Source organism: Desmodus rotundus, chromosome 3 (assembly GCF_022682495.2).
Source record: "Desmodus rotundus isolate HL8 chromosome 3, HLdesRot8A.1, whole genome shotgun sequence".
Lineage (NCBI taxonomy): Eukaryota > Metazoa > Chordata > Mammalia > Chiroptera > Phyllostomidae > Desmodus > Desmodus rotundus.
In genome coordinates this window covers 20,205,948-20,473,942 of record NC_071389.1, presented here as the reverse complement: position 1 = coordinate 20,473,942, position 267,995 = coordinate 20,205,948, and the positions used below count along the sequence as shown (strand labels likewise).

At 47.0% G+C, this 267,995-nt stretch overlaps 10 protein-coding genes, 1 long non-coding RNA gene and 1 pseudogene across 31 annotated transcripts; 6 read left to right on the top strand and 6 right to left on the bottom strand.

Moving 5' to 3' along the window:
- The first annotated feature begins 11,356 nt into the window (after positions 1 to 11,356).
- Positions 11,357 to 18,702, top strand: TMEM54 (transmembrane protein 54). Of its 5 annotated transcripts, none has more exons than XM_045190951.3 (6): positions 11,357 to 11,582; positions 14,680 to 14,873; positions 16,963 to 17,022; positions 17,263 to 17,352; positions 17,483 to 17,617; positions 17,980 to 18,702. In XM_045190951.3, exons 1-6 carry the CDS (start codon positions 11,567 to 11,569, stop codon positions 18,103 to 18,105), a joined length of 621 nt encoding a protein of 206 aa, XP_045046886.1. In that variant the 5' UTR covers positions 11,357 to 11,566; the 3' UTR covers positions 18,106 to 18,702. The 5 variants fall into 5 exon arrangements, with proteins under 5 accessions (XP_045046886.1, XP_045046885.1, XP_045046883.1 ...); XM_045190950.2 differs by having other exon boundaries at positions 11,359 to 11,582; positions 18,015 to 18,702; XM_045190948.2 differs by having other exon boundaries at positions 11,362 to 11,582; positions 17,164 to 17,352; positions 18,015 to 18,702.
- Positions 18,703 to 18,787: 85 nt separating this feature from the next.
- HPCA (hippocalcin) lies at positions 18,788 to 26,139 on the bottom strand. Its single transcript, XM_053921207.1, has 4 exons — positions 26,077 to 26,139; positions 23,574 to 23,971; positions 19,340 to 19,445; positions 18,788 to 19,222 (listed from the first exon to the last, which is right to left on the bottom strand). The coding sequence occupies exons 2-4, from the start codon at positions 23,949 to 23,951 to the stop codon at positions 19,125 to 19,127; spliced, it is 582 nt and encodes a 193-aa protein (XP_053777182.1). The 5' UTR covers positions 23,952 to 23,971; positions 26,077 to 26,139; the 3' UTR covers positions 18,788 to 19,124.
- Positions 26,140 to 36,883: 10,744 nt separating this feature from the next.
- FNDC5 (fibronectin type III domain containing 5) lies at positions 36,884 to 46,548 on the top strand. Of its 2 annotated transcripts, none has more exons than XM_053921705.2 (7): positions 36,884 to 37,020; positions 38,785 to 39,066; positions 40,679 to 40,794; positions 41,270 to 41,468; positions 41,952 to 42,041; positions 43,999 to 44,132; positions 45,152 to 46,548. In XM_053921705.2, the coding sequence occupies exons 2-7, from the start codon at positions 38,868 to 38,870 to the stop codon at positions 45,200 to 45,202; spliced, it is 789 nt and encodes a 262-aa protein (XP_053777680.1). In that variant the 5' UTR covers positions 36,884 to 37,020; positions 38,785 to 38,867; the 3' UTR covers positions 45,203 to 46,548. The 2 variants fall into 2 exon arrangements, with proteins under 2 accessions (XP_053777680.1, XP_053777681.1); XM_053921706.2 differs by having other exon boundaries at positions 44,498 to 46,548.
- A 3,046-nt stretch (positions 46,549 to 49,594) lies between these two features.
- S100PBP (S100P binding protein) lies at positions 49,595 to 76,185 on the bottom strand. 6 transcript variants are annotated; one of them, XM_053920821.2, is made up of 8 exons: positions 76,043 to 76,167; positions 70,603 to 70,689; positions 69,904 to 69,948; positions 68,637 to 69,364; positions 67,927 to 68,009; positions 66,373 to 66,476; positions 54,423 to 54,504; positions 49,595 to 52,343 (listed from the first exon to the last, which is right to left on the bottom strand). In XM_053920821.2, exons 4-8 carry the CDS (start codon positions 69,360 to 69,362, stop codon positions 52,244 to 52,246), a joined length of 1,095 nt encoding a protein of 364 aa, XP_053776796.1. In that variant the 5' UTR covers positions 69,363 to 69,364; positions 69,904 to 69,948; positions 70,603 to 70,689; positions 76,043 to 76,167; the 3' UTR covers positions 49,595 to 52,243. The 6 variants fall into 6 exon arrangements, with proteins under 6 accessions (XP_053776796.1, XP_053776795.1, XP_053776794.1 ...); XM_053920820.2 differs by lacking the exon at positions 76,043 to 76,167 and adding an exon at positions 75,886 to 76,034; XM_053920819.2 differs by lacking the exon at positions 70,603 to 70,689 and having other exon boundaries at positions 76,043 to 76,185.
- Positions 63,654 to 63,769, top strand: LOC112299669 (small nucleolar RNA SNORA48; annotated as a pseudogene).
- A 144-nt stretch (positions 76,186 to 76,329) lies between the features above and the next one.
- Positions 76,330 to 102,989, top strand: YARS1 (tyrosyl-tRNA synthetase 1). Its single transcript, XM_024554530.4, has 13 exons — positions 76,330 to 76,541; positions 81,639 to 81,785; positions 81,927 to 82,102; positions 84,657 to 84,786; positions 88,119 to 88,199; positions 91,667 to 91,759; positions 93,864 to 93,999; positions 94,498 to 94,583; positions 97,279 to 97,414; positions 98,439 to 98,536; positions 99,706 to 99,899; positions 100,422 to 100,563; positions 102,109 to 102,989. The coding sequence occupies exons 1-13, from the start codon at positions 76,485 to 76,487 to the stop codon at positions 102,217 to 102,219; spliced, it is 1,587 nt and encodes a 528-aa protein (XP_024410298.1). The 5' UTR covers positions 76,330 to 76,484; the 3' UTR covers positions 102,220 to 102,989.
- Positions 102,990 to 103,271: 282 nt separating this feature from the next.
- On the bottom strand, positions 103,272 to 130,675 carry NHSL3 (NHS like 3). Of its 3 annotated transcripts, none has more exons than XM_053919967.1 (7): positions 130,121 to 130,675; positions 109,769 to 109,939; positions 109,630 to 109,685; positions 109,235 to 109,358; positions 108,544 to 108,660; positions 105,900 to 108,452; positions 103,272 to 105,297 (listed from the first exon to the last, which is right to left on the bottom strand). In XM_053919967.1, the coding sequence occupies exons 1-7, from the start codon at positions 130,353 to 130,355 to the stop codon at positions 105,275 to 105,277; spliced, it is 3,279 nt and encodes a 1,092-aa protein (XP_053775942.1). In that variant the 5' UTR covers positions 130,356 to 130,675; the 3' UTR covers positions 103,272 to 105,274. The 3 variants fall into 3 exon arrangements, with proteins under 3 accessions (XP_053775942.1, XP_053775943.1, XP_045046732.2); XM_053919968.1 differs by lacking the exon at positions 130,121 to 130,675 and adding an exon at positions 120,917 to 121,122; XM_045190797.3 differs by lacking the exon at positions 130,121 to 130,675 and adding an exon at positions 111,816 to 112,021.
- A 3,816-nt stretch (positions 130,676 to 134,491) lies between these two features.
- On the bottom strand, positions 134,492 to 139,540 carry LOC123479150 (uncharacterized). The gene is made up of 3 exons (XR_006654686.2): positions 139,440 to 139,540; positions 134,782 to 134,904; positions 134,492 to 134,613 (listed from the first exon to the last, which is right to left on the bottom strand). It is a non-coding gene; the product is annotated as an uncharacterized lncRNA (long non-coding RNA).
- A 16,021-nt stretch (positions 139,541 to 155,561) lies between these two features.
- SYNC (syncoilin, intermediate filament protein) lies at positions 155,562 to 170,365 on the top strand. Of its 2 annotated transcripts, XM_053920563.1 has the most exons (5): positions 155,562 to 155,691; positions 160,677 to 161,907; positions 167,669 to 167,793; positions 167,956 to 168,011; positions 169,069 to 170,365. In XM_053920563.1, exons 1-5 carry the CDS (start codon positions 155,639 to 155,641, stop codon positions 169,077 to 169,079), a joined length of 1,476 nt encoding a protein of 491 aa, XP_053776538.1. In that variant the 5' UTR covers positions 155,562 to 155,638; the 3' UTR covers positions 169,080 to 170,365. The 2 variants fall into 2 exon arrangements, with proteins under 2 accessions (XP_053776538.1, XP_053776539.1); XM_053920564.1 differs by lacking the exon at positions 167,956 to 168,011.
- RBBP4 (RB binding protein 4, chromatin remodeling factor) lies at positions 170,215 to 191,970 on the bottom strand. The gene is made up of 12 exons (XM_053920566.1): positions 191,812 to 191,970; positions 191,079 to 191,226; positions 186,311 to 186,456; positions 178,988 to 179,161; positions 178,535 to 178,650; positions 178,255 to 178,415; positions 178,025 to 178,151; positions 177,578 to 177,655; positions 175,701 to 175,777; positions 175,552 to 175,609; positions 175,353 to 175,463; positions 170,215 to 171,208 (listed from the first exon to the last, which is right to left on the bottom strand). The coding sequence occupies exons 1-12, from the start codon at positions 191,825 to 191,827 to the stop codon at positions 171,143 to 171,145; spliced, it is 1,278 nt and encodes a 425-aa protein (XP_053776541.1). The 5' UTR covers positions 191,828 to 191,970; the 3' UTR covers positions 170,215 to 171,142.
- Positions 191,971 to 192,204: 234 nt separating this feature from the next.
- On the top strand, positions 192,205 to 207,963 carry ZBTB8OS (zinc finger and BTB domain containing 8 opposite strand). 7 transcript variants are annotated; one of them, XM_024554528.4, is made up of 8 exons: positions 192,205 to 192,345; positions 192,561 to 192,709; positions 197,216 to 197,240; positions 197,514 to 197,635; positions 197,808 to 197,890; positions 198,839 to 198,891; positions 200,330 to 200,366; positions 202,971 to 207,963. In XM_024554528.4, exons 2-8 carry the CDS (start codon positions 192,577 to 192,579, stop codon positions 203,055 to 203,057), a joined length of 540 nt encoding a protein of 179 aa, XP_024410296.1. In that variant the 5' UTR covers positions 192,205 to 192,345; positions 192,561 to 192,576; the 3' UTR covers positions 203,058 to 207,963. The 7 variants fall into 7 exon arrangements, with proteins under 7 accessions (XP_024410296.1, XP_045046730.1, XP_045046731.1 ...); XM_045190795.3 differs by lacking the exon at positions 192,561 to 192,709 and having other exon boundaries at positions 192,206 to 192,345; XM_045190794.3 differs by lacking the exon at positions 192,205 to 192,345 and having other exon boundaries at positions 192,356 to 192,713.
- A 6,001-nt stretch (positions 207,964 to 213,964) lies between these two features.
- Positions 213,965 to 249,245, bottom strand: ZBTB8A (zinc finger and BTB domain containing 8A). Of its 2 annotated transcripts, XM_045190791.3 has the most exons (6): positions 248,911 to 249,245; positions 237,900 to 238,026; positions 237,270 to 237,373; positions 222,826 to 223,646; positions 219,274 to 219,443; positions 213,965 to 214,651 (listed from the first exon to the last, which is right to left on the bottom strand). In XM_045190791.3, the coding sequence occupies exons 4-6, from the start codon at positions 223,643 to 223,645 to the stop codon at positions 214,319 to 214,321; spliced, it is 1,323 nt and encodes a 440-aa protein (XP_045046726.2). In that variant the 5' UTR covers position 223,646; positions 237,270 to 237,373; positions 237,900 to 238,026; positions 248,911 to 249,245; the 3' UTR covers positions 213,965 to 214,318. The 2 variants fall into 2 exon arrangements, with proteins under 2 accessions (XP_045046726.2, XP_045046725.2); XM_045190790.3 differs by lacking the exon at positions 237,900 to 238,026.
- Between the last annotated feature and the right edge of the window lie 18,750 nt (positions 249,246 to 267,995).

Below are 267,995 nucleotides of genomic sequence, written 5' to 3'. Positions count from 1 at the left end.
TAGCCATCCTAGTGGGCATGACATGGTATTTCATTGTGGTTTCAATTTGCATTCCCCTAATGACTAATGATGGTGAGCATCTTTTCATGTATTCCTTGGCTATTTGTATGGCTTCTTTGAAGAAATATCTATTCAAGTGCTTTGCTCATTTTTAAATTAGTCTATTTGTCATTTTTATGGCTGAGCTATAAGACTTCTTTATATATTCTGGTTACAAGTTGCTTAACAGATACGTGATTTGCAACTACTTTCTCCCATTCTGTGGGCCATCTCTTCACTTGTGTTCTTCAGTGCCAGAATTCTAGTGGCGGCCTCCTGACTCCTGATGGCATCAGGGTTAGCGGCTATTCTGTGGTCTTGTTCTGAGAGTCTTTCTTGGAGGTTTATCCTAGAGCCCACTCCTCTAGCCCTTCCCACTATCTTTTTAAACACCCAATTCCTTGTATTAAATCCTTTTCTGCTTAAAAATAGAGTGCTTTCTCTTCCCTGCGACTGACCTCTGACTCAGAAATAGCTGAACTTGAAACCTTCAAGCCGGGATATGACATGTCATTTTGCTAGAGCTGACGTGCAGCCAAACAATAATAACAATAAATCCCTGGAGAGTCAGATTTGGAAGCACCTTTGAAGACCAACTGGTCCAACTCCTTCATTTGTGAAATGAGGGAAGGAAATTGAGATACAGCTAGGAAGACAAAAAAAAAAAATCATGAAGCCGAGTGCATGCAACTCCCTGAGCCTCCTCCCAAGGCCAGCGGACATGAACTGATGTTCAGGAAATCACTGTAATCTAGAGCATGTAAATCCAAGGAGGCCACCTGCCAACCTTACTGCAGCTGATTGGACGCAGAGTTTGGGCCCAAGCCAAAGGCTGCTGTGAACAACCTGGATGTGATGGAGGCCAACTGCCAGTGTGAGACCGTCTGGTATGGGAGACAAGTGCTAGGAGCACACCCAGAGCATGTCAACAGAATGTCACCAGATCACTGTTCCTGTTCTCCAGGGACCTGCTTGGGCAGCTGACATGGCTTCCCCTGATAATCTCACTTCCTCTGTGTCCCAATTGTAGCCCCCGTTACCAAAAGTCATCTGAACATAGCTGCATTGGAGATGCTGCTTAACTTGACCTCTGTGGTCTGCCTCTGTGAGTAGTTTGGGATGTAGTTCCACGTCTGGAGACCGCTTTGCCATTCCTTAGGCACCTGCCTTGGAAGAAATGCATCCATTGCTCACTGTATATAGACAGCTGCTCTCTTCAGGCTCTGTGCAGGGGCACAGAAACTGACGCCCAGAGACGGGCCACCAATGGAAAATTGGCACTTGAAACCACAGATGTGAATGAAAGGAGAAATGGCTTTCTCTTCTCATAAACCTTTAGCCAAAGAGTGCCAGGAAAGGAGCAACCAGAAAAGGGAGCAAGGGAACCAGGAATAAACAAAAAACTGGAAGCCAAGTGAGGTGAGAATTCAGGAAGGAAAGCATGATTGTGGTACCAGAATGGGGACAGGGCCCAGAGCTGGCCTGCCTGAGGCCAGCCAGTAGCACATGAGTTCTTGACTTTGCTTAGGGAAGATTTCACAATGGGTCCAGGTGACTTTGAGAGTATGTTTATTAAAGCTGGGGGTGGTGAAACAAGGAAGGGCTTAGGACATAAGAAGCAACAGGAGAGAGCCTAGGTGGGGCTGCTGTGGCTCTCTAGAAAGGTTATGGGGAAGAAGTGAACCAAGGTGGGGCTGCTGTCAGCTCACTGGAGAGTCAGAGAAAATGTTAACCTGGAACATGCTGCCGCTGCCCATTGCTCCCCTGGTTGCAGGTCTCATAGGGGCCCCTCAGAGTTTAGAAGATGCACACCCGTTGGGGAAGAAGAGCGGGAAGGGAAAGGCATGGGCCTCCTCCCCGGAGGGACAGCTGCCTTGAGTCCTTCATCTTGAGGGTTTTAAAGGCTGGGGGCTTAGGAGACGTCTTAGGGGGATCTCAATAGAATAGTCGTCAGCTTTTCCAGGTGTGCCCTTTCAGGGTTGTGGTCTCCACTGATTGGTCAGTGCCAGGGCAGGGGGTCTAAACCACAAGACCAGCAAAATGCCAGGGGAGGAAAGGCCACGCCAGTTTGCCTGTTGCTAGGCACCTGGTACTTTCCACCCAGGTGACTTTCTGTATCTGGCTATAAATTGCTCTGCCGGTTTGTTCAGCTGTCTCAGTTTCCCCATTCCACTTGTGTATGAATTTTCCTAGCTTCTTACTCACCTGCCTCAGTTAGCTGGCACATGAGATGGGTCAAAGCGGTGGGGGACTGGATTTGCCACGTGGGAAATAATTGGAGAGCGCGACCTCAGCAACAGAAAGCAGATGGCGGCAATAGAAAACGGATTCCATTTAGCTGAGATGTGAGTGAAAGGTGTGGAGGTAGAGATGGTAGTCAACTCTCTTCTAAGAAGGGGAAGAGATTTGTTTTTTGGGTTTTTTTTAGCAGAAAAGACTTATGCCTGTTTGGAAGCTCAGGAGAAAATAGAGTAGAGAAGGGGAGAGCGACAATATAAAAGCGAGGAAGGGACTTGGTGGTGCTTTCTCTGAATAAGAAGATAGATGAATGGGATCAAGGGTACAGCAGAGGGGATGGCAGTGGACACAAGAAGGGACCCCTGCCCTCTCAGCTTGAAGGGAGAGGGAGATGGCCATGAGATTTAGTGTCCTTCCCCAAAGGGGGTAATCTTCAACGTGACAAGATGAGAAATGTCTTCTACAAAACAGATGGTTGGTAACTATCAGTCCTGCCCTCTCCTCCCCTCCCCTCCCCAGTGGTGCAGATTCAGTCCTCTGAGGCCACATGCCATGTCACTCTTGGATGTCACAAGGCTAGAGCTAGAGAAATTAGAGACAATCCGAAGCTTTTCTGGAATCCAGGGAGTAGAGGCTGCTTTCTCCTGAGATTCCTAAGCTGAGAAGGTGTAAGCATGGGTCTTCCACTCATGGACAGAGACTGTCTGATATTGACACCAAGAAGGGGGAAGCAGAACTGAGATGTGGAGAGGGGGGCAAGAGACAGAAACACCATCTGTACACACCAGATGACATGCTCTTAGTGCCGAGAGCTAACTGTGCCTGAAAGACTTGAACTTTCCTGTAATCCAACAAATCCCTCCCCCCTACCCAAAGCCCATGTCTGTTAGGATTCTGTCACCTGTAACTGAAGAAGTTATGGCTGATATGGGGTGTTGCTAGTGATGTCTCTAACACATGCAGTTAGCTGAGTTGAAGGGAATACAGAAGGGTGAAAGGTTCCCCATCCAGGCCAGGGGGTCAGCATTCCCCATGATGTGGTTGCATAGCCAGGGTGCCCTGAAGCTCAGACCATGTACCTAACATAGGTGAAAACTTGGGGACTTGGTAGATATATGTCAGGAGGTTGTGTTGGCTATTTTTCCCAAGTCTTCAGAGTCAAAGGGAAAAATTTTGCGAAGAGAATAATGAAAGTAACATTTCTGAGGCACTCGTCATGTGCCCGGTTCTAATTGCTTGACACATATTAATTCATTTACTATTCACAATAACACAAAGAAGTGGATGCTGCTGTTATTCCCGAGTTTACACTTTAGGAACTGAGATGCAGAATAATTTGCCCAAAGTCACAAAGCTAGACGAGGGTAGGACTATGACCCGAATCAGGAAGCCTGGCCGCTACACCTTTGCTAAGAGAGAAACTGCCTGTAGACCGCAATCCAAGCTGATGTGGAGTCTGATGGTCAAGACCGGCATGGCAGCTTCTCTTCCATCAAAGCCAAAGTAAGGGAGGCAGCAAACAGCCCCTCCTAAGCTCTTCCTACGTGTCTGCACTAAGAAAACCGTTACCCTACGTAAAGAGCCTTCTACGGGTGCAGCCTAATGGTCGGAGCGGACAGCTGTGCTTTCCCCACATGCCTGGTGTTCACGGTTGTTCCAAGGCAGAGGTGGAGGTGGAGGCCCTGAGCCAAGGACTGGGATGTCCTGTTGCTGCAAGAGACTCCTTCCCTTTCCCTGGCACACCAGAATCAAGGTCTAGATTCAAGGACCATAACTCACAATTCTTCTGACTTAGTCAATAGCCCATGGTTAATAACGTGTCAACCATGGGCTATTGACTAAGTCAGAAGAATTAACTATTAACTTAGTTAATAGTCCAAATGTGAACCATCTATGAAGGGCATGGTTTTGCCAAAGAAACCCCAACCCTGGTACATGGAACCTGCGATTGATCAACCCCTAAGGCAATGTCTTGGCTTCAAACAATACCAACAGGAAACCCTCAAATTTTTCCTTCTTCTTCCTCTTCTTCTCTCTCCTCCTCCTCCCCCTCCTTCTTCTGAAATTTTATTTATTTACTTTTAGAGAAAGGGGAAGGGAGAGAGAAAGAGAGGGAAACGTCAACAATGCAAGGGAGAAGCGTCGATCTGCTGCCTCTTGCGTGCCCGTTGACTGGGAACCAATCTACAGCTCCGGCATGTGCCAGCCCGGGAATCGAACAGGCCCGATTGTGCCAAGGCAGGGACTTCTTGCTGTTCTTGATCCACAGGATGCAGTCCACACTGTAGACCATGGGGCATCGTTTCAACTCCTCTCCTTTTCCAAATGGGGTTGCTTGTTTATAATTATGTATCTTTCTTTCCCCTTCACCAATGCACCAAAATATTAGGGGCTGATTAACTTTATTATTGATTTATAGCAGTGTCTCCTAACCTTTTGGTTTCAGGACCCCTTTATACTCTGAAAAATTGAAGACTTGAAAGATCTTTTGTTTATGTGGGCTACATTGTCAATACTTATAATATTAGAAGTTAAAATTAAGAATTTTTAAAAAAATTTATTTAAAATTAATCAACCATTAATGTTAACATAAATAACACATTTTTCAATGAAAAATAACTCCATTTTCCAAATCAAAGTAGTAAAAAGAATGATATTGTTTTAAGATTTTTGCAAATCTCTTTAATGTCTAGCTTTATAAAAATCATCTAGGTTCCCATCTGCTTCTTTATTTAATCTGTTGAGATATATTATTTTGATTGATGCATATGAAGAAAATTCAGCCTCACACAAATATGTAATTGGAAAAAAGCATGAGCATTTTAAAACCCTTTGCAGATAATTGTGGGTGTTTCTCCTCAATACTATACCAAAACTTGACAACTGATAGTTTGTAGAATTTAGTTTTAATATGGAACCTGAAACCATATCAATCAACTTTTCATTAAATTAAAATCCACTGGTCTACCTTTCACTTTGAATGCATCGTTATTCATTCATGATTTTGTAACATCATGTATTGGTCACTTGGAAAATGTTAGCTCACCGAGTTGTATAGATCTTCCAAATGTTGAATTTTTCAAAAATCTATTTTCACTCAAAGCTCAAATTTTGTTATTGGCAGCAAATATTTTCTCTTTCAAAGCTTATTGATTCGAGAGAGAGAGAAACATCAATTTGTGGTTGCATTTATTTATGTTCACTGGTGCCTTTCTTCTATGTGCCCTGACTGGGACTGACCCCGTACCACTGTGGTGTGCGGGGACAACGCTCTAAACAACCAGGCTGCCCGGCCAGGGTGGCAGCAAACATTTTCAGTTCTTTCCCTTGAATTGACAGGCTCACTTCCTTCATTTTAGGGAAAATGTCTGCAAAAATCCACATTTGCATAACCCTAGTATGTCTTTCAATCAGTAGAAATGGTGTTCATGAAAAAAAGCAGCTAGTTCAGCTTGCAACTCAAACAATGGCACCGGTGCTTTTCCTGGAGACAACCACGGTACTTACGCATCCAGCAGAATGCTTTTCATTCTGTCAAAATATTTAAAAGAAGTATGCTCAAGGGGAGAGATTTAATAAAGTTAATAATTTTTACTGTTTCATCAAGTCACGCTTAAGTGATTTCTCTGAGCGTGCGCGCGTGGCGGCGGCAAAGCAATGACTGGAAGCATAGCCTGTGCTCGGGGGCCAGCTGTTTTACCCGCTGGTGCCTTTCCTCTACCAAAAAAGCAAAATAACACGTAGCTCTGATTATGGAATAGTTTTGACTGCATAGGCCTTCTGAAAGGGTCTTGAGGAGCCCTCCTGGGTTCCCAGACCATCCTTTGAGAACCGCTGACTTGCTGCTTTAGTCATCAGTCGGCGCCTGCCACGTGACAGCTCTGGGCACGAGTAGTCAGTGGTGAGCTGTATAGAGACACTTAAGGCCTCTGCTGTTAATGCTCTTGTCACGGTATCTGAAGCACAGAAGTTTTTCATTTTGATGAAGTAAAATTTATCCATGGTTGTTTATGTTTTCAGTGTCATACCTAAGAAACCATTGCTTAATCCAAGGTTACAAGGATATACGGTTGTGTTTTCTTCTAAGAGCTTTATGGTTTAGTTCTCACATTTAGGTTTGTGATCCATTTTGAGTTAGTTTTTGTATGTGGTATGAGGGAGGGGTCCATTCTTTTGCATGTGGACACCCAGTTGCCCCAGCAACATTTGTTGAAAGGGCTATTTTTCTCCCTTCAATCATCTTGATAGCCTTGTCAAAAATCAATTGACCACGTGTGTGCTTTTATTTCTGGTTTATTTCTGGGGTCTTTACTTTTGGGCTCATGATCCTGTTCCATCGATCTGTATGTCTGTCCCTACACCCGCACCACATTGTCTTGATTACTGAAGTGTGACTGATTCTTTTTAAGGCTGTTTTGGCTATTCTTTTGAATTTTCATATGAATTTTTGGATCAGCTTGTCAATTTCTGCAAAAAAAAAAAACAACAGACACCTTGGAGTTTGGTAGGGTTTGCATTGTGTTTGTAGATCAGTTTGGGGAGAATTGACATCCTGACAACATTAAGCCTTACGATCCATGAATCCAGGGTATTTTTTCATTTTTCTGTCTTCTTTAATTTATTAATTTGATGTTAAGCTGAAGAGTCATGTGATCTGATTCATACTTTAGGAAGATTACTCAGTGTAGAAAAACGACTGGGGGGATGGCAAGAGATGCTACATGAACAAGGGCAGTAATAGCGGGGACAACAGGGAAGGTACTTGTTATAGAAATATTTGTTATGTAAATCAGCAGGACGTGATCTTTGGCTTTATATAGAAAGACAGGGAAGACTAAAGAATAGGTCCCAGGTTTTGGCTTGAGAACATCATGAAGCCGCCAACTGAGACAGAAAAACATGAGAGGCAGTTTGGGAGAAAAGATGAAGCCATCAATTGGTACATGTTGAGCTTGAGATGACTGTGAGACGCACAGGTGGAGAGATAAGGTGATTGGATATTTGAGTCTGATGCTCAAGGGAGCTATCTACTCTGGGGACAGTGATTGGAGAGGCATCATATAAAAGGGGAACCGTGACAATGCACGAACCAACCAATGGGAACAAGGGAGGAAGCAGATAGGGTGCAAAGGAATACTAATGTTTAAAGGTTTAGCTGATGACAATGGAGACTGAGAAGGAACAACCAGAAGTAGGAGGAAACACCAGGACAGAAGGGTGCAGGCGGAGTGGACCGCAACGCTTCCACGGGATTCATGGGAAGACCCTAGCCAAGGGCTCTTCCATCGGAGGGCTGAGCCACACTGCTGAGGACTGAGGAGGTGGGAGTTGAGAAGACGGAGACAGCAAGTAAAGATTATCCACTCTGGAAGCTTGGAATGGAATGGAAAGGAAGTGAAAAAGGAGTAACTAAAAATGTAAAGGGAGTCAAGAAGAGAGTGTGCTTTTGTAGGATGAAGAGACTTGGACATGTTTATAGGCTGGTGGGAAGGACTTAGCAGAAAGGGAGAGCATGCGGGATGGAGTAGTGTCCGTGTGGGACTGGGGGAGCGACTGGGAGAAGTAAGGAGGTGCGTGGGTTACGAATAGTGTTTTCCGATTTTAATGTGCACTCAAGTCACATATCTCAAATCCCCCTTCTGCTCTCCATCTCCATAGCCACTATCCTGGTCCAAGTCCAAGGCCCCAGACTTCTCATGTCTCCCCTGAACAACTGAACTGGCTCTTAGATGCACAACCTTGTGATACAGGTTTGGTGGTGGAGAGACCAGCAGGCGGCTAACTGAACGACAGAAAGCAGAACGGGGCCAGCGGGCTCCGTGAAGTCAGAGGACGAAGCAGGGGAGTCAGGAGACAGGCTATGGGAGCGGCCTTTAGGGACATTTGGGGTTGGGATATCGGGGTGGGGGGGCATTCAAGATGTGGCCCCAGAGAGGATGGCTGAGGTCATGATGAAGGTCACTGAGGAAGTCAAGAAAGAATATTGGGGGGTCGTTCACATGGATGAGAGGACTGTTGCACAGAGTGCCTGATGGGATTCTGGAAACCCAAGTCTTCGATGGATGGAAGTGGGTGACAGGGAGGGAGACTGATAAGGTGATGAGAAGGGGTGGCAGAGTAGAGCCAGGTGGCAGGAGTCTCAAGAAGAAAAACATGATAGACGCACATAGGAAAAACCTTCCAAATGCGAATGGTGGTTTTCTGTGGGGGCAGAGAGGACTGTGGCAGTTCTGATTTTTTTCTTTATACTTTCCGGTTTGCCCCTTAAGTTTTCTACAATGAGTCTTTTTTAGAAATTTAAAAGATAGAAGAATACAAAGAATAACAAACACCCCCATTCATACCATCTAGAACTTGTCATTGTGAACACACAAAGCCCCCTTAACTGCCTCCTCGTCTCAGGCAAGCACGGTCAGTTGGCTTTAGTTTTGTATACAGGCATACATATACCTACGTGAGAATACACAGGGTCTGTGTGTGATTGTTTTGTTCACCTGGAGGAACTGTTCTTGTAATGTGGGGGGGGGGGGTTGTTAATGTGAGGAGCGGTTGCACCGGGACAGGAGCCCGAACCGCCATCCCCAGCTGAGCAGCCCTGGGAAGACCCGGCGTCCAGTTTAGCGCAATACTTTGTTATTAAATGTATTGCACTAAATACATTTAACAGGAAGAGAGAGAATTACTGCTTGTATTTCTTTGGCTAGGTTTCAACCCACTCTCATCTCCCTCAGGTCGGTTGTGCCTCAGAAATCTGGGAAGCAGGGAAGGCAATCATTATCCTATTTGACAGATGGAGAAACTGAGGCCCAGAGAATGACAGTGAGTTGGTGGAGGACAAGTGACTAAAGCTTTGGCCTGGGGTTCTTCCTGGAACCTAAGGCCAGTGTGCAGAGGGGTGGGGCAGAGGCAAGGGACACTGCGTGGCTCGGACTAATGGACCTTGGCCGATTGGCAATAAGGAAAAGAAAGGGCAATAACTTCAGGTTGCTAAGGCTGCGCCCTGGCCAGGAAACTGTGTCTGGGGAGACACAGGTAAGCAGCTCTCCCTCTTCAGAGGCCCCAGAAAGCAGGCGCACTCCCTGAGGGCTATGGCTCCCCACTGTCCCCAGCCACACTCGGAAGTCAGGGGCAGCCTTCAGATACACGGGCCTGATTCAAGTCTCAGCTCCCCCACTGATAACACGCTGTGTGATCTTTGAGGGGCCCTTTACCTTCTGCCTTGGTTTTCTCATCTGTAAAACGGGGTGATGATCTTTCACTGTCAGTATTGTTCCAAGGATAAAAGGAGAGAACCCTCATCTATGCATCTTAAAGCAGAGATATTTAAAAGGTTTGGTCCTCAACCTGATTCCAGAAGGCCGCGGACAGGCTCAGTGTCAAGGGGACTGCCTGACACTGACTGATGGAGAAGCCACATGCATACACACACACGTGTTCTCCAGGGCAGCCCCTGTGGGTGGCCCTTGTCGTCACAGAGTTGTTGGTGGAGTGGGGGCAGGGCAGCAGTGATGAGGAGGGCTTTTCCCCCTCCTTTCTTATAAAAGCAGGACATGAATAAATGCTCATTGTCAGACTTCGACAGTACAGCCACCTGTGAAACAAAAACCATTCCCCTTGCTTGCCGTCAGCCCACACCCCTCTTCGTTGCCAGTTCGGTGCTACCGCTCGCTGTTAGGAACAGCTGGTCCGTAAACGCCATCAAAGGCACGTACGTGTCTGCACTCCTTGGTGTGCAGGGTGCAGGCCTAGAAATGGAATTGCCGGGTCACAGGAGCCAGTGTTGGACCATTCACAGTATGGATGTGTCCTACCTGGTTGCCCTACGAAAGGCTGCCCACGTGGACATCCACATTCAAATGGCAGCTGATGGCTGAGGAACTGTCCCTACTATGCCTTTTACCTCACGGGTTTTTCTTCCCATCCTGCACCTGTCATGCACTGTCCCCCTTCAGAAAGCATACGACAGGGAAGCGCATCTGCCCGGGACTTACTAGACCCATCTGCCTAACAGTGGTGGCAGAGAGGACTGTGGGTAGTCCCTGTTCCAGATGGCTCCTCTTCCTCCTCTTGTGGTAACGTGCTCCATTAACACTTCAGAGGCCCCGTGTGTGCTGACCCAGGCGTCCGACACACGGTGGGCATGGGTACAGTTGTGCAGAAAGCCACACATTCAGTGGACATCCGTATGGCAGGCTAGACTGGGCACCCAGGGACCATCAACACCAGCCCCTGCCCCCCAGGGCACTGACCAGAGAAGTGAATGGTGCACCCACTGGAAAACATGGGCATGGAGACCTAGGTGGGAATCTCCACCGCTTCTAGCTGGCCACTCTTGGGCAAGTCCACCTCTGGATGCTGAGGATGGAGCAAGGGAGGGCGCTGGTCCCTCCTGGAACACTAAAAGGGCTCAGGAACCAATAGCCAGGATTAGTAAAGCTCCTACCATGTGCTCCTGCCAGGTGTACACTTTGTAAAGATACTCTAGGGAGTTTTCAAAGCATTTTCTTATCTTTTTATCTCACCACGATCTTAGGGGGCAGAAATTATTATCCCTGATTTTCCAATGAGGGAACGGAGACCCTCCCCCCCACCCCAACTCCAAGGCAGAGGTAAATCTCAGGCCAGGAACAGGACAGAAAACAGCTTGCCTGAGGTCGCAGAGCAGGTTAAGGACAGACCCTGGTCTCCAGGCAGTGCTGCTTCACCACCCACTGCTGCATCTCCCCGTCCTCTAGAAAGAAGTGACTTCCCAGCCTTCGCCCTGGAGATTTCCGCCCAGTTGCCCGCCAGGTAACAATAACCATAGCTAATATGCATACAACGTCCCCCCGCCCCCCACCACCACCATTCCGCGCCATACTCCCTAGCCTGGAGGATCGGCTCCTCTGAGCCTCAGTTTCCATTTGTGAAATGGGCATCACTGAAGTGGGGGTGGGCTAGGAGTGTGTGGGCACCGGCCAGGTGCCAGCGGGGATCCATGGAGGGCGTGGGAGGGTGGGGCCAGCTCTGTGACTCAGCGGGTCCGACCAGGAAGGGCTGCCCAGCCGGTCTGACCGGCTCCGGATGCAAGCAAGCCGCCAGGGCCCTCCCGGGGCAGGGCCGCCCGGGGGGTGACGGGAAGGGAGGCCGGCCGGGTGCCCGCGAGTCCGCGCTCCAGGCGGGAAGTGGGCGCGACGCGGCTGCGGGGCGCGCGGCAGCCGCGGACCAGGATGGGAGTGGGTCCGCCAAGCCGCTCTCTGCTTCTGGAGCCCCGCTGAGCTGGCCTCGGAGACCCTGCGCGGAAAACAAGATGTGTCTGCGCCTCGGTGAGCCGTGGGGGTACACCCCGGGAGGCACGAACCCACCCAACTCTGCCGGCAGGGGGCGGAGCGCTGTGCTGGGAGCCCCAAATCCCCGGGTCCGGGCCGCCTTCTCTGCAGGTCACTTTCCGCCCTGGGCCTCAGTTTCCCCAGCAGTGATATGGAGGGAGGAGGGCTGCTGGTATCTTATCCATGCCCATCCCCCGTCTTCTCCACCTTACTTTCTTGCGGAGATGGGACCCCCAGGCCCGGGAAGAAATGCTGGAGAGACCAGCCCCCACGTCACCCAGAAAAAAAAGCAGAGGTGGGGTCCAGGGTCCAGGGAGTTCTGAACCAGAGGCTGCCCACCTTATGCTTCCTCAGCCTTGTAGAGGCTTCCCACTTCCACACCCTCCACTCCCCCGAACAGGCCGGGAGAGAAGGACCATTGGCACACAGGATCCAGATAGAGGAGTGCGCTCGCTCCCTGGGTACAGTGATGCTGCTCTTGGGCGTCACACAGACCTGGGGAGTCACTGCTCTCTAGCTAGGAGACGTTGTGAGCCTCAGTTTTCTCGCCTATAAAACGGGGACGGTAGCCCCACTGCCTTAGGACTACTGTGAGGATGAAGTTAGCTCTAAGAAAAAAGTGCTTACCACAGGACCAAACACACTGCTAAGTGCTCCAAGAATGGTGACTTAGAAACAGAAGTCAGAGACAGCCCTCACTCTGCCCAGTGCTCCAAGCACAGCCCCACGACAGCACAGTGCCTCCAGTTTGGCCACAGTCTTGGGCCTGGGACGCTGCTGCTTTTCATGAGCCCAGTCAACCCTGAGCGGGTGGTGTCTGCATTGCCAGGTGGGTGGGCGGATGGGGTGTGGTGGGTCGGAGGGAGCCCTGGGACCAAGCTGCCGTGCCCCTTCCTGTTGGGCTGGCAGTTTATCTTCACAATGCCAGTCCAGTTCCACATGCCTGTCCAGCCTGGCTTCTGCCCTCTGATTCTCCTACATCTGGTCCAGCTCCAGTTCCAGAGGGTCCTGTAGGGTCTGGGTCCTCGGAAGAGCCAGACCAAACCCTCCCCATTTCCCATCGGAGGACTCTGGGCCTCAGAAAGGAAAGGGGCCGGCACAAGGTCACACAGAGTGTCTCTGACTGGATGGCCCCTTCCCGCCCTGATTCCCGGGAACTGCCTTTTGGCACAAGGTCCTCAAGAACATTTAATCTAGTGATTTCCTTTTTTTTAGCTGCAAAGTTCCCATATATGAAATATAATCTACAGATGGGGAGACTGAGGTCTAGGAAGGGACTCAGGTCCCACCAGGTGCAGCTAAAGGAAAGGGGGGCTGTTTAGTTCTAGAGACCTGGCCTTCCAGCATCACAGAGCTGGCTAGAGTAAGGGGTCCAGCAGGGCCAGGGAACCAGCATGGTGTGTCTGCAAGGGTGGAGCCAGGACCCACAGGGGAAGTCCCAGAGAGCAGATCTGGAACAGCCTGAGCTGCTCAAGCAGGAGGGTGCCCTGCTCCTGGGGGTGTTTAGAGAGGCCACTTGACCACTGGGAATTGGCTTGAGTCCCTGATGTTCTTTTGACCCCAGCCCCCCACCACCACCACCTGCCAGCCCCTGCCCAGTGCCCCTGCACCAAGAGCTTGCTTTTCCCCAGCACCCCAGGGTGTGCCCCCCTTTCCCACCGAAAAACAAGATTTTTTCCTTTCCTCTTTACAGATGGGGAAATGGATACTCAGAGGCTTGAGTTTCCGGCCCTGAATCACCCACCTCTAAGTAGTTCAGTTCAGCAGTTGTAAGCTGAGTACCTACTGTGCGCCAGGCCCTGTCCACCAGACTGAATTCCGAGCAGGACCTGCTCCCTGCCCGATGACCCAGGACAGGGCCTGTCAAGCTCACTGTCCTGCCACATGGCCTGGCACAGAGCAGGAACCCCGTGGGCATTTGTGTGAATTTGTGTAATGAACACAGGAAAAAACAAGTCAGTGAATGGGCACCGAATGGAAGTGTTCCAGAACCAGCCAGTGGGCTTTTATTGCCCGCCACCAAGAAGCATGACTCCCAATGCGAGAGTTTAATGAAAGAGGAAAGGGGTTGTTTATTTAAAGGTTATACAGTTTTAGAATAGTGGCAGATTTCTGCCGTTAAGTCCCACTCCCTTTAAAAACAACCAGAAACACACGTCCCTGCCTCCCTCTGCCAAACTAGGCCAGTTGCAGAGTACGCCACTCAGAGGTTCCACCTTTCAGAACAGCAGAAGTGTGCAGCTCAGCATTCTCAGGCACAGTTCAGCTCCACGTGTGTCTCACGAGTCTGGGTGGCCAGGCAGGTCCCCCGCAGCACCGCCGGCTCTGCCATCATCTTCTCCCGGCAGACTTTCCCTGACCTTGTGTCTCCCACTGACCTTCAGACCTCCCGGCAGGCCGCCCCTTCAGACCTCTCTGGCCTCTGGTTTCTCTCTCTTGGACCTTCAGGCCTCCTGCTCCAATTTTAAATGCTCAGCTCAGAACTTACTGTGTGATCTAATTTCCAGCCCTTCCTGTGGCGCATTAGTGTCCGCCATTTTTGTCAGCTCCCCGGTGACTCTGACCCTCTTCCAGATGCCCTGGGCAGCAGCCCTCTTCCCTTCAGGAAGGCACGGCTATTAATTTGCCCTTTGTTATGCAATGTTATCTTAAAAGCCTTACCATCCGCTCTCCCTGCCTCCAATCCTGCCTCATATCCTGCCTGAATGAAGGCAGGATGGTGAGCATGTCCCTCTGTTATCAGGGGACCCATGCTCTGTACCCCATTACAGAAGGGTCATGGGTCTAGAGCTAGAGAGCTAGGTTCCAGTCCTAGCCCAGCCACTCATGACCTTGAGAACTGACAAGGACTACCATTCTTTATTAAGTACCACCTGGTGCTTTTCCAACCTTAGTTCCAAGGACTCTCACAAAGGCATTGCGAACCCCTTTTCTGGATGAGGAAACTGAGCCTCAGAGAAGACAAGTTAATGGCCCCAAATTCTCCAGAAATGTTTAGAACCCCATGTCCATCACTCCTGCCAGGGCCTTGGTTTTCTCCTCTGCCCAGCAGAGTGAGCCCCACCCATGGCCCTGATGCAGCTGTCCCCCACAGGTGGCCTGAGTGTGGGTGACTTCCGGAAGGTGCTGATGAAGACGGGCCTGGTGCTGGTGGTACTGGGCCACGTGAACTTCATCGCAGCCGCTTTACTCCATGGCACTGTGCTGCGCTATGTGGCTGCCCCCCATGATGCTGTGGCTCTGCAGTACTGCGTGGTCAACATCCTCTCTGTCACTTCTGCCATCGTGGTATGACCAGGCTGGGAAGGGGCCGGAAAGGTCTTTGATGAGTCTCCACCCAGAGCCTGGAATGGGCAAGTAGAGAGCTGGAGCTCTGGCCCCTGCTCCTCACTTACCAGCCACACGAGCCTCTCAACTCTGTCTCAGCTTCCTCATCTATAAAGTGCAGATTCCAACAGTGTCCCCCTCAGAGTGTCCTGATGAGTGCTGGATGAGATCACCCACATAAAGTGCCTGGCACCGTGTGTGGCACATGCTCGGTGCTCACTACTGTGAGCCAGGATTACTATTATAATACGGAAGTAGGCAGGGCTCCATTGGACAGAGGGACGGAGCACCAGTTCTTCCTGAGAGGGCTAGGAGGGCTCCTGGAGGTAGAGGCCCCTGAGCTGGGACTTGACAGATGAGTAGAAATTCAAAGGTTGGCTGCAATTACCATAACCCATGTATGTGTCATGCTGGGACCACAGGTAGTCGAGGAAGCTGGGATAGCATTCCAAGTACAGAGAGTGGTAGGTGCAAAGGTGTGGAGGTGGGAGTGGCTAATGTCTGTTCTGGAGACATTGAAAAAAACAATTTATCAGGAGCTTAGCGTTAGACCTGGTCTACAGTGAGAACTGAATAAATGGTAGCCACGGTTCTGGCTGGATGTCAGTACCCATTTGATATCAGAATACATGAACGAAGGGGCTCGATATTCTCCAGTTCACAGAGTTCTTTCCCACCTGGTAGCAGAGGTGGCCGCAGCCTTGGGGCAACATCTGCATGTCAGTGTCTGAGTTCCTTCCCTGCCACCTCTGGCTGAGGGACTTGTTTCTCTCTCTGAGCCTGTCCCCTGCCCTCATAATGAAGCTCAGCCAGCCTGCTGGGCTCCAAGGCATGGATGAAGAGGGGCACAGGCCTGGCGAGTTCGGGAGCCTCCATCAGTGGGACAGGGCTGGACCTGGCCGTGCTGACATGCGCGGTGTCCCTTGGAGTTACCATTACTGTTGTTTGTTTCTCCCACCAGCCTGGGTAGAAGGCGGGGAAGGCAGTGAGCTCAGGGTTTGGAGGTCCACCAGGGACGGGCTGCAGGCGGGACCACTTCTGCTTTACCCTCATTTCCTCATTTAACTCTCACTGTTCGCAGCAATACGGGGCCATTGTTATCCCTACTTTACAGGGGGAACCGAGAGTAAGGGACTCAGCCGCTTGCAGGTAAAAAGAAGCCAAGCTGGATTTGAAATGATTGTGTCCAACACCAAAGCCAGTGTGTTTTGCATAAACTCATCCTGCAGAGCGGCACTTAGCCCAGAGGGACAGAGGCACCTACCTGTGGCTGCACAGTGAATTAAAGACACCGCAGGCCTCCTGTCGCACCACCTGCCTCCTATGGGTCCAGCCAGTGCCTGGCAGAGTGAGGGAGCTCAGGGAGGAAGCATGGCTGAATGGAGCCCAAAAGATCCAGGGGGCAACTGGTGGGTGAGATGCCCACCTGTTGGGGCTGAGGGTGGTTAGGGGATCCTGCAGGAGGACGAACCCCAGCAGGGGAAGAGGAGCAGGGAGGGTGTTCCTGAGGGCACTACGTGGACAGCTCCGTGAGCAGGCTGTGTGTGGGTGTCCATATCCAGGGCAAAGAGGGAAGGGACTGGCCAGGGTGGGGGTGAGAAGCTGATGTGACTGAGGCCAGGTCACGGAGAGCCTGAGATGATTTACTCCTGAGATTCTGAATTCTACTCCACAAAGGGTCCTGATTTGTTTATTTTGTTTTTAGTTTCTTGCCAGATGAGTTAGTTTCTTCCCAAATCTCTTCCACTCCAGGGAGGCAAGTCATATACATCCTGGTACATGCCCCCCGTGGTCCTGGGATACACAGGTCGTTGTTTGAGACACACAGCTGTAGGCAGTGGGGAGTCATGGCGGGCCGTAGGCAGGAAGTGACTGTTTTAGAAACATCACTTCGGGGCTGGACCAGGAAGAGGCAGCGCCTCCCTGCAGATCAAGGTAATGAGGCCGAGGCTACGCTGGGGAGGAGGAGGTAGGCTGGAGAGCTCCAGCTGGCACTGGTGGAATCCTTATCCCAGAGTGGCCCTCACCCCCTTGCCCACTGTCCCCACAGGTCATCACCTCAGGCATTGCAGCCATCGTGTTGTCACGCTACCTCCCCAGCATCCCCCTGGTATGTGGCACCTCCTGGGATGGGGCTTAGGGGTAGGAAGGGCCTGGCCTGCTTGGAGGGGGTGAGCTGACCCCACGGGGGCCAGAGCTGCCCGTGGGGGTCAAGCCTGACATCCATTGACCAGTGGCCTCTCCTATCCAGCGCTGGGCAGTGTTTAGCTCAAGCGCGGCCTGTGCCCTTCTCTCTCTGACCTGTGCTCTTGGCCTCTTGGCCTCGATCGCCGTGACCTTTGCCACCCAGGGCCAGGCACTGCTGGCTACCTGCACTTTTGAGAGCCCTGAACTGCTGGCGCTGGCGCCCGACTGTCCCTTCGACCCCACACGCATTTATGTGAGTGCTTAGGCCTGGGATGGGGTGGCGGTCATCCAGGTGTTCATCAGGGGTGGGAAGGGTGCCCCGAGTCAGTCCTGCCCTCCACCCCCAATGCCTGCGGCCATCTCTGCCCCCTGTGCCCCTGCAGAGCTCCAGCCTGTGCCTCTGGGGCATCTCACTTCTGTTCTGCGTGGCAGAAAGTGTGTTTGCTGTGCGATGCGCCCAGCTTGCCCGCCAGCTGCTGGAACTGAGGCCCTGGTGGGGGAAAGGCAGCCATCACATGGTAAGACCTGTCACCCCCTCCACAGCCTTGACTCCCCAAATTTCCTGGGAACCCCTGCTAGGCAGCCCCATCCTTCTGTATGGGGCTTCCACTTGAGAACTAGGACAGTAGTTTTCTCCCCAGGACCAACGGGAGAGACTTGGAAGCTCAGAGAGGTCAGATCTCCCAGTTAAGTCACACAGCTGACACCTGGTTCACCCAAGTCCCAGGACTTGAGGGAGGGGGAAGGGTATCTGGGCTCAAATTGAGGGGCACTCCAAGGGTATGGCCTGGCTCTTGCCTGGTGGGAGGATGCAGTGATGACTTTGCCTCAGAGACCCTCCCAGCCGTCCCCTCCTTCCATTTCCCTGGGTGTCCTGGAGGAGGAGACCCAGCCACAGATCCCACAGCCTGGCAGCCTCCTGTCTCCACCGATGCAGGAGATCCTACAGCCCGTGGAGGGCCAGGACCTGCTGAGCTGCTCCAGCTCTGGGCCACTGACTCTCTGACAGCTGATGCCACACCCAAACCCCGTGGCCACTCGGGCCCTGCAACCAAGTCTGCACTGTGACCAGGCCAGGAGTGCTGGAGCCAGCCCAGGAGGACTCAGTGGCCATTCCTGGACCTGGGTGGGGATTTTAAACCCCCTCCCCGGCCACCCAGCCCATGCACTGAAATGAGACTTTATTCTGAAGTTATTAAAAAGAACAGAGATGCTCCACAAGGATGCATGCAGCAGGGGAGGGACTTGGCCAGGGGGCCTGTGCTTCTTTCCCACGCAGGATTCGGGGGGGGGGGGGGGGGCAGGGCTCCAGGGTGTGTCTGCCCATCTAAATGTGGGCCTGTGTATGTGTGTCTGAGGGAGGCAAACTGCACAGAGGGGTCCGTGGGGCTGTGTTCATCCAAATGCTAGAAGGCAGGCCAGGGTCAGGGGACTCACAGCTGGGGCGGGAATTGGGAGGTTTTCCTTTGGCAGCATGACCTCCAGGCCAACAGAAGCTGAGCAGGAAGGGCCAAGCCCCTCCTGCAGGAAAGGATGACTCAAGCTTTTTCCCTTACCCCTCCCCGCCAATCCTCTCCGCTCCAAATAAAAAGACCTGTCCTCACCTGTGCTTCGTTTCTCCCTCTCCACCCAGGCTGAGATGCACAGGTGGGGGGGAGCTTGCCTGGTAGTTGGGGGAGGGAAGTCTGGCCTCATGGCTGTGCGTGTGGTAGGGAGGGAGGCTGGTTGAAGTTCTGATATCTAGGAAGGGGAAGGCTGACTCGGAGGGGTGGACCAAGCCAGAGCCTGTGTGTCTCTCTATCATTGCCGAAGGGAGATACTGCCTTCTTGGATTGGAGGGTACTAACCGCTTGCTTGGGCCTTGGGGGTACCGCAGGGTTCCCTTTTCCATAGGCTCCCCGCAGAGTGCAGACCCTGGGGGGGAGGTCCAGTCTGCCCCTAGCCTGGATGGACACAAGGGAGAGGAAGCTGAGAGCCGGGAGAGGGCCAGTGAAGGCAGGGAAGAGGAGGAACCTGGCACCTCGCTCAGAACTGGGAGGCGCTGCTGGGGTCGCACTGTAGCAGACGCACGATGGACGGGTCGCTTTTGGCTCCGCGGATGAACTCCTCCAGGGACAGCTTGCCTGCAGGGCGAAGGAACAGTGATGGGGAGAAGGCAGCCCCGAAGCAAGGGAAGGCAGAGCCCAGCGGCGGGAGGGTAAGGGATGTGGCGCCCGCCCGCCCCCGCCCCCGCTCCTCACCGTCGTTGTTCGTGTCCATTTGGCGGAAGATTTTCTCAGTCCTCTTTTCCGGGGTCGACTCGTCCTCCGGCATCTTCATCACCGACGAAACCATTTTGTAAATGGCCTGGGGATCGGGAGTGGAAGGCGGGAGTGAGTGGAGACTGCCTGAGCCACCCCCCCAGCCCCCAGTCTTCAAAAACGCCCCCGGGTACACTGATGATTGTCGTTCCCGCCAGGGCGAGGTGGGGAGGGGGCACGGAGGCGTAGGGAACCGGAGGATTCAAGAAAGAGTGTCTGGGAAAGCTTCCCAGAAGAGGAGGGCGCTATTGGAGTGAGCCCTGACCAAGTTCCCTTGGAGCGCTAGGTGGGAAAGAATTGCTGACCGAGGGGCCTGCGTATACAAAGACCCACAGCGGGAAGCTCTGAGCGGGCGCCGAAAATGTGGGGGTGGCTGAGTGCAGGGGATGTGTAGAGATGTTGGAGGACATCGGAGTCGAAGATTCCGAGGTCCGTACGGAGTTAGCACTGCTTCTCAGAAACTCCCGGCCACGGGCGCTTGGTGACCGACAGGAGGCGTTGGGCTGCGGTATCGCTGTGGCCAGCAGGGGGCGTGGGAAGCACCCCGGGCTGGAAGGCCGGAGGCAGCTGGGCCCAGAGGGGCCGGGGAGCATTATGCAAATAAACGCAAATGAGCATCTGCCAGGGGCGGGGACAGCCTGGGCCCTGGGCTGCAGTCGCCTCTTGCTGGAGCTCTGGAGGCGACGCTAAGGGAGGTTTTTGCGCTAAATGTGGACAGAGCACGTAGGGATAGGCTGGGTCCTGGAGCTCAAGGACCGGACCTACCCATCGACCTTCCAGCTTTTTGCTACTGAAACCATCTCCAAGGAGCCTGCCTCTCTTCTCCCATACCAAAATTTACCCTGCCTCAGATCCAGCTTTAGCCTTCACACTGGTCTCTTCCAACCTCATTTCCTTGGTTCTGTCCCCCACTCTACCTCTGAAAGCTCTTTCCAAACACAAATATCTACCACCACGTCCCCCGCCCAGCAGACCGCCCCCTTTTTCCAGTTATACACAGGCCTCCCCCCAGGCCTGCCATGCACTCAGCTCATCCTTCTGGATGCTGCCCCACGCTTCTTCTGCTGCCTCCCACTCCTCCTTGTGGCTCAGCTTACATAGCGCTTTCTTAGGGAGTCCTTCTCTGATCCAAGCTGGGTCAGGGCCCATGTGCTGGCACAGAGCCTCCTGGGCTTTTCCTTTGGAAACCCCTCTCTGGAAATAATTACGCCTTTGTTGGATTGTGCCTAGTCTTCAGCATACAAATAAGGACCGTGGACATCTAGCTAGTGCCCATATCCCCAGAACTGAGCGTAGTGCCAGGCACCTGGCAGGAACGTCCCTTTTGAAAGCAGTTGGCACCTCCCACTGCCCTCTGTACCAAGTCCAAACCATTTGGTCCTTAGCATTCAAAGTACTTCACACTGCGGTCCCTTGACCTCTGTACCATTGGCTCTCTCCTGGTAGATAATTCTGCCACAACCAAAACAACTGCACGTTTCAGATTCCCTGGCATTTACAGCCTCTGCCTGGGACAATATTACCGGCTACCATTTACCAGGCACCTACTATGTGCTGGGTACTTTACATGCATTATTTCTAAACCTCACAACAGCCCTGAAAAGTAGGTGTCATGATCCCCATTTTCCAGATAAGAAATGGAGACTCAGAAAGGGAGCTGATGGCAAAGACAAGATTAGAACCTGCTCCCTCTTAGTTGCTGGATAGATGCTTGTGGGGTGGACCTGGAGTGGCATCCTGGTTCCACCGATCACTTGCTGTGGAGCCTGGGACACGTACCTAACCTCCGTGAACCTGTTTCCTCATCTGCAAAATGGGAGCAGTATCTCCCTCATGAGGATTGTCTAGAGGATTAAATGAGACTCTGTGTGTAGAACAGTGCCTGGCAAAAGTAAGTGGTCAGTAAACAGCAGCTTGTATATAATTATTCATCATCCGCCACATCCTCAATTCTTCCCTGTCACAGTTATACCCCTGTCGTCAAGCTGGTCAGTGTGGCCTGCCCACCAGAGTGGGAGCCCCGAGATGCAATTTCTTCCCTCCTAGTGTACTCACCTCTTGGCCACAGGGCAGGGTCCTGAGAAGGACTGTGCGAGTGACTTAGAGAGTAAATGCTCCGCTTGTGACAACTCTACCCCCAGGCCTCCTAATTAATTGTCTGGAATTGCTGCTCATTCATTGTTTCACCCAAGCCGACTTGTAATTAATCGGCCATGGGGGTTTGCAGAGCTCCGTCTGCACTGGCCAGCTGGGGCTGACTGATGGGCTGTGGTGAGGGAAACCAGGGCCCAGAGAGCAGAGGCCAGCCAGGGAGATCCAAGGATGCCCAAGGAATGGGACCGGCGGGCGCCTCCAGCAGGCTGGAGATTTACCAGTAGATACCAGTGCAACCACACTAAGTGGTAAAACATGAACACCCCATTCACACTGGTTGGTATCCAGCTGCTGCCCAATCCCTGAATAATCCGCCACCACCCTGGCTACCCCAAGCCTTCCACCAGTACCCCCAGAACTCCCCACTGTCCATCAACAGCAGATTTAATGCCTGGCCCACGGGAGTCATTGACAAATGTAAAGTCTTCCCCCTAGTGATAGGCATAGGGAGGGGACCACATCCCAAGGCAGCCCATTCTACTCCAGCCAGAGAGAACAGACAAAGACCCTTAGTGACAGACAAGCCAAGAGTCCAGTAGGGGCTGGATGAGCTGGAAGTGGGGAGCAGTCAGCAGAGCTGAGGGACGAAAAGAAAAAGGACTCAGAGAGGCAGAAGGAGAGGGAGCAAGAGCTTGTGCAAAGCTGTGCAACAGGATTACTCAGGGCACGTTCCAAGTATGTGGAAAAGGCCATTCTGGCTACAGCAGAGAATGCGCAGAGGGGGAAATAAGTTTTACCAAGTGCCCATTGTATACTGGGCCTTCTGCCCAAGTGCCTACCCCACTTTATACCCATAGTAGCCTTGAGGGTTAGTTAACACCCTCACTTTACAGAAGGTCAGGAAGGTAGTGAACAGGAAATTGGATAGGTAAAAATAGAACCACAGCCTTTGTGGTCTTTGATGCTGGACTGAGCGGATGGATGCTTTAGAAGCTTGAGATAAAGCTGATGTGTCACACTTAAATTTGTATTAAAATGGTATTCATTTTAATGTTCAATTTAAATGATGTTCATTTGTATTAAAATGGTGTTCCCAGGCCTTTAAACCTGTGAGATCAGAATCACCATCCCTATTTTTCAGAAGGGCCACCTAAAAGTTGACACAATGTCAGAACTGGAAGCCAGACCTCTTTCAAGAAGCAGCTCTGAGTGGTGGTCAGCTTGAGCCTGACCCCACTTACTTGCTGTGTGACCTTGGACAAGTCACTTCACCTCTCTGAGCTTCACAAGGTTGTTGTAAAGATGCACTGACCTCATGGCTCTAAGCATCTCACTCAGCATGAGGTTGTCAGTGGGCCCTCAATTAGTTGCAATGTGGCTGAGTATCCAGATGGGACGTGGGCCATGGATCCAGGTGGCCCACTCAGAGGCTGTGTGGCCTCAAGCAAATGTCTTTACCTCTCTGAGAATCTGTTTTCTCTTGAGTAAATGAGGAGCGATAAAACACAACTAGCCTGTACTCTGCAGACATGTCAAATCTTGCAAGACAAAGAAAGGCTGAGGAACTGTCACAGACTAAAAGGGACTAATGAGACATGAAAACGAAATGCGGTGCATGACCCTTGATCGGGGCAAAAAAGAACACTACCAAGACAGCTGGCAAAATTAGAATATGGTCTGTAAGTTAGACAATAACATTGTTTCTATGCTAAATGCCCTGACTTTGCCAATCATACTATGGGTTACGTAAGAGAACGCCCCTGTTCTTAGGAAATATACCCTGACAGACTCAGGGGTAAAGCAGCCTGCTCAGAACAACAACAAAACATTACACACACGTACACACACAACGATAGAACAAAAGTGGTCAAATGTTAATTGGAGAATGTGGGTAAAGTGTATATGGGAGTGTTCTCAACTTTTCTTTAGATTAGAAAGTATTTCCCAGTAAAAACTGTTATAAATGGGTTGTGAGAATAGCACCCGCCGCCACCTACCCACAAGGGCTGTCAAGAGGCTAAAAAGAGTAGATACAGCTGCTGGGCCCCGCGCCTGGCATTCCGAGGGGCCCAGGGCCCACCTGCACAATCTCGAGCATCTCCTCGCGGCTGATGTAGCCGTTGCCATCCAGGTCGTACATGCTGAAGGCCCACATGAGCTTCTGCTCCAGGCGGCCACGCGAGGTCACACTCAGCGCGATGATGAACTCCCGGAAGTCAATGGTGCCATCACTGTTGGTGTCGAAGGTGCGGAAGACGTGCTCAGCAAACTTGGAGGCGTCGCCGTAGGGGAAGAAGTTGGCGTAGATCTTCTTGAACTCGTCCACGTTGAGGATGCCTGTGGGGCAGTCCTTGAGAAAGCCCTTGTACCACTCCTGCAGCTCCAGCTCCGAGAACTCCGTGTTCTCCCGCAGGTCCTGCAGCATCTCCGGCCGCAGCTTGCTGTTCTGCTTGCCCATGGCCACTGAGCCGATCCCACCTGGGTCCCCAAGAAAGTCAAGGGATGGAGAGGAGGAGTCAGGCCCTCCTGGTCCCTTGACACCACTCCAGGAGGGCCCCCAGACACCAGCGGCCCCAGCCTCTCTTTGGACCCAGTGAGAGAGAGGAGCTGGCCCAAGGTCACAAGATGAGCAGACAAGATCAAGGAAGTGTGACCTGGGTTCAAGTTCACAGCCATGGAGTGACAGGGCTGACTCCCAGAGCTGTCCAGGGAGGTGCAGAAAGGCTTCTGGTCCTCCTCCCTCCTGTTCACTGCCCCCTCATCCTTTCACGTATGCCTGAGTACCACGAAACACACCTGCAGCCCAGACGCTGGCCTGCTCTCCTCTGCACCTGCACCTGACAACAGGTGATGTAAGGCAGGTGTTAGCCTGGGCCCCAGAACCAGACCTCCGGGGTTAAAATCCCAGGTCTGCATCTTCCCAGCTTCGTGACCTTGGGCAATTTCCTTAAACTCTCTCTGCCTCATCTGTAAAGTGAGGGGCACAGTACCTACCTCATTATAATGGTGGAATTAAGTTAGTTAATACATATAAAGCATTCAGAACGATGTCTGCACATATAAGTGCTGCATAAGTATTAAATAAACAGATGCCACAAGACTCCTGCACGACAATGCACAAGTGAAGACACGCTGCCACACAGGCTACACAGCACCCCACTCCACACACCGGCACCCATGCCACTCACATGCCAGCCCACACCCGCCATGGATCGCCTCACCTCCACACACGACAACATTCCTTCTGCTGTACAACTCACAGGTACAGAAACGGGGCGCCACGCGTGCACGCTCCCATGCCCTGTGCACCAAGACACCAGCCCCCGGCCCCACATGTCCCACAGATGCCATCGCACTCTCATGCCGACGACACCTCTCACACAGCCATCTGCGCGTGGGACCCCCAGGCGCCCTTGACATCCTTCTCTTCCAGAGGGAGCTGCAGCCCTTCTCAGACCCACAAGGGGCCCGTCTTCCATGGAGACCTGTGGCCAGCCAACCCTCCCCCGACACTTACCTTTCCTCCAGTCCACCCAGAAAGGTCCCCTCAGTGCAGGAGCTTAGAGTGCGAAGGGCTAAGGGGACGGCAATGGAGAGGGGACAGCCGGGCGGGTCTGGGCAAGGATGTGGGAGTGTGCACAGGCGAATCTCCCCTCAGCTCGGGTCTCTGAAACTGGGCAAGGGGGTTCCTTGTGTGCATTTGCGGGTGAGTGTGTGCGTGTGCTCACGTATGCATGTGTCTCTGGCTTCTGCATTGCATTTGTCTCCCCGTGTGTTTCAGCACATATCTGTGCATGTGACTAGGTGTCACCCATTACAATGTGAGGGGGATGTGCCTGTGTGGCCATCTGGGGGACCTGTGCATGTCCTCAGTAGTATCTCATATGCATGTTTCTGTAAGTTGGTTGGTCACCCTCCTTTCTAGATCAGCCCCTTCTGCCCCAAGCTGAGGACCCACAGAACAAACGTGTGGGAGGGGGCTGAGGAAATGCATGGGGCTGGGGTGGCAGAGTGTGCCCCTTAGTCCCTTCCTCAAGGTCCAAGGAACTGGGTCATCGGGGAGGGGGCAGAGAGATGCGCTGGGCGGGAGAGATCTTCCAGTGCCCCTTCTTCCCTGCCACCCTCAGAGCTGCCCCTCCCAGTGGAAGACTTGGCAACGAGGGTGGTAGAAAATTCTGTTGTCGCGCAAAACATCCCCCTCCTAATCCCCCAAATGGCAAGGACCCACTGCTCCATCTCAGAAACCTGCCTCGAGGACCTTCCCTGAACCTCTCCCCAGCTCTCGCCCTCAGCTTCTGCCTCAACCCTTTCAGCACTCGAAGAGCGCCGGGCTAGTGGCCCCTCCTGGAGGGGGCGCTCTGAGCGGCCGAAGCAAGACTCTTGCAGGCTGGCCACGCGAAGGTCAGGACCCTGGAGAGCTCCACGCGTTTTCCCTGGAGAGCCCCCACTCCCTGTGCACCCGGAGGGAGGATTCCTGCGAGGCGCGGGAACAGCGGGGCTGGGGAGCCCTGGACGTGGCCCTCTACCTCCGGCATGCCCCCTTCCCGCATCCCCCAGCCCCGGCCAGAGCGGCCCCCACTCACCCAGCAACGCGGAGACACCGACTGCGCAGGGAAGGCGGCGCTGCTGCGGCGCGCGGCGGCAGAGGCGGCCAGAGGGGCGGGCGGGGGGCGGGGGGGAGGGACTGCGAAGGAGACGCCCCGCAGCGTTCACCCCGAGTCCCTCCTCGGGGGGGGCGGGTCCCGCTCCCCCACTTTCCCCTCCAGCTCGAGGGGTGGAGGGAGCAATGACTAGGCTCCGCCCCTGCCCCTGCCCGGGAGAAGGACGGGGATGCCCTCACTTCCCTGCCCCCCTCGCCAGGGAGCACCCGCCGGGGGGAGGAGGGGGAGGACGGCGGTCCCCATGTCTTCAGCATCTCGACTCAGGTGGCCTGAACGGGGCGGCGGGTGGCCAGTGCCCAAACACCTCTTTTCGAAGCGGAGTGAACCAACACCCGGCCGCTTCACCGCCTCCCCCCCCCCCCCGCCCCCACCTGGGCGCTGAGCCGCACGTCGAATCCGGATCCTGGCGGTGCGCTAATTGCCCTCGCTGCCCCCGCGCCTCAACTCCGAAACAGAACCGGGGGCTTTCAGGGAGGAGGCAGCGCCCACTCCTCCATCCTTGAGGTCTTCTGGGACCAGGCACGCCCCCATCTACCTCCGCCTTAGAGAGCAGAGCGCACCCCCATATCCCGACCGCCCTTCAGGATCTCACTCGCGCCACCCCTCTCGGAATGAATCCCACCTCCCAACATTGATCTAAAGTGCTCCTCCCCCACCCCGATCAAGGAACACCGCCCCCCCCCCCCCCCCCCGCCTCCCTCCGCAGTCTCTGCCCGTGTGGGCTGGGGAGCATCTATCTCCAGCCTGGGGGGTTCGGAGGGGCATCGAGGTCCAGCCTCAGCAACAATCCCCTATCCTGAGCTCGAATTTTGTCCTTGCTCCATCTCTTGGAGGTGGTCCTTATTGTCCCCTCTTCACAGATGAGGAACCAGGTTCAGAGGGGTGAAATGGTTTTTCCGGTGTCTGACAGCTAGTGAGCAGGAGGCTTGCACTTTTAAAGTCCACGCGCCCGCAGCCATTCATTGCGTACACGTTCATCAGGCACCACCACCAGTTCGGTGCCCAGCAGGGTTCTCGGCAGCGAGGTTACAGGAGCAGGCAGTAAACCACGGACTCGATATACAAGTCACATCTAGTACAGGGTGTTTGACAAGTGTTTTCGGAAAAGCTGAGGTCTGTTTGCCGAGGCTGGGATGGTGGCAGTGCTCAGGGACATGCCAAGGACTTTGGGTGCCTTCCAGGTGAGACGGGAAGCTCTTGGGGCTTTGAGCAGAGCGAGGGGGTCTGACTTCCAGGTCAAGCTTGCTCAGGCATTCTGTCAAGAACAAACTTTGAGGACTGGGGACCAGGGTGGGACCAGGGGACCAACTAGGAGTGAGACATGACGGAGGTAGCACAAACGGGCCTAGTTTCCGGAGGTCCTTGAAGGTGGGCCGACTCCATTTGTCCTCTGACTGGTTAGCTCCTCCCAATTCTGTGGCAGCAGCTGGGACCCTCCTGGCCCCCGGGGGCTCAAACCAAAGCTCCACCCCCAGGTTCCCTGACCAAGCTGCTCAGAGGCAGAGCCTGAAGCCCCCTCTTGCTTGAGGACAAGCAGAGAGGGGAGGTCTCAGCTGGAGGAGCTGAGGGACCAGGCTGTGGAAGACTGGGAAGGCAGCTGGGCCCTCCAGAACACCAGTTCCGATGTGCGCCTTGGCGCTGGTGTTGGGACCCCCGGTGGAAGCGTGAGAGACGCCAGACATGCGTGGGTGGTTCCCAGCTGCCTCCTGCGCCAGGACCTGGGGGTGGGAAGAGACTTGCTGCTCAGCCTGCACCTCAGGCCCTTTCAGGGACGAGCTCTCTCCCCTCTCACCAGTAAGCCAGGAGGACCTGCTGTGCTTGGGCAGGGAGAGGGGCCTGCCCCACAGTCATGGCTTCAGGCCCTCCTCGCCCTCCTCCCCCTTCCTCTCCCACCCACCTGAAGCCAGAATCCTCCCAGTCTGTTCTAGGTCTTCTCGCCCATCCTGTGGGTCTCAGTTTACCCTCCCACAGGCTGCTCAGCCCCTCCCTCTGCTTCCCCGACTTTGCCACCCCAGCTTCACCTCCTCCAGGCTGACTCCTCAGCTCAGCCTGGCAGGAGGCCACTTCTCCTAGTCCCACAGTTTTTCTTCTCTGTGAGGGGGGCTCTGGTGCCCAGCCCTCAGGACCCCCAGTCTTCATCCTGCCTCTTCTCTCCAGACAGGGGCTTCTGAAGGCAGAACCGTGGCTTCTCCTCAGCCTGGGTACCTCCCTCCGACTCTCCCTGCACCTGAAGTGAGTAGGTGCATCTGGAGGTAGAGTCTGGGCGCCGGTAGGTTCTGCTGGGTGCTTCCCATCAGCCACCTCCCCCATCCCAGGAGCCTAAGAAGCTCTGGGAGACCCCCGTGAGCAAAAGGGGAAGGCTCGGCGTTCTCCACACTGCACATCAAGACATCAAGGTCCTTGGCTCAAGACTTCGTGCCCTGAGATACAGCTCAGAAAGGGGGGCGGACAAGGGGGCAGTTGTCGGGAGGCCTGGTGCCTCACTTCTAGATGATTTGGAGCAAGTGTCTTCCCCTATCTGAGCAGAAGGTTTAGACTGGTGACTTGGGTGCCTTGACATTTTCCAAGATCAGAGCAGGGACGAGACAGACCTCACTCGCTGCCTCAGTGGCCCCCTCGGGCCTGCAATTCTGGACAGGAGCACACGCAGACGAGGCCCTGGGACCCTGCCCATGAGCCTCCCATGAAGGTCTTTTGCAGGGGCGGGGGTGTCGTTGCTGATGATACTCAGCCCCTTCCGCCCCAGACTGCGGCCTCTAGAAGGGAGAAAAGGCCTGTCTTAGGGGAAATGTAGAGGGTGGCTGGGAAAAGAACAGAGCATGGGGCGAGATCGATGGGAGACGGAAGAGAGGGCAAGTCCCAGGGGAGGGGATGTCCCCAGCACCTGACCGAGGGCTGGCTACCCTCCCCTCGCACTAAAAGAGGAACAGACCAGCTCACAGGATGCCAGAGAAAGAAGCCGTGGGGATGAGGGGAGAGGGGACCACATGGCTCCTGAGCACCTACTGGGTGCAGAGTGCTTTGCGTGTGTCACCTCATTTGATCGTCACTAATCCTGAGGAGTCAATACTATTACTGCCATTTGACAGGTGTAGAGACTGAGGCTTCAGAGAAGTGGAGTCACCTGCCTGAAGTAACACAGCAGGAAAGTAACGGTGTCAGCATTTGAACCCAGTTCTGTCTGACTCAGGAGCCCTTGCCCCTGCCTAGAAGCCTCTCATTGAGGTAGGTGGAGGTAGCCCCTCCCCAATCCCTCAGAGGCCCAGCCCCCACCCTCCCCTCTTTGGTCCCAAATGATTTGGAAAATCCTGATGGGAGCAGATGGTGGGGACAGATGGAGGGAAAAGCATCTCGGGGCTGAATTACACAAACAAACATTGATAAAGTGATTAAAACCTCAAGCCACCCTTTTCCAAAGGGCCCTGCCTACCCCAGCCTGGAGCACAGTGGACCCTGAGGCGGAGGCCTGGGTGTCTCGGATGCCCGACACCATAGCCCAAAGGATCCCAGCATCTGCCTGCCCCCCTCACCGCCGGGGACCACCCCCGGACCAGAGCCCAGGGTGGCAGAGCTGCCAGGAGCACAGCCTGGGCCTGGCTGTTCCCGAGGAAGCGGGGCCAGGAGGAACAGAGTGATGCGGCGGCTGAGGGTGTTGGGAAAGTCCTGGGAGCCGGGACTGCAGAACTGTAGTCAGGGGCGAGAGGGGCGTCCTGGTGGAGCCAGAGTCCCTGAGTAAACTTACTTTATAGACGGGGTTCAGAGAGAGGCCATGCCTGCCCAGGTCACACAGCAGCCTTGTAGCTCCCACCGAGCAGGGCAAACCATGACCCACTCCCCACCCCACTGGGGGACAGGGGCAAGGCCCTGGAAGCTTCAGTTGGTTCCTTCATCGGTAAAATGGAGAGGATAATAATATAATAACAGTGCCCCCACTCAAGGGTCATCGTGAGGATCGAGAGAAAACCCGTGAAGTTCAGGCACTGGGCCTGCACAGTCTGCATCCGATAAATGTGGATTCCAAGCAGATAATAGGGAATGCTTGGTGTCAGGGGACTGGGAAGGTGGTAGAAGATGGTCCCTCTACAGAGTAGAAGTTCGAGCTTGAAGTAGAAGCTTGAAGCCCAGAACCTGTGAGAAAGAAAGGGGCTGCATCTTTGCTGGTCCCTCCATATGAGAGCACAGACTTCACAGGACCACGGACCCAGTGAAGATTCCGGGGCTGCCCCTTCCCCGCTTGGCAAACGCTGGCAGAAACACCCCCCTGACCCTTCTCAATAAAACCTGTGTTTCCAGCTGCCTCCTGGACCTGCTCCCAGAAGCTCACAGATACCCTGGACCCAAGCCAGCCAGTATCAAACTCATCACCTTCCACTCCAGCCTGCCCTGTGCCTGTGCCATCCATTAAACAAGCCGGAGGCTCCACCCCATCCAGGACCCCTCACCTCCACACCTGCTTCTTTCCCAAGTCAGCCCTTCTTACTAGGGGACGTCTCTCAGGCCGGCCCTGTCCTTGCCCCAGCACCTCCCCTGCCCCTCTGCCTTCTCAGATGGCCTTGTGTTATCACTCTGGCCCAGGGATCACTCTGGCACTTCTCCCCAAATCAGAAGTGACCCCTTCACAGCTCTTCTGATGGATAAGCATTTGGGGTTTTTTTTTCACATCCCCTGTGCTGGGGAGTGTGCTCCTGCCACCCCCCTTGTCTGTCTCTGACCCTTTGAAAGTTGCTCCCGGGTCCACAGCAGATGGAAGTGGACAAAGGGCAGGAGGCTGCATGTTCACTTGTAACCTCACACACAATTCTGTCTGATGTGTCGCAGCCTGCATACGGGACGGCTGAGACTGGAGTCAAAATCTGGAAGCCTTCTGGCAGCTCGGCTCTGCCCTGGGGGTTTGCCCATGGCCCCAGGGTGACTCTCCTCCCAAACCAGAAAAGTGGTTGGAATCTGCAGGCCCCTCTGTGCACGTGTGGTGCAGGGCTGGGCCGGGGGTGGGGGGGGATAGCAGACCTGACCCCCTGCATGCCATCTATGTCCTCCCGGGGCTTCAGTTCTTCTGTGAGAAGCCACTTCCCAGGACCACTGTGAGGAGCCCTGGAGGACCCCAGGGAGGCCAATGCACACGAAGGAGGCTGCTCTGTGACCCTCTGGGGCTCAGGGGGGCACTCATGCAGCCTTGAGAGCAGGTGCCCCCAGGCAGAGCAAAAGTAACATCCCAGCTCAAGGCTTCTGCTGGCACCTGCTATTATCCCCATTTTACAGAAGGGGAAACTGAGGCAAAGAGAGATCAAGTGCCCTGCCTGAGACTGCATGGGGTTGGAGCCGGATCCAAGATGGGACCCAGCTCTGTTTCTCGAGCTCTTTCCAGGGGGCCAGGTTGCCTTGAAGACGGGAAGGCTTCCCCGAGAATTCAGAGGGACCCAGAGTCCCAGAACCCAACCCCTGGAGGCCGAGGTTGCTATACCCCAGGGGCCTCATGCTCTGGATCTGTCTCCCTTGCCGGGAAGACTGGGTCAATTTCTCATTTCTGGAACCTTAGGTTCTCCCTGAGGCTGGGGATTGCCTCTTTGTTTCCATGGTAACAGTGAACAGAGGGGCCTCCTGAATCAGTGCAGAAATACTGCACAGAGGCCTGCAAGCACACATGTGCCCAGGGAATCCCTGGATGGGCAACCTTGGGTGCGTGCACACGCACACACGAGCACACTTGCACATGTGTGCACACCCACTGCATGTGTGTACCTGTGCCCCTTGTGAGCACATGTGACCAAGCCAAGATTTGAGCCCAGGACTGTTTGGCTCCCCCCCTATCCACCAGATCCTTCAATGCCAGACCCACAGGCGCAGATGGGGAGGCCTGGTGCAGGGGGGCCGGAGCTGAGGCCTCCCCACTGGAATGTGTGGGATCCTGGATGTGTGACGGGGTCCTCAGATTCCCTCTCTGGCCTCCTACCATTCCTGAGACTGAGGACTGCAGGGGCTCCAGCAGGGGGCTTTCCTTCCACTTATTTCTTCCCAGTTAGCAGGAGAGGAACTTTGAATAGCAATAACAAGATCCACTGGGACTTTTCTGCCAGTGAAGTCACCTGGGTTCACTTGTAAACTCCCTGCCCTTCTTGCAAAAGCAGGAACCCAGCTGCCAGGTGCCTGGCTCTCTGACCTCGTGGGCCTCTCAGGCAGACCCTGGGGAAACAAGGGGACTGAAGGCAGAAGCTAGGCCAGGGGTCACCCTGAGCCAGGAGTATGTCTTCCAGGAGGCAGCTTTCAGCAAGAGGACGATCTGACAGTGAAAACATGCTGCTGAGAGGTAGTGAACTTCCTGTCCCTGGAGGCATCCCAGGTGAATAGGCCCTGGATGCTTCCAGGTTAGGAAATCCAAAATAAACCATGACCGAGTCCTGCATCATTATCACTGTCATTGCTGTCGTCATAGCTACCACTGATTGGACACCCTTTGTGTCAGGCACTTTAAGATCTATTACAGCTGCCACCACTGCTATTAAAAATAGCAGCTCCGGCCCTGGCCAGGTGGTTCATTCGGTTGGAGCGTCATCCCTTGCGCCAAACGGTGGAGGTTTTGTCCGTGGTTGGAGCACATACCTAGGTTGTGGGTCCAATCCCCAGCTGAGACACATGCAGGAGGCAGCCGATCAATTTCTCTCTCCCATCGATGTTTCTCTCCCTCCCATCCTCTCTCTCTAAAGCCAATGCACGTATCCTCGGCTGAGGGTTAAAAAACAACAGCAGCTCCCGTGTATTAGGCCCCATAGGTGGTTGATCTTCACTGTCTCCTCGCAGAACTATTGAGCACGAGCCCATTTACAGATGAGGGAACTGCCACTCTGAGAGGTTCAGCGACTTGTGCTCAGTGCAGCAGCAGGAAGATTCAGGCTCTGCCTGACTGCTGAGTCTGTGGTCTGCCCACCTGTGGACCTGCCAAGGGAACAAAGCAGGAGGCTGGGCGACCTCTCCCAGACAGGGGCTCTGTCCCTGGAGCCTTCCCTGTTGTGGGCTACAGTGGCTTCATGAAGACCAAGGTGGGCGCCCCCTGCTGGCCATGTCCTGGCTCTGCAGAGCCCTGTTCCTTCAGAGTAAGGGAGATCCTCCTGTACCTAGGACATGGGAGCCCTGGAGTCCTGGAGCCTTGGACCCTGCCTTCAGATGGTGGTACCTGAGGTCACCCAGCCACTCAGGGGCTGAGCTGAGGCTTGAGCCTAATGGCTGATGGATTCCCAGGTTCTTGGCCTGCCACCCCTCCCTGGTGAGGAAGAGATGTTACTTCAGTTGCCTTCCCTTCTTGCCACATGCCCCTCCACATCTTGGAGACTGTGGTTTGTAGCTGAAAATCTGTCTCCAAAAGCAAAGCTGGGGTCCAGGGCTTGAGGCAATTTGAGACATGGAGCTGCCACTGACAGGCCGAGTGACACTGGGAGAGAGATTCTCGACCTTTCTGAGCGCTGTCAGATGGGAGTCAGTTGCTGAAAGACTCAGGACGTCCCCTTCTCCCAGTCAGAAGGCCCCCTCCTCCCCTTTCTGATTCCTCCCTCCTCCTCTCTCCACTCCCTTTCTTCCTCTCTTCCTCCTCATTTCCAGCCCCCATCACCACTCCCACCCCTCTGTGGTATGGATGTTATTACTATCTTCGTCTTCAACAGGAGGCACCTGAGGCTCAGAGAGGTAGAGTAACTGGCCAGAGACACCCAGCCAGGTGTTTCTGGCTTAGAAGCCAGACTTTGGAGAGCTGACCCTGCCCTGTTCGCTCTCCACCTCCTCTCTCCTCACTCCCCTCGTCTCATCCCTCATCTCCTCCTACAGAAAGTGTCCCAAAGCCTCTATCGACTTCTCTCCTTGTCCTTTGCCACCACCCAGGCCAAAATCCATCATTTCTGGCCAGGCGGCTGTAGCATCCCCCTCACCTCCTCACAGGTCACCTGGCCCAGTTTTCTGCAGTCCCGTCTACACATTGCAGCCGGCACAGTGAACCTTTTATTTCATGTAAATCACATCACAGCAGGTCTGTCTCTAAGGCTCCCCATTGCAAGTGGGATTAACCTAAACGTTTTGGCAACCCTCCCCTGACCCCGGCCCTGTGCCCTTATTTCCTCCTCCTTGCTCACGAAGCCCCAGTCTCACTGGCTTCAAGTTTTCTGAACATACCAAGCTGGACCCTGCCCCAGGGCCTTTGCACTTGTGGTTCCTGTGGCTGGAGCACCTTTCCTGCGATATGTGTTATACCTGCCTCCTTTTCCTTCCTCCAGTCTTAGCTCATTTGTCACCTTCTCAGACCACACTACCTAACAGTACCCCATCCATTCTCTACCACGTTATCCCATTTTTTTTCATAGCCCCTGTGAGTCCCTGAAGATACTGTATTTAGTTAGTAGCTCACTTGTTTATTGCCTGTCTCTCCCACTGGAAATCCACAGGGGTGGGTGGCCTTAGTTCACAGCTGTGGCCCCAGGACCTAGCATAATGCCTGACACTTCATAGGTGCTCCATAAGTATTTGTTAAATGAGAAAAGCCCTCCCTAGCCTTGACTTCTTTTGCAAGCTTGGAACAGTCTTTCAAATCAGTCCTATTTTCCCACTGTCATTGTCACAGCCCAGCACCTGTCACAACCCCTCCCACCCACTCCACCACCCTACTGTTTCCCTTCCACGTAAACACAGCTCTCCCAGGCCTCAGGACCAAATATTCTTTTTCCCCTCTGTCCTTTCCCCCTCATTTGACTAATTCTCACCTGACTGTTAGTAGTAGTTTAGCTCAAGCATCACTGCCTCCCAGCAGCCCTCCATGCTTTTCCTTTCAAGTTAATGCTTACTTCTGGCCCCTGGCCCTTCTGTGCCTCCTGGTCCAGAAGGTCATCTGCTCTCTGTATTTTAAGAATGTGTTTCTCCTTCTTTACTATGAGAGCTCCTCAAGGGCAAGGACCAATCTGGCTTATCACCCATCTGCCTCAGCACTCAGCGCCAGGCTGGCCTGGCACAGGTCCTCAGGAAACACTGAGCTGGACTGGTCTCGTCACTACTGTGATGGGGGTGTTGGGGATTGGACAGGTCAGACAAGTATCTCCCAGACGTGTCACCCCTGCAAGCCACTTCCTCCCTTCGGACCTCATTTTCCTCATTTGTAAAATGGATGTAACAATCCCGACTTCTCGGGGTTGAGAGGATTCAAAAGAAGCTTCTCTTGCGTATGTAATGTGCCGGCACATGGGCGGGGCTGGGGAGTGGTGGGTCCCTTCCCAGGGGTAGTCTGGACCCTAAGCCTAGCAACTGTCTCTTTGAGCCGCAAGCCCCCTCAAACCCTCCAGGGAAGGGGAATGTATGTCTTCTAGTGAGCCCTGACCCGGGGGCTTTGCCTTGAGACACCCTCAGAGGTGAAGGAAGGAGGTAGGCAGACTGGATCAAACCCTGAACTTGGAGCTCCATAACCGAATTTGAGACCCGGCTCTATGATTCACTGGCTGTGTGACTCAGAGCAAGTCCCCACACACCTGTGAGCCTCAGCGGCCTGATCTGGAATGGGAGCCGATAACACATAGCCTAACCCTCAACATTACATGGACAAACAGCCGAGTCGTTAGTGGGTGCCCGATTATTATATCCCCAGAGCAATGTCCTGCCCTTCTCCTGATTCTTCCTATGGTTTTGGGTGTGCGTATCTAAGGGCGCTCTACATAGGGCCATGGCCTTTCTAGGCAGCAAAGAGGAGGCTTCCCATGGTTACCTGGGGTCTGGCTGCCGTACCTGCAGCCTGGATTAGGTGCCGGGACTCTGGGAAGCTCTAGATGCTCAGGTGCATCCAAATGCTCCTGACCTCACCAGGTGCCAATGCGTAAGTGGCCAGCCAGCCCCCCTAGGAGATGTCTGGGGAACCCTCCAAATGGACCCACATCAGTGCAGCTTGGGAGGACAGAGGCCCACCTGCCAACCCCCGCTCATATCCTCATTCACGCACTGATTCGTCCTTCCCCTGCTGTATTTTCAGAATAGGTGTTAACTAAATGTGTGCTGGGAGAACAACATTGTTCCATACATTCAACAAACACTTGTGAGCACCTGCCGCTCTTAGCTCTGTGTTAAGAGATATGCATGAAGTGAATGGCCTTGACGACTCCTTCCCAAGACCAGCAAGGGTGCCTCTAGATCTCCCTAGTTCTTCTCACTCCCAACCCAGCTTCCGGGGGTTGCCACACTCCGAGCGTCTGGACTCTTCCCAGCATCAAGGTCATGCCCAAGCACCCCATGTATCATGAGGTCTGGGAAGGTTGTGCCCGCACAGCCTCCCCATCTTTCCTGTCCCAACTCCAGCACCCCTTCCTCATCCCTCTCAAACTCTCAGACACAGCCATCTCCCCCCTCCCGATGCCCTACATCTACCTGGGGTTTTACCGGGAGTGACCAGCAGGTGGTGCTGAGGCTCCTTTTTCCCCAGCGCTGGACCGGACTCCAGACCACACTAGGACCCTGTCCCTCCCTTCTTTCCTCCCCAGCAGGAACAGGAGTGGGCTCTGTGCCCTGTAGATGACCCCTCTTGCCTGTTGGCTCCTGAGAGGAGACCTAGGGAAACGCCAGTTGCTCCTGCAGGCCCTGAGTAGTCCTATCCTGCCTGGTGGGTGAGGGGGTCCCTAGGGGCCAAGCTGCAGCTGGTGGGGCGGGGCTGGGTAGGGTGGGGCAGAAAGCAGCTGCGGGAGAGAGAAAGAGAAAAGAGAAAGGAGAGAGAGAGAGAAAAGAAAAAGAAAAAGAGGAAGAAGAGATAAAGGACAGAGAGAGGAGCTCTGGTTCCCAGGCTCCTATCCCACATAGGCGGACCAGAGGGACAGCCCTCTGGACCAGGGCCACAGCTGAGACTCACGCCAGGACAAGGTATGTGGCTGAGGAAGCAGATGGGGCTGGGGGAGTGTCAGCCTGCCAAGCAGAGCAGGCCCGGGGGTACTGAGGGGCTGGCCAATGAAATTTCGCTGCTCAGCAAGGCCCCCTGAGCCCCCTCCCTTCCCACCCCTCCCAAGGTGATCAAGTAGAAACTCAGGGTGCAGCACAAGGAGTCCTGGGGGTGGGCACTGTGAGATGAGGGCTCTGTTGTTGCTCTTGACTCATTGTGTGAATTTGCACCAATCTCTTTCCCTCTCTGGACCCCCGTTTCTTAATCTAGAAGGGGGAGTGGGGAGATCTTGAAGATGGCTCTGTGGGGTAACTTTGCAAGGGGTCCCCTCACAAAGGACTAGCCCTCCCAGGGGCCTCTGGAAGACAAGGAGGCCTTTAAGATCCAAAGGAATGCCTTTCTAATGGTGGAATTTCAGACAGTGGGGAAAGGGGCTCATTTGGAGAGATGGGCGGCCCCTCCGTGCTGCAGGCCCTGGGGCCTGGTCTGTGCCTCTCTCCTCAGCCTGTTTCTCAGGGACTTGGGATGGAGAGTGTCATAGAGCGGGGGAAGGGAGTTTCCCTAGCTGTCCAGTGTTCAGAGATCCTCCTCTGGGCGAGGACACGGCGGTTGCGGGGTGAAGACATTTTTCTTGCACTCCAAGATCTGACAAAAAGTAAATTGGGTAGAATGGGGCGTGGGACCGAGGTAGGGACAGTGGTAGGCATATAGATGTCCCAAGGTAATGAGGGAGGGGTCGTCCAAGCCCTTTTACTAATGGCGGCTGCTTGCCCTGGCTCCAAAGTCCCTGCTCTTTAGAGTCATTAGCTCATTCACTGCTCACAGCATTCAGCCCTGCCAGTATGGGAGGGGTGGGGGCACTGGAGCCGCTCCTCCCTCACCCTGCTCTTGGGAAAAGATTGTTCCAGATTACTCTCTGGGTGGGAAGGAGCTGGCACAGTATTCTAGGATCTCAGGGATCCCAGGGTGACCAAGCTCACTTTAGGTGGGTGGCAGTCGTGTGTAGTACAGGTTTGGGAAGCAGATCAGTCTGTGTTCAAATCCTGGCTCTGCAGTGGGTCCTGGGGCAAGTCAAGTAACCTCTGCAAGCTAGTCTCCTCCTGTGCAAAATTCAAACAGCAGAGCAGGGCCTTATAAGTGAGAAGTCAGTGACATAATGCAAGTAGAGCCCTTCACACAGTATCTGCCACCTCGTAGATGCTCGTTGTTACTCTCCTTATGGAGATGGAAAGGGAGGCCCCAAAAGGGGAAGGACTGGCCAGAGGTCACAGAGCCAGAGGTCACAGAGCTAGGTCTTCCAGTGAGTCAGAGCCCCTACTGCATGCACCCAGCACCTACCCTGCACTCCACAGTCACCACCCATCCCTACTGTGATTACTCCCCCAGCTCACTCCTGCCCCAACCTGCAAGGCCTCGGGTCTGGGGTAGAGTGAGGGGTGAGGACCCCCAAAGTCGAAGGATGGAAGAGGCAGAGAGAAGTATCTCCGTAGCACTTGTCCTCCTTCTCCCTTGGGAAAGAGCAGAGATGGGGTCCGCGTCCGGGCTCTGTGCAGGAAGAGGGGCAGCGAGGTTGAGGCTGAGCATGGTGGGGCGCGGAGAACCCCGTTTGCGCTCCTGCACTGGCGAGAGGGTGGGAGCGGCCAGTTATCGAGCCCCGTGGACCCAGCGGCGGGCCAAGTGGGGAGCGGGGTGGATTGGGGGCACCCTCGGCCCTCGGCCCTCACTCCGCCCCGCGCCTCTCCCCGCAGCCGGGGCGCCCCGCCCCCCGGGCGCCCGACGTGGACGCGGCCGCCGCCGCCGCCGCGCGGGAGTCGCTGTCCGCGGAGCCGACATGCAAGCGGCGCGGGGCGGCGCGGGGTGGCCGGGCCGCGGGCCGGAGTGCGAGCGCCAGCGGCCGCCGGGCACGGGAGCCGCGTCCCCCTGCGCCGCCCCGGGCCGGCCAGCCAGAGCCGCCGCCATGCACCCCGCGCCGCCCCGCGCCGCACTTCGCCTGTGGCTGGGCTGCGTCTGCCTCGCGCTCGTGCAGGCGGGTAAGGGGGCCCGGGCGGGGGCTCGGCGGGGGCCTGGCGGCGGGAGCCCTCAGTTCCTTCCCCCGTTCCCTGGGAACCCGTCTCTACCCTCTCACTGCTCCCTAACGCCACCCTCAGCCTCTTCCCTGCCATCTTAACCCCCAGTCCCATCCTCCAGCCCCTCCCCATCCTTTCCAGCCACCCCAGCCCCGGGGTATAGGTCTTGTGATACTCAGTGCCCTCATTCCATTGCCCTGAGCCTAGGCCCTTGCTTCATTTGCCCTGGCTCCGTTCTCTGGCCCCTTTCTCTGGCCCCGGGAGCATCTGAGGACACCAGTCCCCCCACCGTGGGCCTCCCTCCCTGTCCCCAGAGGCTGCAGGCCAACTCTGCAGGTCGGAGAGGGACGGGTTCCCAATGGGGTCCCAGCGTGCATGAGCGTGTGTGAGGACGCGTGTGAGGACTGGCACCTGGTGGGAGAGGGTGGCCCCCTTAGCCTGGTGCTGTCAGTGTCTGGCCTGTCCCATGAGGCCTGGCCTCATCCTCACCCAGCCTTCCCTGAGGCCCTGTCTCTGTCCCTTCTGGCGGCTGTTTCCTGCTTCATGACCCCTCTGTCCATCTCTCCGCAGCCCAGTGCTGTCTCTCACTGCTTCCATCTCTCTGTCTGTCTCTGTCACCCCACTTGACTGTTCTCTGGTCTGTGTATGCCGCCACCTGTCTGTGTCCCTCTGGCTCTGGGTCCCCGTCTGGCTTTGTCTCCTCTTGGATCTCGGGTCCACTCATCTGTGGGGGGAGGGTGCAGCTCAGACCCAGGTCTTCCCCCGTCAGCACCTGTCCCTTGTGAGATACAGAGGCTGTGTGACTCCACTGACCTTCTCCTAGAAGGTCCTTCCTTCCCCGACCCCCACTGCCCCACCACTTCCTCCTGCTCCCTTCTCTGCTGACCCCCTTCCACCCTCTTCCCACGTCCAGAAGGCCCTACCTACTCTGTATTCTTGATTCACGGCTGAGGGGCCCTGCTCTGCGTGACCCGGTCCCCCACCCCCACCCCCTACCTGCCCCTTGGAGCTCACAGAGGCCCTCCGGCTTCACTCTCCCTGGATCACCGCATTCTGGGGAACCCTGGCTTGATCCTCACTGCCACCCAGGGCTCAGCCCAGCCTGCAGCCTCGCGACCCGTGCGTCTTTCCCCTTTCCTCAAGGCCAAGGCCACTCACCTGACAGTGCGGAGCTGTGGAAAGAGCACTGCACTGGATTCCTTTGACTGCTCTCCATCAGACTAGCCTTCAGCTCCTGCAACCCTGGCTACCTATGGCCTCCCCTAGCCAGGCCCCCGACCTCCTAATGCTCCACCATTAGATCTAGCCTTGGCCCAGGCCCCTCAGTTTCAGCATGGACCCCTCGTAGGGCCAGTTGTGGCCATCTGAGGCTCCCACCCTGAACCTGAGGATCCTGGGCCTCTCCGGCCTGGCCCTTCCGCCCAATGAGGGACTGAGGCCCATGTGCCACAGCCATGGAGGCCTTGGTTTCTTCCTCCCCGCACTGCATGGCCTGCCCCAGGTTCCCACTCATGAGGCACAGGGCCTGGGCCTCACATCAGGGGGCGCTCAGGCTCAGGTGCCTTCCCACCCCCAGAGAGCCCCTCTGCCCCAGTGAATGTCACTGTCCGGCACCTCAAGGCCAACTCCGCGGTGGTGAGCTGGGATGTCCTGGAGGATGAAGTTGTCATCGGATTTGCCATCTCTCAGCAGGTAACCCTCTGGGAGGGAAGAACGCATCAAGATAGCAGTCGTTGACGGGGCGGGATAAAGGAAGAGGACTGAGGAGCGAGGCGGACAGGCAGAGAGTCACACATAACTGAGCCCCTCCGGGGCCCCCCTTTCAAGCCCCGGAGGGGCTCAGTCAGTGAGGGAGGGCTCCGGAGCCTTTGTTTGGAGCCTGAGAATTTTGAGTGTGGTTTTGAGCTTAAACAGACCTGAGGTTTGGACCTGGCTCTGGTTCTCATGAGACGGGTGGTTTGGGGCAGCTTCCCTGCCCTCTGACCCGTCTCCTCATGTGTAAAATGGCGATGGCGACATCTGCAGAGATGAGGGAATGCCGAAGTAAGGAAGGGCATGTATGCAAAGGGCGCAGCATGGTAGCCAGGTGAGCCCGTTGTCGCCACTGGAGAGGCGCGGAGTGGGCTGTGACTGGGCACTGAAACGGGGCTGGCTCTCGCCTTGGCAGAAGAAGGACGTGCGGATGCTGCGCTTCATCCAGGAGGTGAACACCACCACCCGCTCGTGCGCCCTCTGGGACCTGGAGGAGGACACGGAGTACATCGTGCACGTGCAAGCCATCTCCATCCAGGGCCAGAGTCCGGCCAGCGAGCCAGTGCTCTTCAAGACCCCGCGCGAGGCAGAGAAGATGACCTCCAAGAACAAAGGCAGGCCCCTTCACTGTTAGGAAGTGGGGCGGGGTGTTGGGGAAGGGCTGGTCAGGGCCACAGCAGTAAGAGGTTGGGTACACAAACACTTAATTCTGGACTGTCGTCTTGCTGCAACCCCAAGTAACCATTAGAACTTTTTTTTTTTTAAGATTTACTTACTTACTTTTAGGGAGGAAGCGGGGAAGAAAGGGAGAGAAACACCAATGTGTGAGGCAAACATCAATTGGTTGCCTCTCGCACACCCCCAGCTGGGGACCTGGACCGCAACCCAGGCATGTGCCCTGACCAGGAATCGAACCAGCGACCTTTTGGTTCACAGGTCGGCGCTCAGTCCACTGAGCTGCACCAGCCAGGGCTACAACTTCTTTTTGATAGATGTGTGGACACCTATAGAAACAAGCACTTAATATCTTGGGCTTGGCCGCAGAGGAATGACTGGCAGAGGAAAGGAGCCCAGACCTGCTGTCTCTCTCCCCACAGATGAGGTGACCATGAAGGAGATGGGGAGGAACCAGCAGCTGCAGACAGGCGAGGTGCTGATCATCGTTGTGGTCCTGTTCATGTGGGCCGGTGAGTCTGGCCTCCGAGCCCGTCTTCACTTAACCTCTGGGCAGGGGAGGACCCTTACCACACCCCTTCTCTCATAAAAACAAAGGGTAAGGGGCTTGGAGAGAGCTAAGAGGTCAGAAGTTTCTAAGTCCTGCCTGGGACAGCTCTGGGGACCAGATCTGAGCCCTTCTCTAGCTCAGCCCTCACCAAAAAAATAGCATACGGAAAACTGCCTTGTGGTGACACATCCACAGGCCCTCGGCCCTCTGCCCTCTGGCCGCGGCACCGTGGGTTCCTGGGCCTCCGGGCGCTGCAGGCTGGCGCAGCTCAGGCTTGGGACACGCTCTTACCTTCTCATCCTTCTGCACTGGCTCGGAAACCGCCTCCATAAAACCTCCCCAGTCCGTGCACCAGAATGTCACTCCTGCCTCAGTGCCTCCACAGCACAGTTTGCCCCTCCTCCCGTTTTTAATCCTCACCCATGGATCTGTTCACTGATTTTAGAGAAAGAGGGAGAGAAACATCGATGTGAGAGAGAAGCATCGATCGGCTGCCTCCTGTATGCACCCCGACCCGGGATCGAACCCACAACCTGTGTATGTGCCCTGACTGGGAATCGAACCCACAGCCTTTTGGTGTATGGGACGATGCTCCAACCAGCTGAGCCACCCAGCCAGGGTTGTTTGCCCCTGTCTTCAGCCCATCTTAGATAAATCAGTTGGGCTTATATCTCTTTCCCCATTTATCTGTGAGCTCCCTGAGGACAAAGATCAAGTTTCATTTTTGTACTCAGCCAGCACTGTCTGAACAGCCACCCCATTCCACGTAGTGCCGCACTCCAGAGAGCGTGCTCCAGGTAGTGCTCCAGCTTGACGGAGAAGACAGAGCCTCGTGTTCCCAAGCAGCTCGGTCTGGGAGCAGCCAGGCCCGCACTTACCTGTAATTCAATGAGATGAGTGCTGAATGGTACCATGGGTGGGAGCAGAGGAGAGGGAATCCAAACAGGAAAGGCACAAAGAGCAGTAACACGGGATTTGAGCACTGCAGGGTGAATAGGAGTTCAGCAGGCGGCCAGAAAGAGGAAGGAAGGGTGTTCTGGGCGCCGTGTGTTCAAGAAACAAATTAAGTTCACTCTGGCTCGGTGCAGCTGGGACCCAAGGAGAAAGGTAGAAAGTGGGGGAGTAAAGGGTGATGAGGCTGTGCGGTGGACTGGAGTCTGTTCTGAGGGACCGGACCACTGTGTGTATAAGCACGGCGGGTGGGAGGGCAGGCTCTCTCAGGGAGAAGAATTTGGAAAACAGTGTTCCACAGGCACACAGAAAACAGGCACTTGGAAAAAACAAAGGTTTATACAGAAGAGGAGGTTTGCTTATGGTGCATTCTTAGACTTGGCACAGATAGCATTACATCATCACAACAATATAAATGTAGTGAATTAACCCAGAATTATCACGTAACTCTGTTAGGATGATGGGGAAGGAAGCAGGGGGAGTTGTGAGGCTTTTTAAACCTTTAGCAGGGTACAGGCGCTGGGGCGCACATCCCAGCTCTGCCCCTGAGGGACCTCGTGTGAGTTGTCGAAGCTCCGCATCAGCATCCTCTCTCCTAATCTGGGCACGGTAACGGACCCTCACTGTGCTGTGAGGAGCGAGTCGGCTAGAATAGGTCAGTGCCCAGCACAGGCTTGGCACGTGTTTCTGTTCTCCCCTAAAAGAAAAGGGGAGGATTCGGAGATTTGAAAGGAGGGAAGGGAGGAGACATGATCACATGCATGTTGTGGAAGGTCAACCCAGCAGCAGTGAAGGGGACGGTTGGCAAGGGCACAGGTTGGATGCAGGAGCCGGAGGCCAGAGGCAGACTGTTGCAGTTGTGCAGGTGAGAGACCATCTGGAGCTCGGCACCTAACAGGAGCTCAGCAAGTGCTCGTGGGAGTGAAGCAGGTGGCGAGGACTCTGACTGCTCTCCCTTGTCCCCCCAGGCGTCATTGTTCTCTTCTGCCGCCAGTATGACATTATCAAGGACAATGAACCCAATAACAACAAGGAGAAAGCCAAGAGTGCGTCAGAAACCAGCACACCTGAGCACCAAGGCGGGGGTCTTCTCCGCAGCAAGGTGAGGGCGGGACTGGGACCGGAGTGGGTGGCCCCAGGGCTCCTGCACTGGGAGTCCCTGGACCACAGAAGGGGTCAGCTCGGGGTCTGGCATGCCTACAGCCGGGCAGAGCCAAGCTTGGCTGCTGCCTGTGTAACCCAGGGGATACTGCAAATTGATTTTGGATCCTATCCTTCTGCAGGGAGCCAGGGGCCAGTCGGGGCTAACAGTGGGTGCGGGGGAAGCGAATGGGGAGGGCAGAACTCTTGATTAGTGTGGGACAAGAAGAGATGGGCTTCTGAGCTCATTTCTGCTCCGGCTGTGCTGTGTGACCTTGGGCAGGTGCTTCATTACTTTGTACCTTCATTTCCTCTTGTGTAAAACAGATATGAAACCTTTCCAGTGCTGGCTCTGAGCAGCGCAGAAGACAGGCAGTAGAGGATGTGAGAGGATCTCATGGTTCTGACGATGATTATCCAACAAACATCTGGCCCTCTCTACATTTCCTCCTCCCTGCATCTCCTTACACCCTCTGCGTTCCATCCTGTCTCTTGGCTTCTCTCTTTCTGGCGCATTTTCCTGAAGCCTCTTATTAACCCCCATCTCCAGAAGCACCTCAACAATGTCTGTGGCTGAGGCTGTACTGAGAGGCAGGTCTGCAGGATGTGAGAGCCAGCCAGCAGGATGGCTCTGCTGGGGGTGGACTGGGTACCAGGGACGGTGGGTCTGGGACCCAGACTTGGCCATTCAGCTGAGTGAGGCCGAAGGCTGGGTTTGGAAAGGCAGAGACGAGACACCCAGGCAGGGCTACTCCCTTCCTTCAGTGCAGGACAAGAGTCTGGTTTTTAGGCTGCAGCCCTGCTGTTCCCTTCCTTCTCGGGCTCTCTGTTTCCAACCTCACAAGAAGTGTTCGATTCGCCCTGGACGCTTCTCTCATTTCCCCTCCCAGTTTCCAAACAAGCTCTCGGTGAATATCATCGAAGCCTGACCCCCTGTCTGCAGGGAGAAGGATTTCATTTTTCTTCTCTACTGGTCCCCAGGTCCACAGGCACAAGGAGAGGGAGGACTGCAGTGGAGGGAGGTGCAGCTAGATGCACCTTTGTCTCTCTCCCCCCATGTCCAAGTTTGGTGAAGGAGGCTGAACTACAAACCCAAATTCTGCAAAAAATAAACAAGCCACACTACTCAAAGGCCTGGCCCCATTCTGCAGAAGGCAAAGCTGCATGAGACATGGCCTTCTTTCTGCCTCCTCTCGTCTCCCGGACTGGATTTCTCCCTGAGAAGATGCACAAAGCTTCTGGGAGATGAGAGGAACCTAGACTGACCGAAGCTGTTGTTCGGACCAAGAACCACCAGGGAAGCCATGGGCTGCCCGCCGGCAGGGTCATGGCTGCCATTAAGCCTTTTCTGGATCCAGCCATTAAGGACTTGTTTGCGGTGTGATGCGCACCTTTGTGAGTGTGTGACATGTTACCTGTTTTGTCTCTTGGAAAACACGATCGAAGGGCTCCACTCCAGAGGGCAGAGGGGCTCCCCGCCCTGGCTGCCTGCATCCTGTCGTCTCTGGCCCTTATTTTGACTGTAAAACTATCAGTCTGGGGTTTTAAGAAGGAAAAGTGGGAAAGACACCTGGAAGGTACGGGCCCCATTTCTCCTTGGGAAAAATCTCTCGGAGTTGTTTCAACACTAGCTTGGACAACTGAAAAGGTACATTCCCACGGGACATCCTGAGGGCTGCTGAATCACTTGTGCTGTAGTGGAAGCTGCTGGAAGGCAGGCCTGGCCTCTGGGGTCTCCATATCTCGCCATCTCATCCAGGGTTCTGTGAAAGCTACCCAGAGTCCTCGTGTCCTTCCCTAGAGCCTGTGTGGTATGAGGTGACAGGTGTCTCTCTCCACTGCCCCTTTCCAGTAAAAAAAAAAAATGGTGCTTGATAAGGGAAGACAGACTCTTCCCAGACAAGTTACGGCTGCTGCATGCCTGCACAGGAAGAGATGGACCTCTGCATCTTCCAGCAGTGGCTACAGACAGGAGTGTAAGAGGACTGTGTCTAGCACAAGCGTGGCACACAGTAGGTGCTCTGTGAATACCTGTTGAACTGAATAAGAGCAATAGCCCCCAAGCCAGAGAGCTGAAAGCCATCACCCAGTGACCACCCCTTCCTTCCGGTCCACAAAAGCTCTCCTGGCCGGGCCAGCCACCAATCTGCTTTGCCCGAGTGTGAAGCATAGGGAGGGAGGAGGGACAGGAAAAAAGGCAGATGTCGGCAATACTAAGGGCTTCCTCATGGGAGGGCATGAGGCTTCACTCATTGTCTTGTGACTTCCATCCCTGCTGAATGGGGCTGCAAGGCCAAGGCTCCTTAGGGGAGAGGTCCTTACCTCTGATCCAGTTAGAGCAATAACCACTTTTTAAATGTAAAATAAAAAGACAAATGAAAAGGCACATCCTTGTCATCTGGTAAATGCCCAAACGTTGCCCTCTTTTTCTGGTGGTTGGCAGCCAGTCAGTTCTCTCTCCATTTTGGCCTGCAGCTTCCTAGGGACATGCCTGCCAGCCAAGCTGGAGTTGGAAGGGAAATCTTGAACAGATGGGGGTGCACGTGTAGGAGGAGAAAATAGCTGCTCCATCCCCACCCCCCAAACTGAGCTTAGGCTGCCTCACCACATAGGTATGCAGGCTGGTGCTCAGTTTTTAAAACAAAGGGTTTTCCCCTCGGTTGGGGCTGGGTGCTTTCCCTGGCCGAAGGAATGCCGTTCTCTTTCTCCCTCCGGTGAGAAGGGAAGTGAAGGGGAACTGCCAAAGCTGCCTGCTGCCTGCGGCTCAGTGTGCGCAGCGTGCTGTTCTGGGCTGTGAAAGGAACATCACTCCGATCCCAACAGCAGGCTGCAAGGTAGAGTGATGGTGCCTTTAGCCAAGGAGCAAACCATGTTGGGGCACCTCGAACATTTTGGTCAAAACCAGCAAGAGCTCAGGCAGAAGATGTCTGAGCTCAGGGAAGGCTGTTCTGAGAGCAGAAGGAAAGCAGGTCTTAGAGGCTGAGTGGGAATCCATTAGCACGCAGAGCTCTAAGCCACGTCTCGGGAGCGCTATTGCCCAGGTCCGCTGTCTGCAGAGCGCCCAATGACGGAGAAGCCCCCAAGTCAGCGTCAGGCAGAGACAGCCGTGGGTGGGATTCAGGAAGCACTGCTCATGGCAGTTTCCTGTCTCCCCCTAATCTGTCTGCAGCACATCAGCGGGGGGGATGAGGGGAGAGGGGCAAACAACACTCCTGGCTCAAACTCCACTGCCTTTTAATTAGCTCCCTACACCCCTGAGTTCTTTTAACAATAGAGATTTTCCTGAACCAACGTAATGGCACAGAACCCGCCAGCTGTGCCTTGGGAAGTGGTCCTTTCTGCACCGCCCACTTAGGTCCAGACTCCTCAGTGTGGGAGGGGCCCAGGCAAATTCTTTTGAGACTGAGACCTGACTTGCAGACCACAGCAGGCCTGTGAGGAGAACGCGGGACAGACAGGCAGTGGGGTGCCTGTAACCCCTCAGGCCAGTTACCCGGGGAGTAGGGTGGGCTCATCTGTCAAAAACAAAGGGGTAAGAACAGAGGACTCCCAGGTGCCACCCACCACCCGGACTGGGGGCTTGGACAGGAACGAGGGAGAGCCCAGGGTTCAGGGAAGGACCGTGGAGTGTTTCTGTGGGGGCAGGAGTCCCTTCCTCCTTAGTGTTGTCCCCTCAAGGACTAGCTTTTCAGGACGGGCGTCCTCTAGAATCCACTCTTAAGGTCTCTAATTCAGCTCTTTACAGAAGTATGTAAATTCAGGCTTCCACTTTACTTCTCACCTCCTTCAAACTTATTTCAGTTTTTGGATTTTGCTTTCAAGAAGTAGCCTCCAAGAACAAATTGTTTATATAAATGGGACACCCCCCCCCACCCCCAGATCCAACCCCACCGAGCTCCAACAGTGTATTCCCAAACCCTCAAATGTTACTTGAAGCTAAATTGAAGATCTTTGCAAACAAATAGTTCCTTCAGGATACATTTCAGGGCTAACACATGGACCATTTTGAAGATTATCCAAATGATTACATTCCACCCCCTTCTTAATGGGTGCTAGGGAAGGTCGGGTTTTCTGTCTATGGCATGTGCCAGTTGTCACAGGGGGAGGACAGGTGGGGAGGACTGACAAGGCAGGGGCTTGTTCATTTGAGGAATTCCACCACTGACCAGCTGACACTTCCTGTGACAAGTGGAAATCCGCCCCCCGCCCCCCACCCCGACAGGTGCTCTGGCACACAAAGCAAGCATGCGTGAGAATCAGCCTAGGAATAACTGTTTTCTCTTAGAAAAGCGGAACACCACTCAGAAGAGCAGGGAACTGTTTCCTACTTTTAGGTGCCTGGGGTTTTTCCTCCCTGTAAAAGCTCAAAACAGGAGAATGCTTTAAAGAATGGTTACAGAATGAGCCCATTCCTTTTAGAGAAGGTCCGTTTCTCCTCCCTTTCCCATAACATGGAACAAACTAAGGGTAAGGGACACACCATTTCGGAGAATCCAGCCTGGTCTCTGAAGCCTACAGTCACACGTTGCCAAAAAGTTAATAAGCAACTACTGGACAAAGGCTCATCTACCTGACTGGAACAAAATAGAGATGTACAGGTCAGACACACCTCAGGTCCAGACAAGAATACCAAATAGTATTTAGCAAATTTAAACTGAACCTTTTGCTTGGACTGCAAAATATATACTAGATCAAATTTATAGAACAGCAGCACAGAAAGCCTGTCCAAACGCGCCGCCACTCATTTTCGCAGCAAGAGCTGAGATTTAAAAAGCATTGGCTGGTATAGGTGTCGAGCTATTACTGCCGTCCCTTTCATCCCTGCCCCTGGGGGGTAAGTCTAAGCAGCTCAGGTTCACAAAAGATCTAAGGAACACCATGCCTCCCACATCTCCCCGTACTTATCCAACCTTCAGCCCAGATTCTAGGAGCAGTCAATTTCTAAAGAACCATCAATTTTGTAGTATCAATTCTGACTTCACAACCCTTTCAAAGGGAGAATGTCCCAGGAGAGTGTCTTCCTTAATCAGGGCTAACTCTGGAGAGCAGACACACAGGGGTCGGCCATGCAAACACGGGAAGAGTGCCAGGCCACACCTGTCTGCCAGGCTGAGCCACCTCTCCCCTCTGCAGGAATGGCGGCGCAGCGGCATTTTGGGCTCTCCCCACGCCGGGCTCCCGACGTGCCCTACATGCAGCTGCAGACCCCAGTCCCATTCAGCATCTGTGCACGGCTGGAACGCCTTCCTCAACACTGTAATTTACCCTCCAGAGAACACGGAGCATGCCCCCCTGCCTCCTCAGCACCACGTTCTACTAATTGCCACCCCCTCCCATATCCCACTAACCTGCCTACGCAAAGGAGGAAGGAACCTTCCTTCAAAGCCTGCAGCAGACGGTCACAGTACATATGCCACTAACGAGAACTTTTATTTCTTTTTAATGACATTAAACACAACTGCTACAAGAGAAAAAACATGATAAAGAGGAGGCACCAAACTTGTTTCATAATGGATGCTGACAACAACTCAAGTAGCGCAGGGCCTGCGTTAGAGGCAAGACTACAGGTAAACCACACAAACAGCACATTTTTACTCCGCTTCATCAATCCCGCTGTGGTGAGAATGTCTTCATGGATGAAGGAAGCTAGTCAGGCAGTTAAATGTACATAACATAAAATACAGCAAGGATTCCACATGAAATACTAGATTTAGAGGCCAACACCAAACATGATACACGCATCTTTAAAAATATGAAAACTCCGGATTTTACCCACTACCACCTTTAAGGCAAGCATGCCTGATAATGAGTTTTCTTTAGCTTTTTCCCTCCTTAAAGAATATCATGTGAACTGCTCGAGAACAATTTCTCCTCCTCCAGTCCAACTGATTTAATTAAGCTGCTAAAGCTTTGGAAAAACAGAATTATGTGAGCAAAGAGGAAATGTGATTGTCACATTTTATAGTTAACCCGTCACTCATTTGACTGGCAAAGGCGATGCTCCCATTACACATTCAGACTTAAACCCTTCTGCACCAAGGAAGCAGAAACGTGAGTCTTAGATTTTTGCCAAAGCAAAGCACTGTCCCTTTCCTCCTTGGTTATCTTCGGGGAACCAGCAAGCTACTCCAGCTGTAACTCTGTAATAACAGAATGTAATACACAATTTTAACAGCCATGCTGTGCTTCCAAAGGTAGACGTGGTCTCACTCTCTCAAGCTAATTTCGGGAAACCTGGAGAAGTGACTCATGACTAAATGACAACTGAAAAAACAGATCTGACCCTTGCCTTTGAACAGAACTTTTTAGTATTTTGGTCTCAGAATTAAACCAAATGTCCAAGGAGTAGAGAATCCTTAACTGGATAAAAACAGTAAATACTTAGGGGCATCCATCTACATTTATTGGTGGCCTGAATGGCCAAGCTTTTCCCAAGTCCATCTCTAAGGCAGGGGGATGTTTCAGATGGGTCACTCACACACAAAGACGGGCTGATGAAACCACCAAACCAGACAGAGGCGGCTCGCCCGGTATCACAGGCTGCACTCGGCAACTATGTATACAACCTGCACAGAAAGAGGACAGCAGCATGAATGCTGGACTGCGAGAGCACCCGCAGGTGTCGAGAGCTGTCTGTAAAGCAATAGCAAACTGCTAACACATGCATTAGAGGGCTGCACAAGGCCTGTCGACTCAGGTTGGAATACCCAAGATCAGGCCGTACTTAAGACCAGGTAACGCCCTGTGCACAGGCTTAATCACAGCCTCATTGAGAGCCATTTCAGCAGTTTGGTGAAACTCGCTGGGAAGGACCGCGGAGTCTTTCTGTGGGGGCCGGAGTCCTTTTCTCCTAATCCTGTCCCCTCAAGCACTAGCTTCTCAGGATGGGCGTCCTCGGGAATCCACTCTTAAGGTCTCCAATTCAACCCTTTACAGGAATATATACCATCTCACCAAACACCGTGGAACGTTTCAGAGGTTTGACCCAATGAGTAGGTAACATCCAGGGTCCAAAGGCACGTTTTGCTGACTAATAATGGAGACAGGAGCACCTCTCCAAAGTCTCTCTTGTAGGAGGGAGGCTCACTAACACGTGACCTTGTACCTCAAGTTAGGGTTCAGCAGATGAAACTGAAGACCAGCTGACATCTCACTTGCACTGGCTTTCAGGCCTGCCCCAAAGTCAAGACCCCAGGTGACCAGCTCTTCAATAAAGAGAGCAGGGACACTCTTCTTAAGAGGCACATCCACACCACAGGAGTGTGCCTGTCGGACCCTAGAGCACAGCGGTCACCGGGGAAAAGGAAAGCCCTTGAAAGGCAGAGGAGAGTCACAAGACCACAAGTCAACACGGGTTAGTCAGCAGGCTTCTGTCAGTGCAGCTGTACAAGACGGGCAAACACTGTTGTGCAAAGTAAATGTGATGAATTAAACAAAAGCTAAAAAATCAAAGCAGATAGCAGGTACAAAAAGGAGAGAAGATGCACTCTTTTAATTTGTCCTTTCAACAGGACTTTTCTCCTGCCCCATCCTGTTTCAGTATCTTGGATTACCAACTTTAACATTTTGACAGGATTTAGAGACTCAAATAAAAAAGTAAGACGGGTTGTTAAAAGTGACTTGTATCCGTTTACATGTCATGAGCAGTAACACCACCACCTTGCAGCCTGACAAAGAATCTCTTCCTCAGAGATGAAAAGATGATTTCTTTTGGGCACCAGTAAACTTTACTTCTGTATGAAGGTGGGGATTTTGCTTAGGCCAAGGGTGTTTTGGCTTAATGTTGGCTTTCAGGAGGCAGTCACCTTCAATTTAAAGAAAAAAAAAAAATTGTATCAACTAAACTCTGCTTACACACACACACACACACACACACACACACTATACAAAACATTCAAGTCAGCAATGGGCATTTCCAAAAGGTGACAAGTTCTTTAAATAAAAATATTGCAAAAAATAAAACTCAAAATCTCCAAAGCACGAAAGCGCAGGAGAGGAGCTGCTGCCCTGGACAGGACCCTGCACGGGGGCTTCCACTGCTGATGGATGAGACGTGCGACCTGGACCGGCGTCTTAGAGACTCTGGAACCGCTGGTGGCTTCGCTTATTCCTGTCAACCCACTCGGTCAGACTGTATCTTTCCAGAGGTTTCTGTCGGAACCGGGCATAGTTTCTATCAGGAGGGAGGGAAAGTAAAAGCAGAAAAGATGAAGGTTTCAGCTGGTATGGCTATTTGTATACAACTATTTTAAGAATATCATTACTTTAAGAAACCAAGTATTAATTTTATATTTCAATTCTCACAACAATTACAGAAATTTTGTATGAAACTTACATTAGAACGGCCATTCCCTTCCAAATTCCAAAGCTACCTAATTCCCAGACAGGTAATATGGTGCTAAGTGCCATATACACAAATGTCCCAAGAAAACCCAATGTACAATGAGTACTAATGATTAAGTGGGGGGGGAAAAATTCCTCCCTCCAGAAACATTTAGAACAGGATCTACATTTCACTGCTTGCACCGGGGCTGTACTTCCAACAGGACCTCACTGTCTGGCACAGCTCAAGGTTGCTCAGGACACAGCGGTTAAAATTAGAATAAAATTCCCAGAGAAGGTAAGTCGTCATGTGAGTATCACACTGCGAGTTTAGAGACCGAACAATTAATGCACAGACTTAAGAGTTTCCTGAGAGCCTCCCTCAGTCATGTGCTGGGCTGCGGTCCTGAACATGACCCACTGAGGTGGTGTGAGCCCAGTCTCCACTCCAGCTCTTCCTAACAACCACCTGGGAACCTTTTTAAAGAAAGGGGCTGTCTCACCACCAGACTTAATGATTTAGAATCCTCGTAGTCAGAGCCTGAACACCTGTATTTTAGACATCCCGAAAGTGATCACAAGAAATAGCCAGGATTGAAAATAATTATAACGGTACTCGACATTTACCTAGCCCTATATGTGAGCACTTGCTGAGTTCTTTAAACACCTCATCTCATTTAATGCTAATAGCAATCCTATAAGAAAAGCACTCTCATTAACAACTTGTACACGTAAGGAAACTGATCCTCAGGTCAAATAACTTGCTCAAGGTCACAGAGGTCATACAGTGAACTAGAAGAGTCAGGATTTGAATTCACACCTGACTCCAGGATTTATCTAATAACCATTACACTACACTGTCTGTCTGCCGACCACAGAGGAAACGATGCGTGTACAGGCTGAAGTAGGAGAGCTCTAAATACTTGGAAAACAGCCAGTTTGTCAGTGTGACCAGGGCAGAGTGAACAAAGCACAAGTAAGAGGAGATGAGGTCGGCAGGCGAGCTACGTCGCCCTTGGCCGGGACCCTTACAGGAGGCGCAGGGTCACGAAGACAGAGAGATGTGAGATGAAAAGCCACTGGAAAATTCTGAGCAAAGAAGAGAATCTGATTTATGACTTATGCTTTGAAGATCTCTCTGACTGCTGAGCTGAGAATAGGAGGCAAGGCAAAATCAGAAGCAGGGAGATCATTTTAGGAGACTTGCAATAATCCAGGGGAAAATGGTGTAAAATGGTCAGGTTTTAGATATATTTTGTATGTAGAGCTTATAGGATTTGCAAATGGACCGAATATAGGGCAAGAAAGAAAGGAGTGAAAGATGACCCTAAGGTTTCTGGGTAACTGGATCAAAGTAACTGAATAAATCTGTAAAATAACACTGCACCAAGGATCCAGAAGATTTCAGAACTAGAAAGGCCCTCCGATATCTATTAGTCCAACATCTTAATTTTACTAATGGAAGGACCAGAGAAGTGAAGAGAATAGATCAAAATCATATAGCTAAGCCCTGGCTGGTATAACTCAGTGGGCTGGGTGTCATCCTGCAAACCGAAAGGTCACTGGTTCAATTCCCAGTCAGGGCACATGCCTGGGTTGCAGGCCAGGTCCCTGCTTGGGGGTGTGCGAGGGGCTACCGATCAATGTTTCTCTCACACATCGATGTTTCTGTACTCCCTCTTCCTCCCTTCTTTCTCCCTCTCTAAAAATAAATTTTAAAAATAATTTTTAAAAAATCATATAGCTAATTAAAAACTGCAAGGCTAGTATTAGAACCAGGTTTCCTGAATTTCAGTCCAGTTCTTATTCCATTATACCGTATTGTTTCTTTTTTCAGCTCTGGAATTAAACACTAATTATAACCCAATCCCCACCACATTCTTCCTAGAGCTAAATTCCACCCTCTCCTCCTTTCTAATCACCCACTCACCGAATGGTGAGGTCCGAAGGATGTGAATGGTTATGCATATGATGAACTTGATCCATCAAAGAACGCAATTCCACCAAGGCACCTGCGATACAAAGAGATCAGCGGTTAGGAAGCCACTCGGTGAACTTCCCCGTCAGCCTAGGTCAAAGCTTTCAGAGAAGGGGAAAACAGGCGCTGGTCCCAATACTATCTATTTACAACTATTATAAGCACTCAGCACAAAAACTACAAACTAGAGAGGAAAGCTTGTTCTTGGATGATGATGATCATCATGAAGAATAACAACAATAATGACAGCCACCATTCATTCATTCATTCAACATTTATTAGCTCCTGCAGTGTGTGAAGAACTTCACTGGCCCCTAGGATATGGTGGTATATAAGACACTACACCTGCCCTCAGGTGATTCCAAAATTTGTGCCATGTGCAATGACAAAAAATAGAGGCTGCAATGTGAGCAGAGACTGGGGGTTGGGGGCTTAGAGAAAGTCCCCTCCAAGGGAAGTAAACTATAAGCAAGGATCTAAAGAATACAAGAAGTTAGTGAGATAAAGAAGGATAGAAGGTGGGAGTGTCCAAGAGAAATTGCTAATACAAAGGCCTAGAGACATGAGACAGCAAAATACATTCAAGAAAGAAACTGAGAAGAGAAGGGGGATGGGGGCTTTTTGCTCAACAAGAAAAATTGTTAGAGGCAATTTCTCAAATACCCAGGAGTCTAGCAAGGTGCTAATATGTACTTTACACATTACCTTAATTCTAAAAAAATACCTTAATATGGAGATAGATGTTATTAATATCATTTTAGGGATGGAAAACTACAGCTCGGGGAGGAAGATTTGCCTTAAGTGCTTATTAAACAGGACTCAAAACCAGCTCCTGTTTGAGTCCAGCTTTGCCACTATTCGATGACACTAATTTTGCACTTATGGGCTGAAATGTAGGCTGAAGCTCACAAGAGCAGAAATTAGAATTAGAATAAAATAATTTCCCTAAACCAGTGGCTCTCAAATCTTAACATGCATCGTAATCAGAAGGAGGTATTATAAAACAGACGGCTGGGCCCAACCCCAGAGCTTCTGATTCTGTAGGTCCAAGTGGGACCTGAGATTTTGCGTTTCTAACAAATGCCCGAGTGATGCTGATGCTGCTGGTCTGGGATTCACACTTTGAAACCCACTGCCCTGGACAGTGGAGATTTTTCTTTCAGCTAGTTTACATATTTCTCATCATCTTATCTACTGTGCTCTCAGGAACCAACAGCACTCTAACCAGGCTACAGACCATCTTTTCAAGTTCTGGTAAAAAATATTTACTTAACTTCTGGGACGAATTTAATTTATTTGAAGCCTCAAGGAGCCAAGCTTTGTACAAAAAGTATATACTTTGGAGTCAGGCAGATGAATTAAAATTCCAATCCAGTCACCAACTAGTTCTTTGACCACGGGCAAATGATTTCATTTCTTCTGGCCCTACTTTATTCACCAAGGAACTGTGGACAATAATATTTAGCTTGAAGCTGAGTATTAAGAGCATAGTACACAAAAGACCTAGCATACTGCCTGGCACACAGCCCGTTGCAGTAAGTAGTAGCTATCATTACAGTGTTATAGCCTCAGCCCTATGTTGGTTTACAATGAATCTTTAAATGCTATGACAATCAATCACCTACTTGTAAGGAAAAATGCTTATTAAATATATCAGTCTATGTACGAACTATGATACTCAGCAGCACTCAGCAAAAATTCTTTCTAACCATAATGAGATAATACTTTTCAGGAAAAATTTATAGATTCATTACATTAAAAGTTTCTGTGCAGTTAAAATAAAAAAGCACAATCAAGGGCAAAAGATGACAGTTGACAAAATGAAAATATATCTGAAACGTATTTGGCAATAATGCCCCTTTTCTAGAAAGATGTCACAAGCACAACGAACATAACACAAACAAAGTAGGTCAAGGACATGAACAGGCAATTCACAAATAACAGAAGTGAACAACAAACATAATGAAAACATGTTCAATATCACTATATGGAAAGAAAACATATTAGTCTCACTTCATAAGTTAATATAAATAGGGAACAAATTCCCCCTTTAATAAGGGAAGTACCTTTTTATTGTTAAAGATTTTATTTATTTATTTTTAGAGAGAAGGGGAGGGAGAGAGGGAGAGAAACATCAATGTGTGGTTGCCTCTCACACCCGCTACTTGGGGCCTGGCCCGCAACCCAGCCATGTGCCCTGACTGGGAATCAAACCTGCGACCCTTTGGTTCACAGGCCAGCACTCAATCCACTGAGCCACACCAGCCAGGGCAGGCAGGAACTTTTAACTAGAAAATCTCTTGCTTGCTACATTTGTTCAGCTAAAATCAAAGGTCTTGATTCAAACTGCCCCTTTTCTATACACCCTACTTTTACATCATTGACCTCCATTCCCTCTTGCCCCCACAAAAGGATGTTGTACTGGGGCAAAAATCAGCTTTGTATCATCAAAGGAGGGCTGACAAGATACGCCCTGGCTGGTGTGGCTCAGTGGACTGAGCGCTGGACTGTGAAGCAAAGGGCCGCTGGTTCAATTCCCAGTCGGGGCATATGCCTGGGTTGCAGGCCAGGGCACCAGTGGAGGACCTCTGAGTGAACCACACATTGATGTTTCTCTCCCTCTCTCCCTCCCTCCCTTCCCCTCTCTCTAAAAATAAGTAAATAAAAATCATTTAAAAGAAATGGAAATTCTGGTGTCTGATCTCAAAATGAAACAAGATTATCTATAGGCCATGTCCTTCAGGTCACTCCTTTCTTACCGCCTAGATTCTATAAAATTGCCCAGAAACTTATACACTTTAAACTAAAAGAAGAAAAAGACTAGTCAGTCAGGCCAAGGAGGCTTCAAATATTCAACTGCTAAGTATCATAACCTAGCAGCAGCAACTTACATATCAGGCACTGTCCTGTATGTTTTATATATGTTGACACATTTATTCCTTATAACAATCATATGTGGTATTTCCCCCATTTTACAGATGAAGAAACTGAGACACAGAGAAGTAATCTGTCCAAAGTTAAACCACTAGAGACACAGTCCGAGTATCGACAATACCATGGTTCGAGTGCCCTTAAAATTTTTTCTGCGACTGCCCTGACCAGTGTGACTCAGTTGGTCATACTGCAAAGCAAAAGGTCACTGGTTTGATTCCCAATCAGTGCACATGCCTGGGTTGTAGATTTGGTCCCTGGTCGGGGTGTGTAAGAGAGGCAACCAATTGATGTCTCTCTCTCATATCGATGTTTTTCTCTCCTACTTTCCCCCTTCTTTCCCCACTCCTTAAAAACAAATAAAATATTTTTTTTTTTTAAATAGGAAGGAAGGAGCACTTGTCTACACAGTGCTGAGCCTTGTTTACCTGGCACAGCACTGTGTAAACAAGGGCTCAGTAATTAGGTCTCAGCTCATGCACAAAAAATGTTTTCATTAGCACTTAGAACTTAATGATGAACTATGGTAACCTTTATTATTAATAAGACTTAATGATCTAGAGATAACGAGAGCTAACAATTATCAGGCATTTATTATGTGCCAGGCACTTTGCTGACTGCTTTGCATGTATGCTATCATTTAATCCTAAAAACCACATGAGGCAAATACCATGATCTCCATTTTATTCCTGAGTAAATGGAAGCTTAGAAAAGATACTCTTCTAGTAAATGGGAAAGCCAGGATTCGAACCCATCTGGAGCTAATAATCCAAAGCCCTTATTTCAGCTTCCTGCTTGAATCTCTTCTTCCTCCAAATTTAGAGATGCTAACAAGAATGGAAACATCATTTTTGTTTTGAATTTTTGCATTTTCTCTTCCCTTCATAGTCTCTAACAGATGGGCTTCCTTGGACCAACAATCAGTACCACGAGTTTATTTTAAGTTGTGGCTAAAAGGTGGTGAAAGCTGTCTTGTTTTGTGGCTAAGAACGAAATTTACCTAAGAATGAAATTAGGAGGAGAAAACCCCTCAACATTCAGAAGTGAGATCAGCAATTCTTCTAAACCTTAGTCTATAAATATGTAGCCGACTAGTCTGGGGGAAAATTCAGTCTAATAACTGTCCTTAATAAGTTAAAAGTGAATCAATTGTTACAAAGGAGGGGCAATGACAATGCTGAGTGCTCGCTAGGCCCTCGGCCCTTGTGACAGGTTTTATTGGCACTGCACTTTGTGCCACATGGCCCAAGAACAGAGAGTCTCTCAGTCTTACCAACTGGCCTGGCACCCACCAGGCATCGAGTGCATCAACCAGATACTCTCCTTCGTAATGTGAATGTGGGCTTTAGTAATGAGAACGGGAGAGAGAGAGGAGCACACAGGCAGGAGGCTAGGAGCAGGCCCCTGAGATAGCTAACAGTGCGCAGAAGCAGCACTCAGTCAGCAGGGAGAACCTGAGCAGGGAACGAGGCACCTGTTTCTAAGGGGCCGGGCTCTATGGCTGATTCTTCTTACTATGAGGTCTGGCTATGTTGTTGAGGATCTAATAATCCTCATTTTTTCCCTGTAAATCCTTACACTTAGTTACTTAAAGGCAATCACAATGTCTCTATGCCACACAACCAAAACAATACCAAGCACAGGGGAGGGGAGGAAAAGGGAAGGAAAGAAAAAACGTGCTACAGCGCCGTAGGCCGTTCCTTTTATGAACAGATTAATAAAAAGGGAATAAAAAGGAAAAAAAGATTAAGTAGAAAGCAAGAATGCAAACATGTGGCCTGTAGGTCAACAAAACTACAATGATCTAGCACAAATCTTGACTGATTTTCCTTGCAGACAAGGCAAAAGCAAAAGAAACAGGAGTTATTATAAAACTCATTTCTGAACTGATATATAAGGGGAATGATTTATGTAAGTTGTCAACAGTAATGGCAAATGCAGAACAAGAATTTACGTAACTATTGTTGATTTTGATCTTCAGTAAAAACCAAGGCAGGGACTTCCACTTCTAGTCACGATGAATGGGCCTACGTCCCACTGTAAGTTACTAGAAAGTGGACAGAATATACGACACTGTTTTCAGACTACTCAGAATTGTGTGATCCCTGAGGGAAGGGAAAAATCGTAGGTGAGCCTTCAAAGTTCTTATGAGCCCGTTGGACTAAACATTTTCAAAATAAAAAGTTCTTTTAAATGATGGAAAAAAACACCCACTTAATAAATAAACAAAAGCAGCCCTGGCTGGTATGCTCAGTGGATTGAGCACCAGCCAGCAAGTTAAAGGTTCTCTGGTTCGATTCCCAGTCAGCACATGCCTGGGTTGCAGGCCAGGTCCCCAGTTGGTGGTGTGCAAAAATTTAGTTTCTCTCCCTCTCTTTCTCCTTCCCTTCACCTTTCTCTAAAGATAAATAAATAAAATCTTTTTTAAAATGTTGATAAACTTTTAGCCAGACTGATTAGAAAAGACAAACTACCAATACCAAGAATGGGAAAGATGACATCACATAGATACTATATAAAAGGCTAATAAGGGAATATTAACTTTATGCCAATGCATTTAACAACCTAGATGAAGTGAACAAATTTTCTGAAAGACTACCAAAGCTCACTCAAGAAAAGATACCAATTCTACTCTTCCAGAGAACTGAAAAGGTAGGGATATTTCTCAATTCATTCTGTGAGGCCAACATTACTCTGCTACTAAGACCAGATGAAGAAATTGTAAATACAGATCAACTTCCCTTATGAAGACAGATGCAAAAATTCTTAACAAAATTTTAGCAAATTAGCCTAATATTTTATTACAGGATAATACTTTTAGTTTAGCACAGAATGCGTAAGACCAGGAATGCAGAATTGGTTGACATTGGAAAATCAAGTAACATACCCTATTCTGCCATGTACAATGTGCAGCCACATTTTTGGCCCAAACTCTTTCAGAGAAAAAATTTTTCATTTTAATTTTTAATTCAATTATGTATTTATTTGTATTTAGATACTTGTTTTTTGTATTATAAAGGAATTTTAGCATTTATTTTTGAACATATTATGATACAAGAAATTTTATGTAATAAATAATTATAAGAACAGATACAAGGTACAAGAAATTCGGTACAACAAACCACTTAATCGCATTCCAGGGTATTATTTTGCATATGGATATCATTACTGCTTTCTAGAGTTACACTTCTAATGCATAAGCATAAATAAAAGAATTAAAAACATTTATATACATACGAAATTAGTATTACCGATGTATTATGCACATCCTTATTTTTCCCTCAAAAATTTGGGCAAAAAAGCACACCTTATACACGGCAAAATAAGTCTAATTAATAGACTTATTTAAAAAAAACTATACGATGATCTCAACAGATGCAGAGAAAGTATTTAACAAAATCCAGAATCGATTTGTAATAAAAACTCTCAACAAACTATAAACAGGAGGGACCATCCTCAAACTGATAAAAGGGTATCCAAAAGAAACCTGTAACATAACAGTTAATGGTGAAAGACTATTGCTTCCTCCTAAGACCAGCAACAAGTCACTCATCATTGCCTGTATTTAACATTGTACTGGATGTTCTAACCGGTACAGTAAGACAATAAAAGCAAATAAAAGACATCCAAATAAGAAAGGAACAAGTAAAAGTGCACCTGTTTACCTTACAAAAAAAAAAAAAAAAAAAAAAAAGACTTCTCCGAGATGTGTGTCACTAAAACAAAAGATCAAGAAAGAGGAAGAAATGGTATCCAGAAAAGAGGGTCCACCCCGGGAGGGCAGCGAAGGTAAATACCAGGAGGTTAGTGCTGCAACAGGCCTAGAGGACAAGCAGTGCAGGCTGGAGCAAAAAGAACAGAAGACTCTAGAAAGAAGGTCCCCAGAAAAAACTAAAGAGGAACTGATTGATTACTGTATATGCTTAAGCATTTAAAGGGTAGAAGAAGGAACAATGAAAGAATATAAGTTGGATTTGTAAAAAATTAAGGATAAATTCATTTGTAGTTTAAAAGAAGTGAGGTAATTAAAAACTTCAGAAAAACAAGTGATTTAAGAAAGAAAACAGAACCACAGTGTACTAGTGACACTGTAGTGAATAGTATTTACTTAGGTGCAATACCAACAGTGAGTATTGATTTAACAATCATTAGTATAACTACCAGAAAACAGAAAATAACAAGTGTTGGCAGGAATGTAGATACTGGAACCTCTGTTCACTGTTTGTGGGGTTGTAGAATAGTGCAACCGATGTTAAACAGCAGGGAGATTCCTCAAAAAATTGAAAATACAGCCTTGGCCAGGTAGCTCAGTAGGTTAGAGCATCATCCCAATATGCCAAGGTTGTGGGTTCAATCCCTGGTCAGGGCACATATAAGAATCAACCAATGAATGCATAAATAAATGGAACAACAAATTGATGTTTCTCCCATTCTCTTCTTCCTCTCTCTCTAAAATCAATTAAGTAAAAATTTAAAAAAATAAGATATTCATATAAAAAAGAATGTATTAGAAATTAAAAAAAAAAAATTAACTCTAGAACTACCATATGATCCAGCAATCGCACTTCTGGTTACACATCCAGAAGAATTAACAGCAGGACCTTTAAGAGGTATCTGCATGCCCACATTCACAGCAGCACTATTCACAACAGCCATGGGGTTAAAGCAACCCAAATGTCCACTGAAGAATGAATGGAAAACAAAATGTAGTAGATATGTACAATGGAGTAGTAGTCTGCCATGGAAAGGAGGGAAATTCTGGCACGTGCTACACAATGGCTGAAACTTGAACGAGAACATTACGCTAAGTGACATAAGTCAGCCACAAAGACACATACTGTGTGGTTCCACTTATAAGAGTTATCTAAAGGGGAAAATTCATAGAAACAAAGTAAAATGGTGGTTACCAGGGCTTCCAGGAGTGGGGAACACTACTGTTTTTTTTAATGGGTAGAGTTTGAGATGTGCACAATAAAGTTTCAGATATCTGTTTCACAATAATGTGAATAAAAATAACACTATTGAACCATATATTTGTAAGTGGTTAACATGGTAAATGTTACTTTCATACCACAATTAAAAACAGGATTAATGGAATTATGCCAGAAGACACAGGGGCTTGTTTGAGGAAGTTGCCATAATCAAATTTGGGACAAATAAAAAGAATAATGATTATAATTGATTATAACACACTGATTTTAAAAACAAATCTATGAGTTCTGCGCAGTGTCCCACTGTAGGCCCTTCAACAGCAATAGCCATTGAAGAGCAGTCTGTGGGCAGGGGCAGGACAATCTGGTAACATGTTTCAACAGTTTTGAAAATGTTTATGCACTTTACCCAGCAATTTCGCTTCTAGGCATTCATCCCGCAGAAATAAAAGTTGTACATAAACATTTATTGACCAGTCTGTTTACTGCAGCCTTACTAATGAAAACGGACACAACCTAATTATCCAAGATATAGTATACTTAGTAATCATTAAAAAATCATAATTTGAGATATTTAACATCAAAAGGTCCTTAAAATCCATTAAGGAAAAGAGCAGATATTTTTTGTGATCTTAGAGGGCAGGACTAGGAACTACCACTGGAAATTATAGGAAAGCAGAGTTTGGCTCAAAGTAAGGAGTAACTTTCTAACAATTAGAATTTTCTAAGCAATGATTGGCCTGCTTCATGAGGTAATGAGTTCTGCATTATTAGAACTCTAAGCAAAAGCTGAATGGTTACTTGGCAAAGATACACAGAACAGAATTATGTGCTTGGAAATTAAAGAGATCTTAGTGGTCCTTTTTACTCGAAACTCATACTTTCATATGAAGTTTTCCATTAGCTGGGATGTCAGAAAGTGGTTGGTATTTCTTTGTAAATGCTACTAAAGAACCAGGTGGCACTAAGCAAAAAGAGATTATACCTACATTAGAATAATGGAGTTGAAGGGGGATTTATATTATTATATTCTGTATCAATAATATACACATTATTGATAAAATGAAATAAGATGATTAACCCAGAAGAAATGAAAACTAGCCCCTGTCCCCCTAACAACATGGTACAGAAAGTCTTTAACTTTTGGATGTATAAATACTGGGCAGTGGGAAGTGACAAAAGAACTTAGTATCACACTGGGCTCCTGGAAGGCAGAAGCAAGTGCTAGAGGCCTGTGAAATTTTAACTGTTAATGTGAAATATTCTTAGATGTCAAAGAGGAATTCCCTAATGGATGCATTTTTTAAAAAAGATTTTATTTATTCATCTGGCTTGGTGGTGCTTGTCTCATATCAGCCAGGGACAAAGTAACTCCTTGTTTATCCCAGGTTGGCTTTTGGTCTGTGCCCATGCCTGGTTCATGCCTTGGACACATAGATTACAAAAAAAAAAAAAAAAAAAAGATTTTATTTATTTATTGTTTTAGAGAGAGGGGAAGGGAGGGAGAAAGAGAGGGGGAGAAACACCAGTGTGAGAAACACTGATCAGCTGCCTCTTGAACACACGCCAATGGGAGACCGACCCTGCAACCTGGGCACACGCCCTGACCAGGAATCTAATCCGAGATCCTTCACTTTGCAGGACAGCGCCCAACCAGCTAAGCCACACTGGTCAGGGCAAAAGATGAACTTTTTAAAAAACAACTTTTTATTATGGAATTTCTCAAATACCTACAAAAGTATAAACAGTATAATGAAACCCCACATACCCATCACTCAGCTAGCTTCATTTATCAACATTTTGTTAAAGCTATTTTCTCATTTTCCATACGGTTTTTTCTTTTTTTGAGATTTAAAAACCAACACCTGAGATCATACTATTTTACCTATAAAAACTTCAGTATGAAAAAATACACTTTCTTGCTAATACCAAGTATTCAATAAATGATGTTAGTTGCCACGGCTAGGTATTGTTCTATGCATTATACTTATACTTACATGTAACATAATTTTTACACAAGCCTGGCCTCATTAGTACCCCCATTTTACAAAGGAGAAAACTGAGGTTTTTTTGTTTCATGGTCACAGGGCCAGTAAGCAATGGTGCTAGGACACGAACCCAGAATTAACTTTAGACGAGACTTTACTCTCCCAGCCGCTAAAGCATGCTGTCTTTCCTCCGTACCAGTTATTCTAGCTGTTTCCTATGGGATACAGATGCTGTGATAAAATAGGAGAGGGATTGCCGAATGAGAGAAGAGACTGGAACGGATGCTACAAAATGAACAGCTGCTCATTGCTTTTCTTGCGAAATTTCTTTTCTAAATGCTGCAACTGAGAAAGGAAAATGTATACCTGAATATATGGGTATCAACTGCCTAGGATATAAAAGAAAAGTCACCTCGCCCTGATCAGCGTGGCTCACTTGGGCGTCATCCTGCAAAGCGGAAGGTTGCCGGTTCAATCCCCAGTCAGGGGACATGCCTGGGTCACAGGTTTGTTCCCCAGTTGGGGCATGTTCAAGAGGCAACCAGTTGGTGTTTCTCTCTCACATCGAAGCTTCTCTCCCTTTCTTTCTCCCTCCCTTTCACTCTCCCTAAAAAACAAATAAATAAAATCTTTAAAAAAATAAAAAAGAAAAGTCACCTCATGGAGGGAAAAGCAACGATCAGGCCTCTTCCAGAGGCTGAATACTGACAAACTTCTTTTAATCTGTGCCTCCAGTGACTTGGGGTGGGGGGGAGAGGTGTGTTCCTAGTCCCACCAGACCTTTAAGATAACCCAAGCAAAGGGATCTCACAACCAGAGGGCTGAGCAATCAGTATTAGTAATATTCGATTATTTAATGAAATCTTTGAGTAAAAAAATAAAAGAACCTGGAATAAAAAATTCGTCTGACTGATATGTCAAGAGTTCTAAACCTTTTCACTCACAGCCTTATAAAACAAAAAAGAAAAAACCCACTAATTAATTCAAGATTTGTCAAAGAAAGGGGAGACTCCTCTGATCTTTGGCCAAAAATCCTTCTAAAACCCTCTCCAGTAATTTTAGAGTAACTGAACTACTTATCTTCTCTGTGGAGCCCACCTAGGGCATCCTCCTTCCGCGTCGTCCACGCTGCCCACACACAAACAGAAGGGCCCTCTCCCTGCTGTGCACGTAGTTCTAGCAGAGCACTGGTCAACAGTGCAGTGTAACTGCCTCTCCTTGCCTGGCTACCCATTCCCAAAGGGCCGAGACTCTATCTCACTGCTCTTTCCGTTTACAATCCCTACCTTCAAACCTAGCACCAGTGAAAGTACTTCAAAAGATTTGCTGGATAAATAAAGACACTGAAGGTGACGGAATATGGAGTTATCTTCATGGAATTCTCTTACCAGTATCTCTCTAACCTCTGCACCTTCAGTACGGCCCACAAGTTTCCTCTGAAAGGTTTTCCCATCAGCCAACAGTTCAGGACAAATGATAACATGAACTATAACAGTCTCATGAGGGCTAGGGAAGGAGTGTAGCAATTTTGGTTTGCAACAGGTTTTAATGAACTAGGAATAATTCAGCTTGAAGGATCTGGAAGGTAGTCAAAGCCTTTCAAGAGCTTTTATACAGATAGCAAGATGCAGGAGGAAATTTGAAATGCTTGCTTTTTTATATTTAAATGCTAAAGGCCATAGAGAAAATAAATAATTCCAAATAGAAACCAGTGATTACTAAACAGTGCCTGGGAATTCACTTCTACCATTTTTCAGAGAAAGAAAATCCCCAGCAAAAAGTACAGGTCTGGTTACAGCCCTCAGCCACGGGGAAGATACCTTCCATGTACTGGTATGAGTCTCTCTGGATCCCCGCTAACGCGGTTAGCCCAGCCACTTTGACAGTTACCCGGTTAGGCAATCCCTTCAAATGAAAATTTGGGGGTAAGGAAGTTATCTTTCTCGCCAATTTAAGAAAATTCAAAACAATCTCCCAATTTAAGCTATATTACCCCGGGAAAAAAGAATTCCCATCACATGGTCACATGCCATTCTTTGGTTACCGTGTTACCTTGGTTCGAGTCCACAGAGTCTTTTATATGAGCAAAGACACTCCTGACATAAGTTTGCTTCTTCCGTTCTAGATCCGATTGTGAAAACGTCAGAACGTTATTCCTGGAACAAAGCAAATCAGGAGAAAAACAGTCCATTAGAATCGTGAGTAAGTTTTATGGACAGAAGTCATATACTGCTAAACAATTAGAACAACTAACTCTCAGAGGCAAAAAACTCTCTAAGATTCGGTGACAGACGATTGTTTTAGTCACAGAGCACGAAGCTGAAATCAAGTACGGAGCTGGGAGTAAAAAGAAGAAATATACACAGCTATTTAGTAACAAGGCATAGGAAAGTGAAGACTACCCAGTTCCTAGAGAAGAATCTGTTCAGTAATTCAAGGTTAGTCAGGACATAGCTAACTTCCTTCACAGAGCCACAGAAAAATTAAATGAGATAAAGACAGAGAACCAGATGGATCTGGCAATCAGAACTCTGGTGACCTTGGCAAGAACAACGCCTGGCCATTGCTCATACTGACTGCACTATACTGAGGAGTCTGCGGGTGATAATACTGAGATAGTCAATTTATTGCTGTTCCAAGTAGCCTGACTTACATTCTCTGGTGTAATTTCCACTGTAAGCAATTCACAAAGTTTCCAAATTACATAAACAAAAGAAAAAAAAACAGATATTTAACCTTATTTGTAATAATTTTATGTTTTCAAAAGCAGAATAAATATCTGTAGTAAAAAAATTGGGGAGAGGGAGTATAAGGGGACTAAATGTAATGGAAAAAATACAACAAACACTAAACAAATAAGTAAATGGAAAGACAAAAAATGTTTAAGTATCACTGTAAAAAAGTCAGTGTGACTCAACCTAAAAAACAGCCTTGCTATGGAAAAGGCACATGTGGAGACACTGCCATCTCCTGGCTACAAGAGCACAGACTGCAAAGGCGACCCAAATCTGCAACCTCTGTAAGAATTTTTCCCCAGAACAGTTGTATGCAAGGTGGGAGAGATGACTAAAGGATTTTCTATGTTGTTACAAAATTATTCTACCCTCCTACTATATCTGTGACCAGGCTTGCCCAAACACAGGAAAAGAAATCTTACATTTATACAGTGCTTTTACTGTCTTTTTTTTTCACTGCTTTTGGAGAGAGGGAGAGAAATTTTGATGTGACAGAGAAGCATCAACTGGCTGCTTCCTATATGTGCCTGGACCCGGGGTCAAACCCGCAACCTAGGAATGTGTCCTGACCAAGAATTGAGATGGCAACCTTTCAGTTATGGGACGACACTCCAACCGAGCCACACCGGCCAGGACACTAATGTGTCTTTTTCACTCTTCAAAAATAACCCTGTGAGGCATCATTAGCCTCATTTTATTGACAAACTGAGGTCAGAGATGATTTGATTTGCCCAGAACTTCAAGTATGCTCACTCCTGGGGCAGGGTTTCCGCTCCCCCCCACCCCCCATCCCCCTCACAGAACAGGGAAACTGAGAAGAGAAACTGAAGAAACCGGAAGAAGAAACCGGAATATTTCATTAGACAGTTACCTTGCTTTGGTTTGCAGAACAGGAATGACTTTGCCTATTCTCTCAGGGACTTTCAGCTTCCCAGAATCCTTGTCAAGAACATCCTTTTTTTCGGAGTGGAGGAAGAAAGGCACAAAGAAAGATGGTTCTTAGTTATAAGAAAATAACTGAACACACTATGGAAATACTCTTGAACTAAAGGCCTCAGAGGCCTCTCCTTGGTCCTCACTGTGTACCAGGCACTATGCTAGTTCTTTAAATGAGCGTGACTATAATCTTAAGGAAAAAAGGAACACTAAGCAGTAGGGATTACTGAATTTATTTGGGAGAAAGGGAACCAGAATTAAAGTGGTTAAGTAAATTGCCCAAGACATTTCAGCTCTTCGGAGGCTGACTCAGAGCTGGTGTTCTATCTAATATGGCAATATGACCAATGACTAAGATTTAGGCTGAGGCGCAAAAGGAGAAATAATAGTAAAATCATCATCAACTCAGTAACTATTCAATAAATGGTAATTTAATATCATGTATGTTTGTGTAAATACACTTTTATTATAAAAATCTTTACTATACCATGAAATACTTACTCCAATTTATAAATAAGAAATGTGAGGAAACAGAGGCTAAATAATCTGTCCAGGGTCACGGTGCCACATATGGTTTAAACTGCTATACAGCTTCTGAATGAGAGTAATTTTACTTTTCTCTTTACCTTGAAAAAACACACTTACTTTGTTTGACGAACTGGAAACCACCGGCAACCGCGTTTCACTACTTGACTTGTGCGATCCGTTTCTCCAGGACGACCCTGTACGAGGGCTCTCTGAATGGTCCGAGGTCTGAGAGCAGACAGGTGTGGGTTTCTTACCATCCGGAGTACTTTTATCAGAGACAGTCTGTTTAAAGTTATTCCTTGAAGGAGAAGGGAGGGGGGGCCCATCCCAGGCAGGGTCGTTGGGAATGATCCCTTCAGAGTAAGTGCAAAGTCTGCTCTTATTTGGGCTCACACCATCTCCTCTCACGTGTTCTCCAAGGGAGGAGGGTTGTTCAACACCTGTGGATGTATCAGTCTTGTCCTTCTCGAGCACGGCATCGCAAACTGTTGGATCAAACGGTGCAACAACTGTTAACTTTACATGGTTCTTTTCTAGTGCAAAGGGTCTGTTCAATGGTTTTGTAAGAGTTGGTTCCTGACCAACTGATGTGTTTAGTTGAGGTAATTTGCAGAGGCCAGGAGGCTCCGCTACTGGTCCACAGCTATCCAATAAATTTTCCTCGTCCTTATCTGGCTGCAATAACTTCTCCTCTTCCTCATCTGACTTCAGCAACTCCTCCTCCTCTTCCTCAGTGACACTGAAAAGGCCATCATCTTCTTCTCCTTCACTTGGGTCCAGCAAGGCGTCATCCAAAGCGTCCTCATCCAAGGAAGCCCGCGAGGGCACTAGTGAGCACATCATATCTGGAGAAATAAGAGGCGGTTTCTCTGGGGAACAGGAACCTTATTCCAACTCCACTCTGCTCTATAGGGGGGTGGTGTCCTAACACTTCAAATTCTTTACACTGTGACTTGTAACATGAAAAACAACTAAGATATTTAAGTTTATCAGAATCATGGAAATACGTATTAGAACAGTAAGATACTTTTTTTTCCCTTATCAAAAAGGTAAACATTAAGATGACACGGTAATCCAGGCTGGTGAGGATGTGAGGAAAAAGTACTCTCACACTCTGTCCGTGAGAGTGTAAGTCTGCACAATGTTTTGTGGGTAATAATTCAGCAATACCATTTGACCCAGATATTTCACTTCTGGGGGTTTATCCTACAGAAATACCAATACAAGTACACATGGATACATTTACAAGGACGTCCAAAGCAGCGTTATCCAAAATAGCCAAATACTGGAGACCACCTAAATGTCCATCACCAGGGTAACAGTTAAGTGAAACCACGGCACACTCATGCTATGGAATAGTTCACAACTACAGGAGCCCCCTTACCTGCAGTCTCACTGTCCAGTTTCAGTCACCTGCAGTTTCAGTTACCTGAGGTCAACCAAGGTTCAAAATTAAAGGGAAAATTCCGGAAACAATTCTTACATTTTAAAACACACACCATTCTGAGTGGTGTGATGAAATCTCATGCCTTCCCACTCCGTCCTGTCCAGGACGTGAAGTACCCCTTTGTCCAGCGTACCCACACCGTACATGCCACCCGTTCATTAGTCACCGAGTAGCCATCTCGCTATTCGGGACAACTGTCATGGTATTGCAGCACTTATGTTTACATGACCCTTATTTTACTTAATAATGGCCCCAAAGTGCAAGAGTAGTGATGCTGGCAATTCGAATATGCCAAAGAGAAGCTATAAATTGCTGCATTAAAAAGTATGTGTATGTAGGAAAAAACACAGTATACACAGGGGTCATTAATATCCACAGTTTCGGCATCCAGTGGGGGTCCAGGAACATCCCCTGCAGACAAGTGGGGACTACGGTATTTACAAAACAATGAGATCTGTACGTACTGTCATGGAATACCACCCACAACAGACAAATGTGTATCATATAAAATGTTTGGATTTTCACAGTTTACACTTTTAAAAAACACAAACATATTACTGTTGAAGTTAAAAACACAATGTTAAGAACGTAAGAAGCATCTTCCACACTGTGAGGAGCTGCTGGTGCGAGCTCTACCTTTGTCATGAGACCGACTGGAAAAGGTGCCGCCCCTGCTGGCTGCTCCTTTCGGGAGACTCGTCAAAATGATGGCCTCCCACCTTCCTGCAGGCACAAAGGGAATTAAATGTCTTCTCATCCTTTCAACTCTGCTAATTACAAAGTCAACTGTATTATGCTTTTAAGGTGCTCCATCTATTAATTTTCATCTTGATTTTTTTTTAAACACCAGAAAGTTGGATTTTGAGTCAAGAACATCAAAGAAAAACCTTTAAAGGAAAAATTATGCAACTAAGAAACTAGTTTTGCCCAACAATTTGTTCCTTCTTAAGGATATCGCTTGTGCTAGTAGGATGAATACTGGCTTAGGGGTCCGAAGACCTGGTTATAGTCTTGGTTCTGTCACTAACCAGCTATGATCATTTGGGCAAGACACTTAACCATTTGGACTTGTTTCCTCATTTAGAAAACGGAGGAGAAGAGATGGGAAGGGGGGGGGGCAGGCAGTGTCTAAGCTAATATTTTACGTATTCCATGTCAACATCTGGGAAGCTATAAAAAATGATTAAACACTGAACTCAATAATTTGGAAAACTCATCATAGCCTTTTAACTGTGAATTCTGCCTACCCCACGTGCCTCCACACGACACCTGGGATCTCAGCTCTGGCCATGCATTCTTACAGAAACCCTTTCCGTGCGCCTGTCATCGCCCAGCACTGAGCCAGACAGTACGTCTCTCTGCGATTTCTACGAAATAGAGATGTGATTTCCACCCTCAAAGAATGTATACTCTTGCCAGGGAGACAAGTTAAAATTATGCACCACTACAAGAAAATATAAAATGGTACATATGGTCAATACAGTGCCATAGAGAGAATGGGAAGGGAAGGGAAGGGAAGGGATGACAGAATTTTAGAATTATGGTAAAAGGGACCTATGTAGTACACAACATGATGATTATAGTCAACAATACTGGATTTTATACTTGAAAGTTGCTAAGAAAATAGATCCTAGAAGTTCTCATCACCAAAAAAAAAAGAAAAAAAAAAATTAACTCCGTGTGGTGACAGTCATATGGCAACATGTACATATATCAGATCACTATGTTGAACACCTCACACTAATACAATGTTATGTGTCAATTATGTCTCAATAAATCCGGGACGGTAATAAATAAAAGAAAGAAGAAAACCAGTTAGACTTACTCATCTTAGGAATGAGGTGGGACAGAAAGGGAAGAAGTATTAACTATTACAAATCAGGCACTGTGAGACACTTTACAACTTTAATTTAACCCTTCAACTTAACTCTGTAACACAGATCTTATCAAAGAAACTAAATTTTCTGTTGTATTTAATCTTACAGCTGCTAAGACTTTTTCTTATTTTGTGAGAGTTCCAGGCACTGAAGCAGATTCCTCTAAGAAGAGAAAAGTAATTTCTCCGCCCAATGACTGAGTTTTTTAGAAGTTATTTCTTTAGGCAGAAGAAAAGTTTACTTCCAGAAATTTCCTTTTCACTTAAAGTTTGGGGCTGTCAATCACAAGTACCGCAGGCACTGAATGGGGTGAAGCAACTCCATTTCTGAGAAGCCCTTTCTGGGCCCCTACCCCTACTTTCACTCCAACTCCTTCCACACGGTCTATTCAAGCACCTGCTTGACCAAAGTAGGATTCAACAGATTTTCACTCTTGGGAAACCAAAGTTCATAGGCATAAAGTAACTTAACCAAATACACAGAAGTAATAATGCTAGAACAAGGATCCAAACTCAGGTCTAATTCCAAAGGCAATGTTTTTTCTTCTTTCACCCTGTGACAGACTCGCCCAGGGTCAGTCAGCAAATGGCAGAGCCTTCTAAATTCACTACACCCTCTAACATACAGAAAGACGGGGACACCAGTGAGGGTTTTGGTGCCTTGGCAAAACTAATTTAAGCCACTTTATTATGCACAGGCTTCCCTTGGCTTCCCAGGTAGAATGGAAGAACATGAGAAATACCCCTGAATGGGGCCAAAACTCACTGGGAGAAAAACATCATTACTTTACTGTGCACACATAGGACCAATATCCTTCACAACCACTGAAAATGTCAATTCCTACGCCATTCAGACATCCAGCGCCCCAGAGCTGGCTCTTCTGGGCTTCTCTCACAGAATGTTCCAAAAGGGCTGGGAGCAAAACCATGCACAAAAATACCACATACATGTAACTTTTAACTTGCACAGATCATCCTCCTAATTTTACTTCCTCATTTAAAAACATACTCATAATTTAAAACATATACAAAAATAACATAATAGCATAATGAACCCCCACATACCCATCACTCAACCCCAACGACTATCATCAACATATTGCTCATCTTACCCCATCTACCTCCCCAACTTGACCAGATCATTTTGAAGCAAATCCCAGGCATCACATCATTTCATCTGTAGATGACAGGAAGTCCTTATCATAAAGTATCTGGTTTAGATTTCTAATTATTCTATAAATGTCACAGATTTTTAGATTCTTAAAAATCAGTATCCAAATAAGGTCCATACAATTGGCTGATGTCTTGTATTTTAATCTATAGATTCCCCATTTTTTTCTTGTAAATTGTTAAAGAAACAACAGCACAAATTGTGTATGCATAGATACATATATATATCATGAAATTCTAAAAACATGCACACAGATAAGAAACACCAGATTCAGGACAGTGGTTCTCTCTCTCTGGTCACGCGGAGGGAAGAGGAATGGCTAGGGGGCGTAAGAGCTTCAGTTCTACCTGTTTTCTTAAACAAAACAAAACCCTAAAACAAATGTGGCGATGGAAGATACAGCTAAATGGTGGGTATCATGGTATTCATAACTGTTGGCATTCATTTCTATAATTTTTATACGCTTTAAATATTTAATAATAAAAACATTTTTAAATGAGAAGTCAGTGGGTTTACAATGATTACATTCTGAAGTTTCAAATGTCCTCCCCGGTAAAATGGGGTCCATTAGGACACCTACCTCTTGGGGCTGTTGGAAGAATTAAATGAGATCGCAAACACAAAGCCCTGAGTGCACCACAGGCACAATGTAAAGGCTGAGTGAGGAGTGGCTATCGATATTACTTCGCCCCACGCCCATCACCTCTCTGGCCCCTTAAGGGTCTTAAGAGAAGCACACCAATGATAGGAAAAAGAAAGTGCTAAACTGGTAAGAACTTCTCCCAGTCCTTGCTCGTTAAGAAATTATCCAGTATGCTCTAGCCGGGTGTCCAACCCACGGCGGCCAGCTGCATGCGGCCCAACACAAAGTCACTAATTTACTTAAAACCTTTTTTTTGCTCATCAGTTTTTGTTGGTGTTTGTGTATTTAATGTGTGGCCCAGTGCTGCCAAAAGGTCAGACACCCCATCTCTTCTAGTTTAACCCAGCATCCAACCATTTTGTCACTAAATTAAAGTCCAGGTTGTACGGACATCTAAACTACCAGGCAGATTCTGCAAACTAACAATGAAGTATCTTATGGAGAGGAGCTAAACTAAAACTCAGAAACTTCAGCAATTCACTTCAAGTCTCTGAACCTTAATACAGATGAGAATACTCATCTGGAAAAATGGGAATTATTCAATGTTAACGTCCAATACAAGTTATCATGAGATTCAAATGAGGGCAAGTTTATGAAAGCAGCCTAACCCTAAATGCCCTATACGAACGGAAGTTGGTATTTAATTAATTTGCAAGGGGAGGGGGGGGAATCTCAGATAAAACCAAAGTTCTGAAGGGAAGTACCACAAGACTTCCTTGGTACTTCTCTGCCCTTCTTGGTACTTACTTTGTAAGCTCTACCAAAAATATGAGGATCTCTTTATTTTTAAGGGAAGAATACTTTCCCCATCTCCCAGCTCTCTCAATTCCTCTGCTCCCCATCCCTTCTGTGACCCTATTCTGTCCTTCCACGTCTCTCACTTGTCCACCCCCTTCTTCACACTTCAGTTTACCACGCCCACGCTGCCTGTTCTCTAACCTCCTGGTTGCAACCTCAGAAACTGGTTCCCTTCCTATTTTTATCATACCTGAGAAACCTATTGTCTTAAAGCACAAAGCTTTATTTTATTCAGGCCACTAAAACTGCAACATCAGACACGACCCCGTATCCCTCTTTCAAGGCTCTAAAACTAAGAGTATTTCCAAGCTCGATCTGACAGATATGAGCAAGGGTTATTTTCAAAGACAGGACTTCCCCACCGGCCTTTCATTCCCAATTTTCCCCATATGCCTTGCACTCCGTAGGTCTTACCACCCTATAAAAGGGACAGATATAAAGTTTAAACAAAATCAAAGCGAGCTGCAATTATCTGTAAGAACTGTGAAACTCCCTTTGAGGTATCTGAAAAAGCTGTAGGACAGAAAAACAACTCAGAGCTGGAAATCTCTGAAGGGCCGCAGGGCACTCCTCCCACACAGACATGGGAGACAAATATCTAAGCTGCAGCAACAGGTCTATTTTTAAGAAGAAAATTTAAAAAATTAATTTAGACAGGCTTGCTAAAGCCTGGAGCCTGTAACACATCCACAAGAAACTGGAAGTCAGGTGGGGGTAGCAGGTGGGCAATTCGATCACTTTCTGGGCCCACCCTGCGTTCCCACTGCCCTCCCTCCGGCCCAGGAAGGAAATGGTGGGCGCCTCCAGTTCTGAGAGCCAGGAGGACGAGTGGCCCAAATCCACCCTTCGGAGGTTGCCGCCTGACCTCCCCCAGCACACCCTTAGAAATGCCACAGCCGCCAGAACAGTATCGCCCCGGGACACGGCCTTCGCACTTCCCTCCTCTCAGCTCCGGAGAAATCAGTAATTCCCGCCTCCCCGCGGAAGGCGGGAGAAGCTCAGGCTTGATCTTCGCCCCTCCCCCAGCAGGGGCAAAACCGGACCGTCGGCAAGCCCGCGCCAGCACCCCTCTTCCTGAGGATGGCTACCCGCATACACACCGCAGCGGGACCAAGGCCCCCGCTCCCCCGAGTGGCAGGTCATCCTCTCTTCCCCCCACCCGGTAGGAGCGGCAGAAAGACCACTATCTCCTGCCCACCTACAACCATCCCCCAGTGGTGCAGGGGGGCAGCGGCACAGCGGCATCACCCACCCACTTACACTTCCATCCCTCCCCATCCCTCCTGGGCTGAGAGAACCGACGTCACTCCCCGCCTCTCAGGCCGCCGAACAACCTCCCTTTTCCTCAGCAGGGTGAGGGGCACCTATAGCCCGCCGACGTGGAGGTGGGGGTAGGGACACTCCCCTCCTCTTCCCTCCCGCCGCCATCACCTCAAGAACGAAAACGAGCCCTTCTCCCAGCAGAGTGAGGGACTCTCAACCCCCTTAACGGGGCGGACGGCGTACGCGGTCCCCAGAAGAAGCAACAGGCGCCCCCATCCTCCTTCCAGCCAGGGAATGCCGACCCCTCGCCCCTCCCACTCTTCACCTCCGGAAGCCGGGCCGAAGCCTGGGTGAAAGACCTCGTCTCACTCCGCCCCCTGCGCCATTTTATCGCCCCTCTCCCCGACCTCCCCCACCCTAAAGCAGCCCCGGCAGCTCCAGGGGGTGGGCAAACAGGCAGTGATTGGCAGGAAGACGCCCCGCCTCCCAGGGGGTGGAGCCCCGCAGGCGCCGTAACCCCGCCCCCGCACCGCCTCCCTCAACTACAAGCTCCACCTCTTCGCCTCTCATCGAATCGCTCGACTTTCTGCTGCTCTTGACTTCGGGCCACTTCCAGGCGAAAGGTCCAAGCCAGCAAGCCGAGCGACGAGCTCAGCTGATGCAACCTTACTAGACCCGCAGTACGTTTCCCGGCACGCGGCGGCTGCAACGACTGAGGAAGGGCGCGGGGTGCCGGACGCAGCACGCGAGACAAGGGTGACAGAGCCATGGGGGATGCTCCGAGCCCAGAAGAGAAGCTGCACCTTATCACAAGGAACCTGCAGGTTGGGCCTTGGCATTGAAAACGCGTTACTGGGGACTGGGAACCTGAGATTTAGAGATCCTGAGCCCCACTACTAACTGTATGGGGCCAGGGCTGCACGCCAAGACAGCTGTGAGACAGCCTGCAGTCCCCACTGTTGGTCGGTTAGTCACTCAATCAGTCCGTTATCCGGGTACCACAAAAATCACACGGGCTTAACTCCCACCCCACCTACTATTATGTGCTAGACGCTGGGGATGGAGATATGTGAAGGCCCTGCCCTCCCAGAGCTTGTGTGTAGGGAATGAGACGTTAAAAAGGACCTGTAATCCATACAATTAATTACAACTAAAGAAAGTACTGGAAGTTACTATACATGGAACTTTGAAAGGAAACTAAAGGGAGGGCTGGTCAGGGAAGGTTGAGGAAGTGTCCTCTAAACTGCACCCAGAAAGCCCTGAAGGATGCTGATCCCTCTTCACTCCGCAAAGTTCCTACTGTTTCCAGGACCAGCAGGAGTGGAAGTTAACCAGTGGAGGAATGGGGTGCGGGGGTACATTTTAGGTAGAAGGAACCCAGATCAAGACTCAGAGGAAGGAAAGAACAGTGATTCAGAGAGCAGGCTAATTGGGCTGGAGTAGAATGAGCAAATAATCAAGCACTTAATAATAAGTATTTCTATGTATTGCTCATACTGCTCATTCCATTGCCTCCTTCAGGCCTCTGACTGTGGTCACCTCTATCTGGAAGGCCTTTCCTGAACCACCTATTTTCCTAACAAATTCCTTGCCGCCAGAACTGTCTCATCCCCTGCTCTGCTTTTTTTGTTGTTGTTTCTTTGTAGAACTGGTCACCATTCCTCGTACTTGTTTAGTTAGGAGAGGCAGCAGGAACCAGGTCATGAGAGCCTTGTAGGCTGTTTAAAATTGGGGTTTTATTCTAAGAATGATGATTAGGACCCAGCGTTTTTCGAGATACAATTAACATACCATAACATTCACCCTTTTAAAGTGTAAAATTCAGTGGGTTTTATTGTAGTTACAAGGTCGTGCAATTATCACCATTAATTCCAGAACATTTTCATCACTCTCAACCTGTACCCCTTAGCAATCACTTTCCATTCCTCCCCTTGCCCCAAACCAGGGAGACACTAGTCTACTTTGTCTCTCTGTGTTGTTTGACTATTCTGGCCATTTTGTACAAATGGAATCATACCAAATGTGGCCTTTGTGTTTGACGTCTTTCATTTAGCAAATTATTTTCAAAGTTTAACCATGTTGTTATACCTATCAGAACCTCATTCCTTTTTAATGGCTGAATAATATTCCATTTTATGGATTAACTGTGTTTTGTTTATCCATTCACCAGTTGATGGACATTTGGGTTATCTCCACTCATAACTTGATCTTAATCAGAGATTCTTACATGCTTCCCCTTAGCCAGTCCCTTTGTTTCCTAGCCTTTCTCTATCAGATAGTGCTGGTTAGGAATAGACCATATACAAAGCTAAGGGCATCGACTCACTGAGATTTTAAAGGGTGAGTGATATGACCTTTCCTTGGGTGGTAAGAACCTCCAAGTGTCCAAATAGGGGCTTGGAGGGTGCAGGACCAACCTCCAACCTGCTTGGAGCACAGAATTTAAACAAGTCCTGCTAATATCCATGGATTTGTTACCATGGGGTCCAACAGCCTCCCCAATCGACCTTGAAAAAACACTAAAGTCTCTTTTTATCTGCAGTATACTGGACTATTAGGATTTTCCCAATATGTCTTAGGGCAAAAGGAAATGATTAATGTATTTAAACAGGTAAATGAGTTCATCAGATTTTGGGTTTTAAAGATCTCTCTGGCTGCCCGTTTGGAGCATGGATTGCAGAGAACAAGAGTAGATGTGGGAGACCTGTAAGGAGGCTGCTACAGTAATCTTGGTGTAACCTGATGCTGCCCTAGACTAGGCTGGTGATATAGAGGAAGAGAAGCAGGAGGGTGTGAGAGCTCTTTCAGAGTAACTTATGCAAGTTAGTAAATGATAGTACCATTTACTGAATCAGGGGTGAAACCGTTAAGTGAAAGGGGTGGTTGGGGAGTAAGGTAGAAAGGTGAGAGCATGAATTTAATTTTGAGCACACTGAGGTTGAATTAACTGGATTACTGACAGGTATGAGGGTAGACCCCCCCCAAAAAATGGAATTTATTTATAAAAAATTGTGTGTGTATTCTTACATGTTTCAACTTCAGTCACCTTCAGAGCGCTCTCCACTTGATGCAGTACACCTATCGAGATGTTTTTTCCACTGCTCAAAACAGATTTTTTTTTAATTATATTTTATTGATTATACTTCTTATTGTTCTTCTTGGTTGATTTTTACTTCCTTATGGTCCAACTCATTGATGTGATTCTCAGCTTCATCCACTCTATTGCTATTCCCCTGTATATTGTTCTTTGTTTCAATTACTGTATCCTTCCCTTCTGACTGGATCTTGTTTATGCTGTTGAGGTTCTTATTAAGTTTCTTGAGCATCCTGATAACCAGTATTTTGAACTCTGCATCTGATAGATTGCTTATCTCTATTTTGTTTAGTTCGTTTTCTGGAGTTTTGACCTGTTATTCATTTGGGCCATGTTCCTTTGTCTCCTCATTTTGGCAGCCTCCCTGTGTTTGTTTCTGTGTATTAGGTAGAGCTGCTTTGACTCCCTATCTTGGTAGAATGGCCTAATGTAGTAGGTGTCCTATAGGGTCCAGTGACATAGCCTCCCCTATAACCCAAGCTGGGTACTTGAGGTGCGCCCTCCGTGTGGGCTGGGTACGCCCTCCTCTTGTAGTTGAGTCTTGAATGCTGTTGGCAGGTCAATGGGAGGGATTTACCCAGGCCCGTCAGCTGCAAGGACTAGCTGTGACCACTGACCACTAACCTCTGCCCTCCGTGGAGGACCAGCTGTGCAGGGGCATGGTGGTGGTACTCCACTGTGGTCTGTAGCTGTCCACTGGGTGCACGGGCTCTGGGGTTTTTCCGGTGGTGCAGGCCAAAGACAGTCCCCACTTATGTTCTGCCCAGGCCCACCCTGCATGAGCTACATAACAGTCTGCAGATGGCTGGTACTTGTGCAGGGCTTGGAGGTTCCCAGGTAAAGCCAAGTTGTGAACCTAGGTGGGCTGCTTCTAGTGCCAGACCTGGGGCCATTTAGCAGGAGGTTCCCGGGCTGGGAGCTCAGCTGAGGCTGGCTGTTGCTTTTTTGAAAGGATTTAGGCAGTTGTGAAACATGAGCCAAGACCAGCCGTTCATATGGAAAAGCAGCTTGGATGGGCCTATAGTTGGGTGGAACAGACTCTGTGAATCTCCAGGGCAGGGCAAACAGTGTTAGCTAGGTTAATGGAGTCTCAGATACGGCACCCACTTGCTGGCCCTGTGTCTTTGTTGGGGCAGCGTTCAGAAAAGAAACAGTGGCTTCTGCCCGCCTTTCTCTCTGGGAGAAACCTGTGCCCCAGCTCTCGTCTTGATGCCAAACACTTCAGTTCCTCCCCATGTGCCACTGGTGTGTTTCCAGCTGCCACCTCAGTGCTGGAGCTCAGGGAGTGAGTATTAGTCTCCATGGGTTCTTTAAGAGGAACTGCTTGGGGCTCCAATAGTTTCTTTCACCAACTCAATCCCTGCTGGTTTTTGCAGCCAGAAGTTATGGGGGCTTTACTTCCTGGCTCTGGAACCTTGGGCTGGGGGGCCTGGTATGGGGCAGGACTCCTCACTTCCAAGGTATCCCTCTTGAATTTTTATCTACCACATGTGGGTATGGGACCAGCCCATTTAGCATCTCTGCGTCTGCCCCCCTCCTACCACTCCGATGGACATGGTCTTTAATTCCCTAGTTGTCAGACTTCCATTCAACTCAATTTCTGATGGTCCTGAGTGTTGGTTAGTCTATAGTTTAGTTTTAATTTTGATGTGATTGTGCAAGGAGGCGAGCCGTGTTTACCTACGCCTCCATCTTGACCGGAACTTCCCCTACTGCTCAAAACAGTTTTTGAACTCTCGAATGTGTTGCCTTTTAGTGCTTCTGCCATTTTTGTTTCACCTCTTCCATATCAGCAAAACATTTCCCTGTGAGGTCTTTTTTCATCCGGGGAAACAACAAAAAAAAAGTTGCTCAGGATGAGATTGAGTGAACAGGTAGGGGGAGCATGGACCGTGTCGTTTTTCGGTCAAAAACTGCTGAACACTCAGCATGGTGTGGGCAGGTGCACTTGCTTGTAAGTCACCCATCATGAAATGGGCAAACGAGTTGAAAGAGTCTTCAAAAAACTTTACTAGAGCTGAATGCAACCTCTCACAACAATGCCAGGTGGTTTCCCAGAACACTCACCTAGGAGGGGAAGCCTGTACTACAAGGGGCCCACCCTCCAAAGATAATTCTGGTTTTTTGGGGGGTGCCCCCTCAGACACAGTTCTACTTATGGGTGTGAGCAGGAGATTTGGGAGCTACTAGCTCTTAAATAGTCATTGAAGCCACTGAAGGGGATCAAGGAGAATGTAGAGTAAGAAGAGGTAGGGCTGCAAGAATTGATGATATTTAATGATTAGGGAGAAGAACAGATGCAAAAAAATCTGAGACCCAGCAGCCAGAGAAGTAGGAGGAAAACTAACACAATGAAATAGAGGAAAAAAGAAGAAAGTGTTTCAGGAAGGGAGTAAAAATTCAGAAGTCTTCGTTAAAATTAGCAACATGGAGACCGTCTGTGACCTTAGCAAGAGCATTTTCAATAGTGTGATGCTGTGTGGAATTCGAACTCAAGTGGAAGATGAGGAATGGAGACCTGAAGGAGAGGTAACTATTTCAAGAAGTTGGCTTTGAAAGGAAGGAGCGTGTGTTAGAGGTAGTTGGTCAGGAAGACGGGATTAGAGAAATACCTTGTTCCCCTAATATCAGTGTGTTTCACTGGAGTGGTTCAAGCAACAACGCCATCTTAAATTGGCTCTCTCTCTGCACTAAGAGCATGGATGTACGCCTTCTGGCTGGGAGCCTGGACCCCCAGGGACACACGCCTTTGTTTTCCTTGTCACAGGGTGATGGATGAGCAAGGTGGGGCACTGGCATTAAACCAGCTCTTCTGCTTCCACAACAGGAGGTTCTGGGGGAAGAGAAGCTGAAGGAGATACTAAAGGAGCGGGAACTTAAAGTTTACTGGGGAACAGCCACCACAGGCAAGCCCCACGTGGCTTACTTCGTGCCTATGTCAAAGATCGCAGACTTCCTGAAAGCAGGATGTGAGGTAAGAAGTAATGTTTTAAACCAAGCAGTTGCCCTCGGGAAATGGCCAAAAGAGAGACTTAATAAGGGTAGGGCAGGGAGGAGGGTTTGGAGGTACTTGGACAAATTCACTTTCGGGTGGTCCCTTATCTCTTATGTCCAGGTAACAATTCTGTTTGCGGACCTTCACGCATACCTGGATAACATGAAAGCCCCTTGGGAACTACTAGAACTCCGAACCAGCTACTATGAGAATGTGATCAAGGCAATGCTGGAGAGCATTGGTGTGCCCTTGGAGAAGCTCAAGTTCATCAAAGGCACTGATTACCAGCTCAGCAAGTAAGTGCTTGATCCTCCACCCTCCTGGAGGCTCTGATGCTCCTAGCTAATTACAGGCCTGTGGAGTCTAGGCACTCTTCAATTTGGATTAGAAGCTGTTTGGCTGTACCTGTTAACCATTTAAAAATGGATACCCTTTGTCCTTCTAATGCATCCATCAAAAACATACTGACTAGTAAATACCTAGGTACTCACTCTCCTATTTGCTGGAGATACAAATGTAACCAAAACAGAGTCCCTGGGCCTTGTAGGGCTCACAGCATATGGGAGAATAGTGATGAGCAATTCAGCCTCCCTTCCTCCTCCCAGCCTCAGCAAATACTGATAAAAGAAATGTGAAAGAAAAATGCTTCACTTGTTTTTCACCTTCTGAGCAACTTTTGTGGCTTCTCATCTTTGTCAGTTTTATTCATGTTTGTAATGTTAGCACACACATAATTTTTGTGTCCTACTTTTTTTTAATTTGACAGTTCTCGAAGTTGCCCCCCCGGCCCCGCTGCCTTATAGCCTCCCCATTTTTTTATTTTAAAAATCTCTCAAATAAGCCATGCATCACTCCACTAGTCACTTTCCCTAAGAACAACTTTTCAAGGTAAACGTTGTTTTACCCTATTTCGCAGATAAGGGGTGAATTGTGACTGAAGTTCACACAGCTAGCGAGTAGAAGAGCCAGGATGTGAACTCCTATCTCTCACTTACAAGTTAATGTCTCCTTTTACTTCATATAACACAGTTTTCTTTACCATTCCCCACTATTGGACACTTAAGAGTGTTAAATAGTTAAATAGAGTGTTAAACATCCTTCTATTAACAAATGTTTGAATCTATAGCCTCGATAGAGAGCCTGAGATTTCACTCATTTTTACTTTTATTCTACAGATATTTAGGGAGCACTCGTATATGGTGACAGGTGCTACAAAGCAGGCAGAGGGGAAGAAAGTTCTCGGGAGGGGGTTCTGTGTAAACGGAGCAGTTAGAGATCGCTACGATGATGCCAGACAGAGCAAGTCGTGCAAACATTTCATCGAGTTCTCAGTGTGTGCCAGGCACTGTTATCTGCAAACTCAGGCAAGGCTTTCACTCTCCTAGAATAAAGGTGGGATACGGAAAACTGGCTTCAAACATGTGGTTTTTTTCCTGTATATAAAAGTGACTTCAAAGGAGAATGGCTTTGTAAGCGCATGCTTTGATGCGCTCCTCTATTCCAAACACAGCAGTGATGGGTAAACATAAACCAGACCTCGTAGCCAGGTTCAACAACAAGCTGGCCATCTCTATGGTAAGAGGAGGGATTGAAATGCACATTGGCGAGTTGGGCAGAAGTTACAGGTCTGCTGGGATCTTCTGGAAGGGGGCAATGGGCACAAACCAGGCTTACTGCTCAAATGCAGAGGATAAAGTAGGGCTTTTCCCCGTTTTCCATTCTCGCTCCCATCCCTCAAAGAAAGTAGAGCTGGTATATGGGGCACTTCTGGCCACCTGCCTGGGTCTTTGGGGATGTTTATCAAGAATTGAACCAGCCCTGACTGGTGTGGCTCAGTGGGTTGGGCGGCGTCCCGCAAACCCAAAGGTCTCAGGCTTGGTTCCAGGTCAGGGCACATACCTGCATGGTGGGCCAGGTTCCCAGTTGGGGGTTCGCAAGAGGCGACCAACTGATGTTTTGTTTCTCTCCTCTTTCTCCCGCCCTTCTCCTCTCTCTAAAAGTAAATAAGTAAAGCCTTTTAAAAATAAAATAAAATGATAATATTAAGTAAAAAAGTTGCTAAAACCCACTTTGGAAAATAATTTGACATTAGCCACTAAGTTCAAGACACGATCCCCCATGATCCAGAAATTCCACTCCTAGGCATGATATCAAGGAACTTGCACATCTACACATACAAGAACTTGCACAGGATACACAAATAAGAATGTTTACAACACGTTGTTTAGCGATGCAAATAGTGTAAAACTGGAAAGGGACAGAAGTTGAGGATAGTGGTTACTGTGGAGGAGGAGAAGGTGGAGTAGGGTTGTGGAGCGGTGCACGGGGCGGGGGGTGGGCAGAAGGGGCCAAGAGCACGTATGAATGACCCGTGGACGTGGACAACGGTGTGGGGATGGACTGTGAGAGCAGGGGGTGGGCTGGGCAGACGAGGGCATAGGGGGGAAAATTGGGACAACTGTGACAGGATAAACAAACAAAAAAAAGAAGTATCTACGTGCTTTTTCCTAAACTAAGTGATGGGTACGCTATCCTTAAGACGTGAAAGGTAGATTGAGAAATTCTGATGTTCATTCAATAGGCATTCCAGAAGAAAATGGAGGGGAATGGCAGAAAAGCAGTTTTTCAAGAGATACGTGAAGAACAGGATTAATTAAAGCCATCTTTAAAAGGGGAAGACATAAGAATGAAATAGTATTTTGAATGAGAGGATGGGTTGCTCGTGTCTCAGAGCTACGAGGCAGTGCTCTCGTGAAGTGTGTGAAGATTGGGGGAGTGCGTGAATGAGCTTTGGGGTAAAACCGAGGCCCGGGCCCATTCTTAGCTGTCCCCTCTTGCTCTCCTCTTCAGAGAATACACACTAGATGTGTACAGACTCTCCTCTGTGGTCACCCAGCACGATGCCAAGAAAGCTGGAGCTGAGGTGGTAAAGCAGGTGGAGCACCCTTTGCTGAGCGGTCTGCTGTACCCCGGACTACAGGTACTTGCAAGGCACGGAGCTGCCCAGTGACCCTTTCTGTTCTGCTTCTAACCACTGGTCAAAGCCTCTCTCTCAGCCCAGTTACACTGGTGCACTTGCTGCTCCTTCACCAAGCTGTAGGCCAGGGGTGTCACACTCATTTTCTCCGGGGACCACATCAGCCTTGCAGTTGCCTTCAAAGGGCCGAATGTAATTTTAGGACTGTATAAATGTAACTACTCCTTAACCGTTAAGCGAGAGCTCGGCTCTGCCACCAAGTAGAAACAAGTTGCCAGGCTGGATTTGACCCGCGGGCCTGTGTTTGCCACTTGTGCTGTGGGTCCTCTTTTCTGTCTCCCTCCTCCCTGTGCCTCCATTTCCTAGAACCCTCTTTGACTTTTTCAACTGTAAGTCTCTCCTACCTGTCTGTCCTTTAAAACACTGCTCATCCTGTGAATCTTCTTTTAAGTTAATCACAGTCTCTTCGTTGGAAATTAATTTCAGCCCTGGCTGGCGTGGCTCAGTGGATTGAGTGCTGGCCTGGGAACCAAAGGGTCACGGGTTTGATTCCGTGTAGGGCACATGCGTGGGTTGTAGGCCAGCTCCCCAGTTGGGGGCACACAAGAGAAACCACACTGATGTTTCTCTCCCTCCCTTCCCCTCTCTAAAAATAAATAAATAAAAATCTTTTTTTTAAAAAAAGAAAATTAATTTCAGAGCAACGTGTGAAAAATAAATTTTAGGCCTGATCCTGTTTCCTGTTAAATAAAACAAGCACATCCTATTTTGAGTGTGTGCAGTGAGTAAGGAGAGAGATGGGAAAATACAAATCAGCTGTTGATACTGGTTACCTTAGGAAGGCAGGATGAAAATGTAGATAGACTCGACTTTTTCTTTGCATATTTCTATAACGTTTGACACAAGGAAATTATTCTTCCCTTGTCACCTCCACGTGATCTTTCCAAAGGTTAAACCAGGAGACATTCTAGATCTACACTGTCCACTGTGGGAGGGAGCCTCTAGTCATAGCCATCCATATGTGGCTGTTAAAAGTTTAAAATTAAAAATGTAGTTCTTCAATCACGTTGGCTATATTTCAGTTGCTCGCGAGTCCCATGCGGCTGGAGGCAACAGTGTTGGGCAGACAGATGTAAAACGTACTCATTATCACGGAAAGATCTATTGGACACTGCTGTTCTAGATTCTTCCTGCCTGCTCATCTTTCTCTAGCTCTCCTTCCTCTTCCCCCCGCATCCAGTCAGACTCTAAATTTTATCAGTTCTACTTCTTTTTTTGAAAAATGTCATTTACTTACTTTTAGAGAGAGGGCAAGGGAGTGAGAAAGAGGGAGAGAAATGTGTGAGAGATACATCAATTGGTTGCTTCCCACACATCCCCAACTGTACAACCCAGGCATGTGCTTTGACTGGGAATCGAACAGCGACCTTTCAATTCACAGGCTGGGGTGATGTGGATTCTGGCCAGCTGCGTCCACGGTGCTGTGGATGCTACGAACAAATGCACAGTGATTGCAGAAGTCCTCTGGAGAAAAGGGACAGCATGGCCACTCTCTGAGTGAGAGAGCACCCCGACCCTTGCCTGGACAGGCTTTTATTGCTTTCTGGGAGCATTACATCAAGGAAGGTCCTCATCAATCATTGTCACGCAGTAATGATCAAACAATAGATAACATTCAAAGAACTATAAGAGCTTATTCTGAGGCAGGGTCAGTTAGCTAAAGGGCTATAAAACTTTGGGAAACAAACTCATTTCATGCTTGGACCCTTATCAGGAAATTGAGGGCATTCTTAGCAAAGCAGGTTTCACAGGATTTTATGCATTCTTTCTTAGGCTGATCGCCCCAGGGAACCACCCGTTCCTGCCCAGGGCTGCACCGCCCTCCAGCATTATTTCAGGCTTAAATCAGGCAGGGAAAGTGAGGCAGCCGAGAGATGAGGGTCCATCACCCTCTTTTGCTATAGCCCCCCTAGTCCTTCCATGAGGGCCCGTTTGCAACCATCCCTGTCCTAGGTGGTCCCTCCCTTGAAGAATCTTACCTGTCATTGCCTAACCAATCATCCGCCCAGGGCCAAGCAGGGTGAAGTAAAGGGGACAGAGGCGGCACCCCTGCCAGGAAGATAAGCTTTGTCTCCTTTGTGGCTTGTGGTCCCAAGGTCTCTCACTCAGCCTCAGCCATGGGGAGTTACAGCTTCTGAAACCAGCCAGGGCGGTCCCCAATGCCAGGGCTCAATCAACTGAGCCATACCAGCCAAGCTATCAATTCTGCTTCTTAAAAACTCTTAAATTCAGCCTTGTTCTATGTCCCCACAGACCTGATTTGTCATTATTTGTCATCTGGACTCTCACAGCAGCTCTCCAGATACTTGCTTTGTCGCCAGGTCACAAGCCCCCGCTCCCAGCTCTGCCCCTACTGGTGTGTGATCTTTCTATAGTGCAGGTCATGTTTCTCCCCACCTTAAGCCCACTCACTGGCTGGCCCCAGGCAAGGCACCCTAGCATGACATTCAGGGTCCTTACCTACTTTTCTAATGTCGTTACCGCTAACCACTTCCCACATCCCTTGGAAGTAGTGCTTTCGCAGACTGAGTCACTCAGTTTCCCTAAACACTTCACACTTCTGTGCCATCTCACATTCTGTTTCCGCTGCGTGGTGAAAACCACCGAGAAGTTTCTCTAAGCCAAGTTCAGTCCACAGTCTGCTTCTAGGAAGCCTTCCCCACCACCTGTCTGACCAGATACAGATAATCATTTCCTTCTTTGTGCTAGCACTGTTCTCGAAGTGAGCATCTAGGTTAGCCCTCACTCAGTACACTGGATTGAAATTACCTGTTTACATGTCTCTCTCCTCCACTGGGTGACTGGCTTCTTGAAGGCAGAGTCTGGGTTTGATTCATCTCTGCATGCACAGGGCTGGCACCAGGCCTGGCACGGAGTAAGTGACAGTGACTCTTTGTTTACAAGTTTAACCTTGCCTTTTTTCCTGAACCCGCTCAGCACCTTTTTCTGCCACTTACTTAACATTTTTCATAGGCTTCCTTATCCAGGGAGTACCTTGACGTGACTGTGGTTTGTGGTCTACTTCTCTCCCCGCTGGACTGTGAGCTTCCTGCGGGCAGAGACTTACCCCAGGGCATCCGCGGGGACTGCTGCTCACGGAAGGCGCTCAGCAAAGGTTTATGCAGCTCTCGAGGCCAACATGGAGCCTGAATGCTGCTTAATTGCTTCCTACCTCTGCCTTCCGAAAAGTGCGGTGATTTCAGAAGTTTGTGATTACTCAGATGCATACAGAAGAAATACAGTAGGAGTTCATGTCCCCGTGTTTCTCTTCACAGGCCTTGGATGAAGAGTATTTGAAAGTAGATGCACAATTTGGAGGCATTGATCAGAGAAAGATTTTCACCTTTGCAGAGAAGGTTAGTATCCTCTTGCCCATCTTTTTTTCTCTTGAGCCTCAGAGCTATGCAGTTAAAAGCTATGGAAAATGCCGGTCCCACCACTCACAATCATATTGTATTGTATAGTAAGTATTATTTTCCTTTGTTTTGCAGGTGAGAAGACTAAGGATAGAAAGTGTAAGAAAGTTGTCCGGTGTAGCAGTTAGTAACCAAGCAGGAATTAGCGCCCAGATCTGTGTGACGCACAAGCGTGTGCTTTCGCTTGTTCCGGCAAGCTGCCCCAGACCTGTTTGACACTCCTCTTTCCTAACAGCTCAGTGTCTGGGGAAGCGCGCTCCTCTTCTCTCCCCCAGCGTTTGGCCTGTTTGCTCTGGCTCTTACGTAAACCAGTCGTTTCTCAGATGAGCTTTAGAAGGGTTTAAAGGAGGAAATTAGCACAAGCCCATAGTATTTTTTTTTTTTTCTGGGAAAGAACTTGAGTTGAAAAGGGCTTTTGAGAAATGGCTGGTATTTTTGAAAATGTCTCAAAACCTCACATTGGCAAGCGTGGAGAGAAAACACTGCTAGCGAAAATTCCTGGAGGGTGTTTTCACAGTGCAGCTTGAATTATGTATAAAAGGATATATCATTATCAATTAAGAGCAAAAATCTGGAAATAAACTTATATCAAATGACAAAGAATTAGTTAAATACATAGGATAAAGCCTCACAATAGAATATTATATAATATTTTTATGTGGTTTTTGGATATATTTAGTGAATGGGGAAATGTTTCCAATGTAACTTTTTTTGATTAATCAAGTATTCTTTGTTCCATTTCATCTCCACTATTAACTTTTTAGTTCAGCCTTCTTTTATTATTCTAGCAGAGATATGGCCCAGGTCTTATTTACATATAATTCAGATGCTCTAAGATTGGTTTTTATATTTTTTTAAGGGGTATAAAAAACAACAGAGTTTGCAAGAGAGACTGTATGTGTGGCCCACAAAGCTTAACATATTTATTATCTTGCCCTTTATTGGAAAGTTCTGCTCCCCCCTGCTCTGGAGGTGGTGACACGCATCTTTGTAGTTGAGCGCAGTGTCGGTTGGTGTTTTCAGCGCTTCCCAACAGTGCGAGGACATGCTGCTTTACTGCGTTTAGTGCCCTTCCTGCCATATTGCTGTCGCATATGTCACTGTCGTGTATAGTTTACATTCCAAAGACTGTTATAATTGTGTTACAATTTTCTTGTGTACTTAGCATTACCTTCCCTCTCTGTTACTCTTGATTTCTTCCTGCAATTCTGTGTTTCCGTGCTTCCATCTGGGATCATTTTCCTTCAGCCTAAAGAGCCTCCCTTAGTATTTTGTGTTTGTAGTGCAGGTCCCTTGGCGAGGAGTGTTTTCCGCTTGCTTTTGTCTGAAAACATCTTTCCTTTGCTTTCACTGGGTGTAAAACTCTGGGTTGGCAATTATTTTTCTGTTAGCACTTTAAAGAGATGTCCCATTGCTTCTGGTTTCCATAGTTTTTGTTGAAAAGTCGTTGGAAGGTATTATCATTTCTCCTTTGTAGGTACTGTGTCTTCTCTCTGGCTGTTTCTAAGGTTATCTCTTTGTCCTGATTTTCAACAATTTGACTATGATATTTTTTGCTATATTTTTCTTTGTGTTTATTGTGCTTGGATTTTGTTGAGCTTCTTGGATCTATGGGTTGATGTTTTCATCAAATTTGGCTAATTGTCCTCTATTATCTCCTGAAATATTGCTTCTATCCTATTCTCTCTCTCTCCTCCTAGGACCCAGATTATGTACAGGCTAGACCTCGTAACTGCCCCACATGTCTCTTGCATTGTTGTTCTCCTTTCATTGTTCCCTCTGTGCTTTTGTTTGGATTTTCTCTTTTGACGTTACTTCAAGTTTACGAGTCCTGTCTTCTGTTGAATCCGTTTCATACTGTATGGTGCCATTTTAGAACTTCATTTGATTCTTTGTTGTAGATTCCTGTTCTCGTGTACAGTCCTCTGTTCCCTTTGACACACCAGTCGTAATTATTTAGATACCCCGATCTGCTCATCCTAATATCTGGATGGTTTCTGGCTCTGCTTTTTTTTTTTTTTAAGAGAGGAGAAGCGAGGGAGAAATAGAGGGAGAGAAACATCAATGTGTGGTTGCCTCTCATGTGTCCCCACTGAAGATCTGGCCAGCAACCCAGGCATGTGCCCTGACGGGGAACCAAACCGGTCACCCTTTGATTCGCGGGGTGGTGCTCAGTCCACTGAGCCACACCAGCCAGGCTCTGCTTTTGTTGACTGTTTTAACGATCAGTCACTTTTTTCTGCTTTCCATTTCTAGCACTTGTTTTTTCTTTTTTTTGGATTTATTGGAGTAACACTGGCTAACAAAATTATACAGGTTTCAGGTGCACAATTCCACAACACATCATCTGTACACTGTATGGCCTGTTCACCACCCCAAGTCAAGTCTCCTTCCGTCACCATTTATCCCTCCTCCCCTGGCGATCCCGATCTAATACTTACTAATATATCAGAGTCATTGTAGATATGTTACAGAGGCCCTGGATTATGTTTATAGAGTGCTGTGTTTTCTGTAGACTGTTAAATTACTTACATATCACTACTTAACGTACCTATCATTAAATTACTGCCATACCTTGATCCTGTCAGGGGTTGGTTTTAGGCTTTGTTAGAACAGGTCTATTACGATTTTGCCCTTATTCCCACAATGTGGTTTTTATTCGTAGGCTGTGGTGTTTTTGGAGTCTCATACTGAAACTCGAAGGTGTTCACAAAACCCCCTCTGCTTTGATTGGACCTAAATCTACACCTTTGTCTCCCTAGCACTGTGCAGCCTCTGAAATCTCTGCTCAGGCCTCCAGCCTCCCAGAGCCTGCTCTCAGCTGGGCTCCTTGGGTTCTCTTCATAGGTGTGCACAGCTGTGAGTCAGTTGTTAAGTCAGTGGGGAATTTTGACTTAGATTTTTAGGGCCGGGGGGGGAGTCCTCTCTAGAACCCTTCCGAAATCCTAGCCTCGTGAGAGCCCTAAACCCCACTCTGTCTCCTCTGTGCAGTCAGCCTACTGCTTGCGGCTTAGTCTCTTTTTCTCAGCACCTGGTTTGGGAAAACGCCCTCAGGGAGAATGCCAGGGTGCAGGTGCGATCACCTTTGCTTTCCCTTCTGTCTCTACACACCGGTTGCTGTCAGTACCTGCGAACAGTTGTTTTATGTGTTGCCAGATTTTACAGCTGTTGATAGCGGGGGGGTATGTCCAACGGCCTCACAATATAATACTAATAGAAAAGCTTTAGGGGAAAAAACAGCTTTGTTTACATTATGGTCACCATTGAAAGTTATATATTCAGTAGAAAAAGAAGATCAGAAGGAGTATATGAAACTGTTGGGTTGCCGGCCAAGTTGGATGAGATCAGGGTACTGAGGCAGAATTTATAGTAATGCCTGCCTGGTGTGTTTCTTTCCAAACCCTCAGTATCTCCCTGCGCTTGGCTACTCAAAGCGGATCCATCTGATGAATCCTATGGTTCCAGGATTAACTGGTAGCAAAATGAGTTCTTCAGAAGAGGTAGGTTGCCAGCTCTGACTTGAGTTTAGAAATCTTCGGCAAGAGATGGGTTAAGGACTCAAAAGAAGAGTAACTTAGCTCACTAGAATTCTCAAAACTTTGAGTTATAAGTAATCTTAAGTCATTCCATTAATTCCAGGGATTCTTGAGTACTAAAGGATCCAGAAGCAGTCCTAAGGATTTTCAGAGTTTTGCTGCTGCTGATAAAAAGAACAAGCAAAAGGAATTTCTCTATTCATAGAACCGTGATAAAATTCAGCCTTATTAATGAGAAGGCTGTGGTTGCGTTTCACCAGCCAGCATCTTGATGCTTAGGGTGATGTTTCATGTAACTAATGTGACATATATGCTGTCTTTTAACACTAAAAAGTCCTGTTTGAGGAATGTACGCTTTTGTTTTGTTCGCTAAGAGTACAGAACAGAGGACTCGGTGGAGCCCCAAATAGTGAAAGCTTGAGTTCAGAGTTCCCAAGCATGGCTGATCTTCAGAATCACTGGGAATAAAAAAAAAAGTTGATTAGACCCTGTCTTTAGGTTCTGATAAAATAGTTCTGGGTGAACAACTCAGGAGTCTGTATTTCCTTTCAAATCCTACTAGGTGATTCTGTTTAAAGTCACGTGTGGGCACTCATCTGGTTCTTTAAGTCTTTGCTTCTTGATCTGTGATCAGAGATTAATAAATATATGCATGGAAACTGTTACTATTATTTTTAAAAGAATATACTCATCACTTTTTGTCTCAAAATGCTCCTCGTGCCAATTATTTCTCTGACAAGGTATCATATTACTCATCCTATTTGGTGACATTCACCACATCTTAATCCTGGAAATCAGCACTAACAGCAGTTCCCAAACATGAATGCATCACAATTACCTGGAGAGCTTCTTAAAAGCACAATGCCTGGCCTCACCCCAGGAGATTTTGATTCATGAGTTTTGGGTGGAGCCCAGTAACTTATATTTTTTTAAAAAGCACCCCAGGTGACTCATACGCAGGCACATGTGGGCCAGAATTCGGTAACCACTGAACTCAAATGCACACGAGCTCACTCGCTCCCAAATACAAAACAAATTCTACTTCCCTAAAAAAGGAGAAGTGGCTCTGGATAATGCGTGATACCTGGCGCTGGTGAGCGCCCCGAAACAAGCGTCCTCGCACACTGCTGGTGGCGGTGTTGCTCTGCGTGCCCCTTTCAGGTGCCTGGCAATGTTTTTGGTAGTTTAAGGAAATAATCCTAGAGAAAGTAAAAAACAAAAAACAAAAAACACTCTCTGCTAGGCTGTGCATGGCAGCAGGCTGTATAATGTATGATAATGAGAACATAATCTGAAAGTTTAGAAATTGTTACATGAACTATGTTGTCACCGATTATTTGGATTATAATACACTAATTAAGTGCAGTCTAAGTAGCCACTCCAAAATACTTACGGCAGAGCCTTAAGTGAAAAATCACAGGACATTTATTCTCCAGCTACAATTTTGTGATGATTCCATATGCCATAGACAAGGCCTTGGAAAACATAGAAAATTAAAATAGTCTTATTTATTGGGTAGCAATATTATGAGTGGTCCGTCACTGATTAATTATGCTTTTCTTAAAGTTATTTAACGTTTAGATCTTTGTTTAAAAAAAAATTAAAATACAGAAAAAACAAAATGAAAAAGAGTAATATAGAAAAAGTAAAATTAAATTTAAAGAATAAATAAATAAAAAGAAAAAATTAAAATACAGTTTGAGCCTTGAACATGCATGAGTTAGGGGCACTGACCCCCCGCACACAGGTAAACTTTCGACTCCCCGGAAACAACCACTAACAGTCAGGAGCCTTACCAGTAACGTAAACAGTCCGTTAACACACATTTTGTGTTACGTGTAGTATATATTGTATTCTTATAATAAAATAAACTAGAGAAAAGAAAATGTTATTAAGAAAATAAGGAAGAGAATGTATATTTATAGGACTATATGTATTGAAAAAACACCACATATAAGGGACCCACTCAGTTTAAACCCGTGCTGTTCAAGATCAGCTGTACACAGATGAGTTGAGCATATTCTCATTTTCAACCACAAGAGGTCCTCTTCCCCTCCTTGGCTTTTAGGAATCCAAGATCGATCTCCTTGATTCAAAGGAGGATGTGAAGAAAAAGCTGAAGAAGGCCTTCTGCGAGCCAGGGAACGTGGAGAACAATGGGGTTCTGTCCTTCATTAAGCATGTCCTCTTTCCCCTCAAGTCTGGTAAGACACTCCCTGTTTTCTTCTCAGGGACCAGGTGAAATCGCAAAGCTAGTAGTGCGAATATTTGTCATCATGCAGCATATCATACTTGTGGTTAGGCACGGTCTTCCTCCAGGGCTGGCTTCCCTGGTTCTCTGCTCTGAATTCACATACATTAATGTACGACTGGAGTTGAGATACCTTTAAATGCGATTGTGTTGTTACCAGGTTAGGTTCTAAGTGGGGTGTCAGGGTGGGCAGGGGTGGCAGAAATGAGGGTGGGGGCAGGCATGAAGTAGAGGAAAAAAACAAATGTAAGACAGGATCCTTCCCCCTTGGGTTTGGGTGCTAGCTGGGTGTGCAACATGGCCGTGCGTCCAATTAAAAAAATAATAAAACCATACAATAAAGTTCCAAATACATATATGGCAGAGACAACAGGTATCCATATATTTGGGCTAGGAATGCTGGCTCTGCCATTAGCAGTGAGTTTGTTGGTGTGGATCCTTTTCATTACAGAGTTTGTGATCCTTCGAGATGAAAAATGGGGAGGAAATAAAACCTACACAGCTTACTTGGACCTGGAAAAGGACTTTGCTGACGAGGTAAATACCAGAGGAGGCATAATCCCCATTGAAGTTGTTCCAACAAACCTGCCCATCTTGTCCTAGCCGGGATTCTAGTTATGTACCACAGGGCGCTCTCGGGCTCTCTGATGCTCCCTAGGGTTATTTTAATGGGTAAGGTGAGGATTCCAAAGATTCACAGATCAGATGGGCAAACGGCACAAAGCTAATCATTCTCCAAGGGACTTAATCTGGAATGACGGACCAAGCCCAACCCAAAATGAAACATTTCAAGGACAGGTGCAAAATCAGGGTTTGAAAAAAGGAGACAAAAAAGGACAAAATAGAGAACCCTGGCCAGGTGGCTTGGTTATTTGGAGCATTGTTCCACTCACCAAAAGGTTATGGGTTTGATTTCTGGTCAGGGCGCATACCTAGGTTGTGGGTTCGATCCCCAGTCGGGGCACATACAGAAGTCAACTAATAGATGTTTTAATCTTTCCCACTGTCTTCTCTCCCACTCCTCCCTTCCTCTCTCTCTAAAATCAATAAAAATATATCCTCCGGTGAGGATTGAAAAAAACACTTTAAATAAATAAATAAAATGTTAATAAAAGGGACAGACTAGAGGGTACTATTCATTTCTACAAACAGTTTAACAAGACTTACCTGGTGGCCACGTGTTAGGGGCTGGCAGCACCAAGAGGACTGTGTCCTCGTGAAGCTCATAATGCAGTAGGAGAGGCAGACGTACAACAAGTATTTCCTGTCTCGCTGCACAATGAAGACACTTACGTGGTCTAGACATAAAATGGGAGGAAGTGGTTAACTGGCTGTCTGGGGAGCTTTGTAGAGGGGATGGCCTCCACTGTTTCACGTGAGTAGGAGTTCGTGAGGAGACCTGTGAGGGAATAAACCACGCCACAAGTCATGAAAATGGAACAACGTGGTGTACAAGGGATCCTCAGTGGCTTGGTGTGAGTCTGAAAGGTGAGGTAGGGCATTGTGGGATATGTAGGCAGGGCCAGATCATAGGGGAAACTTAATAATAGTGTGTGTGGGGAATGAAATGGGGAGTTTTGACTGACTGAATTTGAGTTGAGTCAGCAATGTGATAGGGCTGTCAGAGATGCTAACGAAGTCTTGGCCTAAGTCATCAGAAACGTAGGTCCTAGGACCAGGGGTTTCGTATTCATTCAGTTCTCCACTGTGCCGTGTCGTTTGGGGTTGTGCACGGCGCCCTGGACTGTGATTGTATGTCTGGGGAGTGTTGGTGGCTAGAGGAGAGATGCCGCTACAGGCCACAGACTCAACACCATGTCACAGAAGCACAGGTAAAAGAATGGGCATGTTCAACTGAGAAGCAAGCAGGGGTTCAGTCATCCCCAAATATACATGAAGGACCCTCAGGGGAGGAGGTTAGGTTTCTTGGGGCACCAGAGGGCTAAACCCGGACTGTGGTGGGGCCACAGGGAGGCATGCTCAGGTTCAGCCTCAGGAAGAACTTTCTAAAGACCACAGTTGTGTGGGCGCAGACAGGGCTGCGCTGCTTGACCCTGCCTTCCCCACCACTGAAGTGTCAGAGGCCAGAGGACCACAGGAGACAATGCGGTGTAAGGTTTTTGAGCACCAAATTGGAAAGACGCAGTGACCTCTGAGGTTTGTGGGCCCTCAGGGCCCATTTTTGGGGTATTTGAAAGCAGTTGCTCTGAAACCCTTTTCGCTGCTGCTGCAGCCGCAGCCTGGGGCAGGCCACAGAACCCGCCCTCCATTCCCCAACCCTGTGAACGGTCCTCTGTGGGAATAATGGGAAGAAAAGAAATGCTTTTGAATGAAGAGCCTGGAGCAACAATAACCCATAACGGAGAGCACTCTCTGTGAGGGTAGCCTGTTCTACCCACACAGTCTCACACCGCCACCACTGGTCACATTCGCCTGCAGGGATCTGCCTGTAGGGACCAGTCAACTGAGTAACTGAAGCTTAATTTACATTTAAATATCCCCATGCAGCTAGGGGCTACCATGTCAGACAGTGCAGGTCTAAAGCTTTTGTGTTGTTAAAAATTCGACACATTTGCAAGGAAATGCAGGAATAGCATCAGAAACAAAAAAATATAGGCGTTGTATTACAGGTATTCACACCTAAGGGATATACTCTCGGAATATCTAGATCACTGCAGGCCAGTTTGGAATATAAAAGCAAGTTTCATCCCAGTTCATTGAAATTGAGTTAGGAGCTTTTCCCCCACGTACTAGCACTACTCACCATTTTCACCTGTGTTCTGTGACTCGATCCTCTCTTTGACCCTATGAGATAAAGGTATTGTCTTCATTTTTTCAGCAAAGAAAGTGACACAGGGTGCCTGGTTTGGGGTCGTACAGCTAGCTGGGACTTTAACCCACAGCCCTTGTTCTTTCTTCTCACTCAGCTCCCCTTTGGACTTACAGCCCTGCCGTTGCCTGTATGAATGTTTCTCTGCCTGTAAATGGCACGTGGTTTATGCCAGCACCCTAAGCATAAATGGGGGGACCAGAAGATTTTGGCTAATAAAAACGTGTAGCCTCTAAAAACCTTCAAGTTGGTATCAAATTCAGAGTGAAAAGACCTGGATCCCGAACAAGTCAGATGGGCTGGGGAAACACCCTGCAGCCTGTACGCCCATGATTCTTGGATTCAGGTGTCCTGCGCCCTGTTCTAGTGCCTTATCTCACCGGGCCTCATACACTTTTTCAGGTTGTACACCCTGGAGACCTAAAGAATTCTGTTGAAGTCGCCCTGAACAAGTTGCTGGATCCCATCCGGGAAAAGTTTCATACCCCAGCCCTGCAGAAACTGTCCAGCGCTGCCTACCCAGATCCTTCGAAGCAGAGTAAGGCCAGTGGGGGAGGAGCAGGGCCAGGGAGGGGGTGATGTCATCAGAATAGCTCACCTGTTAGTGGGCCTCCGAAAAAGGTCTGTCCTGTCCCGAGGGCCCAAGAAGCCAGGGGGTCTGAAGTGCAAGACCGTCGTCCCGGTGACTCCTGGAACGGAACCTGAGTCATCTTGGTTTTGGTTTGAGGGGTGCTGTGCAGTGATCATGTCCTGTGGCACCAGCACTGCTGGGAGGTGCTGGTGTAACACGCGTGTGGGCCCTTTCGTGAAGTCCTCTTCGGCTACGGAGACCAGCTGGGTCAGGCCGGGAGGGCGACACGGCTGCTCGGGCAGAGGCTGCACAGCTTCTCAGGGGGCTCATCTTTAGGTTCACTCAGTTCCCTTCCACGGAGCTCTGACTGGCCCTTACTGGCCGTCCACCCCGCCCAGAAGAGACTCAGCAAATATGTGTGGAATGCAGGAATGGGAACACCTAAAGGTGGCAGAGCTACTACTGTCCCCTCCCCTCCAGCCTAAAACTGAGGGAAAGAATAGGTGAAAACTTAGTGTGTCCCTTCTCAAAGGTTGCCAACCCTGTTTTAAAGAAGATATAACTCAGAAGTAGCATTCACGGTACGGTAAATTTTAATTGATCAATAAAAGTCCAAACCTCTAAAATAGAGGCCAGGATTCCCATGGTCCCTAAAATTTGGTAATAGTAATGGTGTTTCCTATTCAGGTCCTCAGCTATTTCCATGATGAAATCCTACATGACATATATAATTTTGTAAATCTTTTCGGTAAAGTTTTACAATAAGGAGGAAGGATTAGGTGATAGGTGGGTGGGTGGGTGGCTGGCTGGCTGGCTGGCTGGATGGATAGATTAGATAGATAGATAGATAGATGAAGGAAGGTGTAATCAGTGGGTAGATTCTGGGGGTTCTGCAGGAAGCCTGCTGGTACCTCATTTGGTGGGATCAACACTTGACCTCTTGTGGGGAAGGAGGACAGTTCTGACCCCTTGGGGTTCTTCTCATTCCCAGAGCCAGTAGCCAGAGGCCCTGCCAAGAATTCGGAACCAGAGGAGGTCATCCCATCCCGGCTGGATATCCGTGTGGGGAGAGTCATTAGTGTGGACAAGGTACTTACTGTCACCATCCCAGACAGGCAGGCAGGGGTCAAGTTGGTCTCTTTCCATCTGGAGGAAACTTGGCCAGGGATAGGAAGTAACATCCCTAAGGTCATATTGCAAGTCAGAACCCAGGTGTCTAATTCCAGGCCTCAGGCTTTTCCCTTTGCTGTCTCTGGGCCTTATGCAACCAAACATAGCCAGGAACTCAGAGTAAGGGGGCGGAGATTAGTTGGAGGGAACTTGTTTGTTTGTTAAATCAGGTCTGGTGGACTTGCCTGGTCTCTACCAGCTTGTCTGGACTAGCTGTGGGCCTTATCTTGGATCTGCCGCTTTGTCTCTTGGACCCCCACCCCCAATACACACACAGGCAGGCACGCACACACAGAGAAAATGGCAAAGGGAGAGGACTGTCTCAGAGACAGAAGGCTATGTACCCAATGGCTGGGACCATTGTTGTGGGCTTCCTCTCTCTCTCTCTCTCTCTCTCTCTCTCTCTCTCTCTCTCTCTCTCTCTCTCTCTCTCTCTCTCAAGATTGCATTTATTTATTTTTAGAGAGAGGAGAAGGGGGGAGAAACATCAATGTGTGGTTGCCTCTTTCATACCCTCAACTGGAGACCTGTCTGGCAACCCAGGCACGTGTCCCGACCGGAAATCAAACTGGCAACCCCTCAGTCTGCGGGACAATGCCCGACCCACTGAGCCACACCAGTCAGGGCACCAGTCAGGGCTTTTTCTGCTCCCAGCTGTGATTGGCTTTTCACTATATGGACCCAGCCACCACCACGACCTGGAGAGCTGCTGGTGCTTTCGGGTGGCAACAGCAGCCATTGTCCGTTTTCATCTGTCTCGCATGGAGGACTGATCTGGTGCGGCTGTGGCCACCACGGTAACCCCCCCAGATAGTCGGCGCCATTACTTCTCTGTTATTAGAGATTACCTCCACCTCTTACACAAGTAATGTGGCTCATTTTATTTAAATCCCACCTCTTGGTTGAGAGTAGAATGTACCTTCAAGGCCCAGTCTCCTGTGCACCATCTGAGACATAGAAAGTAAGTTCTAGAGGGTTCCTCAGGGGCTTCTCTAGGGAGATGTCCCTCCCTTTCCGGAGTCAGAGGGTTCGCCAGGCGCCATGATCTATTCCGTTATGACACTGGGTCTGACGTCTCTTGCTGGCAGCACCCAGATGCAGACAGCCTGTATGTGGAGAAGATTGATGTGGGGGAAGCTGAGCCACGGACTGTGGTGAGCGGCCTGGTGCAGTTTGTGCCCAAGGAGGAGCTGCGGGATAGGCTGGTGGTGGTGCTGTGCAACCTGAAACCGCAGAAGATGAGAGGGATCGAGTCTCAAGGCATGCTTCTGTGTGCTTCTATGTGAGTGAGGGCTTGGGGAGGGGCACAGGACCAGGAAGGCCAAAAGAGTGGGGAACTGGCCCCCTCGATGGCCCTGCCCACGCCAGGTGGAAGCCCTGAGAACACTAGCCAAAAGATAGTGCGTGAAGGAATTATTTATTGTACAAGTACTCGGAATGAAGTGCTTTGCCTATAGTTAAGACAGAAAGGGAAGGTTCAAAGCGGTGCGTACCTGCCCACCTCTCACTACTAACAAGAGTTGAGGCCAGGATTCAAACCCAGTTCTCTTGGGCTGTTGAGGCCTTGATCTCGCTGTTATGTCATACTCCCTCCCCTGAGAGCCCAGATTGTGGTTTCTCCTGACATAGGATTTCAGGTTAGTCCTGATTAACCCCACGCTGATGACGTGCAGACGTGTACAGTGTAGTGGGGGGGCCTCCATCCCAGCAGGGCCTCTGTGTCGGGGCTCTCGTGCCTTGGCCTCCATGGCAGCCAGAAGTCGTCCGTAGCCTCACTCTTTCCTTGTCCTGCGTGTCCTTCCAGAGAAGGGGTCAGCCGCAAGGTCGAGCCCTTGGACCCTCCGGCGGGCTCTGCTCCTGGTGAGCGCGTGTTTGTGAAGGGCTATGAGAAGGGCCAACCAGACGAAGAACTCAAGCCCAAGAAGAAAGTCTTTGAGAAGTTGCAGGTAAAAAGCCGTGGTTGTTATCCTCTTACCTGGGCTGCCTGGACTGTGTCTGTTACTTGAATCCAAACCTGCCTTTTTCCCAGCCGGGCCCTTCTGCATCTAAGCCCCTCTTCCTTCTTCATTCTGGACCTTGCTGAGTGAGGCGCCTAAGGAGCAGGGGGGCCCTCGCCTGTGCTGAGGACCACAGGCTACCTGAGGCCCTGCCTGAGGGACTTCAGACAGTTCCTCATTTGATCTAAAGTCTGTGATGGGTGATCCCCATTTTACCCAGCAGGATACCTGCCAGGACCCCACAGGGTCACCAGAAGTGGGGGAGCCAGGATCAAATGAGTGCCCCAGAGTCCCTGTCACCCACCTTGATCTTGGAGCACTCATTCCCTCCTCTCCCTCTGGGGCACTGTATGGCCTGCCCCTGTGGCCCCTGAGCCCATTCACTCAACAAACACTGGGTCCCTACTATAGGTCAGACATTGTTCTGGGTGTTCAGGCTACATCAGTGACCAAAGCAGCAAAAACTCACTCTCCTGTGGAACTAACACTACCTGTGTGACTTCTTCTAGTTAATAACTTGTTTTTGCAATTAGAGGTTTTCTGGAGGGCATTTCGAGTGATCCCCACCTCTCCACGTTCCCGTGTGTGCCAAGCGGCTTTGTCCCCTGCCTCCTTTCCTGGCTTTCCAGGATGGTTTTATGAGTCATTTTCCTTTCTGGCTATAAAATAAATTTCCAATGTAGATACATGTAAAATATAGGAGAAAATGAAGAAATAAAGTATCCCTAGTCCCACCACCTAGAGACACTGAAAAATGCCATTAGCATTTTCTTCTGGACTTCTATACATAGAGATGTTTATAGTTTGAGTCATACCATATTGTTTTTAAACTTTATGCCTGAAAAACTTTCCTATCTTCTTAAGTATTGAGGGGGGACTCCTAATGTGTAGTGTTGTATCATAATTATTGTACCTCACCAAATTGTTTACCCTTACTGGACATCGAGGCTGTTCTCAGTCTTTCACCGTGAGGGCTGTGGGGGACGTCCTGCTACATAGTCCTTTGCACTTATTCGTGATTATTTTCTTAAATTTGGCCCTGACTTCTGGTGACTTAGGAACAAGTGACGTCCCCAATGTCCCGTCCCCAACACCCCTGCTCAGCTCCTGCAGACTCAGGTCCTCGGCTTCCTTTATGGAGCCAACCCAGCTCGTGTTTGGGCTTCCTGTTGTCCCGCTGCCTTCGCTTTTCCCAGCCTGACTGTCTTTTCCAGGGATCCTGCCTTCTCATGATGTGCCTGAAGTAGGATAGCTTTAGTTTTGTCATTTTGCTTCCAGCAATGTTTTGGGTTTACCTAAGTCAAAAGATGTGAAACATTAAAAAAAAAAAAAAAAAAAAAAAGGACTGAAAAGCAGGAAAAGATACGAATGTGGAAGCCTTTGGCAGACTGCCCTCGGAGGAGTGAGTCGGCGTGCGCGCTCGTGGTGTAGACAGTCTTTGTCTTCTTACAGGCCCGTCACCACCACTGTAACCACTTTCTGTTTCTCGTCCAGGCTGATTTTAAAGTCTCTGAGGAGTGCATCGCACAGTGGAAGCAAACCAACTTGATGACCAAGCTGGGTTACGTCTCCTGTAAATCGCTGAAAGGGGGGAACATTAGCTAGCTAACCCAGCACCCTCCACCCTTCTCCCATCATCCTGCGTCATCTGCTGTCTCCTCGGTTTGCTCCATCTGTCCTCTGTCTACCCATCTCCCGGACACTGAAGCAAGAAGTTTGGGGCTTTATTTGGTACAGAACTTGGTGAGAGGCAGCTCAGTCTCCCCCAGAATCCAGGACCATCCCAGGCTGGCTGCAGTGGGAGGCCGACCTCCCAGGTAGTGATGAGGGCTGGGCGGCAGCAGCAGAGAGTCCAGCTCTTCTTCCCTTGGCAGCTGACTTGAGAAACCTGGTTTTAATATAACGCACAGAAAAAAAGTTTATGCCACAGGTCTTCTAATTGGAAAAATGTTGGTTTCCTGGTTTTCCTAGAGTTATCCCCAGCAGCTGTGCCTCTGCCTGGGACCTGGTGCCTGAACTGGGTTAATTACAGCTTCTCCCCAACAGGAAATTGTGGGATTTGAAAAGGGAAGGGAAGGGAAGGGAAATCAAGAGAACCTAGTGGTCTGCCACGTGGGTGGCAGCATTTGCCAATGCCTGCCAGCCCTGGGGCTTGGCTTTGGAGGCAGGGTCTGCCCCAGGGCTCCTGGAATTTCCCTTGATTCTGCCAGGTTGGGACGGTGCCTAAACCAGCTGTGTGGTTAACATCAGGAGTAGGGGGGATCGTACAGCTTGGTTCTTTCTTTGTACGAGGCTGGCTACTTCTCTATAAGGCATCTCAATCAGTCTCACTGACCATCAGCGTCACGAACTCCAATAAAATGTCTGAAAAGGCATGTCTGGATGAGGCTTGTCTGTGAGTCGGACCGGACCACCTCAGGAGAGAGGAACACGAGTGTGCAGCAGTTGCTGAGCCCCTCAGCCAGCCCGGGGCTGCTGTACCTTGTCCTTTTCACCCTGCGGTGGGTGGGCTGAGGGATGGTGGACATCTGACTTCCCCTCTGGCAGTGCCAAGCAGCACAGGCCCCCTCTGGGGGGCCGATGCTTGCAGTGAGACTTTTTCCCTTCTAAATATGGGCCCCACACAGCTCTGCCCTCTCCCATTAAGCAGCCACAGCCAAGTTTTAATCATTTAATTAACACTTGAAACACAGCTTCAGGGCAGAATGAATGGCTTGTTTATATAGTCATTATCAAAGACTCAAAAATTTAAAGAAATATATATATACTTCTCTCTAACATTTTTGTGGAAATTAAAAATCAGAGGCTTTTGGTCTCTCCATTTGCACTAGATCAAGCTCATTTACCCCAGAGGACAAAGAAGAGTTGCTCCTAGATCCTCCCTTTGTCCTCTGTCCCACCTGGTGGGGAAATAAGAGATTCTAACTTGAGGAAAAGGAGCTTGAGTAACAGAGAAGGGAGGGAAAGAGGGAATTTGGGCTCCCTCCCGCCTCCAGCAGCTCCAAGGCTGCTGCCAGGACCTGGTTTCGCAGAGGCACTAGCCTGGTCCTGGTTCCCAGGGGCTTGGATCAGGAGTTCTGAGCAGAGTGGTGCTTATTGACCATCTTCTTTACCCCAACTCGAGGGCAGGCACAACACGTACCCAGCAGCGGCTCTCCATTACCCAAAGGGCAAGGGTAGAACATTGGTTTACAGCTCCAGGAAGGAAGTAGTGAGAGGGCCAGAGGAACCTGGGCTCTCCACCACGTGGTCCCAGCACTCATTCTCCAATCTCCTTGGTGGAAAAGAGACAGCTAATGGTAAGGTTCCTTGCCAGACTCAAGCCTGAGTCACTCTGCAGCCACACGGGCCAGCTGGGAAACCAGCTTACCTAGATAGGGGGCACAGGCTGAAAACAGTCACTAAAACTCCTGGAGGACAGATCAGTAGCAGAGACTGGTTTCTTGCGGGGGGCGGGGGCGGGGGGTCAGCAACCACCCATCCTGCTCCCTTGGAGCATGGAGTGTCCCCCTTGCACCCAATGACTAGGGAAGAGCATAGAATAGGATGTACCTTTCCCTTCCCAAGCTTGTCACTCAGTGTGAGCTCCCCCCAGTGGAGCCACCTGTGCCGAAAGGCAGCTGCACAAAGGCCATGAACAGAGGCGAGGGAAGAAAGGTCAGGGAGGAAATCTGTAGGGCTGGGCCTGGGCCCGCTGCCCAGATAGGCCCTCTCTGTGCTAGTCTCCCGGCCACCCACCTCCTCAGTGATTCTGCCCAGCTGAAAGGGACACAGCTTTGTCCCTGAAGAGCTGTGCCTGCCCACCCCCAACCTGATCAGATGAAACAAGGGACGATTGCCAAGTGACCCCCAAGATTGCTCCCTATATTGTTCTGTCCTCTAAGGACAGAGCCTGCGACCACCTCCCCTCTGTTTGCTCCCCACCCACAGGCCCAAGCAGCCTCCCACTCCTTGTTCCCTGCATGGAGCACCTAGCGTAACTGGAAGGCAGGCGGGTGGTTGGTGGTAAGTTGAGGCACAGGAAGGCTAACCCTTGCTGCACCTTTTGTGCTTTGGAATTCCACAGCCTTGCTCCTGCCTCCAGCCTGTGGGAATGCAGTGACTTGCCCACCTCCGAGAACTAAGAAAGGAGCAAACTGGATGAGAAGGAAGGGATGGTCCCAGCTATGGGCTGACTGCCGGGGATTGACGCTGCCGCCATGTAAACAGGCCCTTGGAATGTGGGTTCATGGGCCCCGGAGGGTGGACATGCAGTCTCCTTTTGAAAGTGCTTTGATTCCGGGCTACAGGGTGTGCATGATTTGAACATTAAAAAAAAGAAACCCAAGGGAGGTATTCTCCCAACTCTGACCTCCGGGCCAGCAGGGGGCGCAGCCGCCCACTTCCACCAGCTATCTCCTTCAAGATGAGGCTAAGGCCAAGACTCAAGTGGCAGGCGCCGGAGGTGACTCCATTAGGGAAAAGGCATGAGAGCTGGATGACTTGGAGGACAGGGTCAAGACCAGGCTTGCATAAATATCGAAGGCCGTGGAGGTTAAGGCTGCAGGCATCCTCTCTACTAGGTTAAGTCTCTGCCACATCCTCTCATCCTTGGAACTGCTCAGGTCCCTGAGATTGTATTCCTGGGAGGGGTCAGCAGTGCCAGTGAGATGCCTGGTGGTTAGACCAGCTCTTTCTGTGGGTCTGTGGGGGGAAAAAGAAGGAACATTCAGCAAAGGGCCTCCCCACTTGGTTCTGGATACTAGAAGCCCAAGGCACATCCCTCAGCGCACTGACCAGGCTAGCAACTCCATACTCCACAAATATTACCTCTGACCCTACAATTGTCCCCACCTGGCAGTGAGGCGCTTGAGGCTAGGACGGGTAGCCAAAATGGCTAAGTTGGAATTCAAACTCTGTAGTTCTGGTAACAAAGCCCCACACAAGAGGGATAACGAGGGAAAGAAGGGGAAGGGTCTAGTCAAGGAACACGTATAGAGGGCCCATTGGACCCATGGTAATGGACAACAGGGTGGATGGGCAGGGCAGAACAATGGGGGGGGGGAAACTTGGGACAACTGTAATTGAGTAATAAAAACACAGTATGTGTAAAAACAAAAAGCCACCCAAAAAACCAACCCCCACACACAATGCTTCTTCACAGTAGCTCAAGGGAGACAGTTCACCCTCCCCAGACAGCCTGAGACCAGAATAGTCAAAAGATCTGAGAGCAACCCGATGGAGGACCCCCACACCCAGCCCCATCACCAGCAGTGGGACCCACGCGCTGCTGCTGCCCACTGTACCTGAGCCAGGCAGATCCAGCTTCTCCGGGCCCACCAGCTGCACAACACCTCCATTCTCGGCCGGCTCCCCCTTAGTCCTGCCCTCAGCATGAGGGAGCCCATTGGTCGGAGGAGCAGTGAGGGGCTCAGCCCGAGGAAAGCTGGGAGAGGTGGGTGGGGGCACTCCCACAGAGGGTTTGCGGGCCACAGGTGGGGGAGCCTTAGGCGATTTCTTTGAGGTCTGCGGTGGTCGCTGCTCTGAGATGCTCCGAAGTTCAGCCACCAGATTCCGCTGGAGGTCAGCCTGGTTCTCAGGGGACACAGGCCGCTCCAACTGCAGCTTCTTAGTGCCCTTGGAGAAGATGAAGCTGGCCATAGAGGCAGGCGACTGGGGAGACCGTGGCTCTCCCTCAGGTGGCCCATTGGGCTGGGCACTCACAGGATCCTCTTTGGCAGCCAGACTGGAGGCCTTGAGTCGGATGGCAGCATGCAGCCCTGGGGAGGGGGCAGGTGCTGGACTGGCCCGCCCTGACAGGGCCCTTCGCAGTGGCTTCTGGGGGGCTGACGGCCCCGATGCTGGAGTTGGAGCCACTGTAGGAACACCCACAGAACGCAGCCGAACCATCTGCAGGAGGGAGGGCGTGACCAGGGGGGCACCAGCCTCCTCTCTGGGAGCCCCATTGCCCTTGCTGCAGCCCACTGGTTCCTTCCGAGGAAGCTGGGCTAGAAGCCCTGCCACAGGACTGTCAGGGAGGGCTGGCGGAGCTGGAGGGTCTGGGGTGCCATGGGGCTGGCTCTGAGAAGAGACGGTGGTTGAGGGCGAAGCAGCCAGGCAGCTGAGAGCTGGAGGGTCTGAAAGGCCTGCAGGCTCAGGGCCAGCCACAGAGAAAAAGGCTTCCTCTGGTGGGGGGAAGTCAGCCATGGACAGGTCCTGCTCCTCAGGCGCAGGAGGTGGGGGTGGGGGCCAGCTGGGATCTTGGAGGGGCTCCTCAGCAGTCTCTGGGACAGATCGGGCCTCCTCAACCACCTCCAACTTCTTATTGGGTGGCGGGGGTGGATGATAAGAGGGGGGTGGGGATGGTGGGGGTGATTGGTCTTTGGAGGCAACAGGAGACTCCTGTGGTGGGGCCAGGGAAGTCTGGGGGATAAGGGGGGACTCGGGACTGGCATTGATGGTAGCAATGGGCCCAGGGGCCAGAGCAGGGGCAGCCAGAGCAGGGGCAGCTTGGTTAGGATTCTTGGGCTTGGAAGGAGGTGGGGAGAAGGGAGCCAGCACCTTGGGATGAGGAGGTATGACAAACCTGTCACCAAGGGTGGTCGACATCTGTGGACCAGAACGGTCAGAGGGGGCTGGGTCAGAGAAGGAGGAACACAGAGAGGTAAGGGAGGAGGAGACAGAGGCCCCGGGAGACCGGAGGGAAGTGACACGCTCTGGTTTAGGGGGTTGGACCTTGCCTGGGGAAGCAGGTGCCCCTGCTAGACCCTTGGGAGGGAGGGTGGGGGTACCACTTTGGCTCGAGTACCCACTAGAGGGTGAAAGTGTCCGTTCTGGGGAGCGTGGAAGGTGCCGGGAGCCACCTGGAGACAAGCCAGGCACCCAGCTGCCTGCTGCATTGGATGAACAGGGGGCTGCCCCTGTCCCTTCAGACCCACCAGTGGTGGGTGGCCGAGGCAGCTGTGGCTGCTGCTTCCGCTCCGGCTTGGGAGGCAACCCCAAGGGCCCATCAGGGGCTGCTGAGCCCCGCTGACGGAGTGAGTAGGTCCGGCGGGGAGGAGGTGGGGGCCGCTTCAGCTTACGTAGGGACACGCTCCGGCTGGACAACTGCCCACTGCTCCGAATACTGACAGTATCCGAGGCCTCAGCAGTGCTGCCCCCACTGGGAGAGCCCCTCCCGCTGCCCCCCTGGGGTGGGGGTGCCACACTATTGCTAGCTACAGAGCCCTCTGGCCGGCCCTCAGAGCCACCCTTAGAGGACAGGGTGGAGCCATCAGACACGATGGTGTCAGAGGACTGAGAGTGGCTCCAGGTGTCACTGGAGGAGGATGGGTGGCGGCTGCGGGGCTGTGGGCTGGAGGCCGAGGAGAAGCGGCTCAGTGAGCGGACGGAGGCCGGGCTGGCCGAGAGCAGGCTGCAGCGGCTCAGTGTGCGCAGGCTACAGCGACCCAGAGCCACCACATCCACTGTGGGTGGCAGTACAGCGTGTGGGATCAGTTTTGACAAGTAGGTGGCCTGGGGTGAGATGGACATGGCTGGGCTCAGAGGCTCTGGAGGCCCTGCCCCTCCTGTCAATCCAGGCACTGCTAGGGACATGGGCCGGGTAATTGGTGGAGGCTGAGCCCCTGTGGACCGGCCAACAAAAGTGTCATCCCGATAGACGCGGTCGATGTGGCGCTGCAGTATGGCCTCTGCCTTGGGCCCAGCCTCCGCCTCTGCCTCCAGTGCCTGCAGGGACACCCGGACCCCTGCTCCTGAGGCCAGACCTGCTGGGCGGCCATCCACCGTGGGGATCCGCACAGCATCCCGCGGACCAGGAGGCCGAGGAGTGCCTGGTGCTTCACGCTCACTCCGCAGGCCTGGAATGGGCAGGAAGGACTTGGGAGTCAGCAGACGAGTTGCACAGGGCTCCCCACCCACCACTGCTGCCCCCCCAAACCCAGGGCTCACCGAGTTCCTTCTGCACATGCTGGGGCAGGCCCAGTACCGTGCTCCGCCGTTCCCGCCGCCGTCGCCCTGACTTCCCTGATGATTTGGAAAATGAGTCATGGGGTCGAAAGGTAGAGCCTGGGGGCCATACAGGGGAGAGAAACCATTAGAGCAGGTCTCAGGACATTCTGGAGAATATTAGTAACTCCGCAAAAAAAGATTTCCATAGTCAAGTAGGCGTGGGCAAAGCTAAGTTAGACAAAGCTAGGCACTTCTTTTCTGTAAGACTTCTGCAAGGCTTCCCCATTTCCTAGGTCAATAATGATCATTTCCATGTAATGAACACTTATTATGTGTTAGCATGCTAAACACTTGGTATTCATTTCAATAATATAAGTGCTCTTGTCTTCATTCTTATAGAGCATCAAACAGAAGCTCAGAAAGGTTGAAAGTTGGCCCAAGGTTACACAGCTAGTAAGTAGCAGTATCAGGCTCAAACCCCCCTTAACCGTCCTGCTCCGCAGTTAACGTGCATCCTGGCTGTCCAAGAGCACACAAGGTACTCTGTTTCTTGAATTCACTGAATCACAGAGCCTTGAGAAATGCTAGATGAGGAGGAAAGCGGGAAGGAAGCTGCAGGTGCTGGAACCCAGACAGTGCCTGCCCACCACCCCTCCACCCTGTCCAAGAATCCCGGCTGGTGGGCAGACACCTTTGCGCTGGATCATCTCGGAGCGGATGGAGAGAGCATCCTCTGCCGTGGAGCTCTCAGCCATGTAGGATGTGGTCTGGCTGCAGAAGGAGATGCTATCTTCATCTGGCCCTGTCCTGGAGGACTGTTGAGGAAAAAAGGAGATCAGGCCCTGGCCTCAGACCAGGACCACCCCCAGAGGCCTGGGTGGGGCTTACTGTTGCCTCTACAGGGCTCCCCCTTAGAATTTCTGGCTCAGATTGCCCCCAGCATCACCTAGCACTGAGCAGACACTTCGTGGTACAGGAAGGAAACAGATCCAAAAGGGTCTGGAGACATACTTGCCAGAGACCAAGAGGGAAGGAAAAGGAGAATCAGACTGAGCGGGGGGGGGGGGGGGGGGGGGCAGGGCTCACCTGGAGGCTCTGGGTGTCTCCACGGTCCCAGCCACCCTTGTTCAGCTTCTGTTTCTCTGGAAGATACCAGAAAAGTCTGTTGGGCTAGGCCTCTCACCTCGGGAGCTGAGAGGAGCGCTGGACAGGACAGGAAGGTTACCTTGGTGCTGCAGGGAACGGAGCCCCTCCTGGGCCTGTGTGTGCAGCTCTTCCAGGTGAGGCAGCCGCCCGCTGGGGAAGAAGACATTGTCCTGGTGCTCGTCCACTGCAGACCCAGGCCCCTGGCCAGGCCCTACACTCAGACGTTTGTCACTCTCGGCCTTGGCTGAACCTAGAGGGATGGGAGAGGAAGAGAAGTGAGGCACGAAGGACAAGGGCACTCAGTCTCCAGGCCGCGCACGGCCCCTGCACATACATGCAATGCCCACTCGGCCAATCTGTACACACAGCCCCATGTACACATACAGACTACATCCCCAAGCATGCACAGACCTGAGTACCCACACCACACAAAAGGCCCCATACAGGACACCACACTGCGGGCCCACAAGCCCACCACATATGCACACAACACCCACAGGCCTCATTATGTACACAAACAAAGCACCCAAATATAAACACGTTTGTGTGTACTGCACACAAGGGGCTGTGAAAGAACACACCCAGCTCCCATGTATACACACAACATCCACAGCCCCCGTTCCATATATACACAAACAATACCCAAACACACACACAACTGTGTACCCACACGTCACTCAGGGCCCCATGCAAGACACCAAGTACCCACACAGACCATAGCAAATACATTTCTCTGATCTCCAGACTCCAAGCTCCACTTACGAAAACAAAACAAAACAACTCCCTTTTCATAGACACCTTGGCCAGGGTCCAGACAGAAGAGACCATGGGACACTAGGAACAGGTGGTGGCTAGCAGGGGTCATAAACAGATTACCAAGAAGTATTAGGGAGGAGGAACACAGTAGGGACATGGCCTCTGGGGTCCCCTACTCACCCATGTGGCTGTCCTTAAGTAGAAGAATAAGCGAGGTCGGGGAGAAAAGGGACCCAGGCCCCTACACCCCCCAGAAAGGAAGCTCCAGACTCTTGGGATAACAGTCCCAAGTATTCCCCTCTCCTGCAGCCATCCCCCCCCCCACACACACACACACACTCAGGAGCCAGGGATCCATTACAAATGATCCTGTTACAGGCCCCGCCCATTGGGAAGTTGGTCATCTAATCCTGGGAATGGGGGACTGTGTCAGCACTTTGCAGCCCCAGCCCCCCTTTAAAAGGAACCCACAACACAAGCAAAATAGCTGAGAGGATCATGTGACCTTGGCAGTACCTTGTAGAGGAGCAAGAACAAAACAGGCCCTCTAAAGGGCCACGCCCACAAGTCAGGGTCTTCCGTGGCCCTTTCTCCCTTCCCCAGCCCGTCCTGCCACAGCCAGCTCCAGCCCAGGGAATCCGCGTGAGTCCCACAAAGTCAGATCTAGGAGGTATCTCAGTGGTCCTTTCGCCTAATCCCAATCTCGATTTTATAAATCGGGAATAAGGCTCAAGGAGGAAAGGAATTGCCTAAGGTCACCCCAACAAATCAGAGTCAAACTACACCACAGGACTAAATCCCAAGTTCCCAGAGGGAATTCCTGGGTCACACGCAAACTGGGGACCCTCTGGCATCCACGCCTTAATCCAGGCTTGAGAGGTCAGTTCCTAGAAGTGGGCATCCGTCCCTCCCTCCAAACCTTCACCCCCCAGGCCTCTAAACAGAATTCCATTGATCATGCTCCCCAATTTCCAGTGGAACTGCTTTCCCCTCTACTCTGCTCCCCATATTCCTTCCTCCCAGACACACTGCCCAGGGAGAGGGTGCCCTTCCTCTCAGAACTGAGGTATTGGAAAGTACCCAGTAAAGTGTGGGTAATCCTTGGAGGCAGCCTCGCCCCAGGGCTGCAGGCTTCAAGGTCAGAGACACCTGGATCCATCCTCCCAAACACAAGCTGGGCCAGACAAAGGGAGAGGCAAAGCAGCTGGACAAAGGCGTGGCAGCGAACAGGGGAGTCTGGCCTCCTTACTGGGCCCCATCCCCCATCCATTACCCTTCCCCGGCCTTGATCACCCCATTGTACATCAGGGTCTGGCAAATGGAGGTGTCGGGGATCCCTCTTCTCCCCCAACCCGGCCACATCCACTCACCCTTCTTCTTAAAGAGCCCGAGGAGCGCGGGAAGGTGGCGGCCCCGGAACACCACCATGACGGCGGGCGCTAGTCGGACCGTCGCTATCCCGACCTCTCCAGAATGCCCGGCGAGGCGCCTTCCCCACAATCCAGCACTGAGGGATGCAGTCCGCTGGCCAGCCCAGCTGTGCTGCGCAGATCCCGGGCAGGGAAGGGAGAAGGGCTGCTCCCCAGGTCCTCCTCCCACCTTGGCCACTGGCCCCGCCCCCCTACCGACCCCGCCCCTCAAGTGAAGTGCAGGGACAGGAACCCTCTCAGGCTTACAAAGTGGCGGCCAGGACCTGTGGGTGCTTGGCTCTGGTGGGCAGTATGACTAGGAGGGCTGAAGGTACTCAATTCCATGGCCAGACCACGAACCCTGTCCCCAAGTCCTTTTCTGAAGAGTCAGGAGCCAAAGCTAAGGCAGGGTTCCCAGTTGCCAGATGGCAGGTAGAAGAGCCACTAGACTAGACTTGGCATGGTGCCCACCCCAGGCCCTCCTGGCTGGTGAGGGTAATTCCCTGGGGAAGGAGTTCAGAGCTTGGAGCAGCCAGGCAGAAGACCAGAACGCCTGTGGGGATGGCCCCTGAGGGGATGGCCAGGCCATCAATGGAGAGGCCCCTGCAGAGGAGGCGCCAGCCCAGGACACGGTACTGGGAAGCCAGGGAGCCGCCCAGAGCAGTAACCCTCATGTGTTTGTTCAGCCCCACACTTTCCGAAGGACTTTCTTCCCGCTTAGGCAATGTGACAGCAGCAGCCCAGAGAAGCACTGTGAGCTCCCTGAGGTCACAGAGCAGAGACAGGCCTTCAGCGCAGACCTCCCACTCCTGCAGGCCAGGATTGTCCCCATTGGCCTCACTCTGTGACTCTGGGACTCTGCTGGATCACCAGGCAGGGAGAACAGAATTAGCCAAGAAACCGCTCATAGGTGAGGGCTGGAGGGAAGCAGCAGTACTTGGAGGGGGAACTCAGGTCCAGGTTCAAATCCAGCTCCACCACACACAAGTCGTGACTTCATATAGAAACAAAGCCAGTAACTCCTCTTTATGAGATTACTATGTCCATTCATCCAATCAGCAAAAACTTCTTAAGTTGGTCCTAGGGGCTGTGTCTAATGGAAAACTTTTTCCTGTTCACCAGTATATCCCCAGTGCCTAAATCAGTGCCCAGTAATACTGTGAGCTCAGTACATGAATGAGATAAACTAACAATATAATTTTAGATAGGGAAGACTCAAGAGCTGTGACAGGAAGAGGGTGCCTTCAGGGGACATCAAGGAAAGAACATTGGAACCGAGGCCTGAAGAATGAGGAGCCAGCCAGCAAAAGTACGGAGCCTTCTAGACAGGGGCATCGGCAAGTATAAAGACCTTGAAGCAGGAGCGGTAGGTTTCCCAGAACAGAGGCCAGTGTGGCTGGAACACGGTGAACCAGGGAGAGAATGGTGGGAGGTAGGAGGGGAGGGCAAGAGCCAGATCTGGTAGGGCCCCATAGGCCTTAGCAGAGCCTGAATTTCCCCCAGGAGACTGTCCAGTAAAAATGAAGGTTAAGCTGAGTAAAGACCATGTTAAAAAGAGATCCCCCTAGCAACTCCAAAAGGTGTGACTAAGTCTGTGGAAGAGAAAGCCTGTGAACTATAAAGTGCCACTGCCCCCCAAATGGCCTGAGGACATCTGTCTCATAGCACCCTTCCCTCCCAGTCCCTAGGGATCTAAGAATTCCCAGTGACTCCCATGCTGCAAGATCCCCCTGCAGACGCTTCCCCCTTTGCTGTCCCACCTTTAAGACCAGTCAAGCAGATGGCGGAGCCCCTGCCCCCTGGAAAACAAATTTCTGTGGAACTGGATGGTACATATCCACAAATCACTGATATCTAAACAATTCTAAGAAGTTGGCATTTTAATCCCCATTTTACAGATGAGGACACGGAGGCCAGAGACGGCAATCATTATCACGCTGGTAAATGGCAGGGTAGCTTTTGCACTCAGGACAACTCAACTCCGAAAGCCATCTTCTGTCCACGGTGTCAGCTACAAACCTGATCACCCCTCTGCAGAAGAGCCAAGGGACCCCATCCCCAAAACTGCGAGGTTTCTTTTCTCTCTTTAAGATTTTATTTACTTAGAGAGATGGGAATGGGAGGGAGAGAGAGAGGGAGAGAAACACTGACATCAGAGAGAAACATCGATAAATTCGTTGCCTCTTGTACGTGCCCTGACCAGGGACCGAACCCACAACCCAGGCATTTGCCCTGACCAGGAATCAAACTGGCACCAACCAACTGAGCCACACCAGCCAAGGCAATTCACATTTTCTTGACCACATACTTTCCTCTTCCCTCTCTCTTAGGCCAGGCCCATCCACCCCTCTTATTAGTCCCACTCAACCAGAAAAGAGCAGTAGACTAGCACTTGCAGGGTGATTAATTCGTGCCAGGCACCATGCCAGGTGCTGGTGGAAGGCAAACAGTCTCTGCCCTCATGGATCTTACAGCAACAGCCCTTCAAGGCAGGTACTCAGAGATACTCTCCTAGTAACTGGTTATTGACCTGTGAGGCTCAGAGAGCTAGGTGACTTCCCAAGCTCTGACTGCTCCAAAACTGGAGCCTCTAGCCACGCAGAGTGCCGTCATCCTCAGCTTCCCCCTAACCAGGGAAACAAAGGGCTGAGCTCCAACTAAGTCAGGGATAGAAGCACATCAGTTCCTCAAGGTCCCAAGCCCACAGCTGAGAGTCAGGGCCACAGCTGCAAATTCCCAGCCAGATTCAAGGCTCTTACTCTTGATAACTAACCCTGGTTGCCCCAGCAACGCCCCTGCCTTCTCCCACCCACAGCTAAGCCAGAGCCTGAGGCCTCTCTGAGACAGGGGAGGCACAGGTCTGCACATCCGTGGCTTGCTAGGGGAGGGGCTCAGCAACCCGAATCTCAGATGGAGGGCAGGGACCGCACAAAGAAATCCAGGCCTAGAGAGTGGAAGGACCCTTGCCAAGGGCACACTTAAGAGTCCATGTTCCAGGACCTTCTACTCAAGGAATCCAGAGGTGCAGCCTAAGCGTCCCCTTCTCCTCTACCTGCTTGAAGGAACAGGCTTCTGAGAAGACACCTTACTTCCGGACACGCCCCCCCCCCATAAGGCACACCAGGAAGCACACGTGCACGTTCACGAGCTTAGATCTGGTCCACCAGCAGAGGTAGGCGGGCACACACCTCCAAAATGTCCTACTGGGCCCAACCCCACAGGTGGGTGCTCTCAGGACCACATCCACAAAGCACAGCTAAGCCCCCCAGTCCACATTCTCTTCACGCACGAGCTGGACTGCAGACTCCCACAGGGCCCTGCCAGGTGGCTGTGTGCACGAGCAGGTAGGTGAATGTACCCACCACTCTGGGGCTTTCCTGAGCCTGGAAACAGGGCGAAATGCAGGGGGGAAGCCCCAGCCCCCAAGGCCATGCGCATGCGTCTGCACTGTCTTGGCAACATCCTCCATGGGTGAGGCCTCAACCTGCCCTATTCCAGAGCAAGGGGCGGGGGTGGTGGCGGCGCACCCACAGCCAGGCAGGCCTGACTCAGAGGACAGGAATGAGGGGGGCGGGCACAACTGCCCAGGTGGCCTCTCTCAGGAACTGGAACCCTCCAGGCCTGACCTTGTCCCCCCTCCACACCCTACTCCACGTTCTAAGTGTGCCGCTGGACAGCCCAGGAGCCAGGACTCAGGGTGTTCCGAGGCTCTCGGTCTCGACCCCTGGCTGTACCAGCGCAAAAACCATAGCGGTAGAGGGCTGGGGCCTTCCCATGGGAACAGAACCCAGAGCATATGCAGATTTCATTCTTTCAGAGGCAAGACAAAGAGGACTGAATATAACAAAAACTTTCAGGTGGAGACACTTTTACACTTCTCAAAACACTTTCTCTTCTAGTCTTGTACACACCTAACAAGAAACCTGAAAGGTGCTTGTGACACTCCCTTTTTACGAAGGAGACACCAGGGAAAGTGACTTGCTCAAGGTCACCCAACCAGGAAGTGGCCCAACCCACGTTCAAATCCGGGTCTCACTCCACACCGGCCTTAGCAGTCCTAAGTCGGACGGAGTTAAGGGGTGGGGGGCCGCAGCCTAGGTCCTTGCCCAAAGAGGGGAGGCTCTGCACCCACCTCTGCAGAAGGGGAATCCCCCTCCTTCTTTCCCTCAGTGGGAAGCCCCACCCAGCAGAGGCAGAGCTGACAGGCCGGTTCTAAGATAAATATTGGGGGGCAGGGAGTGCCCCGGACAGGGAGGAAAGGCTCCCATCCCGAAGGTGCCTAGGGGAACGGCAGTAATGCAGGGAGGAATTAGCTACAATAACATTAATAAATGTCATAATGAGTTTCCGGGTCAGTGTCTGCTCCCAACAATGATATAATAATCTCTTTCAGTAAGGGAGCAATTCTGACTTTCCAAAGCCCTTTCCTTTGTTCCTTCAAGGAACGATTATCCTCCTATAAATGTCAGAGAGGCCTATATTCAGCCACCATGAAGCCAGGAGAGGAAAAGGCTGGGAGTCAGAGGTCTGGATTCCAGGCCTTGGACAAATGAACCAGTATCTCTGGGCCTCAGGTCTCCTCATCTGTAAAGTGGGACTAGCCCACTTCACATAGTGCCTGGGAAAGTTAATGTGAGTGTGGGGCAGGTAAGGGGCCTTCTCAGGCCCTTACAACACAAAGATAATAAACTAGCAGTTAGAGAGTGCCAATTAATTGAGACACACATGGTCTCACTAAGTCCCCGTCATCATACAGAGGCACTCCCCGAGGGTCAGTGACTTGCCCAAGGTCACACAGCGGTAATGGCAGAGTCAAGATGTGAGCCCTCTGACTGGCTGAAAAATCACGTTCTCACGCCACCAGAGGCTTCCTCTCCCACCCACTTCCAGAGCTCTCTTCAAATCTCAAGTGGACTTAAGGACCATTAAGATAAGGTTTGATAAAGGACACTTAACATAAGCTCCCTACCAGGTCCTCAGTGCCTTAGCCCCATCTGACAGCCCTGACCCCCCTGTTTGGGAGGGAAGGGAATTTGAGCCCAGACCAGATATCCCCCCTGCCCTGGGAGTCAGGAGGCCTGGGTTTGAACTCTCACCGCCCCTCAGCTGCAGCATGATCCCGGCCAGGCTCTGGCCTTTTCGGGGCCTCATTTTTTCAGCTGTGAGGTGGGAGGGTTGGAAAAATGCTTTCTAAAGAGACTGCAGTATGTATGGCTTTGCTCCTAGAAGGAAGGGTCCCTCATTTTGAGTCAGGGCCTGGGGCAGCAAGGAGCTCAGCTTATCTCAGATCCCTCAGAGCGGAGGGGGAAGCCCAGGGCTCCTACACACAAGTTCAGACATACAGTTGGTCACAAGGCTCCCGGCAGGAAAGGGGAGGAGACAGGGAGAAGCTGGGTGGAGGGGTGGAGGTCAGGAGGAGGAAGCCATCTCCTAGCTGGGAGACCTACCAAAGACCCCTGATGCCCCCAGTCCAGGCGCAGGGATGGAAAGAATTTCAGGTGATCTAACCCCACCAAAGACTTAGCCCTTCCCTCAGTCTCCTCATCTGCAAGATGGGGATGATAAACCCTACCAAGAGGAGGGCCATGCGGAAACCTGACAGGACAATGCGGGACAAGGAGGCCCGTGGGAGTTGGGGGAAATTCCCTGGGCTCCCAACTCCACTCCTCCAACAATCCCCCGAACTGTCCAGGACCAAGCGCCCCGCGGCCCAAGGAGGTGAGTAGAGTCTTGGACCAGACAACCCCAGCAGGTTACACAGCCTTTCCAGCAGTGAGGAGGCCTTGCCCCTCCACCCTCGCTCTCACTCTTCCCCGGGGTCCAAGGGCCTTTGATCCATGGGAGCAATCCTTCCTGGAATCTCTCCCTCTTCCCACCTGCTCCCTCTCTGAGCCCTAGGGGATTCCATGCTTAGTGCTGAACTCCCTCCCCTCCCTCACAGCACTTCCTCCACTTGTGTTCCTCAGAGTCCAAACTCCCTGGGGCCTCAGGCTTTCTAGGCCCAGAGGACTTGCAGGCCCTTCAATCATAAGAAGAAACCCATCTATCGCTAAACAGATTGAAGATACAGGCTTTGGAATCTGACAGGCTTGGGTTTGAACCATGATTCAGCCACCTCCTTGTTGAGTGGCCTTGGGAAACTGACTTCACTTCTTTCAGATCCAGCTTCCTCATCTGTAAAGTGGGAAGAATAACAGCCTTTAGCTGGAGGACCAATGAATCGATGTAAAGTTTAGCAGGAGCCTCGTTTTTATCTTTGCGTTACTATTTCTGCTACAACCCCCTAGCCAAGCAGCCCTCTCTGGCCCTTACTCCCTACATCTGATTAATCCCAGGTCCTAGCACTCCTGTCACCTCCTCTGCAGTGTCTCTGCAGCTGCCACTCCTCTCCATTCCCACAGCCCCCACCCTGTCCCCAACCCTCACCTCATCACCTCTCCCCTGGATTACTGCAACGGCTCTGACTGCTCTCTCTAGCTTCCACTCGTACCACCCCACCTGCCAACCTGTCCCGCCTTGTACTTGCCTGCACACAGCGCCATCTTCCTCACACAGGACTTTCATAGGCTCTCCCTTGCTCAAACACCTTCACTGGCTCCCTATGGCCTGTAGACTCCAGCCCCCTCTGTTTGCCTAGCCTTCTTTCTTTTCCCTCATCCTCTCACAGATGAATCAAATGGATAAGTACTCATGTCCCAGTCCCACACCTGGGCCCGAGACAGCAGAGGCTGAGGCCAGGGAGGCCTCAGAATCCTCAGCACAAGTAAAACCAGACTGAAGTTTGCATTCACAATGGAACTTCTCCCAGGCACAAGGAAAGGGCCTCAACTACTTTCCTCTCCAACCTCCATGCTCAGTCCCAACTCCATGCCTTCGCTCACAACCACACCCCAGAGAATAAATGTATCTCATTTAATCAACGATTCAGCACTCATTCCAACCCTGCAGTTACTTCAGAGACCAGATTAAGACTATCTCCCTAGTTTTTGAAAACTGACCCCAACCCAAAAGCTTTCTGATATGTGGCCTAGAATACTCCCCGGCCCCCACGCTTACTTCTCTGTTGCCTTGACATTGCATCGGTTTTGGAGGGACACCTTGAAGCCTGGTTGACCCCTGAATTACAGCAAGAACTGGAAAAGCAGGCTGCTAGGAGCCCCTGGCCTCCTCCTTCAGGGCCAGCGGGCAGCAAACTGTAAACACAGCCCTCTTAATCTCTCTCCCCACCACAAATGGTCACAAGTCTGGACCTACAGTTGGTTCTCAGGAAACCATCAGTTTAGAGTGGCCATGAAATGGCAGATGAAGAACCCCACCCTCTCGATGCAGATCCCATGGGGACAGACAGGTGGGCAGAGCCTCGACTTCAGGAGTGCTGGGGCCGGGAGTGTCCTGGAAAGTCCTGGAGGCTCTCACCAACCCACCTTCTGAGGAATCCTCAGAGAACCTACCAGAACTTAACCCTTTTCCTACTGTTATTTTAATTATCATGATTAGTCTTCAAACCACAGCAGGCAAATGACCTTGGACAAGTCCATCTTCTCTAGACCTCAGTCTCTTCATCCGTGAAATGGCTAGCCACACTGTAAGGGTCCCAAGAAGTCACCTAAGCTAAGCCCCCCTAGACACCGCCACAGGAGCCAGGGAGGTCCAGAGAAGTGAGAGCAATCTGCTCAAGGTCACTAGAGCCCATATCACAGCCACACTGAGAACCCAGACCCCCAAATTCCCAGCGCAGGCTCTTTTCATGGCCCCCTGCATGGAGGGATGAGATCATCAGGTTCAGTTCAGAACCTCTAAGAATGTGGGCCATCCTGGGAAATCATGGGTGGATTTTCCCACCACAGTAGAGAGGGCTCCCCACCCCATCCACCCCCTTGGGGATTTCTCACTCCCAGTGGGGATTCTCTCACTCCCAAAGACCAGCTGATACCCACCTCTGTTGGAACACCCTTATCTTCCTGGGAGATTGAGGGGGCGGGGGCGGGCTGTGAATCCACTGTTCCGCCCATACCCCCATCTCTAGATTCACCAGGTGGGGGAACTAGGCACCCTCAACAGCCCCTCCTCTGGCACCCCTTGGGACTCTGAGGGATACCCTGAACTGCCGCACCCTCTCGGGGAAACCAGGAATTCCATTTCCCAGCTCTGGGGTGGGAGGCCTTCCCCATTCTTCCCTCCTCCCCCCAACTTGGACGCTGGAATGTGACCCAAGGAGGGATCCCGCAGCACGCTGGGAAAGGCTGTGTTCCAGCTCGGTGGCTGCACTGAAAGGGGGGAGATGCGGCAGCGACCACAGGGACGGCGGGTGGGGGCAGGGGCACTGAAATGCTGCGGTAGTGAAAGTGGGGGTGGGGAGGGAGCCCAAAGAACCAGTCCGACTCCCGATTGCGCCAGATGGATGTGGCCCTGAGCCTCCAGCCCCTGGTTTCCTGCTTCTCCCCTTCACCTTTGTCTCCCCTCCCTCCAGCAAACTTTCAGCCTGTTGGGGGCTAAAGCCTGGAAAACAGGAGTGTGTGTGTGTGTGTGTGTGTGTGTGTGTCACGCAAGTGCCTTAGTGTCTGTCTTTAATCCTGAGTGTGAGTTTGGTTGGTTGTGCTGTTCTGAACCTGTATGTACATCTGTGTCCCTAATACGTTGGGCAACTGTATCTACATGACTAATGTGTGTACGACTGTGGGTCTGAATCTGTGCGTGTGATGTAGTTCGTGTGGCAGTGTAAATCGTACACATAGGTATATGTGTCTGTCTCGGGATCTGTGCGTCCTACAGCGATGGTGTGGGTGTAAACGTGTATGTGATTTGATGTCTGCACGTCCATACAGCTGAGTGGGTGTTGTGTGTGTGTCTAAATTGTGAACATGTACATATATGCCTGCCCGTGGGTATTCGTGTGTACATGTGTTTCTGTGTGCATGTGAGCAATCGGGTTTATATGCGGGGAATACCCGGCCCCCCAACACTTACACCCGCCAAGCCCCGGGAGGGGGCAGCAGCGGTGGCGGTTTCTGCAGCAGAGAGACCCTCCTCCCGGTCTGCCCCGCCCCCACCCCGGCCCCTACCTGCCGGCCGCTTCGCCAACCGCCCGAACCGCCAGAAGCTGCGGGCCCGGGGGCCGCTGGGGGCCTTCCTCTTGTGGTGTGAGTTGCCCATGGCGGGCACGGGAGCCAGCACAGGGAACCTAGCGCAGCTCAACCAGCCGGGCCGCCGGGCCCGCAGCCCCGGGAGGCAGGCAGAAAGACGCGCGCGGGCGGCCACTGCAGGCGCCCCCAGCCCCAGCTCGGCCACGCCCCCAGGCCCTGTGGCCAATGGCCGGACCAGAGGCGGAGCAGGCGGAGGGGTGGGGCCTGGAGCGTCCCATAGGCTCCGCCCCCCAGGACCTGGGAGACCAGCTGAGCCACCCCGCCCAGAGCGCTCTGGGAAAAGCATGGCCTGTCCAGGTGAGGTAAGCAGGTAGCTCGCTCTCCCAGCCCAGAGGCCGCCATTCTGAGGACTGCAGTGGAATGGAGATAACTAGGAGCCGGGCTCCAGAAAGGAGGGGTCCAGATCCCTCCTGCTGCTAAGGTCCAACAAACATCACAGGTGTCTATACGTACAAATGTATCGATCTGACTGTATTTCTGTAGTAATGGCGTTCAAAATAATAGTAGTACCCTTTTACAGTAGTGTGTATTATGTGCCAGGAGCTGTGTAACTGCTTTCATGCATTACTTCATTTCATCCACGCAGCAACTATGTAAGATACTTTCATCATTCCCATTTTACAGATGGGGAAATTGAGGCTCCATGAAGTCAACTGACTAGTCCAGAGTCAAACAGCATTAAGCTACAGAGCTAGGACTCAAACCCAGACTGACTCCAATGCCCACTCTCCATACTACCACTCCTCCAGTGTATGCCCCTGCACGACCTTGAAGAAGAACATAGTAATTGGGAATTTGTAACTGTGTGCTTGAACATGGCTGTGTACATACCTGTGACCCTGAACATATAGTTTCCTCTCTACATAATCATCTGTATGTGACTATTTGCCTATATCAATATAATTTAGTCTGTTTCCAAATGTTTAGAGGTGTACTTTTGTGTCTCTGCCTGTATCATTTTGACTGTCTCTCTCAAGGTGGCTGGAGTCATGGGTTTTATGTATTTGACTGGGTAACAACCTGCCTGTGTACATGTCAGTGCAAATATATTTATCTATAAATTGTGTGACTGCAGGTGCTTTTGTGTATCGGTATGACCGTGCAGGTATGTTTACTGAGTGTGTGCCCATCTCTACATTTGTATGTGCGTGTAAGTTTAAGTAATGGAGAGTATAGTAGGTATACGTATGTGAAACTACCCATGTCTGTGTGCATCTCCCCTTGTACAAGTCTTTCTTTTTCAACCCCAGGCCAAGCTATCACCTCTTCTGAAAGCCTTCCAGGCTGTCATGCTGCCCCTCCCCTCTGTGTCCTCACAAGCACCCTTGTGCCCAGGGACCTTCCCAGAGCCCCACAGCCTGGGAAATGCCTCTCCTTTACCATCACTCTGCCCTGTCTCTCCAACTAGGGACAGCATGGTGCAGCAGAGAGAACGCTGGGCTGGGAGTCCAGAGCCCTCAGTTCTAGTCCCAAATGGCTCATCCTTTCTGCCACCTGGGCAAGCCCATCCAGTACACCACGGTGCCTCTTATGCCCAGGTTCCAGAACACCCTGTCCCTTCCCTGCAAGACGGGAAAGTCAAAGATGTTCTCCCCACCTCCCCTGATGCTCATCTCTTGTGAAGAGTCTGAGGCTGATAACAGTGCAGTCTCCGAGGGGCTGTGTTTTATCCATCCACTCAGAAAATGCTCATTGAGCATTCACTGCATAGCTAACTGTGTGCACAGGACTCCCTGCTGGGCACAGAGAAGAGGGTCCTAACGTCTTAGCTGGAAGAGACCCCAAAGATCTGCTAGCCCAATCCCCTTAACTTACAGACGGGGAAACTGAGGCCCGTAAGGGGAAAGGTAGTATGGAGGAGCATAAACGGAGTGGGAGCAGATATGCAAATAGCCTTGAAGGATGCCTGCAGAGCAGGTGCTGTGGCTTTCACAGGAGGCCGTGCAGGTGCTGCCCACACCCACCAGTTCAGCCTCCTCTCCAACCGCACCCCTCTCATTCTCAGAACTCCAGCTACACAAAGCTGCGTGCCACTCGCCAGGACACACCCCCAGGCCTTCACACATCTCCTTTCTCTTCCACCTTTGCCTGGAAGATTCCTCATTATCCTCAAGGCCCTGCTCCACAGTCTCCTCCTCCATACAGTTTTCCTTGCACGCTCTCCTCCCCCAGCTCAGTACTCTGTGCTCCTACAGGCATTAGTGCTGCCCACTGATACAAACCTGCTCGTAGCTCAGGGCTCCCCAGCACTTGTCTCAACCAGAAAACAAGTCCCTCAAGGGCAGTGATGGTCTCACTTCTCTTAGTAACTCCGGACTCAGCCTGGCGTCTGGAACACAGTAGGTGTGCTGTACGTGTTGAACAGAAACTGGTGGAGGTAGAGATGGTGGGGCTTGCATACTGGTGGAGGTGTTGATGATGGCAATTACGTACTGGTGGAGGTGAGGAGGTAGGGGCAGAAGAGTCCAGGGCACTCTCCCAGCCTTACATTCTTTCACAACAAAGGCTGCGCTTGCTCCATAGCCAAGAGCATGGGAAGAAGTAGGCAGTACGGAAGGAGTGTGCACCAGAACCCCTGGAAGCACAACACTCAGCCTGAGTGTCCCATGACCCTCTTAGAGAATGGTGGGGAAGTCTTCCCCCGGTGAAAGGCCTGGAGGAGAGGGTGTCTTAAGCAGACGGGAGGGCCTATTTGGAGCAGACCCCACCAGTAGCCTCCTGGGAATCATGCACTTTGCTGGAAGATTTGGGGTTTAAACCTCTTTGCAAGCTACCTCCTGTCCATACCAAGCACAGAGCCGGGCACCTTGTGAGTGGAGCTGATGGCCTTTGAGGAACGGGCCCCGAGGACAGTGGACACAAAAACATAGAGCGCAGTGGAATGTAATAAATGGGGAGGTGGACAGTGATTTCCCCCTCCTGCCCAAAGAATCTGTTTCCACCTGCTTCCTTCCCCAAGTGAGCCAAAGGGCTGGAGGTGGCCAAGGGGTCTTCAGATGGAAGGGAGAGGTGTGCATACCTGCCCTCCCCGCCCACCACGTTCAATGTGGCCCACATAATAGACAATGCCTCCTCTCATTAGCCTTTGGCAGCATGTGACAGGCCAGGAGCATCTGAGACAGCTTTTAGGGTTTGGGGAGAGGGGGATTTTCAAGGGGCAGGTGGGTGAGAGGAGGCTCAGTGTAGATTTTTCTAGTCACAGGATTTAGCCACCCCAGTTCAGCAAACCTTGCTGGCAGCCTTGATTCAGGGACAGGAGAGGAATAGAATAGTGGGGGGCAGGCTCCCCCCAGCCTGAGGGGATTTCCAGGAGAATGCTGGGATGTGTGCCATGGATACAGATTCAGGGCCTCCACAAGGATGGAGAGGCAGCTGGAACCGCCCGGCCCCAGAAGGTGTCCAAGGTAAGAGGGGATGGTGGCCTTCTTGGCCTCAGCTTCCTGCTCATCTTATCCCACCCCTGCTAGAGGTGCCTCTCTGGGACGGGATTTTCCATGTGGAGTCTGACACTGGAGTGGGAAGGCTGAGGCGAGCCTGGCAGGTGTGGGCCCCTTTTGAACCTCTAATGCTGGCTGGCTCTGGGACCTGGAGCAAGTCACTTCTTCCTCTCAGTCTCGGCTTCCCAGAGGCAGGTGCCATGAGGGCCATCAGTTCCAAGCATCTAGGACCTGGAGATGCTCACACATTGGGGGCCCGTATCAGATCACCCACCTGTCACCCAAAGCCACATAGTGCCAGGCCCTGTGCTGGGCAGAGGGGAAAAGACAGTAACCGCAGCCCCTGCCCTCAGGGTGTTCAGAACACCGAGGGATGATGACTTCTGCACCCCACAGGGCCCAGACAGCCGGCCAGGCCCAATCCCCAGCAGGCGCCCCGCCTAATTCCAGTGTTGCAACTCCGTCAACCCCAGCTTTTCCTTACCCTTTCACGTCAGTTCACGTGTCACCACCGCAGGGAAGCCATCCCCAACCTCCCCCGGGATCACCATGCTCCCTCTTTTACCACATTTTTTGATCCTTAATTGCCTCCTTGATCTTGGTTCCTGGCCCCCTCAGATTGTGAGGTTCATGAGCACTGGGACCTTGTCTCTCATGCCTCCCCCCCAAAACAGTGGCTTATAGTAGGTACTCATACCTAATATTAAATATTGAATAAGTATTTGTGAAATACGCTAGTGGGGCTCCCTCTCCTGTCTGGACCCAAGGCAGACAATGCGCACCCCTTCACAGGGGCCTGCAGGGAAGGAACCCAGACTCCTCTACGGAAGTCGCTGCCCCACTGAATGACACGCAGGCCCTTTCCTCAACAGGCAGATGTGGCATTATTCGACTGTACTCTCCTCCTCCACTTTCCTAGGATATCCAGGCCCCTGGGTCCCCATGACTTGTCCATGACCAAAGGGAGGGCTCTCCTCTTCTGGGGTAGTTCCCACCCCTCTATCCCCAGCCCCTACCAGCTTGCTCCTTCAGCCCATTCTCAAAGCGACAGAATTGTAGAACTAAAAGGGATCTCAGAGGCCAGAAAACCCTATCTTGGTCAAGACAGGGCATGTCTGGCCCAGAGTAGGGCAGGACTTGCCCAGGTCATACAGCAGAGCAGACCACAACCCAGGAGTCTCTCCACAACCCCACGCCAAGGGCAGCTCTGCCTGAGTGAGTGGCCAGAGTTCCTCTGGTTAAACCCGCTGGGCCTGGCAGGACGGCTCCTGAATTCTCACTATGGGTATAGAAGCCACGCACACGCCCTCGCCCCAGCCACTGCCCATTCCCCAGGAGAAACTTTCGGGAGGGCTACAAACTCCTCTCCCCAAAGCTGGTCCTAAGGTGCTACAATGGTTATTCCTCTCCAGAGTCAGAAGCACACGCAACCGCACATTGATTTGTTAGGAGAGCGCAGCGTCCGGCAGCAGGCTGAGCGCTTCTGTCACTGCCATGCTGTGACCGTCACTTCCATGCGGGTGGGGCCTTGCCTGTCTTGGCCCAGGTATTCACATTACCCGGGACGGTGCTGAAGACTACACAGTGAAGAACACGTCTTTTTCAGATGCGCGAAGCCGAGTGACCTTGATCAACTTACTTTCCCCCTCTGGGCCTATTTCCTCACGTATGAACGGTAATAAATGCCTATCTCCCGGGTTGTTTTGAGGACAGGGAAAACACTCACGAAAATGCCTAGCCAGGGCCTGGCACATAGAACCTTCACGTTACTTCTCTTCAAATCAGCCAGCTCCCTGTCCTTCTCCAACACCCTGCTCACCTCCTCCTAAAAGCCTCCCCTGATTATTGGGCTCCAGTCCTGGCACCTGGCCCAGAAACACTTCCTTCCCACACACATCTGTCTAAAGACCAAATGACATTTCTGGAAAATATGGATCCCTGTTTGTTTGCCTTTTCTTCTGCCTGCGCCCTCCTGTTGGACAAAGGTAAGACTCCACCTTCTGTGGGTTCTCAATAACCATCACCACCCCCAGTATGTGAGGTGTAACCAAGTGAGCTGTTTTTCAAACATGCATAAGGTGAACTTAGCTCATACCAAGAACCTGCTACTGTCTGGACCACGCTCTACAGTTCAAAGCACATAGTCTGTTATCTAATTTGATCCTTGAAACAGCCCTGTAGAGCCAGGATTTACTGTCTCTGTTTTTCAGATAAGGAAACTGAGGCTTGGAGGGGTTAATAACCTGCCGGTGTCTTGGTGGCCTGTGGCCTGAGGGGCGCAGACCAAAGCAGCAGAGCTATCCAATCAGCCCCAGAGTCCATCCTTTCAGACTGGGTCCTTAAATCACAGGTAATTAAACTTAAAAATACAATAATAGCAATCCCTTGCACTTCTATGGTGACTTCACCTTTGTATAATTTTCACATCCTCTCTTGTGAGAATCTCGGAGAGACAGAAAGGTTATAGATCCACCAAGGCAACGTCCCCTCTCTTTCCAGAGACAGTAATAGACTCGGTGAGGCCACAGAGAAGTTGCTTGCCCAACGTCACGGGGCCTACTGTAAGCCACTGGGCCAGAACTTGAACTCTTATTTGCCCGACTCTTCCCACTCTATCAAGTTCCCTCGCTTCTCTCCGGGCATTTCCCATCTGTAAAATGGGTTGGGTGAGAAGACCTTTAGCCTTACCCACTAGTCCAGGTCCTTGCGAGCGTTATGTAAACAGTATGAGTTTGGGAGGCAGATAATTTAAGTTCAAGTCCCAGTTTAGGTCAGAAAATTTTCAACCTTTTTCATCTCATGGCACACATAAACTAATTACTAAAATTCTGTGGCACATCAGCCCTGGCTGGTGTAGCTCAATGGATTAAGAATGGGCCTGAGAATCAAAAGGTTGCTGGTTCCATTCCCAGTTGTGAGCCAGTCCCCAGTAGGGGGCGCATGAGAGGCAACCACACATTGATGTCTCTCTCTCCTTCCCTTTCCCTCTCTCTGAGTAAATAAAAAAAAATTCTGTGGCACAACAGAAAATATATTTTTTGCCTATGTGACAAAGAAAAAAAGGTTTAATTTTGATTCAGTCACACCAGAAAGCTATTGCTGTGTTGGCTGTTGTCATTTTTTTATTTTGCAATGTAAGGGAAAAGAGGTCAGTGCCCCTGACTAAACAGTCAGGTATTGCATGTTTTTAAAATTCTTGCGACACATCGGTTGAAAATCACTGGTTTAGGCAAATCACTCACTCACTGTCCCCAAGCCTCAATTTTTTCAGCTACAATGGGTTCAAGTGAGATCATGGATACAGGGTTTCTGGCACATTCAGAATAATCAATAAATGTCAGATTTCCTCTCTTTTCTTTGTAAGTCTGCGCAGGACAGTGAGGGGAGCAGGGATTCCAGAAGACAGTTGCTCAAAGTTCTATGCCTAACTCCATCTTCCCTTCTTACAGTGGGGGACCCAGGTTAGAGGAGCCAAGAGCTGCATCTCTAGGTCTCTGGTTCAGAGAACGGGACAGGGGACATAAGGGCCTTCCCGGCACAAGCCGACCTCCCAGGGGTTTTCTGTGTACCTCTCCTTCCCATCTTCTCCCATCTCCATTTGAACATTTTCCCCGCTAAGAGTTAAACCTTCTTTGGGCTTCCCCTTCCGGACCAGCGGTGCCAGTGGAGATTAGAGAGATCAGGTTTATTTCTCTTAATAAACAGAAAAGAAGTAGAGCCAGGCAGGTGACAAGGAAATGACCAAATAATAGGAGGTTGGAGCAAAAGGGAGCAGGACTCGCTGCAGTCTACCTGGGGCCACCCCCAGACCTGAGGAAACAACAGTCAGGGGCGGGGGAGGTGTTTCCTACACGTGGGCTCAAATCAGGCTGACCTGCTGCCCAGAAAGCCCAGTGCCACCTGATACCAAAACGCAAGGCAAGGGAAGGCCTGACCACTGACCCGATGACCTCAACCCAGGCTGTTGGAGCAGGGACCCACGGGTCGGCTTTTCCAGCCCCTGCCTCCAGGCTGGTCCTTTGCTGCGGGGCGTACCACTATCCTCCAATCTCCAATCCTGGCGGTCTCACCGCAATCCATCCTGTTGCAGTGCTGACCCAGCGCTTCTTGAGTGAGACAGGGACAACTTCACATGGAATCCCAGCGGGGCAGCCCTGGACAAACCCCAGGTCCTGTTGGGACTTCAGAGCCCTGTGAAACACCGCTCACCAAATCCTCCCTCAGAACCTCGCCCAGCCATCCCAGCCCCAGCACCCTGACTTCCATCTGTGGCGGGGCTGCAGGGGAGCAGGGCCCTCATCCAAAAGGAAGATCAGGTCGGATGCCATCACACAAGAGACTTTTCACCCTCTTCCTGATCCCTGAAGTGTTCCTTTAATTCTCCTCCAGAGGAGATGGCTGAAGGACACGGGGAGGGTAAATACAGGCAGAATGGGATGGGCCGAACACGCTGCCACTTCCTCACCTCCGGTGCAGCAGCAGAAGCGAAATAAAGGTAGACTTCGGAGCCTGGCAAGCCCCAAGGGAGCCCCACCCTCTTGCAGAGACTCTTGCCCTCCCCCTCAAATGAGAGACAAAAACAGAGGGAGAAATGAGGGAAGAACCAAGTGAGTGGCCAAAAGAGAAGTGACCCCAGCAGGGATGGGCCAGGTCAGCTGCCCCCTTGGGCTGCCCATCCATCAGGCCAGAGGGAGCCCAGAGGCAGGGAATTAGCGATTGTATTTTAAGCACCCACCCCAGCCCAGACACAGCCTCTCAGTTAACCTGGGCCTCAGTTCACCCATCTGTAAACACACGTCCAACACAGGCATGTTTCTAACAGGGCTGGGGGAAGGAGAGAAGGGGAGGGGCGGGTGGTTCACATGGGTGAGCTCACCACCCCAGGAGGTGGATGTTTGCGGTTTGGCCCAGGTGAGTGGTGAGAGCAACCAGGTGGGAAAAGCTAACACTGTCAGATTTTTTTAAGTCTTTATTTTATTTGATTGATTGATTGATTGATTGATTTGAGAGGGAGAAGGAGGGAGGAAGGGAGAAAAAGAGAGAGAAACACTGATTTATCGTTCCACTTATTTTTGCATTCGTTGTTTGCTTATGTGTGCCCTGACCAGAGGCCAAACCCACAACTTTGGCGTATGGGGACAAAGCTCTAACCAACTGAGCAACCCAGCTAGGCAACACTGTTAGCTTTTAAAAGCCTAAAGCATGTGGGGCTGAAAACCCACATCCACCTAGCCAGCTGAAACACCTTTTGAAAGCAGGTGACCTTCCAGACCCAGAGGGACCCCCCTCAACACCACCACCAAAGCCACAGGGCCACTAGCCTCTCCCATTGGCCCCAGGCCAGGTTCAATTTCCGACCCCCTGACTCAGCAGAGGGCAGAATCTGGATGAGCCTAGGGGATGGGAGATTGCCTTACCGTCCCAAGAGCCAGACTGCCCGCACTTCCTGCTTAGGCCAGGGATCCCAGATCTAGCCGAGGGGACCCCCCCTTCCTTAATGCACAGTGTAGGCAAAGCTGAGGGTCTGCAGATAATGGGGTTGCTTGGGCTGAGCCCTGGGCCTTTCCACCTCCTCAGCACCAACGCCTAGCCTCACCCCCTCCAACAGTCGCGGATCCCCAGCGGAGCCACTCTGGACGCAACCTGGGCGCCGCCCAGCGCGCAGCCCAGGTGTCCGGCGCCTTACCTCGGCCTTTGCCCTTGGCCCTCCTGGCCTTGTCGTCCGCCTTCCTGGCCCGCGGGGCGGCCGGTTCCGCGCTCTCAGCCCCCGAAGCCTTCTTCTTGCGCCGCTTGCCCCGCAGCCAGTTGAAGGCGCGGCGGAAGCCGGACGTGCCCGAGCGGGACTTCTTCTTGCGCAGGGGGTCTCCCGGGCCCCCAGGCTCATCCGCCGCAGGTGCGGCGGGGGGCGCGCGGGCCGCCATGGCGTAGCGGGCGGACCTGGCGGCGGGGTCAGGCCCCCTGCGGCGGGGCGCCCATGCGTGGGTCGGGCGGCCGGCTACCGCGGGAGACGCGCCCCGGGAAAAGTTTGGGCGGCGGAGGCCGAGCGAGCTAGGAGCTAGCGGCAGGAGGGGCCGACCGGCAGCGGGCGGGGCGCGGGGGACGCCCGGAGGGACGGAGCCCGGAGAGGGAGCGGCCGCGGAGTGGGAGCGGCGCTGCCCGCTGCCCCTCCCCGCCGCCCGGGCCTGGGCGCTGCGGGGCTGGAGGAGGGCGAGGTTGGGTGCCGAGAGACGGTGGCCCAGTGTCCCCGGAGTCGCGCGGACTACCCGGGACCGAAAAGGCGGGGTCGCGGGGCGGGTCCGGAGGGGCGGTACTGAGGTTCTGTCCCGGCGAGGCCACTAAAGGGTGTTCGGTTCTCTAAAGGGAGGCACTGGCGATGGTTGGAGGATTTGGGGGGTGGGGGGGGGGTGTTACTCAGGGAAGCGGGGAGAGAAATGCTGGGCTGGACCCCAGAGAGCTTGGTGTTCTGTGTTTGGTCTGGAAAGAGATGGGAGATTCTGGAATTTTTTACCTGGAATAAGGGAATTTTGAGAATTCTTTCTAGGACCGGACAGTATTGAAAGTTTTGCTCAGCAGACTGCGGATTCAGAAGCGCCTGAGGCCACTTTACTCCCTTCCCTCATCCCATCTTCCCCCAGCTTCCTACTATCCTCAGTGTGGAGCTGGGACCCTAGCCTCCGGAGAGAGGGCGATGAGAACAGTGCCTCAGTTTACCCCACTGCTAGGCTGTGAGGCCCCAAGGCACCCCCGCCTGGGTCTGGATTTCCCACTGAGATGCTCAAAACTGATTGGGGCTGATCTGGGGCTTCACAAACGCACAACTTACAAAGTGCTTTCAGAGCCTCTGCAGGTGAGAAGTGACTGAGGAATCTGGTAGGAATTATGAAAAGGTTGTGCTCATTACCTCCAGGCCTCTGGCTCTTTATTATAGCTGACCAAGCTCTTTCATATCTTTTAATCCCACAACAGGCCCTGACCGGGTAGCTCAGGTGGTTAGAGCTGCGTCCCAATGCGCCAGGGTTGCACTGAATGCATAAATTAGTGGAACAACAAAATCTCAATCTCTCTCACCCCACCCTCAAATCTATCAATAAATATTTTCAAAAAATAATCCCACAACAAGCTAGGAGGGAAGCAGAACAGGGAGTGTTACTCCCAGAGTACAAAAGGGAAGCTGAAGCCAGGAGGGGACAGTGATTGGGGGCACAGAAGTGGTCAGCACCAGAGGAGCCAAGGCCAGCAATCTCCATCTGGTCCAGGTCTGGTCCCAGGGGCTAGAAATCGCCCTAGGGGCCAGGGGCTGGTTCAGCGGTCTTGGAATCCCCCTATGGGTTCCCATGACCCCGAGGGCATCATGATCGCCCCACCAGGTAGAGTTTGTCTTAGTCACCCAGCCTGACCCTGGCCAGGTAGCTCTCTCCTGGTCTTGGTCTCCATGTCTGCCATGACATAATGTAGGCAGCACTCGCTATAATATTGTGGGATGAGTAGAGTGTAAAGTGTAACCTCCTCAACCTGCCTTAGCTCCCGAGTGTCCCGAGAGACTCAGCCATGACAAACCTGGGCCATGACTGACACTCTCCCTGCCTGGGGGGTCTGGGGCAGATCACTGTCTTTGCTGGGCCTCAGTGTTCCATCTCATAACCATTCATTCTGGGCTGGCCCACAATCCCAGAGCACCCATTCTGGCTCAAGCAGTGTCACACACAGGAATCACACCGGGCCCTGTCCTCATGCTCTCTGGCCAGCCCAGCACTAGCCCTAAGGACCCTGCCTCTCCCTCAGCTGGTAAGCATTAAAGGAAAAGCGTTACAGGCAGGGCTGAGACTTGGAAAGAGAGCAGGGTGCAGGGCCTCCGCCTGTTGGATAGTCTGGATGCACTGGGTAGGGAGGAGAGGGGGAGCTTCTTGGGAGGGGTAACCAGGAGAGCAATATTGGTTAGGCTTGCCCCGTCAGCCCTCTCAGCACCCTCTTCTTCCCAGTGGTCAAGACACCTACGTAGTTTGCAGAGCCCAGTACAAAAAGAAAATGCAAGGCCTTTGTTCAAAAATTAGAAGTTTCAAGAGGGCAATAGCAGAGCGTTCAGCCAAACGTGGGCCATTCTAAGAACAGGACCATGTGTGACAACACCCATGAAGTTGGCCCTGCCAGTGGCTCATATAATTTTTCACTGAAGGCTCCTCTCAAACCAGAATGCCCAGGAGTTAATCCGTACATTAGGTCCCCTGATTTGGAGGTGAGGAGAGGACGGTAGGGAGCAAAGAGCGGTCAGGGTTACATTCCCTTCACTGTTCCTAACTACAACACCCAGATGTTCTCACCGCCCATCGCCATCCTGGACCAACTGCGGGCTGGCATCTCCCAGCTTTCCCTTGGTCCCCTGACCTAATGGGCACACATGCTTCTAAGACACCAGAGAGGGCCAGCCTGGGGAAAGCTAGCCTGCAACCTTGCTCTCTGGATTCACGAATGCTCAGCTCAGCTACATGTCTTTGTTGGCCCTCCGAGCCGCTGAGGAAACTGACCTCCCAGCATCCCCACGAGCAGGGCCCAAAGTCCATTCTGGAGCCAGGCTGTCACCTGGCCAGAAAGGAAGTACCAGCCTGTCCCCAAGGTGGAACCAGCAACAACCAGTTTTGGGACAGCAGTCCCCTCCCCCTGCCCTCTAGCTTTGCCCCCTCTGTTTTTGGAAAACCCAGGACCACCCAGATATTGATCTCACACCCATGCAACCTTCCCTCACCCTCTCCACCTTGGGAGACCTGCCTCCCACAGGCTCTGGCTTTGTCCCCTGCGGGGGCCCGGCCTCTTCCCTACAGACTCCAGCCTGGGCAGCCAAGCCAAGGTGTGGCTGAGCCTCCCTCATTTTATAGGGACACCAGGAAGGAATAGAGCCTGCAAATCACACAGCCAGGGGTGGGAGCACCTGTGGCTTCCCTCAGTGCTCAGACCAATTAGAGCAGCTAGAATCGTAGTGGAGGGCGGGGCAGCTCTGCAAAATCGAAGATGTTGAGAGAGTAATAGTATTCCTATTCCATGGACAAGAAAGTTGAAGGAGAGGTGGAGGGACTTGCCAGCAGTCACACAGCCACCTCGGGGCAGAGGTGGAATTTAAGCTGGTGTGTGTGGGTGTGTGTGTGTGTGTTTCCTAACTGAGCACCTGCCTTGTACCAGGCATTCCCCCACCCAGTGCAAGCTGTTTTCAAGAGTTGGCAGTTAAGACCCTGGAAAAGGGGAATATTTATCCTGGGGCCACATCTGGGCCTTCGGAAACCTTCCGAAATATTCTTCATTCACTTTAAATGTACCTTCATGTGTTTATCTGGGGAAAGGGTCCGCAGCTTCAACCAGGTTCTCAAACGGGTTCAGTTTCAGAATGAAATCTAAGAATTTATCCTTTGATCCTTTTTAGTGGGAAGAGATGATAGAAAGGGGCTCCTGGCCTCAGATGCACCTCTCCCATCTCCCTAGCCCAAGGGTGGCGGGAGAACCTTGCAGGTCCAGTCTCTCCATTCCTGTGTCCCCTACTGTGTGGCTCCTGGCATCTGTGGCAGCATGTTAATATCAAACAACCTCCCTGCTGAGGTCTTCTTTGATCCTCCCAGCATCTATTAGAATCAGGCCCCAAGTCCAATTCCACCCACTTCCCCGGCTGGGTTGAGAGGTGAAATAACCCCAAGGTGTTCGTGGTGTGTGGCTGGAATCAATGGAGTGTTGTGGGCTCCCAGCTCTGAGTTAGTGCCAGCTCCTGGGAGGCAGAGGGAGGGGAGGTCTGAGAGAGGAGGGGGAAGAGGTGAGAGAGCAGGGGAGATACAAGGGAGAAAGGAAAAATAGCTGTTGCTACTTCCCAGGCTCCAGTACAGCATGAATTCAATTCTCTTCTCTTCTTCTCTTCTTCTCTTCTCTTCTCTTCTCTTCTCTTCTCTTCTCTTCTCTTCTCTTCTCTTCTCTTCTTCTCTTCTCTTCTCTTCTCTTCTCTTCTCTTCTCTTCTCTTCTCTTCTCTTCTCCTCTTCTCTTCTCTTCTCTTCTCTTCTCTTCTCTTCTCTTCTTCTCTTCTCTTCTCTTCTTCTCTTCTCTTCTCTTCTCTTCTTCTCTTCTCTTCTCTCAGCAGTTACTTCCAGACCAGCCCTGTGCTCCAGGCTTCCAGACTGCCCAGATTCTGTAGTCAGATTGTCTCTCTCCTAGTGGAGAAACAGTGGTTTTCAAACTTTTTCTTTTTGCTTTGGAAATTTTATCTTTCCCCTCAAACAAAAACTACTCGAATTTTATCTCCCAGATAAAATGGAGAAAAGCACTATCTTACAGGTATGAATTCATTTTACAGCTCAGAACGTATAACCTTTACTTACCACCAAGTAAATCAGTGGGAACAACGACGACATTTTGATGGACTCAAAATTTGAAACCCCGAGTTATAGGTGATGGTTATGGTTGGAACTGAGAGCCAGCATTCCACTTATTTCCATGGCAGTCTGTTTGGGTTGGGAATTAGAAAAGACCGAGCTTCATCGACAAGCAGGGGCAAATGGCGAGTTTTAACAGCTTGGTAGAAGTGTTAGAAGCTTTAGTCTGAAGTCTGTGCAGAAATGAGTTATGCAGCCAGCCCCACTTAATGGCTTGTCAAAGTTAGCCTAAGCTAGTTCTCACCTCCGTCCTGCCACTAACTTGCAGGGTGTCTTTGGGCAAGACAGTTGCCCACCCCGGACACCAGTTTTCCCAGCGGAACGTCAGATGAGCTCACCTAGGAAAAGAATGTGTGTGGAGGTATCTGAGTGTGTGGCGTCGGGGCGGGGTGCAATGCACTATGCAGAAGCCCCATTACTCATCCTCACCATCCACCCCCATCTGAGCTCCGGCCTGAAGAAGGGGCCACAAAACCACGGAACTGCCCAAGTTCTAAGGCAGAGGTGGGTTTCCATGGAGACGTACTTTGTTTCCCAACTGTCTGGCTGCATCTGACAAGCACAAAAAAAAAGCCAAAAAGCTCAGCCAGATGGACACTGACCTTGGCAGAGAGAGCAGGGATTTCCTGACCCCAAGAGCCACAGGGCTCACCGCTCTCTAAGGAGAGGGGTTCAGTGCTCCATTCTCACCCCCAGAATAAGGGGATGACCAGTCTGGCCTGCAAGCTGATAAGGCTCCATGTAGAGGGTTGCTGGGTGGAGCGCCCAGGGTGTTTGCAGACACCCACTCTACCAGTCCTGGGCAACAGGACTGGCCCTGTGCCCAAGGGCAGGACTAGGAGGGAAACACCCCCACTTAGGGCCTTCAAGAAGCTGGAGGAGGGGTGAAGACCTGTGGGCAGAGCTCCCTGCCCACGATCAGAGGGAAACAGCGGGATGTGGAATCTCAGAGACAGCCTGCCCACCATCCGCACGGGGTCCCACACAAACCCAACGAGCCGCAAACAGGTTTCCATCCCCACGTGCACACCAGTTCCCACTGGCTCACTCGGATACACAGGTACACACAGTAAAACAAACTGATACACACGGATGCACGGCGACAACTGTAAACACTAAGGTACACTAGACAAGCTGATATCTAAACGCAAACACAGAGACATAGGAACATACGGACACAAACCCAGGCACAGATGCATCCCCCCCCCACACACACAATCACACATAGGCTGATACACAGGCGTACATAGAAACACAAACACACATTCCCAGATGCACGCACCCTCATACACAGACATTCACTGATATATAAACACACACGGCTACTCTCTGGCCCATAAACCAGAGAGAGATATACAGAAGGCCTTGTTATATAAATATAAAGAATCAAAGAGTTGCAAGTAAAAACACGGATACACAAACACCAGACCAGACACAAACCCAGGAAAGGGGAAGAGAAGAAAATGAAACATTTGGTGAGGGGCAATTCTGCACAAGCAGCATGGAAGGCTTGTTATCTGTAGGATCTTTTAAAAATCCTCCCAGCAACCTGTGAAGGTGGTAGTATTCTTAGCCCTGATTTTACCAACGCGATCATGTAGAAAACACGGTCTACATGTAGAAAACATGCCTGTATAAGGCCCAAACAGTGGAGAAGTTGCGTAAAATGTGAAAGTGCCTCTTTACATACCTTCCCCATCTCATCCCAGCCACTATTATTAGTGCTCAGTGTATACTTTTTCTATGCATGTACATACAAACATTTAAAGATACTACAAGTTTCAACAAGTTTCCACAAAACCAACTCAGCTAGGTTAAGAAATTGGATCAAGGTCATGCAACTAGTTAGTAGCAGACTCGGGATTTGGGTTTAGCCCCGGCTCACTCTGAAACGGCCTTTCTGCTGCCTCAGCCCACAGGCAGCCACAGAGGCAAGTTCACAAAGGGGAGGCCCAGGGGCAGGGGGAAGGGCTGCAGCTCTCCACAGGGGAGGAAGGCAGTCCCGACAGGCTCTCTGCCTGATTGCTCTGCTCTGGGTCCCTTGGGTCACTCCTCCGGCTAAAGGCGTTGTCCCTGTAAATTCCTGCTAAAGGGCAGGTGTATTCCTAGGACTGGAACCTTTGAATCATTGACCTCAGCTGAGCACCTGGCAGGTGACTAAGTGATACACACACTCATAGCTCCAACCCCCGGGACTGTGGTATCAGCTTCCCCAAGTCTCCTAACCCCTCGTCCTGTCAATCCTTTCTCTCCATGCCCCAGAGGGGACCCTTCCTAAGGCCAAACGGAGACCTGGTCCTTCCACTGCTTAAATCTCTTCCTGTTATCTCCAGGATAAGTCCCAGCCCCCAGGACACACAGAGTCCTTCTCTCTCTGACCTGACCTGCCTCTCTCCATTTTTCCATTTGGCAAAGAGCTTCTCCTTCAAAACGAGCTCAAATGCTCCTCTTGTGGAGTGTCCCCTGACCGCCCATGCAGAATCCTTCCCTGCTCCCCCTCCCCACCACCCGCCCCACGGAGCTTGTCCAGGAGACGTCCACCACAGGACTTCTAACCATTAATACCCTCGTGGCATCTTCACGGATAGACTGACCAGCTTCTAGGTCCTGCCCTAAGTACATTATATAATTGCCTCCTTTATAATCCTTACAATAGCCCTAACGAGATAAGTATTGCCCTGACTGGTATGGCTCAGTGGGTTGGGTGTTGTCCCGCAACCCAAAATGTAGCCAGTTCGATTCCTGATTCTGATTCCTGATTCCGAGTCAGGGCACGTGCTTGGGCTGAAGGCCAGGTCCCCAGCTGGGGGCCTGCTAGAGGCAAGTGACAGACTGATGTTTCTCTCCCTCTCGTTCTTCCTCCCCTCCCTTCTCTCTAAAAATGAATAAATAAAATCTTAAAAAAACAGAGAGAGAGAGATAAGTATTGTCCCCATTTCACAGATGGCGAAATGGAGGCCCAGAGAAGTTAAGTCCCTTCCTCGAGGTCTGATTTTCTCACAAATCAGTCCTTGGCCAAGCCACATGCAATCATGCTTCCATCATTCCCCCAGCAGTTGAGTGGACACCCCGAGACTAGGGACTGGCACAGGCTTGGCATAGTGGGGAGAAGTTCAGTGAATGGCTGTTGATTGGGGTACCCATCCATTCCCTGTACACGTGAGTGACAGAATAAAAGAGGACATGAGAGACATATTGGGGGGCTGGGGTACCCTGGGAGAGCCCCTACTAGCTGGGTTTCCGCAGGAAGTCGCTAAAGGCAAAAGCTCCCCTGTGTCTGGCTATGGTGCCCCTTGAGCCTTGCAGACCATGCTGGGGGAGCAGGTGTGCTCCGGCTCCTTCGCGTGTCCCTTCAGTCAGGAGCTCTCGGCCAATCTGTTATTAAATATTTACAGTTTCCCACTCTGCTCAGCTCAGTGCCAGGCCCTGGAGGAGACCAGACAGCAGGGGACAGGGCACTGTTTATAGTGAATGATCGCTTGCCAGGTGTCACAAAATCCTCCCAGTAGCCCTGTAGGTTGGATTCTCAGCCCTATTTTTGCGGCTGTATAAATGAGGTTCAGAGTGGGGAACACGCTTGGTCCCAGACCACACAGCCAGTGAGCCAGGATCCAGAGTCAGGCATCCTTCCACTGCATCCGGCACCCCACCCCCCAACAGGGGAGGATGTGGGCCTGGCTCACAAGAGACCCAAGGAGGCCATTTTTGAGGTGGGGCTGTGGCTAGAACACTGCCACCCTGGCCAATTGTCTACAATAACAACAGCTTGCATTTGTCCAGCACTTTCCCTTCCATTAGCTCATTCAGCCCTCCCCAGCATCCCTGCGGGTGCCTATTATTATCTCCATTTGACAGATGAGGGATGGACTCTCAGTGAGGTGAAGTGACTTTCCCAAGTTTGCACAGCCTGTGCACAGTGAAGCAGGAGAACATTTCTGGACCCTAATCCTCCTCCTGGGTCTCCCTGCTGCCTCACTTTCACTCCCTCCCAGCAGTCCTCCACAGCACCCCGAGAGAGCTCGCTAAAACACAAATGTGAGCTTCTAGTTCTAAAGACCAGGCCAGCCTCTGCCCTCCCATACCTCACACTGCCACACCTTTGCCTGTGGCTGATTGCTCAGCTTTCCCCCCTTGTTCACCTTTCAAGCTCCTACTCAGCCTACAAGTGCCAGCTCAAATGCTACCTTCTCTAGGAAGGCTTCCTGGGTTGGCTTTCTCCATACAAACCTCTAATATCATATTTAAGTGTTTGTCTCGCAGCACAAGACTGTGAGCTCCTTAAGGGCAAAGACAATGCTTTTTCAACTCTGTCTTCCCTGCACATGGCTTTGCATTCTCAGTACGTACTGGTGGGACGAGTGGACACATCCCCGGGGGCTGAGGCTGGTGGAAGGTGATGGGGCAGTAACAGAAATAGGGAGGGACATCAAGAAGAGGAACTAGTGTTTGGGAGGAAATTCAGAGAAGGGATTTTGCTTTTGGCCATTTGTAGTCTCAGGTACTCCTAGGACATCTGACTGGACGTGCCCAGTAGGCAGGAGGTGGGGACGGGGTGGGATGGGAGGAAAACCGACCAGGAAGACCAGATAGTGATAGCAACTTACCATGTGCCAGACACAGCGCTAAATGCTCTATGGACATTTTCCCGTCTGATCACCAGGAGGCACATAACATCAACCCATTTGATGGAGGAGGAGGCTGAGGCTCAGAGAAGTAAATTGAAATATCCAAAGTTACACAGCTAGTCAATGGCAGAGTTTGAACCCAGGCCCATATGATGTCAAAGTCCATTCCTATAATCCCTTTCCCATACAGTAGATTAGAAAGGACTGCGTTTATAGAGCATAATCCTTTAAGGGGGAGAGAGGAAGCTGAGCTCAGAAAAGGAACTATTTGTCCTCCAAGACATAGAAGGGGAACCAGCAGGGTGGTGTTTGAAGCCAAGAAAAGAGCTCCAGGATGGGCCTGGGCAGCAGTGCCCATTGTCCCTGAGAGATCAAAATGGGCTGGGTGAGGGATTTGGCAGCTAAGAGGCAAACTTCCAGGGAGTCAGTAACAGGACTTGCAGAGTGGGAAGTGAGGAAGTGGAGGTGATTGGCTGGGGAGAAGAGAACACCGGGAAGGAAGGGAGCAGCCCAGTGGGTATGGGTATGCGGGCCTAGGAAGGCGGGGCAAATGAGTTTGGACTGACGTGGAAATATTGGGGAAGGGATGCAAGCAGGTGGGAGGAGGAGGGGTGAGCACTGAGCATTTTACATTGAGTCAGTGACTACAACTTGACTCAAGAACACCCTCAGTCTCTTCCTGGACAGCCCCAACCTTGTCCCTCCACTGTCCCACCCCATCTTGCAAGCCAACCCAGCTATGCTCATTCCTCTCTCCCGACCTCCCTCACCCAGCCCCCATCATTCCCCAGAGGTAGTTTGGGACCAGCCACCCCCACCTCCAATCTGCTGTCTCACCCTCCCTGGCCCAGCCTGGTGAAGCAGGCAGGGAGGAGTTTCCAGGCAGGAAAGGGCTGAGTCACTCAGCCACACATCTGGTCTCAGATCTTGATACCCAGTTAGAAGGGGCAGGAAGGAAGAGGGCTCCTCCCCCACAAAGCTCCCCTGGCCAGTCCTCACGCTACCAGCTGTGTGAGACAGGCTGGGAGAGAAGAGTCCCCATCTCATTAACAACCAGATTTTGCTGGGCTGCTTCACCCAGTCCAGCTAGGATTCTTTGTTTCTGTGATTGCCTTTAATGCTTAGAAAGCCCCGAAAAATAGTTTGTCACCTCTGTTTCACAGGTGAGGGGACTCAGAGAAATGAAGTGGCGTAGGCAAAGTAACACGGATTTGGGAGTTGATCCAGGGGCGTTCCCATCCCTTGCTCTGCACCCACAGGAGGGGGCGATGTTTGGAGACAGTGGGCAAAGAGACCAAGGAGCTTAGGCAAAGCAGTGAGTGATGACTGCAAAAGCTGGATGGGGGGAAGCCCTCTGCCCATGCTGCCGCCCCAGTGGTCCCTTCCCAAAGAACCGGTGGAGTTGGGCTCCCTTCTCTTCCGCCTACCCCCTGCTCTGCCCCTGCTGCTGTTGGCTCAGCTACAAGCTGCCCCTCCTGTCTTCCTCAGCATCTTAAATCCTCTCCTTTCCCCTCCACGCTGAGAGGAATAGCAGGGGCCTTGGCAGGGGGTGGCCTGCCCTCCTGCGTGCTGCTGGGGCACAATGTTCCCATTGTCCTGAGCACAGGGAGGTGTGCAGGTCCTGGGCAGAGGAGGTGGCGGAGGTGGTGACGGTGGGGGATCATGCCAGGCTTCTGCTCTCTCCCAGGCTGCTCAGCAGGCTGCTTTGAGGCCCAGGCCGTTTTCTCAGACCACATCCAGTGTGACCGTGGCAGCTCACTTCCCCCCTCCCAAATGGGGCTTCCCACACGCACAGAAGAGCGTACAAATCAGCATTCTTCTGCAGGCCCAGGCCATCCCTGTTACTAACTTTTGGTTGATTTGATTACATTTAATGTGGTTAGAGTCACAACTGTGCCACTTGCTGTGTGACCTTGGGACAAATTTCTGGACTTCCCTAAGTCTTGTTTTTTTTTTTTCTTAAAAATGGGAATAACAATCATACTACCCACCTCCCAGAGTGGTTGTAAGGGTTAATTTAGATAATACCTAAAGCAGATACCACACAGTGTTTGCTTGTTTATTTATTTAATACTCATTCAAGGACATTCTTTCATTGCCTTTAGAGAGAGGAGGGAGAGACAGAAGCATTGATTGGTTACCATCCCGTATGCGCCCGGAATGGGGATCAAACCCACAACCTTTTGGTTATGAGATGACGCTCCAACCAGCGGAGCCATACCAACCAGGGCCCACATAGTGTTTAAAACAAACAAACAAACCAAAAAAATGAGCTAGTATTATTATTGAAGAATTTCTCTTTTTTAAAAGATTTTATTTATTTTTTTTTTTAGAGAAGGGAAGGGAGGGAGAAAGAGAGGGAAAGAAACATCAATGTGTGGTTGCCTATTGCACACCCCCTACTGGGGACCTAGCGGGCAACCCAGGCATGTGCCCTGACTGGGAATCCAACTAGAGGCCCTTTGATTGGCAGGCCGGCACTCCACCACTGAGCCACACCAGCCAGGGCTTGAGGGATTTCTGATTACAAAATAAATTCATGCTCAAAGAGAATATTGGAAACACAGGAAAGCACAAAGTCATAAATACAAATCACCTGTAATTCGGCTCAGCAGGACTTTTTTGTGATGAGTTTCTTATACAGAGTAGGACTGCCCACCCACGCCCTCCAGGCAGGGGGGCATTCACCCGCGGCGCACAGGCCGCATGCAGCCCAGGATGGCTGTGAATGCGGCCCAACGCAAAATCATAAACTTGCTTAAAATCTTTTTTTGCTCATCAGTTTTCGTTAGTGTTTGTGTATTTGATGTGTGGCCCAACTCTTCTCCTTCCAGTGCTGCCCAGAGATGCCAAAAGGCTGGACACCACTACTCCAGGGGAATGACCCCTGTGCTTCCAGGTGGGACAGGTAGTGTTGGGGTGGATATGATTGGCATTTGCTGCATCCTCTCTGGACCTCACTTCCCAGTCTGGAAAGGAAAGGGTTGAACTAATCAGGGAAGACAGATAGATTTAATTTTGCATGCTAACTGCTGCCTCAGCTGAACTGCCTCCAGGCTCAGAGTGCCACGATCAATTAATCATGTCTGCAATGGATGCAGAAACGGGTAGTATGTGTACCCAGGGTGGCCACTGGGTAGAGCGTAAGAAATCCCTAAGAACCACTTCAGTTTTTAACTGAAGAATATTTCCCCCTTCTCATTCTACTCCCTGTTTCAGATCCTGGCTTCCTCTGCAAAATGGGGAGGAGTCCTTGCCTTTTATTCCAACTCAGGCCTGTCCTCGGCATACTTTTGAGGTCTAAGGCCCAAAGTAGCTCCTATTTAACCTTCTGCATCGTCGTACCTTCTCCGCAGAGCTCAACTCAGGCTCTCCTCAACTCAGGCTCCAAACAGGGGAGCTGGGGAGAGGGAAAGGTTTGCATGTTTTCCTCACTAAAAAGGAAGTATGCAAATAGCATGCATACTCGCAGTCATTTCTTACCAGCCCAAGCTAGGACATTTAAATACTAAATGCTCCCATGCAAATGAATGCAAATCAGCACCTTCTCTCTCATTAGCAGCCACTGCAGTTCTTTGGGCAATAAGGCCTTGTCCCAGCCTGAGTGGATGGGTCCAGGGTCAAGGCAGCCCTCCCTGCAGGTGAGAAAGTGGCCTGAGGGCTCTGTGAGGGGGACCTGGACTCAGTAAGGGACAGAGAATCAGTCAGACAGGGACTCTGTAGGGATGGAGATGGGCTCGATCAGGGAGGAGGACCTCTGCAAAGGAGACGGGCCTCAGTGATGAGGAGGGTGCTGGTGAAGAGGTAAGAGGGAGGGAGCTCACTGAGGGGGAGAACTCTCAAGAATCTGAGGTGTGGTCCCACTGCTCAGCCCCTTCTCCCCCTCCCAGTCCTGGAGGCATGCTGAGGAACAAATAGGGCATTCCCAAGATCTCTGGATAGGGGCATCCTAGGATACCCTTCTGGAAGCTGCCTCCAGCCTACAGGACCCCAGAGGTGGAAGGAAACCCCAGGGAAATAAGAAAACCCGGGGGCCCTGGCTGAATAGCTCAGTTGGTTAGAGCATCATCCCAATACACCAAGGTTGCAGGTTCGATCCCTGGTCAGGACACATGCAACAATGGACCAATAGCCCCGGCTGGTGTAGCTCAGTGGATTGAGTGCTGGCCTGCTTGGTTTCTGGTCAGGGCAAATGTCTGGGTTGCAGGCTGGGTCCCCAGTTGAGGGTGCGCAAGAGGCAACCAATTGATGTTTCTCTCACACATCGATGTTTCTCTCCCTCTTTCTCCCTCCCTTCCACTCTCTGTAAAAATAAATAACATCTTTAAACAAAGAATCAACCAATAAATGCATAAATAAGTGGAACGACAAAATTGATCTTTCTCACCCTTCCTCTCTCTTTCTAAAAATCAATAAATAATTTTTTTAAATCTCTAATTCAAAGGAAGGAAGGAAGGAAGGAAGGAAGGAAGGAAGGAAGGAAGGAAGGAAGGAAGGAAGGAAGATGCATACCCTGGCTGGTGTGACTCAGTGGACTGGGCATCAGCCTGGGAACGAAAAGGTTGCTGGTTTGATTCCTGGTCAGGGCACATACCTGGGTTGTGGGCCAGGTCCCCAGATGGGGGTGTGTGAGAGGTAACCGATCCATGTATCTCTTGCACATTGATGTTTCTCTCCTCGTCTTTCTCCCTTCCTCCCTCTCTCTCTGAAAGTAAATACATAAAATCTTTAAAAAGAAAGAAAAAGAAAACCTGGAAAAGGCTCCCTCACCATCCACAGCCACAGTCTAGACCGGGGTTTCAAACCCAGCAACCTTGGTGTATGGCAGCGGTCCCCAGCCTTATTGGCACCAGTGACTGGTTTCATGGAAGATCATTTTGCACTGACCAGGAAGGGGGTGGGGATAGGAGGCGGAGCTCACTCGGAATTCGAGGGAAGCTTCCCTGCTGGCCTTCTGCTCACCTCCTGCTGTGCATATTGGTTCCTAACAGGCCGCTGGTACTGGTCCCCAGCCCCAGGGGGTTGGGGATCCCTGGTGTATGGGGACCACACTCTAACCAACTGAGTTACCCAGCCAGGGACAGACTTCCTTCTCACTGGCTTCCTGGACCTCACTCCCAGCCCCCATCCCTTCACTGAGCCCCATTCCCCTCACTGAGTCCCACCCCCTCACTGAGCTTGCCATCCCTTCACTGAGCCCCTGGGACCAGTGTCGTGTCCACCCAGTCTCTGGCCTTAGCCATTCCAGCCACAGCCTCATCTTCATCACGGCCCAGGGCACAGGCTATGAGATGGAGAAGACAGTGGCAAAGGGATCAGTGGTAGCCCAGAAGGAGAGCTCAGCTAAACACCTCCTTGGTCAGCTTCCATGCTGGCTCCGGGCCTGCTCTGTCAGCGGGACGAATGTTGAGATGATGCTGCAGGCAGAGAGGCAGCTCCCCCTCTGGCCTGCCAAGGCTCAAGACAAGGGCTGGAACACAAGAGCAGGCATTGGTCCCACCCTGATCCCTTGAACAAGAGCTGCACTGTGCACACCCCTCCCATCCCCCCATCCCACCCCTCAGTCCAGGACGGGGTCAGGCAGGGCCACCCATGGAGGCCAGAAATAGGACACCAGGGCAGCAAGGAACCAAGGGAGAGAGGCTGTGAGTTCCCAGATCAGGGATATACAGTCAGACCTGCAAGCAGAGAGAGGCTGGGTGCTCGCCCCCGAGTCTGGAGCAACAGGGTGGCCACCAGGTGTTCTAGGCATCTCCAGGACACAGAGAAGCAGACCCATGTGAGGGAGACCCAAGCCCACAGCCATAGAAACAGGGAGGTTCTAGCTGATGGTCACCCTGGAGTCTAGTACCCAAAGGACACAGGAGTCACGGGCCCCTTTGCACAGCCGTGGCCTTGGTCAGAGCCCCACGGCTCCTTGACTGACTCCGCTCACTCGTCCACCAACACAGTCACTGCAACCCAACTCTGCCAGACCTGCGTTGGGCACAGGTGCAAAGAGATGAAAAGACACTGTCCCCAACTTCACGGAAGTGGCTAAAATCAGGGTCTGGATTCCAGGGCGCTGTTTACGTTCTAAGTGCCTGCCTTGCCTACAGTCCTTTCTCCTGGTTTCTTGTCACCGTACTCTGAACCAAGTGACCCAATTGCTCTGCCACTAACTGCACCAGAGGTGGGCCTGGCCCTCACTCAGTTGGCCAGAGGCCCGTATGGTGGTCCGGCTGGAACCTGTCCTCCAGGAATCGGATTCACTGAACCACACAGATCCTCTCTGGGGGAGGAAGGGAGCAACCCAGGGAAAGCTGTGAGCAGGAGCAAGAGGCTGCAGGAGCCCAGCACAGCCAGGGCGCTGAGCAGGCAGGTCATGCAGGATGAACAGAAGTGAAGGCCCAGAATGATCTACAAGAAGAGCCTTGAGGGGACAGAGGTCAGTGGGTAGTGGAATTTCAAATCCTTGTGACCAGCCGTGAAGAGGTTGCTCCAGCCTCGGCCCACTTAGTCACACCGTCCCTCATCCCAGAGCCTTGGTGCAAGGGAATAGGCTCCAGGGCAGGAAGTCGGACTTCACTTAGAACAGGAAGTCCTGCCAGGCTGTTGGGTCTCACATGAGACTGTGTCACCTCGGCTCTGCAGCATCACGAGAACTGTCACAAGTCACGGTTTCTCATTTCTACCCACGTCTCATCATCTTTCCGCCTTTCTCTTGAGGACCAGCATCCAGTAAGCTCTGGGCTGACTCCACCTCAATCCCTGCCCCTAGGAGCAGGAAACCTGGTGCTATAGAGCTCTGGGTTCCAGGCCCGACTCAGCCGCCTCTGGCTGTGTGACACCGGACCAGCTGCCACACCTCTCTGAGCAAGACTGCAGTGAATGAAATGACAACACAGGAAGGGCCAAGCAAGTGGCTGGGAGTTCCTCAAATGTCAGCGTCCTTTTTCTTTCCCAGGTCTAGAGCCCCAGCCTGGGGCCATTCAAGGGACTGGAGGAGGCCAGAGGTCCTGTTCTGGGCTTTAGGAGCCAAGGGATCAAACAAACACGCCCCGCCCATCGTGGGACCTGCTGCAGGGTGCTGCAGGGCGTGGAGCCTCGTGTTTTCCTTTATCAAGTGGGGGTTCAGTAGGGGCTTAGCTAATGTTAGGTCCTCCTTTCTGGTCATAGAAGGCTGCCTGGAGGAAGGGACTGAGACTCCTTTTGGATGGGAAGAGGGCAGACTGGGCAAGAGAGGGACTGCCCTTCAAGGCACGAGGCTGGAGGAGGGAGGAGGCGGGGGGTGGGGCACAGTGCCGGCTTTTCTGAAGGGTGGGGCAGGATTTATACCTCCCCCAGTCAGGGGCAGTTGGAGGAGCTGCTCAGTAGACGTGGATTCACGAAGGCTCAGACCTATTCCGAGAGGGCTCTGTCAGCAACACACAGAGTCACACACACACACTTGTCTGTGTGGTCACACAAAGGCACTCTGGACACACACATTCACACACTCTTTACACTCAGGGACGTTCACAAACTTATCCACAAGCATCTTTACACCCAAGTCTGGACGCTCAAAGGCACATGTTCCCCCACACGCTCCTGTATACAACATCCGCACAGCAAAAGCACAAACCCAAAGACACACACTTATTCACTCGGGCACACTCCCAGACATCAAGGGGAACACAGCCGTCCTCACTCCCACGTGCCCCGGGCATCTGCACAGACGCAAAGCAGATGCAAAGATGCGCTCAGACACATTCACACATTCTTGCTCACAAGCTTGCACACTTACATCAAAGGCACACACTTATTTTGTGCACACTCCTGATACTCTGGAACATTCGCAGATGTTTGGTCAAATACACTCACATACAGTCTCCCACACCCAGCCCTGCAGGCATCCCCAGCTCTCCAGTCATCTAGGCTCAACTCTTTCTCCCCACCCACTTCCCACCATCCTCTTGGGCCTCTGGGGCCTCCCTCTGGAGCTGAGGGAGGGAATGGGGCGGGTCTCACCCTGCTGATGTGGCAACTCACTCACCTGCCGCCCGGCCTCACCCTCCTCTGGGAAAGGCTTAAAGCAGCAGGAATCCCAAACACTGACCTCACCAGGTCTCTGCTTCTGTCTCTCAGATGGGGAAAATGAGGCTCAGAGAGGGGTTAGATGGTGAATGGGACTTGAACCCAGGACTCCACTGCCAGGAGTAGAGTGGGGGTGGGGGGCGATGCTTGTTCCGTGAATGGGGAAGATTGGGTTTCAGGATCACCTTCTGCCGGCCCTGGCTGGCTGCCTGTCCACCCGAACCTGCTCCTTTTCACTGTTACCACTCTCCCTACCAGGCTCTCCCACCCTCTGGCAGGAGAGCCTCATAAGGCCAGAGTCAGAAACCTGCGCGTGTGATGCGTGCACTTGCACACACGTGCACACACACAAACGCACGTTCACATACACAGCCGTGACCAGTCACTGCCGAATCCATCTCTGCAGGGCCTCTCTAACCTGGGTGGGGGGCGGCTGGTGCAAGCTCTGCTACGTGACTGAGGGCAAGTCACTGCTTCTCTCTGAACCTCAGATTCCTCATCTATAAATGGGGTGATGATCACACTTACCTCCCAAGATTGGATTGGTGAGAGAATGAAACAACATTCTAGAGGTAGAATGCTACAGGGCCAGGCCCAGGGGCTCCAGACAGGTTTGGTGGGTGATCAAAGACATATGAATGAGCCCTGGCTGGTGTGGCTCAGTGGATTGAGCACAGACCTGCAAACCAAAGGGTCGCCAGTTCAATTCCCAGTCAGGGCACATCCCTGGGTTTCGGGCCAGGTCCCCAGTAGGGGCCACATGAGAGGCAACCACACATTGATGTTTCTCTCCCTCTCTTTCTCCCTCTCTCTAAAAATAAATAAATAAAATCTTAAAAAAAAAAAAGACATGAATGAGTTGCCAGGACATAGTTGGGCCAGGCCGTACCCTCCTAGCGGATCCTACTCTCTCAGTGGTGTGGTTTGATATTAGTGTTGCTGACACTTCCAAAGCCCCGGCAGCCCAGCCCAGCCCTAATGGTTCCATTTTAAGCGGAGGAGGGTCTGACTGGTGGGCAGGCGGCAGGGGTGGAGAGGGGTCAGGGAGACACAGCCACACCTGTGAGAATGGCCAGTCTAATGGGGGAGATCCAGGACAGCTCTGCTCCTAGGGGAGCCAGCCTAATCAAACCCGTTCTGTCCTCGGGGCCCCAGGACTCGTTAGTGGGGGAGTTGTGGCCCTGCCCCAAGGGCTCCAAGTCTGATGGGAGGCAGCCTAATCCAAGCGCTCCCAGGCTGGTGGGGAAGACACGTCCTGGCCCAGCCCCTTACACTAGTTGGGGAGACATAACACTCCCCCTGGGATTCCCAGTCTCATGGGGTGACTCATCCTCTTCTATGGCCTCCAGATTGGTAAAGGAGACGCAACACTTGTTCTCAGGACCCCGAGCCAGAAAAAAGAGAGCGAATAGGCATATCTAGGACACACAAGTGCCCAGACGTGGAGAAGCAGGAACGAGCACAGAATTTGCCTTTGTGTGTGCCTCCTGCACCTGCCTATTTATGACTGTGCAAGTGTGACTGCGTGTGACTGCTTCTGACTGTGCCTCTGTTTCTGTGACTGTGCATGGGCCTCTGAGCTGAAGGCTGTTGCAAAAGATCGGTGAGTGAACCCAGCTGGGCTGAGTCACTCATTCATTGGACATGTGCTCACTTTGTCCCAGCCACTGAGCCCTACAATGCCATGGGGCCCTTAATGGGTGTGGTTCCTGCTCTCAGGGACATTGCCGTGTAATGGAGGTACATGAAGCACCAAACAAGCACAAGGGCTGCAGGAACACAGGGGAGGGAGACTTCCTGGAAGAGGTGATATTTAAGCTGCACTCTCAATAATAGGCTTTAGAGTTGGGGGAAAGGGTGTTACAGGTAGAGGGAACAGCATGTGCAAAAGCTGTGGATCTGGGGAAAGAGAGCCCAGGAAGTGTTTTCTGGATGAGCTGACTGGGTGGGGTTTAGGAAGAGGTAGGCAGGCAGGAAGACGGGACATAGCTTCAGTATTCTTTGCGTGTGTTGGGGAGGGAGTGGAAATGGCTAGAGTTTGCTTGCCTGAACCTGTACCTGGGGATGGAAGGACAGTGTCCACAGAAGCCAGAGGGTCTGAAGATGAAAGAGCAACTTCAGAGAGGTGATACTGCTGGATGGTGGGGTTTAGAGACTGAACTCCTGGACTGGCCTCTGGGCTGTTCTGGGGGCTGGGAGGGGTGGCGGGCGAGCGAAGAGAAGGAAAGAGAAGAAAAAAAAACGGAGAGGAGAGGGAGAGGAGAGGAAGAGGAGAGGGAGAGGAGAGGGAGAGGAAGAGGGGAGGGGAGGGGAGGGGAGGGGAGGGAAGAGAGAGAGAGAGACACCTAGGGAAGCTCCAGGGAGCCTAAGAGAAGGTCCGCAATAGATCCCAGCTGTAAAGGGAATTTAACAATAGCTCCCCCACAGGGTACAGGTGAGAATTACATTACATGCACTTTCCCAAGTTGCTCTCCAATGAGCCCTCTAGGAGCTCATTTCTTCCTCAAGAGCTATATTATTACGTTTCCCATTTTTGAGCTGAGGAAGCAGGTTCAGGGAGGCCAGAGGTTACAGAGCCGGGCGTGAGAGTGAGAGGTCTGGATTGGAACCTGGTCTAAGACAAAGCTTGGCTCCTTCCCTTGAGTCCCACAGCCTCCAGCACAGCCTTTTAAATTAGTTACCGGTGAATCTGGTGCTATTACTATTATTGTTGTTTATTATTAATAATCACTGTGATCCGAAAACATCCTTGATTCAGCTCGGGCTCCAGCCTCCCTGCCTCCCGCGCGCAAAGCTCCGGGCCCAAGCGACCCCGCGCGGCCGCAGTGGGAACAACAATCCCTGGGACGCGGGGTCGATGTGGTGGTGCCCTCAGAGGCAGCGCTCGGTACTGCCCCGGGAGCCCGACTGCTGAGCGAGGCATCCTCTGCACGGGTGGTGAGCACCCGCGCAGGTCCACAGATAAGGATCCCCAGCTGGCGGAGAGGAAGGAGGAAATAAAAAGAATAACACTTATTAAGAGACTCTTGTATACTGGCCAAAGTGGTGGGCATTTCCTTTACATTTTCTCATTTAACACCCCCCTAACCTTATTTCCTGGAAGTGGAAGCTGAGATTCACAGAGGTTAAGAGATGTAGACCTGGATTTGAACCCAACTCTGCCAAACTTTGCTGCCATGCCCAGGACTCCTCCCAGCTAAGTCCAAAGGGGAACAGTCCACCAGGACTCATACTCTTACTAGACTATGAGCCCCGGGAGGCAGGCACAATAACAATGATGATGATAAAAAGAAGAAAACTAGTGGAGGCAGTGTACCAAATTCGAGTATCACCATCTCCCATATGTGTGTCTTTGGTCAACTAGGTTGCTTAACCTCTCTGAGTCTCAGTTTTACCATCAGTAAATGAGCTTTCTTAGGCCTTATGTCGTAAGGTTATAGCTGTTCTGAGGATTCGTTGCAGTAATGCAGATAAAAAGCTTAGCTTAGCACCTGGCATGTAGTAGGTGCTCAAGAAAACAGCCAATATCATTTACTTACCCAGCCACTACTTTTTTGAAAACCAAGGAGCTAGGAATACAGCAATGAAGAAGTACAGATATTGTTCTTGCTTTAATGATTTCCTAGTCTTGGTGTTCCTAGGATCTAGCCTATTGTTGGGTTAATACATAGTAAAATGAATGCATAAAGGAATAAATGAGTGAATAAATGGACAGACATACTGAAGTAAGTCAGTCCCTGGCTACGGTTTCAGAGGGGATTAGAGGAAGAAAAGGGAGTTTTAAAAAATAATACTTAATAGCTCTGGCTGGTGTGACTCAGTGGATTAAGTGCAGACCTGCGAATCAAAGGGTCGCAGGTTCGATTCCCAGTCAGAGCACATGCCTGGGTTGCAGGCCAGGTCCCAAGTAGAGGGCACTCAAGAGGCAACCACACATTGATGTTTCCCTCTTTCTTCCTTCTCCTCTCTAAAAAGAAATAAAATCTTAAAAAAAATAAAAAATAGGAGTTCATATTTCTTGGGCACTCACAAAATATCAGTGTTTGACTGAATGTATTTTGTATTCTCAGTTCATCCTCACCTGTAAGTTAGAGTGTTACCCGATTCCACAGAGAAGAACGTAAGGTCACTCTGTGAGGTAGAGTGACTTTCCTAAGGTCACACAGTAAGTAAGTGCAGAGGCAGGTTTTAGGCTTAGGTCTGCCGCCTTCCAAGCTTGGATTTGAACTCTTGCTCCCTTGAAGCAGAGGACTGGAGGGCCCTGCTGGGGCATCTTTCACCATCTGTCTCCCACCTCTGGGTGGCTGGCTGGAGCTCTTGGCAAACAGAAACTCAGCAGAATGGCCTCCACCCGCACCAGTAATAATGGGGAATGTGCTCCTCTCAGCTTTCAGAGCAGTTTGCTCCCACCTGCTTAGGTGCTGAGCCTCGCATTTGATCGTTTTTCACAACAGTCCTGTGAAAGTATTGACTGCCCACATCACAGACCGGGAACTGCAGTTCAGAAAGGCTGGCTTCGCGAGGTCTGGCAGGCCAGGCTCTGGGAAACGGCTGCCCTTTCCTACGGCTTTACTTCCAAGCTCTCCCTCAGCCAGTCATCACCTCATTCCTTCCCACCCTCATAGCCCCTCCCTGCCCCGTTCTCCTGGCCAGAGTAACTGTAGGCCTACACCTAAGTAAGGTGAGCTAAGAGGGGCCTCTGGGGACCCTGACTGGAGTGGTGGCCAGGAGGTCACATTTCACCCCGCATGGGATTTGATCTGTTCACTACTTTTCTGACTTGGTTTTGGGTGGTGATTTAGAAAGAGGGTCTCCCCCAAATTCTCTGCCAAGGGCTCATTTTCCCTGGGTGTCGTTTTTACCTTAGGGGTCTCAGCGGGAAACATGGGAACAGGAAAAGAATCTGTCAGAAGAGGTTTCAACGAGGGGACTATTCACAGAGGTGTGGGCAGGAATGGTGAAGCGCCCTGGGGCTCACAACAGTGGAACAAAGTCGCTGGCCACAGGCCCCAGGGGTCAAAGGGAGGGAGCCTCATTAATGAACCTGGAGAGAGGCGTGTCCATGCTCCATGCGACAGGAGCTGCGGCTTTTGGGTGGAGGTGCCAAAGTCACAGGGGAAGGGAGGATCATAAATGTCTTGATCTCACTCTCTCCTTCCCTCTGATCTCCTGCCAGTGTCTCCTATGGCCAAACTTCACCTGAAACCCTAAGGCAAGGGGGCCCAGGTGAGACTGTCAGCAGGAGTCAGCCCCAGGACCTCACCCATGACCCACGACAGGGCAGAAAAGTTAGCCCAGGGTTTCTCTTCCTGGGTGCTGCTTGGTGGAAGGATGCAGAGATAGTGGCTGTGCCTGTCTTTCTAAGCAGTCTGTGCCTGCTGCAGAACATCCATCCTCGTCTTTCCAGGCCCAGGTTACTTTGTCTACGAGGCTGTCCCCAGTCCTGGCGTCTCTCCCACCCCTGGCTTCCCTGGTTCTCAGTGCCTATCACGTCACTCAGCTCAGTGATCTGGCACGATTCTCTGCACGGGTTCATCTCCCCAAGGAGACAGTTCTAGCATCCTCTACCCTGTGAGCTCTTTGCAGGCAGGGGTTGGGGCCAAGAAAAGCCATTTGTTCTGACACAGGGCCTGGCACAGTCCAAGTGCCGATGTTTGCCAAGTGAGCTGAATCCTACAGCCTCATCACCTCACTCTGCTTTGGTGTACACAATTTGGGCCCATGCGTATGTCTGTTTCCCTGAGTACACTGGAACTCCTTGGTGGTGAGTGGCCCAGGCCTGGCACACAGCAAGCATCAAATGTTGCCTGAATTGGCCTAGGTAGGACCACCCTTCTTTCCTTCATTCATTCTCCATTTTTATTTTTATTATTTTGAGATCCTACCGTATGCTAAGCCCTGTGCTGGGCCGTAAGAACATAGCAGTAAACAAGACACACAAAATCCCTGCCCTCGTGGGGCTTCCCTTCCAGCTCAGGAAGCAAAGGAAGGAACTGGGAAGAAACAATATTATTGCAGATTGTAATGAGCACTGTACAGAAAACAGACGAGGCGCTGGCTGAGCTAAGCAGTAAGTGGGTGGATACTCACGTGGGGAGGGAGAGTCTCAGGGAAGGCCTTTCTGAGGAGATGACGTGTAAACTGAGACCCGAAGAAGATTGGAAACCGGGATGTGAAGAGCTGGAAAGGGTGTTCTAGGTAGAGGGACAGCAAGAACAATGGCTTAGAGGTGGAGGAGTTTCTGGGACCCTGGGGATTCAATGTCTCAGCCTAAAAAGGGCTTGGGTGGGAGACTAGGAGGGATTCAGGAATTCGGTCTTGGGGTCTGCCAGGGCCGGGGTCTGCCAGGGCCAGAGCCTGAGCTAGGGGTTTGGAGGGAAAGGGATGACCTTCGGTAATACCACCCTTGCTGCCTGTTGCCTAGCACCGACAGCAAACAGTGCTGCTGGCAGGCCTTACCCTCGCTCGCTCCCTGCACTCCCCTCTGACTGGCAGCAGCTGTCAAATGACCAGCAGCTGAGGCTTTGCCAGCCTCCTCCCCTGGAATATTTCAGGGGTAAGTCAGTAAATGACCAGCAGCCTCCAAAACCCAAGTTTTTCTTGTGCATACCTTACAAGGGTGTATTTGACTGCCCCGGGTGTTAATCTCCCACCCCCCTTGCGTTAGACAAAGAGATATAAATACACAACCACAGGCAGCACACTCAGCTACGTGAATTAATGAACACAGACACAGGCTTCACACACGCAGAAGATACTCCTCACATCTGCGTGTAAGCACCCATCCACACACGCACATCAGCCAGCCCCCAATCACTCAGGCACACAACCACACACAAGACTGCATACGCGCCCCGCGAACACCGTCACGACAGTCGGCTACACACACACATACTCCACAACCAGCACGGTCACCATACGCACAATCACGGACCCCAGGACTGGACAGTCACACATCAGGTGAACCCCACAGTCACCAGTCACACACGGGCACACAGTCCTACAGTCCCCTGCTCTGCACACACACAAGCACACACACACAACCAGGTGATGTCCACACAGCCAGCAGTGGGCAGACTGATACCACACACAGTCCACACACATTCAACACGCTGGCACGGTCCCCCCGCCCCCACCCGGCACCCGACTCAAGGCCTCCCTGATTAAACACACATCCACGGCCAGGCCGACCGGGTACAGTGCGTGGCATTCTTCTGCGATTGAGTCAAAGACCTCCCCAGACAGAGGGGCTAAGTGGAAAAAGGGCATCAGAAGGGAGAATGCTCTCTCCGGGAGAAAGAAAGACTTCAGTGTTGGAAGTTTGCCCCTGACCCTGGTGGGCTAAGGACTTGGGGAAAGGGGCTTGCCTTGGAGTAGACAGAAGCAAGGCTGGGTGGGGGTGTCAGGTGGAGCAAGCGAGAGACCCCAGGAAACCTCGCAGCCCGGGGGATGAAAGCTGTGTTAAATATGGACTCAACCTTATAGGCTTAAGCCCCTCCTACACAGTCCTTCCCTAACCCCGGCCAGTGTCTCCCAGGGTCCCCACTGTCCCCAAACGCTTGGGGTGTGGCTGTTAGCCTCCTCTTCCAGCAGCTCAGGACAGCTGCGGCCAGGAGCCTCCCCCCTGAGCTGGTGGGGACCGCGAGGCGCTCAACTGCGGCCGACATCCCCAAACGGACGGAGGTCCGGGGTCCCTCTCAGTCCGCCGCCCCAGACCCTTCCCCCTCTCTCAGGGAAAGTGCTCTCCTGGGGTTGCAGACCCACCCTCCTCCCCGACTCCCCACAACTGGGACCCTTGGAAGGGAAGGGTGGAGAGAAAGAAGGTTCGGGAAGATCTTGAGGCTGGCTAGTTTCGGAGACGCCAATAACTAACCCCCCACCCCTCACCACACCCCACTCCACCCCCATCCTAGGCTGGTCTCGGGAGGGGCGGCCTCTCCCCGCCCCCCTGGCCGCGCGGCCGGCTCCCTCCTCCCGCGGGCAGGAGCCGGGGCCAAGTGGGCGCGCCCGCCCGGGGCCGGGATCCGGTGTCGGCTGCAGCTGTCAGTGCGGCGGGCGCGGAGCAGGCGGCCGGCGGGGCCGCCTATTAATAACGCGGCCACCCAGCCCGGGGTCGCGCAGCCATGGCCAGCCCGGAGCCCCGGCGCGGCGGGGACGGCGCCGCCCAGGCCGGGAGGTAGGACAGTCCAGGGCCCGCGGGGCCGCACTGTGGGGAGGGGGGGGGGGCTAGAGGGATTCCCTTCCCCCACCCACCAGCACCTTTCGCCTGGCGGGGGTAGTGGTCCGGGCGCGCGGCACGGGGCAGAGCCACCCAGCCGGGGGAGGTGAGGGACCCCGCCCGGGGTCCTGGCGTCTCCGTTTGTCAGTAGCTTTTTATAATACCTCCACTCCCACGGGCCGTGAAAAATCAACCCTTTCAACTGTCTGATGCCGTTTGGCCCATAGTAGCCAAAGAAGTTACTTGTTTCTTTCAGCCCTCACCCCAAATACAAGCGGAGGTGGAGGCCGCCGGTTGCTGAGTTCACCGTGTGGGAGACGCTTGGTGCAAGGCTGGGCATCTGCCAGCCTGGAGTTAAAAGTCTGCTCAGGCAGCTTGCTCTCTGCTGTCTGGGGCCCGAAAGGGGGCAGCGTCTACTGTCCCAGAGCAGCAGGAGGGCCCTGGAGCCGAAGCCCTGCCGCATCCATCCACATTGTCAGCTTACCGCTGGTTGGGGGGAGGGACCTGTGGCTGAGGGATCTAGGGCAAGCAGAGAGCATTTCTGCCCCAGGCCAGACTGTGGCCCCGGACTTCCCAACGGACCAAGAGGTGAAGGTGCAAATACACACCCGACACCCCTTCACTGTCACACATGCACAAAGCTGAGCATAGTCTTACACATACATGCAACTGTACTGCCATACATACACACAGATACACAGTCAGACCCACGCCTGCACAGTGTCACAAACACTTCCAGCCACAGCCCTGATAGAGCTGGGAGCTGCTGGAGTCTTCTAGGGACAGGGACAGAGTGGCCAGAGGCAGGCTGTTTGGGGACCTAGGAAGCCTGAGGTCAAGGGCCCCAGCTGAGCTGGCCCCCTTGAGCGTGGGCCCCCCATAATCTATTTTTCCCCCAGCTCCTTAGAGAGAGGCAACTGTGTGAAGGCAGCCTCTAGCAGGGGGCTGGCATCCTGGGTGGGGTGACTAAGACAACAGGGTGTGTGGTAACAGCACCACCTGAAAGTCAGGAGGCCTGGGTTCTATGTCCAGCTTTGCCACTTGACCTTGGGCAAGTTTCCTCCTTGGATCTCAGTCGGTTTCTGCCTGCCTTCCTTCGACAGAGCCCCACCCTGGGATACAGAGAGCATGAGGACTATGCTCGTCCTGAGGAATCTGACTATCCAGGGAGACCAACACTTCTATATGCTTGTCTCCCCTGGGAGATGATGCACGTCCATAATGCAAATACTAACTGCAAAGACGAGCCGCATACAGAGGGCTCTGAAAACACAAGAATGGGGGGATGGACTTCCGCAGGGCTTGAACCATGAATAGAAATTTGTTAGGCAAATAGACACAAACACATTTGGAGTGCTACGAGCCAAGCTCTAGAATACCTGCCCTCAGTGTTTTACCTCTCTTAGGCCTCATGCCTGTTCTAAGAGGAGAGTGGTCAAAAGGAGCTCTGGCTCTGGAGCAGAAGCTCGAGTGAGTTCTTTACTCTGCTGTGTTTATGCTTCGGTTACCTCATCTATAAACTGGGGATAACAGATGAGTGGCATAGAAATGAGTGCTCATGAAAAATGCATCGAATACTGCCTTGAACACAGTTAGGACATTCCGGGGTGGAGGACCCAGCAGGGGGGTGATGTGAGGGCTGCCTGCTGGGAAAGCAGGGTCTCTGTTGAGGGTCAGGGTGGGTTCTGGCTGGCTGAGCAGGTACATCCTTCCTAGCAATAGGAGCTCCACCTTTCCAGGACTGTTCTCTAGTCAGGTGGCATACAAGGAACTGCATTTTCTCAGCTGCATCCTTTAGACATTGTGGGCTAGGAGTAGGACCTGTAAAAATTAACTCATGTTCCAGATTGTCAAGCACCGGGTGGACTCTGGAGAAGTAATGCGAGATGAGGCTGAAAAAGTATGTTGGGGCCACACGTTTGAGGGCCTTGAATCTCTGCTAAGCAGTCGGCTGTCTGTGGGCGGGCCGGGTGACATGATTTGCTTTATGTTTTAGTCAGCTGAGCACGGCAGAGCATAGACTAGGATGAGAAGGCCTGTTGAAGGGCGGGATCAAATGTGTAGGTGAGAAATGATGACTTGGACTAGGGCCCTGGCAGTGGATGGAGAGGGGGGTGGGGACTTGAGACTTTCAGAGACAGAAGGGTCAGTCTCAGTAAGTTGGCTGTATAGGGAAAGGAAAGGGCTGTTTAAAGATTTCCTGCCACACCAACTTGGTGTATGGTGATGTGTTTCTATGAGCTGCAGAATACAGGTGCAGCAAACTCAGGGAGAATAATTTTCTCCTCACCCAAGGATATATTTTTATTGACTTTAAAGAGAGGTAGAAACATCGATGTGAGAGGGAAACATCAATCGGCTGTTTCCCATATGCATCCTGACCAGGAGTCAGCCCCACGGGGGACTGAATCCACGATCTCTTTGATATACAGGACGATGCTCCAACCAACTGAGTCACCTGGCCAGGGTGGGAGAATAATCATTTGGGCAGTTGAGTTTGAGGTACCAAGCAACATCTGGTAAAAATATCCAGGAGACACTTCCTCTCTGGTAAAGTGATGTGAAGAGCTGTAGAGTTTGTCTTCAAACTTTAGGTTTTGGTGTGGGTGCCAGGTTGAGGGAAGCCGATGATGTCTGGGACCTGCTGAGCCAGGCTTTTGCAGTTTCCAGAGGGCCAACATGAGAAAACAGAAAAGGGAGCCAGAGATTCCTGGGCTGTTAGAGAGGACGGAGTACAGGATGATTTAGAGTAAAAATAATCTTTTTTGGGAACTTGGAGTTAAGACGTAGAATTTATAAGCTGGGTACAAGTAAGTCTTTTCAAGACAGATCAATCCAATTCTTTGATATGTGGGACTTTTATTTTATTTTATTTTTTAAACAAGATTTTATTTATTTACTTCCAGAGAGAGGGAAAGGGAGGGAGAATGAGAGGGAGAGAAACATCGATGTGCAAGAGACATACCAGATGTTTGCCTTTCACACGCCCCCAACTGGGCACCTGGCCCGTAACCCAGGCACGTGCCCTGACTGGGAACTGAACCAGCAACCCTTCAGTTCCCAGGTCGGCATTCAATCCACTGAGCCAGTGGTCTTTTATACTTTACATCATTAAAAAAATGTTTCTTGAAAGCTATAGTTAAATTTAGTCTATTTTATAACTGGTGTACTTTAAATACCTGAGTTTCCATGAGCAAATTTCTTTATCTCCTTTAACCTGTTTCCTTATCTGTAAAATGGGGAAAAATGTAACTACCTCATAGAATTGTTATGAGGATTGAATGAGTTGATATACATTGAACATTTAGAATAGGGCCTGGGACACATAAGACCTAAGAACTGTAGGAGTATAATAATTATTACTTCTATGGTATTTTATATTTTCAAATAATTGCTCAGAGATCCAAGGTAGGTAAGATGCATTTGAAACAGGAAAGCCCAATGCCACTTGAGGGCCAAAGAAGCAGGGGGGGCATTCTGAAAGGGTCAGGCCAGATCCCCTCCCCCCCCCCCCCCCCCCGAACGATTATGACCCAGTCAGGCCAGTTTCCAACCCACTGGGCTACCTATGACTCAGTTGTCCCAACTCGCTTGGTAGCCCGAGGCTTAATCGAAACTCTCTCCCACTGTGCAAAATAGACACCTGGCGCCAGCCACAGTAGCCAGTGGCCAGATTGACCCTCCTGTACCTGGGAACAGCCCAGCCCTTTACCTAGCCCGTTGCCCTGGTTCACATCCTGGAAGAACAAGACACTAACCCTTTCCCTATCCCCTCACAAACCCAGCGCTTTTTCTTTTAAAAACTCCACTCTTGCCTTCACCTGGTGCTGAAGTCAACCCCGACTCAGCCTGCCTCTCAGCACAGCATCAAATAAAGGCACTTGGATCAGATCACCAGGTTCCTCCTGCCTCTATTTCTTGTGCATTTCTAACACATTCCTTGACAGGAACTGATTGAGCTAGCAGGCAATAGGCAGCTGTGTTATGGGCCTCATTTGTTAGAATTACAGAACCTGTATTCAAGAGCCTTCACAGGCTAGAAGAATGGGCCAATTCTAACAAAACGATTGAGCCCTGGCTGGTGTGGCTCAAAGGGTTGCAGATTCGATTCCCAGTCGGGACATGTTCCTGGGTTGTGGGCCACGTCCCCAGTAAGGGGTGCGCGAGATTCAACCACACATTGATGTTTCTCTCCCTCTCTTTCTCTCTGCCCTCCCCTCTCTCTAAAAACAAATAAATAAAATCTTTTAAATGAAAAAAATATTGCCATTTTACAGGAACAAGAGATATGGCTTAAAATCACTTGCTGTGAAAAAGCCTGAAGGGTTTTAGTCAAACTCAGTATTTGTCGAGAATATGATGGAGCCGCCCCATATGCTAAGGGAATCTTGGCTGCATCAGTAGGAGTTTAGAGTCCAGAGACTGGGCACACCTGTGTATTGCTCCCATCCCCATCCCCAAGGAACAGTGACAATGTGGAGTCAGGTCAGAAAGAAGTGACCCAAATGCGAAGGGCACTTGAAACCCTGGCATCCATGGAACAATTGAAATATAAGTTAGTTCTCTTTAAGTGTTTAGAGAACTTACATGGAAAAGAAGACTTGTCTGATCCTAGAAAGAAGAATCAAGTCCAGATAAAAATTGCAGGGAAGAAGGTTTTACCTCAACATTAGAATTTTACGGTAGCAACACAAATAGTGGTGGCCCAGGTGTGAGCTTCCTGTCCTTGAAGGTGTGTGAGCGGACACTAGACATGGACCTCACGGGCGTGTTGTCAGAGGGTCTAAGCCATGGGCTGTGTGGGGACAGATCCGTGGAGGGAAGGGAGCAAACGAGTGCCCAGAAGTGAGAACCCGATACCCCCAGGCCTGGGTCTGATGGCTCCAGTCACGAACCACCTGGGATGGTGGCTGCCCGCTCACATCTCCTCATTTCTCTTGCAGAGGGGCAGGGACAGAGGCCAGTTCTTCTTTTCAAGAGCACTCTGAATCCCCGGATGAGGAGGGGACCCTGGACCCAGAAGTTGTTCTATCTTTGGAGGGGACCTTGGACTTGGAGGACATTCTCTACCTGGGGGCCACAGGGGACTTTGATGACATACTGTATGTGGAAGAGACTGAGAATCCTGAGGAGACACTGCACATTGAGGAGATCAGACAGCCAAAGGAGGCCCTGTGTGTGGAAGAACCTGTGAAGCAGGAGGAGACACCGTATGCAGAGGAGACTGTGAAGCCGGAGGAAACACTGTATGTGGAGGGGACTGTGAAGCCGGAGGGGACTGTGAAGCCGGAGGAGACGCTGTATGCAGAGGAGACTGTGAAGCCAGAGGAGACAAGCCCAGAGCAGATGGCCTATGGGGGAGAGACGCTCACAAACGAGGAGAAACCTAACCCCGAGGAGAGCCTCGGAGCCGGGGCTAGTCCCAGCCCAGAGGAGAGCCTGAGCATAGAGGACCTGGAATTGCTTGAAGGGCGTTTCCAGCAATGTGTCCAAGCTGTGGCCCAGCTGGAAGAGGAAAGGGATCAGCTCATTCATGAGCTTGTGTTGCTGCGGGAGCCAGCCCTCCAGGAGGTGCAGCAAGTCCATCAGGACATCCTGGGTGCCTACAAACTGCATGCTCAAGTAGAGCTGGAGAGGGACGGGCTACGGGAGGAGATCCGGCTGGTCAAGCAGAAACTCTTCAAGGTGACAAAGGAATGTGTGGCCTACCAATACCAGCTGGAGTGCCGACGGCAGGACGTGGCCCAGTTTGCGGATTTCCGGGAAATGCTGACTGCACGGGCAGCCCAGCTCTCGGAGGAACTGGCCCAGCTCCGGGATGCCTATCAGAAGCAGAAGGAGCAGTTACGGCAACAACTAGAAGCACCTCCAAGCCAGGGGGATGGGCACTTCCTGCAGGAGAGCAGACGGCTCTCTGCCCAGTTTGAGAATCTCATGGCAGAGAGCCGCCAGGGCCTGGAGGAGGAGTATGAGCCTCAGCTGCTGCGGCTCCTAGAGAGGAAAGAAGCTGCTGCCAAAGCCCTGCAGAAAACGCAGGCAGAGATCCAGGAGATGAAGGAGGCTCTGAGACCCCTGCAAGCAGAGGCCCGGCAGCTCCAGCTACAGAACAGGAACCTGGAGGACCAGATCACACTTGTGAGGCAAAAACGAGATGAGGAGGTGCAGCAGTACAGGGTAGGCCCATTGGACATGACGGGGATTGCGGTCTTTTAGCCTGGGGAAGGAAAAGGTGTTGGGAGGCAGATGTTTTTGGGGATGAAGGATATTGAATAACAATTTATTCTTTGGGGCCATTCACTCACGTCCTTACCACACTCTTTATTTAGTGCATTCAGGCCTGTGCAAAGGGCTGAAAATGATCTGCACTCTTAGTTCACCCCACTTTTACACCAATTATCTCATTTGATCCTCTCATTAATCCTCCAAGTCCAATATATATATATTTAATAGAGGAAAGTGAGACTCAGTGAGCCAGAGTAACTTGAACTTTGTCTGACCAACCCCAAATTTGTCAGTGCTCTTTCCATGGCACAGTTTTCCAGTTCCAAGTGAATGACACCTTACAGAGAGCAAGAGGGAGTGAGGCAAATTGAAATTCATTCATTCTTTCCCCTCCCCCAAAATGCAACCTCAAGTCCCACTTATCTGATCTCTGCCTTGAAGTTTTGCAGTCTTAAAACTGGTATGAGATCTATAAATCTCTATTCCTTATTTTCCTTTTGTGTGCATTTGTCACCATTTCACTTGTAGTGAAGTTACTTCTGATTAATTGTGAGCCAGCTCTAATCCCTGTATGGAACAGTGGGATATAAATATTCGTGAATAAACAATGTCCCCCACAGGCTGGGAGCTTTGGGGAGGTATGTTTTCCTTCCCTCGGACTCTCTGGCTCAGAGTGCATATCAGTTAAATCTGCACTGTGAGATTACAGTGTGGTACCTTTCAGAGCAGGATTTTTGTCTTTTGACAAAACTTAAACATCTTAGCCCTGGCTGGTGTGGCTCAGTGGAGGTCGCCGGTTTGATTCCCAGTCAGAGCACATGCCTGGGTTGCAGGCCAGGTCCCCCATTGAGATGGGTGACTGATGTTTTTTCTTCTCTTTCTCCCTCCCTTCCCCTCTCTCTGAAAATAAATAAATAAAATCTTTAAAAAAAATACTTAAACATCTTATGCCTTCCCAGATATCCTGATACATCCTTAAGGGAACATGTCCTCTGTTAAAAATGGCTGCACTCACTTTACCCAAGCTTTCTATAGCTTGTGTTATGAAAACAGCAGGGTTTTTTGGTGATAATATTGAATGTTTTCAAACTATGCTTATGTGTAGTATCCTCACCCTGACCCCCATTGCTTTTTTATTGCTTCACAATCTAGTGAAAGCGTACTTATTTTAATAGCTTACACTCAAATAGGCGCTACATTAATTGTAACCCCAGATAGGAAGTAACATGTGATTTAAGAGTTAAGGTAAGAGTTAAGATTTAAGGTAAGAGTGCTATGGGAAAATGAGGTTATTTTTAGCCATGGGTTACATCAGAGAACCCTTTGTGGAAGAAGAGGTGTTATTTGAGCTAGGTATTGAAGTATAGGCAAGATTTAGACCAGTGCTGTCCAAAAGAAATATAATGCAAGCCCCATATATAATTTAAAGATTTCTGAAAGTCACATTAAGAAAGTAAAGAGAAGTAGGTGAAGGTAATTTTAATATATTTAATTAGCCCAGTGTATCTGAAATGTAACTAGTAACTTGGCTGCATGTGAAAGGTGAAACACTGAGAGGTGGGTTGAACTGTAAAGGTGGGTAGGGGCCGATCACATTAGACTTTGGAATCAAACCAGGGAGTTTGGACTTTATTCAGTAGTCAGTTGCATCATTAAAGGTATTTAAATTAACCAATGTTATCCCAATGAATTTAATTTAGAAAATAAAAACATAAAAGTATTTAACATGATTGTTCCTCTACTTTTAGAAAAAGTACTGGTGGCAGTGAGTAAAATGGGCTCTAGACCCAGAGGCGAGGGAGATCAACTGGGAAGCTACTGTAGGTAAAAGAAAACAATGATAGCGGGAACAAAAGGAAGAGCATGAATGCAAGAACAAGTGTGGAATAAACTTGGCCACTGAATGAATGGGGCAGAGGTGGGAAGTCAAAGAGAATGCTGAGATGGCAGGCAAGAGTGACTGGGATGGTAGTGCCATACACAGGGAATCATCTGGATTTGTTTTTGTTTTATTTTTTAAGATTTTGTTTATTTATTTTTAGAGAGATGGGAAGGGAGGGAGAAAGAAAAACATCGGCTGGTTGCCTCTCATACTGGGAGCCCTGACCCAGAATCGAACCAGTGACCGACCCTTTGGTTCACAGGTCAGCGCTCAGTCCACTGAGCCACACCAGCCAGAGCTCTGGATTCATTTTCTAGCACAGTACTTGAGTTGTAGAATTTGTCTCCCCCCGTGATTTTTATCACCGTACTGGATTTATTCAGATTTGATGATTACGTAACTTTCCATGGATCGTTCTATGAAGAACACTCTTGATGAGTGTCTCCGTCACTATACCATAATTAAAGTAGGAATTAAGGTATGAAGCAGCTAATTCTTTCTGAAATGGCTTCCTAAACTGTTTGCCAAAGGTCACTTATGGCACCTGATTACTTTTAAAGGTACACTTCACTGTTGCAGTTGTGAGCACTGCCTCTTTCGTGTATTCATTCCACAGATATTGTCCAAGTGCTGACTTACTTGTGCCAACAGATACTGTCTGTGTGCCAGGCAGGGGGCTATGCGCTGACAGAGGAAATTGGGGGGGGGGGAGTCCCTGCCCTCCAACAGTTTACAGTCCAGGAGGGATACCAGATAAAATGAACATACTTCCTAAAATCAAAGACACTTGACTTTTTTTTATCCCTCACCCAAAAATGTCTACTGATTTTAGAGAGAAACATTGATCAGTTCCCTCTTCTATGTGCCCCGACCAGGGAATCAAACCCACAGCCTTTTGGTGTACAGGATGATGCTACAACCCACTGAGCCACCTGGCCAGGATTTTAAGATCCATTCCCACCTGTTAAAACGTCAAAGCCGTAGAATCAATGAAATAATAGACTCCAATGTGGTAAACACTGTAATAGTCACAGCAGTAAGGCATTGTGTTGTACCAATGAAGCTGCTGTCATTATCCCTGCCGGAGAGACGGGGTGAAATTCTGTAAGAGGATTGATTAATAGATGGCATGTACTTGAAGTTCTTTACTTGTAATAATTTATTTCATCCTTACCGCTCTGAGATCAGCATGACCTACTGTCATCGTTTGAAAAATGAGAGAACAGGTGAGACAGACACGTTAAGTCATTTGTCCAGGGTTATACAGCTAAGAAGTGATGGGAGGATATAATCCTGTGCAATATAGCTCAAGTCCACTGTCAACCACTGCACGGTGTTTGTGTGAAAGGATTCATGGGGTAGACAAGGGAAAGGCATTCTAAGTAGAGGGGAGAGCTTATACAAAAGCATGAAAACACAAAGAGGCATGTCACAGGAAGTGAGGGTGGCTGGATCATAAGGAATGTGAGTGGAGCGATAAGGCTGGAGAGAACCAACGTGAAAAAGGGCTTTATGTAATCTTTAGGTAAGTGGTTTTCAAAAAGAGGTTTTCTTCAGAGCCACAGATCCTTTCCCCAAATAGAACTGCATATGGAATGCCAATATATAAAACAGGCAAAAGTGGAGCTACTGTGTAATTAAAGTGGTAGGGGCACTCCATTTTGGCCTCCTGGGGTATCATGGGAAAGTCTGAAGACCACTAAAGAGCAGACAAAAAAAAAAACCAAAACATTAAGAATGTGAACTCTAAGCCAAATGGCAAGACCTAATTCTACCACTTCCTAACTGGGAAACTTTGGACAAATTTCTTAGCCCATATGGCTCTGCTCCCACACATGTCTAAGACACATCATAGGCTTTGGCAGGGAATGAGCCAGTTAATATTCATTCGTAAAGTACTTGCAATAGTGCCTGGCACATAGGTGTGTACTCTTGAAAGTGGCAGGGTGGTGGGTGGACTGAAAAAGCCTGATAGACAACTTACACCTTATGAGGGGAGACAGTGTGAGACTTGTGGAGTACAATGGGTAGGATTTGGACTGGCTACAGTGGGAGGCGAAGAATTTGCTGGGAATGATCTGGTTTTGACTGGAAACTGGAGGTGGATAATGCTGAAATATGGAATACGCTCACTATCTGCAAGTTTTACATCAACAAGCATTATGTGCAGGGTGCGAAGACTCAGGAACCTGTGATCTGAGTGGGAGCTGGACATGCATTTGAAAGGTAATAACGTAACAGCAGATGCTGTCCGGGTGACGGAAGTGGCGGAAGCAAAGGCACAGAGACCTGAGTTGGTCAGGCTGGATCAGCACTGTCCAACCCAAGTCTCATGCAAGGCACAGATGTCATTTAAAATTTCTAGTGGCCACACTAAAAAAAATACATAAGAAACCGGTGAAATTAGTATTTTATGTAACCCAGAATATAAAACTATTAGAATTTCGACATATAATCAGTATCAAAATTTGAAGTGTTTTATGTTTGTGCCAAGTCTTAGAAATCTGCTTACACTTACAGCACATCTGAGTTTGGACGAGTCATACTTCAAGCACTAACAGCCACATGTGGCTAGTGACGTTCATAGCAGACAGTGCAGGCTAGGGGGCAATGTCCACATGTAAGAATAATGGAGGCTCCAGTTAGAGAGAGGGGTCAAACTAGAGGGGGTCTGAAGGCCAGACTAAAGGAAGTGGGAAGCATTTGGGAGACTGTGATAAGGCAGTTTTTAGAAAGTTAATCTAGTGGTGCTACATAGGGCTAAGGCTGGAGATTGTCCCTAATGCTAGTCACTGCCGCCACACGTCCTTCACCCCGGGACACTATTCTTCCCTGTCAAAGCACCAATGGTGCAGGCTGCCTTCTCGAGCACGTATGGTATTTGGCACCTCGCCAAAGTAACAGGTTTGCTAGTGGGGCTTGGGAAATTGGGGCACAGAGGTGTGCAGGTGCTTCCCTTCAGAAGACACGCTTAGATGGTGAGGCCGCATCGCTGTGTGGTGCCCGAGTGTGGAGAGGCACCACACAAGGCCTTCGATCATGTTTACATTGAGATTCAGCCAGAGTGTTAACCACTGCAGATTGATGCGCCACGGGTAAATCAAGGATGACTCAGAGAGCAAATTGTTTAGATCCTTCTAATAACAGCATCTGCGCAAATTGGATTTCTCTTACTCTTCTCCAAAATTCGAGAAGTCACTGCCCCTTTAAAACATGACTTCCAACTCCCTCATGTTTCCTAAGGATCCATGCCAGCTAGCAACTAACACCAGACTGATTTGCTGACATCTTCCTTACCTCATTGTTCAGGCATTAACCCTCAGCAGCGACCATTTGCAGAATGCATCCTGCCTGGTGTGGGCAAAATGGGGAGTGGACAGTTATCTGAAAGCTCCAGGGGGCCCCCAGGGCACAGCACCTTCTTCTAAATGAACATTTAAAAAAAAACAAAAAACAAATTCAGGCTTAATGGAAACAAACTTGCCTACAGAGCAAGAGATCTATAAAATTCTCAGCTCACCAAGTAGAGATCAAATTCCTCCCCAACACTTCTTAAAACCGTGAAACTAAAAAGTCCCTCTGAGTACCTGTCTACCCCTGGCAGGATTCTAGTAAGAAGCAAGCTGCAGTTAACAGACAAGACTCCTTTCAGGTCACCATCTTCAAATAGGGTATCACTTTGTCAAAACACCACCTCTTGAATCAGTTTCAACCTCGATGCTGCTATGAAGATTAAACGATAGACAAGGAAGTGCTTTGTAAACTGCAACGGACTATGTAAGATGTTTATTGTTTGGCTCATCAGATATGTTCTTGGCCCCTCTGATGCAGGAACAGCTGGAGAAAATGGAAGAACGACAGAGGCAATTAAGAAGTGGGGTGCAACTCCAGCAACAGAAGAACAAAGAGATGGAGCAGCTAAGGATCAGCCTTGCTGAAGAGCTCTCAACTTATAAGTCAGTTTTTGCTGCTACCCCCATCTCAAATAATGCTGGCTGAGTGGCTGGTGGGGAGGGCAGATGTTGTGTAAGGGGAATTTCACTCAAGAGTTGGGGGGAAATTATTTTGAAAATGATCTCATCCATGAACAGATAAAAAATGGCTTTTTTTCTTTAAAGGGCTATGCTACCCAAGAGCCTGGAACAGGCAGGTGGAATCGAGACACAGTCTCAAGGTGACCCTTGTGGGTGCGAGAGTGGTGTTTGCATTGCTTGCTTAACAATACTAATGCCTGAGAAGAACTTGAGTGTGTGTCCAATGGCAAACCATTTAGTGATGACACATACCTCCAATTTGCCTGGTTCAAGCATTGTTTATTGGAATGTTTCGGTTTCTGGTAGGACTCAAAAACACGCCCTCATTATCACCAGGAATTCTGTAACAGGATAAAACATCTAAGCTCTGTGCATTCACTTTCCTCCCACCTTACTCCATCTGCTCTCATCAAGTCTCCTTAGAATAGCAGAGGAGGCAGAGGCAGTTATGCTACCTAATTCAGACTATGACAAAAGAGGCCAAGGCGGCTAAATTAATCTACATAAAGAGGCTGGAGAGGGTGTTAAGGGCTGAGGGACAGGATTGCTGCTTAGATTACGAAACAAGCAACACACCTACCCACTAATTTCTCTATGTACCAGTATGTTCTTATTCTTCAAACTTTAGATTCTCTTCGATAAAGAAAGGATGAAAAAGGTCTCTGTCAAGTTGTACACTAGTTAAATACACAAATTTTATTCTTAACTTCCTAGTTAATCTTACAGCTTGGATACACACTCACGAATAACTATTGTAACTGATGCTTGTCCTACCTTTCTAGGATTTTCTTTTACTGTGCTTCATCCAGGCAGAACTGATTACTTAACTGTTTGGGAGATTACCAGAGCCTTGTAATTGAGGAAAATGATCTGTTAAACACCTTTGTGTGGATCAGATTAAAAGTACAATAGGGAAGTCAGTGGTTAATTCAAAGAAAGGAAACTACAGAATTTCAGGCAAAAATTTTACCTAGCTCCTCCCATCACCATCAGACAGGTTACCATTCATTATTTTGCAAATAGGAGGCACCCAAGTATTTGCTAGGGGAAAAGTCATCCCTGGTCGCGAGCCAGTCTAGCACTCTCCCCAACGTAGCCTGCACTAAATTTCAGTTCACCGTTATAAACTTTATACGGTAATATTTCAAGCTGCAGAAAGTACAAACTCATCTTTTTTTTTTTTTTTCAACCTTACAGGAGCTGTTTAGAAATGTATGGTGGAATCTGTAATTCTGAAACAACCAAAAAAGCTTCTTAGCACTAAGGATCACTAAGTACCCTTTGGACACTTTTTCCAGAGAAGAGTGCCAGGGACTTGGCAAGCAATTCACCCTGGGAAATTTACAAATACTGGCCGACCTGTTTAAAAAGATTCTAGGGCTGGCTGGAGGCAGAAGCCATCAGCTGGTTCCCAGCTGGGTTCCGTCGTGGGGCTGCTGGTACCGATCAGTGCACAGAGGATGGGAAAACACAAGCCTCCTGCCCTCCGGCAGCAACCTGCAGGCTGAGTAAAGGGTCAGTGCATGTACACCTGCAGTCTGCTGAAGAGCGCTTCGTGCCTGGAACTGACCTAAACCAAAAACATTTTTTTTGAAGCACAGTTTTCTGGTCAAAAGACAGCCAGTTTTCATGATATGGGTTTACAATTTGAATTTTTGTGTCACGCCTTGAGTGTTAGACTTTAAAATGAATCCTTTTTCAAAGTTTACTTTTCTTTAAGTCTATGCTGACTCATAGTTTACTTGTGTCAAGATAATTTTCACTATACTCTAAAAGAACTACTGACTTGAAAAAACGGAGCTAATCCAGATTTCCCAAAAGATTGTATCTCATGACAATTTCCGGTCAGTGACCTACTCAGTCAGACCCAGTGATTACAGAAAACCAGGCATTTTATCTGGTCACAGCGCTCAGCCAGAAAGGCTTTCAAGAGTCTATTGTTTCTGACCTCTCAGTGCAGGCCCCCAGTGCAAAACATACTGGGGAGATTCAACTTCTCAGAAAAGGTTCAAATACCTTTTCCAAACTTAATTTTTGCCTTAAAATCTCTCTGCCTCACTGCCTTTGACATTCTTGGGAGTCCATGTAAGGTTTCCTGGGGATAGACTTCAGTAAGATGTTATTTTATCAAAGACTAATCTGTGCACCTGTGATTCAGTGTTTTGTATCTTTCACTTTCCACGGGAAGGAGTGAAGCTCTTTTCTATAGTTCTGGGTCTATTACAATTAATTTTGCTCTTGATAGTCAAAGACCACAGAAAACATGCATCTAAGGATTCTTCTAGAAGCCAGAGACTGGTGTTTGATAGATATATACTAAAGAAAACCCATCAGCACATGGAGTTATGTAGAAAAGCAATTTATTCCATTATAAGCACTTACACAGTTAGTCATGGAGAATAACAGGCCTGCTGGTGAAACGGGTCACCCAAAACAGATGGTCTCAAACTAGTGGTCAAGGACTAACTCCTAAAAAAAAAAAGGCAACTCTTATCCAGGATTAATTTAATTTGAAAAACAAATACAAGCTATTGATTCACTCTTCTCAACTTGACAGTCTACCTGTAGTAAAACTGTCAGGTAAAAACATACATCTTTACAACTTGGTGGTCCCAAGTTTTTTTTTTTTTTTAAAAAAAAACCATTTCACAGAAAGGAAAGAAATAATATGAAAACTGCTCAAGAAATACACTAACAAGCAAAAATATATGGGGAAAGAGGAACGTGTAGTTTTGACTTAACTCAAGAAACTTAGAGGAGACTGGCCTACAGAGGAAAATGTGCATCCTGGAAAGACAGGTGTGAAGATTTCAGAGTAGCAATTTGTATGACTTGAATCTCCCCTAATTCCTGAATAAAAATGACATCTTGCAGTACTTGTACTTCATGGCTCAGACACCTATCTTACGTGGCTCTATTCCTTACTCACTTCTAAGCCTTTACTTAAATGAGTCCGAAAACTTGGGGATATAGCATTAGAAGAAAAATAAAATAACCACACACAATAATCCCCTTTTGGTGGCTACTTTAGATTTTTGTTACTAGAAAATTCCTGAAGAAAATTTAAATATAAGTCTGTGGCTTTGCTGAATCAAGCCCCCCGGTTAACGTTTAGAAAACACCCTCAGCTTGGGCTAATAGCATTGCTGATGGTACCTAATAGAGAGGGATAGCTGAACAAAGTCTGGGTCTCAAAACCAGTGTTAAATCAGTATCATCAGGGTTGAAAGGAAAAAAGGGGAGTCTAAAATCACAAGCAGTGCAGATGTATTTAAGACCCCTGTCCTTCTGGATCCACGCTTCCTTCAGGATCTTCATCATTATAAATGTTCTCTGCCTGCCCAGAAACAAAAAAAGAGTATTCAGTAAACATGAAGCCAAGTTCTTGAAGGTTTCAAAAACAGATCAGATCGGGTAAACAAATTATGGCCCATGTAGTCTCTGTTGCAACTATTCAACCCTGCAGTTGTTAGATGAATGCAGCCCAGACAATCCGGAAATGAAAGGGCACGGCTGTGTTCTAATAAAAACAGACAGCTGGCCCACAGGCCAACACCCCTGCATTAGAACATTCCCACAAAACTGAAGTATGGTTATTGTATGTCTTGATAATCAACCTTCTTTAGTCCTTCAGCCAGACATTATTCGTGACAGTCAAAAAGTAAAAACAGCCCTGGCTGGTGTGGCTCAGTGGACTGAGTGTCAACCAGTTCGATTCCCAGTCGGGGCACATGCCTGGGTTGCGGGCCAGGTCCCCAGTGCAGGGTGTGCAAGAGACAACTACACATTGATGTTTCTGTCCCTCCCTAAAAAATAAATAAATAAAATCTTTAAAAATAAATACAATCTTTAAAAAAAAAAAAGTAAAAACACTACAAATGTCCAATGAATGATCAATAGATAAGTAAAATGAATGTTATATCTGTAAATGGACTACCATTTGGCAATAAAAAAGCCAGTCACATATTGTATGATTTTGTTTATACTGAATGTCCAGAATAGGCAAATCCATAGAGAAAGTAGATTGGTGGCTGCCTAGGGCTGAGAGGACTGGAGGAAAATGAGACGTGATGGGTAGTGGGTATGAGTGGTTATGGGGTTTCTTTTTGGCGTATTTGATGGTGGTAAAGGTCGCACAATTCTGTGAATATACTAAAAATCACTCAATTGTTTACTTAAAAAAAGAGAAACCTCACCACAACTGTATGTTCCAAATCTCAACTTATAAATATTTTTAAGTGAAAACTGCTCTTACATAAAATAAACTCTGCTTCTATTTCTTGATTTATTACCTGTATCCAAAGGCATAATGTTAAATACAGAAACCACTTTCATTTAGGTAAAATTCTTCTAAGTTTAGCACCTAACATGCACAAATCACTAGGTGAGGAACTACAGAGGATGGGATTGACCTGTCCTTAAAGAACTTGTAACCTGAATGCAGGGAAATGTACAAAATTGTGTGATGTTTTCTGACAATGAATTTAGTCTTTGTCTCTAACATGAATTCTCTGATGCCAACCATGTATCCAACATGCCAATTTACTCCTGACACTAACTATTCAGAGGCAGCACCAGACTCTACAGGTTTAAGGGATGTGACTAAGGGCTTGGTCCCACAAGACTGTCCTCACTTAAATCCTGATCAGTGTGGCCTGGTTGGTTGGGTATCATCCCACACAACAAAAGGTTGCCAGTTCAATTCCCGGTCCAGGTGCATGCAAGAGGCAACACTAAGTGATGTTTCTCTTTCTTCCTCCCTTGCCCTCTCTTAAAAACAAAACAAACAACAACCCCCCCCCCCCCCCGCCCCAGTCCTCAATCCAGAGGCCAGTGATAAGCCCCGAGTACCCATGCTACCTGGGTACTTCTGTCCAGCTTGTTGGCTATAAATTTGGGGATTCCCATACCCTTCTACTCTGGTTTGATAATTTGCTAGAATGACTCACCAAACTCAGGCAAGTGCTTTATTTACTTTTACTGGTTTTTATAAAAGCTAGAACTCAGGAACAGCCAAATGGAAGAGCTGCACAGGGCAAGGTGGGCAAGAAGCACAGATGTCTTCTCTAGCTGGAATCAATATATTCACCAACACAAAAGCTCATCAGATCAAGGGCTTTTCCAAGAGTTTTTTAGAGCTCAATCCCATTTGCAGGTTAGTGGAACTGTGAATTCTAACTCTCTAAGTGTTTGGTCTTTCTGGAGACCAGACCCATGCTGAGACTGTATCCAGAGGCCCCCCTTAAGTCACCTCCTTAGCCTAAACTCAGGTGTAGCCAAAAGGGACTTCTTATAAATAGCAAGAGACTCCCTGCAATAACTACGTATGGTGTCAAGTACTAGACTTACGGGGTGACCATTTCTTAAGCCAGCAATTTTCAACCTTTTTCATCTCGTGGCACTCATATAAACTAATTTACTAAAACTCTGCGGCACACCAAACAACGTATATTTTGCTGATCTGACAAAAAAAAAAAGGTATAACTATACTTCCTTCACAACTGGACAGAGACTGGTTAGCAGCAGTCATTTTTCTACTTGACAATCTAAGGGAAAAGAGGCCCCTGACTAAATAGGCCGATACCGAATGTTTTAAAAATTCTTGTGTCACACCAGTGCGCCTGCTCTGGCACACTGGTTGAAAATTGCTGTCTTAAGTTATATAAATGTCTAATCACCATGTTGTACACCCAAAACTAATATTATATGTCAACTGCAATTGAAATTTAAAAAAAATTATTTTTGATGTTTCTCACATAGATGTCTTTCCCTCTCTCCCCCCTTAAAAAAAAAAAAAAAAAATCAGTAAGCATGACCTCCAAGGGTGAAGATAAAAAAGAAAACAAATAAACATTTTTAAACCCATACCCCAACAACTGAGTAAAATAACAACCTGGCCCGAAATTGATAGCCTTGAAGGTGATGGAGTTCGTTATCCTACAACGTTCTCATGACAACCACTAAAATATCTTTGAGAGATTATCCAAGGAAGCTCATTTCACCTTCCTGTTAGAACTCTTAACTTTTCATACTAATTTTCTGTAGGTGAGGTGGACCTTCCGTTACACATGTAACTCATCCTTGAAGGATATAAAGAAATCAAGAACTCCCTAAGTGTACAAACTATATTTTTGGCAAACAGATTTCTAAAATAAATACCTACTACCTGTATTTAAACACAAGCCCGATACACATAATTTTAACAGGAGGGATTCAACCATGCTATTCTGCAACCTGTTCTTTTTCTCTGCTTAATAGTATGTCCTGAATATTTCAGCAAACTAAGCATACTTCTTTAATACATATAATACCAAAGTATGGATGTAATATAATTTGTTAAGTCTCATAGGCTACAAACACTCTCATTAATAGTGCTATCCTGTAGGAAAGTTTTAAAACATTTTTTCTTAATGTTGAGCCCCAAACTTTCCCCTGGAGTTTATTCCTGCCTCTAGATCCACCCTGAGACACCAAAATTTCTCTGGAATTCTTTTCATTTATCAGGGTACCAGTAATGAAAAGTTATGCAACTGTGTGTAGTTTTTTAAGAAAATGTGGCAAAATACATACAAACATAAAATTTAACATCTTAACCATTTTTAAGGATACAGCTCAGTGGCATTAAGTCCATTCAACTCGTGTGCAACTATCACCACCGTCCATCTGTAGAATGCAACTGTTTTCTTATGTTGCCATATATTAGAAATTATAGTTATCTTTATTAAATTTCAAGCACTCTAAAAATTCAAAGAACGGCGATAATATCCAACTGGAGTATAAAGGCAGGGAATGTTTTTGAAATCTAGTAAAGCTTCACAGAGAAACGGTAGTGATGCTGTGACATTGTGGTAGGAACTGTACGAGGCATGTTCACAGGTGATTTCAAGGGAATGACCATTCATTCCTAAATATTCAACTGCTAGCAAAGAGGGAGACACAGGAGGCAAGCCAATACTTATTAGGAGACTACTGCAATAGTTGAGCAAGTGGTAATGAGAACCTGAGCAAAAACCTAGGGTGTGGAACAGACAGCAAAGTTGGGTGCATGTTTATATTTGCAAGATGAGTACAGATGGGAGAAACATCGCATCGCAGAAACAGACAACATAAAGTCTGATAAGTGAACTAAACCTAGAGTTGAACAGATAGTGAAGGAGAACTCTTGAATTTTCAAGTGTGGTCAGCCAGGGAAACACTAGAGCCGTATGGAAAACAGCCAAGTTGGGAGGAAAGGGGAGTAGGGACAATGAGGAAAGAAGCAAATTTTGGTTTAATTGGGCAAGAGAAAGCAGTGGGATAACCAGATAAAGGAAAGGAGCAGGCAGCTGAAAATGATACTGAAATGATATATGTAGACAAACACTTAAGTCATACTCAGGAGCGAAGTGAACAGAGATACCACTTCCATTCATGAAATATATAAATATTAAGTGACACTATACCTCCTTTATTTAACCTCCCCCAAATAACTAAATACTTACCATCTGCCACACCTGCATGATATTGTCTTCTGACACAGAACAGATCACCCAAGGTTCATTGGGATTCCAGGAGAAATCAGATATCTTGGCAGTGTGACCACCATGAATAAACTGAAGGAGAGAGGAAAATAAGATATGAAAAGCAGATAGAAGACATTAAATTACGGATGATTTCAATTGCTCAATGTTTGTAACATACCAACAACTCCGGTGGCCCATCTTCGGCATCTTCTGGGGACTGTTCCTCTCCAATTTTACTAGAACCAAAAGATTTTTAAAAATTAACTCATTTTGTAAACTATAAATCAAGAAAATAATTCCACAAAGAGTAACTAATACAACACTTACCTTAAATCCCAGACATTCAGCCTGCGATCAGTACCACTGGAAGCCAAAATAGTCTCATTGTGAGGTGACCATTGAACCTATGCAGAAGAAAGAAAGCAGAAAAGCTTTCAATTACAAAATTGAGTAAAACATACCTAAAATTATATTTAAACAATTAAAATTTTTGTCAATAAAAGGACAGAAGTCAAAGTACTTTAGACAGTAAAGTTAAAACTGACAGATAAGCCCTGGCTGGTGTGGTTCAGTGGATTGAGGGCCAGTCTGCGACCTGAAAGATCAATGTTCGATTCCTAGTCAGGGCGCAAGCCTGGGATGCAGGCCAGGTCCCTGGCTGGGGGCGTGTGAGAGGCAACTGACTGATGTATCTCTCGTACACTGATGTTTCTCTCCCTCTTTCTTCCTCCCTTCCCCTCTCTCTAAAAGTAACCTAGGATATCAGCTTTTATTTGCGCTTATATTTTTGAAGACCTCAGTGTATTTAATCTCATCTAATTCTGGCCTCTAGACAAATATAATAAAATTCTGACCTAAGAACTACAGTAACATTATACACACCATTTCCCCAAATATTTATTATGAATTCAATATTATATAGACTGATTAAAAATGACCCCTTACAACAATTTTTTATTAAAGTTAGCTACTATACAGGCCACAATCTCCTAATTATTAAAACTGTTTGGTAAGAAAGTCCTAGCTTCATGGTACAGATAAGAGGGCATTAACAAACGGTATTTAGGGAAGAATTTGGATACCCTCCAGGCAACACCACCATTAAAAGCAAGGACGAAATGTTCCTTGGAGCAGGCTGAAGAGTGGAAAATAAGGCTGAGACTAGGTGTGTAAGATATGGTTCACACAGAGTGCGTTTGGATGCCACAGTCACACACCGAAATTAACTCTGACCACCCTTAGAGTCTTAACACTTGACAAAACAGTATTGTATTACAGTGATAATAAGTGGGCCTTTCCTCACTATAAAATTTTAAGTTTTTTGACAGCAAAGAAGACTGTAATGTGGTTCTCACAGTACCCTTGCAATAAACTTATTTCTTGAATTGTGCCAGAGAACTTTACATGTTAAGGAGCTTAAGCCCTCGCCAGTGTGGCTTAGTTGGTTGAAGTGTTGTCCCATAAACTGAAAGGTTGCAGGTTTAATTCCTGGTCAGGGCACAAGCCTAGGTTGTAGGTTCAGAGCATGTACAAGAGGCAACTGATGGATGTTTCTCTCCTCCTCACCCCCAACCCCCTTAAAAAGAAAAAAGAAATAAAAAGGGAACTTATCCCTGGTGGGGTAACTTAGTTGGTTAGAGCATTGTCCCAAATACACCAAATTTATGGGTTCAATCCCTGGTCATGGCACACACAGGAATCAACCAATGAATGCATAAATAAATAAATTTTTTAAAAAACAGTCTCTCTCTTTTCTCTCTATTATCAGTAAGTTGAGGGAGGGAGGGAGGGAGAGAAGGAATGAAAGGGAGAGAAAGAGAGAAAGGGAGAAAGAAAGAGAGGCTTAAGCTGATGAGGCAGAAAATATGCAGCCAGTACCTTAGGCTTGAACTGCAAAATCAATACACATGGCAAGTTAGAAAGAATGAAGGAATGGGAATAAAGAACGAGACAAGTGTCAGGAACAAAGCTGATAAATAACCACACACTACTTTTCTTAATACGTCAACAATAATAATAGGTGACCAATGACCAGTTTGAGGAAGTTTAGAAATAGCAGAGGAAAAACCAACCATGTTCCTACAGAGAGTAGCATAGGCACATAGAACATTTCTATTATATATAGCAATGGAATAAAGCACGAGCGTGCCCAAACACATATCAGCCATCCTTTTAAAAAAAATTATAGCCTTAGTTTCTCTTACCTGGAATATTTCATCCTTATGTGATTCAAAGGAATGCAATTTAAGTTTCAGATTTCTCAGATCCCACAAGGCAACAGTCTATGTACAGGAAGCAAACAAAGAGTAATCCATTTTTTTTTATGAGCAGAAAAAGAAAACCCATAACCAAAAGATCTCTGTGCATTAAAAAAAAATCAGAGAGTTCTGGCTGATGTGGCTCAGCGGATTGAGTGCTAGCCTGTGAACCGAAGGGTCACTGGTTTGATTCCCAGTCGGAGCACACGCCTGGGTTGTGGGCCAGGTCCCCAGTGCGGGGCATGTGAGAGGCAACACACATTGATGTTTCTTTCTCCCTCCCTTCCCTTCTAAACATAAATACATAAAATCTAAAAAAAAAAAAGAAAAAAAAAGAAAGAAAAGAAATCAGAGAAATTCACCCTGTTTTCTTTAGAAATAAATCAAACTCACCTTATCAGCTGATCCTGTGGCAAGAATGAACTCACTATAAGGATTGAAAGAAAGGCAGTTCACTTCAGCAGTGTGAGCATCAACTGAGTGGCTTGGTTTGGAAGTATTGTTTGAACGAGTATCCCAGCTTTAGTTTAAAAAAAAGGAAATACAGGAAAAACACTTGAATAGGTAACTAAATATAAAACTTAGATAATTTATGAAAAAGAAATTAAATGTATTCTACTCACATCATAAGTTTCTGATCATCAGCAACTGACCCAAACAGAGACTCATGAAGCAGATGCCAGGAAACATCTTCCACTACTGCTGTATGCCCTGTAAAGATGGTCTTCGCATCCACAACTTTTCCTTCCTTTGGAACGGCACTGATGTCCCATAGGCAGATGGTCTTAAATGTAAAATGAACTATTATAGAAAAGGAAGATTCTCTCACTTCCCCACATACCCCAGAAAAGAAACCAGCTGATAACTAGCCCAGATTTGCTTCAAAATGGGAAGGATACACACATGGTCATCTGAAGCACTAAGTAAGTGCCCACTGAGATTTGGGTTCCAAGAAAGCCCATAGCCTTCCTTCTGATGTCCACGGAGACGCAAGTCTGGGTTGCACTCTCCACAAGGATCTGCAAAGTAACAGACACATCGAGACCATCCATTTCACTGCCTCTTTGGGTCTATGAAGCATAATGTAATTTTTATCAAGAAATCTAAAGCTCTTAATATTTATAAGCAATACAGACCCATTATGACAAAATATATAATGCTTAAGCTGCACCATCATTCTGTTCTATGTAAAGGAGCATTTTTTGTCACCTAAAGAATGAAGAATATCCACACACATCAATATAAATCACAAGATGTTAAATTATACAAGGAATAACAAGCAACTAAAAGACTGAATCAAGGCAATGTATTCCTAGTGACTCATTTGTTTTTGAACTGAAGAGGGCAGGTACCTACCTGGTTTGGAAGGATGCTTTGTATAGTCAAAAACAAGAACATCGCTGGATGGAGTCTTCGTTGCAATGATGCAAGGGTTCTGTGGCATGTAACGTGCCCTGTTTACTTCTCCTTCATGGTTGATCTTGATTTCTATTTCAATTTTTCCACTAACAGAGCCAAAACCTCCAAATTCTGTAAATAAGAAATTAACTGCAAATGAGGATAGAGCAAACATTACACAGGCAAGGCAAACTGGCATATAAGAAGTAATCTAGACATCTGTTAGCACCATAAAGTGCTTTTACATCCCTAGTTCACTTGATTACCATAACCCTACACAGTAGCAAAGACAGTTACTATCTCCAAAAATTTTACATGGGAAAGCAGAAATTCAGAGTACCTACAATTGTTCATGAATACATGACTATGGCAGAAGCTAAACTGGATCCTAGTTGTCTGATTCTTAGCCTGGTACTTTTAGCTATAAAATGACTCTAGGTAGTTATATACCTAATTAGAGTATAATTCTATCTAAAACTAAGCAACACTACGGAATCCACTTTAGAAGTAGGTTCTCAATAAGCAGTTTTCAAACCTCATTTCAAGTACCAAAGTAGTGTGCTGAATAAATAAAACCGAAGTTACTATTTTCATTAAGTACAATGTGCTAGGTACTAGAATCCCTCTTATACTTGTTTGAAGCTCCAGTTTGGGATAACCTTTTGGGAATACCATCACACCAAATCTTCTCCCTACACCGTTTCTTTTAGTTTGGTGAGGAAAAACAGAGCCCCAAGAGCTAGTTCCCTTTTCCTAACCCCCACTTATCCTTGCCAACTATAGTCCTCGGTTGAAATAAACCAGGTATGCAAGGACTAGACGAAACATTTTTTAAATTCATATTTGATGGCTGTATGCCTTCAAGTTTTCTCAAGTACCATTATAAAAAGTATAACACGATATAATTTGTGATTATGTAAATCTTGGCAAACAGTATGTAAACAAAGACAGTTAACGATTAGTCAAAGAATTATACAAGGCAGCACGATAAGGTACCTATGAGTCAGACCTTAGCCTAAATGACTCTGCCCCTTACTAGCTTGGTGTTTTGGGGAAGGCCCTCAATTTCTCTTAAGCCCCAAATACTTTACCCATAAAGCAAGTTCTGGGAGTAAGTGAAAATGCTATTACTAGCATTGTTATACAAGTGTTATACTTTGAAGGACAAAAAATCTTTTCGAAAAGCAGTGACAATAATGGTAATATAACAGGCAGATTAGGTAACTTTCAACTTTAAAATAACTCTACAAGTTAAAAACTGAATGTTTCAGAGAGGTTAAAAATCTAAAAATAAAAGTTCAAAATAGGCTCTAAAAGAGAAAAAGCCCACATTAAACGAATTTTTTTCCCAAGAACTCTAGATCTACAATATTAAAAAAGGTATAATACGATCCACGGTTTTTAGGAACTTCTAGTCCAAATACAGGGAGATAGGCATACAACTACAAATGTTTATGACAAAAAAAGTGTCACGGCCAGAAAAGAGACACCACCAACAAGGGAAGAGCAATAGCTGGCACGGAGCCCACAGAGCAGTAAGTAATCTTTACAAAATATGTGTTATTTCAGTATTGAGTACATACTAAACAGAGGGCCTAATTGTAAAGTACGTCAATAAGAAATCAGCATAGAGGATTTATAACTGAGGTTTTATAAAGAGAACTTATTTATTAAAAAATACTTAGAAGTTCCCCAAGTTGAAGCTGATTAAGTCAAAGGCCAAATAGGAAGCAGGACAGACTGACTGTGGTATGAACGTAGTCATGTGTCACTTAATGACTGTGAAATGTTCCAAGAAACAACGTGTCAGGTAATTTCGGCACTGTGTGCACTCACACAAACCTGGAAGATCTAGCCCACTACACACACACACTCAGGCTGGCGATACGGTGTAGCCTACTGCTCCCAGGCTATAAACCCATAGAGCACATCACTATACTGAACACTGCAGGCAACTGGAACACAATGGTAAGTATGTGTGTATCTGAATATAGAAAAGGTACAGTAAAAAATATGGTTTAAAGGCTAAAAAAATTGTACGCCTGTATGAGGCATTCATCATAAATGGAACTTGTAGGAATGGAAGTTGCTCTGGGTCAGTGGTTGAGTGAATGTAAAGGCCCAGGACATTAATGTACACCTTATCAACACCACTGTCCCACGAAATCTCCCCCTGCTTTCCTCTGACTGGGCCAGAGAACTAGAACACTGAAGCTGTCGATGCTGCGTCACAGACAGGAATGTGGGTTGGATTGAAAATACAGAGGAAAGACCTGGCTGGTGTGGCTCAGTGGATTGGGCCAGCCTGCGAACCAAAGGGTCGCTGGTTTGATTCCCAGTCAGGGCACATGCCTAGGCTGCAGGCCAGGACCTCAGTTGGGGGTGCGTGAGTTTCTCTCATGCACTGATGCTTCTCTCCCTCCCCCTCTCTAAAAAAATAGAGGAAAAACTGGCTAGGTAAAGTCTACATGACCATTAATAGTGACTGTCAGACCCTGGCTGGGTGGCTCGTTGGTTGGAGCATCAACCCATAAACCAAAAGGCTGTGGGTCCAATTCCTGGCCAGGGCACATACCTAGGATGTGGGTTCCATCAATGCCTGCCTGTCTCTCTAGTATCAATAAACATATCCTCGGGTAATGATTAAAAAATAAAATGAAAGTTTCTGAAGGGACTGAAAGATGGCCTGAGGGTCAGCAGGAATAAGAATCAAGATGGAGAGAGAAACACGGGATTGTCATGGCAATGTGTTTTCGCTACCGCATGCTGGAGCAGGGTTCAGATGAAAAAACTTTGTGGTATTCATAAAAAAAGAGTATTTCATATGGAGATAGTGTAGAACTGTGGACTCAGTATTTGGACTTTGGAAATTTGTTTTTGGTGTCATTAAACCTACTTGGCACAAAGGGCTCTCTCTGGCATTGAATTGATGAAAGAAATAAAACTTTTCTATGCTTAACATCATTACAACCTGAAAATATTTCCAACGTACAGGGACAGAACGGCTCCGCACTACCACAGGAAGCTTTTACTGAAGTGGCAGTGGCACTCAGTATTTGTTAAAGCACATCCTGTGGATCTGGGTCTTTGTACAGGACCTTAGGTCCGCAACAAAGAATGTACAGCAATGTACTCCAAAGGCCATTCAGACTAGAACTGGAAGGGCTGTAGTGTCCTCTGAACATACAGTGGTACCTCGGCACCCATCGTTAATTCATCCCCCAACTCATGATGAGTGCTGAAACCGACGAGTACCAAATGATGAAGCGCTTTCTTTTGCGGGGTGGTGGTGGTGACCTATACCGGTTCTAGCAAGTATGCCAAGCGCTGAGACATTTTTTTCTTGTCAAAAAATGTGGTGTGTCCTGAAGCCGACAAGTACTGAAATGACTGTATAGTGCTGAGACGACAGGATCCTGTGTGCTGAAACAGCTCAGTGGCTGGCTGACTGGGATGTAACCTGTACACTCAGAATCAAGGTGCTGTGGGTGGGAATCCACAGATACCCAAGCCCCACAGACAGTGTTCCTGTCATAGTGAAATCAAATTCCTCCTAAACCATACATCCTTCCATTTCTTACAGGAAACTCAGCTCCATTATAATCTTATGAAGCCACTGTCGTATATGTAGTTCGTCATCAACCAAAATGTCATTATGTGGCACATGATTGTAAACTGAATAACCATCAAGGTTTAACTGTATTCCTAAAAACGGTCAGCTTGACAAATTTTTACGTAAGTATAATACACCAGAAGAACCACCACCCACCAAAAATAAAACATAAAGCCCTCCAGAAGGCACGATGGTGTCCCTCCCAACCAACACCCAACCCCTGCCAAACAAGGTAACCAGCATTCTGATTTCTACAACGAGCCAATTTTTGAGCCCCTAAACATTCTGAAACTAAGAAGGATAAATCCTAACATCCTGAATCAAATATTAAATTATTTCACCATGATTTAATACAAGTTTATTATATATAATTGAGACAAAAGACTAAAGATATCTTTTTAAAATACACAAAGCCAATTCCAAAATAAGTTGCTAAAAATAAAGTTGTTGATATTTGAAGATCTTGGTAACATGATCTGAAGTAAAATTTTACATCTTATCTATTTTCAGGTCTTAAACTATGACTATAGCCAGGCTAAACCTAATATAAACACACAAAATCTTTCTAATGTCAAAACAGGCTTAAGGCAGTTTTTAGGTCTTTTGCTTTGAAAGTTCCATGATCTTTTGAAGCTATCTGCCATCAATTACCTCAAATCAAACAGGGTCAAGTAGACAATAATCTACTGTATTGAATTACAATAGTTCAATCTGAGTCTAGGACATTTTATCTGCCCAAGGAGAGACATTAGGAAGCTACCTACATAACAACCAACCAAGAAATAGGATATATCTACTTCCACCATTGTTGAGACCACATGGAGAAAGTCCTCTACCCTTTAAGCATCAAGCATATCTAGTGATCTGAAGATCTGGGGGGACGGGCTGAATGGGAGTAAAAAGGAGAGAAGAGGAAGGAATGGGAGATAACGTTGTGTAACCTTTAAAACTCTGAGTATGTTTCCTTGAGGATTAATTAAGGTGACTTACATAGTCATACAAATATACCATACATATTACTAATATTTTTCATTGTTCCTTTATTATTAAGCACTAGTAAGAGAGAAAAAGGTATCACTGGAACATAAAAGTGAATTGGTTTGATGCCACTCAAATAACTCAGCAGAAAAAGATTTTAGTATACATGTTAAAAGATGCCATTTCAAAAACCAATGGAGAAAATGGATTAGTCAGCAAATGGTATTTAAAAAGTTGCTAACCACTTAGAAAAATGCTTGGATCCCTATTCCATACCTAAACCAGAAGATTAAAGTTTTAATGGTCAAAACATAAATGTACCAGAAAACTACAGCTAACTATCTACAAGTTTTGAAATGATAAAAGCCTTTCAAATACTTGAAGGACACCGGAGGGAAGTTGGACAATTAAAAACATACAGCTTCTAAGGGCTCATGGACACGGACGACATGTAGTGATTGCTGGGGAGGGGGGTGTAAGGGGACGAAATAGTAATGAAAAAAATAAAGATTAAAAAAAAATTTTAAAAACCTAACTTCTAAATAAGCCTTAAGATTATAAAATAACTTGGAAAAATGATCTGCAACCTACTTATTGGGAATAATCTACCTTATACATAAAGAGATATCCCAAAAGAAAAAAAAATGAGCAAAGAACATAAATAGGCAGGTCAAGATAGACAAGTATTTTAAAGTAATTTCAGTATCATGAATAACTTAAAAACCAAGTCAAATAAGACTGCAGCATTAAGGTTAATTAATGTTGGTGAGGGCAAGGAGTAACAAATACTTCTGCTACTGGCAGGACTGTGAATCTTTCTGGAGGGCAATTTAGCATTGTCAATTCTTGCCCTATGATGAACATTACACTAAGAAACTTATTCTACAGCAAAACTATGCCAGTTGCATGTAACAGAATTGTTTTTGAAGCCAAAAGATTGGAAACCACTTAAATGTCCATAGATAAGAATAGTTAGCTATGACTTAGTATACAGCCATGAAAAGGGGGCAGGTTCCAATATGCTTACACAGAAATTTGTTCAAGATACACCAGGGCAGGATAGAATATTCCATGCTGTATCCCCAGCACCAAGAAACATGTCTGGCATGCAGTAAGTACTTAACATAGATGTGAGAGAGAAACTTGAACTGACTGCTGCTCGAACACCTGCAGCCAGGAACCCAGTCTGCAACCCAGCCATGTGCTCTGACTACGAACCAAATCAGCAGCTTTTTGGTCCACAGGTCAGTGCTCAGTCACTGAGCCATACCAGCCAGGACTGCTTTTGGTATTTTAAAATAATTTATTACATTACCAGAGTATCTTGTTTTGTATGTAAATAACCAAAAATCCTATTAAAAAAAACCTTATCCTCATTATTTTCATCTAATAAAAGGCTAAGTTCAGTGTTTCCCCTCCCACTTCATCACTAATGCCTACCCAAAAAATAACTCCATAGTAATCAATCCCATAGTTACACACAGGTCAATGACACAACATGTTTGCTGACCTTATCCTAAGAACTTATTTTGCAATCTCCTTCACCCCAAGCTAAATATGGAATGATCAAAAGATCAACTGCAGCCCCAGCCACATGGCTCAGTTAGTTGGACCATTATCCCGTGCGCCGAAGTGCTGTGGGTTCAATTCCTGGTCAGGGCACGTGTAGGAAGTGGCCAAATGATGTTCCTCTTTCCCTTCTCATCTCTCTAGGTCGTATCCTCAGTTGAGGATCTGGGGAAAAAATGTCCCTCAGCTACCTGAGTTCCCCAAATACTGAGTTAAATAGGCTCAGGAATATACCTTAAAAATAAATAAATAAAGATCAACTGCACATTACAGTCTTAGACAATAACTGAAACCCAGAATAACTTAGATAAAAGAATGGATTCTGCTGATCAGGAAAAATCTAAGATGATAAACATTAAACATCCATTTTTTTTAGAGTACAAATCTCAACAAGAGCTTATCTTCTACTTCTCAGTAATAATGAGTTCAAGGACAACAATAAAGAAAACCCACTCATTTTATCTCTTCTGTAAGGGAAAGTGTCTTTCACTAACAAGTAAACCCTTAGGTTATCGCCTAAAACAGCATGTGATTAAATGGCTCATTTAATTTTTACATATGCAGGAAGTGCCATGTTCAGTCATGTCTACTACAAACCTGGAAAGGGGCAATTTGAGCCAGTGTTTCTCGATCTCTTTTCCATTACTGCCCCTCTAAGAAACCTTGTGGGATATTTTCCTGACACCCATGATGAATTTTAACAGCAGATATCGTGTACATCTATTTATATATGCTATGTATATCTTTGCTTCACCTATTCAAAGAGTAAGATTGTTTTCACACACACCTTCTTCCAAAAACCAATTTTCCTCCCTAGGAGTAGTATCTCCTATGTTAATGATGCATTAACAGCAATAATATATGGTAGATTTTTGCTTCATTCAATTCTAGAAATCTTCCCAGTACAAATTTCAGAGGAGGGTTTACAGAAAAGGCACTGAACCAAGTATGTGTTATGTATGACTTCTGACATCTAATATATCTACTATAAACTCGGGCTTTCCAAAGCTTAAATCTTGTTTCTATCTTGAGGCTTTTATCAACTGTATATCCTTTTTATGATAATCCAAAGATGAACAATATAACCCAGAGATTCCTTCTTTCACTTTTAAGATTCCTACCTCCTTTCTCACTGTCGTAGTGTGAAGCATCAAACTGAGCATCGTCATTAGGGAGCTGCACACTGGCTATCACAAGGTGGTTTTGTTCATCCGACGTGTGTGTCCCCAGGACAAGTCGATGAATGCTGAAATCTTTTCCTTCTGGTCTGTAATAGCAATACATGGTCACTTTTCGAATCAGTACTAAAACAGACTTCAACATCAGTGATACACTCCTATGCAGAAGGCACAATTACAACCCGGTCGTGAGAGGAGAAAGTCATTTTCTCCTTTTAATGAAACTTCCATAGAGCCAAGTACAAGGAAGACTACAGAGCATTTAATTTTTTAAGCACAGTAAATCTTTACTTAACGTCACACCAGGTTCTGTGACTTTAAGTGAAACGATGTACAATGAAACCAACCTCACCACAGGCTAACTGATATAAGTAAGAGTTAAGTTCCTACGTTATCTCATCAGTTTTATAATGAACACAATGTTGTTCAAGGACCTTCTGTATTTACCTGGGTCAAAAACTTAGAACTACTTTAAGGAAAAAGTTTAATGGAATAAAATGTGAATTAACTACTCATCCTTTACAACTGGTTGGATATAAAGGAAAAACCTGTTGGGCACACTGACACACTAGGTTAACCTCAATAAAAAAAAGGAAAGGAAGTAACATTAAGTAAACCAACTGTTGACGTATTTCCTAACTGCTTGTCAATAAACACACTGCTCTAAACACTATGGAAGTGCAATGATTAAGACATGATTCCTGTCCTTAAAAAACCAGGGAGGACAGGGGCAATTAGGCAGTCAGGTACACAAATGATTACAACACAAGTCAATATACACCACACAGAAGGTGCACAATACAGGAGAAAAGGATTATTCTGCAATGAAGGAAGTGTTCATCAAACAGGAGATACCTGAACAGGCCTCAAAATGAGATAAAACCTGGCAGAGTGGAACACGGGTTCTGTAAGACAAGTAGGTATTTCGGGAAAGGAACTGACTCTGGCAGGTGTGGCTCAGTTAGTTGGAGCACTGTCCCGTAACCAAAGGGCTGCAGGTTTGGTCCCCAGGGGGGGCACATACAATCGATGTTTCTTTCACATCAATGTTTCTCTCCCTTCCTCTTTCTAAAAGCAAATGGAAAAAAGTCAAGTGAGGATTAAAAAAAAAAAAAAAGAAGAAAAAGGAAACTGAGCAAAAGAGAAAGTCGACAAAAGCACCAGAAACCATGTTCAGCACTGCACATACCTTGTGTCATTTAGATACCATAACACTGTAAAGATGAAGCAACCTGCCTTAGACCACACAACTAAGTAAAAGAACTAGAGCAAGTCCAAATCTGGCTTTGGGATGGGGAACATAGTGGGAGAGAATGCTAAAAAACAGATTAAACTCAAACTCTAGAGAAAGTTCTGGTGGGACCTCCAGATAAAGAATATACTCAGTTTGGAATGTGTCACATTTGAGAAGCCAATAGAATAATCAGAGAAGACATCAGTAGGTATCTTAATATTCAGAAGAGCCCAGAAGTTGGGTCTAAAATAACCAATCAGAATTCCTCTGCACAGAAGTGATGGAGATCTATTATTTTAAATACAAAAAGTAGCCCTGGTTGGTGTGGCTCAGTGAGTTGAATGCTGGCCCGTGAACTGAAAGGTCATGGGTTCAATTCCCAGCCAGGGCACATGCCTGGGTTGCGGGGCAGTCCCCAACACATGAGAGGCAACTACACATTGATGTTTCCCTCTTTCTCCCTCCTTTCCCCTCTAAAAATAAATAAAATCTTAAAAAGATTTTTAATTACAAAATAAAGTAGTGTTAAAAAAAAAAGAGGGCTCTAGACATAAAATTTACAACACTTGTATTTGGAAAGTTAAAAGAAACAGTCCTGGCTGGTGTGGCTCAGTGGATTGAGCACTGGCCTGCAAACCAAAGGTCACTGGTTTGATCCCCAGTCAAGGCACATGTCTGGGTTGCAGGGTTGGATTCCCAGTATCTTTTATACATTGGTGTTTTTCTTCCTCTTACTCCCTCCCTCCCCCCCCTCTAAAAGTAAATAAATATTACCTTTAAAAAAAGAAAAGGAAGTTAAAGAATCAGAGGAAGGGATGGGGGAAGAATATTATAGAACTACAATTATTTTTTTAAAGGATGTGAATATCAAAATAAGAACATACACACACAAAATTGAATGCTTGGCATTAGTGATGCTTGGTTATAAATAATCCTCATTCTAAAAAAAATTAACATTGTTATGAGTAGAATACAAAAAGGAAGAAAAAAGGCAGGGTATTTGGATCAACATCAAGTATTAAAGGTTTATTTGCCTAGATCTGCTAAGGTAGAAAGCCATTAAAATACAGATTTCAGCCTTGGGGAATTTAGACTAATTCACTGCTTTCCAAACCTAGCTAATCACATTATATGGGAAGCTTTCAGGTTCCAGGATTTAGTAGGTGAGGGGTGGCCAGTATTTGGGACACCCTGGTCCAATATAATTTAGCAGGTAACCAGTAAATCTATCATCACCAACTACAGTAATTCTCATTAAGTACTCTACCATAAGTCTAATGGTTTTTAAGTACCACTGAGAATTCCTGACAGGAAAATACTCCACTTCTACTGAACTCAATTTAAAAAAAAAAAAAGAAAAAAGATTTTTATTTGCTTTTAGATAGGGGAAAGAGAGGGAGAGAAACATCAATGTGTGGCTGCCTCTCTTGCGCCGCCCCACCAGGGACCCAGCCTGCAACCCAGGCATGACCTGAGTGGGAATTGAACCAGCGACACTTTGGTTCAAAGTCTGGCGCTCAATCCACATCAGCCAAGGCTGTTTTAGCAATTTTTAATTTTAAAAACAATTTTTTAATTTACTGATTGAGAGGGAGGGAGGGGGCGGAGGGGAGAGGGGGAGGGAGGGAGGCAGGCATCTATTTGTTATTCCACTTATTTATGCATTTACTGGTTGATTCTTGGATGTGCCCTGATAGGGGGACTGAATCCACAACCTCAGCATGTCGAACAACACTGAGCTACCCAACCAGGTAAATAATTTATCTTTCAATTACAGTTGATGTATATTATGTTAGTTTCAGGTGTACAACTAAATAATTAAACTTTATATAACTTATGATCACCCCAATAAACCTAGTTACTCATCTGGTACTATAGTTATTACGATGTTACTTACTGACTATATTCCCTATACTGTACTTCACATCCCCGTGACTATTCTGTAACTACCAATTTGTATTTAATCCCTTCACCTTTTTTTTACCGACCCCCCCAATTCCTCTCCCATCTGGAAACCATCAAAATGTTCTCTGTATCTATGAGTCTGTTTCTGTTCTACTTGTTTATCTTGTTTTCTAGATTCCACATAAGTGGAATCATATGGTTATCTGTCTTTCTGACTATTTCACTCAGCACAAAACTCTCTAGGCCCATCCATGTTGTTCCATGGCAAGAATTTGATCTTTTTTATGGCTGATTCTGATGATCAGTTGAACATGGAAACCTGATAAAGCAGCTTCCAACTCTAAATTTCTAGGTATTTATTAATGTTTTGTTCAACAACCTTAAGACAGATTTACCAATTTCTTTAATGCCACTGCAAAGGTAGCAGTCTCATTTTTTTTTAAATAAAGATTTTATTTCTTTTTAGAAAGAGGGAAACATCAATGCAAGAGAAAGACTTCGATCTGTTGCCTCTCACATGCATCCCTACTCGGGGCCGAACCCACACACCAGGCATGTGCCCGGACTGGGAATCAAACCAGCGACCTTTCCGTTTGCAGGACAATACCCAACCAACCGAGCCACACCAGTGGCTCATTCTTAATAAAATTTTTATCAAACGTCTATTATTTGTTGAGCTAAAACACAGATTTCTAAAGACCCAAGGTTGAAGAAATTTATTTTTTAGTACACACACAATTTTTAAATGTTATTCTGAATACCCCAACAGTTTTACAATAGTAAGCTCATTATTCCAACAGGCATACTGGTTTTGCTAAAACCTGAGCCTTCTCTCATACTCAGTTGAGGTACTTTTTCCTTCCTCTCATCATTTTTATGTTTCCCACTCTCCCGACGTTAATTTTTTCACTGTTACAGGTCATATATAAAACTCAAGGCAAGGAAGGTATTTATCTAAGTTTGTCTTAAGTGGCACCCTATCTAGACCCTCAATAAATATAAGCGAAGTTAAATATCTTATCTGCTCTATTAGAAACAAGCTACCCAGGAGTAAGAAATACACGTGATTTATCTCTCACCCTGCGTAATTCCCTGAAACGTAAACCATCCCACCTTCAGGTGTTAGTTCTACGCATCCTAAGTAACCCTCTGAAGCTGCTCTGAGCGAGTGCAACTCTAGTCATTAGCTACACCTTCTTCAACTACACCGCGCCCCTCGCCGGCAAGCACCATGTCACATTCAGCTTTACATTAACCAGCTACAACCAGTGACTGAGAGATTAAAGGGGCTGTTTTGAAAGCTGACGATTTCCCACTATTATTTGGTACACCACAGTTACAATATGACTATTCAACCCAGTATCAGAAAAACAGCACAGCATGTTCTCTCTTATCAGAAAAAATTACAAAGTAATTCTGCATTTTGCCCACTTTTTGGCCCAGAAAAAGATGTCACCGATCGGTTTTGATCACGTGCCCCCTAAGGGTGACTGGAGAGAGGAATAGGTAAAATAGACGTGATAAATCTACACGGAGGTCACACCAAAATAATGTTCAAGAGATTCGTATCACCTGGTTACATCTGGAAGCCACTGTGCAGTTAAGCTGGGCCACTCCAGAGCATGGGTCATCACCAAATCGTAAAGAAAAGGGGTGTTCTTTTTCCATATTTTGTACTCTTCGTTGATCACACGTTCCTCTACTGCGTCATCAAACGCTGCTAAAATATTAAAAACAAATTAAGTTAGCGAACACAATAGAAATCGAGCAGTAAACACTTCCAAAGCTACCCGTACGGCACCTGAGTTCTGATACCGAGCAGGTCTGTCTAAATCTCCCCCAAGCGGAGGCACCAACACCCCTCCGCCTTCGCGGGTCCAACTACTCCCGGGTCATCCCGGCTAGACGCTCCGCCAGCCGCTCGGGAGCCGGCGCCGGGCCTCGGGAGCACGCTCTCCCACGCGGTTAAGTTTACGGGACCGGCGAAAAGGCCCGAGGACCGAGCCCCGGGGTGTTACGAAGCGGTGCAGGGCGCACCGGCAGAGAAGCAAGTAGACCGACAGGGAAGAGGGACCAAACACCCGCAGGGGCCCCCACCACCAGCTTCACCCCTCCGCGCCGGGCCTCCTCTCCAAAAGAACTGGCGCGCCGTTAGCCCGCCTCGCGGGGCGATTTCGCCTTCACGCCTCCAATGGTGCGGACGGCACTCAGCAGAACCGGGCCTGCTCTCCCGGTTAGGCCGTGTGGAGGCCGCGGCGCGAGCCCGGCACGCCCCGTCCTCCTTCGGTGGGTTCGGCACCCTCACCTTCCTTGTCGGCCATGGCGGGCAGGCAAGCCGGAGGTATCCCGAGGTCTACCGTTGCGGGAGGGGCGGGGAGACTACAAGCGCTCGCTCTCCGCGCGCGGCCTCTATTGTTTCCTGCTGCCCCTGCGTGAGGGCTGACTAGCGTACCTTCGCGCCAACACCGGCCAATCGGGGCACCCCGAACGGCGAAGTGGGCGGGCAGTCCGCGTCTACAGCCTATCTAGACGCTCGGAGTCGCTCCCCAGAGCCGAGGCGCGCTCTCAGCGCCTGGCCCGACACGGCCCGGGGCGACTTCCTTTGCCTGAGCGCGCGCGCGCGCGCGCGCTGTTGGTGGGCGAGCGCCCGCCCGGGGTCACGTGAGCAGTTTAGTCCGCACTCATCTGGGGGCAGCCATTTTCTTAAAGGCTGGTAGGCTAACACCTCTTCCAAGTTCTCAGATGGATAATCTAGGTCTAGGATACATTCTGGTCTAGTTACCAACTGGGGCAGGAAGAAAAGGCTTCTATCACTCAGACCTACAAGTGTCTAACTCAGGTATTACTTATTCCTAGGTCCTCCAATTTGTTTCCTTAGTACTTACAACCATTTATGCAGCAAGCCCAGAAAATGGGGTATGGACTTTTTAAAGATATTCTAAAAGCGCCAAGGCCTAGAACGGAAGTCTTAAGGGATGAAGTACGCCTGACATGTCCCGGGGCTTTAAGGGTGCATGCCAAGGGGCGGGGTCTAAATCGGAATTTGCAAATCAGGGCCGAAATCCAACTGATGAAGGGCGGAAGTAGAGTGTCTATAGCTGCAATCATGGCGCAGGAAGAGGAAGATGTTAGAGACTACAATTTGACTGAGGAGCAGAAGGCGATCAAGGCCAAGTATCCTCCGGTTAATCGGAAGTACGAGTGTGAGTACGTGGCTCACTTCTTTCATCTCCTCTCCTTGTTCGGAGCTTCCGGTCTTGTTTACAGTTTTCCCCAAAAGGTGCTTCAGACACGATTCCATTTCGCCCGGTGTTGTGGTCTCATTTGTACTTGTTCGGGGAATGCTGAAAGACAGGGCCGCCCGGTCTGTGCGAGTTTGGGAAAGTGGGCTCCCGCTTTTACAATCTCTTGATTTTTTTCTATCTATGCCTAATCACATTTATTTTGTGGGAGTTCTATTAGTGTGTTAATTCTGAAGATAACCTTATTTTCAAGCGTTTGAGTGATTGTCACTCCCTGGTATCTCCAGCAGTGGAATAGTGTGGCTAGGTTCTCCCTAATTCATGATTCTCTCACTTAGAAACAATTTTTAAAAATTACTTTTCGTAGGTCCTATATGTGATTCAAAATTCAAAAAACAAAACAAATATGTATTGAAAAGTTTTCAGGGCTTATCCCAAGCAACCTAGTCTTCCTCACTAGATTCAAGTTCATCCAGTATCCAGTTGAGGCACATTTATAATATTTTCACTATTTTGCTGTTAGACACAACGCACCTGGGAATATTCTTGTACATCCATTGTTTTGCACATGTGCAAGATTATCTGTAGGTTTCGGTTCTAAAAGATACATTGCTTTGTCAAACGCATGTGCATTTCTAACTTCAAAATTATTGCCACATTGTTCTCCATTGAGGTTGTGCCAGTTTGTCCACCCAGCATGGCATGAGTGTACCTCTTGCCTCAAAATTACAACATTCAGTTAAATGCAGTGAGTAAGAATGAGAGAAAAAGTAAAGAATAGTTTAACTTTATTCATTGTGCAGAGAAAACCTGTTGCCTAAAAATCCTGGTAATAATTTTTGATGTTATGCATCATGATTACATCTGTGGAGATGACTGTGCGTTTATGTAAATTACTTTCATCTATTTACCCGTAATTGTATCTTTGCTTTCCAGGAATAAGTCCTACTTGGTCATACTGGATTTTACTTGCCAACATTTTGTACAGAATCCTTGTAGTAATGAGTAAATTTGAAGACTTACGTGGCTTTATTAGATGATTCATGCCTGGGGCAGCATCCCACCTAGCAAATAGAAGGAAGCTCTGAAAAGTTGTATAAAAAAGAAGGTTTTTATAGGCAGAAACTGGTTTGACAAGAAAGTTACTAGCAAAAGGCAACAAGTGATTGTTTCAGGCAAGGGCATCTTTCTTTGGGGGAAAGGCGGCAGGGTCTTGCCAGGCAGATTACCTCACCAGATCGAACAGGAAATTACAGACTGATTGGTTTAAGGTCACATTCCTGGGTAGGGCTGAAATTAGTCTTGGTTTGGTGTCCTGAAGCCAAGGGACTTCACCCTGGGCCTGTTTTCTGTTTCTTTCTTTTTTTTTTTAAATATGCTGAGGCCTGTTTTTCCTCTATGACTCAGTTTAGTTGTTGTCCCATTCATTCAGCAATATTTTTGAGAACCAGTGGTGTATAAGGTGCTTAGCCAGAAATTGGGAATGAAAGAATGAGCAAGCAAGTATAGAGTACCCTTAGTTTTCTGGTATTTAATGTGTTGTCTTGTTTCATTTGGAAATTCTTACCTGTACCCCTTAGTCTAGATTCCGTTATCTCTTATGTTCTCCTATCATACTGTTACCAGTATCGCAAGGAGAAGAATTTCCTGAGACCCCCATGGGAAGATGAGGCTCTGTGGTATGGTTTATTGATGGTGTAAAATTAAGGGATTGCCCTCCTTACTTCCCAATGACCCGTCTCCATCCATTTCTCCATGGACGAAGTCCAGTCTTGTCCTCAGCAAAGCCAAAACAAAAGCCAGTTTCCAGAGTTTCTGCTCCATATTCAAGAACAGTCCAGTCCAGCATCTGGCCAGCCTAGCCTGTGTTTCTAGCTGCAGCCCACTGCTGGGTTGCTGCCTGCATGTGGAGGCCGCACAGCCACATGGCTGCGAAGAGAGGACATGTGAATGCACGGGACAAACGTGGATTTCCAAAGGAGACAGAGCTTTGTCCCTTTGGAGCCTGCAGGTGGCTGCTAAGTGGTCTCAGTCCCCATCCAGGTAGCTTAGCTTGTTCCAGGCTGATCCAGTGGCAGAATCCATGTGGCTGCCAGCCATGAGGCTGCTAAGGTCACATGGCTATGGAGAGAGAACGCACTACTGGATGGGCAAGAGAGGGAGAGAGTTTTTTGTCCCCCTGGGGTTATAACCAGGAGCTTGGGTTTGGGATAGACCAGGGGCTTGCTCAAAGTGACCAATCAACTTCCCAAGTTTTCATGGGCTTGGGATGGGTTTATACCCCCTAATTAGACTGACAGGCCTCTGTGGTCCAGCACCTCCCCTTGCCCCACCCCAACAAATCCAGTATCAGAGGCAGGGGACTGGAGGATTGTTAATCCTCTTCTGTTTTAAAGGGAGAAAGGAATGGAGGGAGAAGAGGGAGCTCAGTAGACACCAAGAAGTGAAAAATTAAAAAAGTTTGGGTTAGAGTAAACTCAGGCCCAGAGTGTTTGCTAGCCGGCAGTTGCAAAGTTGGGATTCTATCCTCCCACAGAGACAGAATCCTTCCTGGTGATTACATTTCAAAGGAATGGCTCTGGAGTCCTTGAGAAAGACACTTCTGAGCTGTAAAAGATAAAATATTCACAACATAAGTCCTTTTTAGTCAATGCTCTAAGAAAGGGAGGTCAAGGGCTTGTGGTCAGGTGCTGGCCAGAACAAACAGTAAATTCTCCTGACTGTGTTGCAATTTCTCAGGCAGGCATTGTAATGGGGGTTATGGGTTAGGGTAAGGAATGTAATCCTAGGAAGGTGGGTGGCTTTAGGCTGCTAGAAGCAGTGCTCAAGTTTGGCCAGTCTCTTAGTGCAGGGGGGTTTGGATGGAGTTGTTAGGTGCTGAGAGTTCTGTAGTTTTCACTTAATGGTTTTGAGATTCATGTTAATATAGTATCAGTAGTTCACACTTTTTTATTGCTGAGAAGTATCACATTATATTCCTCAGGGTTTGGGGTTTTTTTTTTTAGATTTTATTTATTTTTAGAGAGAGGGGAAGGGAGGGAGAAAGAGAAGGAAAGAAACATTGAAATGTGCTAGATACATCAATTGGTTGCCTCTCATTTGCCTGTACTGGGGACCTGGCCCACAACCCAGGCATGTGCCCTAGACTGGGAATCAAACCAGCGACCTTTCGTTTCACAGGCTGGGACTCAACCCACTGAGCCACACCAGCCAGGGTATCCTGTTCTCTTGACATTGGGTTTTAATCCGGGGGAATAAAATTGCTGTGAATATTCTTATATGTCTTTTTGTGGATACATGCTTTTATTTTTCTAGGGTTAATACTAGTCATTTTCTTTTAACTAGTTTGTCATCTCTGCTGGTCATGAGCCCCTTAGTGCCTGAAATGTTTGAAGTCCTCAATAATATATCTGAGTAAATTAGCGATGAGTTTGAACCTTCAGTGCCACCAGATGATGATGTGTTACTGTGGAAAGTGCATTCAATCAGGAGTCAGAAAAATCTCAGTTCCAGTCCTAACTCTACCTCTAATCCGCAGTGTAGTCCTGAACAAGTCACACAGTCTCTGGGTTTCAAGCTGCTTCTTATAAGTGAAAGAATTATATTAAATGGTCTCTAAGACTTTCTTTCATCCTGAATATTCTGTGATTCTGAGTGGGAAGAACTGATGAAAGCTATAATACAAACGAAGAGTAGACTGAAATGTTGAAAACAGATCCACTGGGAGCTTGCTATAGTAGCAGTTGTTACTTACTGGTATTCCTGGGAGACTATCAGGAAAAAGCTCATAGTACATATTGCAGAGTTTACTTTCTGAAACTATTCTGTCAACCAACTGTGTCATCGAGGAGTTCTTCAAATGCTAGAAGTAAACAGATAAAAAACCTGGCTCTTGTTTTAAAAAACCCAGAAACTGTTTTATCTAGGATTTGGCTAGCTGTGCCTGAAAAGGTAAAGCAGGGAAATCTGGAATTTCATATCTTTAATGATGATATAGTTCCTAGAATTTTGATCATTCATACAGTAGATACTTGTTTTGTGAGGAAAAGTAACGTCAGGAAATGACATTTTTTTTAATTGAGAAACTATGATATATTAGACACTTTTTAGGTCACCTAGAAGACCAGCGCCCCACTGCCTTCCAGAAGTTGTCATTCTTTTAAATGTAAATTTTGGGATTAAAAAGTAACCTTTTAACATTAATATGCTAATATTATATCACTATTAGTTGTTTAGCCATTTAATTCATATGAACAGAATAACAACTGTAAATGCCTAGAAGAAATTTTAAAAATTAAAAATAACCCTTAATAAAGCAGTTACCTTTTGTGTAAATGGATAGCAGAAGGTGAGATCTGCCCACATTTTCTCTCTCCAAGGTTGGTGTCAATAATGAACGAGAGTTCTTTTCTTGTGATTGGCAAGACCAGTTCAGTTACTCATAGTGCTTTCTATTCTCTCCCTCAGATCTGGATCATACAGCGGATGTCCAGTGAGTATAGCTGGAATTGATGCCTTCGAAACCATGTGCTTAAATAAGAAGGCTGATGTTTTAATCTTGATGTCCCCAGTTTTAATTGTTCTCTTATTCATGTTCCTCTAGAATATGAAAATGATGGCTTAAAAGCACCCAGTTTCAGTGCCATTAAATTGCTTGAAAGCCTTTGGTTTTGCATTTATCATACTGATTTTATTTTGACTTTGCAGTCAGGTTTCCTCTCTTGCAGTGGGTTATATTACACAGGGCGTGCGTGTATTTCTTCAGGTTACACGCATGGGGAGATACTCTGGAGGAAGCATTCGAGCAATGTGCAATGGCCATGTTTGGTTACATGACAGATACGGGGACTGTGGAGCCCCTTCAAACAGCCGAGGTGGAAACACAAGGTAAACATAAATGCAGAATATTTTCACACTAAGAACAACAAAATTGATTATGAGCCTGTTCTTCCTCTTGCAACTTGCCTAAGAAATTCATTGCCCTTTTAAATTGAAACAAGTTTTTAGAGATGAGAATTATTAACATCATATTATTGTGGTTCTTTTTGATCCTGTGTAGGAGATGACTTGCAGTCTCTTCTGTTTCACTTTTTGGATGAGTGGCTTTATAAGTTCAGTGCTGATGAATTCTTCATACCCCGGGTAAGCAAGGATTTTTCTTTTTCTTTTTTTTTTTTTTTTTTTTACTGAGCATATGGGTTCTTAGTTCATATTTTAAAATAGCACAAGTGATTTAAAGTAGAACATGTGGCATAAAACCAGGCCATACAGATATGTAACAATGATACTGATTTGCAGAGATTATGATGACCATAGGCTCTCTTGGTTAACCTGAGTTTGCCCGTGTATATGCCGTTTGGATTTTGATCTCTTAGTGTATATTTGTCACCAATCAGGGTTGTGTGATAGGAAGGCACTTACTGTCTTTATCGACACTTTATTTCTCCCAAGTTTGAGCTATATTTTTGTCCATTTATATGTTCCTTTTGTCTCATTTGAAATTTAGCAGCTCTGCCATGTTGGCCTAAGTCAAAAAATTGGTCCTTTTAGTTTTCCTTAATGTGAAAAAGAAGAAGCCAGAAGGAGATTGCTTGTTGCCATCAACCTGTAGAAGGCATCATTGTTCTCAAGCACACGTGGCTCCTCCTTGCTTCCCTAATTCCTCACTCTCTCCCTTACCAGTTCCCTCCATGTACCCTTCCAGCTGGGTCATTCACCTTACAGAGTTCAAATGCCTGCAGTATTACATAAAAATAGGCTAAGACTTCCGTCCATTACACCTCAATAAAGTTGAAAAAAATAGGCTGAGAGTGTTTGAAATCTTATGTCATCCTCTGTTTTATAGAAAAATTCTTTTGACTTGTTTTTAGATTGTACATTTTCAAGAATACCTCCCTTGTTATGTAAGAATAAAACATTATTTCCTTGAAGTATATTTAATTTATTGTTTTATTTTAGTTAACATTTTAATTTCCTTTGCATAATAGAATTTGTATGCTGTTACCTAGGAAAGGTGATAACCTAGACATGTGTTTAGTAGATGGTTTGTAATGAACATTTCTTTTTAATTTAAATTTTTTTCCTCTTTAGGAAGTAAAAGTACTTAGTATTGATCAAAGAAATTTCAAATTACGGTCAATTGGGTGAGTTTTGAAAATCTTTTAACTAGCAAGGCATGAAAGATGTTAAGTTTTGTTGGTCACTGAACTTAGCAGGCAGAAAGCCAGAAGACCAATTGCATCTCAGTAGGTAGGGTTTTTCACTGCTTAAGTAGGTTAAGGTTTGTTAGACACCTAGGAAGAAGAGCTCACTCACCTCAGCTTTGGAGGACCAGAAACTTGTCAGAACAGACCTGATTTGAACTGTTAAAGCTGATTGCCAATTTTTGATTTTTAGTACAAGAAAAACGTATAATCGCTAGTTGGCATAGATATATGCATAAAGCCTGGCTTGGCAATGGGAAACACTGATTTGTCATTTTTCATAGATCCTCACACTTGGACTCCATTCAAACCAGTTTCTTCTATTAAATTACTCTTTTCTTCCAGAGTTTGTGAACACTTGATTAGGTCACTTCGATTGCGCTTGGTGTTTCCCAAGTGTCATTACTCACTAGATATCTTTTACGTTATTTTTATATAAAGCCTATCTTTTCCATTTTATGTTGAATTTTATTTTGTTTCTTTTTGTAAAATGAGGTATTTTATTAGTGCCACTTTTTTTAGGGGGGGGGGGGTGAAGAAGTAGGCTTGTCCAGGCTACTTAGCTAATAAATGGTTGAACAAAGTTTTTAATTTTTCCTCTTTCTACTACTACTACTGCTGCTTCTACTACTGTGATCTTCAGCCACGTTAGTGTTGAAGCGAGAGAGGATACTTAGTTCTAGCCAAGTTCTAAGAGAGTGAGTACCTTTGTAGGGCCTTCCGTACACAGACATGGACATTTTTTAAAAAGGTATGAAGTTCAAACCAAGTTCAGACCATAGTATAGAATCTGTTATTTTGCCTTATTTTGCTTTCTCTGGTGGGACATGGTATTTTATTAGTTTTGTGTCCTTGAGTACAGTGAACATTTTGGACATGCTACCCTATTATGAAATAATATTCATTAAAGAGTGTTTATTGAGACTGTCTATGCATACTATACTAGGGCACGTTTTTTAAAAGATTATCAACTTTGTTTAAATGGCTGTTGCACGTAAGTCCCTCGTAGCTGTATCTGCTGGCAATTAAAATGAAATTTATAGCTTCCTACCCCTTCCATCTCTCGGCTTTCTGGTATCTTAACTACATTTGTAAGGCTTATTTTAAAATAGGTAAATAGAGGGAGGTTTTGGAGGGAGGTGAAGGGTATGGGGGGATAAGTGGTGATGGATAGAGAACTGACTTGGAGTGGGGAACACACAATACATTGTACAGATGATGTGTTGTAGAACTGTGCACCTAAAGACCTGTATAATTTTGTTAACCTGTGTCACCCCAATAAACTTAATAAAAAGGAAAAAATCAAGTAAAATATGTGAAGATAGAACAAATAATAAGTCTTGGACATCTTAATTATGCTTTAATTTTCCTTCTCAAGGTGGGGAGAAGAATTCTCATTGTCCAAGCACCCTCAGGTATGTTTTTACTCCAGCCACTAAAAACACTTTATACTTCCTTACCATAAAGTTTGGTGTATGTGACAGTAAACTTCAATGACTGCTAATAAATTGGTATAAAGTGGTAAGTTTTTCTCAACTGTCTGGCCTCTCGGGACACATTTAGTTAAAACACTGTGATTTCACTTACCTAGTTTGGCGGATTAAAAGTCAGCAATTGATTTTGAGGGTCACGTTTGTTACCAGTTATTGTGGGACTTAAAAGTAAGTCCCTTGCCTTTTAGAGCTTTGATTTCTCCCTCTGTGTTGAAGGTTTTGGACTAGATGTTCTCTAAAGGACCTTCTACCTCCTGGGCCTCTCTGCATTTGCCAACTTTTATGGCTTCACTCTATGTTAGTCAAATCTGTTGGACTCAGGGATAGGCAGAATTTTCCTGTAATGGGACAGATGATGCTTTAAGCTTTCGGGGGTAGAGCGATGGAAGAGCCACCCCTCGCCTCTTCTGTTGTTACATGGCAGCAGCATAGCCAGTATATGAATGAATAAATGCGACTGTGTTCCAATAAAACTTTATGGGCCTTGATGAAACTTGGATTTCATACCTTAGTTTGTGGGGCTGTACTAAAACAGGTGGCAGACTGGATTTGGCTGTGATTTGTAGTCTCCTGACCCCTGTGTTCAGGTCAAGATCTAAATTACTGGAAGTGTCTGGGAAATGCTGCTATCATTTCTTCAACCACGATATGATGAAATGAAGCCTGGTGCAGTATCTTCAAGAGAGAGAGAAGCATAGAATGAAGAGAAACCAGTAGTGGGGAGCATATGAGTTGAAAGCATTTTTATAATACAGATGACACATGGGAGTTTTTTGAACATGGTATAATTGAGAAGTTTATTAGACATCCAAATGGATATGTCAGATAATAGGCATTTATGTATAGAATGACTTGTTCAGGAGAGAGGTGTGTCTAGACATACAGATTTTAGGAATCATCACTGAATAGATGATTATTTATAGTCATAGGACTAGGTAAGGTTACCAAGGAGGCAGGGTAGCTAAGAGAGAGGAGGAGAGAGGACCGAACCATGGGGCATTAAGTTTGGACCCAAAAAGGAAAAGAGGGAGAAGGAGAGCCTAGTGAGGGGAGCAAGAGAAGGGGCAGCCCTAGAAGCCAGATATCTAATGCTCTTGAGGTTGCTTAAAGGTTGAGTAAGGTAAAGACAGAGAATTGACCTTGGATTTACTAATCAGTGGAATGATGTAAATATTTGGGGTAGGTCAAAGAAGGACTTAGAGTTGGGAAAGTAGAGGCAATATATTGAGACAGTTCTTTTGAAGAGTTTGCAGAAAAGGGGAACATGTAATGGCTAGAGGGGTATGTGGCTAGTAAGGAAGTCTTGTGTTTGCCTTGTATTAGCTGGAAGGTTTTGTAGCACCATTGTATGCTAAGTGGAAATGATCTAGTATATGGGAAAAATTGATCATGCTGAAGAGGGAGAGTGATTTTAGAGCAAAGGCTTTAAGTTGTTAAGGGCTAAGGGTTGGGGGTCAGATAGAGTATTGAAGTGAAGTTGGCCTTCTCATAGGAGCAGGGACTGGCCTTTGCAACAGGAGGAAAGGCTGGGGGGAGTGCAGGTACAGTAGGGTGCCAGATTTGTTGGGGGGAAGATGAGTCACTTCTTAACTGATTGCTCTTGTTTTCTCTAGAAAGCACAGTTGAGAGAGAGAGTGAGAATGAAAGAGGGAGGCTGGAGGTAAAGATGTGAAATTTCAGTTGCCTCAGAGTGAGAAAGTGAAGTTCGTGGTAGATGTACAATTGGATTACTGGTCAGTGCTGAGTACCGTTAAGAGAATTGTGGAAGACTTTTAAGGTGATACCAGTCTGCATGGTGTGTGCTGCCACAGGCAGAAAGTTGAATTTGATTGAGGTGGTTGTTTCCCCCCTGGGGTTATGGCGGAGGGGAAAAGGCAGAGGCGGGTGCCTTTCAGATCCCTCTGAAATCCTCAGATTTCTTTGGTGCCACAGAGCTAGCACATGCCAGCCCTCTATTCTCGGTGCATTTTGTGGTGCACAGAATTCTTGTAAAAGGAACTAAGAGAACATCAAATACTGTGTTTCTAAACTTGAGCAGGGCATTGTCATGTATGAGAAACATGTGGAGAGAGAACTACCCTCCAAGGTAAAGTGAATATTGGCAGCTGAAGAGAGAATAGACTGAGTTCCTAGGCCCCAGGTTAGACTGCGAGGAGGAAGTGTTCGGAAGGAACCCTAAGCAGACAGTACGAAGTTTTGTGTTCTTTGATTCAGTGCATTTGATGAATGAAAAAGCTGATGCCCAGAGAGGTCAGACAGCTTCCATACCCAGGTGGAAACAAAGTGAGGATTAGAGTTCCATCTCCTAACTCCAGTTCCGTGCTGTCTCTGCTGTGCACCTGTTGTTTTTGTTAGAACAGTGTGTAAATACTATACCAGTTTAATAACTAATTGTTTCATTGAGTTTTTAGTTTCTCAGAATAATAAAAATGTTTACTTCCTGCCAATTAATTGTTCTAGAGTTAATGATTCTGATTTCCATGTCCTTTTTTTCCTATTTGTCTTTTTCTCTAACCCCAACTTTAGGGAACTGAAGTCAAGGCAATAACGTATTCAGCAATGCAGGTCTATAATGAAGAGAAGCCAGAAGTTTTTGTGATCATTGACATTTAAGATACAAAAACAAACAAACAAAGCCTCCTATGAAGAACCGTGTTTTTCTCTTCCTTTTGAGAAGATACCATGATATAAACTCCACAGTATCTGACGATACATGATGATATGCAGAAATTTTTTACTTGAAAGTGTAACTTTCACAAATGGAAAATCAAGGCATAGCCTTGGTTTATGTTATTCAAATATTCAAATGCTAAAGAATTCTTCAGGTGGCAAGTATGGTTCCTCATTCACTCCCTGCTACAGCCGCAGGTGCCCACACACTTCCAGTGGAAGGCCAGCACTCCCGCCTGGTCCCAAAGTGGATCGTATCGACACTTCCTTGTTTTCCCATAAGAAACACTTAACACTCTTACAAATGGGCCCTTCTTACATAAAATAACATGTAATTTTATATTTGAGCCAGTATACTTATACAGTTAGAGAAGAACACCAATGTGTGAGATAAACATCAGTTGGTTGCCTCTTGCACGGCCCCAACCAGGGACCTGGCCCACAACCCAGGCATGTGCCCTGACTGGGAACTTAACTGGCAACCTTTGGGTTTGCAGGCCAGCACTCAACCCACTGAGCTGTAGCAGCCGGGGTGGAATTTTTTTTTAAATTTCTTTGTTTTTTAAAACTACCTAAGCTCTTTATTTCTAAAGAGATAGGAATCCAAGAAAACAACTTTAAAATGATCTGAACTTTTCAAAGTTGATGACTAAAAACAATGAAACTGCTTTGGTTTGATTTGCAAAATTATGCTCTTCATTAATTGAGGTATTCTCTCTTGTGATACAAGAGTTTGCAAAGCTGCTGTTCATTCACACAAACACAAGAGATTGCCACTGGTGGTGCTAAATATTATAGTAGGCTGAACTTGACCTAAAAGAAGAGATGGTGAGCTTTTTAAGTGTTCTCTCTGAGCACTGCATTATTTTCCCTGGGTATTTAACAGAGTGGGGCTAATGAAGGCTAGGCAAAGAGCCTGTAGCTCTTCACATTAATACGTAGCAGGATCGATGGGGTAGTGCTTCTTAACCTCCTTTTATCTTAGCCACATTTTGCAAGTCTGGATTGTGGCTCTCCAAGCAAAAAATGTCTGGAATCTCTTCTTTTGTTAGGATGAATTTCCGGACTGAGGTGGGGCTCTTTTTTTCATGGACCCCTTTGCACATCATGGGCTACTTGGGGGTTTGATTGCAGAAATAAACAAGGGGATACTGTGAGAGCAGTGGGAGAGCCACAACTAGAGCCATCCCTCTAGGGATGTATTAAGCCAGGTAGTGTATAAATCTGACTAGAAAAAGCACAGCCATTTCTCTTACCACCAATGCTATATAATGGGGTTCAGTAAACCAAGTCAGATGTTATGCAATACAAATTGTTTCTTTTTATTTGTAATATATAATTTATCACAATTTTAAACATTAGTTTGTTAGTTTTAAAATACGCCAAAATGGTCCTGGCTGGTGTGGTTCTGTTGGAGCGATGCCCCGTACACGGAAAGGTTGCAGGTTTGTTTCCTGGCCAGGACACACACCAGGTTGGTGTGCATGTAGAAGCCGGCCAATCCATGTTCTCTCTTCCTACCCCCCTTCCTCTCTACAAGCAATAAGAAATTCTCTCAGGTGAGGATTAAATAAGTAAATATGCCAAAATGAAGATACTGCATGGAAGAAAAATAAGTATGTTACCCTTAATATGTGAAGTTGGTTTTGTTTTTGCCCATCACATACACTTTTTAATATTTATTAAAGTATAGTTCGCATACAACTTTCCCCAGCTTTCCTAGGTTAAGAATCTTTCTTTTTTTAATGTGAACTAGGCACAAATTACGGGGTTTTTTTAAATATTTACTTACTTTTAGAGAGAAAGGGAGGGAGAGAAACATCAGTGTGTGGTTGCCTTTCATGTGGCCCCCACTGGGGACCTGGGCTGCAACCCAGGCATGTGCCCTGACTGGGAATCAAACCAATGACCCTTTGGTTCTCAGCCCATGCTCAATCCACTGAGCTACACCAGCCAGGGCTTTAAGAATTTTTTTTTAATTTTTTATTTATTTTTTAGAATGGAAGAGAGGGAGAGAAACATAATGTGCAAGAGTTACATGGACTGGTTGCCTCCCACGCTCCCAATAGGGGACCTGGCCTGTAACCCAGGCGTCTGCTCGGACCGGGAATTGAACCACAACCTTTTGGTTCACAGGCCAGCACTGAGCCCACTGAACCACACCAGTCAGGGCAGAGCTGTGGAATTTAAACACTACTGGGCTGACATTTTTATCTCGGGGTTGTAGTGGTTAATAGCACAAACTGGATCCAGACCACTGGGATTCTAGTCCTTGGTTCCCCCCTTCTCCAATGTGGGCATGTTGCATAACCTCCCTGTGTGCCCGATTTCCTCATTTTAAGTGGTGATGTTAGTATTTGTAGGGTCGTTGAGAGGACTAAATAAATATATACACAAAGTTCTTAGGACAGTACCTGACACAGTAAATGCTCAGTAAATGAGGGCCAGTAGTAGTAGTGCATATTGCAGCAAACAAATGCTAACACTGCTCCCCCCCTCCCACCCCTTTTCTCCTTAATTTTAAAAAGCCCACAGTCCTTGGTTAGGGGGTGTGGCCATCCTAGAGACAACCCGGGGGGTAGTCTGCCATTCTGCTAGAGTCTCCGTTTATCAGTAAGGGCAAACAAAGCCACTGGTCTCTGCTTCTCCCTCCTGCTCCTCCACTTCTAGTCCTTCCTGCATTAATCAAGTTTTCTTTCTAACATACCAAGTTGAGCATCTATTTTCAAAAACTGCTTATCCCATTATGCCAAACCAATTGCCCTTCCATGTATGGTCCCTAACTGATTCCCTTGTAATGCACAGTATTAAACATTCAAAGGCTGTATCACATTGAGAAGAAAAATGAACAAGTTATTGGGCAACTTTGGTTCTGCCTTTCTCATTGTCCCAATGGCCAGAGCAGCCTACCCAAACGCACCAGCAAAGGTCACACCATATAACCATTGATGTTTTTGCCCAGATTATTTTTATAACAACTGTATTGAGGTATAATTCACATAACGATACAATTACGCCCATTTAAATACAACTCCGTGGTTTTTACCATATTCACACTTACACAACCATCACCACAATCAATTTTCAAACATTTTTCCTCCTAAAAAGAAACCCACTGTTACGCAGTCATCTCCCATACCTCGAAGCCCTGGGCAACCACCAGTCTACTGTCTGTCCTGTTACCCAGGTTCTTTCCAGCAGACCATGTCTTTTTTCAATATAACTGGAAACTCACCCCTTGGAAGCTGTTTGGACTTAACCCCACTTGCTTGATCCCTGCTATACTGGGTCCTCTGTTCCAGTGAAGTACTTAGCATTTTAAATGTATGGATACATTGCTGCATAAGTTTCTTAGGTAGTAGTCCAACTCCCTTTTTAAGTAGCAAGCACTTTAAAAAGCAAAGGAACTGGCTTCTGGTTATCTTAAGTACCTTCTTTGAACCTTCCATCTTGTAGTGGTCTGTTTTCAGGGCCCCTGATGATGTGCTCCTTGGGAAGAGGTCTCTAATGTCACTTTGTGTTTGTTAATTTTTTTGAATTACTTTATTCTTGTTCAATTACAGTTGTCTGAATTTTCTCCCCACCATCTAATGTCATGTTTTCATATCTACATTCCAGGTTCCTTGTTTTGTTAGCACCCAATCCTCCCACAGTCCCACACTGGAGTTTTCTTGAACTTCTCTTATACTTCCCTGCACTCAACTGTTTGCTAGTTTCCCTTAGTTATTAATCAACTCTCTTCCTTTCCTTGTGTCTACGAATTAGATGTCCTTTCCATTCTAAGAGGCATTAGCTCAAAATTGTCCTTAAAAATCTATCAGCAGAGCCAAGCGGCTGTGGTTCACTTGGTTGGGTATCCTGGCAGACTGAGAAGTTGCCAGTTGGATTCCGGGCACATGCTTGGGTTGCAGGTTCAGCTGCCAGTTGGGTGCAAGTGGAAGGCAGCCAATCCATGTTTCTCTCTCACATCAGTGTTTCTCTCCCACCCCTCCCTCCCCCTCTCTCTAAAATAAATTTTTTAAAATTTAAATATATCAGCATCCTGGATTAAGGACAATTTGTGTTTCTTACATTTGTTTTTATGCAAAAAACAAATGCAATATCCCTGCCCAAATTGTCTGAATTTGCTCTAGGGAACTGGGTAGTTGGAAGAACGTGCAAATGAAGATACTAAGAAACTTGTTGAATAAATAAACGGATGTGCTTCTGGCACTTGGTAGTTTCTACTTCCCATTATTATTAGCTGTATGGAAGTCTCCATCTGGAGTGTAAAGTTACTCCAGGACGTCATTTCATTTCTCTGCCTCTGCCTTTCATTTGCCGAAGTCATCATAAGTGCCTCATCTTAAGATATGTAGATGGATATATATAGATATATAGATAGAATATATACCTGAAAGATTGGAGCCAAAGCCTCTGCTTCCAATTTCCTTCTTGGGACTTCTCTGATCTTGGCCGAGTCTTTTCACCACTCTAACTCTTAGTTTCTTCACTCGCCAAAATAGTACCAACTTCACGTGGCTGTCAGGATAAAACTTGTTGGTCAGTATCTCTTAAAGAATTATGACTCCCTCAAAAAGAAAGGACGAGGAGGAGGAAAGGGAGAAAGGGGAAAAGGCAGGCACTCTAAACTTGAAAACTGAGTCAGAATCTGGCCAACGGACTGATCCCGAGTGGGGTTCGCTCTCCGCACCCGAGCGCCAGAGACGCTGATTGGCCGTTGGGGCCCCCCTTTCGGAGCCGCGAGGCCAGAGGCACGGTCCCTGCGGCCTGTGTAAAAAGAGGGGTAGGGGCTCAGGGATGCCTAGAGCCCTGAAATGCATTGTCCCGCAGATAATCTTGTAACCGAGAGGGGGTAAAAGAGACCAGCCCTCCCAGCAGCAGAAGGACGGTTTTAGGCATCAGTAGGGGTTGCACTGCGTGGGCTCGAATTCCCGCGAGGCACGGAGTCACGAGTGGCTTTGGGGTCATTTCTTAAGCCTTAGTTTCCTCCTGTTTTAAATGGGAAAGTGCGAGTGCCTACTTGGGTCCTGGGTCTAGTAGATCCCTGGCAAATGTAGGCTCTTTATAGGGCGCCCAATACGCCCTACAGAAAATTTGCACCCCCTGCCCCCACCACCCAGACTCCGGTATTAGGGGTGTCTGGCAGGTCTGGGGCCTCTCCGAGGGTCCAGCAGCCGGTGTAGTCCTCTGGTCACCTGTCTGAGAGCGAATAAACGTCGCTACGGGTTAGGGGGGGAAAAATGGCTTTCACTTTTAAACATGCCCCAAAACACTGGAGCATCCGGGCCAATGCTTATAGGAACCGTTTTCCACTGCTGTTCCTTGGGGATATTTTCCTCCAAAAGGAAAAAGCTTTAGATCAACTCACGCAACAAAAGGCACAATAATTTAATTTTAGCATTTAACCTTTTTGAATTATACAATAATGTGCCGCCTTCATTATCGGATACTGTGTGTGTTGGGGCGGGGTGAGGAGACTAGGCAAGGGGGTGTCTGTATATACACTACTACCGAAGTGATATACTTGTTTGAATTGCAAACAGAACCTTAAACATGGCCATGAAAATGGTACTCTACTCAGAGGATGGTATTTAAAAAAAAAAAAAAAAAAATAGCCCTGGCTGGTGAGGCTCAGTGGACTGAGTGCCAGCCCGCAAACCAAAGGGTCACCGGTTTGATTCCCAGTCAGGGCACGTGCCTGGGTTGCCTGCCAGGCTCCTGGTTGGGAGTGTGTGAGAGGCAACAAATGGATGATTTTTTCGCCCTCCCTTCCTGTCTAAAAATAAATAAAATCTTAAAAAATGTATTTAATTCAATTCATTGATGGAATTCTAATATGTAGCAATTAAGCATCATAATGCTTGGACAGTTATGGTTCCTTTTTCAAAAGCAAAAACATTAAAGCTCACAAAACTTCAGGATATAGTATTTGTCACATGTTCCTAATATAGTTTTTTTATTAGTCTGAAGTACTACGTGAATCTCCAGATAGTAGTACCCATAATCAAAATCCAAATACATCCCCAAGTAAAAATGGGCTATTTTAAGGCTACTCACTAGTTTAGTGTTTGTATTATTTGTCCCTAACAAAAACGTTAAGGGAACATACATAGTATCTTGTAATTTCACACAACTTTTATTTTCTTGAGCTGGGCATCTGCATTTTTAAATTTTTCCTTAATGACATGTTTGAGAACTGATGGACTGGAAGGGCAAACGGTCTGCGTGCCCATCTCTAGCATCCATCTATATGGGGAAGAAAGGGGGAGCCCTGGAACAGATGTTGTGCGTGTAAAAAATGCTAGTAAGATTTGTCTCAAATATTTATGCCAGGCTCAATCTGCCAGAGAGTCTAATTTGCCTAAGCATCTATGTATTTTTTTAATATTTTATTTATTTATTTTTAGACAGAGGAGAAGGGAGGGAGAAACATTAATGTGTGGGTGCCTCTTGGGCCTGCAACCCAGGCACGTGTCATGACTGGGAATCACACGGAGGACCCTCTGGTTTGAAGGCCGATACTCAATCCACCAAACTACACTAGCCAGGGCAGGCATCTGTATTTTTTAAAAACTTCACAAATGATTCTAATGTGCAGCCAAGGTTGAGAACTACAGTTAACACAGAAATGTTTTTCCATTCTTTTCCCTTATGAGCATGAATAAAAATGCTACTCTAGCCCTGACTGGTGTGGCTCATTGGATTGAGTGCTGGCCTGCAAATGAATGAGTTGCCAGTTTGACTCCCAGTCAGGGCACATGCCTGGGTTGCAGGCTGGGTCCCCAGTGGCAGGTGCACAAGAGGCAACTGATCGACCTTTCTCTCCCTCTCTTTCTCCCTTCCCGTCTCTCTAAAAATAAATAAAATCTTTTTTAAAAAGTTACTCTTTAATAAAGAGATTAAGTACTTATGAATAAATTCAACTAGGGGTTAAAAGATCTCCCCAGTGGGGAAAATCAAGAAACTATATAGCTGTGGCTCATCCGGCTCAGTTGGAGTGCTGACTCACGAACTGAGAAATTGTGGGTTTGATTCCCCATCAAGGCACATACCTAGGTTGTACAAGAGACAAGCGATGTTTGTTTGTCTTTTTCTCTCTCAACTTCCCTTCCTCTCTCTAAAAGCAATGAAAAAAATGTCCCTAGGTGAGGCTTAAAAAAACCCCTATATAATGGATTTCTATATCTAGAAATCTGAAAAAGCAAAGCAAAATGTAGTAAAATCTTAGATGTGCTTTCAAGCTATATTTAAGGTAATAATGGTTTCAAATGATCTAGTCAATCCCAGAGGTAAAGGAGTGACTGGCATTACCCTGGTTACTGGTTTCCTTTCTAAAGGTGATAAAATATCCAATGACTTTTGCTGGTGTGAAAAAGCAAAACAGGATGGGGAGAAGTGTTTATCATGCTATGTCAGTAAGTACATTTCAAAATATTTTGCCTTTAAAAGTTAAGAGTCCCTTGGTTTCTTTTGTGTGTGGTTTATTGCTTATTATTAACACATTTGACGTTTTGTTAGCATTTATACAAGTTCTGTAAGGAGAAGACTGACAAGTTAGAAAATGAAGTGTACAGATCCTCTGGGGATTCCATTTTTCTTGGTGTATTTGTGGCTCCATTAGTATGAATACATCGTTAAGAAACTCCTGTATCAAAATAAAATATTAATTATACTTCACAAGATAAACTGTCATTTCTGTGATAATCTGAATTTTATCATTAAAACTCTTGTAACTAAAGTCACATACTCTACATAACATTTATTCTGTATAGACTTGAATCACATACAATGATGTCAGCTTTAAAACAATTGAACCTTATTTGTATAGTCATCTTATAAAATAGAATAATACACAACACACTTCAATGAATTACGCTGATATTCCAGGATTCAAAAATTTGGATCATTCTAATTCCTATTTTTGCCTGTGTTTCATTGGGTTGTCTTAGGTTGCTTTACTGTTCTGTGCCTCAATTTCTTTACTTATGTGGGATAACTGTCCTATTTCCTAGATATGTAAAGAATAACAAAAATTATTAGATACTTTGCAAATATAAAATGCAATATAAATGATAAATAGTATACTGATTCACTCATATAAAATAACATAGAACTTTCCATTTGTAATCTAAATTTTGGTCCTCTAGGATCTACCATTATCACCCTTCCCAGTTAAACACATCTTCTTATGCTGTATTGTTTTTAGTGATTTTCCATTGTATTAACTTTAGGACCCCCCCCCCAAAAAAAAATATATATACAGACATACAATATGAATGGAAATTTCAATATATCTTAGCATGACTTGGCAAAATAACTTTAATGAATTGAGTTCTGAGTTCATAAATAAGTGAAAAAAGAAATTCTGTAATCTCTTAGGCAGTAGGATGGCCACACAAAAAAGCAGTAACTGTTTTGATTTCATCACTCAACAATACAACACTGAAAAATGTGTTTTTAACGTCCTAAGACGTAACTACAGAAGAAACACTGAATAAGGATGATTTGCGGCTTTAAGAGAACCTGCGGTTACCAGCTTGTAAGTGCAGTGAGTCAGGAATAATAAAGAGACTAATGCTCAAAGAGAAATTAAAAGTTACCTAGTTCCAAGGTTTTCAATGCTCTGCCAAGGTGCCTGGGGAAAGGCTCGTAGGGAGCTTTACCAGAGCAACTCTGATTTTAGAATTTCTTCCTTAAAATGTTGGGCTTCTCTATGAAACAATTCACTGGAAGAAATGGTTTCCTTGGGTAAAAAAAACAAAAACCTTTTAAACCACTGATCTAGTCTATTTTGCTTCCCCCAGATACTAGGCACGACTGCAGTGATGCTTTTATTTTTGCAAAACTTCATCCCATCAACATGACACTCTTAAAGACCATAGTTAGCAGGATGTTCAGAAGCCTATAAACAGCATTCCTGCAAGAGCAAACTGGTCTAACCAATTCCCATTATTTTCCAATTATTTTTTTAACCTTTGCATAAATAAAGCTTATATTAACAGATTATACACCTATGTAACGTTTCCCCACATTTAACAGCCAAAGAATTCAGTTTTCTCAGAAACCAGTAATAGACAGTTTCATTCCAGAAAAGGACTGGTTTCTGAAGACTCAAGAGACATAGATGATAACTGGAGTATTATTTACAACTTGCAAACACGTCATGAATGTTCTTCTCTTCTGATACTAAGATGATAGAAGAGATGTGCAGCCTAGTTTGGGGAACTTGATAGCTGTTCTGTGGGGATTCCTAATGCTTGATATAATCAATCATGAGAGAGCATTATTTCCGTTAAGGCTCTACAAGTGCTGGTGGCACTGTGTTCAGTGGACTTTGCTGACATTCATGCTGCTCTATGGTAAAGTTTGCATGCACAAGATCGGGGCATAAAAGAACATTTAGGTCATAAAGTGCGTTAAGAGTACACACATGCAAGCACTACTTCATTTCTTTGAATAAAGCTCAAGTCAGCAGGTTTTCCTATTGGCTCCAACAACTAAAAGTCAGATTATAAATGTGAAAGATGTTTCCATCATCTGGTGAGACTAGAGGGTGACGTGACAACTGTCCCCTCCCTCACTGGGATACATCTTCATTGTTTAGACTCCGGCTTCGGGACAGTCATGTCAGGAGAACAGTGAACTCAGCGTACACCATCTAGTCTGGAAGCAACTGGAGATTTACCATCAGAGGAATCTTGAAAAAGTCGCAGAATCTCAGAACAAAGTACCACAAAACAAAGTGGTTATTCATCTACTTATAAATATGTTTTTTTAAGAAATGAACCATTTTAGCCCACAAATTGGTATCAGAAAGGATCATTAATTAAAGAATATAAGAAAATAATAATATAAAAAGTATCATCTTGAGGTATGTCAGGCTGTATTTAAAAATACAGTATCATATATGGAGCCTCTATCTAAATTCAGTTATATCAAGCTTTATTGTGATGACCTGCAGAGAACTTTCTGGAGGCCAGTTCTTTACTTCTGCTATACAGATTTTATTTTTAGAGCTAAAATAATGCTTCTTCAAATTAACTGTAAGTTTGGAATGTTTCATTATTCACACAGGGTAAGAGTTTAAACTTCACCTTGTATCCTAGGAGAGAAGTTTACTCTGAAAAATTACATATACAAGATAAGCAAAAAAAAAATGCTTAAAGCGTTTAAGAGAATAACTTGTTCAAATAGTTTTATATATAACGTTTACGTATAAATAACGACATAAAAACATGTCAATAGATACTGTAGGGACATTACTTAGCACTATTCGAGTAACCCTAGTTCAAGATATTACATGTTGTTGGAGATGATTAACTTCCTCCTTTTTCACACTTTCTAATTCTGATAGGCTTCTTCTGCAATTACTGCCGATTGGTAAAGTGCAACTTCAGTTCTTCGCCGTTTCAGGGGACGATATGAGGAGAAAAGGTTGAAAGAGAACTGTTTAAAATCGAAGCCTGTCCGGACACCAGTCCCCACTTAAACTTTCTAACCTTAAGTTCCTCATTTGTAAATCAGAGATGGTAATATTATCTTTATAAATAATACATATAAATAATATTCGTAAATGTTACAAATTGCTCTAAACAACTGGTAAGAACCTCCAGTTTTCTTGTTTTGGGTTTGTTTCCCTTTAGAGAGGAAAAGAACTATACTGACACATCTTCACAGACTGCCTTGACTTTTCCTGCTTTATGAAAATGATAGGTCGTTGTGGCCCTTAAGTTAATAGAATGACTTATTAGTTCAGTCAAGTTGGGACTCTTAAATGTGCTCTTACCTGGGTCCCTATGAAAATTCAGTATGTGTTTTTGAAACGCCTTGAAATTATCTTACATAAAGTTTGGTTGTGGTAAATTTATTGAAAATATTTTCTTTGAAAAAGGTTTGCTAAGTAGAGCTTCCAATGCTAAAAGAAGAAAGGTATCTCCTCTGTAATAAAAATAAGAGGATTAACTGTCCTTCTATCATGCCAACTCAATCTAGGTCTTTCTTTCCAGTGCAGCAACGTATTTTAGGGCAACAAAGTTCAGAGTGGATACAATGGCCTGTTCAGAAAACATGCAAGTTTTATCAGGTGATTACTTTTAAGTCAGTCTGACAATGTGTTAACCAGTCTCTGATCATGGAAAGGAGAGAGACACAGGTGGTCACTGTAAGTTGTGGAATGCCAGCTCTGTTGGTTCACATTACCGCTACCTAATGTTGGGCTTCATTTCCTTTTCTTCTTCTTCTTCACTGTCATCGACCTGTTGTATGACCAGATCAGCAGACCCATCCTCTACAATCTCCACGTACGATCTATTCTCATCTTCACTCAAGTGCCATCTGGAGTCCTTATCTCCATCTGATGGGGACATGAGGTGCTGTTCAGCTTCCAAATCAATGGGGAGGCTGTCTATGCCAACTTCAGCGAGGCACTCATTACAGAGCCTGTAGCGCCTGGTTCCTTCCTGTACCACCTGACCTGTCAGGTCAGTCACGTGGCGTTTGCATTTTCTGCAGATTAGTTTGCATGCCTGGTGAATCTGCGTAGAGATTTAAATAGTGATAAAAAAGGATTTTTAAAAAGCAGGACAATTTGATATTCTAGGTACCAGTTCATAAATGTGAGATGTTCAAAGCCAAGCATTAATTTTAAATTACCACCTAGTTATTAGAAAAAGATACAGGTTTTGGTGATAAATTGATATCGCAGAAATATTATACAGCTTTCTTTAAATAATGACTATGTTTTTATGATTAATATTATATACTTAGTAATTTCACATATCCTTAAATCCAATAGTATTTTGATATCTGAGGTAACACAAAACACCTTTTCAGAATAGTAATAATTGCGAACACTTATATATGCCACATACTTATTCTAGTGACTTTACATGTCTTAATTCAGGGGGGAAACCTCTCATTTCAAATGAGTATTAATTTTTTTGTTATTTTGCTAGAGAAAGAAAAAATATTGTCTAAAGTTTAATTTTATAAAAATATTTTTGGATAGATGATTACTTGCCACTCTTATTAATGAAAGATCGATCTAGTAAAAAGAGAACTGGACTAGGAATCTTAAGGCTTGGGTTCTAGTCCTGGTTTTGTCATTTACTAACATTGTTGTTTGCTAACCATGTATCTTGAAGCAAGTAATTTAAAACATTGTAAACCTGCTTCCAGGGTGAGAGTCAAACTATCTAACAACTGGTAAGGTACAGGCACCACCCAAACCAAACAGAAGCCTGACTAAGCAGAATGGACATGTTATAAACCACCTCTTTGGTAGTTCTGTTATGTATCAGCCTATATTATCTCTGCCCGCTTCTTTAGTACTAATGAGGATACAACTCAGGTTGTGAGGAACGAATGAGTTAATGTGTATGAAATGTTTGGGGAAAAAACTGCACTTGATGCATAATTATATATTCTAGTTAGTAATAAACAACTTGGCTCAACAGCTCTCAGAGCAGGAAATTATAGGGTCTACTCTAAAAATTATTACAATTAATTATATAATGCTGAATTAAGAAGAGTATGGAAGTAGGCCACAAAAAAAAAAAAAAAGAAAAGAAAAAGAAAGAAAGAAAGAAAAAGGAAAGAAAACTAATGCATTCCAGTAAAATGTCTAAGGAAGTGTATGGGACAATCACTCAGCACAGTTATTACTTTTTGCCTAACCACTGACCTATTAATCAGTAAAGATTGGAGGCACACAATTTGAGTGTATCTGTATTTCTCCTGACATAACAATATTACAGTTATCATATGTGGCATTGTTTTTGTTACAAAGTTCTGACCCGTTCACGTTCCTCCCCCCATTCCAATACAATTATGAAGTCAAAGAAATCGAGTGAAACACTGTAATATTAAAATTGAAAATATCATGAACGCATGTAAAAATACATGTCTTCTAGCTCTGTTCACTGAAACAACTGAAAACAAATGACAACATAATGACAATGAGCACCCTAGGTGTCCAAATACTGGTTTCAAATTTTATCCCCCACTAAAAGGAAACAGAGCTCCTTTGAGAAATGGCTGGTTCCAGTTTTGTGGCAGAGAAAGCACAAGGTGAGCCTAGGGCTCTTTTGGAGCCAAAGAATAAGGACACTGAAATTTTAATGAGTTGTGACAAAAGGACACAAAAGCCATCTTGAAGATGTCCCCACTGGACAAAACTGAAAATGTGAGCATCAGAAAGAACAATAATTGTTATGGATCCAAACACAATGAACCAATAAAAATTCCTGAGATCATGTGCTATTTAAAAAAAGCAAAGCCAGATAAAATCTCAAATCATTTAAGATTACTATGAAATCAACTCTTCACTTTCCAAATTGTTAATTAAAGGGAAAGAATTAAAGATTTGTCGTGCTTCTCCTGGAGAAACCCTATTTCAAAGTAACCAAACAGCCTCAGGTGACGAGGGAAAGTGTCAGTTTGTAGAATTCCAGCTGATAATGTGGAAGGAAGCATCAAATTAGTAAATTAGTCTACCACCTCAAGTAAAATTAATAATCTGGGCAGGGATTATCAGTTGGTTAATACCATTCAATGAATAGTTGATGGGGAAATGGACAGTGACTTGAAGCCAACACAGCTCCACACAGATTCCTTTCTAATCACAAGGCAGCACCTTTAACTGTACAATGGTGGGATCGCACTGCCATCACCCTGATCCGGTGATGGATCTTAGTAACACCAATGATGGGTCCTCCAGATATTATGTGTCTCCTAATGTGACGTAATATGAAATACACAATTTCAGGCTTGAGGTATTAGAGGTATTTAACTTGAATCCATTAAGGCTTGAGATAAAACTTCTACTTTACAGAAAATGTTGGGGGGAGAAAGGACTGAGCTAAATGACATCATGTGGAAGCAAGCAGAAAAATCCGGAGGCAGAATATTGTGTAAAACAGTTGGCTCGGTGTCTTTTGTCAGTCAGTGCTATGAAAGAGAAGGGGGCGGGGGGAAATATGGTGACAGCTTCCAGACACTGAAGGGAGCGAACAATGAGATGGAGCACAGGTTCCGGATCAGATTCTTGTGTGGACAAACAAGAGTATCAGGTGGTTGGAGAACTATGGGGAAATTGGAAATTGTACTGGATGTTAGACAAAATGTTATTGAGATGTAAAGGTAGAGACTGTTCACTAAAGAAAGCAAGTTACAAAATAGCATGTGCAGTATCTCCTGTTAGCAAAAAAATACCATAAATGCACATGATTAAGTATTAAGAATGGTAATATCTGGGTGGGAAAATATGCTATTTTTATTTTCTTATTTTTACTTCTATTTTCCTACTTTTTATAATAATTGTTTATTGCTTTTGTAATAAGGTTGTTTTGATTTTAATTTTTTTTAATATTTTTTAAATTTATTTTTAGAGAGAGAAGGGAAGGAGAGAAACATCAGTGTGTGGTTGCCTCTCATGTGCCCATCCTGGGGACCTGGCCCACAACCCAGGCATGTGCCCTGACTGGGAATCGAACTGGTGACCTTTCGGTCACAGCCCGGTGCTCAATCCACTGAGCAACACCAGGCAGGGCTAGTTTTTAATAGTCTAGTTCAGCGATTATCAACTAGTTTGCTGTAAGACTTCTTAAAACATGCAATACCTGACTATTTAGTGAGGAGCACTAACCTCTTTTCCCTTAGATTGTCAAATACAAAAGAACAGCCAACACAACAATAGCTGTCTGGTGTGAACGAATCAAAATTATACCTAGTTTTTTGTCAGATTGGCAAAAAATATAAAATCTTTTTTGGTGTGCTGCCAACTGTTGGTACTTAGTTCATGTCGTGACATGACATGAAGGAAGGTGAAAATCAGTGGTCCAGCTTCATGAGATTATTGAAGGAAGATGTTCTGTCTGTTTTGCTCTCTGCTGTATACCTAGCACTTAAAAAAAGGCCTGGCACATAATAGGTCCTCAATTATATTTGTTGAATAACTATAAAGCAATACATTAAGAAATTACCTTAAGGACCCTGGCTGGTGTGGCCCAGTGGATTGAGTGTCGGCCTGTGAACCGAAAGGTTGCTGGTTCAGTTTCCGGTCAGGACACATACCTGGGTTGTGGGCCAGGTCCCTGGTGGGGGGGCATGCGAGAGGCAACTGATGTATCTCCTGCACATCGATATTTTTTTCCCTCTCTTTCTCCCTCCCTTCCCTTCTCTCTCAAAATAAATAAATAAAATCTTTTAAAACAAAGATACTATTCTCTTAAAAAAAAAAAAAAAAGGAACTACCTTAAGGGACCCAGTGTCCTTTAAAATTAAAAGGATCTCTTATAAATGGAATTGAAATACAAGTAATAGAACAGATTTTGGAAAAAAATTTTGTTGCAAGATAAACAGCAGAACAATGTTCCTATAGCACTGTTATTATTTTTTTTAATATTTTATTTTTAGAGAGAGGGGAAGGGAGAAAGAGAGGGAGAGAAACATTGATCAGTTGCCCCTTTGCACCCACCCTGGGGACCCAGCCTGCAACCCAGGCATGTGCCCTGACTGGGAATCAAACTGGCAACACCTTGGTTCTCAGGCCAGAGCTCAATCCACTGAGCCACACCAGCCAGGCATCACTACGTTATTAAACCACCAGAGCATTTGCCAGCAAATTCCTTGAGATTTTTCGGACTGCTGACCGTCCAGTCCCTTACTGGGAGTAGTTCTATGGCCCACCTTGCTGCCTTTCTTGAGGAGACTATAAGGAGAATGGAGCGGCACTAGAGAGGGGGTGTCGTGCAGAGAGGTCGTTCAGCAGAAACTAGAGATCCTACCAGATGACTCAAGAGTCACCATTAGATGTTGGGTGTCTGAAGTGATGATTCTGATCCAGACATTTAAAACATTTTTACAGTTTACATTGTCTTTGGCTCCAAAAAGACCAATATATATAAATCTATTAGATTTTAAATGCACTGAAATAAATACTCAAAAAAATATCTCCAGCTTCAAGGTCTCAAAGGAGAATAAATAAATATACACATAGAGAATGATGTATTATGTGCAGAGTAAAAACATTAAGTTGGAAACATTTTTAATATGGTAAAATTGTGTGAAAAGATTTCCATCATAAATTAGATTCTCCTAAAGCAGGTCAATGCGCATATCCCTTAAGAAGTACAACGATGAAAAGTCAAATACATACTGTTCGAAAATGACTACTTAGATGGTCTAGCCGGCTAAACCTTTTCCCACAAGCTTGACATGGGTAGGGCCGCTCTCCTGTGTGACAACGCAGGTGGCGCTTTAGGTCTGCTTTCCGTTTCACCACATGTGTGCAGTACGGGCACTTGAACCTCATCCTGGGCAGGTCATCTGTTGGGAGACAACTTGATTAAATCACTGGGAAGTTCACAATAGCAACTCTAGTAACAAAAAGAATCCAGAAGGAGTTGGTGAGTCCAATCTCAAAAAGGAGAAAGGAGAAGAAATATTATTAAGAGTTGATTTTGTAACCCTCAATGTAACCCTAAGTAGAGAACTATAACTTTAGTATTAATATTTGATATATTTACAATCTGGGTAAATTTAGATGGTCACACTTACCTTTTTATTAAATGTCATAGAGTCAATACATATTGAATGTAAAAAGGTAGTACTGGATTTTAAAACTGCAGATACAATCCAAAAGTAAAATTATTTAATATTGAAGCTTTTAAGTTACTTGTTTTATTTACATGTTTTTATTTCCCTTGCCTTTATTCTTACACTTGTAATACTTTCAAAAGTGAAAAAATTTCAAGGATCTCTTGAAAGGATCTTCAAGGATCAATTGTTTTTTTATTATGAAATTTAAAGCTTTTTTAGATTTTTAAAACATTCATTTTTAGAGAGAGGGGAAATGAGAGAGAAAGAGACAGAGGAACATCAATTGGTTTCCTCTTGCACGCCCTCATCTGGTAACCTGGCCCACAACCCAGGCATGTGCCCTGACTGGGAATTGAACCCACAACCTTTCAGTTAGCAGGCCATTACTCAATCCACTGAGCAACACCAGACAGGGCTGTAAAGCTCTTTATAATTGAAGTATAGCTGACATAAGGGATCTTTAATTTTTTATTTTAAAACTCACGTATTCAACATGTTAGTTGTGACTGCAAGCAAACCTCATCAACTTAACTGCTGTTAAGTCAGCTGTTCGTTCCTGAAGTTAGGTTTAAATAACCCAGATTTATAAAAGGGCAGAGCCCAAATAGAGAAAGGATGACTTTACTGCTGTTTTAAAGTGAAACAAAGATGTCCCATTTTAGCTGTTATTCGTTTGCCTTGGTCAATAGTAATAGCTCAGGAGGATATTCTGTAAGCCCTACAATCTGATACAATTTCATATATTTTCATGTTAGTATCCTACAAAAAAGTGATAAATAAAAATCAATCAGGTACTGGAAGCAACCTAAGTGCCCATTAGCAAATGAGTGGATCAAAAAACTATGGTACATTTATACAATGGAATTCTACTCAGCAGAGAGAAAGAAGGAGCTTATACCCTTTGCAACAGCATGGATGGAACTGGAGAGCATTATGCTAAATGAAATAAGCCAGGCGGTGAGGGACAAATACCATATGATCTCACCTTTAACTGGAACATAATCAACAGAAGAAAAAAGCAAACAAAATATAACCAGAGACATTGAAGTTAAGAACAATCTAACAATAGCCAGAGGGGAGTGGGGAGGGGATAGTGGGGAGAGGGGATTACAGGAACTACTATAAAGGACACATGGACAAAACTAAGGGGGAGTGTGGAGGCGGGGGAGAGAGGTGGGTTTGGCTGGGGTGGGGTGGAAGGGTGGGGAGAAAATGCAGACAACTGTAATTGAACAACAATTTTTTAAAAAATTAATCAGGTTGCTTAAAAATATGTTATCTATAAGCAAATTTTTTTTTTGAAATTTATATGACAACCAGAGAAATGTGAAATCTGACTATCTAGTTAGTGACATTAAGGGCTTGTTAATTTTGTTTATATCCAATAATGATACTGGAGTGTCTTTTGTATTCTATATTTTAGGGATACATTCTGAGATACCTACAGATTAAAACATGTCTGAGATTTGCTTAAAAATAATAAAGGGAGGGGCGAGGGTAGAGGTACAAATGAAATAAGATTGACCATGAGCTGGAAGTTGATGGGACTGGGTAACTGGGTGCACGGAGGTTAACGAAACTATCCTCTTTACTTTTGAAATTTTTCTAAAATTAAAAATTTTAAATATATAATCCAGATCTTATACTCTGCAGGAGTTTCATTTTATCCCAATTTTCCTATAAATTCACATGTAAGCTATTGAGCAGATGTGTTAACTGATTAATTGGGAGGGTGGAAACTGGATGATATGCATTTCTAATCCCTGTTCTCTACTTCACCCTTAAGGGATGAGGGGAGACTTAGTTTGAAACTATCAACCTACAGAATTTCTCTGCATTTTACTACTATCATAAAGATGAGATGTCCCAACTTGTTGCACATGAATTACAGTATCAATGCTATGGAATGTATGTTAAGTTTTTTTTTTAATTATGTATTTATATCATAATAAATTCAGTGTTAGTCTAATTTCTTCTGGATAAAGGGTCTGCGAACTTTAGCAAATATGCATGGTTGCTCTATTGAAGTTTTAAGTGTAAAAATACTCTTCCCAAGTGATTTGAGTATGCAGAAAAAAGTAAACTATTTAAAGTAAAAACATGTAGTTTAGGAATTGAACCATTTAGAAAAGAGCTTTAAACATTTAATGGATCAACTACAGATACAAATGTGAAAATCATGGATTTTAACACTCAGAACTCCATTGTTTTGACTTGTCATTAAATTTCCCCAATATTACTTTAATTAAAAATTTTAGCCTTGGCTGATATGTCTCAGTACGTTGAGCACTGGCCTGCGAACCTAAAGGTCGCCGGTTCGATTCCCGGTTAGGGCACATGCCTGGGCTGTGGGCCAGTTCTCCAGTTACCAACATGCAAGAGACAACCAGTCGATCTTTCTCTCACACATCAGTGTTTCTCTCCCTCTTTCTTCCTCCCTTCCATTCTCTCTAGGTGTGAATAAATAAAATCTAAAAAACAAATTTCAACTCGTGCCCTGACCAGTGTGGCTCAGTTGGTTGAGTGTTGTTCGCAAAGCAAAAGTTCAACGGTTCGATTCCTGATCAGGGCACAAGCCTGGGCTGCTGTCCCTGGTTGGTTGGAGAGCTTGAGAGAGGCAACTGATCAGAGTTTCTCTCTCACGTCGATGTTTCCTCCTTTTCCTCCCCTCTCTCTAAAAATAAATAAATAAAATCTTTAAAAATTTTTTTTTAATTTATGTTTTATGAAATAAATTTTATTAGAGAAGTGACTTTAAAAAAATCACTTGGGCCCTGACCTGCATGGCTCAGTTGGTCTTAGGGATTGAACCATTTAAAAAAGAGGTTTAAACATTTAGCAGTAATCTAATCACCCACAGATATAGGTTTGGAAAATCGGACAATCGTGGATTTTGACCCTCAGAACCAGTCGATGTTTCTCTCATCCATGGATGTTTCTCTTCCTCTCTTTCTCCCTCCTTTCCCCTCTCTCTAAAAATAAATCTTAAAAAAAAACCCACTTGGTTCAACTACCCACAACACCCAAAAGTAAGGGCTTGTTGGGATAGGTTTGATTTATATAAAGGTGTTGGAACCTGAGTGAGGGGACAGATTCTCTTTTTGGGTACCTGGAAAACTTCTTGATGTGACCTCAGAGCCTTGACCGTACTGAAAGCCAACAGTAGAGTCCATTTCAGCATCAATTTGTGCTTGTTCTTCAGACTGGGAAACGTGGCTGGAAGAATCAGACATTCGTGCGTCTCGCTTGCTGGACTTACAATGAGCAATTTCAGAAGGCTGTGACAACCTCAAATGTTTGGACTTTTTAATGGAATCTCTCCTTTGTTCATGCTTGGCCAAGGGTTGCTGAGTATTCCTCTGGGACACTGGAGGGTAATTATACTTATTCCAAGATTTTCCACTTATTACACCTGTTCCTTGATCTGGGCTTAGGCGAGAATGTGGAGAACCGCTTTCTTCTTGCCAGCCACTGCTATAAAAAGAGGAACGTTCTATACCATTAGAATTGGCATCTTTATCAGAGAGACTGAAATAGCGATCTTTTTCTTTCTCACTAATGTCTAATGAAGATTTAATAAAGGTCTTACATACACTAATGACATCAGTCATCTGAAGGAAGCTAGCAGCTGACATCACTTCTATGACATTCTGACCAGTAAGAGAGAGTTTGCCGGAGTAGACGAAGTCCAGGATAACAGTAAACGTGTCAGGGGAGAAAGCCTGAAATGTAGCTGTTGTCGGCTGACTTGTCTCCTTTGAATTCTGGGAAAGAAGCATTTTAAAGTAGCCACTACTAGCAAATAATACATTTCGATGTGCTTTGAAGACCTTGCCTTCAACGAGGATACTGCAATCACAAAACACGTCTTGCCGGCGCTGCTCATTTAGTTGTTGCAGGAGTTGAGACTGATGAGAAGAGATCTCCATTCTAAAGAGGAGAAGACACATGTGATTACCAAACACAAAATGACATTGTTTTCTAAGACAAAGAAACTAAAATTACAATTAGCCCTGGCTGGTGTAGCTCAGTGGATTGAGCTTGGGCTGCAATCCTAAGGGTCACCAGTTTGATTCCCCGTCAGGGCACATGCCTGGGTTGCAGGCCGTCCTCCGGTGGGGGCCATGTGAGACTCGACCACACACTGATGTTTCTCTCCCTTTATTTCTCCCTCCCTTCCCCTCTCTCTAAAGATAAATAAATAAGAGAACCAAGATGGCGGCGTAGGTAGACACACTGCGCCTCCTCACACAACCAGAACTGACAGAAAATCGAACGGCAAGGAAGTCCGACACCAAGGAAATAAAAAATAAACATTCATCCAGACCAGTAGGAGGGGCGGAGACGGGCAGCCGGGGTGGAGAGGACTCGCGTTGCCGTGGCGGACCGAGACTGGCAGAGTGTGGGCAGGCAGTCTGACCCCTAGCAGACCCTGCGACCCCACATTCGCGCAGATAAACCGAGAGGGCCGGGCTCAGAGTGGCGGAGAACGGGGCAGGCAGAGCAGCGGGTAGCACCCCGTGGCCCCACATTCGCGCACAGATAAACCGGACAAACAGTGGGGAGCGAAGCAGACCACGCAACCCAGGGCTCCAGCTCGGGGAAATAAAGCCTCAAACCTCTGATTGAAAACGCTCGTGGGGGTTGGGGCGGCAGCAGTCCCAGCCTCACAGGAAAGGTCGTTGGAGAGACCCACAGGGGCCTAGGGCGTGCACAAGCCCACCCACTTGGGAACCAGCACCAGAGGGGCCCAGTTTGATTGTGGGTATCGGAGTGAAAGATTGAAATCCGGAGGAGAGTAAAGCGGGCGCCATTGCTCCCTCTCAGCCCCTCCCCCACGTACAGCGTCACAGCGCAGCCACCAGCGTTACCCCGCCCCGGTGAACACCTAAGGCTCCGCCCCTTTAAGTAACAGCCGTGCCCAGACCAAAAAAAAAAAAAAAAAAGGCCCAAATGACAGAATACTTCAAAGCTCCAGAAAAAATACAACTAAGCGACGAAGAGATAGCCAACCTATCGGATGCACAGTTCAAAACACTGGTTATCAAGACGCTCACAGAATTGGTTGAATCTGTTCGAAACCAGATGAAAAAATGAAGCCTATGCTAAGAGAAACAAAGGAAAATGTACAGGGAACCAATAGTGATGAGAAGGAAACTGGGACTCAAATCAACGGTGTGGACCAGAAGGAAGAAAGAAACATCCAACCAGAAAAGAATGAAGAAACAAGAATTCAGAAAAATGAGGAGAGGCTTAGGAAACTCCAGGACATCTTGAAACGTTCCAACATCCGAATTATAGGGGTGCCAGAAGGAGAAGAGGAAGAACAAAAAATTGAAAACTTATTTGAACAAATAATGAAGGAGAACTTCCTTCATCTGGCAAAGGAAAGAGACTTCCAGGAAGTCCAGGAAGCTCAGAGAGTCCCAAAGAAGCTGGACCCAAGGAGGAACACACCAAGGCACATCATAATTACATTACCTAAGATTAAAGAGAAGGAGAGAATCTTAGAAGCAGCAAGAGAAAAGGAGACAGTTACCTACAAAGGACTTCCCATAAGACTGTCAGCTGATTTCTCCAAAGAGACCTTACAGGCAAGAAGGGGCTGGCAAGAAGTATTCCAAGTCATGAAAGGCAAGGACCTACATCCAAGATTACTGTATCCAGCAAAGGTATCATTTAGAATGGAAGGGAAGACAAAGTGCTTCTCAGATAAGGTCAAGTTAAAGAAGTTCATCATCACCAAGCCCTTATTATATGAAATGTTAAAGGGACTTACCTAAGAAAAAGAAGATAAAAAATAGGAACAGTAAAAATGACAGCAAACTCACAGTTATTAACAACCACACCTAAAACAAAAACAAGAGCAAACTAGGCAAACAACTAGAACAGGAACAGAACCATAGAGATGGAGATCACATGGAGGGTTGTCAATAGGGGAGTGAGAGGGGGAGAGGGGGGAAAGGTACAGAGAATAAGTAGTATAGATGATAGGTGGAAAATAGACAGAGGGAGGGTAAGAATAGTGTAGGAAATGTAGAAGCCGAAGAACTTATAAGTATGACCCATGGACATGAACTATAGGGGGGAATGTGGGAGGGAGGGGGTGGGCAGGATGGAGTGGAGTGAGGGGGGGGGAATGGGACAACTGTAATAGCATAATCAATAAATATATTTAAAAAAAGATAAATAAAATCTTTAAAATAAATAAATAAATAAAATTACAATCAAAAACCTCTATCTTTTTTTTTCCCATGAAAACCACTTTCTTAGAGAATATAGTCTATAGTCTCTAGACACACAGAATAATAGGTTTTAGGATATCATGTAATACCATACTACTCGTTTTAAAATTTTCAGACAATTATTTGTATAGTTACCAAACTTCATTTAGCATCTTCTGTAAATTAGGCCTTGTGCTATATGATGAACTGAACAGGCTTGATTTTTGCCTTCATGTAGTTTTCGATATAGAGCAGGCATCAGGCATTAACCAAATAATCCCATGAAGTTACAAATGACAGATTATTTGCTAAAATAGAAAGAGGGTGCTATGGGAAGGATACAAGTGTAAAATAGTTTAGATTGAGATGGAGAGGGTTAGGGAACACTTCTCTGAGAAGTAACATTTAAACTGAGACCTCAAAGATGACCAGGAATTCGCCAGGTGAAGAATGAAGGGAGATTTCTGATTCAGGCAAAAATGGTGGTCTGGAGAATACTGACACTTTCCTGCCACAGACCTCTAGAGATGCTGGCTAGCATCAACCAAAAATGCTTAAATGTGTGTGGCTGGGCTTGCAAGAAAGAATATGAAATCTCTAGATGCCAGACGTGGAGAGGGAGCAGAGCGGGAACAGCAGGGTGGGCTTGGGTTTTTACCAGCAGCAGAGGTTGGAATCCTGTAAGGACCACACTCTTAATGAAGAAACTTTGTCTTTGCAGGGCCTTGGGTGGGAAAAAAGGACTGTCCCTAGGTATGATATCAAACCCAAGGTTGTGTCTTTTTAGGTTCTGGAGTTCAAACTTATTTTACATGTTTAGTGTGGGAGACCTCAAGCTAAAAAATTAACAAGAAAATTAGTCCTGGGCTGGTGGTGCCCGTGGGGCATTTTGCAGACACAAATGCAAAACTGCTCAGGAAGGCCTTGGCTGGTGTGGCTCAGTTGGGCATGGTCCCCAAACCAAAAGGTCGTGGGTTTGATTCCTCGTCAGGGCACGTGGCTAGGTTGCGGATTTGGTCCCCAGTTGGGGTGTGTACAAGAGGCAACCCAGGACCCAAGTGAGGGGGAAATAAGCTCTGCTTAAGCTGGACTCAAAATCACTCCCCTCTTTATACAAAGTCAGTCATCTCTAATATCGTACCACCATGATGTCTAATCTCTCCTGTTGTAAAAACGAACAAATAAGCAAACAAAACCTGCCCTTGATTTCACATCTACCTCTGGTTACTACTCCATTTCTCTGCTCCCTTTATACAAAATTCATCAGAAGAGTTTTTCTGTTTTGTATTTTTCATTTGCTGTCCACTTTCCTCCCGTTCTTTCTTGAACCTCTTCTAATCAGGTTTTCATCCCCATTCATCAAAACAATTTTTTAAAAGATTAGCAACTTGCATGTTGTTAAATCCAATGGTTATTTCTTTGCCTGCATCTTACTGGCGTAGTGCATCACTTTCCTCACCCTAAAACCCTTTGCTTGACTGCCAGAACGCCTCTCCTTCATGGTGCTTCTTCTATTGGTCACTCTTTCTCAGTCTCCTTTGCTGGTTTTCAGTTTTCTGAACCTGCAAAGTGCTGTCGGATTCAGGACACGCTACCCCAAAATATGGCACCTAGGCACACTGAATATTTTGAACTGAAGCAGGAAGGTCACTCTGACACCCCCCTCCTTTCTTCCCTACAACAGATCATAAAATCCTCGTGTGAGAGGTACCCTCCCTATACCCAAAGGAAAGGTGCCTCCTCATCTCAGATGACTAAGGGGCACTGACAAGAAACTGAACTGACAGGCTTTGCTGAGTTTCCCCAGTTTCCTAAACTCACCTCCAACTCCTTACCCCACCGTATTCCTCCAGAGCTGTCCACTCTTCATTAACCTGGCATAAAAATACTCAGGTCCAACTATTTCTTCACTTCCTTTTGAAGGTTTCTGGGTCATGTAAAACTTACATTAAGTACATTTGTTTGAATTAATCCTGCCAACCATCTTTGTCAGTTTAATTTTAGACCCAGCTAGGAAGAGGATCAAGGTGAATTTTTCCTCCCTTAGGGCTGGAATGCTCCAGGATGTGGGGCTCAGACCTCTTCTCTACCCATTATCATTCCCTAGGAGAGTCCACCCCGTCTCAATTCGAAATACCATCTTTGAGTTTATGCCTCACAGATTTAAATATCTAGCCCCTAACCTCTTCCCTGAACCTAAGTCTCATATCCGTTTCCCTGCATCTCCTCTTAGACACTTAATAGGCATCCTAAGCTCAACACATCCAAAAACATATCCTTCATTTACCCTCATCTCAAACCTGTTTTTCCTACAGTCTCACTCCACCTCAGGAATGATAACTCCATCCAGTCATTTAGACCAAAAACATTAAGAGTCATCTTTGACTCCATGTTGTTGGCTTCACCTAAAAAACCAAACCCAAAATCTTTACCATTTTTGTCCACTACTGATGTTACCAACTTGATCCAAGTCACCATCACCTATCAACCAGTCTTGCAGCTTCAGTCTAGTCTGAATGCAGCAGTCAGAGTGACCCTTCTAAAACATTACATGAAATCATGTAGCTCCTCTGCGCAAAACCCTCCAGTGGTTCCCCATCCAACTCCAACCCAAAAGGCTCAACGTGGTCTGCACCTTCCCACTCCTGGTACCGCTCTGCCCTTGTCACCTTTGCTCTACCCCCATGCACTGCATTCCAGCCACAACATCTCTGCTCACTCCTGAACATTCAAGGCATATTCCTGCCAAGCAGCCTTTGCACTAGCTATTCCCTCTGCTCGGCAACTCTGCCTCAGATATACACATAGTTCGCATTCTCGTATCTTTAAGATGTCTGATAATTTGTTACCTTATCAGACATGCTTTCCTTTACCATCCCATCTGAGCACCCCTCCTACGTCCATTCCCTTATTTATTTGTTTATTATCTGTTTTCGCCTACTAAGTCCAAAAGAGCAGGAACTTCGCCTGTTTTGTTTACTTATGCACTCCCAGCTCCCCAAACAGCACTCAAGTACACAGTAGATGCTCAATCAATGTTGTTAAATAAATAAATCAAAACGTTAAAACATACAAGGAAGTCTCTCTTTATAAAGAAGAATGAGCCCTGGCCGGGTAGCTAATTTGGTTAGAGCGTCATCTCAATGCACCAAAGTTGCAGGTTCCATCCCTGGTCAGGGTACACAGAAGCATCAACCAGTGAATCCATAAATAATTGGAACAACGAATCGATGTGTTTCTCATCTCTCTCCCCCTGCCCCTTCCTCTCTAAAAATCAATAAATAAATTTAAAAATAAAATTACTATTACTTAAAAAAAAGAAAAAAGAATAAGCATACAAACAGAAGAATTAGAACCCAAAGAGTTTCAGAAAATAAAATAAAAACCCGAAAGACTCTTAATAATACGTTTAAATTGGTCAAAGAGATAAAAGTTGATATAGACCAGCTTATAGTTATAAGCATGAACCCTAGAGCCAGGTAGCTGGATTTGGAAGTCTAGCAGACAGCTAGTCTTCTTTTGCAAAAGAACTTTTGGAATGCTACCAGGCTCTCTTAGAGCTTGATGCTGACCACGGGACACTAAGTGGCTGTGTCTGCGTGGCCTATCGTGTTACTAACGCACCAAATTACACATTTGGGCACGTGCAGCAGCTCTCCGTCGTCGAGAGCAAGTGTTTTGTACAAGATCAGAATGAACAGGACCTGAATCCACAAATAAGTTCATGAGCAAATGGCACAGTTCCCACAGCACCTACCCCTAGTACCCTGCTGCCTTTCCTCAACTCACACGTATGGCCCGCGGTGAGTTACCTACAACTAGCTGGCTGAAGAAGAAAAAGTTAAGGCCTTACTTAGAGATGGTTCTGCACAATATGGAGCCACCAGCTGGAAGTGGATGGCTGAAACATCACAAGTGTCCCTGAAAGGCAATGGGAAGGGAAATATCCCCATTGGGCATCTGGCTGTCCACTTGGCAGGGACATAGAGACACAAATACGGATTTTTACCCGATTCGTGGACAGTGGCTAACAAGTTGGTCAAATGCTCAAGGATTTAGAAAGAAGCAGAACCACTGGTAACTGAAAGGCATATGAAGGAAAGGTAGATGGATATACCTTTCGGAATGGGCATACGGTATGAGGTTTTAGAGTGTTATGTGAATGTTTAATAAAAGGGTACTAGCTGCTGAGGAGGCTCTCAGAAATCAGATGGACAAGATGACCTGTTCTGTGGATGCTGGCTGGCCTTTTTCCCTCGCCACCATGAAGCTTGCCACATACCCCAACACCCAGAAGCAGCCTGCCTGATAAAATGGTAGAATAAACAACTGACTATTCCATTATGGCCCCATCCAACAGATGATTCCCTGAGAGATTGGGGTGCTATCCAAATGGATGTGGTACATACTTTTAACCACTGCCACAATATAATGCTATTTTTGCCATAGGTAGGACACTCACTTCTAGAAAATAAAAAGTGGAAGTCTCTCCTTTCACTTTTACTATTTTTTTATTATTATTTTTCTAATAACCTACTAATAGAATTTTAAGACCTCTGTTTTCTGTCCCTGCAGAGGTCTTAACTCCGAAGAGAGGAATGCCTGCACCAGGGAAACACTGCATGGTTCCATTGAAATTAGATTGTGACAGACCTAAAAGAAGAGTTAATATCGCCCATTTCGGGGAGAGCACGAGGGTGTCTTTGTATGAAGAAAAGTTGCATATTGTAAGACAGACTCGTCAACTAGTTTAGAATTTTAAATATAAGAAGAGTGGTGTGTACGGATGCCAAGTAGCCAAAATGGTGGACTATGCTGCTTATTTGCCTGTTGTCTCTCAGCTCAACACCCCCGATGATCTACTCTACTTGCTACTGATGGAATCGGAATTCTGCAAATGATATGATATTTCACAGGCTTCCTTCCTTTGCAGCTGGCTTCCTGTTAGATTTTATCAATAGAAGGAACTGATAGGAGATCAGAAAGAGGAAAAGAAGTTTCCTGCTCTGGGCAGTGGAAATGCAGCAACTGCTGGCTGCCGGTGTGGTGGCACCAGGGCTCAGGGGACTCTGGACTGCAGTAGCCTTGCCATCCTTGGGACTTCCCATCTCTGATACAAGTGGCACTTCCTTGGCAGGTCCAGAACTGACTGTAACAGCAATTCCAACTACACAGCAGCTGGGACAGACTTCTGGGCTCCAGCTTGGGGACACAGAAGCTTCTGATCTATTAGAATAGTTCTTCTAGCTCCCCCAGCCCCTCTTTTCCCTTTTGCTGTTCCAGTCCTTCTTAGACATTTGGAACCAACTTCATATAGTAAATTTCTTCTCTTTGGAAAATTACCCAGAGTGGTTTCTGTTCTCCTGAGTAGACCGAGCCTGATACCATTTCTAGTACCAAAAAGAGATAAGTCAGCTGAAAGGATCTATCACCCTGAGACTTGACCTTCTGGATAAATGACATATTCTTTTCCTCTCAGCATCTCTCTTACCTCTTCTTGCAGACAACCTTAGTCAATTAGAAACTACACTGACTTCGCTGTTGTCATTGTTTGTGTTTTGTTTTTATCATTAACTTTTTTAAATAAAAATTTAAACACTCACCAAAACAGAGTGGATAATATAAGGAATGCTCATGTACCTACTACCCGCCTGGAACATTCAACGATTTTGCCATTTTTGTGTCTTCGATCTGCCTCCACATTCCCCCCCAGAATATTTAAAAATAAAATCACAGGCATCAAGTCACTTTACCCAAAATATGTCAGATATACTGCTTGCATGAGCCTCCTTCCATTTTTGTTGTTATAGTTGGACCTCCATTGTCTTTTGCCTGCACAGCATCCCTTTCTCTTCCTCAGGACAGGATTCCTTTCTTACTTTGGAAACTGCCTTCCACAATCTGATGATGCTATTCACCCTCTGGCCTCCTCAACCCCATGGGCGCGAGACCCAGCCTGATCAGTCTCAGTCTTTCAGTGCGGTACATGATGGAAGCTAAGAATGATGGTCTCACTACATGACAGCATGGGACGGAAGGCTCTTATAAGACTAGAACTACAACAAGTTCTCTTCCACAAGTGAGAAAGCCCACATAGGAGTAATGCTAACACAAAAGAAAGCCAGAAAAAACTGTTTTAGAGAGTCCTAATGAGATTATTTTAATTCCCAGATCCGGCTGTGCCTACAGCCAATGCTCCCTCTACATTTTTAGTTATATGAAACAACAAATTTCCTTTTCTACTTAAATTTAAGTGACCAAGAATCATTTATTCCTAATATGTGACATTCTCCAAGGCTGCAACTATGACCCATTCAAGAATACTATATTTAGCAGGGAGAACACATTTTTATAAATAGGAATATTAACGGAATCAGTGCAATTAAGGCCATCACATCATTAAAATATAGTTACTAATGTTGCTACATTGCAGTTTTTTCCTTCATAATACCTGAAGTTTTGGCATGCCTCCAGGCCAAGTTTCTTTCAACTTTGTTCATTCAGATATAGCTGTGAGTCATTTCTTCTCAGGCTACAGTAACTTTTATGGTACCTTTCATTATGTTGGAAGTCTGCGATCAGTCTCTACTTAATCAGTTATCTGAAGCTGTTTCCCTGGCTCAAGCCACTGTAAAATATTCATTTTAACATCCAAAGTAATATTTCTGTTTAATACTCATACAGTAATGTTAACCTTAACCCTTGTACACCTGTGATAAGGAGTTATATCTGTAACGAAATTTCTTCCATGTTTAATGTAACCCAGGTTCTAACTAACACTGGGCTTCAAAATCCCAAACCTCCTAGAAATTGTTATATAAATAAGAATATATCACTTAGCTAGAGACTGGGGTCTTCACATTCTTACTGTGTGCCTAAAGACCCAGGTTTTGCTGCACACTTACATGGCCATGTCTCTGAGTACAAACTAGGGATACTATGTTAACAGAGACGAATATATTCAGGGTTATGTCATACAATACACCTGCCAAAACAAGACACCTGGGGATACTGCTGGAGAACTATCAAATCAATGCCCAATCCCTTACTAATACCTTGTTAGTTAAAACCTAGTAATTCCTTATTTGAAATACGGTAGTGGGTCATGACATTACAATTTTTTGCTATTATAAATAATGCTGCAGTGAGTACTTTTGCACATAAATCCTTGAGCACTTGTAAAATAATCTGATTCCTAGAAACACAATTGCTAAGTAGGTACAAACAGATTACCTTCCCAAAACATTACATCAATTTACATCTTGGCCCTGGCTGGTGTGGCTCAATGGACTGAGCTCCAGCCTGTGAACCGAAAGGTTCGATTCCCCGTCAGGGCACATGCCTGGGTTTGGGGCCAGGTCCCCAGTAGGGGATACCTTGAGAGGTAAGCACACATTAATGTTCCTCTCCTTCTCTTTCTTGCTCTCTTTCCCTAAAAATAAATAAATAAAACCTTAAAAAAAAAAAAGTATAGCATTAAGCCCTGGACAGGTGGCTCAGTTTGTTCATTCCCAAGTTAGGGCACATGCCTAGGCTGCGAGTTAGGTCCCGGGTAGGGGTATGTTCGGGAGGCAGCTATCGATGATTCTCTCTCACATTGATGTCTCTCTCTCTCTCTCTCTCTCTGTCAAATCAATAAATATATCCTTGGATGAAGATTAAACATTTTTTAAAATCTTTAAATTATTTTTAAGATTGATTAATTATTTGTTTATTTATTTATTTATAGAGAGGGGAAGGGAGGGAGAAAGAGAGGGAAACATCGATCAGATGCTTCTCACATGCCCCCAGCCAAGGACCTAGTCTGCAACCCAGGCATGTGCCCTGACTGGGAATCAAACAAGTAACCTTTTGCTTTTCCAGACGATGCACAACTAATTGAGCCACACTGGTCAGGGATGGATGTATATGTGTATGTGTATGTGTATATGCATGTGTGTGTGTGTATTCGTATTTTTTCTTTTGTAAGTATACCATGAAAATACTAATTGTAAGAGAGCTGGAATGGTTAGTTAAATATCAGACAAAGTAATGCCAGAGCTATAAAGGCACTTCATAATGATAACAGAATTAATTCATCAAGAAAATATAATAACCATAAGTACCTCTGCACCTATAACAGAGCTTCAAAAGACATAAAGCAAAAAGTGGCATCTACCATGCATGGAGCTTGCAGGACGGGAAGTTGCTCTAGGTGAGTCAGTGAGAGTAGTGAGTGAGTGTGACAACTTAGGACATTAGTGCACACTACTGCAGACTTTATAAACACTGTACATTTAAGCTACACTAAATTTTGTAAAAAAAAAATACTAGATTAAATCAAGCACAAGAGAAAATGATGCAATCAAGAGACAAGGTAACCCTGGCCAGTATGGCTCAGTTGGCTGGAGTATTGTCCATAAACCAAAAGTTAGTGGTTCAATTCCTGGTTGGGAGTGTATGAGAGGCAACCGATAGATGTTTCTCTCTTGCATCAATGTTTCACTCCCTCTTTCTCTCCCTCCCTTCTCCTCTCTCTAAATCAATAAGCATGTCCTCGGTGAAGATTAAAATAAAAAGAGAGAGACACACACAGTAAACCCAAGATCTATATGGCTGCTGCCTGCATAGCACAGCACACTCTTTGACAGCAAACTTTTTTGTTGTAATAACTAGAAAGAGTACTCTAAAATAACGATGGGCCCTGGCCAGGTAGTTCAGTTGGTTAGAGCATCATCCCAGTATGCTAAGGTTCAGGTTCTATTCCGGGTCAGGGCAGATACAGAATCAACCAATTAATGCATAAATAAGTGGAACAACAAATTGGTATCTCTCTCTCTCGTTCTCTCTCTCTCTCTCTCTCCCATCCTCTTTTCCTAAAATCAATAAACAGATCCTTGGGTGACAATTTCTTTTAAATTTTGTTAAAAAGCAAGAATATGTATACATATTTAACAAAGGAAAAAATAAGTAGAAACTCTGGAAGGATGAACAAAAAACTGGTTGTCAACTGGAGGTCAGGTGGCTGCTGGGAGACAGGAGACAAGGATGGGAGACGAACTTTTTTTTTTTCAATTTTTAAATTATTTTATTGTTGTTCAATTACAGTTGTCTGCATTTTCTCTCCACCCCTCTACCCCACCCCAGCCAAACCCACCTCCCTCTCCTGCTTCCACCCTCCCCCTTGGTTTTGTCCATGTGTCCTTTATACTAGTTCCTGAAAACCCTTCTCCCCATTATCCCCTCCCCTCTGGCTATTGTTAGATTGTTCTTAACTTCAATGTCTCTGGTTATATTTTGTTTGCTTTTTTCTTCTGTTGATTATGTTCCAGTTAAAGGTGAGATCATATGGTATTTGTCCCTCACCGCCTAGCTTACTTCACTTAGCATAATGCTCTCCAGTTCCATCCATGCTGTTGCAAAGGGTATAAGCTCCTTCTTTCTCTCTGCTGAGTAGAATTCCATTGTGTAAATGTACCATAGTTTTTTGATCCACTCATTTGCTGGTGCGAACTTTTTTTTAATTGTTTTAAATTTATTAAAGAGAGAGAAACATCAATTTGTCGCTCCATTTCTTGATGTATTCATTGGTTGCTTCTTGTATGTTCTCTGACCGGACATGGAACCCACAACCGTGGTGTATTGGAAGGACGCTTTAACTAACTAAGCTACCCAGCCAGGGCAATGAATTTTACATTGTATACTTTAAAATATTTTTTGAGTTTTGAGTCAAACATTAAAAAATAAAAATTTTTAAAGTTTGTCTAATAAGTGGGCAAAATATTAACAATCAGTCTCACATTTAGCCAGATGTAGGCTGTAAATGAAGATTAGGATATGATGACATTCTGCCCTGGCTGGTGGCTCAGTGGATTGAAAACCAGCCTGTGAATCAAAGGGTCCCCAGTTCAATTCCCAGTCAGGGCACATGCCTGGGTTGCGGGCCAAGTCCCCAGCAGTTGGGGGGGCGTGTTTCTGTGAGAGGCAACCACACATTGATGTTTCTTTCCCTCTTTCTCCCTCCTATCCCCTCTGTCTAAAAATGGATGAATAAACTCTTTAAAAAAAAAAGATATGATGCTATTCTGAGTGATGATATTCTGTGTCTTTAGTTAAATCAAGATTTACATGCTACAAGTGACAAGTTAACATTCCACTAAGGAAAGTCAAGAGGTTGGACTTCTTGGGAAAGAGAAAGAGAATACCAAGCAAGCTACTTCCAAGTGACAAAACAGCTACTCTATCCAAGTGTCAGTCTGGTTAATGGTCTGAACCTGGTGATTATGCCAGGAATGGAAAGAAAAGATGCAAAAGATTTGTATGGGAAATAAATCCATGAGTCCTAATGGCTGACTGGCTGTAGAAGGCTAAAGGGACACAGTGATTTTTTTAAAGATTTTATTTATTTATTTTAGGGAAAGGGGAAAGTAGGGAGAAAGAGGGTGAGAAACATCAGTGTATCAGGGACAAGGCCCACAGCCCACACATGTGCCCTGACCAGGAATCGAATCAGCAACCTTTCACTTTGTGGGACAGAGCCCAACCAACTGAGCCACACTGGTCAGGGCGAGACAGAGTGACTTTTAAAACCTAGGTGTTTAGTAGTATCCCTAACAGAAATTAGTCCAAAAAAAGTCAGGAGAAAAAACTGGTTTAGAGGCAATGACTTTGGTTCGAAGTACACTGTGTTTGAGGAGAGTGGGAAATCGGGTAAAGTTGGCCAGAGGGCCCCTGTAAATGCTGATCTGAAGTTCAAAGAGGAAGTCAGACTCAAAGATAGAGATGTGGGAGATATCTGCGAATAGAGATGAAGGAGCTCAGAGGAAACAGGGGCTGAGGTGGGTAGTCTTATTACCCCCATTTTACAGAAAAGGGTATTAACCCAGACAGTGACTCCCAAGCTGCAGCCTGTCACTACTGAGCTCCACTCCTCTACTGCTGGAGGCTGGGACTGGGGCGGGGGTGGGGAGCAGGCAGTGGAAGATCAGCGTACTGACAGTTGTTCTGCCACTGCGTTAGCTGTATGTCCATGGACAAGTACCTTTACCTTTCTAGGCTTATTACCTTCTCTGCAAATTGAAGGGACTGACCTAGATACTCTCCAGCCCCAAGTAATATGAGTGTTTCATTAAGGTGGAATGGAAGACACAACAGAGGCAATGAATGAATTAAAAACTTAGCAATAAGCAAACAGGGAGACCTGGCCAAGAAGATCCAAATGTTGAATGTTTTATACACTGAATTTTCAAGCAGTAAATCCATTCTCTGAAACATAAAATCTACAATTGCAAAGTCATATTTTTTATCTATTTAAGTTAGACATAATATCAAGAATTAAAATTTTTCCTACCTGGAAATTTACAAATGCTGCTCGTGAAATCCTGCTGAGTCAGTTGAATAGAATAAAAAAGGGAAGATTCCAAGTCAAACTCAGTCTCCGTATGAAGGGTTGCCCTGCAGAGAGAAAACAATCATTTATAATGTATTTTAGTAATGAGATACAAACATCTGCTGAGATACATAATAAATATTTATTTAAATAAATTATGTGGGAGCATCTATCAGATGTCATTTTTAACATGTAAAAATAGATAATCTGGCACAGATTATTAGTGAGTAGAAATTTATTTATTTATTACCTGAACCTTAATATATAAATCTGTAAAAAGAGATTTCCAATATTATGATATATTATGGCAAATTGAAAGCACACATACTTTTTAACTTTGACAATAAAATAAACTTCTTAAGAAAACATATAGTCAAAGGCAGGCCAGCGGATGAGATACAAAGACAGCAACTTGTACCCTATTACCCTTTTCCTGCAAGTGACACAGATGTGATTTGCAAGAAAACCAAACAGAACAGCATTCAAGATTCAACTGGAAAAATTCAACTTAAAAACTGTATGGGTAAGAGAGGCGTGGGGGAAATGCTACGACTAAGGTTCTGCAGCCACCCAGATCTTTATAACTCTTACCTGACTTGCCAGATTGTACCAGAGTACACCTCAACTTCTAACAGCAGCTGTGACAACTCTGGCGACAAGGAAGTTGCAGTTTCGCCCTGGCTGGTGTGGTTCAGTGGACTGAGAGCCAGCCTGCACACTGAAAGGTTGCAGGTTCAATTGCTGGTCTGGGTTGTGGCCCAGGTCCCCAGTTGGGGGCATTTGAGAGTCAACCAATTGATGTTTGTCCTTCTCCCTCCCTTCTTCTCTCTCTAAATAAATAAAATCTAAATATATATATTAAAAAAGTTTCAGTTTCTACTATATTCCAAACCATTTTAATTACCACCTCTAATGACAACAAAATCTGTTCCACTAGTTTCTTCATTGACTCTGAATTTTATTAATGTAGAGTGGTAAGGCTTTCTGTCCATAGGCAGTGGAAAAATGAATTTGATGCTTTTTAAACCAGTCAAATAAGCTGTCTACGGACATACCACCGTGAATGCACCCAATTTCATATAATCTCGGAAGCTAAGCAGGGTCGGGCCTGGTTCATACTTGGATGGGAGACCAAGTAATTAAGCTAAGAATTCCCACCAAAATAATTTTGACTAAATCAATGAAATCATTTTTTTAATAATATGTATTTTTTCTGATTATAAAAGTATTATATATTTACAGAAAACTTAGGATATACAAGCAAGTACAAAGAAGAAAACATACACATCAAGTACCCACTCATGAGGAAGTCTGAATTCTGGCAATTTAAACCATTCCAAACACTGCTGACCTAGAGGTTTACAAAAACATGTTTTTGTTACTATCAAACTAAAAGGTTTTTGCACAGCAAAGGAAACCATCAACAAAATGACAAGGCAACCCACTGAATGGGAGAACATACTGGCCAATGACATATCTGATAAAGGGTTAATGTCCAAAATTTACAAAGAACTTATGAAACTCAACACCAAAAAAACAATCAATTAAAAAATGGGCAAAGGACCTAAACAGGCACTTCTCCAAAGAGGACACACAGATGGCCAATAGACATATGAAAAGACTATCAACGTCACTAATCATCAGAGAAATGCAAATTAAAACCACAATGAGATATCACCCCACACCTTTCTGAATGGCTGTCATCCATAAATCAATAAACAAGTGCTGGCGAGGATGTGGAGAACAAGGAACACTCTTGCACGATTGGTGAGAATACAGATTGGTGCAGCCACTGTGGCAAGCAGTGTGGAGATACCTCAAAAAATTAAAAACACAACTGCCTTATGACCCAGTGATTCCACTCTGGGAATATATCCAAATAAGCCCAAGACGTTAATTTGAAAGAATATATGCACCCCTATGTTCACCGCAGCATTATTTACAATAGCCAAGATTTGGAAGCAGCCCAAGGGCCCATCAGTAGATGAGTGGATAAAAAGCTGTGGAACATTTATACAATGGGCTACTATGCAGCTGTAAAAAAAGAAGGAAATCCTACCTTTTGCAACAGCATGGAAGGACCTGGAGAGTATTATGCTAAGTGAAATAAGCCAGCCAGAGAAAGACAAATATGTGATATTACTTATATGTGGAATTTAATGAACAAAATAAACAAACAAAATAGAAATAGACTCACAGATACAGAGAACAGACTGACAGCTGTCAGAGGTGAGTAGGGTTGGAGGGCTGGGTAAAAGGCGAGGAGGTGGAGCAAAAAAACCCCTCACAGACACAGACAACCGTATGGTGATTACCAGAAAGAAAGGAGGTGGGGTAAGGCAGGATTACCAGAGAGGGTAAGGAGCGGGGTAAACAGCCATAAAAGGAGACTTGACCTGGGGTAGTGAACACACAATACAATATATAGATGATATATTATAGAAGAGTACACCTGAAACCTATATAATTTTTAATCAATTGTCACCCCAATGAATTCACAATATAAATTTTTAAAAAAAAAATTTTGAACACCAACCAATAGAAAAAATAGCCGAGATGGTCTGAGTATTCCATAAAGTGTCATGTGATTAATTCTTATGACTGGCAACAGTTGTTTTTTTTCTAAAGTCCCTCAGTCTCCATAGTTGGGAAGAATGAGGAAATCAAAAGAAATCTAAAAAAGTGGACAAGAACAAGCAAAGAGCAAAGGTGATGGACGTTGGACACAGCAAACCTCTAACAGTGGGCTATCAACACTTTTTAAGAGTCACATTTAAAGTAGAGTAAAGAATCCTGGCCTGTGTTGCTCCGTTGGTTGGAGTGCCATCCTGTAACCAAGAGATTGGGGGTTTGATCCCCCGTCCAGGCACAAACGAGAGGCAATCATTCAGTGCTGCTCTCTCCTATTGATGTTGTTCTCCCTCCCTCCCTCTCTAAAAAAGCAATGATAAAAATTTTATCCTTGGGTGAGGATAAAAACAAAAATTATACTGAAGAATAAAATTGGCTATGAAAAAGATTTTAAGAAACACCAGTCATTGGCCCTGATGGGAAGGTCATTTGGTTAGAGCACTGTCCCCATACACCGAGACTGCGGATTCGATCCCCAGTCGATATGCCAAGTTTGTGGATTCAGTCCCTCTATCAGGGCACATACAAGAATCAACCAATGAATGTACAAGTAAGTGGCCCAACAAATTGATGTTTCTTTTTCTCTTCCCCACCTACCTTTCTTTCTCTAAAATCAATAAATAAATTAAAAAAAAAAAAAAAAAAAACACCTATCAGCCCTGGCTGGTGTAGCTCAGTGGATTGAGCACGGGCCTGCAAAACAAAGGGTGGCCGGTTCAATTCCTAGTCAGGGCATATGCCTGGGTTGCAGGCCAGGTTCCCCAGTAGGGGGCGCTCGAGAGGCAACCACACATTGATGTTTCTCTCCCTCTCTTTCTCCTTCCCTTCCTCGCTCTCTAAAAAATAAATAAATAAAATCTTTTTTAAAAACCCACTCATCATTAAAACAGGATCAAATTGAGGGATGAACTAGGATTTTGTAGTTGGGGGAACAAAATTAGTAATTTTTAAGAACTCCTTACTACACCAAAAACTCATCTACCTCCTAGCTGCAGTGAGCTGGGACGGCACTCAGCAAACAGGATTTACTCCGACAGCTCCAGCATCACTAGTTCAACAATGCTACTTAAGAGCGCACTAACTAGCACTGTCCAGTGTACTGGGTCTTTCCAGTGACAAGCAAAAGTTAATTCTGTGGCTTTTTAAGAATACTGACTTCTGAACCTAGTCTGTGCCCTAACCAGTTTTTACACTGTAATTAAATGTCATTTTTAAGGGACAACCACCAAGTTCCACCCTAGCAGATATAAGTTAGAGTAGGTTTCTGTGCCAGGCATCCTTTCTGACTTTCTAACTGGAAAACTAAAAGTACATTTCCCAGACTCCTTTCCAGTTAAGTTTCCCCTTGTGAGATGGGGTCCAGCTCCCAGAGGCTGCGCTGTGAGATCTGGAAAGCAGAAATGAGGCGGGAACTGTCTTTCGGCTGTTCTGGCTGTTAACGCTGGCAGCACACTTGTGGAAACATCGGGTCTCTCTGCAGCAGCTCGCCAGTGTCCCAGAGCTTCATGGCTGTCAAGAGGCAAGTTTGGTGGAGACAGCCTTCACTACTTGGTGGATGCTGAGGGGCAGTTTCAGGGTAGCAATTTCTTGAGCCTTGAATTGAGTGAGCAATGCCATCTGGAACTCGGCAGCACCGGTGGCTCCCTCCCCCTGGAGGGCCTGTTTGGTGCTCTGGTTCTGGGAACAATTTCTGAAGGCCCAGCCTGGAGCCCACTCCTTTCAGCCCTTCCAGTGATTTTGTAAGTACTCAATTCCCTTTAGTAAACAAGTTAAAACACTGGAGCGGTTTCTCTTTTCTGAAACTGGGCCGAGATGACATATTAGTACATCATTTGCTGCAAGATTTAAAAGCTGAAGGATGAGTAGTCTGTCTGTGAGCAGTACTGGGCAGTGTGCTGGGGAACAGGCTCTGGAATCAGGCTGCCTGGTGCGAATTCTGGCTCTGCCACCCACTAACTGGACACGGAACGCTCCTGTGCCTCAGTTTCTTCATCTGTAAAATGGGAATAGTAATGACACCTACACCTAGAGTTATGGGATAGAGTAAATGAGAAGATAATCTAAGTCAAGTGCTTATAATAGTATCTGCCTTACAAGCCCGTGATGATGTTGGCTAACAGTAATAATAATCTCTACCACTATTAATTATGCAGATGACTATAAAATACTGCTTTAACGAAGTAAAAAATGTAAACTTTATAAAATTGTATTACTTCACATTTTTCTTGTGGGCTACAGAATGCTAACTTACACAAAGGTGGACACGAAAATGACTGCTTCCGTCGTGTCTGCGCACCCAGAGAACGTGACCATCTCAAAACTACAGTGTACCCAGCAGTACCCAAGGTCTACTCCAGTTACTGCACACCTCACCCTAAGGAAGAGTTCTTCGTTAACTTTGTGCCATTTTCCCATTTCAAATGTTACCTCATTCATCATGCTTTATGAACTAGGATGTTTGTTATTCACATTTTTTTTTCAGCTTAATTGAGATGTAATTGACAAATAAAATAGTAAAGTAGTGAAAGTATGTATCACGGTGATTTGATATACAGTGTGGATACACTGTGAAAGGGTTCTTCCCACTAGTTAATAATGTCCATCACCTTACATATTTATTTATTGGTGAGAATATTTAAGTTCTATTCCCTTAGCAAATTTCAATTACACAAGAAAGTGTTCCCAACTAGTCATCATGTTGTACAGATCTTCAAACCTCATTCATCTTATAGCTGAAAGTCTGTGTATACCCTTTTACCAACCTCTCCATATTTCCCTCCCCGACCCCAGCCCCTGGCAACCACTTTTCTACTCTCAGTTTCTGTGAGTTTGACTTTTAGAGTCTACATATAAGTGGTAACATGCGGTACTTGTCTTTCTCTGACTGATTTATTTCATTTAGCACAATGCCCTCAAAGGTCCATCCATGTCGTCTCAAGTGACAGGACTTCCTTCTTTCTCATGGCTGATTATTATTTGTGTGTGTGTGTGTGTGTGTGTATCTCACATTTGTAGATCACATCTTCTTTACCCATTCATCCGTTAACAGTTTGTTTTGTTATTCATATTTTTTAAATGTTATTGCAGCCCCGGCTGGTGTGACTCAGTGGCTGAGTGCCGGCCTGCGAATCAAAGGGTCGCCAGTTCAATTCCCAGTCAGGGCACATGCCTGGGTTGCAGGCCAGGTCCCCGGTAGGGGGCGCATGAGAGGCAACCACACATTGATGTTTCTCTTCCTCTCTCCCTTCCCCTCTGTGAAAAATAAATAAATAAAATATATATTTTTAAGGAAGATCTTAGATAAAATGGCCTGGTTCATTGGTGAAGTGTCTTCTGATGATGAAAAATCTTGGAATAAAGCTTCCCCCAAATGTTCTGAAGTTGTAAGAACCTAATGTTGCACCTTATCCATCAGTGCCAGGTGGATGAGGAAACTGAAGCCATTACACAGGTGTCTGTTAAACTCTCAATGTTTCAGATGCTGCTGAGAACCAGAGACTCAAAGCAGTGGAGACTTTCTTTTAGAATTTTCAAAGCTTTGTCCCTTAGGCAGTTATTTTTATTTTTATTTTATATTTTGATTTGAGAGAGAGAGATTTGTTGTTCCACTTATTTATGCATTCATTGGTTGATTCCTGTATGTGCCCTGACTGGGGATAGAACCCACAACCTCAGCATTTAGGGAGGATGCTCTAACCCAGCATTTCCCAACCTTTTTGCACCAGGGACTGGTTTCATGGAAGACAATTATTCCACGGACTGGGGTGGGGGGTGGTTTGGGGATAATTTAAGTGCATTACATTCAAGCTCACCTCCTGCTGTGTAGCCCATTTCCTGACAGGCCCAGACCAGTACCTGTCCACTGAGGTTGGGGACCCCTGCTCTAACCAACTTAGCTACAGGGTCCAGGTGCAGATTTTTCTGAAGGGTTAGAAAAACAATTGAAAGAAAGTAACTTCATCCTCTGATTCAATAATTACTTTTATACTGTTCTCAACTCCATACAGCTATATGTGTTTTATTTTCCTATTTAAAGCAAAAACCTTTTATTTTCTTTTTATGAGAAGAGTAGATATTCAAACTGAAAGGTAAATGTATTCATTCAATACATATTTTTGCACACCTACTCTGTGCCAGGCCATATCTGGCCCTGGGAATACAAAGCGATGATGACATGTCAAAGGTCAGTCCTCTGGCACAACTCAATTTCCATCAGGAGAAAAGAGAGTCAGAGAAAGAGACAGAGAGGAAGAGAGAGAGGGGCTTTTAAAGTTACAATACAATGAAGAAAATACTCCTAGTAGAAGGGAAGTATAAACCCAAGGCAGCAAATGACTGTGCCTGGGAGTGTCCAAAAAAGTTTCCAGAAGGTTGGACCCCTGTGGCTCAGTTGTGTTTCAGCTCCAGGTCCAGAAAAGCAGCAAAACCAGAGCAGAGCAGTGGAGCAATGCCAAGCTTAACCCAGGACCAGATGCAACAACTAATGACCCTGTACCCTACCCCCAGCACTGACCAATCTGTGGAAACCACAACCCTGAGGTGACACCTGGAAAGCTGATCAATATTCCATTGAGATGCTCCCTTACCTAGGTTACCTTCCTCTCCCTCTCCTTCCTCTCCCTCTCCCCTTTCCTGATCCCATTTCTTCTACAGCTCACTTCTTCTACGTCTGTGACTTTGTAAATAAACTTTTGCTTGTATCTGAGTCTTTCTTCGGAATTCTTTCTTAGCCAGAAATCAAGTGCTGGTAATATTCTGGTGCTGTTTTGCTGCCAACTGTACGGAAGATTATATGATGGTGGGAGAAGGCAAGGCAGGGAAGGGATTACAAGATAGTTAAACTTACTTGTTCTTTTTGGGGTGATCACCCTTTAGAAGGAGGGGTCTGAAAAAAGGCATTTTAAAGAGGCATAACCTAGATGCACAGAAACAATGGACAAAGCTTGCCTAAGGCAAAAAAACACCCCCACCCCCGCTTTTTAAAAGATTTCATTTATTTATTTTTAGACAGAGGGGAAGGGAGGGAGAAAGAGAGGGAGAGAAGTATCAATGTGTGGTTGCTTCCCACACGCCCCCCACTGGGGACCCGGCCAGAAACCCAGGCACAAGCCCCAGTCTGGGAAACGAACCGGCAACCCTCTGGTTCTCAGGGTAGTGTTCATTCCGTTGAGCCACACCAGGAGGGGTCCTCCCTTTTTTTTTTTTTTTTTTTTAAGATAAGCCTTTTACTAAAGAAGGTATATGCCTGGGGCATGAATACCTGCCATAACCTGCCCATCTAGGAATTTATGATCATATAATCCTGTGAGATTACTTTCCAGCAAATCCCTTTTGCATCCAATTTGAATGTTTACTGGGCACTGGGCTAAACACTTTGCACTCATTATCTGCTGCTGTGATCCACATTGTATAGATTTAAAAAACCGAGGCACAGAGAAATCAGAAGAAAACGCCCAAGACTGCACAAGGAGCAAGTGAACAGAGACTAGAATTCAGGCCTCAAGCTGACACTCTTAAGTCTTGCGTTCTTCTGACCACAGTGTGTGCAAAATGCCTAGCACGATGCATGGCATGCAGCTAAGGCTCAATAAAGAGCAGCTATTCACTGTTATGATGATCCAACATACATACCCAGAAGAAAAACCGAGACAGCACGGAGGAAGAGAAATGGTGGGAGAGGCAGAGCCACGGAGACCCATTTAAAGGCTAAATGCATAGGCCAAAGCAAGAACTGGTGAGGAACTGAGCGAAGGCAGTGGAGACAAAAGGAGCAAAACAGGAAGCTTTCCAAGAAAATAGGAATTGTCCTATAAATTGGGGTCCGTTATAACTTGATAACATTTATTTCCATAGGGCATTAACACAATTTGCATTCATAATAGTACTCTTAAGTCATCAAAAAAGCTTTATTTTCAAAATGCGACTCAATCATGGAAATCAGTAATATGTTTTAAGTTTTCTTCAGTCGATTGACAATAAAAGTTAAAACAGCAAGTTATACTAATTCGTGTGGGACATCCAAAATTCAATGGGAAACATTTAAAATACCCATGAGAGTTAAATACCTATAATGGTCCTAATAATATTAAAGAATTCAAGATTCCCACTAAGTTCGAAGGTCTTTAAAAAGATGGATTGAAAAAGTAATTGCACATTTTGGGAACCATTAAGTTCAAAGGTCTTTGGGATAGAAGGGAAATATATGTATTTCTACGAATAAACTGAAAATTTAGGTAATGAGTGTAACTTGAACTAAGGTTGTAGGCTAGGAGACTCTCTCTTTGAAGTCATATAGTCATTAATTTAAAATTTAATGTGTGCCATCAGAGTCACCAAAAGAATTCTCATTAGAATTCTCACTTAGCCTCCTTAGCAAAAATCCCTGCATCATAAAGAGGTTCAGCCAGCTGACATGGTAATTATATTCTTTGGTGGATAAACATCTTTTTAATTCTGCAAAGATTTAGAAGTATAAAAAATAATCAAAACCATAGTTGGGAAAGTCTCACTGAGAAAATGGCGTTTAAGTCCAAGAGCAGTGAGAGTCAGGGAGGTATCTGGGGGAAAAGCCTTCCACGCAGATGGAACAGCACCTGCAGAAGCTCTGAGGTGGCGCAGGCAGGGAGGGCTGGGGAGAGCAATGAAAAATGGAGTCAGAAAAGGGAATGCCAGCCCTGACTGGTGCAGCTCAGGGGACTGGGCATAGTTCTGCAAACCAAAAGGTCTCCGGTTCCAGTGCCAGTCAGGACATACACCTGGGTTTTGGGCCAACCCCACAATGGATGTTTCTCTCCCTCTCTTTCTCCCTCTCTTCCCCCCTCTCTAAAAATAAGTATTTTTTAAAAGAAAGGAAAAAGAAGGGCAGATTGTGAGGCAGGGAGAACATCTTGAGACCAGTTCCTGGAGGCCCTGGTAGCCTATGCCGGGGACTTTGACTTTTAAACTGAGTAAAATGAGGAGCCACTGACCAATTTTGAGCAAAAAAGTGACAAAAACGTCCCTCAGGGGGAATCAAATAAACTTACATCGAATCTTTTATTATACACATATAAGTGTGTCACTGAAAGGGTTAAGCCTATTAGAGAAAAATTCTGTATGTAGAAAATACAATTTAAATTATATAAAATGAATTTAGTGTTACCTTATAAAGTGTTTTTGTTTATTTGTTTGTTTGTTTGTTTTCCTGGGCCCAAATCACTATCAACAGAAAGGCTGGTGATTTCAAGTTCAGGAGATAAGACCTGACGGGGCGCCCTGTTTGCTGGCACCTGAAATGTACACGACCTAGAAGGGGTCCAGGGACTCAGGATGCCTCCTACTGACAGAGCCTAACCCATATGCGCCCATTTGGCCAAGGGTGGCAGATGAGATTCCCACTGCCCCTTTTCTCCTTGTGAAGCAGGCCAGGTAAATTCCCAGGAATAAAGATATTCGAGATCCTTGTTTATCAGCGAAGGGCTCTTGTTCCTGGAGTCCCACAAAACCCCCATAACTGAGGCCCGGAGATTAGACTGGAGAGAAAATTTGGCCCTTGACTCTTCCGCTGAGGATTTTGATTGAACTTTTTTCTGATAAGGATCGGTTAAGGTTTTTAGACCCGGAGAGCGATGTGACTGATTGGCTTTCTGGAAGACTCTGGAGGTGACTTTAGGAGGAAATGGAGAGCAAGAACAGGAGGCAAGGGCGCTGGGAGGCTGCCATCGTTTACCTTCTGGCTTAAAGGAGAAACTCCGCGCTTAACTCATTTCCTCCTCTGGAAAGTGGAATAACCATCCGCCTGACTGTATGGTTGTTTTATGTGAAAGTGAAACGATTCAGTAAGTGAAAGTACTTAAATTTGTTAAATAAAGTTCAGCAACTATAAACGTTTATTAAAAATAGCACAATCTACCGCTTACAAACACAACCTAACATAGAACATTGCAACTATTACAATGCTGCATGTCATTATCTCATTTTTTAAAACTCCACTTTTTGAAAGATGTGGAGTCTGACTACTGGCACAATCGATACACCAGAGCATTTTAAGGGGAAGGAACTAAACCGCTCACTTACAAAAGTGGCTGTCTACATCAGTAGAAGGTGCACACGTGTGATAATTGCAAAACAATAATCACAGCTCAATATTTGTTAGGTGATTTCTGTTCTAAGCCTGGATCTGTCGCATGATATAAAAACCAAAGGATGGAGGAGTTACGGAAAAACTGGGACTACTGCCCAGTATGCCACCTTCCCGCGCAGGCAAGTGCCCGGGGCCGCTGGGAAGAAGCCTCGGCCCCCGCCGTCCCCTTTGCCTGGCCGGCCGTCACTCGAGCAGCAGCGCAAGCCCGGCGGGCTGCCGACACTCGGGGAGTCCGCTCCGTGGCGCCCGACGGCTCCAGACACGCCCGGCACCGTCCCCGCGCCGCCTTTCTGCCGCCGCCAGGAGGCTCCGCGCTCCTTCCCGCCTTTCCCCGCGCCACCTCCGGGCCGAGAGGCAAAGCGGGCGCGGCGCTCCACGGGGGCGACTAGGCGGGCGCAGGCGGCGACGGCGCGGCCATTGTCCCGCAGCCCCTCCAGGGCGCGCAGGATGGGCTGGCCGGGCAGGGTGGCGCGATCAGGCGAGCGCGAAGTCTGGGAACCGGTGCGCCCTGGCGCCGCCTGCCTCTCCCCGCAGGCCACCGCCCCGAGGCCGCGTCCCCGGCCGCCCGCTGCCTGCGCCGCCTTTGTGACCATCTCCAGCCCCGTGGAGCCAGCGCGCTGCCGCCGCTGAGCCCGGGGCTGCAAATGGCGCCCGCTCGCCCCAGCGCCTCCCGCTGCTCGCCCGGCCGGGGACGTGTGGGGCACCGCGCCCCGGGCCGCATGCCGTCGCCGCCGCCGCCGCCCAGCTGGCCAGAGCCCGCGGCGCCTCCGCCCGCGACGAGGCTCGCGAGCCGGTCCAGCCGGTCCCCGCAGCCCCGACGCCCCGCCCGCGCCTCCCGCAGCCTCTTACCCCGGGCCGAGGCGCACCGGCCGCTCGCGCGCGCAGGCTTGCGGGGAGATTCCTGGTCCTCGGCGGGGGGAGTACCCCTTTTCCAAGCCGGTCCTTGGCGCCCTAAAACAAGTAGCCCCAACGTGAGAGACACAAAAGGTATTTGCTGACGTGGGCGTTGGACAGAAACGCCCGAGGGCTGAGGACACAATTAAAGGGGCAACGCACAGATTTCAGGCACCAACCAGCAGCTTCGCCCACTCCCCCAGCCCTTGCCTACACCCCGCTGCACCCTTCGGAGGCACGGGGGCGCCCGGATTCCGTAGCAGTTGACTACGGAATCATTTTTTAGTCGGGAGCTGAAATTTTAAATTGTACTTTGCGTTGGGAAAAGCGCCTCCGGAGGGCAGAAGGGCTGGATTTCTAGGAAATGGGGAATTTGGTTTAGGAAAGAGGGAGGGACTTAGGCGTGTCCCACAATTACTGTATAAGTACGTGTGACAGTATCGTACTTAAGTTTAGCAACGTCAAATAGAAGGGATTTACACAGAATTTTTCCCTTTTTCGAAGCACTTATTTTAGTTGGGGAAAACCTTTTCTAAATCTCTACAGGTCACAAGCGTTTTATTCAGAGGAAAACCCAGAGAGGTTGAGATAAGAGAAAATAATTCTTGGTTAAGTTCAGACAAAATAGAAAACTAGTAAAAGTAGTAGGTTTTGTGTTTTCAAATACAAATATTTTATTGTACATCAAACCTCTCCTGACATATGTATGTCCCTAATATTTAGAGTACAAACAGGTTATATATTTGCTAAAATCTTAGATCACTGAATTTTCACTGTTACTACAGAAGCATTAATTCTATAAACTAAATTAGTTTTCTAGTTCCTCATGCTGGGGGGTCAGGGACTGAAAAGTACTCTGATGTAGTAAAAGTAAAAAAAAAGACTAATTTTTTTTAATTTTGTGTTTCTATTTATAGATTCCTGTCTTGTGTCATAGTGCTATTGGACAAACTTTATTCCTTTGGTTTCATTAACAATTAGTGATGGGAGAACCAAGATGGCGGCGTAGGTAGACACACTGCGCCTCCTCGCACAACCAGAACTGACAGAGAATCGAACAGCAAGGGGGACCAACACCAAGAAAATAGAAAATAACCATTCATCCAGACTGGTAGGAGGGGCGGAGACGGGCACCGGGGTGGAGAGGACTCGCGTGGCTGTGGTGGGACTGAGACTGGCGGAGTGTGGGACAAATGGCGCAGACAGTCCGAGCACTAACAGACCCTGCGGCCCCACATCTGTGCAGATAAACCGAGAGGGCCGGACTCAGAGTGGCGGAGAGTGGGGCAGGCAGAGCAGCGGATAGCACCCCGCGGCACCAAATTTGCCCACAGATAAACCTGACGAACGGCGGGGAGCAGACCGCGTAACCCAGGGCTCCAGCTCCAGGAAATAAAGCCTGAAACCTCTGATTGAAAGCGCCCCTGGGGGTTGGGGCGGCAGCAGGAGAGACTCCCAGCCTCACAGAAGAGGTTGTTGGAGAGACCCACAGGGGCCTAGAGTGTGCACAGGCCCACTTACTCGGGAACCAGCACCAGAGGGGCCCAGTTTGATTGTGGGTAGCAGAGTGAAGGATTGAAATCCGGAGGAGAGTGAGGCGGGCGCCATTGCTCCCACTCGGCCCCTCCCCCTCGTACAGCGTCACAGCTCAGCGACCAGCGTTACCCCGCCCTGGTGAACACCTAAGGCTCCGCCCCTTAAAGTAACAGACGCGCCAAGACAAAAAAAAAAAAAAAAAATGGCCCAAATGACAGAACACTTCAAAGCTCCAGAAAAAATACAACTAAGCGACGAAGAGATAGCCAACCTATCGGATGCACAGTTCAAAGCACTGGTTATCAATATGCTCACAGACTTGGTTGAATCTATTCGAAAAACAGATGAAAAAATGAAGCCTATGCTAGGAGAAACAAAGGAAAATGCACAGGGAACCAATAGTGATGAGAAAGAAACTGGGACTCAAATCAATGGTGTGGACCAGAAGGAAGAAACAAACATCCAAACAGAAAAGAATGAAGAAACAAGAACTTGGAAAAATGAGGAGAGGCTTAGGAACCTCCCAGACGCCTTGAAACGTTCCCACATCCGAATTATAGGGGTGCCAGAAGGAGAAGAGGAAGAACAAAAAATTGAAAACTTATTTGAACAAATAATGAAGGAGAACTTCCCTAATCTGGCAAAGGAAATAGACTTCCGGGAAGTCCAGGAAGCTCAGAGAGTCCCAAAGAAGCTGGACCCAAGGAGGAACACACCAAGGCACATCATAATTACATTACCCAAGATTAAATGCAAGGACCTACATCCAAGATTACTGTATCCAGCAAAGCTATCACTTAGAATGGAAGGGAAGATAAAGTGCTTCTCAGATAAGGTCAAGTTAAAGAAGCTCATCATCACCAAGCCCTTATTATATGAAATGTTAAAGGGAGTTACCTAAGAAAAAGAAGATCAAAAATTGGAACAGTAAAAATGACAGCAAACTCACAGTTATTAACGGCCACACATAAAACAAAAACGAGAGCAAACTAGGCAAACAACTAGAACATGAGGGTTGTCATTAAGGGAGTGGGAGGGGGAGAGAGGGGGAAAGGTACAGAGAATAAGTAGCATAGATGATAGGTGGAAAATAGACAGGGGGAGGGTAAAAATAGTGTAGGAAATGTAGAAGCCAAAGAACTTATAAGTATGACCTATGGACATGAACTATAGGGGGGGAATGTGGGAGGGAGGGGGATGGGCAGGATGGAGTGGAGTGGGGGGGGAAATGGGACAACTGTAATAGCATAATCAATAAATATATTAAAAAAAAAAAAAAAAAAAAAAAAAAAAAAAAAAACAATTAGTGATGTATTTTGAGGAGCATACTGCTCTATGAGAAGGATACGAAATATTCATAACTATCTCTTAATGTCACTTCTGTATTACTGGAAGGGGGTTTTGCTATATAGTTGCATTTCCTCACAGTCAGAAAGGTAAATGGAAGGAAAGAAGGGAGGGAGGGAGGAAGGAAGGAAGGAAAGAAAGAAGAAAACAACAAACCAAACAAAAAGAAAGAAAACGAGAAAAGTAAAAGGAAACATGTTTGCAAATCACTAGGTATCGGGATCCGCAGTGTTGGATGTCCAAAGCTACTCTGCTAACATCCCCATTGAGAAGTCTGATGGAAAGACCTGTCCAGTGTTACAGCAAAAGATTTTATTTTACACTTTGTTCATTAAAATCATGCAAAAGAGTTCAAACTTGCTCCTCAAGAGAGCACATTAGGTCGGTGATGAACTCTGTGTTGAAAGGAGGAAGTAATGGGAGTTTTTTCCTCACCTTCCCAGTCCTAGCTTCTGAAACTCCTTTACATATTTGGAGAATTTCTTCCATTATAATTAATTGGTAAGAGGTAGAATCTGCCTTCTGCAAAGAACCTGGAAATGCCAGTGACTTGCTTTCCCAGAATCTCTTGCAGTTAGGACCGTGGTCAAGGTCTACGATTGATAATCAGATGCACCCACCAGGAACTTTGAAGAGGGAGCTATGGCACCAAAAAGCAGGAACCTTAAAGAATCTTTTCTGGTAGTGCTGACAGTTGCAGCAAGATAACATCTCCAAGTGCCACAGAGGCAGTGCTGCTGCTAGTGACAGCATTCACTGTCCAGTGCTAGTGCCATCAGTGGTGCCAGCTGCCATGTCTCTGGTTACTGAGAGCAGTATTGGTATCCTCACCAGGCCAGTTCTGTGGTATGACTTGGCTATGGTTCCTGCCTGTTTAGCATAGGCTCTAACCCCTGTGCTCTGCTCTTCCTGTGGTTCTATGAACTTTTAACACATTCATTTCTGCTTATATCAGCCAAGGCCGGTCTCATTCACCTAAGAACAGTGAATGGTACAAAATATTAAGAAGGCATCTGAACTTGTGACCTGGAGCTTAATAGATAAAATTGTTTGAGATAAAATGATGTCATTGATGTCATATAGATGGGAGTTAAAACCATGGAAATGAATAGAATATAAAGTGAGAAGGCTTAGAACCAAGCTCAAGCAATTCATCACCTAGTGGCTGGGAAGAGGAAGGTGAAATTGGAAATAAGACTGAGAAGTAACTAGAGATGAAGGAAGAGACCTGGGATAGTGTGGTGTTATAGAAACTAGAAGAAAGTATTCAAGATGGAAGACTTGGACAACTGTTAAATATTTCTCTTAGCAGTCTCAGAGAAAAATGTCTATCAGAGTTAGCGACTTGGAGATCATTAACTTCAGAGACCATTATTAAGCTTGAAAAAAGGGAGCAAAATTCAGATTAGGAGAATAAGTGGGGGATGAAGAAATAGAGATGAGAATAGACAACTCTTCTTAAGAGATTTTTTGTAAAGGGGATGTTTAAGTTACTATTGCTATGTAACAAGCCAACCCAATCTTAATGGCATAAAACAAGAATTATTTTATTATGCTTATGGATTCCAAAGGTCAAAGATTTGACAAATCACAGCAGGAATGACTTCTCTCTGTTCCACAATGTCTGGAGTCTCACCTGGGGAGCTCCAATGGCTGCCAGGTCACTCGAACTGCTAGGAATAGGAATCATCTGGAGGCTTCTTCACTCACAGATCTGGTACCAAGGGTACGGTCACTTGAAAAACGGGCTTAGCGCCCTGGCCAGGTAGCTCAGTTGGGTGGAGCGTCATCCCCATACACCAGGGTTGCAGGTTCCATCCTCGTCTGAGCACATATAGGAGTCAAGGGATTATGTTTCTCTCTCCCTCTCTCATTGAGAAATTTAGAAAAAATAAATTTTAAAAACTGGGCTCAGCTGTGACTGTCACTGTCACGTGGCCTCTCCATGTGGCTTGGGCTTCTTGCAGCATGCCGGCTGGGTTCCTCAGGGGGTGTCCCCAAGAGGCGGTATATCAAGAGAACTGGAAGGAGCTGTGCAATCTTTTATACCCACCTACAGAAGTTGCATTGCCTCACTTGCCATATTCCATTGTGTAATCACAAGCCTGCCACGATTCAAGCAGAAGGGCACATAGCTGCTGTTTCTTAATGGGAAGAATGTCAGAATTTTGGGTCATGTTCAAAAACTACTCCAGGCAAAGAGGGTATTAGCTAGAAAGGGATATGGGTAAAAGACTTAAAAGTGTTTAAATGCTGAGGGAAAGCATAAAGATGAGAAGGAGATATTGAATATACAGGAGGAATAATTAATCGTGGCTGGCTTTTGAAAAAATCCTTACCTGAGGGCATTTTTATTGGTTTTAGAGAGAAAGGAAGAGAAAGAGAGAAACATCAATCAGTTTCCTCCCGTACTTGCCCTGACCAGGGATTGAACTCACAACCTAGGTATATGCCCTGACCAGGAATTGAACCCACAACCTTTTGGTGTATGGGATGATGCTCCAACCAACTGAGCTACCCTGACAGGGTAATAGTAGCTGAATTTCTAGAAATTCAGGGAGGAGATCAAAATCTCAAATAGAAGAACAGTCCTTGGACAGGAAAAGTGGTGACTTCATTGTCCCCATTGAAACTGGAGGGCAGAGAGAAAACCACAGATAGGTAAGGGGGGGGGGGGCAGGGGTCAAAATGCCTACATATTCCTTGACCTTGTGGCCTCCAAGAGGTTGATCCTAATGAGTGTAAGTTGGACTTAGCGTGACTTGCTTTTAAAGAACAGAATACAGCAGAAATGAATAGTGTGATTTCAGAGTCTTTATGATAAAGGTAAAGCAGCTTCCTGCTTATTCTTTCTCTGTCTTGGATCAGTTGTTCTGGGAGATGCTCTGTGGAAAGGAACTAAGGCTTTCTGCCAACAGCCATGTGAGTGAGCAACTGAGCCACCTTGGAATGTATATCCCAGCCCCAGACAAGCCTGCAGCTGCCTAGTCTGAAACTTCATGAGAAACCCCAAGCCAGAACCAACCAGCTAAGATGCCCCCAAATTCCTGACCCTCAGAAATCTTGCGAAGTAATGAATGTTTTTTGTTTTAAGCCATTGTGTTGTGGGTGTAATTTGTCATGCAGAAATAAATAACATACAGGTCGTGGTACCTAGAAGTGCTACCATAACAAAAGCCTAAATATGTGACTTTGGAACTGCACAGTGGGCAGAAGCTGGAAGGACTTTGAGGTGAGCGTTAGTGAAAACCTGAGCTTTTCGAAAAATAGAGTCCTGATGGCCTTTCAGGAAGTTTCCAGTGAGGGCTTAAAGGAAAATCATAAAAATCGTATTGGACACTGGAGGAAAGGGGGCCCTTGTTACGTATTGGCAGAAACTTAGCAGCACTATTGCCTGCAGTGAGGTGAAAATGTACCTGATGAATTGGGTGATGATCTAGTGAAGGAGATTTCCAAGGAGAGTGTGGAAGGGGCTACCTGTAGTAAAATATGAAAGGAAGGAGATAAGCTAAAGGAAGGACTAGTAAACAAAAGAAAGCCAGCACTTGATGGTTTTGAAAATAGATAGCCTTGCCCTAGTCAGGTAGCTCAGTTGGTTAGAGCATTGTCTCCATACACCACAGTTTTGGGTTGATCCCCAGTCAGGACACATACGAGGAGCAGCCAATGGGTGCATGTGTGAGTGGAAGAATAAATCGATGTTGCTTGCTCTCTGTCTCTCAAATCAATAAATTAAAATTTTTTTAATGTCCTGGCCAGGTTGTTCAATTAGTTGGAGCATCAACCCATGCACCAAAAGGTTGTAGATTAAAATCCCAGTCAGGGCACATACCTAGGTTACAGGTTCGATTCCCAGTCAGGGCACACACAATAGCCAACCGATGGATGTTTCTCTCTCTTCCTCCCTTCCTCTCTCTTTCTCTCTCAAATCAATAAATAAAAATTTAAAAAAAGAAATAAAGCATATTCAATTAGCCTTACAGCCTTGTCTTATTGCTCCTCCCCACTTTTGAAAGCAAAATTAAGAATATTAGAAGTGCCAAATCTGGGGCTCCTGGAGCCTGAGACAGCTGACTTCTGTGTACAATGTTGGATGTCCTAGGCCTGAGCAGATTGGCAGATGAGGCTGCTGGCCCACGGACGTGTCTCCCAAAATTGCTACTGCGGGAGAATTGTTTCTTTAGAGTGGTGCAGATGGGTTTCCAAGGGAAGAGCGTATTAGGGAGCTTTCACCAAGGGACAAGACTGCTAGAGATGTACCCACATTACAATATTAATATGGGGGAAAGAGAGTGGTCACTCTCTCAGTGACCTCCACTTAATGCCCCCCAATAAAGCTCAAGGCCATGGCTGGCTGCGGCTGAGTAGGCACAAGAACTCAATACAAGGCCTGACCTATGCTGCTTCCACAGTGGAAAGGAAAAGAGGAAGGGACTACTTCAGAGGTTGTGCAGGAAAAGGTGGCTGCTCCACAGCACTGTGCTTTGGGATTTAGCAAACTTTATTAATGTGCCGCTTGGATTTGTCATTTCCACCAGACCATAAGATAGTTGGGGGCAGGGCTGTATCTCATTCACCCAGGTATCCTCAGCACCCAAGGTCTTCACTGAGGATTAGAAGAAAGAACAGTGTTGAGGGCCCACTATGCAAAACAAAAGGCATGGTTCCTGCCCTCCTGGAGCAGGGATTTGGAGAAAGGAAGTCCCCTGAAACTGGGTCTTAAAAAGCTTTCACCAGAGTGAAGAAGTGTATATGGGTGTGTGGAGTGAGGAAGAGGTACGAGAGCAGAAGAAAATGCAAGCAAGTGCAACATGAAAGGGAATGGCATTTTTAGGAAGCATTCCAGAAGAAGAAGTAAGAGTGTGAGGTCATGTTTTAAGATGATGCCAGTATGGATGCATTTGTAGGACTATGATTGCCTTGAGTTAATATTTTTATAACTTTTCATTATGATTCTTTTTTTTTTTGAAAGTATAGAAAGTAAAGATTTTATTCACTCTCCAAGAAAGTAGAGGGGCATGGTATGGAGATAAACACCAGCCCATTATGATTCTTTTAAGATTTTTTTAAGTGATCATTTTAAGTAGTATATTTCTACATGGTGGAAATACTGTACGTATTTGATTATAGCTGCTCAAGGCTGGAAACACTTACCTTTACTTTTTTTTTCAGATGGTGATCCAGACCTGCACTGTCCAACATGGAAGTCTCTAACGGAAACCAGAAAAGACCGGCGTTCATGCTGCCCGTCACATACTGAACCCAGTGGGCACAGACAGCGATAAATCATTATGGGCGCTTTGTTCAGATGGCTGGCGATCTGAGAAGATGGCAGGTTCACACCCTAATGGACCGTAGTACATTCTATTTTAAAATGGCCCTTTTTATAAGGAGAACAAAGTGTAGATAAGGCTTTGGAATTCAGGGAAAAGTTAATAGGATTAAAAAAACGGCAGTATTCTTGCCTCGGGCGGTGGTCTTTAGCTGTGTCCTGGGCGGTGGTCATCTCCCCCTGGAGCACAATGGCTCAGATACCATCTTGAGTTGCTTGCAGTCCTCCTGAGGCACAAAGGTGGAACTGCTTATGGTCTCCTGGAGTCAGGGTGGGTCCCACCTTCAGTTCCTGGAACAACAGCTTTTACATGCATTGATTACCTAGCTTATTAGCTATTACTTAAACTGCCCAACTCTTGAGTCCACGCTGATAACCACGTGTTCTAATGTGGCCAGTCTAAATTAAGGTAAGTGTAAGATATATACCGTTACTGAGGCAGTACGAAGAATGAAAAATATCTTCTTAAATAATCTCATATTGATTACATGTTGAAATATAATACTTTGAGTTTTGAGTTAAAGGAAATATAAAATAATATTAATTTTAATATTGTTATTTAAACTTTTATCTTTTTAAATGTGGCCACTAGAAATTTTAATTTTTTTAATTAACATACAGTAAAATTCACTCTTTTTAATGTATAGTTCTATGAGTTTTGACAAAGGCAGAGTCATGTAACTAGTACCACAATTGAGATAGAGCGGCTCTCTTACGGCCCCCAAAAACCTTCTTTATGCCGAACCTCAGCGGTGTATATATAGTCTGAGGGCTAAGAAGGGTTCCTGGTGGCTAACCGGGCTCAAATTATTTTTAAAAAAACAAAACCAAAAACAGAGCTCAGCAGCCATTTCTGCACAGGGGGCTCTCACCCAAACTACATTTTGCAGCAAAAGCTCTGTGCTAAACTGCCTACCTGCACTGTGTTCTGCTAGCTGAGCCAGCCCTTAAAAAGGAGTTCCCGGAGTCCTATTGCAACCAATAGGACTGAGGTTTTCCGCCTCCAATCGGAGCCCCACAGCTCTGACCATTCAGAGAGGCTTTCTGACCAGTAGAGTCAATTGAGGCAGGCACTTCTGTCTATATAAGCCAGCTCCCCTCAGGCTCAGGCTCGAGTAGTACCCCTGGCACCAAAGACTGAACGAACACGATGATTCCCCAGCGCCTGTAGGAGAATGGAGCAGACCTGCGCGGAGTCGGGTAGAGCGGAGCTGCCTGGTGAAGAGCCTCAAGACGGTGCTGTTTCCACGGCGGAACTGTAGCACAGTTAAGCTGTTCCTCAGTAGTGCCGTTTTCATAGCCGTGCTGTATTACCTACCATTGACCTGTTTGCACTAAAGAAAAATTCCTTCTTCACTGCACTTCAAATTGGAGGTTCCTGTTGGGGTTGCATTGGTGCGAACCACCATGGTTGACAGTAGTTCACCTCTCCCACCTCCCTCTCCGGGCAACCACTGATCTGTTCACTGTCCCTATAGCTTTGTTTTTTCCAGAATGCACATAAATGGAATCCTACAGTCTGTAGTCCTTTTTTTATTGTGATAAAATATATGTAACAGAATTTGCTATTTTAACCATTAGTTCTTTGGCTTCTCTCAATTAACATATTAGAGATTCATGCATGTCGTGGCATGTAACTCTAGTTCCTTCCTTTTTTATTGCTGAGTAATATTCCATTGTCTGGATGTACTACCCATTTATCTGTTCACCAGTTGAAGAGCATTTGGACTGTTTCTAGTGGTATTTATGGAAAAAGCTGCTATAAACATTCACATATGGTTTTTTGTGTGATTGTGTTTTCATTTCTCTTGGGTAAACACTTAGGAGAATTTATGGGTCACATGCTAGGTATGCATTTAACTTTATAAAAAACCGCCCAATTGTTTCCCAAAGTAGCTGCACCATTTTGCATTCCCACCAGCAACAAGTGAGAATCCAGTGATCTGTGTCCTCGGCCGATGCTTGCTGTTATAAGGTTTTCTTTTTGTTTGTATCATTTCTAATGGGTGTGTGGTATTGTAGTTTTAACTGATATTTCCCACATAAGTAATATTATTGAGCATCTTTTCCTGTGTTTATTTGCCACCCATATATCTTCTTTGGTGAAGTTCAAATCTTTTGCTCATTTTTAAAAATTGAGTTGCTTGTTTCTAATGAGTTTCAAGATTATTTTTGAAAGGAACTTGAGCCCTGCCTGTAGTCTATAGCCTCCCTGCAACACACACATGTTGACTTTTTTTCTTGTATTTTAAAGCCTGAAAGGACTACCTTCGACCAACATGACAGAATTCCTGCAATCCATATATTCACCAGAAAAGCTTTTCAAAGGATTTTATTTATTTATTTTTAGAGAGAGGAAGGGAAGGAGAAAGAGAGGGAGAGAAACATCAGTGTGTGGTTGCCTCTCGCACACCCTTACTGGGGACCTGGCCCACAACCCAGGCATGTGCCCTGACTGGGAATCAAACCAGAGACCCTTTGGTTGGCAGGCCGGTGCTCAGTCCACTGAGCCATACCAGCCAGGGTCACGAGAAAAAAATTATTTTAAAGATTTTATTTATTTATTTTTAGAGAGAGGGGAGGAGAGGGAGAAAAGCATCATGTGTGGTTGCCTCTTATGCACCTTCAACTGGGGAGCGGGCCCACAACCCAAGCATGCGCCCTGACTGGGAACTGAACTGGCAATCCTTTGGTTCACAGGTCGACACTCAATTCATCAAGCCATACCAGTCAGGGCACGAGAAAATTTTTTAAAAATTGATTTTAGAGAGAGAGGAAGGAAGAGAAAGAGAGAAAAACTGACATGAGAGAGAATCGTCAATTGGTTGCCTCCCAAATGCACCTCAACTGGGGACTGAACCCACAACCTCTTGGTGTATGAGAGGACACTACAACCAACCTAGTCACCCAGCCTGGGCCCAGAAAACTTATTTTTTAATTAATTGGCTGATGACGAGTCCTTGAGGAAAGCCTTGTTGATACGATTGCTCAGAGGGTCAAAGGAATGTGCTAACTGTTCGTTCCTCTAGATTTTACAAGCTCTGGCCCTGAATTAAGCTACACTCTTAGTCAATCTGAGTTTATGATTTAGTATCGTGTACTTGGAGTTTATTGATGGTCCGTATTAGAAACAGCCCTTACGAACTCTATAAAACTGCTGACAAAAAATTTGCCCATTATATTTTTCAGTATCCCTTCTAAAGGAAACGGTTTAATAAAGTCCTATTAGAGCTTAATGCCAGAAAAATCTCCTTTCTCCTGACAACTAATAGTCTTTCTTACTATTATAAAGTGAGAACTATGACATTTGTCAATCTCTCTGCTTATAATTTTGGCCACTAGAAAACTCAGAACTATAGTTAATACTCAGATATACTAACTATTTTTAGCTTTATCCCTCTGCTTTTTGTTTACACTTATTTTATGGTGTTGTATAAAGTCCTTTAGTGAGATGGTATTGCTTCAGTTCCTATTGCTGTATAACCATCCCAAACTTAGTGATATAATAACCATTTTATTATGATTATGATTGATTTTTTAAATCCTCACCCGAGAATATGTTTATTAATTTTTAGAGAGAGAGAGAAGCATCAATGTGAGAGAAACATCAATTGGTTGCTTCCCGTACACGCCTTGACCAGGGATCGAACCCATAACTTAGGTATGTGCCCTGAATGGGAATTGAACCTGCAACTTTTTGGTGTACGGATGATGCACCAAGCAACTCAGCCACTTGGCCAGGGCTCATTGATTTTTTTTATTGATTTTTGTATTTTTATCATATGATTTATTATTGATTCTGTGGATCCAGAATTCTGAAAGGGCTCAGTGGGAATGCAAAGGGGTCAGGGCTCTTCTCTGTCCGCCCTGTCCTAAGCCTCAGCTGTTGACTAACAGCTGGGAACTACAATGGCTGGGGCTGCAGGACTCACTCTAAGGTAGTTTTCTTGCTCACATGGCTGAGCTTAGGCTGGAAAGGCTGAGGACTGGGCTTAACTGGAACTGTCTGTCATGCTGGATATATACAAAATCGTGCAGAATATATATAAATATGTATTTTATATATATTTACATAATTGATATATTAAAATCGATAATGTACATAATTGATTTTAGAGAGAGAGGAAGGGAGAGAAAACAAAACATGGACTTGTGTTGTTCCACTTATTTAGGCATTATTCTTTTGTTTGCCCTCACTGAGGATCTGACCCACAGCCTTAGTGTATTTGCACAATGCTCTAACCGACTGAGCTACAGGGCCAGGCCACCTACATGTGGCCTCCCCCACGTGGCTTGGCTCTTCTCCACCACAGGGTGGCTGAGTTCCATGGGGGAGCACACGAGAGGGAGTGTCCCAAAAGCCAGCATTTCAAGAGAGCTAGGTGGAGAGTGCATGGCCTTTCCTAGCCTCAGAAAGCACACATCATCTCCACAGTACTCTATACAGCGTAGCACATGCCCACCCAGATTCAAAGGGAGACTACAAAGATGCACACCTCTCAACGGGAGATTATTAGAATAATTTACTGCCACTTTAAAAAACTACAGACATAAGTAATGAAAATAATAAACTCATGACTGTTCTTTGGCTGAAGAGAGCTAAACAAAAGGTGTCTCAGCATTTATTCCTGTGTAGCCCACAGGTCTGGGGTCGGGGGAGGGACAAAGACAGGAGAGGCCTCTTCAGCTTCCTACCATCTTCCCAAGTTTGTTACAAACCCATTTTTTAAAAAATTTACCAAAGTGCCCCTGGCTGGATAGCTCAGTTGGTTAGCGTGTCATCCCCATACGCCTCCAGGTCAGAGCACATACAAGAATCAACCAATGAATGCATACATAAGTGGAACGACAAATCAATGTCTCTCTCTCCCCCTCCATTCCTCTCTCTTTCTAAAATCGATTAAAAAAACTTTTTAAACTTAAAATAAATAAATAAATAAATCACCAAAACTTCCACAAAACTAAGTTAAAATTAGATGTATTATTAATTTGGTAGTGACAAGATTATTTTGGTCCCAAATAATTTTTTAAAAGGACATTTAGGAAGCTATTATTTTAGCCATGAAAGGTTGCTAAAAGACATTTTTCTTTTTTTTTTTTTAAGATTTTATTTACTTATTTTTAGAGAGAGGGGAAGGGAGAGAAAGGGAGAGAAACATTAATGTGTGGTTGCCTCTTGCATGCCCCTTACTGGGGACCTGGCCTGCCACCCAGGCAGTGCCCTGACTGGGAATTGAACCAGCAACCCTTTGCTTCCCAGGCTGGCACTCAATCCACTGAGCCACACCAGCCAGGGCACATGCTTCTTCTTAATGACTAGTGAGAAGACATTTTTTTTCACTGGGAATAACAAGTTCAACAGATACCTGAAAAGAGACATGTCTAAAATTCATTATCCCTCTTCCTTCTTTTCCACCTAATCCCTTCCCTTCCTGAATTTGGAAGAAATTCCTTTATTAAGCACCTAAAATATGCTGAGTATTATTGTTGCCACTTCCCTAACATTTCAAAGGATAGATTTAGCAGCCAATATAATAACATGATTCAGATACAATATTTCAGGGGTTGACAAACTTATTCTGTGAAGGACCAAATAGTATTTATGCTTTGCTGGCAGTAGAGTTTCTTTTACAACTCTTCGACACTGCTGTTAGCAAAAGCGGCCATAAACAATATATAAATTAATATCCATGACTGTGTTTCCAATGAAACAATTTATGGACACTTAAATTTGAAGTTCATATAATTTTCACACATCACCAAATATCATTCCTCTTTTGATTTTGTTTAACCATTTAGAATTTAAAAACTAGTTTTAGTTTGTGGACAGAAACTAGTAATAGGCCAGGTTTGGCCTGTGGGCTGTAATTTGCCTGCCCCTGCAATATTGACTGAGAAAACAAAGTGTACAGAATTGTATTTACAGCATAATTTTTTGTAACTCAAAAGAGGATATCTATACATAAAGAAAAGGCTAGAATTAAATCTATAAAATGTAGTTGTATTGTTTTGCTGAGATTATGGTTAATTTTTTCCCTATACTTTTTGGTAGTTTCCAATGCTATTGATGGTAATATTTTTAACAAGGGAAATAAAAATTTTTGAAAGAATAAATGTGGTAGTGTTCACCCTAACAGCACATATACCAAAAATCTTGATGAGAGAGCAAATGAGAACGACTCCTGTGGTACTGGATTGGACCTGGAGTTATTTCTATGTGTCCACATCTTGATATAAATCTGTCACTCGATCTATCTAGCTGTCTGTCTGTGGGAAATGTCCACTGAGAGCGCATGAAAGCAGGACACTTCAGGAGCAATGAGCACATCTCGAATCTGGATTTTGGTTTCTAAATAACTGCTCTCCACTAAAAAGAACCAGGCTCCTTGGAGAAGGATCTAAGTCCAGGGCTGGCACAGGGATGAAGTACAAGACCAGCCTGGAACATCTTGTGCAAGAAAGGAAGTGTTCAATTGACAATAGGGACATGACAAATGGACACAAAAGCTGGCTGGAAAGAGCTTCCACTGGCCAAACTAGAACAATTTGATCATTAAAATAAATGATAGTAACATCTTATAGCCCAATGAATAAAACAGGTAACCATGAGTCCGTATGATATAAAAAAAATGAATAAAATTACAAAAGGTTTGATAAGAAATAGGTGATTTATGTAGTTTTAAAGTACCTCCACATGTAATACTTTATAATTACAAAAGGAAAAGGTGTAACTTTACAGTGGAGAAACATGGCAGGCCGCATCTTAGGCAAGGACCAACGTGAGTATCATAAACAATGAGACGAACTGACCAGCTGAAATTGGGTGCCGCTGGATATGAGGCATGGAGGAGAACGCGGCATCACTGCTGTGGCAGTCCTGCCTGAAATGCATAACCTGAATCTCGCGAAGAGTAGAAACACAAAACCAAGTAGAGGAAGATTCTCCAAACTGGCTGGCCCACCCGGTTCTCCCCAATGGGCGCGCCGTCCGGCGCACGCGCTTGGCCAGCTGCCGACCTCCGGGAGTCTGCGGCGCCCGACGGCTGCAGACACGCCTGGCACCCTCCCGGCGCCCCCTTCCCGCCACCGCCAGAGGCTCCGGGCGCCTTCCCGCCATACCCAGCGCCGCCGCCAGACAGGGAGGCGAGGCGGGCGCTGGCGGCGCCGGCGGCAGTGTGGCCATTGTCCCGCAGATCCTCCCGGGCGGGCGCGCAGCCCAGGATGGCTGGAGGGGCGGGGCGGGGGTGCCCGGGCTGCGGGCGCTGGGGCTGGGAGCCCGCGTGCCGTGGCGCCAGCCGCCTCTATTGCGGGCCAGCGCCCGGGGCCGCGTCCTGCGCCACCTCCGTGACTGTCTCCAGCCCCTCGGACCTGCGCGTTGCTGTCGCTGCTCCCGGGGTTGGAAATGGCGAGTGTTCGCCTCTGCTCCTCCCGCCGGAGACCTGTGGGTCGCAGCGCTTCGGCCGCATCCCGCCGCTGCAAGGCCGCCCCCCGGGCGGTCAAAGCCTGCGGCGCCACCGCTTGCGCCTTCGCTCCCTTGTCCTCTAGTGAATCCACAGAATTCCAGAAGCAATATTGACTGGAAATGTAATCTGTGATTTTTTAAAACATGTTAAAATACATATAACAAATTACTTTCACGATATTATGCAACCATCACCACTATCTTGTTCTGGAACTTTTCTATCACCTGGAAGTGAAACCCGCGCCCATCAGCAGTCATTCCCTCCAGCCGGCCCAGCCCCTGGCAACTGCGGCTCTGCTTTCTGTTCTAAGGCTTTGTCTACCCTGGATATTTTATATAAATGGAATTATGCAATATGATGTCCTCCTCTGTGACTGGCCTGTCTTACCTAGCATAATGTTTTCAAGATTCATCAGCTGGCATGTATCAGAACTTCATTCCTTTTCCTGAATGTGTAATACTCCACTGTGTGCATATAGAACATTTCGTTTATGCATTCATCAGTTGAGGACATTTGGGTGTTTCCATATTTGACTGTTGTGAACAATACTGCTATGAATGCTTGCATTTGCATACAAGCTTTATTTGAACATGTTTTCATATTCTATTCTTTTGATATATAACTAAATTAGACTTTTGCTCCGCTACTAATGGTAAAACCCCATAACCACCTGCGTTTCCCCCCATTGATCCTGGGAACACCTGAAAGTGTATCATGCATGCTGTCCACAGAAAAATGTCATCTGCTTTAATTTTCTGGGTATAGGAGACATGTAGGTCAATATTCCCACCCTCTTCAGGACTTGTTCTCAGGGGATCTGTTCCCTTTACCACCACCCAGCCCCAACTTCTAAATGACATTCCCTCAACCCCTACCACCCACAGCCCTTGCTCTCTGACCTAAGGTGTGCCTTGTGACTCAAGAGATCCCAGTTTTTGCTGGGTGAAACTGAGATATTTCCTTCCCTGAGGAAGTTTTTAACCAAAGGACAGGGCAGGGGTCACGTCAGAGCTGGGGCAGCCATTTATAGCTGCCGGATGGACAGAAGCAAGCCAGGCTTCTGAGAGTGGCTGAAGACCCTCACGCCGGTGGAGAGAAGCAGACAAGGAGTGTGGACAAGGACCCATGCTCATGAGAGACGGCCCGGTCTCAGTCCTTACTTTCTAATTTCAGGTGATCTGCCAACTTCCTCCCTTAGGATGCTTGTAAAATCACTCATTTTAACCTTGAAACAAATCCTTTTAATAAAATGTTCTCAGCCCTGGCTGAAAAGCTCAGTTGGTTGGAGTGTCGTCCAGATGCACCAGCGTTGCGGGTTCTATACTCTGGCAGGGCACACACAAGAATCAATCAATGAACACGTAAATATGTAAGTGGAACAGCAAATCGATCTCTCTCTCTCTCTGCCCCCCTTCCTCTCTCTCTCTAAAAATCAATAAATAAAATTTTAGAAAAATTGTTCTCAAACTTAATTGGCATCTGAATCCCCCAGTGCCCCGACTAAGACAGGCGTTTAGCTGCTGACTACGTGGGTGCCTGGAAAAGCTGAATTCCTGGCTGCCTTCAGTACTCACTATCAGAGCCCATCCAGGTGGACTTAACCTCTCTCGCTACTGCCCGTGAGCCACAGCCGTGCTAGGAATACACCGAGGATGTGCAGAGTTGCAGTACAGGGCAGCCTGTGCTCCTGCCCTCGCACTGCGCTTCATGCTTTTGACTGATGTTCGAAGCAATGATGCCCACTGAGCTCCCAGCATCTCACCAAGATTTTGGATTCATGCTCCTTTAATTTCTGCCTGTAGCTCTCACAGTGAAGGCGCAGGCACACTTCTTTAGAGCTAAGCCATGACCATCTTCTCTCTTGGTCAGATACATCCAATGCTTCCTCCTAAAAAACTGGTACAGATCAGCGTTGCCCCTCCACTGACCCTCATACATACTAGACATGTTTAAATTTTAGTGATGCTCGCAGATTGGCCCATACATACCAGATTAGTTTAAATACTAGAGATGCTCACTGGAATGGTGCAACCTACCCCACCTCCATCGTCCGGAATAACAAATCTCTTGTCCCCACCAACATTCTAGGTCACTGGTGGGCAAACTCCATAAAGCGCCAGATACTCACGATTTTGGGCTACGCACGTGAAAGGTGTCTGTCACAACACAATTTTGCCATTGTAGTGCAAAAGCTGGCGTATACAATGGAGAAAGGAATGGGTGTGCCTGTGTTTCCAATAAAACTTTACTTGCACAATACAGGCAGCACACGGGATTTGGCCCGACCTGTTCTAGAGAGTCCTTTTTTTTCTCTCTTACTAAATGAAGTTAATGAGTCTTGAAACGGATGGAAAGTGTATTTAGTGTTTAGTGTTCGCAGTTCTATATTGTTATAGGGACTCTTTTAAAAACCTATAGGCTATAAATGCTTTTCTCAGAAGCTGAAGTGAGCCCAGCCAATCTTAAATAGACCCAACCTCAACATTTCTTCTAAATGTAAAATGGTGTCAACACATTGCTAAAACCAAACCTATGTCCTATCTTCAAAAGATAAATATGTGAGCCCTGACTGGTGTGGGTCAGTGGATTGAGTGCCAGCCTGCGAACTGAAAAGGTCACTGGTGCGATTCACAGTCAGGGCACATGCCTGGGTTGTGGTCCAGGTCCTCAGTTGGGGGTCAATGTATCTCTCCCTTTCTTTCTCCTTTCCTTCCCCTCTCTCTAAAAATAAATAAAATCTTTACAAAAAAAAGATAAATATTTGAGACTGTCATTTAAGCAGAAAAAAATTTTGAAATAAAAATATGCATGTCTTAAAGATTTATATTAAAAATGGAATACCAAGACAACAGAAATGAGAAGTTAGATCTAGGTTATATAGATTATATCCACTAAGTTATTTCTTATTTTATTTTTAGTTCTTTATATATAAAAAGTAAAAATAACAAAGCACCACACAACCTGGACAACACCGAACCACATAAACAGACTTGGTACGTAGCCCCTTTAACATAAAGACTGACTCAGTCCCCCAAAATAGAAAGTTTCCCACTCCTTAGAAAAGGTATCAGATGCTATTGTTTAAATGCTCAGGATCACTTCCAACTTCATCTTCTCTTTTGTGGATAGCAGTTTTGGCAAGTGCCTTTGTAAGAGGAACTAAATCCACTTGGCAACTTGGCAGCCAAAAATAGAGTCAGTTACTGTTTTCTTCTAAGAGTTATGGGAAAGTGTGTGACTATAGAACTCAGAGTTTAGAATGGTTGTGTCTTTCCTGATTTTCGTGTTGTCTGACACTAATTTTTGCTTATATTGCATCCCATGAATGATTACCCACTCATTCATCAAGCAGTGGTCAGTCC

Coding starts and splice junctions, on each gene's coding strand:
- SYNC (XM_053920563.1), top strand. CDS start 155,639: ATGGCCAGCCCGGAGCCCCGGCGCGGCGGGGACGGCGCCGCCCAGGCC. Junction 155,692..160,676: donor GGCGCCGCCCAGGCCGGGAG/GTAGGACAGTCC, acceptor TTTCTCTTGCAG/AGGGGCAGGGACAGAGGCCA. Junction 167,794..167,955: donor GAAGAGCTCTCAACTTATAA/GTCAGTTTTTGC, acceptor TTTTCTTTAAAG/GGCTATGCTACCCAAGAGCC.
- HPCA (XM_053921207.1), bottom strand. CDS start 23,951: ATGGGCAAGCAGAACAGCAAGCTGCGGCCGGAGATGCTGCAGGACCTG. Junction 19,446..23,573: donor AGATGCTCGAGATTGTGCAG/GTGGGCCCTGGG, acceptor CCCGATCCCCAG/GCCATTTACAAAATGGTTTC. Junction 19,223..19,339: donor AATGGACACGAACAACGACG/GTGAGGAGCGGG, acceptor TTCGCCCTGCAG/GCAAGCTGTCCCTGGAGGAG.
- YARS1 (XM_024554530.4), top strand. CDS start 76,485: ATGGGGGATGCTCCGAGCCCAGAAGAGAAGCTGCACCTTATCACAAGG. Junction 76,542..81,638: donor TTATCACAAGGAACCTGCAG/GTTGGGCCTTGG, acceptor CTTCCACAACAG/GAGGTTCTGGGGGAAGAGAA. Junction 91,760..93,863: donor AAATGAGTTCTTCAGAAGAG/GTAGGTTGCCAG, acceptor CTTGGCTTTTAG/GAATCCAAGATCGATCTCCT.
- S100PBP (XM_053920819.2), bottom strand. CDS start 69,362: ATGATGTGCTCACTAGTGCCCTCGCGGGCTTCCTTGGATGAGGACGCT. Junction 68,010..68,636: donor TTTCCAGTTCGTCAAACAAA/GTAAGTGTGTTT, acceptor TCCGAAAAAAAG/GATGTTCTTGACAAGGATTC. Junction 66,477..67,926: donor GTTCTGCAAACCAAAGCAAG/GTAACTGTCTAA, acceptor GCTTTGTTCCAG/GAATAACGTTCTGACGTTTT.
- ZBTB8OS (XM_024554527.4), top strand. CDS start 192,400: ATGCAGCAAGCCCAGAAAATGGGGTATGGACTTTTTAAAGATATTCTA. Junction 197,636..197,807: donor AGCCGAGGTGGAAACACAAG/GTAAACATAAAT, acceptor GATCCTGTGTAG/GAGATGACTTGCAGTCTCTT. Junction 197,891..198,838: donor ATGAATTCTTCATACCCCGG/GTAAGCAAGGAT, acceptor TTTCCTCTTTAG/GAAGTAAAAGTACTTAGTAT.
- RBBP4 (XM_053920566.1), bottom strand. Junction 178,152..178,254: donor GATGATCAGAAACTTATGAT/GTGAGTAGAATA, acceptor TTTAAACTAAAG/CTGGGATACTCGTTCAAACA. Junction 175,778..177,577: donor ATAAGGATGAAATATTCCAG/GTAAGAGAAACT, acceptor TCTTCTGCATAG/GTTCAATGGTCACCTCACAA.
- FNDC5 (XM_053921705.2), top strand. CDS start 38,868: ATGCAAGCGGCGCGGGGCGGCGCGGGGTGGCCGGGCCGCGGGCCGGAG. Junction 39,067..40,678: donor CCTCGCGCTCGTGCAGGCGG/GTAAGGGGGCCC, acceptor TCCCACCCCCAG/AGAGCCCCTCTGCCCCAGTG. Junction 42,042..43,998: donor GGTCCTGTTCATGTGGGCCG/GTGAGTCTGGCC, acceptor TTGTCCCCCCAG/GCGTCATTGTTCTCTTCTGC.
- NHSL3 (XM_053919967.1), bottom strand. CDS start 130,355: ATGGCGGCCCGCGCGCCCCCCGCCGCACCTGCGGCGGATGAGCCTGGG. Junction 109,686..109,768: donor CCGTTCCCTGCAGCACCAAG/GTAACCTTCCTG, acceptor GGTATCTTCCAG/AGAAACAGAAGCTGAACAAG. Junction 105,298..105,899: donor GCTGGATCTGCCTGGCTCAG/GTACAGTGGGCA, acceptor TTCCCCCCACAG/ACCCACAGAAAGAGCTGGTC.
- TMEM54 (XM_045190948.2), top strand. Junction 14,874..16,962: donor CTGTCACTTCTGCCATCGTG/GTATGACCAGGC, acceptor CTGTCCCCACAG/GTCATCACCTCAGGCATTGC. Junction 17,353..17,482: donor TCGACCCCACACGCATTTAT/GTGAGTGCTTAG, acceptor GTGCCCCTGCAG/AGCTCCAGCCTGTGCCTCTG.
- ZBTB8A (XM_045190791.3), bottom strand. CDS start 223,645: ATGGAGATCTCTTCTCATCAGTCTCAACTCCTGCAACAACTAAATGAG. Junction 219,444..222,825: donor CACATCAAGAAGTTTTCCAG/GTACCCAAAAAG, acceptor GTCTCCCAACAG/ATGACCTGCCCAGGATGAGG. Junction 214,652..219,273: donor TAAGTAGTCATTTTCGAACA/GTATGTATTTGA, acceptor ATCTCTACGCAG/ATTCACCAGGCATGCAAACT.